Source organism: Pelobates fuscus, chromosome 5 (assembly GCF_036172605.1).
Source record: "Pelobates fuscus isolate aPelFus1 chromosome 5, aPelFus1.pri, whole genome shotgun sequence".
In the NCBI taxonomy this organism is placed as follows: domain Eukaryota; kingdom Metazoa; phylum Chordata; class Amphibia; order Anura; family Pelobatidae; genus Pelobates; species Pelobates fuscus.
This window is the reverse complement of record NC_086321.1, coordinates 117,847,699-118,136,056: the sequence shown is the minus strand read 5'-3', so window position 1 is coordinate 118,136,056 and position 288,358 is coordinate 117,847,699. Positions and strand designations below refer to the sequence as shown.

The window sequence follows — 288,358 nt, the reverse complement described above, 5'->3', positions numbered from 1 at the left end:
TTAACAAACAGCCTTGGTGCGCCACAACAGCGGTATCAAGGTATATATATATATATATATATATATATATATATATATATATATACCTTGATACCGCTGTTCCAGGAGGGATACAGTTCAGTTTACAATACAAGTTGTGACATTTGCTAGTCAGGCACATTTTTTGTTTTAGTAGAAGCAAGGTTTCAACAGTTAGATTTCTCATTTTGTTTAAGTAAGCTAGCAAGGCATACATGTCGAGGAGAAATGCTCAGAGGAGTGACAAAGAGGGAAAACATGACATGCACAATTGTTTTTTTAAATAGAGTGAACTTAAAGGGAAACTCCAGTGCCAGGAAAACAATCCGTTTTCCTGGCACTGCAGGTCCGCTCTCCCTCCCACCACCCATCCCCCGGTAGCCTAAGGGGTGAAAACCCCTTCAGGTCACTTACCTGAGACCCCGCCGATGTCCCTTGGCGGTGGTTTCTGCTCGCCACCGCTCCTCCCAGTGATTACGTCAGTTGTTGGGTGAGACTGATCCCGCCCGCCGAGGAGACCTAATGCGCATGAGCGGCAATGCCGCGCATGCGCATTGGAGCTTTCCATAGGAAAGCATTGAAAATGCTTTTCAATGCTTTCCTATGGGGAATTGAGCGACGCTGGAGGTCCTCACACAGCGTGAGGACGTCCAGCGACGCTCTAGCACAGGTTTCCTGTGCTATGGACACGGAAGTGTCCTCTAGTGGCTGTCTAGTAAACAGCCACTAGAGGTGGAGTTAACCCTGCAAGGTAATTATTGCAGTTTATAAAAAACTGTAATAATTACATACACTTGCAGGGCTAAGGATAGTGGGAGTTGGCACCCAGACTACTCCAATGGGCATAAGTGGTCTGGGTGCCTACAGTGTCCCTTTAAGTGAGCTGTATAGCTATACAAACGTGCTAGGTTAGGCAATGTCTAGTTAAGCACGGTGGCTACATGTATACAAATGCTGCTAGCTATATGAACACAATGCTTGCTGCAAAAACACCTTCATGGCATTCTATGGAGCTACACAACTTTATGATATTTAGAATAGACAAGCTTAACATGCCTTAAATTGTAAATTCACCACATTTTGTAGTTCTAGGAATACTACAATCTTACACAACATATCAAATACGTTGAAGGTGCAAAATATATTTTTTTTATTGTGACGTAAATGTTAAATGAACACTCCAAGTACCATAACCACTACAGCTTTCTGTATTGGGTATGGTGCCAGGAGTGCAATGTCACTATCCCAATTTAAGAAGAGTTTGGTTCGTGGACCTGCTTAGCCATTGTATACACTGCAGTCGATTTACAATGGTTATTCACATTAAAGTTCTAATGCACACCACTCAATATTCTGCAGAACAAGAAATAATGTGAAAATAAACACAAAGTGCTGCCATTAACTAAATTACATGCAGAACAGCCTTTGTGAGACATTGGCTCTAATGTTGTATTTTATGTTGTTATAAAATAGTTTTTAAGGTGCTATAGAAATTAGTGATGTGTAGTCTATACTTATGTGCTTTCATATGTAGTTAGACGCTCTAGGAATGGAACAGCAATAAAGAAATTAGCCTTTGCTGGTTGGTCATTCAATGCATTATTTGCTGATAAATGCATGTTCAGAAAGGTGTAAATCAATTTAAGACAATTAACTACAGAACCTACTAAAAAAGAACTATTTATAAAGTTACATTTATATTTTATACGTAGATAAACGCACCAATTTAACCCTGGCTTCCTCGTGGCAGGTAGGTTTAAAAGAGTAGCATTATTTAATATTTATTATTAATATATGCATAAATCCCCCCTCTATGTATATTCACTCCTGAGTGCGGCTTTCAGTGGCTCAGTATTTATGGGGTTAATCTATTTAAGGTCAGTGGTGATATGATTATATTCTATTACCATTTTTGATAAAGCCTTAAAGGTGAAACGCGTTAAATGGTTTTAAATGGTGTATTTTAAAGCAATAAAACGTTTTTTATTTGGTTACCTTATTTTATAGGACCAATCTTATACTTATTTTATTGTATATACACTTTTTTGATTTTTCCTGGCATTTTACTGTATCCTGCTTCAAGCAATCCATAGGTGGGGATAATACCACCAGTGCTGTGTCTATAGAGCAGTATTTTCTGCTCTACCATTGTGAGTATATTTTATTTTATTTTATATTTTCCTTTTACTTTTCCTACTGAGAGCACTATTGCTGTTTTTATATATATCCTGTGGAGTACGACGGAATCAAAGTCGGACGGACAGACCCACTTCTCCAGTATATCCTCTAGCGGGGATTATACCGCTAAGCGCCCTTCACCCCAGAGCTGGCCTTAGCTCCACCAAATGTGAGTGTACTATCCTCCTTTTTATTTATTTTACCTTCAGAGCTACAATATTATACCATTGGAAGCTTGTTGTGTTTTTTATCTTCACATATACGGATTACCTACAACCCGGACGGATCAACTCCTGAGGATTGTACACATACCCTATTCATATACTAGTGAGATGGTTTTATGTATTCTATTGAACATTTTACTATTTGATCTCTACTGAACATTTTAAACACTTGGATGGACTTTGTTTTATCTACTTTTTTATGGTATTTTAAAAGAGACTATTATACCTAGGTCTTTTTATTGCTGTTTATTCATTTTTGCATATTCAATTTTTACCATATTATTTCTTGTATACTAGCGCAGCCCTTACCTCTATCTTTTTTTTATTTTACCTTACCAAGGGTCGTGAGGGATTCCCTTTTAGGGTTGCAGCTTACATCCTTGTTACATAGCACAGACTCTTCCCCCCCTATTTTTTATTAATCTATATCAGTCTGTGTAAGAGGTGTGTCTTTACCAAATTTGGTCATGGGTATCTGTAAAGCTTAATTAATCTCGATAATGTATCACTTAAACAACCAAACAAGTAGATTGTAGTGACTTACATTTCCCCTAGGTGGTCTAGGACCTGTGTGGAATTGGGATAATTGAGTATGGAACTTATTGGAGATGTTTAATGTTATATTGTGAATAAATGTTTTTGCTTTTTAAATTAGTTTCCTTATCAGAAACCTTTGATTGGACCTCGCGTTACTTCAGACGGATGGGTGCCGAACAGCGCTCGGTGCTGGATTGAGGTAAGTAAAACTTCCATTCAGAACTCTCTTTGAGCGTTTATTTTGGAGGGAATCAATAGAGTAATGTCAGTAGGGCATTATTCTGTTTTACACTAAGGAGGATTGGAGAAACCTGATAAGGAATTAAATACTAAGTACACTTGAAAGATCAAAATTAATAAAAGGGCAAATTTTTATCTTTCAGCTGTTTAGTAGATACCTCCCTAAATTGCTATCCTTGTGTTGCTGTATATTTATTATTTATTTCCCTAAGTGTCCCCATGTTGATAGCTTAGCAGGTCTGCTTTCCCCTCTATAGGTCCTCCCAGCACAGACCTGGCTACTTACTTAGAAGTTTATCTCTCTGTGTCTGTTAGTGGAGGGGGGGGGGGGAGGAATGAATAGCAAGCAGCGCTACAAACTGCTGCTCTGTTTATTAACCTCTTTAGGGCACTCAGAGAGCGGATCGGCACTCCTCAGAGCACTGAGTGTTTGTGTGACATTGAGGAGAGCTAGCATGAGGTAGGGGGCAGAGCTAAACATCGATCTGAAAGTATCTCCAAGATCTGCTGCTACATTTTTCTCTCCACTCTCACAGTCTCAGAGATCCATCAGACAGAAATACTGTCATCTGCATTGCCGGCATTCTTGCAATCCTGGCACCAGCCATACAGCCAAATATACTGCCTGTGCCAGTAAAATACTGGCCATGTGGCAACCCTATTTAGTGGATATCATACTAGCAGTCACTAGAGGCACGTTGTAAAATGTGGTCACGTGACACGGAAGTTCCCATAAGAAAGCATTGATTCAATGTGTTCCTAAGCAGAAGAGTGGGTGTGCACTCGACACTCACAGCCCATGCACATCAGGATCCCAACACTCTTCTATCTAGCATTGGATTGGACCATCATGAAGGAGGCCATTCTTCCTCAATGACGTTGTGAAAAGCGGAGAGTAAAATATTATTTTTCTTTTATTGGAGGAAATGTTTCTGTCTAGGTCCTTCTCCTGTTTAGACTAGAAAGAACATTCCCCATTTAAAGGGACACTATAGTTACCAAAACAACTTTAGCTTAATAAAGCTGTTTTTGTGTATAAATTATGTCCCTGTAGTCTCACTGCTCAATTCACTACCGTTTAGGAGTTGGTTTCTGTTTATTCAGCCCTAGCCATACCTCCCCTGGCTGTGACTGACACAGACTCTATAAGAAAAAAACATTCTTTTAATTTTTAATCAGATGTCAACTTACTTTTGAAGCTTTTATCTGCAACTCTGTAAATTCAACTTTTATCACATATACGAAGAATCAAGCGAATTTCAGGATTAAGGAAATACACAGAATCAAGAAAAAGCCAAAGCAAAGACTAAGTGTTCAAAACCAATATATATATATATTGCTGATTTGCTAATACCAATATTTTCTGATACCAATATATATATATATATATATATATATACACACACATACAGTATATATATTTGTTCTCGGGGCGACCATCGATATGATTAATGCAATACTGTGTAGAGGCGTAACCTGTTATAGGAAAAGTCGGTTGAGGTGTGCCGAAACCGACGTATGCGGTAGGCCACAGATTGCGCAAGCTAGCATCCTTAGCCCAGCGAAGTGCCTGCAAAAGAGCTCAGTGTCCAATTGGCTCCAGTTAATTTTATTGTTGAACTGGGCAAGAATTGCAGATGCTTTTGCTGAAAAGGAACGGTGGTAATCATGGAATGACGAACCACCATATTTATTACCCAAGTCCACCAGCTTGTGCAAATAGAGATCAAACTCCTCTCTCCTGTGAGGGTGAACTGAGCATATCACATCCCTACATATCCCAAAGGCAATTAAAAAATCCAGAATAGACTTTTTACTAAGTGTTGGGTCCCTAGATTTCAAAACAACAGATATATCGCCGTATGCATATGTGCGATTCTCCACGAAATCCTGGGAGACAATCAGGAGAGAGACAAGCTTAACATCTTTGCCTTCCAGGGTGTCTTTTTTAAGATTTGCATGCACCATATGGGCAGGGTTAATGACATGGGTACCATACTTAGGAGAGAAAGTTAATATTTTGGGCTCTTTTCGAGGAGCTCCATATCGTTGGTGTCTCTAAGTGTATGACAGAACTCCACAGCAATAATATCCACAGTAATATGCCTTTAAACTATAATAAATGTGTTTAGAAATCAATTAGTCTGTGTGAATAAGATACATTGTTCTTTTTCGAAATTACATTTTAGTTGCATAAATTGTTAGTAACTCACCAAATATTTCTCAGAAGAGCCCCGCCCTGGTCACACCCAGAAAATTCAAATGTTGCTTTTTGTCTATTTGGAATGATGTTGCTTGCAACATGTATGCTCAGTTGTAGCATGTTTCCTAGTCTTCACTTTTCTTGTCTTGTATCCTGACCTTGCTTGTTTCTTTAATATCTATAATTCTGATTCCCTGGCCTCTTCCTTTTTGCTGTCTACTCAGACATTCTTTGTTTTCATTTCCAGTTAATCTGAGGGCCACAAATAAGTAATCTCTACCTTCCCATTCTAGCTTTTTCTATAAGTTCCTGGCTAATTGTGGATAATGGAGTATACGTGCTGTTCCTAAAATAGTGAATACAGGTTGCCTTTGAAAGCGTATTGAAAACTACACTTGTTAAGAAAGTTGGAGGGCAGAATTATAGAACAGGAGAGCAATCCCTTTTTTAACTCGTGTTTTTTTTTTTTTTTAAACAATTCGGAACCTCTGCCATTACATTGTCTCTTGCACGGCTGATTGAATTTCACCTTGAACTGTTTGTTTAATCATAGAAACATAATGAGAACCACACATTCAAGTGATTGGAATATAATGAATACATTTAAACAACAACTCAGTGAGCTGAGGCACAAGGCAGCAGCTCAATACGTAAATGATTGTACTTTATTTAAATGGTAAGATAACACTGGAACGATTTTGTTAAGACTCATCAATTAAATGCACAATTCTCCCAGCTAAGTTGAAGTATATCTTTGTAAGGGGTAATTTTCTTCCTTTCCGGTAGAAGAATCACGAACATTCACCACTTGTATTGCAAATAAAAGAATGAGAGACACGCCTCACTGACTTTGCATAGACAAATCATTTTACAAGGAAAAATCATTTCACGTAGACAGCTATTCGGATTCCTACAACCGAGAACAGAGAAACACACATAATATCTCTCCTTTGGGTAACATCATGAATGTTTAAAAGCCACACTAATTTGCATGTGCTGAAAAGGCTGATGTGACATGTGAATGGTTTGCATCACATAAATATTAATATTGCATTAATATCTTAATAACAGTGTCTTAAAGGGGAACTGTCACTTCTCTGGAAATTATATCATTGAATAAAACATTGAAGCTAAGATGGTGACACTGAGCAGCAGAAGGAAGACACAGTTGTGTCTAAAACTAACAGGTCTTTTAATATTATGTTTAATATAATATAATATAATGTTTTTGTGGTTCGAAAAATACGATTACCTGTACAAATCGACACATTTGTACAGGTAATTGTATTTTTCGAACCACAAAAACATTATATTATATTATATTAAACATAATATTAAAAGACCTGTTAGTTTTAGACACAATGACACAGAGATAAAATCAAGACAAGTTAGTAATCATCTGCCCTAACAAATTAGCACTGTATGGCAAAGATCAGTTGTGTTTCAGAACATAATTAGCCACTGTATGTATTCAAGGTCAGTGAAATTTTTGTCATTTTTGTCAAATCGATGTGGAATGCTTAAGGTAATATTTAATAAGTTCAATAATAATATTAATCTATTTATATAGAACTTTTATCCCATATTGATGCAAAGCATTTAGCACACTTTCTCAGAATTAGCAAGTAAATAGATTCTATTACAAAACACAATGGCAGCCATATTGCCAACCTCGGAAAGATGAAAAAGTGACTTGATCCATATCCAGCTAGGTACTGTAACTGGTGATATAATCACCTGAGCTGTAACGGCAATCTGCATCATCAAATAAAATGTAAAGTAAACTAGTTACTATTGTATAACACACAATAGACTAATCCAATTATTAATTATAGTGAACAGTTTCACAATATCAAATTGTTCATAAGACATTCCATAATATAGTTCAACAAGAGAGAATGTCCGTTTTAAAAAAATAATGATGTTAAAGTGATTTGAAGTGGTCATGCATCCTGGAGTCTGTATGTACAGCAATTCCGTATGAAATACTTCACATACAGAATTTAATTCCACCTCTGTCAGCGTCATTCGGGGTCATCAGCCAGCCCAGAGCAAAAGATCTAGCTAATGTCAATTCTGTGCAAATTTCGTTGCACACAATGACAGTCATTGGCTAAGAGTGGTTAGCTGTCACTCTCAACCAAAGAATGGCAATGGCATTGGCTTCCAGCATCTGCAACCATGCAGAAGCTGGAACTTTATCATGAATCCATCAGAGAGCCTTGGAACTCTGCCGATACCCACATAAGGACAAATTGTTGCTACATGGTTTGCCCCATCACTGGGTAATTAATCCAGGGTATTCCTAGCATCTTAACCACTGCAGCAGACTGTACTGGTTATGATGGTTGGAGTAAACCTTTAAAGGGACACTATAGTCAGCAAAACAGCATTAGCTTAATGAAGCAGTTTGGATGTATAGATCATGCCCCTGCAGTCTTACTGCTCAATTCTCTGGCATTTAGGAGTTAAATCAGTTTATTTATGTAGCTCTAGTAACACCTCCCTGCATGTGACTTCCTAAACACTTCCTGTAAAGTGAGATTTATTGTTTACACTTCCAAGATACAAAATTTTAAAGTAAGATCTGATTGAAAATTGTACCATTTTGTTTTCATGCAGGCTGAGTTAGTCAAAGCCTGGGCAGGTGAGGTTAGGGCTGCATTTAATGAAAAACAATGTGTTAACTCCTAAATGGTAGATAATTAAGCAGGGGCATTATCTATACACCAAAACTGCTTAATTAAGCTAAAGTTGTTTTGGTAACTATAGTGTCCCTTTAAATTTTTTAAATAAAACATAGTTATCCTGGTATTATATAAACTAAATGTGTGAGAAATAGCCTTTTAAGATTAAAATAATAACAGCATATTTCTTAGTTTGCATTAAAAAAAAACTTGAAAAAATTATTTTCATTAATTTTTGACAAATGTATATTAATATAGAAAGAAAATAATAATGTAGATATATAACCCAAACTGTTTTATATATCTTTATAACCAGTATTTCATTTTATTTCATTATAAATGCATATTTTCTCAAATTACCATATTTTAATGTAAACTCATACAAATCTAATGTAATTTAATTTATAAAAAAAAAAGACCAATCTCTGCAGTTCATTTATAATAAATTTTAACCTAGCTATGTAATCTTTATTTCAGAAGGTAATTTACCGTATTCTACTTTAGAAGCATTGTTTTATCTAACAATATAATGGGATAGTATATCAAACTAATCCATGTTCTGACAGCTGAAGCAAATATTCTGAAATTTTGGAGAAGACAAAATGTATGTGACATCAACTGATTTGTGGAGGCCTGGGTTTACATATTAAGGGTGCCATGTGTTCTTAAACATCTAGTTCTCATTTTTTTTTTTAACCCCTTCAGGACGGAGTCAATAGTACACGTTCTGATCAAAACAAAACGTAAACAAAAACTGGAATTTGCGCTATATGTCTGTTCACCCGTAGTTCCCCTCTTTCATATTAAACGCACCCACACTTATTATATATCATTTTGTTCAGGAGAAACAGGGCTTTCATTTCATATAAAATATTTGTATTTGAAACTATTTATTATGAATAAAATTAAAAAAAACTGTGAGAAATTTGATTTTTTTTTTTACATTTGTAGTTCCGCCTCACATTTTAGCTGTAAATGTCATAATACTGTTAGGTTTTACGGCAACAAAATGCACATATTTGTAATCAGCGATGTCTCACGAGTACAACAGTACCCCCCATTAACAGGTTTTATGGTGTTTTGGAAAGTTACAGGGTCAAATATAGAACGTTCCATTTTCAAATTGAAATTTGCCAGATTAGTAATGTTACCTTTGAGACGGTGTGGTAGCCCAGGAATGAGAATTACCCCCATAATGGCATACCATTTGAAAAAGTAGACAACCCAAGGTATTGAACGTGGGGTATGTTTAGTTTTTTTTAGTAGCCACTTAGTCACAAACACTGGCCAAAGTTAGCGTTCATATTTGTTTTTGTGTGAAAAAAGCAAAAAACTAATATTTGGCCAGTGTTTGTGACTAAGTGGCTACTAAAAATGACTGGACATACCCCATTTGCAATACCTTGGGTTGTCTACTTTTGCAAATGGTATGCCATCATGGGGGTAATTCTTATTCCTGGGCTACCATACGGTCTCAAAGGCAACATAACTAATCTGGCAAATTTCAATGTCAAAAAAATGAAATGCAAGCCTTATATGTGACTCTCTAACTTTCCAAAACACCATAAAACCTGTACATGGGGGGTACTGTTATTCTCGGGAGATTTCACTAAACACAAATATTAGTGTTTTAAAACAGTAAAACATATTACAACAATAATATAGTCCATAAAAGTGCCGTTTGTTTGTAAAAAATGCAAAAAACGTCACTTTTACTTAAAATATCATTGTTGTAATACAATTTACCAGTTTTAAACACTAATATTTGAGTTCAGCGAAGTCTCCCGAGTAAAACAGTACCCCCTATGTACAGGTTTTATGGTGTCTTGGAGAGTTACAGGGTCTAATATAGTGCATGCGAATTAAATTCTCTGCACTTTCTCCCTGTGTTGTCAGGCATGTCAATCAAATTTTAATTAATCAAATGACATAATTATGTTAAAAAATTACTTAAATATACACGTAGAATTTTAATATATATGCATTTATAGGTATATAAATTCTACGTGTATACTAATGTAATCTTTTATGTAATTATATGTATTTATCTCTCTATATATATTTGCGGTTATTTGTATTTTATATATAGATAGATATATATAGAATGTCATTCTAAGTGTATTCTGTTTCCAATATATATATATTAATAACAAAATACAGTTAGAATGAAATTACATATGAATATATAATTTATTTTATATTTTGTTTCAATATTTTATTTATTTATTTAATTATTTTATTTATTTATTATTGTAATTATGCGTATATATATATAATATATATATGTAGATCTATTATATATATAATATATATACATATTATATATATGTAACGTCATTCTAAGTGTATTTTAATATTAATATATATACTAATATGAATATTAAAATACATTACGTATGACGTTACATATATATAATATGTATATATATTATATATATAATATATATACATATTATATATATATAAAAAGGCATTTAATTTATTTTATAACATTTTAATATTTATTTTTTTACACTACCTACCAGCAGGGGGACTGTCTAATATTTTAAACAGTCCCCCTGCTGGCAGATCCATAGCCAGCTATAGGGGGCCATGTGATCGCTCTTTGAGAGCGATCACATGGCCCCCGGGGGCCTCATTTGCCGGAGGGGGGCTGCCTGGGGTCTCAGACAGCCCCCCAGAAGAGGATCGCGGCGGAGGTGAGTACACCTCTGCTCCTGGGGCTGCAAGCCGTTACGGCGTTCTATGCCGCCGCAACGGCTTTAAAGCCCTTTAAAGCCGCGACGGCATAGAACGCCGTAACGGCGTTAAGGGGTTAAATAGAACATAGCCCTTGACACTTGCAGACAGATTGTTATTATATTAGTGGTTTTAATGTTTTCTAAAGTTTTTTTTACTGTGCCTTTAAACGATCATATTTAAGGACATAATTTGTGAATACTATGGAAGCAAGGTTTGCCAGTGATGTAGTGGGATTGCAATCAGATCACAATGCTGAAGAACATCTGGAAATGGTAGTAAACACCTTTTTGAAAACTACTGATGTTAGACCATACAGGGAGTGCAGAATTATTAGGCAAATGAGTATTTTGACCACATCATCCTCTTTATGCATGTTGTCTTACTCCAAGCTGTATAGGCTCGAAAGCCTACTACCAATTAAGCATATTAGGTGATGTGCATCTCTGTAATGAGAAGGGGTGTGGTCTAATGACATCAACACCCTATATCAGGTGTGCATAATTATTAGGCAACTTCCTTTCCTTTGGCAAAATGGGTCAAAAGAAGGACTTGACAGGCTCAGAAAAGTAAAACATAGTGAGATATCTTGCAGAGGGATGTAGCACTCTTAAAATTGCAAAGCTTCTGAAGCGTGACCATCGAACAATCAAGCGTTTCATTCAAAATAGTCAACAGGGTCGCAAGAAGCGTGTGGAAAAACCAAGGCGCAAAATAACTGCCCATGAACTGAGAAAAGTCAAGCGTGCAGCTGCCAAGATGCCACTTGCCACCAGTTTGGCCATATTTCAGAGCTGCAACATCACTGGAGTGCCCAAAAGCACAAGGTGTGCAATACTCAGAGACATGGCCAAGGTAAGAAAGGCTGAAAGACAACCTCCACTGAACAAGACACACAAGCTGAAACGTCAAGACTGGGCCAAGAAATATCTCAAGACTGATTTTTCTAAGGTTTTATGGACTGATGAAATGAGAGTGAGTCTTGATGGGCCAGATGGATGGGCCCGTGGCTGGATTGGTAAAGGGCAGAGAGCTCCAGTCCGACTCAGACGCCAGCAAGGTGGAGGTGGAGTACTGGTTTGGGCTGGTATCATCAAAGATGAGCTTGTGGGGCCTTTTCGGGTTGAGGATGGAGTCAAGCTCAACTCCCAGTCCTACTGCCAGTTTCTGGAAGACACCTTCTTCAAGCAGTGGTACAGGAAGAAGTCTGCATCCTTCAAGAAAAACATGATTTTCATGCAGGACAATGCTCCATCACACACGTCCAAGTACTCCACAGCGTGGCTGGCAAGAAAGGGTATAAAAGAAGAAAATCTAATGACATGGCCTCCTTGTTCACCTGATCTGAACCCCATTGAGAACCTGTGGTCCATCATCAAATGTGAGATTTACAAGGAGGGAAAACAGTACACCTCTCTGAACAGTGTCTGGGAGGCTGTGGTTGCTTCTGCACGCAATGTTGATGGTGAACAGATCAAAACACTGACAGAATCCATGGATGGCAGGCTTTTGAGTGTCTTTGCAAAGAAAGGTGGCTATATTGGTCACTGATTTGTTTTTGTTTTGTTTTTGAATGTCAGAAATGTATATTTGTGAATGTTGAGATGTTATATTGGTTTCACTGGTAAAAATAAATAATTGAAATGGGTATATATTTGTTTTTTGTTAAGTTGCCTAATAATTATGCACAGTAATAGTCACCTGCACACACAGATATCCCCCTAAAATAGCTAAAACTAAAAACAAACTAAAAACTACTTCCAAAAATATTCAGCTTTGATATTAATGAGTTTTTTGGGTTCATTGAGAACATGGTTGTTGTTCAATAATAAAATTAATCCTCAAAAATACAACTTGCCTAATAATTCTGCACTCCCTGTACAGCCATTGACCTAGATGCTGGGATTTTTCTTTCTCTGTTTTCATTTTTGTGTTGTTTAAATAAAATCACAAAGGGATAGAATCACAAAGGGATAGCTTCAACATTATTCATGTGCTGTGTGCATTTCTCTGCCATCTCTTTGGAATTTCCTGAAGTGTGCCGGAATGATACCGAATGACATCATAAAATTTTCACACCTTCCAACGCGGTCACCAGACCATCTGGGACCAAGGAGAGAACTTGTGATATGACAGAGGAGACAGGGGTTGAGTATATGGTGGGAGGTATATACTCAGCAGCACATTTAAAATAAGGGTGCTATCAATGCCAGGGGCTGCCCGCCTAAAAGAAAACTAAATAAACACCAGACTCTCATAATCGCTTATTGTCTAGTGGGAGAACCTGTTAAAAGAAAGGTATTCCGTTTGTAACAGGCATTACCCTCTTCCTACCCTCTCCCCCACTCCCTTTTAAAGGTTCCCATTCCTATTCTTTGATATTAATGTCTGCTAAACTGGTGCACATGGTGGCCTCTACCTAATGAACATGGACAGAGTATGTATTATTATAGCATATTCTATTTTATGTAGCTTGAGGCCTGACAGAAAGCAGTTGTTGTTGGGGGATTCTATCTTAAGAGGTGTGGAGTTAGCAATAGTGGTTTTGTGAGATGTCTTCCTGGAGCTACTGCTCAGAGAGACAGGAGACATATTTGTAATTAGTGATGTCGCGAACATAAAATTTTCGGTTCGCGAACGTGAACTTCCGCAAATGTTCGCGAACGGCGAACCGGGCGAACCGGGCGAACCGGGCGAACCGCCATAGACTTCAGGGGACGTGTATATAAGGCATCGATTTTAGGAAGCGGGAGATGGAAAAAGATGCTTGGTCAGTCCTCCTACTTCAAATTTGGGGCACTGCGCGTGCAATCTAATGTGCCACCAGATAGGAGGGGTGTGTTAAGTAGTCCCCCTCATCAGGCCTTTTTTAGTCGAATGTATAGCCCACTGTCCCTTCGGGATCCATCCCTCATTCATCTTAATAAAGGTGAGGTAATCTAGACTTTTTTGACCTAGGCGACTTCTCTTCTCAGTGACAATACCTCCTGCTGCACTGAAGGTCCTTTCTGACAGGACACTTGAAGCGGGGCAGGCCAGAAGTTCTATCGCAAATTGGGATAGCTCAGGCCAAAGGTCAAGCCTTCACACCCAGTAGTCAAGGGGTTCATCGCTCCTCAGAGTGTCGATATCTGCAGTTAAGGCGAGGTAGTCTGCTACATGTCGGTCGAGTCGTTCTCTGAGGGTGGACCCCGAAGGGCTGTGGCGATGTGTAGGATTTAAAAAGCTCCGCATGTCCTCCATCAACAACACGTCTGCAAAGCGTCCTGTCCTTGCCGGCGTGGTCGTGGGAGGAGGAGGATTACTTTCACGTCTTCCCCTGTTAGATTCCCGTTGTGCTGTGACATCACCCTTATACGCTGTGTAAAGCATACTTTTTAATTGATTTTGGAACTGCTGCATCCTTTCCGACTTGCCGTAATTCAGTAACATTTCAGGCACTTTCTGCGTATACCGGGGGTCTAGTAGCGTGGACACCCAGTACAGGTCGTTCTCCTTCAGCCTTTTTATACGAGGGTCCCTCAACAGGCACGACAGCATGAAAGACCCCATTTGCACAAGGTTGGATGCCGAGCTACTTATGTCCTGTTCCTCGTCCTCAGTGATCTCTCTGAAGGTATGTTCTTCCCTCCAGCCACGTACAACACCACGGGTACCAGATAGGTGACAACGAGCACCCTGGGATGCCTGTTGTGGTTGGTCTTCCTCCTCCTCCTCAAAGCCACATTCCTCCTCTGACTCCTCTTCCTCACAATCCTCTTCCAGCGTTCCCGCAGGTCCAGCAAGCGATGCTGATAAGGCTGTTTCTGGTGGTGATGGTGACCACAACTCTTCCTCTTCATGCTCATCTACGGCCTGATCCAGCACTCTTCGCAGGGCACGCTCCAGGAAGAAAACAAATGGTATGATGTTGATGTAGATTAATTTAGAAATAAACAAATATGTTTAAATGTCTATCTGTTCCTGTCCAAATCTGAGATGATTAAATTGCGTATACGCAGAAGTAAGTTCACACTGACACATGGAGTTCAGGTTAAAAGCACTTCGAGAAAATGTTATGGCATCTGATTAAAAGCGGGCTCGCAGGCCCTTATAAGAGCAAAATTACATCATCATTGAATATCAAGATAGCAGTAAATAAACATCATTAATTGGATTAAGTGTTAAGTGGTTATGTCAATGTCCACCCATCAATATTATTAATTGGCTCAAGAACTAAGTGGTTAGCTAGGTGTCCTCCCACCGGGAGGTGGCGTTATTCTGGACACGGGTGTGGACAGATGGCTCATGCGCCATCTTACCCAGCACGAGGCTTACTCGGTGGGAAGGGGGGGCTTGGGCGTCATTTTGGGTAGTTAGTGATGTCAGACTCGTGGTCAGATTCAGGGTCCTTTTTATGAATAGAACATTTCATTTGGGCAGCTTTCTCATGGCCTTGGCTATACTTTGTTGCATGTTACAGGAGCTCAATAATTCCGGTTTGTTAGTCATGTCTTTCTAGAAAATACAGTCTCTATTCATTATACTAAATGCTTGTTAGGAAATTCTGTCATGTAATGTAGTTAAAATGGAGGATTCTGTCATGTAATGAGGTTAAAATGGAGTTAGTGCAAAAATTCAACACAGGTTTAATACAGTTTTTTTAATAACTCTACATCAATGTCACTGATGGTACCTTTGGTGCAACTGACTAGGTTTGTCACCTCCTCAAAAGGACGCATGAGCCTACAGGCATTGCGCATGAGCGTCCAGTAACGTGGCAAAAAAATTCCCAGCTCCGCAGAGGCTTTCCTAGCACCCCGGTCATACGAATACTCGTTAACAGCTTTTTCTTGTTGGAGCAGGCGGTTGAACATTAGGAGTGTTGAATTCCAACGTGTCGGGCTGTCGCAAATCAAGCGCCTCACTGGCATGTTGTTTCGCCGCTGGATATCGGAAAAGTGCGCCATGGCCGTGTAGGAATGCCTGAAATGGCCACACACCTTGCTGGCCTGCTTAAGGACGTCCTGTAAGCCTGGGTACTTATGCACAAAGCGTTGTACGATCAGACTACACACATGTGCCATGCACGGCACATGTGTCAACTTGCCCAAATGCAATGCCGCCAACAAATTTCTTCCGTTGTCACAAACCACTTTGCCGATCTCCAGTTGGTGCGGAGTCAGCCACTGATCCACCTGTGCGTTCAGGGCGGACAGGAGTGCTGGTCCGGTGTGACTCTCTGCTTTCCTTTCTCTTGCCCCAACACTGTGTGCCAGACATACCATTACTTCCTTTTGCACAATCGAGTACAGGTTGGGGATTGCCTTTTGTACAAATAAATTTTGTCCGGGTACCTTCCACTGCGGTGTCCCAATAGCTACAAATTTTTTGAACGCCTCAGACTCCACCAGCTTGTATGTTAAAAGCTGGCGGGCTAAGAGTTCAGTCAAGCCAGCTGTCAGACGCCGAGCAAGGGGGTGACTTTGTGACATTGGCTTCTTACGCTCAAACATGTCCTTGACAGACACATGACTGTGGGCAGATGAGCAGGAACTGCTCAAGGCGAGAGACGGAGGGGCGGATGGTTGAGAGGGGGCAAGGAGGACAGCAGTGGTTAACGTGGCTGAAGATGCTGGACCAGGAGGAGGATGGCGGCTTTGAGTTTGTGTGCTGCTTGTACTCATGTGTTGATCCCATAGGCATTTGTGATGTGCGATCATGTGCCTACGCAAAGCAGTTGTACCTAGGTAGGTGTTGGACTTCCCACGACTCAGTTTCTTTTGGCACAGGTTGCAAATGGCATCGCTGTTGTCAGAGGCAGACACACAAAAAATATGCCACACTGCTTAGCTCTGCAATGACGGCATTCTGGTGGTGGCAACAGCATGCGTTGATTGGTGTGCTGTCTGGCTGACCCCGGGTGCCGATGCATGCTGTCTGACTGTGCCACTAGCTCCTTGTGACGACCTTCCCCTGCTTCCAACTCGTCTCCTCCTCCTCCTCTCTGTCTGCCAATCTGAACTTTCCCCCTGTTCTTCTTCTCTTCTAGCGGGCACCCACGTGACATCCACGGATGCATCGTCATCATCAACCGCTTCACTTGTATCTGACAACTCAGCAAAGGAAGCAGCAGTGGGTACAACATCATCATCATCACACCATATGTGTGTAATGCTGCCTGCCTGAGACATATCCCTGTTATCTACATCCTCTGGCAATAATGGTTGCGCATCACTCATTTCTTCCAACTGCTGTGTAAATAACTCCTCTGACATACCAAGTGAAGCGGCTGTGATGCTAGTGCTGGTGGTGGCGGCAGGCGGGCGAGTGGTAACTTAAGAGGTGCCCGAAGCTAAGCTGGAGGAGGATGGTGCGTCGAAGTTGCGAGCGGAAGCTGTAGAAGATTGGGTGTCCTGTGTTAGCCAGTCAACTATGCGGGGTGGCCTGCCTCTGCCTGTCATTTTTTTTTCGATTTTACTATGCGTGCAAGCTACTGTGACAACAGATATGAGTGGCACTGGTGTGACACTGTACCCTGGCAGGCCCTGAAACGCACACTCGTGAAGGAAACTGACTGCTATTATATTACAGTCCAAAAAGGTTTTTTTTTTGTTAAATGCAAGCTATTGTGACACCAGATATGAGTGGTGGCACTGGGCAAGTGGGCTCAGTATACGCTGCGAGCCTGACACACACGCTGGCAGACAACTAACTGCTATTCAATCTATTACAGTCAAAATTTAATTTTTTGTTGAAAATGTATCTCCTTCTAATTATACAAATACCTTTCAAGAAAAAATATAAACTAAGGCATACCTGATGCCCCTAAGAGACTAAATGGTAGAAAATAAGTCTCCTTTTGTTACTATATTTCAAAGAGAAGGGAGCTTTCTCTTAGCTTGTTCACTATTAATATAAAACATGTTCAGACAAATTAATAATAGCACTTCAATTGTACCTTGTTGTTAGCGATGTAAGCAATGTCCAAAAAATTGATGCTTCTGGTATCAAATGTGTGGGTGAACTTCAAATTATAATTATTGATATTAATATAATTTAGAAACTTTTCTAATTCATTTTGAGTTCTCTTCCAGATTAAAATAACGTGGTCTATAAAACGTTTCCAAAGGACCAGGTTTGCAACCCAGCTATACCCCCTCCACACAGAGTTGGCTTCCGAATCTCTCATGTATATGTTGGCATAGCTGGGGGCAAACCTGGTCCCCATGGCTGTCCCAGTTTGTTGTAAGTAGAAGGCGTTGTTAAAAGAGAAATCGTTATGGTATAGAATGAAATGAATACCATCAAGCATGAAATACCTTAGATCACTCGATATGATAGCATAATTTTTTATGATTTTTCACTCGATATGATAGCATAATTTTTTATGATTTTTTACTCGATATGATAGCATCATTTTTTATGATTTTTCACTCGATATGATAGCATCATTTTTTATGATTTTTCACTCGATATGATAGCATTATTTTTTATGATTTTTTACTTATGCCCAAAAAATATAAAAAGAGTTCATTAGATAGAGAAGTGAAGCTGGAGAACTGGATAGAAAGGATTTAATAAGAAAGAAAAAAAGTGGTATAGGAAATGGGGAAAATGTTAAATATGCTTTCATCACCCAGTAAAACACCCAACATCGAAATATTAAAAATATTCTAAACAAACACTGGGGAATTTTGCTAAAAGACCCAATTTTAGGAGAAGTATTGCCTAAGAAGCCACCTATGATTTTTAGAAAAGCAAAGAATTTAAAAAGCATATTGGCTCCAAGCTATGCCTTAAGAAATAAATATGAAAACACTAAAAGTGAAGTCAAAGGCTTTAGTTCATGTAACCAATGCAAAGCTTGTATAACACAAAGGTTATTGAAAGTAAAACATTTTAAAAGCTCTGTTACTGGCAGAGAATTTAATATTAAAACTAACATCAATTGCGATAGCAAGAACGTTGTGTACTTGTTACATTGCCCTTGTGGGAAACAATATGTGGGACGTACGTGCAGAAAACTTAAAGAACGCATTTTAAAACATAAAAACAACATTAGAAAAAAATATGATAAACACTCAGTCCCCACGCATTGTAATTCATGTCCTAATTTTAGCTGGAAACATTTCTATTATGTAGGTTTAGAAAAAAATAATAATCATTGGAGGGGTGGTAACCTCATTAAAAAATTAGCACAGCGAGAAACGTTTTGGATAAACGTATTAAAAACCTTACAACCAGGAGGATTAAATGAAGATATTGATCTGTGGTGTTTTTTGGAATAATCACTCCTTTCTCTCTCTTTTTTTCTCTTTTTCTGTCCTCCATACATTTTGCCCATATATATTAATTTGTCTGAACATGTTTTATATTAATAGGGAACAAGCTAAGAGAAAGCTCCCTTCTCTTTGAAATATAGTACCAAAAGGAGACTTATTTTCTTTTTTTTTTCAATATATAATTTTTATTGAAATCAAATGTGCAAAGGAAGAACAGTCACATCAGAAGTACAACAATACTGTTGTGAGAAACAATAATGCATACAGAGACTTCATAAATTGACATGAATATGAGGAATACAATGCACAATACAAGATACAAATTGTATAGCAGAATATAGTATGGTGACTGATAATTCTCAGTGTATGACAACAAAGCGAAGTAAACATACAGTATAAACAATATAAATATGCAATTACAATATATTATAGCACTCTGTCGTAATTGTTCGCCAATAAAAATTACAATGTTACCATGTGAAGCTCAATGACGCTTCAAGTTGGGAAGTATAATCTGCATGAGACGTCTGACGTCTAGTGGTGTACAAGTGGGCCTAAAGTCTGCAGATCAGGATGAGCAATCCACATGGCCTAATTATAGATTGTACCTTGGAATATGTATTACGGCTGTAATGCCGTTAACTTGCTTCCTCTTTAGGAAGACTGTCTGGCGCGTAACCAGTTCTGTCCTAACAGTTACTTAGTTCTCCAGAGCACGTTGCAAAAGCTGAACGAGAGATTAAACAAAAATAAAATTTTTACTTAAATAGGGCGATGAATAAGGAGAAAAGAGGGTGAGGGGGAGAGAATAGAATTACACTCTAATACCAGATATTAAGTGAAGTCCGTAGTCGGATTACCAATGGCTTCCCAGTTGTACCACAATGCATTAAAGGAATCTAAGTTTTTTCCCTTTGCCCACTTTTTTTCAAAGACATAAGTGGAGTTAACTTTGTTTATTACCTCTTGAACTATGGGGCATTTTGCACTCTTCCAATGAGCGGCTATGCTAGTTTTCGCTGCTACAAGAATGTTTAATACTGCTGCTCTTGATGAGAGGTCACTTAAATCAGGTAATAAATGTAGAATGTAGCTGGCTGGTTGAAGTGGAATATCGTGACCACTAACTGATTTGATCAAAAGTCGTATTGAGTCCCAAAACGTGTGTAGAGCTGTACAATCCCAGAATATGTGTTTTAACGTACCATTGGGATCAGCACATCTCCAGCAGTTAGGGGTCGAATCTGGATAGATTAAACCTAGCCTGGAAGGAGTCAAATACCACCTCATTAATAATTTAAAATAAGCTTCCCAGTGAGTAACACATCGTGAAGATTTTTTAGTGTATGTAATAGCAGCTTCCCAAGTAGATAGGGGAAATATTTCACCTAGGTCTCGTTCCCAACGGACCATGTACGGCAATTTGTTCTCGCCTGGATTTGATGATAGGGAAGAGTAGCAAAAGGATAAAGATTTTATAGGGGATGTGCTCTGGCGGGCCAAAAAACACAAGTGCCCTAGTCTACTCCACGCTAGTGGGTTGATATATTTGATGGATCTGGATTGCAGAATATGTTTCAAACGTAAGTACACAAAAAGGTCTTTTGGTGGCAACTGGAAAAGTTTTTGTATGGTAGGAAACGACATTAAACCTGACTTTGTATATAAAGAAGACACATGTGAAATACCGCTGGAGATCCAACGTGCTAATGGCAAATCCGGGGAGATAGCCGTGAGCGCCTGCAAAGGAGCCACGTAGAGTAGCTCCGAACAGGGCCCCAGCAATGAACTCCAGGACAACCACGATTTCAATAAAAATGTTGTAGTAGACAGCATGGTTGGTGATGTTGGATGTGTCATTGACCATAAATTATAACTCAGGGGGAGTGAAGTACCACACTTTATTTCTAGATCCAGCCACACAGGCGTCGCCTTGAGTGTCATTATATCTATTCCTTGAGCTAAAGCAGACGCTATATAATAGTTTTTAACGTTAGGAATTTGAAGGCCTCCTTTTTTAATGGGGTACCACAGGGAACGGAAGGATACCCTTGGGGGCTTTTTTTTCCATACATGAGCGTTTAAGGTCATTTGAAAACGTTTTAAAAGGGCATTAGGAAGGGCTATAGGCAATGTTCTGAACAGATATAGGATATGCGGTAGAGCCATCATTGTTAGGGAGTTAATCCTACCTATCCAGGAGGCATTTGCCCCGTCCCAGGATGCAATTTGTTTTGAGATTTTTGCTAGAACCACTTCATGATTTTCTAGAATAGTTTGTTTCGTTGATCGAGCTATCTTGACACCTAGGTAGGAGATAGAAGTTTTGCGCCATTCGAATGGATATTGGGCCTGAAGTGTGTTTAACAGCTGTGTGTCTAGGTTAAAAGGGAGAATTTGTGTTTTAACTATATTGTTCTTATAATACGATATTTTGCCGTACTCTAGTAAATTGTTTATAACATGCGGAATCGAATGAGACGGTTTAGTAAGAAATAGTATGATATCATCTGCAAAAAGTGCTACCTTTTTTTCACCTGCGGGCGTGAGTATGCCAGGGATCAAGGGGTCTTGTTTGATCGCTCTGATCAGTGGTTCCAGGCATAGGATGAAAATGTGGGGAGAAAGGGGACAGCCTTGCCTGGTTCCATTAGTTATAGGAAAACTGCGAGAGAGAAAGCCGGTATTGAACACCTTGGCAGAGGGCGCTGAATATAGGGCTTTAATGCTATTAATGAAGGGGCTGGAGAATTGAAACGCCAATAGTGTGCTTTCCATGTATGACCAATTGAGGCGATCGAACGCCTTTTCAGCGTCCAATGCCATAAAAACGCCTTGTTCTTTTTTCTTCATAGCCCATTCCAATATATCTATGCAATACCTGGTGTTATCTCCCACCTGTTTACCTGGAACAAAACCTGCCTGTTCTTCTGAGACTAGATTGGGCAGTAAAGGTTTCAATCTGTTGGCGATGATCTTAGCATATAATTTAACATCAGCATTTAGGAGTGAGATCGGCCGAAGGTTACTGCAAATCGTAGGGGGTTTATTTGGTTTGGGTAGAGTTATGATGAATGCTTCCAACATTTCTTGCGGGAAAGACCCAGATTTTTGGACTGCATTAAATATGTTTGTAATGTGAGGGGACAGATGTGATGCCATTTTAATGTAATAATAATTGGAGAGGCCATCAGGGCCAGGGGCTTTATGTTTGGGGAGGGAGCGGATAGCTGATTCAACTTCTTCGGTCGTGAAAGGTGTGCTCAACAACTCGTTTTGCTGCGGTGTGACATGTGGGAGAGTTATCCGTGTTAAAAAGTGCTGAATTTCTTCTATAGTGGGTGTGTGCGTGTCAGTGTGTTTTCCCAGATTATATAGGTCTTCGTAGTAGTGAGACAGTTCGTTGACAATATCATTAGGATTATACAATTTCACTTCGTCTTTGGATGTAATATAGGGAATTTTAGTCTGGATATATCTAGATTTTAATTGGCGCGCCAACAGTTTGCCGGCTTTATTACCCATATGGTAGAAGTGTTGTTTCAGTTTACGGGCATGATTAATGTAGTCGTCTGCGTGTAGATGGTGAATGGCCTCTTGTATTTTGGCTATTTGTTTAGATATGGACTTCGAGGGGGAGGCTTTATTGGATTTTTCCAATGATTCCAGCTGTTGGGTAAGCTTAACCATGGAATTTTGGATGCGTTTTTTGTTTTTTGAGCCCAATTTTATGAATGCACCCCTAATGACTGCTTTATGGGCAAGCCATTGTGTTTCAACGGAGGTGTGCTCGGTAGAGTTAGTATGAAAATAGTGGTCTAATTCAGCAGCAATCACTTTGTGGTTTTCCGGACAGTCTAAAAGTGATTCATTTAACCTCCACTTTCCCCGACCCTTGGCGGGGTACGGGACCTCAATAATGGTCTCAATTGGGGCATGGTCAGACCAGGTGCGCTGGCCTATTGTTTGGCTGACCAGATGTGGTAGAGTAGATTTGTCTATGATACAAAGATCTATACGTGAGTAAGTCGTGTGGACATGTGAGAAATAGGAGTAATCCCTGCCCGTAGGATATAAATTTCTCCAGACATCATATAAATCAGATGAATGGAGAAGGTGGGTAAATAGTTTGCCGTTATGTATAGATGTCTTAGTAGGGGTTTTTTTATGAGTGCGTAGGGTGTCCAACTGGGGGTCTAAGGCGCAGTTGAAATCGCCACAAATTATTAAATGTCCTTGTTTAAGCTTGGAGATTTTATTTAAGGCTTTTTTTAAAAAAGGGTATTGAGCTTCGTTAGGTGCATATAGGGATACTACTGTAGCTTTTATACCGTTCAATTCACCCACTAAAATTAGTAATCTACCCGCTGGGTCTGCATATTGTTTATACAATGAGAAAGCCCAGTCTGAATGGAAGAATATGGCAACTCCCTTGGTTTTATTTGGTGCGTGTGCGTGAAACCCAGTTGGGTAACGTGGTGAATATAGTCTAGGCGGGCCTTTTTTTTGGAGGTGAGTTTCCTGTAAGCAAACGATTGCTGCATTAGAGGCATGCATGTCCCGTAGCACCTGCCGCCGTTTGTTTGGACTATTAAGCCCTTTAACGTTGAGGGACATAATTTTCATTGTATTACGAGTCATATCAACAACAGTATAGAGAAAGTGCTAAGGACATGTCCATAATGTCCGATGGACAAATGAGAATACTGAACTATAATCTGAGTGAACGTTTGCTTTACAAATAAACCGCCCTGCGAAGTGGTCGGGTTGTGTTCGTGCCTTCCTTGTAAGCCAATGGTGATGAATGCATCTTCCACTGGTAACATGCATAAGAGTGTGGAAATTACGGGGGAGAGGGGAGAAAGGGGGAAAAATAAGGGGAAACAACAAACAAAGGTATATACAATTATCTCCATTTAGACGGGGATGAAAAAAGGTCATATAGAGTACACCGAAAGATGAACTCAAGAGGTGACCTGAGAGTTGGTGGGAACGTGGGAACGTGGAGCTCCTACCGCCCTGATGATGTATAACTCAAAAGCAGAAAAAGAGAGAACTTATTATCATAAAGGGTAGTATCATGGCGGATATGCCGTGCCCTAATCATGATTGGAAACAGCAACCTTAAACATCAACATAACGAGTGATTTGAATAGAGTGCAGTTGGTAGCCACAACAAATAAGCCCGGGTCAAACTGCAGTATATTGCAACAAGTTAATTTTGGACTGAGCACGGAGTAGTTAGAATCGTTAGGTTGTATTGGTCAAAGTGGCTCTCTAACTAAATTTAGCCTTAACTTTAGACCTAAAATTTGAACGGAAATTAAAATGTAAACGAAAAGTCTGGATAACAGACGTAGCCTTAAGGGTATAGTTCGTGAGTTATGGCGTGACCTATGCACGCGCAGAGCACACTGAAAGGACCAATGTTACATATACCACGGCAGCAGAAGAATAAAACAATATAAATAAAGCATGAACACTTTTGCTTAAGGTTGAACCTTCAGCATGGCAAAGGATACGGGCCGACTTTAGCGTCTACACGCCTTTTACAGGGACAATATAATTGATATAACATACAATGGTAGCTTCAACCCCAAGGCCGTCAAAGTGAATTAACATTTCTGACCAAGAAATAAATAAATGAATAAATGAGGGAGGCCTTAACCATATGGTCAGAGTGAAAACGCTGACAATCACTCTTACTCTCATTGCTATGCCCCCTCAACAGACCTAGGCTTGGTATATGCAATAAGTTATCAGGTGGGTGTTTACAGACGGGATAGAAACCCCACTGGAGCATACAGTGTAATACTATACCAATATTGCTCGAAATATATGGTGCATGGTGACTGTAAAAGTTCATTTCGTTGTAGTTTTGGCTCCTGCCATATGCAACTAATTTTGGACTTTCTTCGGAGAACCTTCCCCGGGTGCCACTTGACGTTCTCCTGTTGGTCGCCAGAGTCCCCATTCAGAGAGAGTCTTCATACCTTCTTTAGGGTCGCTTATAACACGGGTTGTTCCCTGTCTCCAGACAATCAATTTTGTAGGGTAGCCCCACTTGTAATTCACATTGTTGTTCCGCAAAGTCTTTGTAATGGTGATAAATTCTCTGCGTTTCGCCATGGTGGCGGCAGACAAGTCCGCAAATAAAGCAATTGTGGTGTGTGGGTCAGGAAGGTTCGCCGTTTTCCTCGCTGCTGACAATAGGGATTCTTTGTGTACATAGTAATGAAATTTGACTATCACGTCTCTGGGCGATTCAGGAGGTAATCGAGACGGTCGAGGGAGTCTGTGCATACGATCATAGGCCCATGCAGAGTCGGGTAAGTCCGGGACCAAGGCCTTGCAAATAGAAAGAATATACGCTGGGAGAGCATCATGGGAAATGTCGTCGGGAATACCCCGGAGTCTGATATTTTGCCGCCTGGACCTGTCCTCCAGGTCAGCCAACTTCAATTTCAGTGCTTCATTTTCATCCGATAGTGATTGGAGCTTGTCCACAACTTCGTTATGGGCATTGCATAGGTCGCCCGTTTTGTTTTCTAAGTGGCTAGTCCGGTCGCCCAGGCTTGTAATTTCTTTCCGCAGATCTTTATCAATACGCTGGAAATCAGCTTTTATGGTAGCTCTCAGCTCTTGCAGCATTTTGTGGAGACTCTTCTCTGTTACTGGAGAGTCTGTATATTTGGAGGAGATCGACTCCTGGTCGGAAGCGCCGTCCGACATAGTTTCTGTCTCCTCGCCGCCATCTTGGATAAGTACTTGGCGGTCTTTTTTCTTTATTTTGGCCGATTCACGAGTTCTCGGCTGCTTGGGATAAGACATACTTCCGACGCCGAGGTTGCTATGTTAGGGTAAGGTAGGTAGTTGAGTTATCGCTTTAGGTAGCTTGAATTGTGGCTTTCAGGACGGTTTAACGCCGGAGCTCCTACTCCATGCGGCTGCTCACACCGGAAGCCAGACACGCCCCCAGGAGACTTATTTTCTACCATTTAGTCTCTTAGGGCCATCAGGTATGCCTTATTTTATATTTTTTCTTGAAAGGTATTTGTATAATTAGAAGGAGATATATTTTTTTATATACATATTTTTAATAAAAAAAATTGTATCTTGCATATTTGCACTTAGAAATAGGTTTTTTTGCATTACCCATGGAATTACTCTGAGCATTTTGGCTTGTGCATATTACTTTATGCAGTGTGGAACTATACACACACACACACACATGCATATAAGTATACAAATATATTAATTAATGTTTTATTTTGGATGTTTTTTTTGTCTTTGTCAATAAAGTTTGCTTATGTTACTATTGATTGATAACTTCTTTTAACCATTCTGTCACTTCCCCTTGTATACACCCCACCTATATTCCCACTTAGAAACAGTCTTTTGCAGACTTTATGCAAGCATCTCAGCTTGCTACGGTGATTGACAGTAAAAACGAAGGTGGAACGCATATTTGGAACGCATTACGTCACCGCGCATGTCACATGATGACGTTGAACGCACGGAACCCGGAACTGACTGGAATTGAACCAACAGCAGCTGAAGGAAAACTGAACCACCTGTGGATCAACTATTGGGACTAATTGGGGGATGTATATATTAGGGAAGGATTTTAGTTAGGATTGTATGCATTAGTATCCAGCATTTTGTTAAAGATTGTCCCTGAGGAAGTCCCTAATAGCGACGAAACGCGTTGGACCAATACTGAACCCATTTTTCATCATCTGCTATTATTTACTTTGATGTAAGTAATAAATGCTGTTTTTTGCACTTTATCTATACAGTCACTTCATCATTTTTTTGCACCTTATCTCTTTTCTATATGAGATTAACATCTACCAAGTACTGAAGCAAGAAGACACACACCAACATATTTCTGAAGGCATTTTATTTGATGTCAAAGTGTGAGTGATCACTTGACTTGGCACTTATTTTTATATTTAGCATTACTACACACAGTGTTGCACTATGTCATATTTTTGTTTCCCTAGCTGGAATAGCCCTATGCTATACAAGAGTAAAATACACAAAGGGACTGGGAGAGAAGGAGACACACAAAGGGGGTTAGCAAGAGATACACAAGGGAGGTGTAAGACACACAATGGGGAACAAAATAGGGGATAAGACAGTTAAAAAAAAGGGGTTAAGAGTGGAGGAGATCCACACAGCAGAGGCTAGATATGCCGACATGCACGCGAGGAGTGACAAACATCTCGAACTTTGGAGACCGTGGTACATATCACAACCAAGGACACAGGGAGGTGAGTAACAGGGACACTAGTCAACAAGATTCCCACGCATACTCCAACATACACCCCCCTACCCCAGCATACTAATATGGGAGACAAACTAGACTCACATGACACCACAACTCACACCCCCTTTTAGTCTCCTTCCTGCCCCCTCCCAACCCCCCCTCCGGGCGGATCCGGGGCCCACCCGATGTACTACAGACACGGCACAATAATACCTAACAAGGGACCCATACGACACCGCACAACACAGAAGGGATTACCTCATGACACGGGTTTACACCTAAACAGAGGAGCAACCACATTACAAACCTAAGATGGTAGACACAAATGGACAATGGGACACCACACCACTCCCATCCGAGACGGGATCGACACTCACAACACATTATTTGAACCTATTATAGTAAGGAGACGGGTAACCTAACAAAACACCGACAATAAAGAAGAAGCATGACAACCACGACAGATAAACGCACTGACAAACCTCTTGCATAACGACATAGTCTCATCAACAATGAACGGACAAGAATGTAGCGCATGATAGTAGAAATCTCAGAAGAGGCCTGAGTAAACCACTTGGGATTAGAAGACACTAGGGAGATGGTAGACAGATATGGTTGATTTCGACCTGGAGCAAGATTACACAAACCTGACCCCCAAGACTGAGACAGGGACCACATAAGACCAAACGTAACCTTTACACGGAGAAGCACGGACATAACGATCAACACGCACCAATGTAGTAACAACCCTCAGCTGAAGCGACGTGACACCCATAGCACTATAGATGACCGCTCAGAGACAAACTAAGTTACCCGTACAACACCCCTAGGGACCATTAAGAGACAGAAGTTTAAAGGGACACTCCAGGCACCCAGACCACTTCTGCTCATTGGAGTGGTCTGGGTGCCAACTCCCACTACTCTTAATCCTGCAACTGTAATTATTGCAGTTTTCTATAAACTGCATTAATTACATTGCAGGGTTAACTCCACCTCTAGTGGCTGTAGAGGTCACTTCCTGGGTTCTAGCACAGGAAACCTGTGGTAGAGCGTCGCTGGACGTCCTCACGCTGTGTGAGGACCTCCAGCGTCGCTCAAAACCCCATAGGAAAGCATTGAAATGATTTTTCAATGCTTTCTTATGGGGAGACGTAATGCGCATGCGCGGCATTTCCGCACATGCGCATTAGGTCTCCTCGGCCGGTGGGCGAGATCAGTCTTGCCCACCGGCCGACGCAATCACTGGGAGGAGCGTCGCGGAGGCGGAGACAGCGGCGAGGGACATCGCCGCTGTCCCAGGTAAGTGACTGAAGGGGTTTTCACCCCTTCAGTAACCGGGGATTGTTGGGTGGGAGGGAGAGGGACCCTCCAGTGCCAGAAAAATGGATCGTTTTTCTGGCACTGGAGTTTCCCTTTAAGACGACCGGAAAATTAAACTAGGATCACATTAGACTACCCAGCCGGATGTGATCAGGCACCCTTAACTCTCCCTCCCCGCAAGTGGACACTAAAATGAGAATTTACTCAATATACAGCAACTGCTAGAAGACCAAATTAAGGACCTGTGAGTCCACTAATGTTGCAGGCCAATGTGCCTAGTTATCTTGATGCATTGCATAAAATAATACTTAGCACATGTTGTGCAAATGTCGCTATAGTTAAGATGCCGACCGAGACCTGCGAGTCTCATTGTTACTAGTCTCATTGCTGCCTGTTATTGTCTGAACTGCAAATAAATACAATATTTACAAAAAAAAAGGGGTTAAGAAACAAAAGGCAGTTTAAGAGGCACACAGGTGAAGATGCTTTTGGGGGTTGGGGGACTCCAAAATCATCTTCGCCTGTGTACCAAAAAATCTGTGCACTGGCCCTGGATGGCAGTATGTGTGATACATGTCTTGCACTCTGCCTCATCTCATCCTGAGTACACTTACACTCCTCTCCCCCACCCCAAATACACAAACACACACAGTGCCAGGCTAGCAAACGTCCTGCATAATTCTTGCTTCACTACTGCAGTACTTTACCAACAGACATCCCAATGCACCTCTAGCCGTTTCCCTCTGTAACCTTTGTCTGTCCTCCCCTTCCTGCCCATTGTTAAAGGCTGCAGGTAACGAGGAAGAGTGCCATCCATGTGCTTCCGGGCTCTAAAATTATTGCATGGGCAGCTTTATCTCTCTTTTTATTGTGTGGGGGTATGGGACAAAGGGGTTAGTTTTACTGTAATAGGTTAATGTGGACAGAATGGGGACAGCTTGGGGTATTTTCTTGTGGGAGGTAAGGGGACCTACCTGCTGTACTTTTAATGGGGTGGGCAGTTGTAGGGAAAGCAGGGGCTGCCAGGAGTTGGGAAAGAATGGGAGTCTGAAAGGGGTATTTTACTGTGGTAGTAAGGACAGAAACGGGGCTGCCTGTGGTATGTTTACTGTGCACCATAAGCAGGGAGACCTGCCAATGATTTTTTTTTTATTGTGGTGAGATGGGGGTAAGAATGGAAGAGGGGGCTGTCAGGGGTATTTGTAATATGGTGGTTGGGAGCTAAGGATGGAAAGAAGGCCTAGAAGGTTTATGTTGGCGGCCACGGCAGCATTTCTGTGCTGTACTATGCCTCTGTGTAGGATCAGTGTGATATGCAAATAATATCAGTCATCGGTGTAATGACACAATTGTGGTAAAATTTGAGATTTGCATAGGAGCCAACTAAAAGTCTAAACTATTACAAGTAATTACTGTTCAAAGGCTTTTTTCTTTTGCTAAGTGTCTGGAAATAAGCATTACCTAATTTATCCTTAGATGAGAGAACGTCTGATATATATGTCACCAAAGGACACAGATACGAGCCTCGTCCATGATTCATACTATATGAAAGAACAAACAGGACTTTGACTGTCATTTGAATACTGAAAACACAGCGGTAGAAGATATACTTCAAAAGATGATCTATTGCAAGCCACTAAAAAAAACTGCTAATACTACAGAAAAAAAAATGTAACATTTGGTTAAAAGAAAATCAGGATTGTTTAAATGTAATCATCCAAAAAAGATTGAATTATCAAATGAATGCATTATGTTTTCAAGGTATTACACAGTGTTACTGTTAGTATTATATATATTTTGTTTAAAAAAAAAAAATGCAAATGTCAAAGATGCCTTAAAATTGATAATAAAAATGCTACAAAAATAGACATTCAATATGCACTCATTAGTAGCTGCCTAGTAATATATGAGTACATTTCCCATCTAGTCAAAGCAAAATTGATTGACATGTCATCAGACAATATCTTTATTTAATAAGCAATCATATGTACTACATCATACAATTAATCCTGTTATAAATTGAAAATATTTCAAGCAAAATAAAAAGACACATTGCAACTGGCCTGCCTCGTTGCCTGGTAAGATTTGCTTAAGTTGGTTGAAATCCACTTACAGTCAGGTCCATAAATATTGGGACATGACACAATTATAATCTTTTTGGCTCTATACACCAACACAATGGGTGTCAGCTCTAATTTGAGGGTATTTGAGGGTATTTACATCCAAATCAGGTGAATGGTGTAGGAATTACAACAGTTTGTATATGTGCCTCCCACTTTTTAAGGGACCAAAACTAATGGGACAGATTAACAGTCACAAAACAAACTTTCACTTTTTAATACATGGTTGCAAATCCTTTGCAGTCAATAACAGCCTGAAGTCTGGATCGCATAGACATCATCAGACGCTGGGTTTCATCCCTGGTGATGCTCTGCCAGGCCTCTACTGCAACTGTCTTCAGTTCCTGCTTGTTCTTGGGGCATCAAGTGAAATGCATGCTCAATCGGATTCAGGTCAGGTGATTGACTTGGCCATTGCATAACATTCCACTTCTTTCCCTTAAAAAACTCTTTGGTTGCTTTTGCAGTATGCTTCGGGTCCAATGTATTCTGAAGCATTTGGCTGAATATGAGCAGATAATATTGCCCGAAACACTTCAGAATTCTTCCTGCTGCTTTTGTCAGCAGTCACATCATCAATAAATACAAGAGAACCAGTTCCATTGGCAGCCATACATGCCCATGCCATGACACTATCACCACCATGCTTCACTTATGAGGTGGTATGCTTTGGATCATGAGCAGTTCCTTTCCTTCTCCATACTCTTATCTTCCCATCACTCTGGTACAAGTTGATCTTGGTCTCATCTGTCCATAGGATGTTGTTCCAGAACTGTGAAGGCTTTTTTAGATGTTGTTTGGCAAACTCTAATCTGGCCTTCCTGTTTTTGAGGCTCACCAATGGTTTACATCTTGTGGTGAACCCTCTGTATTCTTCTCTTGATTGTTGACTTTGACACACATACACCTACCTCCTGGAGAGTGTTCTTGATCTGGCCAACTGTTGTGAATGGTGTTTTCTTCACCAGGGAAAGAATTCTTCGGTCATCCATCACAGTTGTTTTCCGTGGTCTTACGGATCTTTTGGTTTTGCTGAGCTCACCATGGCGTTCTTTTTTTTTTTTTTTTAAGGATGTTCCAAACAGTTGATTTGGCCACACCTAATATTTTTGCTATCTCTCTGATGGGTTTGCTTTGTTTTTTAGCCTAATGATGGCTTGCTTCACTGATAGTGACAGTTCTTTGGATCTCATATTGAGAGTTGACAGCAACAGATTCCAAATGCAAATAGCACACTTGAAATTAACTCTGGACCTTTTATCTGCTACTTGTAAATGGGATAATGAGGGAATAACACACACCTGGCCATGGAACAGCTGAGCAGCCAATTGTCCCATTACTTTTGGTCCCTTAAAAAGTGGGAGGTACATATACAAACTGTCGTAATTCCTACACCGTTCACCTGATTTGGATGTAAATACCCTCAAATTAAAGCTGAAAGTCTGCAGTTAAAGCACATCTTGTTCATTTCATTTCAAATCCATTGTGGTGGTGTATAGAGCCAAAAAGATTAGAATTGTGTCGATGTCCCAATATTTATGGACCTGACTGTATATGTTTACACCAGTAGCGACTGGTGAAGTTTCAAGATGGTGGGAGGCTATACTCTACCCATCTAATCCCATGACCAAATGTGATGCCATGCCCAGTTCAATACCATAAGATATATGTATTGGTGAAACAGCAATCACTTCAAAGAAGTCTGTCTCCTCCATTTAATGCTATTACCTTATGACAGGCCTAGAAAACTGGTCAATAACAAGAATATAATTTATGTCACATAGGATTGATGGACCAATGTGTTAATTTTACCACACACTCACTATTAATCTTTACAAATCTAATATACATTTTTTTAAATTAAAATAATAATTTAAGGGGGGTGCCTGCCCCTGTGGATTGTCTTTCACTGGTTTATACATAGTTACATATTACATAGTTACATAGTTTCATAGCTGAAAAGAGACTTGCGTCCATCAAGTTCAGCCTTCCTCACATATGTTGTTGCTGTTGATCCAAAAGAAGGCAAAAAACCCAGTCTGAAGCGCTTCCAGTCTTGCCACAAACTAGGAAAAAATTCCTTCTTGACCCCAAAATAGCAGTCAGATGTCTCCTTGGATCAAGCAGCTATTACCCCACTAATTAGAAATTATATCCCTGTATGTTATGTTTTTACAAGTATTTATCCAATTGCAGTTTAAACATCTGTAGTGACTCTGACAAAACCACCTCTTCAGGCAGAGAATTCCATATCCTTATTGCTCTTACTGTAAAAAAAACTTTTCTTTGCCTTAAATGAAATCTCCTTTCTTCCAACCTAAATGTGTGATCTTGTGTCCTATGTATAGCCCTGTTTATAAATAGATTTCCAGATAAAGGTTTGTACTGGCCCCTAATATATTTGTATAAAGTTATCATATGCCCTCTCAGGCGCCATTTTTCCAAACTAAACAGATTTAATTTTTGTATACCATGTCCATCATGTGTTCTTGAGTTAATGCAGAAGCAAATTTGGTATTGCTTGAAGGGGGCTGCCAGCTTGCCATTTTAAACAGAGTGGACCCAGGAGAAGGAGCATTCTTACACGTCGGTGCTGCAGAGATCTCTAAAGAGGAGAAACCATGAAACTACCCAAATAGTGAGGATCTCTTCATTGGAATCCTAACACTCCCCTTCTGTTCTCTGAGAGATGGGTCTCTAACTCTAAGGCAACTGTAGCAGGTTCATGGCTCTATTACAAGATTCATTAATTGACATCTTGCCATACAAAAGTGAACTTGTTATGCCATATAACAGTCACCAAAGCAACATATGTAATTTACTCTAAATATAATTAATATATTCAATTGCTTTTGCTTCTATACTTACCAGCTGTCCATTGGTGTAACGCCCATGCTCCAGCACCATCACTTTGTAATGGAATTGATTCTATTTGGAGACTCTTTCCTGTTTGGGGTCATCTTTCTAATGATTCCAGCATGTTGGCTTCCCTGCCAATGCCAGCCCATCTATGTCAGAAGAAAGTCACTGCATTCCTCTAATCACCTGGCAAGTATGATTGCTGAGGGAACTGATCAATGACAGACAGCAAGTATACTATGTGTAGGATCGTTCTCCTTCTCTCTTTTGTCACTCAATCATCAGCACGAGGGTGGCGGTAAGGAGCAGAAGGCCCAGTACAAGAAATATTTTAAAGGGGACTGGAAGTAGCGGCCATGGGCACCTAGCAGGACTCATTAGTCAAACTAATAAGGTGGAATATTGCCAGGTGTGTGGGCTGTAGTGTTTATGGTGCTTGCAGTGTAACTTTAAATCTAGATATATACTATTGTATAGATTACATTTTCTGCTCATTAATTAAAGCAGGGATCTCAAATTCTGCTCCCCCACCCCTGCCCATGTTGATTGCCAACAACTCCCAGGATTCTTTGACTGCAATGACAGATATACTTTAACACTTCTACATTCTACATTCTACTGCATTTTTATGATGATCAACATGTCAACCTGGCATTTGTTTTACTTTTCTTTGTTTGCCTCCTGTAGGGAAGCTAAATTAACTTTGCTTCCTAGTTGAATTACTTTAGGAATATAAAAGCGATTGTTTCTCCAGAACAATGACTGAAAGGCGAGCACAGCAAAACTAACTCAAAGGTGCCATAGAACAAACACAAAATCTCTTTTTTTTTTAACTGCTGCACAAAATCCTGTTAACTGAATGTTTAATGGTCGTATTGATTAATTATCCCAGCAAGCTGACAATGCACAGCTCCCTGCTCCAGCAGCCTCGCTCCTGCTGATCATCTGAGAAATTCTGACAAGGTAGAACACAACATTTGAATATTCTGCCAGAAATTTGAAGGTGGAAATGTACTGTATATAATGTGTTGTTCCCTGTGTTAATACGGTATTTAACTTTACCATTTGCTGCAGTGACACATTGAAAATATTGACATTTAGATCCACTCTCTTTGCTGACAAGAAAAATGAATATTATTTACATAAACTGATTTCTAAACCAATATTAATTGTAGTTCGAAGACACATTATCATGAGTTTATTGCTGTGGAGCTCTGTTATACATTCAGACCCACCGGCAATTTGGAACTCCCAGAAAAGAAGGGCAGATAGAAAAAAAGGGACCAAAAATAAGGACTGTCTCCCTTAAATAGGGACACCTGGGAGGTATGCAAACACTGAGTCCTCCAACTCCTGCTCTTCACAGCCACAACATCAAGTTTTAGGTATAAACTGAAAGAGATACACTTTGTGAATAAGTCCACTGTAATACAGGTCCTATTGCTAAACTAGGCAAATATCACCAGTAACCAGAACAATTGTGGAAAATAACAGAAACTCTTGTAGATAGTTCACATCTAGCTAAATCTGGAAATAATCCCTATCAGTATTTAACATGCATTCCTACAAAATGCTTCATGGTTTTTATTGACATTTTGATATTTAACTAAAAAGTAATGCAGTGTAGATAGTCATAAAATATCATTATAGACTCTGAGATATATCAAGTCTAATTATCTATCCAAATTGCCTAAATCCGAAGAACAGTACGACAAAATAGGAAAAAAAAATCATTCTAATTCATCATTATTCATTTTATTATAGTTGCACAGAAAGCATGATTTACAATTTAGAGTATTGATGTTTGGCAATATAAGAATATTAGAATTCAATTTCAGACATAAGCAATATGTTCCATGAAGGAATTTTCAAAATTAGGAAATTTGTAAAATTAAACTATTTAATTTTATATCAATATAACCCATTTCTGAAAGCAAATAATTATTTTGAGGTTTTGTTTTTTTCTCCTACAAAGTTCTTGGAAAATGCAGAAAAAGATAGTTAAATACAGTTTTGCATTAAAGGAATCCTGTAGGTTATAATACCTGGAATCTGTGGGCACAGGATTTTGAACAGAGATTCTCGTCCCTAGCCGAATGCAGCCCAGCCTCCAGTTATATTATGGCAGAGGTGTAGCTATACCAATTCATACAGGTGATTGGGTCAGTAATTGGCTGCAAGCAGGGCCGGCCTTAGGCATTTGGGCACCCTGTGCGAAAAATCTTCACAGCGCCCCCCCCTTCCCGTCCCCCCCTCCCGCACTCCTTCCCCCTTCCCACACACCCTGTCACACACACACACAGGCAGACAGCCATACACACACACACACACACACACACAAACACACTCAGGCAGTCATACACAGACAGCCACACACACAGACATAGAATGTGACGGCAGATAAGAACCATTCGGCCCATCTAGTCTGCCCAGACAGTCACACATAGGCAGTCACACACAAACAAACACACACAGGCAGACAGCCACACACACACACACAAACACACACAGGCAGACAGCCACACACACATGCTGACATCACACACAGACAGCCACACACAAACACACAGAGGCAAACAGCCAAACACACAGTCACACACACAGACAAACAGTCAAACACACACAAACAGTCAAACACACACTGGCAGACAGCCACACACACACACAGGCAGGCAGACAGCCACACACAGAAAGTCACACACACAGACAGACAAACACACACACAGGCAAACACACTAACAGACACACACACACTCACCCACATTAACAATTTTTTAAAAAATTTATTTAAACACCCCCCCAGCCTCCTTACCTTTGGGAATGCTGGGGGGGGGGTCTCTTCCTCCCTGGTGGTCCAGTGGCTGCTGCTGGGCGAGTGGCACTGGCTGGCTGGCGGGCGGCTGGCGAGGGAGCACTTCCTCTGAGCTGTATGCTCAGCTCCCTCGCGCGCCTCAGAGTGAGGCTGGGAGCCGGAATATGATGTCATCTTCCGGCTCCCAGCCTCACTCTGCGGCGCGCGAGGGAGCTGAGCAGACAGCTCAGATGAAGTGCTCCCTTGCCGGCCGCTTACCAGCGCCGCCCGACCGCCCAGCATGTCTGTTAGCCGCAAGGCTATCAAGGCATTTGCCCTGGGCATTTGGGGGCGGCTTTTTTTGCCGCCCCCTGGAAAATGACGCCCAAGGCAAATGCCTTCTTAGCCTTGCGGCTAATACGCCCCTGTGTGAGCTATGCAGCTGCAGGGCGCCCCCTGCTCCATGGCGCCCTGTGCGGCCGTACAGCTCGCACAACCTAAGGCCGGCCCTGGCTGCAAGCACTCAGCTGCCCCTCTCAGTCTTTCACTGCCCTCACCACTTGGTGTCAGACTTGATAAAGGCTCAGAGAGGAGCCGAAACGTTGTCTCCACTTCCTTGTTTCAAATAAAAATACTGCCTTTTAGAAGAAATCTCAGGTGTGCCACGATATTTCTTTTCTTCATTTTGATGTCTTCAGGGATTGGCCCTCCCTTTCTGGAGCACCCTGCAGGAGGTATTCTCCCTTTTTAGTGTGTGCATTTTTCTCTTGTTTTTTTTGTGCTCACCACTTGGTATGTCATGAAGCAGAAAATAATTTCATCATTGGAGGCCTGATTATGGAGACCAAATATCTCTGGTAATCAGTGAGGAAATTGTTTTGCAGTGATACGAGACCTGGCACTTACTGACTCCAGCACCAGAACCACTTCAATCCATTATAAGTGGTTATGGTGCCTATAATGTTCATTTAAAACTGCATTAAAGGGGGAAAATACTTCCGAGGCTTTTAATATTATGTTTATTTATTCCTGTATTTAACATTTATGTATATGTGAGATGCTAAAAATACAATCAAAAGTAGAAATCCACACATCTTTATTCTGCTACTGAGCACATCCATCTTAACTCCCTGCAAATCATTAATGAGTTCTGCCGTTTGCACCTTACAGGCAGCATGTAGAACCCATGCAGAGTGGAGGTAAATTGAAGCAATATTTCTATTTCTCTTCCTCATTTGCAATATGTGCCCTGGCTTTGCTATGTCTGAATTGGTTTATGACGTTATTTGCTTTTTATTCAATGGTGTAAATTCCAGAGAAATTACAGTTCTCCTTTAATATATATATGACGCTTTGTACAATGAGTTACGATTCATAAACGCCTGCACAGTTAAATAACTAATGCATTGTGAACTTTTACAGCTGTAATAATTAATAACACCTTGCAGACAACTTTAGCCACAGTGTTCATTCCCCACGTATTTTAAAGCTTACTTAGCTGTGGTTGCGATCACCGAGGAATATTTGTGGTGATCACAGGCAAGCTTACAGTTTTTCCTCCAAAGAAATACCTGAAACATAGCGGCATGAAGCAGGTTCATTGAAATATGAGTAGTATAATGAAACAATATCTTGTGGCTTCTCTTGCTGCAGTCCCGTTCTACTCTCGCGATGAGTGGAGACTTTGAACAGGTCTTTCAACCAGGCGGATCCCCTCTTTATCCATAAGTTATGCATAATGGCATGTGGGTAAAGTAATGTCCTTTTTAGCTATTGCCTCCGTATCTTGGGTAGCGTGATGGACCTTCGAAGTAGAACTGCATGTCTCTGGAAATGACAGCTTGTCATTGCCTAGTCCAAGTAAATACTCTTGAAGCATATGGGAGTAAATGGTGCTATGGAGGTAAGTAAAATACAGGCGAACCACAGATGCACTTCCATGTTAAGGGCAACATTTTAGTCTATTGAGGCCTTGGGGGTGCTCATGCACTGTCTCTTAGCAACGACAAAGAAATCTCAATATAGCAATATGTGCACTTGGGTATTCTCTCAGTAGTGCATAGGTATACATTTGTAGCATTGCATGGATTAATTTAATTCATATACTAAGGCAGGACAGCCAGACAAGGCAAGTAAATCAAAAAATTAAATCTAGTGAGAATTGTATAAGCATAGCACAAACTTCTAGCTAGAATTGTGCATAGGTTTCAGGCCCAGGCACAACCTAATGCAAGCAATGTGCCAGTTTCTCTGTAAGCTGTTAGGACAAGCCCTGTGCCCCATCTTTTTCTTTTAACATGGTGCCATTCGATGTGATTGGCAGTGTGTGTACTGCTTATTGTTTCGTTTGGCCCAAATGTATACGGCTGCCCGCACTACATGGCTGCAGCTTACCACAGGTGGTATAGCGCACCAGAAGAGACAGGCGATGAGTGGAGCATGTAAGTGGGCAGGGGGATGTGACATCACATCCCTTCGACTTCCCATCAAGCACTGCTCACTGGGACAATACCATAGTTGTCTATGGACAATACCGTGTGAACAGCAGCAGGGAAATATCTCCTGCTTCTTCTCAGTGACTTTTACCACCAACTGTAGGCAGCAATGTTTTAACACAACAAGAAAGATCAACAAGAAACATCACTAAATCTTATAAAAAAAGTTTAATGTGGGCTCTGTGTATTATTCTTGCCAGCTTATCTCGTTGTCTCCTTCTATCACAACCACCTGGCCACTAATTCCCCTTCCCCTATCGCTGCAACTCATTCCTCTCTCATCTACCATCTTTCTTCCTATCACACCAGTCCATCTCTCTCACTCATCCCTCTCTCCTCATCTTTCTTGCTCCATCCTCATATCACTCCAAACCCATGCCTCCCTTTCACCCCATACTCATATCACCCCCATCCTCTCATGTTTCTCACTCACCCAATACTCTCACCCAAAACTGTCTTTTCCTCTCCTCCTATTACATCCAGACACCCATGCCTCCCTCTCTCCCCATCGTCCTATCACTCTCAATACCCCCATCCTCTCTGCCTTATCTGTTCCTCTCTTCCCCATCCACCAATCACTCCCTCATATCCCTCCCTCTGTACCCCACTCTTCCTATCACTCTCTCCCATCCCTATTTCTCTATCCCATTCTAGTATTACTCACCCACCCCTACCTCTCTCCCCCATCAGGGATGTGTCACATGTATCACCAGACGCCCAGGGCATGCAGTTCTGAGTGCCAGGTAGGCAGTTTGTTTTGTCATTTAGCCATGCTGAGAGAAAGTGCCATGGCTGCTAAAAGTAATACAATGTATGGAGCTTGAAATATGAGCTATGTACCTCCAGTGCTTGCAGACCTGAGTAAATTCTCAATCTGCGGTTTCATCATTCACATCAGAGTGCAGCAGCCATAACTGCCAGCATGCCCTCTGGCTCACTGAGTGCCAGAACCGCGAGGCACAAAATTACTGAGTTTGTGGACTGCAGTCGTGTTAGGAGGAATGTGTTCAATGTTAAGGAAAAATTTGGCTTATGGGTGGGTAAGAGTAGGAGATCCAGCACACACAAACAGATTACACACAGACAGCACACATTATATACAGCCAGGACACACCAACTGTAGCCAGCACACACACAATACAGTATACAGCCAGCACACCAGACACACACAAAACATACCAAATACACATTACACACAGCCAGCACACACACACACACACACACACACTATACAGCCAGCACCTTAGACACACACAAAACATACCAAATACACATTACACACAGCCAGCACACACACACACACACACACTATACAGCAAGCACACCAGACACACACAAACCATAACAAATACACATTACACACAGCAAGCACACACACATTACACATAGCAAGCACATGTTACATGCAACAAGCACACAATACACACATTGCACCCAGCCGACACACACCACGCAAACACACACCATGGAGGAGGACTGAGGGAGAGACACTAAACTCTGAATTCTTACAAATGATATCTGAATATTAAAAAAAGCTTGTTGTGACTATAGCTGAGTTGGAATAATTTGCCAGATCAGCTATTTTGCCCTCAGATTTCTGCTTTCATATTTAATCTGGGAATATTCAGAGTTTAGTGAATAACACTGCCAATGCTGAGGTCTAAGCAGCGTTCTAATCTGACATTTTGTGTCAGGACAAGTAGATTGGGCTACCACTTTAGTCACTTGGACAAGTAGATATTTTAAAAAAAGTTCTCCCAGTTCCTCCTATCACTTCCACCCCTCCCTCTCTCTTCTACGTCTTCATATCACTCCCACCCACCCACCCCTTACTCCCTCTCTCCTAATCCTCCAATCATTCCTATCAATCTCTCCCTCCATCTCCCACTCTTACCAGCCACCCCTCCCTCTCTTTAATACTCCTACTATTCCAACACATCCTTCACTCTCTCACCACCCTCCTATCACTCCCACGCATCCATTATATCCACCCTCATATCACTCCCACAAATCCCTTCCACCCACCCTCCTATCACTCCCACAAATCTCTTCCATCCACCCTCCAATCATTCCCACAAATCCCTTCCACCCACCCTCCTATCACTCCCAAGCATCCATTATATCCACCCTCATATCACTTTCACAAATCCCTTCCATCCACCCTCCTACCATTCCCACACATCCCTTTATCTCCCCATACTCATCACTTCCATCCACTCATCTGCCCACACAGCAACAGATATCACATGCAGTAATACTGTTTGTCCTCCGGGAGGCATAACCACCTAGCAAAGCTAGTGGGTATGCGGCAGTCTCCCGGAGTCAAATGCCAGAGCTGAAAAGGCTCGCGCTGTGCATCTGCACAGCAACAGCCTTTCAGCCAATCAGGTAATCAGGAGAGCCGTGCTGAGCGCGGGATTCCTGATTACCTCAGATTTTTAAAATGGCATCATTGATGGAGGACTCTATTTCTGTGTCTGCCACAGATTTAGTGGATGCCTCTCTTAAAGGCAGCCCCATCAATGTTAGAAAGCTCCATAAAAGAGCTTTCCTTGCCAGGGAACTTTCCTCTTCATCATCTGAGGAGGATTTGGTCCCAGTTTTAAATAAAAAACATAAAGGAAGACAGCTGGTCTCTTCCGACAGTTCCTCGTCTGAGGAAAACTTCTCCGCTTCTCCTTCCCCTCATACTCGTTTGAGTAAAAGAAAATTTAAAGGGACAGGACCCCAAAAAAGGAATAGTGTGTTTCCCTCGTTTGAGCACCAGAAACACCTTCCAGAGGAAAAGGGCAAATCTCGTTGGAGGTTAGATAGTCCCTCTCCTTCCTCTTCTAGAGCGTTCGCTCACTCTTCCTCCCAAAGCCGTCCCAGTTCCAGATACGGCTCTCCAGAAATAGACTGGGAATCCGAGGAAGTGGTTCGTTCAGCGGCTTCCACTGAGAGAGGGAAGCTAAGCAACGTTCAGATGGCCAGAGTAAGTCTCCTAGGAAAGACTCTCCCATCAAAATTATTTCACTCCAGATGGGCTATGGAGCACGACTCTGAGGTTAGAGATTTTGCTAAACTAGCCTTCAGATCTCCCTTGGTTAAGGAAGATGATCTTCTCCTCAGGAACCACATCGGTATCCCGGACATTCAGGCTTTAATGGCCCCAGAGGTAGACCCTGCGCTGTTATCCATCACAGGGAGCAGCGTATCCTCTGATCCCACAGACCAGACTTTTCGCAATATACAGTTTAAAATTGCTGATGCTGTGGGCCCGCTATTACTGATGCTGGATAAGGCAGAAAAGGAAGGCAATGTCCAGAAACCTTCCACTTCATCTCTGTTAGCATCTAAGATGGCCCTTTTAAAAGCGTCTGGCAGGGCAGTGCTAATTATCGGCCAAGCCTTTAATTATATATCGAACATCCGCAGATCACGCTGGCTCCATGCAGCTGGTCTGTCCGACCTAGCCCCCAAATCGCATGAGTTCCCAAATTTGGAGGATTCTCACCTATTCGGTCCCTCGTTCATTCAGGAGGTTAAAGGCCGTTACAAGGCAAGGAGATCCTTTTCAGAGCTCAAGAAGACTGTCCCTGGCTACAAAAAGCCCTTTCGGACAGAGGGTCGCCCCTATAGGGCTGCAGGAGCGTCCCGAGAAGCCTCTCACCAGGCCCAGTACCGCCACTACAGTGGAAGACATAAGATCCCAGGCGGTGGCAGAGGAGCGCATTCCAGAGGCGGTTCAGCCTCCAAAAGAAAACGCATGCATTCAAGTAAGCGTGCCTCCTCATATGCCACTAAATTGGAAAGATATTTCCTCAGACAAATGGGTCCTAAAGATTTTTCAAAGGGGTTTACAACTCCCCCTTTTAAGGTTCCCAGTCCAGAAGTTTGCACCCCTCAGAGAGGTGAACCCAGTGCTAGATGCCTCCCTTTCCTTAGCTTTAAGTCAAGGGAAAATAGAGTTGGCAGACACGTCTATTACAGGATGGGTCAGCCCATTGTTCCCAATACCAAAGTCAGACGGTTCCTGGAGACCGGTCCTAAACGTGAGGCCTCTGAACGCTTTCATCAAAAGGAAAAGGTTCAGGATGGAGGGTTTATCAGATCTTCCAGGCTTAGTACAGAAAGCCTTTTTCTGCATAAAGTTAGACCTAAAAGATGCCTTCCATTCAGTCCCCATAGCCAAGAAACACAGGCGTTTTCTCAGGTTTCAGTGGAAAGGGAAAGTGTGGCAGTGGACCGTTTTGGTGTTTGGCCTATCCAACGCACCATACACATTCTCCAGAATTATGAAATCAGTGATAGCTCATGTCAGACTAAAAGGTTTCATGTGTCTATACTATCTAGACGACATCCTGCTCATGCATCCAGATGGGGAAGCCCTTGCTTCTCAAAGGGATTACCTTGCTTCCCTTTTACAAGACCTAGGATTTGTAGTAAACCTACAGAAATCAGTCCTAATTCCCACTCAAAGCATCCTCTTTCTGGGTTTCATACTGAACACCAGGACTATGTCTCTTGGAATCCCTCGAGACAAATGGGACAAACTACTGGTACATCTCAACTCATCTCTCAGGCACCAGAGTTGGTCCTTGAGAGACCTAGCAAAGATTATCGGGAAATTAATAGCTTTAACACCAGCATACAACAATTCCCCCTTACTTTGCAGAAGAAGTCAGCTGTTTTTAGGGAACCGACTAAGACAGGGTGGCCATTGGGAATCAAAATTTGTTCTCCCCAAGAAGGTCAGAGAAGAACTGAAGTCCATTTTGGAGTTAGAAATTCCACTTCCTCGTCCACTGTTAGAGCAGCCTGCAACAGTCACTCTGACGTCATACGCCTCAAGTCACGGTTGGGGTGCGTTTACATCCCAGAACGCCATAAGGGGAATCTGGTCAGACCAAGAGAGTCACCTCCATATAAACATTTTGGAGTTACGAGCTATAAAATTAGCTCTCAAGGGCCTAGTTCCTCTAAACCAGTCACCGACGTTGGTAAAAGTCCATTCGGACAACAGGACAGCGGTGGCTTATATAAACCACAGAGGGGTTACAAGATCAAGGGGTCTTTGCTTAGAGGCTCTAGATCTTTGGTCCTGGGCCTTAGCAAACAACGTTCAGGTCTTCGCAGAATATGTTCCGGGAGAGGCGAACGAGCTTGCAGACTCTCTCTCTCGCCAAAGTCTGTCCCTGGCAACGATTCAATTAAAGATTGCTCTTTTCCAACGGATAGAAAGCAATTTTGGCCAGAGACAGGTAGATCTGTTTGCATCCCAAACATCTGCTCAAACCCCCAGGTTCGTCTCCCGAACCTGGACAAAGGGAGCTTGGAAAATGGACGCAATGTCTTTCCAATGGACGGATGTTCCAGCCCCTTATGCTTTCCCCCCTCCATCTTTACTGATGAAAGTGCTGGAGAAGATCCGCAGGGACAGGGTGCAGAGCTTAGTTCTCGTTTATCCAGTATGGACCTCCAGACCCTGGTATCCCTTGATCCACCAGTTAGTCAAGGGAATCAAGATCCCATTAGGCATGACAGTGGACTGCTTTCAGGGAACCAGCGATCTTCTGCTCAAGCTCCCGCAGCTAAAGTGGATCGCAGCCCTGGTAGGCTGTTAACACATCCCCTTTTATCGGATCAGGTCTTGGATATTATTAACTCATCTTTAAGACGTAGAACTAGGGTAAGATATAGAAAGATGATCGAGGAATTCAAAGAATGGGAGGTTTCTTTTCTGTCTAACACACAAGGATCTGATACCATTCCTTTGGCGTTAGAATTTCTTACCCTTAAGTTCCATTCTGGTTTATCTGTCAGTTCAATCAAGACCTACGGATCTGCCTTAAACTTCCTGATCCCCAACCTTACTCAGGATGCCCTGTATTTGAGATTACTAAAAGGGTTAGCCGTCTGCCGCCCATATACCCCACGCTACACATCTACTTGGGATGTAGATGTCTTATTAAATTTCCTTAAGTCTTTGGATAATGCTAAAATTGATTTAAGATGGACTGCTATTAAGTTGGCTTCTCTGCTGTCCTTGGCCCTGGCAGCTAGAGGAGCAGAGTTAACTCAAATCCATATTTCAGAACCTTGGTTGTCCAGGACCCCGGGAGGTTTCCATATTATACTAAAAGGCAGACAAAAAACATCCCATTTTTCTCCTGGTCCGGTAGAACTGGACTTGGTCCAAGATTCTTCCGATCCAGGCTTATGTTTAGTCAGTTTGTTACAATCGTACCTTCAACTTTCTGCTGGATTTAGAAATGATATCAGTCAATTATTCATTACATCAAGGAATCCCTTTCGTCCAGCCAAGGTTAATACAATTAGAGGCTGGATACTTTCCGCCATGTCTACGGCTGGAATTGATGTTTCAGTGTTCAAAAGCCATTCAATTAGGGGAGCCTCGGCTACTAAAGCAGCAGGAAAGGGCCTTCCTCTCCCTACTATCTTAAAAGCTGCAAGATGGTTGTCCAGTAAAACCTTTGTTAGATTTTACTGGAGGCCATCAGAAGTTGAACGCCTTCAGTTTCTTAGGACCACCACCAGGTGTGTGCTATTCTACCCACTAGCTTTGCTAGGTGGTTATGCCTCCCGGAGGACAAATCAGAGTTTGCAGGAATCTATGATCTGCAAACTTTCTTTGTCTTAGGGATGAGCATAACCACCTAGCAATAGCGCCCGTCCCACCCTCCTCCAAGTTAAGAGTTTTGCCTGCTGGTGGTAGTTTGCTTTCTAAAACATAAGGTTATCTGGTGCTTATTCAACATTTGATAACCGTTCTCTGTTTTGTTTTTTACAGACTATAGCCGTACTCCAAGACCGGACCAACAAACCAAAGATCCACCTAAATAGGAGAAGTGGATGCAAGTAGTCTCGTCGGTTCAATAGTCGCATGGACTCCCTGCATAAAGAATATGTTTGCTGAGACTTGTTTCAACATTTCTCTTCTCTTTTATTGAACTTATTTCGTTGCAATTTGTTGAATGTTTCCACTATTCAGTTGTTACTCTCTTTTGGCATACATTGTTGCCTTGTTTGTCAGTTCAGCTGTTTTATACAAAGTTTCAAGTCTATCTTGTATGTCTTCATGATTTATTAAATATTTTCTTGTTCCCCTGTACTATTGGCATCTTGAACTGTTTTATTTGCGTTTAGACGTTTAAATATATTCCCGTACACTGTCGGAAATATTTATCCTTAGTACTTCGTGGGATGTGCTAACCATCCGCAGTTTCCCAATTTTAAAAATCTGAGGTAATCAGGAATCCCGCGCTCAGCACGGCTCTCCTGATTACCTGATTGGCTGAAAGGCTGTTGCTGTGCAGATGCACAGCGCGAGCCTTTTCAGCTCTGGCATTTGACTCCGGGAGACTGCCGCATACCCACTAGCTTTGCTAGGTGGTTATGCTCATCCCTAAGACAAAGAAAGTTTGCAGATCATAGATTCCTGCAAACTCTGATTTGTCCACAGCTAACTAGATATATCACCTATACAACACTAACAGCCACCCTACACATACACAAAACACAGTCAACCCATTACACACAGCCTTTTAATTGCTATTCACCGTATAGAACTTTGAAAAAACGACATCGTTGAGGAATTCCCAGGTACACACCCTAATGAGATATGCTACACACACTTATGCTGGTGACATTTCCACTTGCAACTGTACTAGATTCTCCAAGAGCCTTTGATTAAAAGTGCAAGTATAATGGCCCCTTTGTCTCTGGATCCCTTGTTCTTCATAATATTTCCCAATAAATATTCAAATAAAGGCGCTTACAGTTGCAAATGCTATAGGATTTATTATTTTATGAAACTTAAAAATGTTTAGAACTAAAGTGAAAAAATAAACAAAACAAACAAAAAAAAACCAAACATTTTTTTTGTTTAAGAACTTTTCCAGGGCAAATATATTGGTCTAAGAAATGCTATTCCCTACGGATTTACTCACTGAACAGCAAATTTTTGTGAAAAGAAAACTGAAATGACATAACAGAGACTCTAATATCCACGCTGTGACTATAGCTAAAACAGACACTTTTTCTAAATCAGCTATTTTAGCCTAAATTTGTTTTTCATCTCACATTTACTAGTGCATGAGATTCTTTGTTACTTTTCCACAATTGCACGTTTAGTAAATAAACTACAGCATTTCTCCTGGTTTCAGGTAACTCCAGGAAATAGATTTAACTTGTAACATTTGTTGCTATTTAAAAGCCTGGTCAACCCAGCATTCATATTGTAAGCATTACTGTTGTATACAAGTTGAGGTATTCGTGTTGTCCACATGCCTGGGGTATTTCAAAGACATTTGTCTTTTTGTGTCTTACACTAACTAATTTGTCTTTACAAGTTACAAGGCAACTCCTTTCCCCTCCCACTTTTACTGGTGATACATTGGAACAAACCACTTCTTGCTAAGAAGGGGGAGGCAGCAACACCGTACAAAACATACAAAACATTTAGCTTATTAAATAGTGTTCTTAATTATTTTAATTATATTAGCAACAAGTATCCATATGGAGAAGAATATTAACTGCCATACAAAACACCCATATTCATTTATTCTTTGCTGAAGTGAATAAGATATCCCCTTGGCAGACGTTCACAGTGCAGGGAGCCCAGCTTCCCTGTAACCAAGGGTAACCAAGTGCTCTGGACTGTAACTAACTCTTGCTGAACAAGCCAACTATTGTCAGATTTAGCTCTGGTTTGAAATCACTTTCTAGAATACGACTCTGGATCAGGAGTTGCTGATAGCAGGGATCCAATTAATAGTGCATTACGGGCTTATTCATTTTTCTTTTTTATGTTTTAATTTTGGCACAAGCTCACATGGAGAAGTTCTGAATCTCAGCAGAATTTTACAATTCACAGGATTGCTGTCACATCTGAAGTTTTTCTATATTTAAACTAACTTTTCTATGGACAGTTTGCAATTATCCTGTAAGGCTTCCAGTAGAATATTTTTTAAAAGTTTTTAATCATTCTTTTTATAGTTGATTTTTTTTTTTAAAGCAACTCATACCTCTTTCTCACATGAGATGTAACGTACTTTTTAAACAGTATATTCAGTATAATAATTAGAATAACATTTTTTAATTTTCTTTTAATACCTCTGCCTATTGTTGAATTTTATTAGAAATTTTTTTTTCTAAATGTAACGCACATACTTTTTATTCCTAAATTTATTTATAATATTTGCGTATATCCGTTTAACCATAGGCATATTTTCAAATTATTGAACAACTTTAACAAGGCAGAGATGCCTGGAAATACGGGCTATGTCGATCCTCGGAATTTTGTTGTTATAGAGCCTCTTCCAATTCCTAGTCAAAAGGGAATAAAAATCCAAGCCAGAAGTTCTACTCATTTTACTTCCTGTGAGCCATGCAGAGAGGAGGTTTTTAGGGCTACCTACCAACGCAGACAGAAACAACTCTCTCAACAGGGATATCATTCTCCCTGTTACAAGCCCTATGAAGATGTCGGACATCCTATTTTTCTGGAGGCCAAGAAACTAATTCTTCATTCTTTAGGACAAGATCAGCTGGTAATTATTGCCTGTTTTATCGCAGTGTTATCTTGTTTATTTTAGTTTAGCAAAATCGTTACTGTAAAAAAGGGCCCTCTACCTTTTGTATCTGCCTGTTTATATTGTATTGTGTTTTTCTCAATTGCACAGGCTGCAGAGTATGTTGGTGCTTTGTAAATTCCAGTAATAAATAGATACTTAATACGTTCACAATGCCTTTATACAACACTAAAAATACCATAATTTTATTTATATATATATATATATATATATATATATATATATATATATATATATATATATATACATTTTTTTTATTGATGGGCTAGTAGTCTCTAAAACCTGCATTTTAATTCACAGACATTATATGCCTGCGATTGCCTTCCCGGCTGAATGGATCTCTGTGGATGGGGTATAATAAATTGATATATTCAATGGCAATATGAGTGAAAATATTGTAGAAAAATTACAGCTATATTAGCTTATGTAAATCTGACAACTATAACAAAATGTAAATGTAAACGTTTTATGCCTACAGGCCTTTGACAATGTCTGATGCTGGTCTACTGATTGATAAAGAGAACAGTTTTCATTGTTCTAGGTTAAAATATGACTTTTATGAGAGACATACTATATAGCCTCTGGCTTTTCATGTGGCAGCATTCTGAACTCTAGTCATGCCTAGTGCATGGTTCAGGCCAAAGCCTTCTGCCATAGGAATGTTTTATGTGCACAACTGAAGGCATGCTCTGTATTAGGTGTAATATGCAGGTCAGATGAGATTCTATTTTTTTTTTTTTCGTACAGGTAAGATGGATTCAGCAATCCCCAACTGCCTCTAAACTTTTCAGCTGCATTGAACTCTAACCTGTGCCAATTTGGTGCTGCTAAAAAGACTAATGGCAATCCCCTTGTGCAGAATCCTGATAACCTGTACAAATATTTGGGTGACTAATCATCACGTTTTAAGCAGAGGTGGCATGCTGTGGGTTCAAGTAGCCACCAATATTTGATGCTGAATTGGTGAGTCTTCTTTAAAGAGGTACTCCAACTCTTTTAAGAACAACCAATTCAGTTCACAATTATCAGCTTTAGGATTTTAAATAATTACTGATCTCAAGTTACTGTTAGCCTAGACCTATACATATTTGCAATCCCAACCACTTAAAGCTGTATACATTATTCATCTTACCTAGACCATAAATTTGAATGTATATGCAACTACTTCAATAATAATGAATAACAAAAAGATAACCTAAATTTGCTGTGAATGCCCAGTATTTGCAGCTTCTGCTCAGCCACCAGGGCCAGAAATTTCTAGGTGAGCCACAGCATGTGGGGATAAGCAGCAGGGCCGGACTGGGAATACAAAGCAGCCCTGGAAAAAAAATGTTTCCAGCCCCGCGCATAGTGTGTGTGTCAGTCAGTGGATGTGTCAGTCAACAGGGGTAGGTGTGTCAGTCAGTGGGTGCCTCCTAAGGCACTAAATATATGATTTATCATAGTGATAGATGATATATTTATGTGCATTGGTATCTGATATTATGTTACTTAACTGCAGCCTCTCGCTACATACAATGCATGAGTGCTACAGTACTGTGATACATAGCCTCCAGATGGCCCCCGTCTGTTGTTATCGGGCCTGCTTAGGGACACTTCATCCTCACGTCGACATCAGTATACATGTTCCATATGAATAAATCACACAAATTCCATGGCACAAAGAGAGAAGCTCACTGATACACACCCACAAATATATTGCAGACAAGCTCTCTGAACCCACACAATTTGACTACAGACAAACACAATGAAACACACAGAAGTTCTCTGACCCACACAAGCTCACTGAAACATACACAAAACTCTCTACAGACAAGCTCACTCACACAAACAAGCTCACTACACAGAAGCTTCCTGAAACACAACATCTTACTGCAGACAAGCTCACTGACACACACAAGTTCACAACAGACAAGCCCACTGACACACACGATCTTACTAGAGGCAAACTCAATGGTTACACACACACACACAAGATCACTAAAGATAAGCTCATTGACACACAAACTCTCTGATACACACAAGCCTACTACAGACAAACTAATTCAAAAACACATACATGCTCCCAGTCAGGTTCTCTACCATGCTGTCCACCAGGGGGCTTCAGTATCTGTCTGCACTATTCTACTTCCTGACTCCTTGCCTGGATGGAGCAGTGCTGATCCTCCTGCAGCCCCTTACCAATTAGAGTCAGCTGCTCCTAATCAACAGGCTGTAAAAGCCAGCTCTGCCTGAGACCTAGTATCTGGTCATTTTGTTTGTTTGGTGTTTCCTGCCGGATCTTTGTTTCTCTGTTGACTGATTTCCTGGACTCTGACATCTGCCTGCCTTACTGACTACAATACTTTGCCGCCAGCCCTGACTTCTGCTTCTTGTCTGACCCTGTCTTTGGATTACCCCTTTATCTGTACTGTGTTTTTGTTTTTTGCCTCCTCCTTGTGCCATCTCCTGCAACTGGGCTCCAACTCCTGGTAAACTGTTACATAAAGTGAACCTGGCATGACAGACTACAAGCTCACTACAAACAAGCTCATTGACACACACACACAAGCTCACTACATACAAAATCACTGACCGACAATCTTACTGAAACATACACATAAGATCACTGATGCTCACAACAGACAAGCTAACTGACACCCACAAGCTCACTACAGACAAGCTCACTGACACACACACGATCACTGACACACATACACACACACAAACTCATTACAGACAAGATCACTGACACACATACACACACACACACACACACACAAGCTCACTACAGACAAGATCACTGACACACATACACACACACAAGCTAACTACAGACAAGATCACTGACACGCATACACACACGCACACAAGCTCCCTACAGAAAACCTCACGGACACACACACAAAATCACTGACACCCACAAGCTCACTACTGACAAGCTTACACACACACACACACACAATTACTAAGCAAATCTACAAGTACCTATCACTGGCAGTGGAGACTCGCAGGGCAGCATGAAGTTATCTCTTCTTGTGTGAATGGCTGAGGCTTGCCGAGACTGGGGGCCGAGCTCCAGTGCTGGGGTGGGCTCCTGTGGCCATGTTGAGCAGGAAATAGCTAAGTGAGTGAGAACTACAGTGCTTTCACTCCTCCATGCTGCTAGCAGGCTGCAGACTTTTCCGATGTATCAGCTGCTGGCAGCCTCAGTGCAGTCATCTAGTTAGGTGCACCAGCCCGCCAACACACTGAAAAAATAATAATTTGAAAGAGGTTTCATATATTGTGCTGCACTGCCTGCCTATTCATCCAACTTCTCTAAATATGCAGTGTTATGTGAGGTTAACTTATGTTTAATCAATACTATCTTTATTAATATGATTACACATTACAGCTTAGTGCAGGGGTAGGCTACCTTCAGCACTCAAGATAGTGTAAAGTACACCTCCCATGATGCTTTGCCAGCATTATGGCCCTGGTAGTGCGCTATGCTGAATTCTGTTAGGTGATATTTCTCTGGTCCATTTCTAGCACATTGGCAAAATTCACTCTCTCCTTATGTGGCTGCTAAAATTGGCATATTTATTAAATATGTTCCTCTCAAAGTAATGACATTTCAGTAATTTTACCTTACTTTTCACTTCTAATATGGTAACCTTTTATACATGCAGAATTACTCTATGTATAGGTGTGCAGCTTGTAATAATTTGACATATTGAAGACTCCCATTCAGGTTTCATTTTTGTTAGTTACAGTGAGCACACATTTTCCCTGCCATTATGTCTAGACTGAAATTTACAGACATATTAGGAGCTATGTATTATGCGGCAGCTCAGGCATATTTTCATTAAAAACACTGAAAAGGTTATTTAGAATATAAGCGTAGGAAGCATTCAATGCTAGTGCATTGTGTCAAAAGGAAGAAAACAGTTGTTAGGTAAAATGCTAAGCTATTCTGTTTTAATAGTGATTGGACAGACATTAAATCGTTTTTCTAAAACTATTTGGGTTGAAAAGAGTATCAGCCAAATTAACATGTTGTCATTAATGCACAGTAGCATTATATTACGATTAAAACTAAGAAAGATTTAAAGGAGTCTGCAAAGCACCATGATACCCTATGATGCTTGCTTAGGTTTAGGGCTGATGTCTGTTTCTAATTACTGCAGAGATTTATCAGTTATCTCTGCAAGTATAATTTTCATCCTCCATCACTAATACATGGTAAAGATATTATTTCTCGTGACTGTACAGGTACTTGATGTCTACCAAAAGGCAGGCATATACACTGATCAGCCATAACATTAAAACCACCGACAAGTGAAGGGAATAACATTGATTATATTGTTAGAATGGTACCTGTCAAGGGGTGGTATTTATCACAAAGTGTTAATTAGATATACATCAGCAACAAAGCGGCAAAGGATTAGCAGGTGGTCCAGGACTGGATCAGGCAGACAGGAGTTAACCAAGGCAGGTACAGGCAGACAGAAGGTAACCAAGGCAGGTACAGGCAGGCATTTTAACAGGCATGGGCCATCTTTAATAATAATTGGATCCTGGGCAAGCATTTTCTTATGCCCCCTGGACACTCAGAATTTGTGAGAATTTTCACACATAGAATGGCACCTGTGGATATGAAGTGTACAAGCCATGAATTCATGTTGTAATAGTAGTTTGCAATTTCTTGTAAATTAGATACCAGGTTTAGCTTTACAGTAACCGACCTTACAAGTTGTATGTGCATGCAAAACTTGGACAAAACTGATACTGACAATCTGAAACTCTCATTCTGTGCAATTTACACCACTAAATAATAACTGAAAATCACCTGAGACTTGTGTTAACCTTGTTTCATCAGATGCAATTCTATAAAAAATTTAACAAATACATCATAATCCGGTTCAGACAAGGCAAAACCAAGGCATATATTGCAAGTGAAAATGAGACATAGAAACATTGTTTCTGTTCTCCTCTCTCTGTGTGCTTTCTCTATGCTGGTTGTCAGGTGCAAAGGACAAATCTTAAAAGGATGGCTGACATGAGCTAGAGGCAGCCTGTTCCAGGATAGAGAGCTATGGATTAATACATTTACAGTGGAACCTCGGAACTAGAACTTAATCCATTCCAGAAGGCTGTTTGAGTTCCAATTTGTTTGAGAACCAAATCAACATTTCCCATAGGAATTAATGTAAATTTGATTCATCAGTTCCAGACCCCTAAAACTATAGCATTTTAGCACATATTTTACAGTTTAATAATACCTTACATGCATAAAAGAAAAAAATTAATAAGCACAATGTACAGTAAATGAAAATAAACCTGCATACCTTTATAATTGAACATGTTTGTGGCATGATTTGTTTGGGTACCAAGAATCATTAGTGTACTGAGACATTTTTTTGTTTGACTTCCGAATTGTTCGGGTAAGGGACCGTTCGAGTTCCGAGGTTCCACTGTAATTGTAATTTTCACTGCTTACAAATGATTATTTGTTGTTTGTACAGATAATGAAACAAGTATTAAAAATCCTGGAAAGGTACAGTTTCTCTTTAATACCTGTATATCGTTTAACCTCTTAAAGGAACACTATAGTCACCTAAATTACTTTAGCTATATAAAGCAGTTTTAGTTTATAGATCATTCCCCTGCAATTTCACTGCTCAATTCACTGTCATTTAGGAGTTAAATCACTTTGTTTCTGTTTATGCAGCCATAGCCACACCTCCCCTGGCTATGATTGACAGAGCCAGAATGGGAAAAAAACCTGGTTTTACTTTCAAACAGATGTAATTTACCTTAAATAATTGTATCTCAATCTCTAAATTGAACTTTAATCACATACAGGAGGCTCTTGCAGGGTCTAGCAAGCTATTAACATAGCAGGGGATAAGAAAATCTTAATTAAACAGAACTTGCAATAAAGAAAGCCTAAATAGGGCTCTCTTTACAGGAAGTGTTTATGGAAGGCTGTGCAAGTCACATGCAGGGAGGTGTGACTAGGGTTCATAAACAAAGGGATTTAACTCCTAAATGGCAGAGGATTGAGCAGTGAGGCTGCAGGGCCATGTTCTATACACCAAAACTGCTTCATTAAGCTAAAGTTGTTCAGGTGACTATAGTGTCCCTTTAAGGATACATGACATGTGTGACATGTCATGATTCCCTTTTATTCCAGAAGTTTGGTCCTTAAGGGGTTAAAGGAGAGAGGGTGTCAAATTATAAGTTTATCAATGCTTTACCCACTAAATAGAGGCAAAACATTGCACTAATTTAGGTGTACAAAGTTCCTCTTAATGCCTTTTATTTTTTTATCAGATGATTTGATTAACAAGGTAAATGGCTTTTAATGTGCTTTTCTGTGGTTTAAATTGGATAAAAATCTTTAATAGATCTTGTGATTGAAGAAGTAGTACAGATAGTAAATCTGAAAATAACACAACATTAATTGCAGTATTAGGATAAATACATACACTAAGTGAAATAGTCAGAATATATTACTTAGCTAAGCCCTCTGTTTAGTTAGGACATGGAGGTAGAGGTTGCTGAATGAATATTAATTAAGATGCTAACAAAAATCTTGATTAGATAATCTGTTCATATTAGACAAATTAGATAAGCGTAGGCATAATATATGTAGTTTTAAACCAAGGACATTATTTTTGCTAAAAATTACTAGGGTTTGCCAGTTAATGGTCAGAAGAAAAATATCATTAATCCACTAAAATTTTCTAGAAATTAATGTCCTTGGTTAACAGCAATGTATTCTATTCTCTCTAAATGAGATGGTATTTTATAATAAGGAGTGCTCCAAGCACCATAACCACTACAGCATGCTGTAGCGGTTATACTGCCAGGTGCCCCCAATGTAAATATTTAAACCGCTTTAGAACGGTTTAACTTCTTACCTGGGATCTGCTAAACACCACTTCCCGCTTCTTCTACAGCTCTGTGAAAGCTACAAGCTCCTGCTTAGGGTAACTTTAGTCATTGGAATAGGAAAAAATAAATACTAAACTTAAGATATTTTTTGTGGGGGAGAATGAGTGGTGACAATCTAACCTATTGGTTTTAAAAGGAATACTATAGTCACCAGAAACACTATAACTTAATCTAGGGATTCTGGTGTCTAGAGCCTGTCTCGCAGCCATGGAATGACCAGCGTTGCAACAGGGAAAAGGTACGGTAACTACCCGTTTACTCTATTTGTGTGTGGAGGGGAAGGAGACATCTAAATAGGTAGACCAACACTATAGCGTTTGGAAAACGTTTGAGTTCCTAAAACTATAGTGCTAATTCAACTTTTTTGATGGGGATCATATATAAATCATATTATTACAGTTGTTATTAGAAATGTTGAATGACAATTTTTGTGGAAAGCAGTGATCTTTGTTTGATGTTATCATGGCTGGTACCAGTACTATGTTCTGATGCTCATCAGATCAAGAGACGGCTATCAGGGTTTCCTGAGTCGGTGATTTTAGTAAGAGTCCAATTTGTCTCCTGCACTCACTCTCCTCCTGGAGCTATATAGCTAGCCTTACTTATGCATTCTGAATTTGTCAACAAAAATTGCTAATTAAATTAATGTTAGAGTAGCATTATAGGTCACCATATATAATCAGGATGTTTGGCAGACTCCAGCAGTAGATGGAGCAGTTACAAGTGTATATAGAACAGAATTTTTCTCAATTCTGCATGTCTCTGTGATTACCTGACAATTCTAACTGGTATTTTGTTACTGTTTGCTTTGTTTTATTACTTTAATATAATGTCTCCTGTTTTGCACATAGTAACAAAGCAGTTACAATCTAACAAGTCTGCTGTAAATAAGTGGAAGAATATAACAAGGTACAGTGGGACCTCGGTTTTCAAACGCCTCGGTTAACATAATTTTCGGTTTACAAATGAAAATCCATTATGAATCCATGAAAAATCGGTTTACTATTTTTTTTTTTTGCAATACAAAGCAAATTTCCCCAGGATGCATTGCACCTGAGAGGTTTATAGCACTGCTCCCTGCATGCTGGAGCCTGTGGGTAGCACGTGGCGTCGAGTGTGGAGGTGTTGGAGCGGCTTTTGCATCAAGTTTTGGAGCCATTCTGGAAATTGTTTGCAGTTGTTTTGGGACTTTTTGGTGCATTTCTCAAGCTGTGGGAAGGTAGGGAGCTGAGCTTTGTCGTTTGCATGCCTTTTACTGTGTGTTCTGCATTGTGGGTTGGTTTCCATGCCAGCTCATTTTGACTTTTTTCTGACCTCTAGAACGGATTAATTGGTTTTCAATGCATTCCTATTTGCAACCGCATTTCGGTTTACAAATGTTTTGCAATAAGAAACGTCCCGGAGAACACATTAAATTAGTAAACCGAGGTCCCACTGGACACAGATTTGAAATTTACAGTGGCTAAACCAAATAATGAGAACTATCAGCTGTAAATATTCAAAGTTTCTATCTAAAAGTGAGTTTTGAGAGATTCTATACAGCTATAATATAAAGCTGAAATAGATCAAGACATGGATCATCAAGTGTATAGTGTTCTACAAATGGTATACGTTTAGGATATAGCTAGATAGGATATAGATAGATATACGTTTAGATATATCATTCAGTGGCATTTTTCTTGTACAGCCTTCCTTAATCATACTGAATTGTCAATAATGACTTAGAAGCTAGGCCTAATTAGCATTACACTACAATATGCTAACGGTAATTAATAGTTGATTTAAACCTTTGGCTAACAATAGACTTACCGTGTAATTTAGAAGATGCATAACTAGAGAAATAATCAACCTTAGATGAGCACAAACTTAACAAAGACAACAACAAGGTCAACAGAAGGCAGATGTAATGAATAAATAGGTCACATAAGATCCCCAAAATATGGGGATGACAAGAGACGACTATCTGGGATACAAGATGCAAGAACTAATTCAGGCACATTGACTGCATGTAGGATGTTCTGTTGAAGATCCAAATGTTCATAAGGAAGGACAAGAAGTAAGAACCTAAGAAAAGTCACAAACAGACTAAGTATAACATTGCACGTTTAGCTGCACTGCTACCTACCACTGGCATGGCCTGAATCTGCCTGTCTCCGCACTGCATCTGCAAATTCCTAAATATGTATTACTAAAAATGGAATGCAATGCACATTTTCAATGCAGGCACACTCAGGAATTGTGGTGCAACTGAGCAGAATGTTGAGGGCATATAATCAAATTCTTCATTTGTTAAGTGCCTTTCATTATTCTTTGTAATTTATAAACATGTCCTGTTTGTTTGTATTTGTCTACTGTTGACTTCAGCCAGTCCAATACTTTCCTTTAGAAAAGCGTTGAGAGGCTAATGCGCATGCGTGGCAAATTGTTGCGCTGCTCCAATCAGATGGACTCTCTAAAAACTATCTAATTCACATTACGGAATTATATTCTGCTGTTTCCAAGGTAACTCCTCTAGTGCCTGTCTGTGTGACAGCCACTACAGGCATTTAAACCCTGCACTTAGCGAGTATGTATTTCAATGCTCATTTTGTGATATAGTCTGAACGGTTTTCAGCAATTACATAGTCAGCCATAGTCAGCAATTACATAGTCAGTACTCAGTCTGGTCACTATTTCCTTCCATTTTAAAGGGTTATTACAACCTAAGACAGGGTTTTAATAAGCACTGTTTTTGGTTTGAGTGAACCTCGCTGGCTTGGTCCACACCCCGGCCCCCTTTAAAAAAAAAAAAAAAAAAATATTAAGAAAAAACTTACCTGTGATCACACACTGTGGTCGAATTGTCCGATCCTCTTGTGACATCATTTCCCTTCACTGTAGGATGTCCAGAAGGACATGTTGAGGGTCTTGGATGATTTTTAATCATTGGTCTTTTGCAGGGGTCAAGTCCTGGGGGAAAAAGTGTGGAAACTCACCCAAGATCCCCCCCCCCAAAAAAGATACACTTGTATGCATAGGCGCATGCACGCGCGCACGCATGCACACACATACTGATGACATTCATGCGCACACACTCTGACAGGCTCACACACAAATACACTCACAAATACACACACACACACTCACAGACAGACACACAGACAAACACACTCACAGACACACACGCACACACACTTCCAGAAACTCACAGACAAACCCACACACACTTCCAGACACACACACGAACAGCCACACATACATAAGCTCACACTCCCAGACACACACTCCCAGACAAAGATATATACACACACACACACAAAGACACATACACATACACACACAGACAAACACACTCACATACACACACACACTTCCAGACACACACAAACACTTCCAGACACACACACACATACACTCCCAGACACACACACGCATATACACTCCCAGACTCACACTCACAAACATACATTTTTACAAAATGCTTAACAAATGTCCACCCAGCCTCCCTATCTGGAAAGCTGGCGTGGTCTTCTCCCTCGGGTCCAGTGGGGCTAAAGCCGGCGGGCGGCTGTGGTGCCTGATACACGCGGCGAGGGAGCTGCTGGTCTGTCTCCTCTGCTCCCTCACGGGCTGTCTATTAATGCCGGGAGCCGGAATATGACATCATATTCCAGCTTCCGTAGACAGCGAGCGTGGGAGCAGAGGAGACAGACCAGCAGCTCCCTCGCCGCGTGTATCAGGCACCACAGCCGCCTGCCGGGCTTTAGCCCCACTGGACCCCATAACAGGGGGAACACGGGGGCTCCTGCAGGAGCAACAGGAATGGCGTTCCCACTGTAAAAAAAGTGCAGGAACGCCGTTCCCATGCGTTCCTGCAGGACTCGAGCCCTGGTCTTTTGTTGCCAGCATGTTTTCTATGCTGATGACCGGTGCCCAATATGCACAGAATATGCAGACAGCATTTCGTGCTGACTAATGACTCTGCCAAATGTTGAGTCACATTGCCGGCAGCGAAGTGCATTTCAAAATGAAACACTGCACATACAGACTGCACCATTATCAAGTCATATCAATGCAGTAGTCATGGTGCTTGGAGCTAACTTTTAATATAAGGCATATATGAGTCTGTTCCTTCTTAGTAGCAAAACGTTACAATTTACTGTAGAGTTTGTACTTCAGCTTCTATTTTAGTCTCTGAAAAATGAGATGCAGAAACATTTTGATGATTTTGTAAAGTGGAAAAAGAAAACAGCAATGTGAAGTTCCAAATGTCTTTATTGGCGCCAATCACATTTGTGACAAGAATCACTTGAATAATTCTCAAGGGTTTTAATTAGCACATGATAGCCATGACTTTGTGAATAACTACACCTCATCTTCATTATACTAATGATTTAATTTTCCTTAGACCTTTCGAGAAGTATTTCCTTCAAGACGATAATGTGTGCTGACATGCATTTAACTCCTCTAGTGTTAGAAATCATGGTTGAGCAATTTTCTGTCAACATTACTAAAATTGAAAAGGTTAAATCTTTTCTACTTCAAGTCACAGTCACAAGATGTGATTTTTTTGATTTGTTCACAAAATGACTAATTTCTTTGCTGTAAATCTGTATTTGATTAGAATACGGCCATGTACATCCTGTTCGATGGCTAGTAAAAATATAAGGACTTATTTTTGCATCATTTATTTATTAAGAACAGTGACATTTAACCAAGAATGCAGAAGTAAAATTAGAGTTAATTAGAGTTATAAACTTGAACAATATATCGGATATGGTAACGCAAGCCTGTAAGCGGTAAAAACAAAGACAGCAGAAATAAATTGCCTCAAAATATGAACAAATGCAATACGTTCTAGAAGTAACAGTTTCTGTATTCTCAATATGGCTCAGTATGGCTCAATAAACATTTATTTGAATTCAGCGTTCCTTACCCAATGCTTCCACATAGCCATTGGGCAAAGAAAGACCTCACTCAGCAAGTAAGAAGTGGCCAACAGGATGTGGAGCAGTAACTTTATTGACACTTACAAACGGGCATGTGGGTGCAATTCCTTATGCCTGGTCTATAAGTGTCATTACATTTCTTATTGAGGAAAGCTATTTGACCAGGGCAGGCTTAAAACTGCAATTAAAAAATATAAATAAAAAACAGAGAGAGAGAGAGAGAGAAGGAGAGAGAGATATAGTGTAGCCGTATTAGTCCAGTGATGCAGATGTAAAAAACAGATCAAATTTGTACCTTGTAATACCTTTTTTTTATTGGACTAACATAATTTTGTAATGACAAGCTTTCTGTACTCATGTTGCTTTAACCTCTGTATCACAACTCAACTTTGAGTTCTGTTTTGTCTTTGCTCAGAAATGCTTTAAACTTAAGAAAAGGAGGTTCTACCAAAATCTTGTCATTACAAAATTATGTTAGTGCAATAAAAAAGGTAATACAAGATACAAATTTTATCTGTCTTTTACATACACTGAAACAAATTATAAACGCAACACTTTTGTTTTTGCCCCCGTTTATCATGAGCTGAACTCAAAGATCTAAGACTTTTTCTGTGTACGCAAAAGGCCTATTTCTCTCAAATATTGTTCACAAATCTGTCTAAATCTGTGTTATTGAGCACTTCTCCTTTGCCGAGATAATCCATCCACCTCACAGGTGTGGCATATCAAGATGCTGATGAGACAGCATGATTATTGCACAGGTGTGCCTTAGGCTGGCCACAATAAAAAGGTAATTCTAAAATGTGCAGTTTTACTGTATTCGGGTGGTTGGCTGGGGGGGACCAGTAGTGTCCGGGAGGAAACGAAAACCAGTCAGCATCTGGTGTGACCACCATTTGCCTCACGCAGAGTTGGTCAGGTTGTTGATTGTGGCCTGTGGAATGTTGGGCCACTCCTCTTCAATGACTGTGCAAGGTTGCTGAATATTGGCATCCCAAAACATGCTCAATGGGTGACATGTCCGTTGAGTATGCTGGCCATGCAAGAACTGGGATGTCATTAGCTTCCAGGAATTTTGTACAGATCCTTGTAACATTGGGCCGTGCATTATCATGCTGCAACATTAGGTGATGGTCGTGGATGAATAGCACAACAATGGGCCTCAGGATCTGGTCACGGTATCTCTGCACATTTAAAATGCCATCAATAAAATGCACCTGTGTTCGTTGTCCATAACATACGCCTGCCCATACCATAACCCCACTGCCACCATGGGCCACTCTATCCACAATGTTGACATCAGCAAACTGTCCACCCACATGATGCCATACACGTTGTCAGCCATCTGCCCTGTACAGTTAAAACCGGGATTCATCCATGAAGAGAACACCTCTCCAAAGTGCCAGACGTCATCAAATGTGAGCATTTGCCCACTCAAGTCAGTTACAATGACGAACTGCAGTCAGGTTGAAACCCCGATGAGGACGACGAGCATGTTTAACCAGCATCTTGATGCCACAACTGTGAGGTGGATTATCTCGGCAATGGAGAAATGCCAACTAACACAGATTTAGACAGATTTGTGAACAATATTTGAGAGAAATAGGCCTTTTCTGTACATAGAAAAAGTCTTAGATCTTTGAGTTCAGCTCATGAAAATGGGAGCAACAACAAAAGTGTTGCATTTATAATTTTGTTCAGTATATATATATATATATAATTTTTTTATTATGAATTATTATTTTTTTGAGGGCTGTCTTGTTCCATAATATTTGTAGGAAGCATAATAGGTTATGGTGCATTGACTGTAAATCACAGCCTTTTTATTTTACACAATGTGTTAGTGTTATATTATCAGTATTCTACATTTCCACTATTGCTATACAGTGTATGAATCCAGGCAATGGATTTAATAAAGCATTAGCCAGCCTATGAAGCAGTAAAACATACTTTAGATTGCTAAACATTAACAAACATTGCAAGCACGGGTAACCATAGAGACTCTTTAGGCTTAATTAAAGTAGCTCACATTGGTTTTTGTAACCTCGGAGGTTTGCGTTTATTTTCCTAATATGTAAAATGTAAAGTATCCTAATTATCTTTCTCAAGTGTTCATCAAGCTGCTCAGTGTTACTGTTTCTTTTTTAGTGCGTACAAACACACAGCTTCATCTGTTTCTCAAATGATACTATAAAAACTTAAACTCACAAAGGATGTTTTTCTGTCTTCGAGAACATTATTAGTGTTTACACGTACAGCTAATGACAGTATTTTTAACCACTTGGGGAGGAAATTTTAATCCTTTTTATAACCTCATTACTTAACAGTATGTTTCTGGATGACGGCAATCTATGTGCTTTTTATTCAAATTTTTGGTATGGATGGAGATATGTTAACTGAGAACCCCAACTATCATTTAAATATAGCTGATAATTATATTTCGAACCATTCTAAATGGTTTTTCTGTTAAGATTTTTATATATATGTTCTTGCATATTTTACTTTATTTGTTGCAACTCTGTAGTACGTTATGAAGAAAATGGCATGAAAGGGAGACCGATTCATTTGTTTGATAGATCATTAAAGAGTAAGTCAAATGGCGTTTGAATCATTAAATAAACATTAAGTATATCAATAATTCAAACATGCTCAAATTGTAATCCCTATGAAGAGAAGGATTAAGATCCCACAGTGCTCTAGGCAGGGTACTTGTTTTGCCCCCCTTCCTTCATTCTTCACTTTGGGGTGAGGAATTGGCGATGCAAATTCAGGTTCTGAGACTCTTGTCTAACTCCTGGGCCCTACGTGGCTGCCGAAGGCCACCTTATGGTTTATTCTGCTCTTGTCCTTTGCCACAAGTTCAAATTAGATGCCCAGGAATGAACATGTTAGCAGCATGCACAGCTGGATATTTTGACCCCCTGCTTTGAAGATGCATTTATAGGCAGAAGAACTAGTATTTAAGGGTTGTGAGCATAGCCTGTATGTTAAAATTGGAAATTTCCAGGGCCAGGACGACTTTATTCCTTTTATTCATACTGGACGATTTCCAATATATTTCTTTTTCCTAAATGTGGTATTTTGAAATTTCAAATTTTTTCCTAGGCTGTCCATAAAGCAGCAATTGTGGCCCTGTTTGCACTAAATCACATAATGATGTATAATGTTACAGAGCAGCATCAATTGGTAGCTTTTGGGTCAAGCATGGTACAGTGGGCTGCATCCTCTCAGCTATGCGCTCAGAGAGTTGTTGAGACACTTCTTGCGGAGCATAAAATCTACAAGAGTCAGAGAACTGCTGGAACACTGCGACTACCTTAATGTATATTCAAACAATTTTTGTAAAAAGCCAATTTTATTATAACAGGGCTGGCAGTCTGACAACTGTTCTTTTTCTACCAAGTGCTTCCATCTGGCATTCTGTCTAGGCTCAGCATGTTGCACGTTTGCTATGATTAGAGTGCACTAAATGATTCACCAGGTAACTTTTTAACTCCTGTTCTTATCTTACCTTCACCTCTGAGGTTTGCTCACTTTTTCCACAAAAAAAACTCACAAGGTCTTTTCAAAGTACTTCTTTTTCATACCGTGCCACTTCACTAAGATATAATAAGGACAGTACTACAAACTTTGTCCAAAGAATAACCCCGATCCTAGGGTCACAGACACCTGGGTGCAGAATTTGTTTTGCTGCCTCAGGTGGGTGTAATCATCTTATTAATTCCTCCCCTTTGCAAATGTCCTCTCCAGACATGCATGCTTCTATGGCAATGATTTCAACTCTCCATCTATAACCAGGAAAGTTTAACATGGAGAATAGCAGTGAGGCCACCAAGACACTAGGCCATGTCCAAGCAAAGGTACAAGACACTCACACACAAAGTTTCACACAGAGGGCACTGATACACAAGGTGACACACCAAGGACACACTCACTGACAGACACTCTCACTGCTTTGACACACACTTACAGACACACGCATTCACCGACACACACACACACACACATAGTGACACAGTTACACACAGAGGGCACTGACACACATGGTGACACACCAAGAACACACTCACTGACAGACACTCTCACCGTTTTGACACACACTTAAAGACATAAGCATTCACTGACAAACACACACACTTACTGACACACAGTTACACCCAGAGGACACTGACACACACACATTTACACATAGAAGTCACTGACTAACAAATTTATGCACACAGGGGACCATTACACAAACACACATTTACACACAGAGGACACTGGCAAACACCCTTTTACAGAGGACACATATATTTACACACATAGGAAACTGACACACACACACTCACTGACACACACACTAATTGATTTGACACACACTGACAGACGCACTTACTGAACTACATGGCCATGGTGCTTTTCAGTGCTCTCTCCTGTCAGAGCCCCCTTCTGCCTTAGCTCCTTTGAGCCTAAGCGGGTTTTTTCCTTGGTCACCCATCCAGGAATGGCCTGGTCAGACCTATGAAACTACACACAAACATAAAATAACTTCAGAAACCACCAGACCAAGGTTGCTTTATGTGATCACCTTTCTTGACTGTCTTTAAAGCAGACTCCTTAGTAATGTACAGTTACAGTAAAACATATACTTTAAAAAATGTTCATGGCAAGTCTTGTGCATTTCATTGGTGTAATTTCAGGAAAGTAAAGAGCAGTTTTTGTTCCCTGAGAAAGCCTAAGTTATACTGGCGAGTAGAACTGGTGCAGCTCTGTAGTGAGGCATGGCAAGAACAATCGTGAGAGGCAACCTGAATATGTCCACTGGCAGTCATTAGTAAGAAATCAAGAAAAGTGGAAGGCTTTTGCACATTATTGTTTGAAAACCACTGTAAGATAAAATAGGTCAATGTGCATCATTTCTTCAAAGGCCATGCTACATCCTAGTAGTGTGTGTATCAATCGACCCTGGCAAGTGTTAGCATTGCGTTTACCTATGCCTTTATTTTAATTTCTAAGAGAACCTTGTTCTCATTATAAAAAACCGTGGGGGAAGGTATTTTACTAATATGAATGCATATAAAGTAATATATCAATATAAAAAAATTATGTTTCCATTAACGCACTTGGGTTAACCTGCTCTGCCGAAGATCAGACTTATTTTTAATAATTTGTGAAGAAAAATACTTAACATTATATGAATATTGGCTGTTTGTAAAATAATGGTGGTTGGAGACATGTTTGAAGGTTACCATGCAATTTGGTTTTTATATAATGATTTTTAAAATTTAAAAGGGATTCTTCAAGGTTTTATGCAATTTAGACAAATTTTAGTGCAATTTTCTTTTTAATACTATCAAAAGTAACAACATATCCTGCCCTTGCTGTGTTGACATACTTTCTTCCACGCATTCATGGTAACAGGTTGTTCGTGAAGCAGGAAAATGACATCCATGATACATTGTTAGAACATAAGAAATCCAAAATGATTTGGAAGGTAACGCAATCATTCTGAGCAAGGCATTTCTTGAATGACGATAATTAGTGTAACAATCCACAACACTGTAAGTACATGTGTATCCCATAGCTCTAACTCTGACCACTGCAGAGTCAATGAACAATCCTCTAAACCTTGACATTGGTCTTAGTAGTTTATCTAAGAAGGGAAACCTAGCTCTAGTAAGGAGTGTAGCTTAGTTTTCCAGATTACTTTGGTAATCAGCAAATTTTCCGGGGGCAGGACATAATGTCGTAAACTGAACACCTGGCAACTCTACCCATATCACTAAGTATTCTTTGCCCCTTCCTTCCGACTCGTTTCATATTAATCCATTTTATTCCCACAAATGTACTTACTGTTCTCATATCTCTTATCACCCTGGTGGTATAGATGTAGGCTGCTACTGCTCCCTCCACTGATGGTAAAGGTGGAGCTATGGCATGATATCCTGACAGTCTCCATCAGCTGGTGCTTCATGTACTATGTACTGCAATGGATTTGCAACAGCAGGACGTGGTAAATGCGCACCTGACCTTTGCAGCTTCCTCCCAAAGTACACCTATATGTCTGTTATATTGCAAATGTAAACTGTAATAGAGTTCCTAGTCACGTGGTGGAGCGTCACCAAGTCTTTTAAACATTTGATTGCAGAACTGCTGTAAATCCAGCAAAAATCTTAAATATGTGCCTACCTAAACCATATGGGTCCTACTGCCCTGGTTGCATCACAAGGTGCTAGTCTAGAGGTTTGTTATGGGCTGGGAATTAAGAATAGTTAGGTTAGTGTTAGCTAGACTTGGGCGCCACCACAATTTCAGTTTCGTCAAATACATTCAGACAAAACATCTGAACTGAATTTTATCCGTTTGTTCATTCATTTTTTAAACCAAATTTGGACATTATTTTAGTTTCAGAAATTAATTTGGACTACTGAAATTTAAATCCATGCACGGCTGCTTCATGCAGCTGTTTAGTAGATAACTCCCTAAATTGGTACCCTTGTGGGATTGCCATATTTCAGAGTATCAAATTAGGGAGCAGTTTAGTAGATGGACCTTTTTTAGTATCCTTATGACAATCTCACAAGGATTAGGTTGCTATCTGCTAAGAAGTTGAAAGACCAAAATTACGAAAAAGCCTTTCCTTTTCATAATTTTGGTCTGTTATACAACTATACTAATACTAAATCGGCTTAAGTCAACCAATAAGAGTGCTGTGACTAGTAAATCTTCAGATTTGTAGGGTGTTTTGGTGAGCAGGTTTTTTTAAAAAATGTTTTAATAATTATACCTTATGAATTTTTATTTGGCCTGAAAAGAAAAAGTTAGAAGGAAAAATAAAACATAGACAACTTGCTCGAGGCAGCCAACACCTACCTAGGCCTCAATCCACATAGAGAAGACTCGGTCGAAGATCTCAATCCCCTTTATATACCGGTGAGGGAGGGACGCAAGAGAGGGGGTCGGCGGTGGGAATGGTAGTGCAAGGAATTCCTGGTACTAAAGTATCCCTTTAAAGCTGTAACCTGGCATTGATTATTTGGGACCTATATTCTGTGCCTTCCTTGTCATTCATTGTTATTTGATATTAAAATGGTTGCATTATTGTAATATTTTTTTTTATTATTTTTGAGAACTACACATTAAATCAAGAGTTTTGTTTGCTACATAGCCTAAAAGACACATTTTATCTATATAACCCGAATACAATAAACACTCAATTTGCATTTTGGATTTTTTTTTTCTAAATAGCTGGAGACACATCCATTTAGATGTATGATGCCAAAGCTAGTGCTACTAAACAAAAGGTAATTTCTCTTTCACTAAAATTGTAAAGGCGGAAAAGTATAGCAAGAACACAATATGTGTTGCAATTTCCTGTCAAATAGAGTGACCTTTACGGGAGATTAGCGCACTACCATTTCAACTGAAGAAAAGTGAAGACCGTGTATTTTTAGTTTGCTGAATGCCAGTTAATTACACTGCTGTAGGATTGTAACAGTTTACATTAAGTGCCCAGGTAAGGGCAATAGAGGTTGACGGGAATGTGTAACTGTATAAAGAAACTGCCTTTGCTTTTCTGAGTGTTCAGATCACAGAAGGGTTCTTTATACATTCACAGGGCTTAATTACCCTTCACAGTTTGACAATGGCAAGCAATAGCTGTGACTGTGACTTTCTTAATGTGTTTATGGCTGCTTATCACTGACATTATTTAGAAAGCAAAAAAAAAACAGCTTCTGGGCTTATGTGTCTGTTACACTGGTCTCTCTAATCTTTAATGTGGCTAATCAGAGGATGAATGGGACCTGCATCATAGAAAAGCCATTCCGACTTTTTTGCATCATGCCACTATTAGTTTTGTTTTACTCCTTGGCCCAATCCCTCTGTCCTCACCATATATGGATTTGAAGAACAATTGTAACATAGTTGCATAGGCTGAAAAAAAGACTTGTCTTCATCAAATTCAGTCTGGCTCACATCTGTTTCCAAAAGATCCAAAAGAAGGTAAAAAGACAACCCAGTTTGAAATGCTTTGCCACCAACTCAAAAAAATCCTTCTCGACCCCAGACTGACAGTAAGTTATCTTCTTATATCCTTACTGTGCTAAGCTAATCCAACCCAATATGTCAGCATTTATTTGAAACATAGGGATTTGTGTATAAAGCGTTATCACAGGGCAAAGTTCTAAAATTGGAGCAGTCATCGTGAAAACCATTAAAACAAACAAAAAATGTTTTGCTAGTACAAATGTTTTTCTCACCTCTAAACAGTATATGGACAGTTGAGGACTCTGGAGTTCTGTACAGCTGTACCTCTATCTAGGGATGTGCATGGGCAAAACATTTTGGGTTTGTTCGGAAATTCGGGTAAGTAAAAAAAACAATGGCATTCGGTTCGATTCGCTCACTTCAGCGATTCGGACGCAAACCCTAACCGAAATCACTTGTTTGCAACTTTTCAGAAATCCAAAGCACTTCAGAACTTCGTCAATTCAGAACTTTAGCAATTCAGAACTTTAGCAATTTGGTTCGAAACTTCAGAAATTCTAACTTTGGACATTCGTAAGTATCCGAATGTCCAAATTGCATGAAATTCTGCTGAACGTACATTCAAAATGAAACGAATTGCAGATGTCTACCTCTATTTGATTTTTGTACTTTCCCTTTAATACAGTTTATATCACTTTAAAAGGACACTGTAGGCACCCAGACTACTTCAGCTGATTGAAGTGGTCTAGGTGCAATGTCCCATGTCCCTTCACCCTACAGTGGTAATTATTGCAGTTTCTGAGAAACTGCAATAATTACCTCTCAGGGTTATCTCCACCTCTAGTGGCTGTCTACCAGACAGCCACTAGAAGGACTTCAGGGTGCGTACGAGATTTTTGGTCATCAAATTACGCTCAACGTCCTCACACTATGCATGAGGACTTCCAGCATCACAGGAATTCCCATAGGAAAGCATTGACTAATCCTTTCCATGGGAGCAGGACCATTGCTATGCATGCGCATTAGATATTCACTGGGACATCGGTGCTGGATTCAGGTAAGTGACTGCAGAGGAATGTGGGCACAAGGGAGGGGGCACTTTAGGAACATATAGTGCCAGGAAAACGGCTTTGTTTTTCAGGCACTATAGAATCCCTTTAATGACTAAAAATATGTATTAATGAGTAGAGGCTTCCCCTAGCAGTTTCTATCCTGACCTAATGATTGTGTACTCCGGGACGTCAGTTGCTAAAATGTTACTATGTTCCTTATGTTGTGACTGAGATTGCTATTAAGTAACAAAAATGAAATAATAGATTGCAACAAGGTGAGTGTTTAAAACATCTCTATGTACTCCTAGTTTAGGTGTAAGCCTCTAGTGGCTCTCATTTCACTTATCAGTTATTTGACACATAGGCTAAGCACCCTACAGGGTACTTTTTGTTTTCTTCTTTTCTGTTTCTTCTTATATTAAATTGAATTAATGCAGTCCATTTATTTTTACCTCTAAGAAGTGTTTTATAAAGTGATGGTTATCTATTGAGATTTATCGGTGTTATCCCCATTTTGATTACCAATTAACCCTTTATACTTCGGTATACTTTTTGTGTCCGATTACTCTTTTTTTTTTCTAGTACAAATGCTGTTCAAGTCATACAGCTGTAAATAGCAATGCAGTGCTAACATGTATAGCTTAGAGGAAAGACGAGACAGGGGGGATATGATAGAAACATTTAAATATGTAAAGGGTTTCAACACAGTAAAGGAAGAGAGTATATTTAAAAGAAGAAAAACTACCAAAACAAGAGGACATAGTCTTAAATTAGAGGGGCAAAGGTTTAAAAATAATATCAGGAAGTATTACTTTACAGAGAGGGTAGTGGATGCATGGAATAGCCTTCCAGCTGAAGTGGTAGAGGTTAACACAGTAAAGGAGTTTAAGCATGCGTGGGATAGGCATAAGGCTATCCTAACTATAAGATAAGGCCAGGGACTAATGAAAGTATTTAGAAAATTGGGCAGACTAGATGGGCCCGAATGGTTCTTATCTGCCGTCACATTCTATGTTTCTATGTTTCTATGTAACATGTGCACTAAATATGGGCTGGATTTTATAGAATTATTTATCTGCTTACTAAACAGTATTTTTTTTCTGTACACATCAATGCAGAAATTGCTACTCAATAAACAGAGTACACCTTTACAACGATTTTTCTCTATTTATTATTTTTGCATAAGCTTTTTTAAAGGAATTTATATTTTTGGATAAACTTTTAAAATGGTTTAATATATTTCAATATTTAGATATTTTTTGATACATTGACATATTATTTTTTATATGATATCTTTTTTTTGATAGTTTAATATTTTGAAAAAAAAAATATTTTAAAGGTGTATCCAAAAATATTAAATTATTTATGAAGCTTATTCAAAAATATTAAATCAAGACCTATGTCTGCACCTTTAGCTAGTGAGCTACAGATAAGAGTAGCTGCCAATTTACTACAAAGGAGAATTTAGAGGTGCCAGTGAGACACTTTTTATTTTTTTGGTAAATTTGTAGTTTTGTTTTCTCGATAATGCATTCAAAAAGGGTCAGCACCGGCTTTAATTGCCCCCTAAGTTTGCGTATACACAGAATTTAGGTCAACTAGGTATTCTTAGTATAATCATTACTATATACTAGGTCAAAGTTAGGAAGCCTTTGGAATTTCACATGTTGTAGACTACATTTTCCATGATTCTTTGCCAGCAGTATAGCTGTAAGAGCATTATGGGATATATTGTTTACAACATCTGGAGTGACGTAGGTTACCTGCCCCTGTACTAGTAGGCTGAAAGGAACATTATAGGCACTCAGACTACTTCATCTGATTGAAGTGGTCTGTTTGCAGTGTCCCTGTCCTTTTAATCCTGCAACTGGAAACATTGGCGTTTTAGAAGAAACAGCAATGTTTTCATTGCGGTGTTAAAACGGAGTCCAGTGGCTGTCTACCAGATGACGACAGAGGAGATGGAGCAGCGCCTAGGGGTATTGGCGCTGGAATAAGGTAAGTGGGGGGGGGAAAGGTTTTAACACTTTGATAGCCGGGTGCTGCAGGGAATTCTTCGTATTCCTACTACTATAGTGTTCCTTGAAATACTAATTTGTGGGGATAGTTGTTGCCATTACTATGTCAGCATAATTTTCTAAATTATTCTGTAAAGTCGAGGCTTTGATAGATTTAGGCAACAACAAAAATAAATCCTATTTGTAAGAAGGATGGCAGTGACTTTGAATACCGCTGAGCTATGAAATTGGAAATGATTTGTACACATAGTATGCTACATCTTTGGAGTTCTGAAATGTGTTATCCAGTCTAAGTGAAGGTCAGAGCTGAAGTCTGTGTGCTGCCAGCCAGTTTCCACTGTGGATGTGTAGTCAAAACATGTTCATATTCACAGTGTTTACAAACACATTGGAATCAAACAGCATATCAAGAGATGTAAAGTGGGCTCCTATGTGAGCTTTGGCAAAATTATGTAATCCTACCATTCTTGAATTACTGCTGCCTACTGCCTTCAGGGGTTCATTAATTTCTGATGTGTCTTGAAAGTGGATGAGATTAGAAAGGGTTTCTTCCCGATGGAAGGATTGGCCCTGTAGTAATGCTAGCTAGTTTTATAATAACAGGCTGCAGTACTCCGGCAAAGCAAAATAGCAAATGGCATTGATTCTTACTATGGAAATGTACAATCTCAACAATTCATAATTAAACTAGACATGTAAACCATATTCACCATACAACCTTGTTTATTAATAAAGGATTATATTGATCACCACTGTATGGCTATCCTAGGCATTATCTACTATTCTCGTTAAACATACACTGCCTATGATTATCAGGGCTGTATTACTGTAAGAAATGCATACTGAATGCAGCTGAACAACTGATAGATAATGCAGCTGAACAACTGATAGATAATTTGGGAATATCACATTAATTGTACAGTGGGGCTGTAAATAATCAAGCAGTCCAAATCCATGATAGCAGCACAATAAATCTCCCACTGTCTACAAAACATGTGATTTAATGTTCTGTTATAGATATTAGTGTTTACCGCAGTGAAACTCCATTTAAGTGTTTGATTTAGATGGAATTTGGATGGAGTCAACTGCTTGAGACTATAGGATATGGCATACTCCAGGGGCTGGTGTTTCATATGAACCCACAATCTTTATTAGCCACTTAAATACATCAGAAAACACGTAGTTCTCGAAACCATGGTGTGCGTTGTAATGGATCAAGTAGACAAAATCAAGCATAATGAAGCAGCTCACACTATCAATAAATAAAATGAAAAGCAAATGTATTTAATCTCCATGGTAGGCAGTGCTTGCGTCCCTAAGGAGGATTCTTGGCTGGTAGCATATGACGGCTCATTATTTTTTATTTTGACTGTGTGATAAGTTGTCAGATATATTTCTCATGGTTGTAGCAGCTAACATAGTTTTCATTTAAATGAAAGCTTAGGAACCTAAATAAAATTTCATGCATATTTCATTGGGTGAGTTTAAAGTGGAAGACTTCAGACTTCAGTTCAGCTATTCTATTAACTCTCTCTGCTATCACATACAAATCCCTCGGCTACCTCTTGTCTCATCTCCCCAGTTTAACCTTTAGATCGTAAGCTCATGGGCACGGCCCTCTACCTGTTGTATCGGTCTGTGCTTATTGTGTTGTCTTTCTCAATTGTACAGCGCTGCGGAATATGTTGGCGCTTTATAAATGCCAGTAATAAATGAAAAAATAAATCTGTATTCATCATGTGGTCATGAATCAGCCATCTGAAAACTTGTTAAAATGTGTACATTTGAGAAGTTTTGCCATATTTTTTTTTAAATTGAATTTCGGTTTGAAGACTCTTTGAGCACCAGTGATGTAATCAAATCATAAGATTATAATAATAAAAACATTATTCTTATATTTTATATTATTATAAAAAAAATGCTTGCAAAAGCTGCAGTTCTCTTGTCTGCATACTTTGAAAACCCACTCTTTCTTCCCCTAGACTTCCTATAGCTGTCCAATCGTAGGCTTTTCAGTGCAGCTCAATGACAAGTCTTTGCGAGAGAGGTGCTCTGAGCAATTGCTGCTTCTTGAGTTTAGCTCCACTGCAATAACCAAACCAGGAAGTAACAGGACCGGTTGTTTGATTGACAGCCATGGGTCTGAAAAGGTTAATTTAGAAAAGTGCCATTTTCTATTGAAAATCTGCACTTGTTGCAAAATGATAAAAGAGGATACACTTTTCACATATAAAGCACTTCAGCAAGCTAAGGTAATTCAGGAGTCTGGAGTGTTCCTTTAAGAATTCTGATTATGCATCTGCTTTAATTTTTTTAAATCAGACTTTGTTTTACTGTGAAATGCATGATCACGGTCAGTGTGATTCTCATACTTACTCTTGGAGTGAAATTTGTAAATATGCGAGGTCTGTTCAGAACCTTGAATAACAGCCCGGGTATTGTTTCAGCACAACAACAGGCACTCATGCTCTTTAATTGCATTTCCATTTAATGGATTGATTTCACTTTTGTTTCTTTTTTTTTTAGCAGCTATAATATATCTCCTCTAATGCTTCAATATACTGTCAGTGAAAGGAGTAACAGACGAAATAATTTTCTGTGCCAAACTACTCAACCAGTGTTTATAGATCTTATTGTTTCCATAAGGCACATATGAGATACTTGAAGTTACCTGTTTTGTTTACAGGAACTGGGTATCTAAATACAATATGGCAGAAATCTGTCATCACCCCACATGGGGCCTTTCATGTTTTGCTAGCTATAAAACCATAAAATCAAGCTGTTAAATAAGGCGATGGAATATAAGGGTTGCTATTTTTAAGCATTCAGAAAGGTACAACGCAACTCTGCAATGTCTGCCTTTTGAAGGTTATGATCCCTTTGAGACCCAAATCCTTCTAATTCTCTTTCTACCAATGTTGTCTCTCTCTCTCTCTCTTCCTAGGGGGTAAGAATGTTGAATCTGTATTAGTATATGGCAGAGCTCCACATCCATAAAACTCAATGATACATAATAGAACAGCACTATAAATTAGCTGCTGAAATAACACATTTTGGTCTTGCTTTAAATGAAGTGTTAAATATATATCAATAATTAAGTGACCCATGAGTTCTCAGCACAAAACTGTTACTAAAGTACTTATGGACACACTTAGGTATACATAAGGACATGCTCAAACACTCTTACAAACATTCTGACACTCTTTCAGATACTCTTATAGACACTCAAACAGACATACATACTTATGCATATATAATTAGGCATTCAAACTTGTACATTCTTCACAGGACATTTCATAGACATACACAGGCAGACTTACAAGCACTCCTATGCATCCTGAGAGCATATCCCTATTCATTGCTTTGTGTATCTGCTCCATATCTCTGTGAACAGCCTGTAAGAGTACCATAGAAGAGATATGACATCACATTCACCCGATCATCTCGACCCATCTCTTACCTGAACATTATGAGGAAGCAGAGACACAATGCTCCAATTCTCCTGATCACTCTGGCAGCTTAAATTTTCTAAGCAATATTTGGAACTGCTTCTTTTTTTATTTTTATGGTAGCCACAAACAGCCTCTTGGTTAGCTTAGATTAAAGCCTCCTGCAACCCACCGTTTACCGCTTGCAAAATGTCATGGCAGGGGTGGGGCTTAACCATGGAACAGGGCGGAAGTCATTTCCCGCAGCTCCCGAGGCAAACAGCTAGATCCTTGAAGAATCATGGGCATCACTGGTCACCTGACTATCACAACCCGCGTGCTTACCCTAGGGCGATACACGGAGCCGTCACATTCCATTTTTACAGCAATCCCTGCTGAAATGGCGAAACAAAAGGCTTGCGGCCTATCATCTCCCCCCAGGTCTCGGACTCGAGGAGTGGCGAAATCCGCTCCAGTCCCTGGATATGGGGGTCGAGACAACTAACGCCGTTACGCCAGGCTTATTACTTGAAATGGGGAGGAGATCACAGAAACCACTGCCAGGTACGCCATGCAAATCCGGAGATATTGGGTCCCTGCTCCAGAGACAGGCCCAAAGCAAGATGGCTGCCCTTTAGTCCTGTACAGCCACTACTGAACCTCAGACGCACAAACAGGACAAAGCTCGGTCTCAGCCTAAGCAACAAGGTGTCAGGATTATATTGATCCAGCACGCAGAATATTATCAGACCCTAGAACTAAGGGTAACGTCTTACTGGACCTTAGAATCGCCAGACTTAACGTACCCGAGAATAGTCCGAAAACTAGCCGAGGTCAGGGACACAGAACTAGACACAGCGATAAGGAAAAGCCAAAAGTCAAGGGTACCAGAAATCAGGGAAGTCAAAACGAAGCCAAAGTCAACCACAACATTGCCCATACCTGGGACCCGGCCACCTTAGTTCCTTTTTACTCCACAGTGCCAACTGACTATACAGACAGGGACATGACAGAGCACACACGAGCACAGCAAACAGGAGCAATCAAGGGCCACGTCCTTACCGTTTTGTTTCCCTTATATTGTTACACAGTTTTATTATTGTTTGATAAGTTTGACAATGCCTAGCTAACTATTACTCTAACTCTTTGAGTCAGGGAAAGCAGTAGGGGGTTTCCAACCCACAACCCTGCGGGTAATGAAGCCATTCCAAATGGTAGCATAGTAGGGGTCTGGCTACACACCTCCCCACATTTTCCCCGCCCGCCAAACACACTTGGTTAATGGTATTTCAAGCAAGAGCCTCACTATCTCCTTCATCTCGTGAGTGTATCGGCCACATAGGCTCGTAACACATCTACAATTAATGCAACATACCATTTAAAGAGCAATAACCTGGCACAAATACTTAATATAGAAACTAACCCTTTTAATCCAGGATCTTCACGGTCCCATTAAAGCACTAACACAATTAATCAGGTCTCCCCGTTCAGGGACACTGTTCAATGTTATAGTCAGTTATGTTTTTCTAATTTACTACTCCCATAACATTAAAGAGGTTATGACATCTAGAAGGAGGAATCAACCTGTCTATGCTACACAATGACATTGTTGTACCAATGTTATACACAAATACTGCATAGCCGACTTCCATTTGCTTTCTGTATAATGCCATAATACCTAAATAAAAGAAAGAATATTAAAATATTTTTTAAAAAAAAAGTCCTATGTCTTAGAAGCCCAGGGTATGAGTCATGATGTCTCATGGTCACGAAGATCTGGTATATATGGTGAGGTGCAGTAATGTTCTCATGCTATGAAGGTCCTGTTCATAGGTCATTGTGTGGTGGCAGTCCACTACCGTGAAGGCCTAGTTCATAGGTTACAGGTCCTCTAGGTCCGTCCTGCCAAGGGGCATGAATGGAAAACAAAAGAAGTGCAGTAGGGGAAGAAATAGAATGCATGATACATTTTAAATACATATTTTACAATGCTATTTAAATACTAGTTTTTAGCTTGCCATGCCTATTTATTTGTGTATTGTCTGGTATCTTGGTTAGAATGGACCTATTGGTTTGATGGAACTTTTAAAAACATATGGATTAGCACACTGGCTTCAGAGACATACAACTTAACATCAAGTAGCTCATCACATTAATTAACATGCCTTAATAAACATTTATACTCTGGTAACTCCTAAGATGTTATACTCTACTCCCAGAACTTTATTCTATCTTCTAACTTGTTTGACTTTGCCCTCTTAACCCCATTCATGTACTCAACCCTTGACCCTATGACACATCATGTCATCAATACCATGAGTCTATAGATACTTGCTGTATATTTAGTAAACAAAACAAAAAAACTTTTTAAAGTGGTCTGACTCCATCCATTGATGGATGATCTCTGAAACATTAAAGCAGACAAGGCATGTCTGAGTGATCTATACCTAGAAAATCTTTACATGGTTATGTCCTCACCCTCTTAGCAGTATATTCAGTCATCAATAACACACCATTAGCTCTTATCATGCTAATAATGCATTTTTTTTAATTGTAAAGAAACCCTCTGATCCCCCTGCCCATATGGACCAGCCTCCACTGCCCTAAATTTTAGCAGGGACAAAGATTGTTCAGTGATGTATTGTGATTGGCTGGAAGCTTTGTCATAAGTCCATACATTTTGAGTGTTGCACGAAGATAGCTGAGAGTCAGACCCAGCATTTTTCTTCTATACAGCATTTTTAAAATAATCAGCTTGGCTCATCAGATTGTTCTTTGCCTCTTAAATTCTACATAATGTTGCACGACCCTGAACCAATATCTAGTTAATGATCTCCCATTTTGTTTTAATAACCTAATTTACTTTCTTAGCATGTGGGAAATTCAGCAATTAATTGATTGCTAATAATTGTAAGACTTTACGTATGTGCTTCTGGGCATAATTTAATCCACAAAACAAACTAGTTCTTAGCTTTTAATCTTAATGATTATAATTAGAAGACAAAAGGGTGTTACATCTATAACATGGCACAATTACTATATAGTGCTGTAAAATTGTGTATATGGACAGCTTGAGATTTTAATAGGGTTGCTGCTCCTTAAAATAAGTAAAGCACTAAAATGGAATAAAAAAAAAAATAGTACTGCCTCTTCTAAAAGAGACATCTCTACTCAACCTGAAACTCTCAGGAACCCCTGCATTACATATATTTAAGTGATATGTAGACCAGTTATCACATTTGCAATTAAAGTTTCAAACAACAGCTATACATTTATTAATTTGCACTGGTAGCTTTACTCATGATTTTTATTGATCACATCATAATGTGTAGCATCTAGAACTACCCATTTAAATTAAAGACTTTAAAAAGAAATAGTGTTGTTTTTTTTTTTTTTTCATACAAGCTAAAGTTGTTTTTACAAGGCTGGCTAAACAGTCAAAAACTGGCTTGTATTTTTAAGATGCATACAATTTCTTACTCATTGCTAGACATGCGTTATATCGTAGCCTAATTAGTAGAGGCTGTAGAATTGTGTGTTCTGTCACTATTTAAGGCTGGCCATTTTTATATTTCAAGGAACACTAAAGGGTCAGGAACACAAACATGAATTCCTGACCCTATAGTGTTAAACACAGAATCTAGCCCCCCTGTCCACCTCCTTTGCCCCTAAATACAGTAAAATCTTACCTTTTTCCAGTCTGCTGCTGCTGACTCTGCCCCTGATCTGCCGATTGTCTGACATAATCAGAAGGAATCATCTGAGCCAATCACAATGTTTTCCCATAGGAAAGCATTGAATTGGCTGAGCCTGTTAAGGAGGCAGATCAGGGACATATTCAAACTCAAGTCAAACACAGTCCTGGCCAATCAGCGTCTCCTCATAGAGATGAATTGACTCCATGTAGAGGGTGGAGACCCTGAATGTGCACCATGAAGCACCTCTAGTAGCCATCTGAGGAGTGGCCAGTGGAGGTGTCCATAGGCTGAAATGTAAACACTGCAGAAAGATAAGTCCAGCGCTCACTCCCATCACTGGGCGACTGCAATGACTACAGTACACATCAGCCCCAATATATAGTAAAAACCAAAGAAAAACAAGTTACCTGCGCTCTCTCCTTAATCCCTATGTATTTTTAAACAAATGGAGGTCATTTAGTTACATTTTTCTTTGCAATGTGAACACTGCCTTTTCTCTGGAAAAAAAACTGTGTTTACAGCAAAAAGCCTGAAGGGAATGATTCTACTCAACAGAACAAATGCAACAAGCTGTAGTTGTTCTGGCGACTATAGTGTCCTTTAAACCTGTGGACCATACATTTCTCATATTCCACCATACATTTCACATTAAAATAAACGTAGAATATAAATAAAAAAAGTTATTTAAAAAAATAAGTTGCACTAATTGAAGTCAGTGAAATCTGTATTAGTAGCATTGTTACATACATATATTCTGTTCCTGTATTGAATTTGAAAGGTACAAATATAGTATTAAAAGTACACTCTAACCAAAATACTTGTTACAGTTTATTGTTGTGGTTATGGTACAATAACTCTGATCCTTCACTCACATTTTTTAAGTTTTTGCTTGTGTGTGTGTGTGTGTGTGTGTGTATATATATATGTATTTATTTAACCCCTTAAGGGCCAAACTTCTGGAATAAAAGGGAATCATGACATGCCACACATGTCATGTGTCCTTAAGGGGTTAAATGTACAGTGATACATTCCTGCCCTGGTACCTCTTATAATATTTGAAGTAAACTTTACTTCCTGATCCAGCTGTCTAAATATTTTATAAGGCGTAAGCAGGCATTGTCGGCTGGCGTTGACACAAAAGTGGCAGTTAGCATACTTGTTTTTCATGAATTTCATGGCTACGGAGAAAAGACTTGCTATATATTTGAGGGATTGTCCCATACCTGCAGGGACTTGCAAATCTCTGTAGTTAGAAAGAAACAAAAATAAAACAGAATATGGGGGTCTCAAGACCTCCTTAAACTGTGCAAGAAATACATGTTTTAAAGGTGCCTGGCGTTTAAAAGCTAATATATGCACACATATCTGTATTCCAGCATGAAGAGTCAATCCTTTTGATTTCTTTCGCAGTGAATAAGCAAATAATTGCAAAATGCACAGCGAGATATTACACACATTCAGCGCATTATGGGGGAAAGCATGCTCTGCAAGGAGATCGGAAAGCTAAATTTAATTACATCATTTACATTTTTCAATCTTCTGTTAAATTAGCAACAACTGGTGGATATCCATACAGACAGGCAATACATTTTCTGAGCTACATTTTATTTGGATTTAAGATGGAGGTTGGGCTATGCATTTAAATAGTACAGCCTCAATTATCAATAGTGCATGTATTCCTGGGACACCCTTGTCAAATGGTTGAATGCTATTACTCAGTCTGAAGGAAGCATCTAAAGTTTTATATGGGGGACCGGGCTAAAGTCCACGTTGACCAGGTGCCATTTTTTGAGTTATCCACAGATCCATTGATAAATGAATGAATGAATAGGATTGTTCTTTCATCATTTAGACTTAGACCAATTTTTTTTATGAAATATATTTTAAGTAAGGGTTTTGTGCAATGGGTCGTGATTATGAGATTGTTAAATATATGACAGATAGAAAAATAACTTAAGTAATCATCATTTAAACCAGTAGAAATGAATGAATATATGAATGAATGAACGAACCAGGGATGTTCATGCCTTTTTCATTGGTTTCCATGGTGATTGCTCAACTGTTAGAGCTTTGATACATTTATTTATATGAAGCAATTATAACCTTCTCGCTGTGTGTTCCCATCCCATACCTGCATCATACATAATGGGAGGGCAGGAAATCAAATGCAAATACAGAATGCAAGATTTAACAAATAAAAGGATTATCCATTAGTCAAATGAACATATATTTATCATATGCACCTATTCTGCTGGAGATTTGTGTTTCAGAAACAGCAATGTTGCTGCATTCAGGTGAGAGACTGGTAGAGATCTATCATGGCTCATCTTTGAGTCAATAATATTATGTAAACGCACATATGTGAGATGGCATAAAAGTTATTGAATGAATGGCATATTACTGGTCCTTAAAGGGAACATTGAGTATTTTTACACTACTAGCTTATCTTCACAATCTGAGCTCCATCTGTACAAAATCCTGACATCTGGCAAGGGGTTTAATTTAAGACACTTACACTAGGATCAGCCATTGTGGCATCTTGTCTTTTTTTGCTTAATCGCATATTCCATTCTTTAAGAACATTCATGCACTGTTATCCTCTCTTAAAAAGAAAAAAAACATAGTTTATACTTACTGATTTTAATAACAACTTAAAATATTAAGATGTGGCGAGGTCCGTGAGGTTCGTTGTGCTCCCCATTTTCCTCTACTCAGCTAAATGTATATAACTATGAATTTCAAAAGGCCACAATAAACATTGGTTTAGATTCTACACTCTTGTTGAGAATATAATTTACCAATTGTGTAAGTACCTATACAAACGGTCAATATACCTAGAAAGTATATTCATGGGTAAGGTATAATTTATTGCATGTTTCAAGATCTCAATTCACAGTTAATTGCAAATAAACACCATTCCATTAATCTCCATGCAATTACTGTGGCATTTCCATATCACCACAAAGTAACGTAGAATGTTTGAGTCCTGATATTGACAGCCAATGTGACAGAAAATTTACTTAATACATGCTACTTACATTTCTACATCATATGCAGATTGTATGCTGCTTTTAATATTCTTATTTGATGCTCCTTTGATAGTGGCTATATAATTTAAATGACAGCTACGTTAACAATTGTATTACAATATACAAAAAACATCACATAAAGCAGCTGATGGCCTATCAGTTTTCTATATATATATATACAGTTCATGTAAATGAGCATAGACCTTTACGGGACAGCACTCACTGTGCTTTTAACGTGTCTGCAATGATATCAAGTGCCAATATCACTGAAGATGCTCCCTGTAGGTCTGTCAGCTTAATAACAGAGCAGTCTGAAGTGGATGGCCTAGAGAAAAAGCTGAAGAAATCGGAATTAGAACAAACATTTCAAGTCTTTGGGTTGAAGTAATGGTTTGGCTATTATTTGTAGACCTATCATTACCATCAAGGGGTGCCAAGTGATGGCTGTCATTTCTCAGTGGGAAAGACAGACTTCCGCTGTTAAATGCTCTTGGAATAGGACTATAGGACATGTGCACATTGTATTGTAAGATTTACATTGCATGTAAAGATTTTCCACTCGAGTGAGTGAGTGTTAGCAACAACTCCTCGTCTATACGGTAAATTTGACACCTGAGCAGGTATGGAAACTAAATGTGCTAATCTACTATATCCTGCACATTTCTTAACTGTTTAATTCCTGTACACTCAAACTGTCTAGCATCAGAACAATACATTTTACTAGATAGTTTTAAACTAATATATAGAACAGAGTAATACCTATACTAATCTTTTCTGTGATCTCGACAGGAGAACTGACCTGGAATGCAGCCTTTAGAAGGGTCCTGAAAAGCTGCATGTCTGATTTAAGCACCGTTTAATTGTTACCTGTAATATTGATAATTAAATAACTTCTCCACTTACCACTTTACAGGGACACTATAGTCACCCAGACCACTTCAGCTCAATGAAGTGGTCTGGGTGCCAGGTCCCTCAGGTTTTAACCCTTCACATTTAAACATAGCAGTTTCAGAGAAACTGCTATGTTTACATCTGGGGTTAATCCAGCCTCTATTGGCTGTCTTCTGGACAGCCACTAGAGGCACATCTGCGACGCTGGAGGCATATAATGCCTCCATCGCACAGAGCGTCCATAGGAAAGCATTGATAAATGCTTTCCAATGGACACTTTGAATGTGCGCGCGGCACTTGCCGCGCATGCTTATTCGGCTCTGCTGATGTCGGCAGAGGGAGCTGACGGCGGAGGAGGAGATGTCACCAGCGCCGAGCGAGCCTGGTGCTAGCTTAAGGTAAGTAGCTGATGGGGGGCACCCACAGGGCACTATAGTGTCAGGAAAACCACTTTGTTTTCCTGACACTATAGTGATCCTTTAATGCACCACATTTGGAGTTAATTATACAGCGCAGTGCGGGGTTATTGCTGTGGGTGCAGGAGGTTTGATGCAGGTTTAATGCTACAAGTGTTGTTAATTCACCTAGTGCGGGATTGGTACAGCATGATGTATAGTTAATATATCACTTGTAGCGTTCATGAATATAGGTCTATATATTACTTTAAATTAAAAGGTTACTCCAAACAAAATACAGTGTTTGTTTTTTGTTTTTTAAACTTGTTTTGGTTAGAGTAACCCTTTCTGTGGAGGTTCCACCAATGCAAAAACAAAAAGAAAGAAAGATACTAAAGAAAATGTCTAAAACTTACATTGTTTCCATTGCCAAGACCAAGTAAAATTTATATCAGCCCGCCTAGTAGCCTTGCTGGCTAATGACTCCCAATGATGCTGTGGATGAATTACACTTCCAGCAGCACAGGGCTAATCATAGAAAAAATCCTGTACATTCAGACTCCAGCGACCGTAACTATTTAAAATCTCAGCATCTCTCTAGGGTGCAATGTAAAAGTGTGTGCACAAAATGCCTGAAGGGGATGATTTTACTCACCAGAACAACTACATTAAGCTGTACAGATACCTCTCTGCTCAATTCTCTGCAATTTATGAGTTAAACCACTTTTGTTTCTGTTTAAGCAGCACTAGCCACACCTCCCCTGACTGTGACTCACAGAGCCTGCATGAAAACAAAAAAAATTAATTTCATTTTTAATCAAATTTATGTTAAATTATTTTAAAAGATCTGATCTGTAAATTGAACTTTAGTCACACATAAAAGGCTCTTGCAAAGGAGATAAGACATAAAAAATAAATAAATAGTGTAAACAATAGATCTCCCTTTACAGGAAGTGTTTAGGAAGGCTGTTCAAGTCACATGCAGGGAGGTGTGACTAGGCTGTGTAAACACAGTCATTTAACTTCTAAATAGCAGAGAATTGGCGCCTGAGTGTCTTGTCAGTTTGTTCAGCTACCTTCGGGCCATCCCAAGGCAGGATGTGTGGAATGGAGTCGAGTATGACGTCCGTTCTGTCCCGGCATCGCTTAACAGTGCGCAAGGGAGCAAGCAAGTAGAGCAGGAAAATGATAGCATACTCCATACTGGACCACGGGGAAAGGTTCACCACTGGGTCCGAGGTAAAGAATCCACTTTAGCTCTTCCAAAGGTAGGGAGGCTGGATGGATAGAAAAAAAATAATAAAACAAATAATGATTTGTGAGTGTGTGACAGAATGTGTCTGTCTGTCAGTGAGAGTGTGTGTCAGTGAGTGTGTGTCAGGTAGTATGTCTCTCTGTCAGTGTGTATGTGTGTGTCTAATCAGTGAGTAGGTATGTCTATCAGTGAGTGTGTGTGTATCTGTCAGTTACTGTGTGTGTTTGTCAGGTACTGTGTCTCTCTGTCAGTGAGTGTGTGTCTGTTCGTGAGTATGTGTGTGTCAAATCAGTGAGTGTGTGTGTCTGTCAGTAAGTCTGTCTGTCTCTGTCAGTGACTGTGTGTGTTTCTGAGTGTGTCTAAGTGCCTGTCTTAATGTGCAAATTTAAAGGCACACCATGGTGTCAGAAATACAAACGTATTCCTGACATTATAGTGTTAGACTAACTATTTAGGTGACTGACCCCCTTCCGATTGCATGGGAAAGGTATTTTACTCACCTTTTTCCCCACACCACGCCAATCTCGCTGAGTCTGGTCCCGCCTCCATGGCTAAGATCTTTAATCTTGAGGATCTCAGCCAATCTCATGCTTTTCCATAGGAAAACATTGGAAGGCTATTGTGCAAACACAGCAAAATGCAGCACTGCACCAATCAGCATCTCCTCATAAAGATGCATTGAATCTATGGGGAACGTTCAGTTAAAGAGCATGGAGACACTCAAAGTAGGTGCTGCACACTGTACATCTCTTGACTTAGAAGCATCTCTTCTAAGTCAAGTTGTTTTGAGTGAGGTCCATTAGAAGTGTTACTAGACAGCAATGTAAACACTACTTTTTTTGTGAATGGCAGGCCCCACCCAGGATGCCCATGGGTTGGGGCATGGAGAAAGGATATTTTGCAGTGGCTGCAAAGTTGCTACTTTTTAAAAAGTAGCAGTTATGGCCCCAGCTGCCACATGGCAGATGGGGGTATAGGGAGGTTTAAATCCTCTGTCATTGAAATATTGTGTCTTATTGACCCCCATAGGGTTTTTTTGTTTTCACTTTTTTAATGTGGCGGCTTGCTAGCAAGCTCAGGCCAGCTGCCATATAATGAACCATTGTGCCACCAAAGGTTTATTTATTGCTGCCAGCAGGCAAAGAGTTTGAATATATATATTTTATATCTGGAGCAGATTTGAAGCATCCATGTCTGGATTTGAAGAATTCGCTCTGGATTTCAGCTATCTAGCGGCGATATATGTGATAAATGTATATTTGATTGATTTATTATAATTATCATATACAGTTACTTGTTAAGTTGCTTAGTATATGTTTAGCCACAAACTTAAAAATATCTTCTGGAAAAAAAAATGTACTCCATGCCATGCCACAGCATTGATACATGACTGGAAAATTGTGCAGTTTCTCTCGTATAAAATGGGCCTGGTGGCTGACATAGTAATTTGTAGTTTGGAGCAGAGCAGCTGGCAGCCCCAGACCCCCACCTAGCAAGCTCTCTTCCACCAGTATAAAATGAATTTACAGTCTTAACTCTTCTCTGTTGCTTCTTCGTGCTTGGCATTCACACTCCACTCAACCATAACAACAAGGAAAGGGTGACAACAATCTTCTGATCTAGAGATAACTTTAGAGCAATGAAAATAAGAAAATGGCTACGGCTTAGATACCTGGGGAAAGACAGTAAAATTAAGATATACCAGTTAACTGCTTTAGAGAGGGTTTTGCAAATTGTAGATGAGGGTAAAGATGAGTTCTGGGGATGGTGCATGTAGCAAGAAGATCCACAATAACAGAAGGCAGGTGGGATATTAGCCCTGAGGCCACAAGAATAAGAATTGTGGCTATGCTGCAGATGCACTGCACTATTCCTGTGCTGATTAAATGCAGTCAGACGTGCACTGGGCTATTTACACAGTATCCCTGTCTAGCCCAGTATTGTATGGATTCATGAGAAACAATGGGCACCATGATTACTTCAGCTTATTGAAGTGGTTATGCTGCCAGGATCCTGTCTCTGCTGCCTTATATTTGACAAATATTTCAAACTGAAAGAATAGGGCTCATAAATTCAACAGATTTTTTTTCACAAGAATATTCAGATTCCCACAGAGAGGGAAGAATTCAGACTGTTGTTAGGTACTGGGTCTGGCCTATCACAGAATACCAATTCCCTACATGATTTTGATGGTCACAAGGAGGTCATAGTCTCAATATCATGTTACAACATGACATTGAGATATTTTGCATACCTGATGGTACATACAGGATACCTGCTCATTGGGGGAGTTAACAGCCAAGCAGTAACTATATATATATATATATAGATAGATAGATAGATAGATATAGAAAAAATAACTCTTGCACTCCAACTCTAAAGTTTTGTACCAGGTGCTCAGTTCCAAATTTATACAAGTATCAAAAAAATTACCGGCACTCGTGGGTTTCTTTTCCAATTTATTGTAAGTAGGTACTGTTCAGTCAACGTTTCAGCTCCCGGTCGGAGCTTTCATCAGGACACCAAAGACATTAGATTTAATAAAAAACACACATATATAGGACATCTAAAATAACATAACCAATAGACACTCACCTGTTCAGCTGAAATCAGTTCATTCCGATTCTCGGCGTGCACTCTGCACAACTGCGCCTACCGTGATGGCAGATCGGACAAGCCTGTGGCCCGACATTTCTTGGAAAAACTACATCCACTCTCAGCTTTACGCTGTGTGGCATTTGACCATGTGCCGGTGGCAGCTAGAGGTGGAGATAGAGCGAAACTTCTGTTACAAAGAGAAACATACTGGATTGTAGAATTAGATACAGTTTCCCCTAGAGGGTTAAATGAAAAGTGTTCCTTTAGTCCTTTTCTGTAAATAATTTTCAAATCTTGATTTATACCACCGTTGGTGGTGAATTCATATATCCTCCCCTTATACAGCGTATGTGGAATTGGAATACTCCTGATGGTCGCCCTCGGGCGTGACCTTGGGTCGTATTTTTTAACTATATTTTTTTATGTAAATATTTTGGATCATTTTCGTCCCCATTATTATGATGATATGTATATAAAATGGTGATAACTATAATATAGACACTCACCTAGTTCTATCTAAAATGCTGATCTTCTAACTTAAGTCTTGGTGATCTATGTTCCTATTTGTCTATTAAGAGCAATAATCTAATCACAAATGGGCATGTAAATTATGCGCATTCACTTATATAGGAGTTAGTACACTCTATTCACATCACTATTGGTTCACTCAAGTTATACCTCTAATTCTTCACATGTAAATATTGTACACTTTTTGTCCTTAAATCCTCATTTGTGCATATGGTACACTTTCTATACATTAAATAGATACCTATAGAGTAACACTTGATTACATTGCCTTTTAGAGATTTGTATATAGGGAATGGCAATCCCCTTAGATAACATTTAAATTAATTTTTACATCCAGACACATATTTGTATATAGTAATTTTTTCACGTCATCATACACTTTATTAATATGTTTTTATGTCTTTTTTGATATTCGCCCTATAGACTGTTAGGTCAGATAACTGCCCTAGATTATGTGGATAAAATATGGTTATAAATGTTAGTATCTATATTTCAGAGTTAGTAGTTCTTATTATCTGGATTCTCGGCTAGCACAAGCTATTTGAGCAATGCAATCCGATGTAATCGAGTGGATGGTTTCAGCATAGAGGGGAAAAGCTCTTGCGAGAGCGGCTGATAACACAGTAGGCAATCTCAGCTGAATGTATCAGCGGTTGCCTAGAAACTGTGACGCACCCGATCGTTGAGCCTCCTCCCGGTCACGTGACGCGGAAGTGTATGCCAGACATAGACATGCGCAGTTGTGCAGAGTGCACGCCGAGAATCGGAATGAACTGATTTCAGCTGAACAGGTGAGTGTCTATTGGTTATGTTATTTTAGATGTCCTATATATGTGTGTTTTTTATTAAATCTAATGTCTTTGGTGTCCTGATGAAAGCTCCGACCGGGAGCTGAAACGTTGACTGAACAGTACCTACTTACAATAAATTGGAAAAGAAACCCACGAGTGGCGGTAATTTTTTTGATACATATATATATATATATATATATATATATATACGGTTGTAATCAAATTATTCAACCCCCATTGAAAATAAGGTTTATTGTCAAACTTTACAGACATTGAGTTGTTTGCAATGAACAAATCAAACAAAAGCAATTGAAATCGTGCAACTGTCAGGGACCAGGAACCAGACAGAGACAGAAGTAGATGCAAACACACCTTTATTAATAAATAACAAATAATAAACAAAAGCAAAGTCCAGGAATCAAGCAGGGGTCAGTCACCAGAGCGGGTAGTCAGACAAGCCAGGTTCAGGAGCACGGAGAGCAGCGGAGTCAGGAAAAAGGCCGGAGTCAGGAACCAGGATCAAACAGGAAACACAGGAACAAGGAGACTTCTGGGAAACAGGAAACCACGCAAGGGCAAGGAGGTTCTGGGCTTAGCTGCTTAAATAGGCAGAACTGATTAGCAGCAGGGTTGATTACTACTCACAGGTGAGTAACCGTGGCAACAAGCAGAAGCAGCTCATAGTAATTGCAGCTGCAAACTCAATCACTGAAACAGAAAGGTTTGCTGTTTAAAACAGCAAAGAAACCCTGACAGTACCTCCCCCTCAACGATTCCCCCCATCTCTGTTGGTGGGTCCGGGCTTCATGGGGAAGCGGGCGTGATAGTAACGAAGGAGGGATGGTGCATGGACATCAGAGGCTGGAACCCAGGAGCGTTCCTCTGGACCGTATCCTTTCCAGTGCACCAAGTATTGGATCTGTCCTCTGAAGACCCGTGAGTCAATGATGCTGCGTATTTCATATTCCTCATGATTGTCAATCAGAACAGGACGTGGACGTGGCACTGAGTTGGTGTAGCGATTACAAACCAACGGTTTCAAGAGGGAAACATGGAAAACATTTGAGATGCGCATGTTAGCAGGAAGGTCAAGTGCGTAAGCTACAGGGTTAACCCTTCGAAGTATACGAAATGGCCCAACGTATCGGGGTGCCAGTTTTTGTGAGGGAACACGGAGGCGTAGGTTGCGGGAAGACAGCCAGACCCTCTCTCCGACCTGATAGGTAGGTGCAGGAAGGCGTCTGCGGTCGGCCTGGAGTTTGTAGTTCTGCATTGCGCGTTGCAAAGAACTCTGAACCTGCACCCAAGTGGAACGGAGTTCCCTGAGATGTCCCTCCAATGCCGGTATCTCCTGTGGCAAGAACGTATCAGGCAACATGGACGGTTGAAACCCATAGTTTGCCAGGAACGGGGATAGCCGGGAGGAGGCATTAATCGCACTATTGTGGGCAAACTCCGCCCAGGGTAGCAGATCAGACCAGTTGTTCTGGTGGTCAGAAATGTAGCAACGCAGAAACTGTTCCAGTGTTTGGTTAGCTCGTTCCGCTGCACCATTGGATTGCGGGTGGTAGGCCGAGGAGAAGGAAAGCTGAATTCCCATTTGCGTACAAAAAGCTCTCCAAAATCTGGACACGAACTGGCTACCCCTATCTGAGACTATCACTTTGGGTAACCCATGCAAACGAAAGATCTCCCGACCAAAAATTGTTGCAAGTTCCTGGGAAGTTGGTAGTTTTTTCAAGGGAATGCAATGCGACATCTTCGAGAATCGGTCAACAACCATGAGAACGACTGTATTGCCACGAGAGACCGGAAGATCTACGATAAAATCCATGGACAAGTGGGTCCAGGGTCGTTCACCATTAGGTATGGTTTGCAGGAGACCCACTGGAGGGCGTCGTGGGGTTTTGTTTTGAGCGCACACAGGACAGGCAGCTACAAAAGCGGTGACATCCGAACGGAGACTAGGCCACCAAAATTGCCGGGATACGGACCAGATTAACTGTTTTTTGCCTGGATGTCCAGCTGCTTTGGAGTCGTGGTATGTACTCAATAGTTTCGTACGGAGGTTAATAGGTACAAAACAACGGCCATTAGGTTTCTCTGGAGGAGCATTACTTTGTGCAGCCAGAATCTCCTCGCCTAGGGGTGAGTTGAGGTTAGTACGGATGGTTGCCAGTATATGGTCCGGAGGAATCACAGGAGTAGGGGTTATCTCCTCTCTAGATGGAGGGGAGAACTGTCGAGACAAGGCATCAGCCTGGATGTTTTTTGTACCGGGCAAGTAAGAAACCACATAACTGAATCTTGATAGGAAGAGAGCCCATCTAGCTTGCCGGGGGGGAAAGTCGCTTAGCTTCAGAAAGATATGTTAGATTCTTGTGGTCTGTGAGTATGAGGATTGGCACTGAAGTACCCTCAAGAAGGTGCCTCCATTCTTTGAGAGCTAAAATTATGGCTAGAAGTTCTCTATCACCAATCTGGTAGTTGCATTCCGCCGGGTTCAATTTCCTCGAGAAATACCCGCACGGATGCCTGGAACTCTCTGGGTTAGGACGTTGAGACAGGAGGGCGCCCACTCCTGTCTCAGACGCATCGACCTCAAGAATGAATGGTAAGGCAGGGTTAGGGTGTGCCAGTATAGGGGCAGCAGCAAAGGCGACTTTGAGAGACTCAAAGGCAGTAATGGCTTCCTGTGACCAATGCTGTGGATCAGCATCTCTCCTGGTCATGTCCGTGAGAGGTTTAACCAAGGAAGAAAAGTTGCGTATGAACTTCCGATAATAATTGGCGAAGCCCAGAAACCGTTGTATAGAGCGAAGACCCGTAGGTCGAGGCCATTTAAGTACAGCCGAAAGTTTCTCCGGATCCATAGAGAATCCAGTATCTGAGATAACATATCCCAAGAATGTAACCTGTTTGCAGTGAAACTCACATTTCTCCAATTTGCAGAACAGACTATTTTCTCTAAGTCTCTGTAGAACACGAGAAACGTCTGCGTGATGGTTCTCGAGAGATGTGGAATGGATCAGAATATCATCAAGATAAACCACCACACATTGCTGCAGCATATCTCGCAGGACGTCATTTATAAATTCTTGGAAAACCGCCGGAGCATTGCAAAGACCAAAGGGCATTACTAGGTATTCGTAATGGCCGCTCCTGGTGTTAAATGCGGTTTTCCATTCGTGGTCCTCTTTTATCCGGACGAGATTATATGCCCCTCTCAGATCAAGTTTGGTGAAGACCGTTGCTCCCTTGAGGCGGTCAAATAATTCCGTGATTAATGGAATGGGGTAGGCATTCTTAATAGTAATGCGATTGAGACCCCTATAGTCGATACAGGGTCTCAACTCGCCATCTTTTTTCTTTACAAAGAAAAAGCCGGCCCCGGCAGGAGAAGATGACTTCCGAATAAAACCCTTAGACAGTGCATCGGTAACATACTCCTCCATGGCTCGATTTTCTGCTACAGACAGTGGGTAAATCCGGCCCCGGGGAGGATTGGTACCCGGTTGGAGTTCGATACCACAGTCATACGGACGGTGTGGTGGCAGAACGCTGGCTTGACCCTTGTCAAATACATCTTGGAATTCTTGGTACTCAGCGGGTAAGGAAGAGGCAGAACATGCGCCCAAAACTTTGACCGGTTTCTGGAGACAGGACAATGTGCATTGCTGGGACCATGATAATATCTCAGCTTTGCGCCAATCAATTGTGGGGTTATGCTTCTGTAACCAAGGGTATCCCAAAACAACCTGGTAATATGGAGAGGAAATGACCTGGAATTGGGTCGTCTCATGATGTAGAGCCCCTACAGCCAGAGATATGGGCACGGTTTCTTGGGTCACGTGGGTTGGCTGTATTGGTCTGCCATCGATGGCTTCGAAGGCTAGTGGGGAGTTGCGAGACTGTAAGGGTATAGAGTGCTTTGCTGCAAATGCACAATCTATAAACAAGCCTGCGGCCCCAGAATCAAGTAACGCCCGGGTTTCAATGGATGAATCAGACCAGGAGAGGATAACAGGCACCAAGGGTTTGTGCACACATATCTCTGGGTCTGCAGAAAGACCACCCAAGATCTGCCCCTGACAGTATCTTGGGTACGGACCCTTTGCCGGACGGATCGGGCAAAACTTTAACATGTGACCGTGGTGTCCGCAGTATAGGCACAGGCCCTCCCTCCTCCTAAAGGCTCTCTCCTCGGTCGAGAGGCGTGAGAAGCCTAACCGCCTTGGCTCCACACAGACAGAGGACTCAGGACCAGGAGGCAAGGGAGGTGAGGGAGGTTCGGGTGGGCAAGAAAAGCTCGGTGTCAAATTTACAAGAGGCCTCCGCAGGCGCTCCTTGGATGAGGATCTCTCTCGGAGTCTGATGTCAATGAGGGTGACAAATGATATCAGTTCCTCGAGATCTTTAGGTAATTCTCTGGCTGCAATCTCATTTTTAAACACATCGGAGAGACCTTGTGCAAAGGCAGCCACAAGAGTCTCGTTGTTCCAGCCACCCTCTGCTGCCATGGTACGGAATTCACTGGCATACTCGACAATAGTTTTTGTGCCCTGAGAATTAGACATGAGTAGTTCGGCAGTAGGGGTGGAGCGAGCTGGAATATCAAAAACCCTTTTGAAGGATGCAACAAATTCAGGGTAATTGTAAATAATAGGCTTCTCCGCCTCCCAGAGAGGTTTTGCCCAAGCTAGGGCCTTTTCAGACAGCAAAGAAATCATGAAGTGAACTTTGTCACTGTCTGTAGGAAATGCCTGGGGCAGGGTTTCAAGGTATCCTTTAACCTGATTTATAAATTCTCTGCACTGTGCTGGGTCGCCCCCAAAATGCTGAGGGAGCGGGACAGACCCAGTCATTTCTCTAGCCGCTACAGGTTTGGAGGTTACAACCGGTGCTAGAACAGGAAGTGAGGCAGAGGCGGCCGCAATCGCAGGCTGGCCGGGTACTGGATCCAGATGGGCATACTGGTCCAAATGGTGGTTCTGCTGGTCCCACTGGGTAAGCAGGTTAGGTATAGGTGTCTTGCCTGTACCATCTGTATTCATGGCCCTTGCGTAATGTCAGGGACCAGGAACCAGACAGAGACAGAAGTAGATGCAAACACACCTTTATTAATAAATAACAAATAATAAACAAAAGCAAAGTCCAGGAATCAAGCAGGGGTCAGTCACCAGAGCGGGTAGTCAGACAAGCCAGGTTCAGGAGCACGGAGAGCAGCGGAGTCAGGAACAAGGCCGGAGTCAGGAACCAGGATCAAACAGGAAACACAGGAACAAGGAGACTTCTGGGAAACAGGAAACCACGCAAGGGCAAGGAGGTTCTGGGCTTAGCTGCTTAAATAGGCAGAACTGATTAGCAGCAGGGTTGATTACTACTCACAGGTGAGTAACCGTGGCAACAAGCAGAAGCAGCTCATAGTAATTGCAGCTGCAAACTCAATCACTGAAACAGAAAGGTTTGCTGTTTAAAACAGCAAAGAAACCCTGACAGCAACACAATGAATGCTGCAAGTGGTTTCCACAAATCCAACTGAAAATGCAACTTATAAAGATTTTTCCGGTCTCAAAAATTGTTCAACCCCTTGACTAGAATCCCTCACAACAGCACAAATATGCAACACAGGTCTTGTCTCAAGCACACCTGATGCAACTGATCAAGGGCTTCGTTAGTTGCACCAGGTGTGATTAAGCTGGAATGCTTGAAAAACCTGAACTGGCTAGGGGTTTGTTGAGTGTCACATTTGACTGCATATTAGAAATGTGGCTAAGTCAAAAGAATGGGCCACAAAGTTAAGAGGAAAGATCATCGCCCTGAACAAACAAGGAACAGGATACAAAAAGATAGCGAAGACTCTGAATGTTCCTAGAGATACTGTTGGAAGCATGGTTTGCAAGTTCAAAATTGAAGGAACAGTGGTTACACTACCTGGACGGGGCAGAAAAAGGAAGCTATTAATGACTGCAACCAGATTTCTAAAAGGGCAGGTTGAGAAAAACCCTCAAGTGACTGCAAAAGACCTGCAACAAGATTTGATGGCAACAATTAAAGAGGTTTCCGTGAGCACAGAAGGTTTCAATGTCAGAACTCCAAGATGTACACCACTACTGATCCAAAAGACAATATGACCAAAATTATATAAATAAGCTACATAAGTTTCGGGATTCAGTTTTGTGGAGTGATGAAAGAAAACTAGAACTTTTTGGCCAATGGATCAGCAGTATGTCTGGAGGAAGAAGAATGAAGCATATGCTGAAAAGAACTCTCTCCCTACTTAAGCATGGTAATGGCTCAGTGATGCTCTGGGGCAGCTTTGCATCCTCTGGCCCAGGAAACCTGCAGTGTGTGGAAAGCATGATGGATTCATTGAAATATCAGGAAATCCTAGAGGAAAAAAATCACATTGTCTGTGATGATCCCAAGCATAACTCAAATTCCACCAAGGCATGGTTGCAGAAAAGGTCCTGGGAAATTCTACAGTGGCCATCATAGTCACCTGACTTGAACTCCATAGAAAATCTCTGCTTGAATTTGAAGAAGGTGGTTGCAGCATGCAAACACAAGAATATTACTGAACAGGAGGCCAGTGCTCATTAGCAATGGGCAAAGGTTTCTCAAGAATGCTGCCAGTAGCTTGTGTCTGGCAATGCATCTAATTTGCAGCACGTCATAACAGCAGAAGGGTGCTCTACTAAGTACTAAAAATGCTTGCCATAAAGGGGTTGAATAATTGTGAGACTGGAGAAGTCATTAAAAGTTGCATTTTCAGTTGAATTTGGATAAAACACTTGAAGCATTGGTTGTGTTGAGCTATTTAAATTGCTTTTGTTTGATTTGCTCATTGCAAACAGATGAAAACTGCAAATTATGACAATAAACCTGATTTTCAATAGGGGTTGAATCATTTTGATTACAACTGTATACATATAGATATATGGTATATACCTTCAGCAAGTGGTCTAGTTTTTGTAGTTTTGCTTCTATCCCTCTTTATTCATTGAGTCCTCATGTCTCTGTGTGGGTTACTCTGTTTCATCTCCAGATGTCAGTCTGGTTTTCACTAATACACAGTGCAATGCTTCTTTCACTACCTTATCAATTAAACAAACAAATCTGGTATATTCATGCCTCTGCTTGAATTTTAAATCTATGGCATCATATGTTACATCTTTGATTCTCATGTTTCATCTGCTTAAACTGTAACCTCTTGAGGGCAAAATCATCAGTTGAAAATCTCTATTGTTGTCAAACAAACATGAATATCCCATCAACTCTAATTCAAACAGAGATAGAGAAAGCAGTATATGTTGTACCACAGTAATGTTTACTTTTACAGAGAAATCAAAGGGTTTAAATGTGTTGTTAGAACTTAGGGACTTTCTATTCAAGGAATCATGCAGAACGTTGATTTGAAAACCTGTCCAGACTGGCAAACATACATCGTTCAGATAACGTATACAAACATACACACACACACAATTAAACAGTGGATATTTCAGTAGATTTTTGAAACATTTTGCTTCTGTGGTTTTTTTTTGTGTTTTTTTTTAAATATTAAGACTTAAATAATCAGAGTTGCTCACTAAACCAGAAATTGAGGAGATTTAACAAGGGATTTGCAAATTGTAGGCTGCAATAGACAAATTAAAATCAACTGCCCTAATATTTTAAAATCCCTTGTCAAGTGCGCCTTAGTAAATACCCCCTGTCCTTTTCTATAAACGTCATTTTTAATGCTTGTTTTTGGGTCTAAGACTTGTAATCTCGCCCACTGCAATGAATGTGTGATTGCTCTTTGGAACAAGAAATGCAGAACTATAATGGCTTCCATGCGTTGAGTAGGTGAGGGAATGTCGCACATCAGATGCCCATGGCAGTAAGATTCACAATATAACATTTGCTTTATGCTAAGAAGAGAATCACAAGGTTTCTTGTTCTTCTTAAAAACCCAGAACCTTATGGCCGTTGGAATAATTTGCCCTAGTGAAAGAAAATATCACAGCAACAGGATATTTCTTATCTCTTTCTAAGCAGCTATTCTGCAGAGAGTTGAAGACTTTATAATCTCTCCTGCCTCTTATAGATGAAAGTTGCTTTCTTATAAAACCATAATGTGTTTCTCATAATACAAAGCTTTTTGGAATAAAAATTTCACCGATAATCCAAAGGCTCTTACACGCAACGCAAAGTGTTTCAGAGGCTGATAAGATCTATTAATTTGATTAAAAGCCATTTTTCACGGGGTTAATGGTGCATTTATTGCTGGCGTCCATGCTCAGTCATATGGCTAATGGGAGCTCAGAGAGGAAGGCAGACTGTGTACATATTTATCACATGCATTCATATTGTGCAATTAGAACACCAGGTCACACCAATGGAAAATAAATTGCACAGCATAAAGATGAGTTGTACTGCCACCTAATGGTTAATTAATGCAAATGCTCTTTCTGTACGTTTTTGCCAAAATACTATAAATACATATATACGTATATATTTCATAGTTACTATGTAACTTTATATTTCAATTATTATTATAGAAAAGCAAATAGCTAATAAATAGCAGACATAATTAATTACATGCAAGAATAGTTTTTATTTATGTATCCTGCTTTCTGAATTGAGTTCTTACTGTGTAACAGTATTATTGACCAAGGCATGAGATTACTGTGTATTCAAGGTCAGTACTGACAACATGCCATTTACAACACATGATTTGTAGCTGGAAGTGTTCATATTGGGCCTACAACTTCCTGCAACTAGTTCTGAGTCCGGGCAGGAGGATGGTGGAAGCATATGATGTGTACAAAAGGATAGTGTCTGTCTAGTGCATGTATTGCCTAGTGTATAGTGTGCCTGCGAGAGACAATAGTAAAAGTGTTTGGTGCCTGGGGATGATTATTGAGAGTGTGTGGTATCTGCTATACAATAATATGTGTATGTGTTGCCTGGAACAGAATGGAAGGAGTATATGATGTCTGCAATAGATGGTTTTACTTGTAGGATGTATGCAATCAGATTGTGAATTTGTTCTATCACATTATTCTGAATAAAATGTGTTTTAGCTATGTATGTTTTTATTATCTTTGTATTGTATTCAGTATTTTTATTAAATATTTTTTATACCAGGTATACTTACCTGCTTTGCATCCTTGTTTTTGGAGGCTTTCTTAATGTGTATCTTGGAATTACTAACTTAGAGCTTCTATTTGGCTCAGTTTCATGTGAGTTGAACTATTTCTTCATTTATACTAAACAGTCTTCACCATAGGAAGAAATACTTTTAGTTGTACTTTGCCAAAACAAGATCCCTTTGGTGTGCCAATTCTGTTAGTATGGTGGGTGGGTGGGGGGAAGGGTAATTCTGCAGCTCTGTGTATATCTAGCAGTGTGAGTGGCCTCCCTGGAGTTTAGTGGGGAACGAGCTGGCCAGGTAACGGTTAAGGGCAGGAGCTATGATAGCTCCTGCAGGCTGCTCTATTCCTTTTTATCACACACAGGCATGACTACTGAGAGCCTAGTCTGCTGGCTCTATGTTAGTGTGTCCTCTCTTAGTTATGTATGAAAAAATGTAGCAAGCTGCATGTGCCTGGATCTATTTGTACTGCTATCAAGGCTTTGTCCACCATGTTTTCCATGAAGAATTGCAGCTTGCATTTGGTAATATTGGTAAATAAAACAGTTGGGTATGGGATAATTCATTTACAAAGCATTTGTCTCCATTACCCAGGAATGAGATTACTGTATAGTCAACGTCAGGACTGGCAACATGACAGTTAAAATTTTTAAATGTTGCCTAGATTTAATAATAAAGAAGTATTTAAAATTGCAAAGCAGTAGCGTTCTAACTGGGAGGCATGAGAGCAGTCTATCCTGTATGACAGGTGTCAGGGGGAGTGCACAGAGCCCCATACTATTGCTAAAGTAGGCACTACATCTCTTTGGAAAGCACCAATGCTATTTATTCAAATATATAATAGCATTTTCTTAACATGTAGCAAATAATAATCCTGACTTCTGGAGCCATGTGTTCCACGATTTAACAATGATAGCTATCATGTTTCTAAACCACATTTTCACGCACTTCTGGCTGAGCATCATAAGAAATGTAGCTCACAACTACAAGTAGTGCCAAGGTTATGTACTACATTAATACATGTACTAGCAAGTTAAATGACCATCTGTAAGTTAGCAAATGTATATATGAATAGCAATGGTCCACTATACATTTCAGTGTCTTAAAACCAAGAATCATTCCGTCATTAAACTCAACCAATATGTGTTCCAGGAAACTAAAGCAGAATATCCTGCTGGTGAGAGAGACACAGAAGACACACAATGCGATATTTCATCAAAAGTACCCGAGTTCAAAAAGGTGGGTAACAAAACTGCCATGACAGAGTGCCAGATGTTATGTCTGCCAGTGCAGTAATACTTGACTGACATACCTATGATAAATCAGGCCCCATCAAAGACTTTACAAAATGTACTATTTGCTGTATAATCACTGAAACCCATCAGCTTATTCACTCAAATGGTAATTCAAAAGTGAATTTCCAATTTTAGGTCACAATAGTTGAACTGGAGAAATTCTCAATTATGCTTTCAGTTTGACTACTCTGGCCTTAAATTTGAAATTACACTTTGATTTCTTTCTTTTTTTTAAATAACCATGTCTGTGTTGTATAGCTAGACCTTCTTCTAACTGGGTGATAATTTCTATCACCAGAGCAGGAATTGAAATATGTCAGTGTTTTCACATGAAAATCACCACTCTGTGACTGGTCAATATAATTATTTAAAGGAAACGCAGGTTGGGTGATATCCTGTAAATGTAATGCTTACTATTTTTTATTGCTATCTTTAGAAGGTAAAGGTTGTGATCTCCCCCATCCATTTATTTTGTAAAGCTCCTTTATTACCTGTCATTTATAAAGGAAGCCTCTCCAGGGAATGAATAGTTTACCAGACAACAGTAAAAGCAATAACATGGAAGTATGATTGCCTGTACTTATACTTGATTGACAAGAGACCATCCCGCCTGACACTGACACTATGCTTGCATATTGGGTTACTGAGCAAGGTGCTAAGGCACAGGTGCCCAAAAGGTATATCCCCAGATGTTGTAGAACTACAACTCCTATGATGCTCTAAATGCCTTTAGAATGCTTTAGAAGCAGTTGTATGATATCTGGGGATATACCTTTTGGGCACCCTTGAAGGGAATTTGCATTCTATAATCTTGGATGCATTATTATCATGATTGGCATTTAGATAGCGCCAACATATTCCACTGAGGTTATATGAAGAGGACCCTTCTCGAACAAGCTTCCAGTCAATTAAGATTTAAGGTATTGGATATATTTTGTTAGGTGTCTTACCCAAGGACACTAGCCAGTAAGGGTCTCTGACTGGGATTTAAACCTGGGTTTCATTACATTGCCTTATTAGCTCAACTTATATTTATACTCTCATAATTATAATAATATTCCTATACAATTATCATTGATCTACTTGGATTTTGCTTAGGCATTTGATACAGTTCCTCACAATAGGTTAGTCTTCAAGCTAAAAGAAATTGGTCTAGATGAATATTCTTGTTCTTTGGTAGAACAACGAGTTGTCATTAATGGTAAATTTTCAAGCTGGACAAAAGTGGTGAGTGGTGTCCCTCAGGGTTCTGTTTTGGGACCGCTTCTATTTAACATATTTATAAATGATCTTGAAATGGGCATTGAAAGCCATGTATCAGTGTTTGCAGATGACACAAAACTTTGTAAAGTGATAAAATGTGAGCAGGATATTGCCTTGCTGCAGAGGGATTTGGATAGCTTGGGGGACTGGGCACTTAAATGGCAGATTAAATTTAACGTAGAGAAATGCAAAGTTATGCACTTCGGGGTTAAGAATGCACAAGCAATTTACACCCTAAATGGTAGTGAACTAGGGATAACCACACACGATAAGGATTTGGGAATTGTTATAGAAAACAAATTAGGTAGCAATATGCAATGTCAATCTGCCGTTGCTAAGGCCAGTAAGGTTTTGTCATGTATAAATAGGGGCATAAATTCTCGAGATGAAAATATAATTTTGCCTCTTTATAAATCGCTGGTAAGACCACACCTTGAATATGCTGTGCAATTTTGGGCACCTGTTCTAAAGAAATATATCATGGCACTAGAAAAAGTGCAGAGCCGAGCTACAAAATTGATTAAAGGAATGGAGCATTTTAGTTATGAAGAAAGGTTAAAAAATGTTAATCTCTTTAGTTTGGAAAAACAGCGCCTAAGAGGGGATATGATAACATTATACAAATATATTCGGGGCCAGTACAAACCATTATCTGGAAATCTATTCATAAACAGGTCTAAACATAGGACACAAGGTCACACATTTAGGCTGGAAGAAAGGAGATTTCTTCTAAGGCAAAGACAAGTTTTTTTTACAGTAAGAGCAATAAGGATATGGAATTCTTTGCCTGAAGAGGTGGTTTTGTCAGAGTCTATACAGATGTTTAAACTGCAATTGGATAAACACTTGCAAAAACATAACATACAGGGATATAATTTCTAATTAGTGGGGTAATAGCTGCTTGATCCAAGGAGACATCTGACTGCTATTTTGGGGTCAAGAAGGATTTTTTTCCTAGTTTGTTGCAAAATTGGAAGCGCTTCAGAGTGGGTTTTTTGCCTTCTTTTGGATCAACAGCAAAAACATATGTGAGGAAGGCTGAACTTGATGGACGCAAGTCTCTTTTCAGCTAAGTAACTATGTAAAAGTATAATTCAAAATGTGAAAGAAGAACATTTAAAGGTTAATCTAATGCAGATTTTTTGGAAAGGCAACGTTTCTATTCCAATAAATGTTTATTAAAGGGTTTCTCCAACCACCATGAAGACTTGTGATTTTGAAGTGGTCATGGTGGTAGGAGTACGCATGTGCAGTATTTTAGCTTGAAATACTGCACATCCAGAAATACAGGTGATACTCGAAAAATTAGAATATCGTGCAAAAGTTCATTTATTTCAGTAATGCAACGTAAAAGGGGAAACTAATATATGAGATAGACGCATTACATGAAAAGCAAGATAGTTCCAGCCGTGATTTGTCATAAGTTCGATGATTATGGCTTATAGCACATGAAAACCCCAAATCCACAATCTCGGTAAATTAGAATATTACATGCAATCAATAAAACAAGGAGTGTACATAGAACAATATCGGACGTCTGAAAAGTATAAGCATGCATATGGACTCAGTACTTGGTCTGGGCCCCTTTTGCAGCAATTACTGCCTCAATGCGGCGTGGCATGGAAGCTATCAGCCTGTGGCACTGCTGAGGTGTTATGGAAGAACAGGATGCTTTAATTTGCATTGTTCGGTCTCATGCAGGGGCGGACTGACCGGTCGGGCACTTCGGACATGGTCCGAGGGCCCGGCCGGGAGGGGGGCCCGCCATCAGGGGGCCCGGCCGCCCCTTTAAATGCTGCAGCCGCCTGAGCGCTCTCTTAAGAGCACTCAGGCGGCTGCAGCTTCTCACCTCCCCTCCCCTGTAGCGTGGCCGAGCTGCACTCCGGTCCGCGGTGCCCGGCCGGAGTGATAGGAAGGTGCACACTGAGTGTGCACCTTCCTGTCAGTCCGACCGGGTACAGGAAACAGAAACTCCTGTTCCGCGCGGACCAGGAAACAGAAACTCCTGTTCCGCGCGCACCTTCCTATCACTCCGGCCGGCACCGCGGACTGGAGAGCCGCTCGGCCATGCTACGGGGGGGGGGGGGGCAAAAAGAGAAAGGGAGGGGAGGGGGAGGGAGGGGGGGCAAAAAGAGAAAGGGAGGGGGGGCTAAAAGAGAAAGGGAGCGGAGGGGGGGCAAAAAGAGAAAGGGGGGGCAAAAAGAGAAAGGGAGGGGGCAAAAAGAGAAAGGGAGGGGAGGGGCAAAAAGAGAAGGGGAGGGGGGCAAAAAGAGAAGGGGAGGGGGGGCAAAAAGAGAAGGGGGCAAAAAGAGGAGGGGAGGGGGGGCAAAAAGAGAGGGAGGGGAGGGGGGGCAAAAAGAGGGAGGGGAGGGGGTAAAAAGAAAGAGGGGGGTAAGAAGAGAAAGGGAGGGGGGTAAGAAGAGAGAGGGGGTAATTAGAGAAAGGGGGTAAGAAGAGGGGGGTAAGAAGAGAGAGGGAGGGGGGAGTAAGAAGAGGGGGAGAGTAAGAAGAGAGTGAGGGGGGAGTAAGAAGAGGGTGGGAGTAAGAAGGGGGGTAAGAAGAGGGGGAGGGGGGAGTAAGGGGAGGGCAATTGCCCCCTCCCCTGTCCGCAGGCACCATGCGGGCAGCCGGCAGGGGAGGGAGGAAGAGAGGACCCGGGAGCTCAGCCTGCAGCTCCTCTAGGTCCTTCTTGCGCGAGCACAGATCGTTGCCGCGGTTACCACAGCAACGTTACGGCTCTGGCGAAAGTAAACTCTAGCCCTGGAGCTACGGTGGTTTCTGGTGGTTCCTGGTGGTTTCAGTGGTGAGAGTGAACTCTAGCCCCATAAACACACTACCCCCACACACCATACACATTCACACACTGCCCCCCATACACACACACTATACACATTTACACACATTGCCTCACACACACACACACATACACTGCCCACCCATACACACACAGCCCCCCATACTAACATTGCCACACACATACACAGCCCCCTCATACACACATTGCCCCACACACCCTACACATTCACACATTACACCCCCTCACACACACTGAACCTTTCACACACACTGCACCCCTTACACATTGCACCACTGCTCCTATACCCTACAACAGCCTCATATCCCAGCAGACCCCAGGTAAGTTGTCAAACTGTTCTTAAACGGTTTGACTACTTACTCTGGGAGGGGGGCCCGGCCCTCCTGGCACCACAACGACTACACAGAGCAGTAGTGGTTATTGTGCATGGATTATTTCTTTAAATAATCTCCAAGTGCCCCAGTAGCCAGCAAGCCAGCCCACAGGCCAGCCAGCCAGCCCACAGGCTGGCCAGTAGCCAGCCAGCCAGCCCACAGGCTGGCCAGTAGCCAGCCAGCCCACAGGCCACCAGTTAGACTTACAGCCAGCAAGCCACAGCCTGCCAGCCAGCAAGCCACAACCAGCAAGCCAACAGCCTGCTAGCCGCAGCCAGCAAGCCCACAGCCTGCCGGCAGTAGCCAGCAAGCCGACAGCCTGCCAGCAAGCCCACAGCCTGCCAGCAAGCCCACAGCCTGCCAGCCACAGCCAGTAAGCCCACAGCCTTCCAGCAAGCCCACAGACTGCCAGCCAACAACAGTAATTAAGGTAAGAGGAGCTAACTTGGCCTAGGTATCAGCGAGCTATGTTGTGTTGCTATATTGTGAACAGGAACCAGAGTGTTGGAGAGACCCCCCTCCAGGCCCCTTTAGACTCCATTGTAGTCTCTAATGGGACCTGGAGGAAATTCTTTCTAACACACTCTATAAAGGACACTGAGATAGCCTCTGCTAGAATACTCCCCCCCCCCCCCCCTCCATGGCCCATTAGCCCTCAATTGTAGTCTCTACTGGGGCCTGGAGGCGACTGTTTCCAGCAGGGACACTGAGATGGCCTCTGTTAGAAAGACCCCCTTCCAAGCCTATTAGACTCCATTGTAGTCTCTAATAGGGCCTGGAGGGGATTCTTTCTAACACACTCTCTAAAGGACACTGAGATAGCCTCTGCTAGAAAGTAGTCTCTACTGGTGCCTCGAAGGGATTATTGCACTTTTGTTCCTTGTGTCTAAAGATTGTGTAGGGTGTGGCTGGAGGCGGTGCATGGAGGCGGGACATGGGTTGCGCTTGCTGCGGAGTATGGGTGGGGCCTGTAAGGGGGCCCTTGATTTATTTTGCCCGGGAGCCCTGAGGGTTCTCAGTCCGCCCCTGGTCTCATGTCTCTTATCTTTCTCTTGGCAATGCCCCATAGATTCCCTATGGGGTTCAGGTCAGGCGAGTTTGCTGGCCAATCAAGCACAGTAATCCCACGGTCATTGAACCAGGCTTTGGTGCTTTTGGCAGTGTGGGCAGGTGCCAAGTCCTGCTGGAAAATCAAGTCAGCATCCCCATAAAGCTCAACTGCGGAAGGAAGCATGAAGTGCTACAAAATCTCCTGGTAGAAGGCTGCATTAACCGTGGACTTAATGATGCACAGTGGACCAACACCAGCAGATGACATGGCTCCCCAAATCAACACAGACTGTGGAAATTTCACACTGGACTTCAAGCATCTTACAGTGTGTGCCTCTCCATTCTTCCTCCAGACTCTGGGTCCTTGGTTTCCAAATGAGATGCAAAAGTTGCTCTCATCAAAAAAGAGGACTTTGGACCAATGAGCAACAGACCAGGTCTGTTTTTCTTTAGCCCAGGTAAGACGCTGCTGATGTTGTTTGTTGTTCAGGAGCAGCTTGACAAGAGGAATACGACATCTGCAGCCCATGTCCAGGATCTGTCTGTTTGTGGTCGCTCTTGATGCACTGACTCCAGCCTCAGTCCAATCCTTGTGAAAGTCCCCAACACTTTTGAACAGCCTTTTCCTGACAATCCTCTTCAGGCTGCGGTCATCCCTGCTGCTTGTGCACCTTTTTCTTCCACACTTTTCCCTTCCACATAACTTTCTATTAATGTGCTTTGATACAGCACTTTGAGAACATCCAACTTCCTTCACAATTACCTTTTGAGACTTTCCCTCCTTATGGAGGGTGTCAATGATGGTTTTCTGCACAACTGTCAGGTCAGCAGTCTTCCCCATGATTGTGATTCCTACTGAACAAGACTGAGAGACCATTTAAAGGCTCCGAAACCCTTTGCAGGTGTTTTCGCTTACTTAGCTGATTAGAGTGGGACACTGTCAGCATAGAATATTGCACCTTTTCACAATATTCTAATTTACTGAGATTGTGGATTTGGGGTTTTCATGAGCTGTAAGCCATAATCATCGCACTTATGACAAATCACGGCTTGAACTATTTTGCTTTGCATGCGTCTATATCATATATTAGCTTCCCCTTTTATGTTGCATTACTGAAATAAATTAACTTTTGCACGATATTCTAATTTTTCGAGTATCACCTGTATGGTTAATTGTGTGCTGGGTCTAGTGGCACCCCCAGCACATGTGACATTGGCAACCAAAAACTCTGTCCAGAATGTCAAATCTGTACATAAAGATGTCTGTCACCATTGCTCATTGGAGTTGAAACATTACTTTTCCAATAAATCTGCATTGGATTAATCTTTGTGTGCACAGTGACATGCTTCTTTCATATTTTGCATTAGAGGTTATGCCATATTTGAGGTAATAGCACCTGGGAGGAATCCTAACATATTAGGTGTGCAGCCCACAGATACTGTAGGTATTATAATTCAGTTCTAGTATTCCAGATTCCCATAGTTTTGTTTTACCAAGATTTTTTTTCAACTGAATGATTTTTTTTTTTCTTTAAACAATCCCACTAAGTGGGCAAAATATGATTGACTTACTAAGTTCAGCATATTTCTCACTGAGATCCTGTAAAATGGGGTTTCCCCTAGTTGACTTAACGTTAGCCACAATTCAATTCTTAATAAAAGTTGTCTATACATTTAAGTTCTTTTTTCTCAGTTTTTCTGCCAGGCAGATGAAGATGTTTTTTTCATATTTCTTCATGTCAGTGTTGGATTATGTTCTTCTCTGGATAAATGTGTGGTTAGGAGCTCCACCAATCTCTAAAAGAGCATTGACCAATTGAGATCACCACAAACTCACCCAAAAACAATTTCCTGAGGTTAAAATTAAGTATCTATGTGGCTCTATTTTTTTTATTTTTGGAAGGTGCCGTGTGTAGTAATGGCAGTGATTTTTAACTGGTGTGTGGCAGAACACCTTAAAGAGTGTCAAATATACATTGATTTTAGAGGTATTAAAGGTTGAATGTTGTCCATAAAATGTGTTTTTAAGTGCCAGCAGGGCCGCCATCAGGGGGTGACAACCATAACGGTTGTCACGGGCCCGGCGGCCCTGGGGGGCCCGGCCGCCCGGGCCCCACGTGTAGCGCATGCTGATGGGGCCCATCGGGTGGCCCACTCACTTAGGGCCACCCCATGGGCCCTGTATCTTCAGGGGCCCGGTCAGCGCTGCGGCCGTGCAATAGCGCGACCGGGCCCCTTTAAAAAAAATCCCAACCGCAAAGTACTGCTGGGAGGAAGTGGCCGTCACTTCCTCCCAGCTCCCTCCCCTCCCCTCAGCACCGCGCGGGAGGCAAGAAGGACAGGCCTGCAGCCCGCAGGAGCCACGCCGACTCCCATCAGCCACAGCCTTCCACCTGCAAAAAAAGGTAAGAAAAATTAGCTGTATTTGTGTATGTATGTCTGTGTGTATGTCAGAATGTCTGTATGTATGTTAGAATGTCTGTGTGTATGTTAGAATGTCTGTATGTATGTTAGAATGTCTGTGTGTATGTCAGAATGTCTGTATGTATGTTAGAATGTCTGTGTGTATGTTAGAATGTCTGTATGTATGTTAGAATGTCTGTGTGTATGTCAGAATGTCTGTATGTATGTTAGAATGTCTGTGTGTATGTCAGAATGTCTGTATGTATGTTAGAATGTCTGTGTGTATGTCAGAATGTCTGTATGTATGTTAGAATGTCTGTATGTATGTTAGAATGTCTGTATGTATGTTAGTATGTCTGTATGTATGTTAGAATGTCTGTGTGTATGTCAGAATGTCTGTATGTATGTTAGAATGTCTGTATGTATGTTAGAATGTCTGTATGTATGTTAGTATGTCTGTATGTATGTCAGAATGTCTGTGTGTATGTCAGAATGTCTGTGTGTATGTCAGAATGTCTGTGTATATGTTAGAATGTCTGTGTATATGTTAGAATGTCTGTGTGTATGTCAGAATGTCTGTGTATATGTTAGAATGTCTGTATGTATGTTAGTATGTCTGTATGTATGTTAGAATGTCTGTGTGTATGTCAGTATGTCTGTGTATATGTTAGAATGTCTGTGTGTATGTTAGAATGTCTGTGTATGTCAGAATGTCTGTATGTATGTTAGAATGTCTGTATGTATGTTAGAATGTCTGTGTGTATGTCAGTATGTCTGTGTATATGTTAGAATGTCTGTATGTGTGTCAGAATGTCTGTATGTATGTTAGAATGTCTGTATGTATGTTAGAATGTCTGTATGTATGTTAGAATGTCTGTGTGTATGTTAGAATGTCTGTGTGTATGTTAGTATGTCTGTGTGTATGTCAGAATGTCTGTATGTGTGTCAGAATGTCTGTATGTATGTTAGAATGTCTGTATGTATGTTAGAATGTCTGTATGTATGTTAGAATGTCTGTGTGTATGTTAGAATGTCTGTGTGTATGTTAGTATGTCTGTGTGTATGTCAGAATGTCTGTATGTATGTCAGAATGTCTGTGTGTATGTTAGAATGTCCGTGTGTATGTTAGAATGTCTGTGTGTATGTTAGAATGTCTGTGTGTATGTCAGAATGTCTGTATGTATGTCAGAATGTCTGTGTGTATGTTAGAATGTCCGTGTGTATGTTAGAATGTCTGTGTGTATGTTAGAATGTCTGTGTGTATGTTAGTATGTCTGTGTGTATGTCAGAATGTCTGTGTGTATGTTAGAATGTCTGTGTGTATGTTAGAATGTCTGTGTGTATGTTAGAATGTCCGTGTGTATGTTAGAATGTCTGTGTGTATGTCAGAATGTCTGTGTGTATGTCAAAATGTCTGTATGTATGTTAGAATGTCTGTATGTATGTTAGAATGTCTGTATGTATGTTAGAATGTCTGTACGTATGTCAGTATGTCTGTGTGTATGTCAGAATGTCTGTACGTATGTCAGTATGTCTGTGTGTATGTTAGTATGTCTGTATGTATGTCAGAATGTCTGTGTGTATGTCAGAATGTCTGTGACTGTCTGTGTGTGTATGTCAGTATGTCTATATGTATGTATGCCAGTATGAATTAATGTATGTCTGTGTGTATGTATGTGATGTCGGTGTATGTGTGTGTAAGTCCTCATGCATGTGTGTCTGTATGTATGTATGTTAGTATGTGTCTATCTGTCACTATGTATGCCTGTGTGTCTGTATATGTGTGTATGTCTCAGTATGTGTGTGTCAGTACGTATGCCTATATGCGTGTATTTCTGTTTCAGTATGTGTGTCTGTTAGTATGTATTTTTGTGTGTGTGTGTGTCTGTGTCCTTTTGTATCAGTGTGTGTATTCCTGTGGGCGGGATTTGGAGGCGGACCCTGTGGGCGGGATTGGAGGCGGGCCCCAGGGGGCCCAGACCCTGAGCTGAGTTAGGGGCCCCAAAATTTCTGGTGGCGGCCCTGAGTGCCAGCATTAAAATTGGAATTATCATCTAGTAATTAAAAAAGACAATCAAGTCGATTTGCTGGAAGTAAATATTCTTTTCTAGCAAAGTTTCAATTAAATTTAACATTTACAGATGGCAAAAATAAAAAAAAAATAAACATCCCTTGTAAGTTAGCATTAGTCCTTAAATTGTAAGAAACCACTGTTCTAGGTGCCTGGAGATTTTTCTTGTGGTGGTACTGGGCTTTTGTAAAAGAATGTAAAGTTATGCCAACAGTTTGAATGGTACTAAGGTTCTCCCTGCAAGATTCTCCCAGCAGGTACTCATAATGCTATTCTCCCAGTGGGTACTCATGACACAATTCTCCCAGTGGGTACTCATAATGCCATTTTCCCAGTGGGTACTCATATGCTATTCTACCAGCGGGTCCTCATAATGCTATTCTCCCAGCGGGTCCTCATAATGCTATTCTCCCAGCGGGTACTCATGATGCCATTCACCCAGTGGGTACTCATAAAGCCATTCTTCCAGCGGGTACTCATAATGCTATTCTCCCAGCCGGTACTCATTATGCTATTCTCCCAGCGGGTACTCATGATGCCATTCACCCAGTGGGTACTCATTAAGCCATTTTCCCAGCGGGTACTCATAATGCTATTCTCCCAGCCAGTACTCATAATGCTATTCTCCCAGCGGGTACTCATGATGCCATTCACCCAGTGGGTACTCATTAAGCCATTCTCCCAGCGGGTACTCATAATGCTATTCTACCAGCCGGTACTCATTATGCTATTCTCTCAGCGGGTACTCAAAATGCCATTCTCCCAGTGGGTACTCATAAACCCATTCTTCAGTTGCTACAGCTTCTGAAGAATGGATTTATGAGTTTCTTCTACGTTATATTCAATGATATTTAATTATGTTTAAGGATACATTAAGATTTCTTTTGGAGTTACAAAAACAGGACATGATGACCAATTTAGTCCAAACCAGAGACATCCTATTTTGGGCTTGTACGTTTGTTTTGTCCATAATGTAGCTAATAGCTTTTTGTTTTCTTTCATTGTAGCCTGAACCATCAGTGACCTCTCTGTATCTAAAGCACAGAAAAAAGGATGCCAGCTGTTTTAACAGAGAAATGCAACATACCAAGTAAGTGTGTGTGTATAGTACAGTTGCTTTGTTTGGCCCTTTGGTTCAACTTCACTTACATTTGACTTCCTAATGGTCCTTCTGAAAATTTTGTACAGAATCACTGTAGAAAGAATGTTCATTGATACACAGGGACGGACTGACAGTGTTCTGGGCACCTGGGCAAAATTAGAACCTGGGCCCTTTGCAGACCAATATATATGCGGATATATATGATGTTGTAGATGTACCGTGTATTTGATTATATGTGCACGTAAAGTGAATGTATGTTTCTATGTGTATATTCACTGTGAGCCCTGGTGGAAATGAATATATATATATGTGTGTGTGTGTGTGTTTAGTGTCGTGATATGTTAGGGACAACTCGGTCTCTAACAGCTTGTAGGCCAGTTACAATGATGAAGTGGTGGAGTTACATTGCACCTCATGCCATGCCATGGGTATTTGGCAGTGATGAGCTTAGAGCATCAGTTGAGCACTCTCATGCAATCACTGCCCCAATCCCTTTATAAAATTGTTGTTTTGCAAGATGGAAGCATAGATCATCCTCCATATTGTCATTGGAGGCCAAGCTCCAAGTTGCCAGGGACAGAGCATTTGTGCTAAACATTGAGTAAACCAATTAGCAGTGACGCAGCACCCGTCCCTCATGGACTCCAGACTATATGACCTTTGTTCAAGTTGTTATTGTGCCTACAGTGTTCCTTCAGTAATCACTAACTATTATTTAATTTTTATTGTATTTTCTGTTTATATTAAAGTAAGTAAGTTTACCCCCCATGTGCTAGACCGTGGTAAAATCCAAGCCTTTTTTTAAACAAGAATATTAGTAGTAAACTGTTGATCAAGAATACCTAATATCTCGCATGTTTCTACTTAATGTTACTGTCTTTTTTAATTGAACAGTCAGACACCCTGGTTCCCACAGGACACATTTTAGAAACTCTTTGTTTGTAGCACAGCTGCTGACAATATTATTTTGCGTGTGTGCAAAGATATCCATTTAGCCTCAAGTTCTGACTAATGAAATGTTTTATGTGTTGCAAAACTACAAAATAGCAGCCATTAAACTATGTGTCTGAGTTACAAATTGCTGTAAAGTGTTAAGAGTGGCAAAAACTAAATACAATGTATATGTAAAATCTGGGAAAGAGACATCAAAAATGAATATATATGTGACAATTTAGGATGTTAAAGCCATATAGGAAAACAAACGGGTCCTGTCATAATGCATAAAGTGAGTGTGTTTAGGGTAAACAACAGTAACAGGCGAAATGGTTAAAATTTCAAGAGTGTATGCTAAAGGATCTTGAGTCCCACTGAAAAACACTGTGTAAAAATAAAATGTGATTATTAAAACAGCTCGCATTATTTAACTATTATTCCAAACGCGATTAGTAGGAATTAAGGTTAGTTTTAACTTCTGGGACAATAGTATAGTCAATAGTGCTCTTGATTTCATTCTAAAGTTCAAATGCAGCCAAGTACTCCCTTCAATCTCACTTTCTTGGTCATGTTTTAACTTGCACATAATACCGAATTGGCAGTTGTTTGAATAGGCGAAGGTGGAGTGGTTATCGAGTGGGCAAAATGAGTAGCACCTTTGGACACTCTGGAAATGACATCCAATAAAACTTTGAAAACCATCTATAACCTGTGTCCACCTTATTTTCTTGTGATGCCCTGTATTCTCCTAATTTTATATGAAAGATTCCGAAAAAAGGAATCACAATCCAAATCAGTACAGGCACAGCTAGGACACACACTGCAAATATGTAGGAGAGATAGAAGCATTATTTCATTTCTGCTCATCTTTCTCTAAGTTGATTGGCAGCAAAAAAAAACAGATCTAAGAATTCTTGAGAGTGCCCCCACTGTAGGTTAAAGAAGTGCGCATGTGTACATTTATTTATTTTTCACCCCTCATAAATACAGAGTTGGGAAATGTAGGGATAATAAAACTAAACATACAAAATCCAGGACAATTTCCCTTTAAAACGTGAATAGAAATGCTTTTTTGCAAATGGAAACAGGTTAGGCGATGTTAATTTGTTAAATCAGTCTACTTTCTTTTTAAACAGAATGCACCTCCAAAAGAACAGTACCAGCAGCTTTATTATCAATATGATGGTCAAGTCCCACATTAGATTGCAGATAAGAATATCATTTACAAAGATCAAATGTTATAGTAAAGGAACGATGCATGACTTTGTTTAGTTTATAGGTAATACGCTAGCAGCATATTTTAGGTATTTTTCAGAAACAAATACTGCAATCACATTAAAGTTAACAAGGATTGGAATCCTCTATTGTCTTAAACTGTATGAACTGTATTATTTAGAATCTGATGTGATCCTTGTTTTATTTAACTTCTGAAGTTCGAAGTAACACATACTATAATTGGACTTCATACAATATGTATAACTCAGATTGTCAAACACCAGAGTTGTTTTATGCAGATAAAGGTGATTCCTCTTATTTATATCATATTGGTTAGTATGAGCAGGTCGACCATTTAAAACATTAGTATGTAGGGCACAGATGTATAAGTACCAGACCATCAATTTCTTAACCCCATTATGGGTACAAAATGCAGTGAAGCCAGCTCCATTACCGAAGAGGATCCGTATATAAAAACACAGAACCAAATAAACACTACTAGTATATATAAACATAAGCCTTTACTAAATCCAAGTAAAATGACTGACACAATACAGTTTAGAGAAGACAATAGATCTAAAATATTTCCTATGTGTGGACACATGCCATTTACGGAAATTTGACATATAGAGAGGAAGAATCCAAAATTAATGTTAAATAAAAGACAAAGAAAAGGAAAACAAAACAAAATCTAGTCTAGTAATAGTGTAACTACTACACTAGAAAAATCGATAGGAATGCCAACACAATTGTTCAACACAAATATCTTTTTCAAGGGATAAACTCTAACTGTTAAGCCTGTATCTCACACACAACCCATGAGGCCCCGGTGCGAAAAGATCCGTGCCCCCCTCCTGGCTCCGGTATCAGTGCGGTGCGTGAGGGAGCTGAAAAGAAAGCACTCAGGGGAGAGTGCTCCCTTGCCCGCACGCCAGCCTGCCTGCCTGCCCGGTGACACCAGGGCCAGCCTTGGGGGGCCCTGAGGTGGCCAGCTCCTGGGCCCCCCAGGAGAAGAGGCTGGCCATGCTGGCATACATACCGGGTCGCAGGGCAGCCGGGCCCCCTGCGACCCCGATATGTATGCCACTGCTGTATCTATAGAGCCAAAGAACGCCAAAAAAGGCTTTACATTTCTTAAAGGTCAGGTGACCAGCTGATGGGTTGCCACAGAAGCCCTCTCAAGATTTAAAACTGGTGTCCTGGCATCATGACAAAAGATCACTCATTCCGCATGCATATATGTAAGGAAAATGTTGAACAAAATAACAGCAGTGCCTTTGGACATAAAACCAAAAAGAAACCCAATGTTACCGTACTTCAATTGTGAATGATCTTTTGCCCGGGAACAAATGTGCCCCATCAGACAATTCTCAAAGGCTGCCCTGCAGAATGGTTTTAGTGCTGCTCATCTCTGCAACCTATTGCAGGCAAATAGCATTATCAAATGTCCTGAAACATACTATTCAATAAACTACAATATCTAAGAGGAGAATAGCACATAGCTTTACATTGTGGTTATAACGTTGCCCTATGCCACAGTGACCACAACAACTTAGCTTGTTTGAGCTGGAACTTCTTTACCCCTAATTGTCCCCTTTCAATAATAGTAAAGTGCTACAGAATATGTTGGCGCTATGTAAATGCTAATAATAATAACTTGAAAATGAAACAAATGAAATAAAAAAACACAAATGAAAAAAAGGGAAATTACTGGATTAAAAAACAAAACATAAAATACTTAATACTTTAGGGACAAATTTGAATGACTGCTGTTTATAACCAAAGGATTATTCCGTGCATGCATATTTCCTTCATCATTGCTAAATGCATACATCATTTAAAGCATGCTACCAGCCACTTTTGCCTTCTTTAACGATTCAGCAAAGTAAAATAATGTGGATGATAGATTGAGGGAGGGAAACAAGGGGGTTGACCAGAAATATACAGAGAAGCAGGATGGTTATAAAATTGGCATTCAAAAATAAATAGAGGGCATGTGCGTCTAGTGTGAATGCAGCATTAAAAATAAGAAAAGGATGGTTCATAGAGCAAAACCGATCAGTGCTTATCATAGAAGCATTCTGGCCAATCAACATTTCCTCCTAGAGATGCATTGAATAAACGCATCTATATGAGGAAAGTTTAGTGTCTGCATGTCTGCATGCAGAGGGTGGAAACACTGAACGGCAGTACTGCACAGTGTGCAGCATTGCCACAGGAAGCACCTCCAGTGGCCGTCTGAGGAGTGGCCACTGGAGGAATCCCTAGGCCAGGGGTAGGCAACCTTTCAGCAGGACTGTGCCAAAAAAGGATTGTGATGTCCTGTAGCGTGCCAGTCCTATTTTTCTAAACTGAGGTGTGCATGTTGCCTTATTTTGCTTGTGCTATTTATACTGCATTTGCTTTGTATCGTTGTATTTGTGTGTATATGAGCTATTATATTGTATATGTTCGTGAGTAGTTTATTGTATCGTGTATGATATCTATGAATGAGGGCTGTGTATGGGGGCTGCTTGTGTGTGGATGGGTATGTCACATTGTGTTTTTGGTAGTGTGTGTATATGAAGGGCTGTTTAGGGTATTGCATGTGAGAGGCTGCATTCGGGGTTGTGTGCATGTATGTGGATTGTTAGTTGTGTTACGTTTGTGCGGAATGTGTGTGGGTTGTTCGCATTACTTGTAAGAGGGGAGGGTTATTCTGCAGCTCTATGTATATCTAGCAGTGTGGGTTGCTTCCCTGGGGTCCAGAGGGGGGAAACTGGCTGGCCAGGTACAGTTCAAGGGCAGCAGCTGCAATAGCAGCTGTGGGCTGCTCTACTACAGTGTGGATTCTCATTCACAAGTGCTGGGAGGAAGTGATCTGAGATCGTGCTGTAATGCATAAATTGAGGATTGTGTATATATATATTAAAGTTGTTATAGATTCTATGTTAGAAGGCTGAGCAGTATGCACCAGCTCCCTGGCAATTATACACCAAAAGACCACTTACAGGGTTATTTACTAAAGTGAGTATTGCAGTGAATTCAAAGGGAATTCCAAATCTAATGCCAAAATTGCTAACTTGGAGGTCATCTAGCAATTTTGGCCTTGAAGGTCATCTAGCAATTTTGGCCTATGTTTTAGTCTAAAATTTGAAATTCCCAACAATTCTCATTTTAGTGAATAACCCTGTTAGTTCCATTTTCCTGCACCCCAGGTAATGTACATTCTTTGGTTCCTTTTTTAGTACATACCAAAAGAGTTGTGGCATACGCCTACCCAGAATCCCTTGCAGTAGTGAGATTTGTTAAATTGAGATTTCTGAAAAGCACATCTTATGGCTTGACTGGTGTGTGTATTTGTGTTTAGCAATGTATTAACTATCCACTTACTTAAGGTGGAAGGGGTTTTCATCCACACTTTTTCCCCCACCACAACTCTGTTGTTATGTACTTTATAAGTAATGCCAAGCCTCCATAGCAAGCCAGTAACCAATCTAAGGCTGATAAGTTGCATTAACAATGAAACAGCTGTCCATGAGTAGTTCATTGGCTTTGCTCCTCTTCTTGAGTTGTGTTTTAAAGTTGTTGTATTCAGCATACACATACTCCAAAGAATCCATGTATAAAGTGGAATTACGAGGCAAAAAATGTGGGTCTTTGTTGAGCTCATTTGCATACGCCTACCCAGAATCCCTTGCAGTAGTGAGATCACTGTTAAAGTGAGATTTCTGTGGGAAAAGCAAGTCTTATGGCTTGACTGGTGTGTGTGTATTTGTGTTTAGCAATGCATTAACTATGTTACTTTTTGATATATATGTTCTGGAATCCAGAAAATGTGTAAAATTAGGAATGATTTCAGCCGCTGTCCAGCATTGATTTGCCGGTGTTACATTCCAAAGCAGGATTGCTCATATTATGTGATGGTTCACTGCTTGATGTAGTGTCATGGTTTCTAATTAAAAAAATAATTTGTTCTTTAATTTTCCTGTGTTTTCATTAAGGAATGTGTTTATCATAGGATTTCTATGTAATTCCTAACCGGTCAATAATCTTTTGCTTTATGTAACTCAGCCAACATTAAGGGTACATTAGTATATCTCCATGTATTGCAGGAACCATAAAATTCCTTTACACTACATTTTATGCGAGAAATTCATACAGAGATTGGCACTTTCAGTGCAATTAAAAGTAATGATCCCATGTCTGTCAAACACATTAACTCCAAACCTTTAAGATTATACTGTATTGGAATGTGATAGATAGAGGGCGAATGGACATGTAAAAATAGTGCAGATACGCAAAATAATCAATTTATTGATTGATTTCCACTTCAGTATATATATGATAATAATAATAATTATGTGACCTTGTGTATGTATATATTCATATATAGTAAATATAATAATGATGCAAAAATTTAAGTGGTTCACTGATTTGTGTTTTAAAGCTGTTAAATACAGCAAACACAAACTCCAAGGAATCCATGTTTAAAATGGAATAATGAGGCAAACATGTGATTCTTTGTTGAACTAATTTGCATATGCCCACCTAGAATCCCTTGCAGTAGTAGCATCACTGCAAATTTGACATTTCCGTGGGAAAAAAAGCAAGTCTTTTGGCTGTATAGTTCTATCTTTACATCATGGTCAGACTGAAGCTATCATACTAGCTTGTCTTTTCATTAACTTTGAAGAGAGTATATTTATTAAAGTAAGAATTCAATCTGAATTCAAAGTTAATTTCAAATGAAGGTCAGAGTAACCACACTGAAAGCATAGCTGACTTTTTCCAGTTTGGCTATTTTTACTTTAAATTTGAAATTCTCTCTTGGAACTCACCTTGAACTCTCATTTTACTGAATAACCCTGTGTGTTTTAGCACCTTCTGTAGGTGCGGAAGGTAGGTCTATATCCATGTGTGCAATTCTGCAGGAGTGCTAATAAAGTACAATAAGTTGACTTTATGAGAGAGAGCTGTTTATTGAATGTATGCACAGTTGTCCACACAGTGTATATACAATCTTTCTATGGCACACATGGACCTCAGATTGGGTCTGGTTGTGCTCCACCTTAAAGGAACACTATAGTCACCTAAATTACTTTAGCTAAATAAAGCAGTTTTAGTGTATAGATCATTCCCCTGCAATTTCACTGCTCAATTCACTGTCATTTAGGAGTTAAATCACTTTGTTTCTGTTTATGCAGCCCTAGCCACACCTCCCCTGGCTATGATTGACAGAGCCTGCATGGAAAAAAAACTGGTTTCACTTTCAAACAGATGTAATTTACCTTCAATAATTGTATCTCAATCTCTAAATTGAACTTTAATCACATACAGGAGGCTCTTGCAGGGTCTAGCAAGCTATTAACATAGCAGGGGATAAGAAAATCTTAATTAAACAGAACTTGCAATAACGAAAGCCTAAATAGGGCTCTCTTTACAGGAAGTGTTTATGGAAGGCTGTGCAAGTCACATGCAGGGAGGTGTGACTAGGGTTCATAAACAAAGGGATTTAACTCCTACATGGCAGAGGATTGAGCAGTGAGGCTGCAGGGGCATGTTCTATACACCAAAACCGCTTCATTAAGCTAAAGTTGTTCAGGTGACTATAGTGTCCCTTTAAAATGCCAGATGCTCCCAGGGTCAAATGCGATGTCTCACTATTAGTTTTATGGTGTATTAGTAATTTCGGTTCTCTCCCAGTTTGCCTTCCAATCGACTCCCTATGTGAGTTGCTCTGCTTTCTACAGTTTATATTATTAATTGAACACAATGTACTATATATTTTGACAAAGATATATTTGTATTCATTGATTTTCATTGATTTTCAACGTTTTACACTTTGTGCTTTGACATACCCCATATTGAATACCCTGGGTTGTCTACTTAAAAAAAAATATGTACATGTGGGGTGTTATTCAGAGATTTATGACAGATAATAGTGTTACAATGTCACTATTGATAAATTTTAAAAATGTATGTTTTGAAACCGCAATATCCTACTTGTACCTATAGCCCTATAACTTGCAAAAAAAAGCAAAAAAGCACGTAAACACTGGATATTTTAAAACTCAGGACACAGTTTTGAATCTATTTAGCAGTTTTTTTCATTCGCTTTTGTAGATAAGTAAAAGATTTTTCAAGTAAAAGTATTTTTTTCAATTTTTCATCATACTTTTTTTTTAAAATTAAATTACATGAGATTATATAAATAATGGTATGTAAAGAAAGCCTTTTTTGTCCTGAAAAAAACAATATATAATTTGTATAGGAACAGTAAATGAGAGAGCAGAAAATTACAGCTAAACACAGACACCACAAAAGTGTAAAAAGAGGCCTGGTCGCAAATGTACAACATTGCAAAAACAGTCCAGTCTTTAAGGGGTTAAACATATGTATGGACTCTGATAAAACCACCTCTTCAGACAGATAATTCCACATCCTTATTACTCTTACTGCTTTAGATTAAATCTCCTTTCTTCCAGCCTAAATGTGTGACCTTGTGTCCTATGTATAGACCTGTTTATGAATAGATTTCCAGATAATGGTTACTGGCCCAGAATATATTTGTATAATTTTATCATGTCCCCTCTGAGGCACTGTTTTTCCAAACTAAAGAGATTTAAATTTTTTAACCTTTCTTCATAACTAAAATGCTCCATTCCTTTTATCAATTTTGTAGCTCGGCTCTGCACTTTTTCTAGTGCCATGATATCCTTCTTTAGAACAGGTGCCTATAATTGCACAGCATGTTCAAGATGTGGTCTTACCAGCAATTTATAAAGAGGCAAAATTATATTTTCAGCCCGAGAATTTATGCCCCTATTTATACATGACAAAACCTTACTGGCCTTAGCAACTGCAGGTTGACATTGCATATCGCTGCATATTTGTTGTCTATAACAATTCCCAAATCCTTCTCGTGTGTTGTTATCCTTAATTCACTACCATTTAGAGCAGGGGTCCTCAAACTACGTCCCGTGGGCCGAATCCGGTCCGCCAGGGTCCTGAACTTGGCCCAAGCACTCAGGGCCACCTGATGGGCCCTATATCTTCAGGGGCCCAGTCAGCGCTGCGTCCGTGGAATGGCGCTACCGGGCCCCTTTTAAAATTTGCAGTCTCAAAGTAGTGATTGGGAGAAAGTGCCCATCACTTCCTCCCAGCTCCCTCCACACAGGAGAGAAGAAAGACAGGCCACAGGAGCCACGCCGACTCCCATCAGCCACAGCCTTCCACCTGCAAAAAAAGTAAGAAAAAATAGCTGTATGTATGTATGTATGTATGTATGTCTGTGTGTATGTATGTCAGTATGTATGTTTGTGTGTGTGTATTTATGTATGTATGTGTTTGTATGTCTATCTGTGTGTATGTATTTCAGTATGTATGCATGTCTGTATGTATCTATATGTATGTCAGTATGTTTTTGTATGTATGTATTTCAGTATGTCAGTATGTATGTATGTGTGTGTGTGTATGTGTGTATGTGAGTATCTTTCTGTGTCTGTGTGTATGAGTATATGTACATCAGTATGTGTTTGTGTGTTTATGTCAGTATGTGTCTATCTGTATGTATGCATGTCAGTATGTCAGTATGTGTTTGTATGTATGTCAGTATGTGTTTGTGTATGTATATCAGTATGTGTCTATCTGTATGTCTGTGTGCTTGTATGTATGTATTTCAGTATGTCAGTATGTATGTCTGTGTGTGTGTGTGTATGTATTTATGTCAGTATGTATGTGTCTGTCTATCTATCTTTATGTATGTCAGTGTGCGCATGTATGGCTGTGGGTATGTATTTCAGTATGTATGTCTGTGTGTGTGTGTATGTATGTCAGTATGTGTTTGTATGTCAGTCTGTGTATGTATTTAGTGTGTGTGTGTATGTATGTCAGTATGTATGTGTTTGTATGTCTGTATGTATTTCTGTGTGTATGTCAGTGTGTATGTGTTTGTATGTATATGTATGTATGTCAATATGTGTATGTCTGTCTGTATGTATTTCTGTATGTCAGTATGTATGTATGTCAGTATGTATGTATGTCAGTGTGTATGTTAGTATGTGTGTGTGTGTGTGTGTGTATATGTATGTCCTTATGCGTGTTTGTGTCTGTATATGTCTTTGTGTCTGTTTCAGTATGTATAGGAATTTGTTTTAGAAAAAAAAGTCAAACTATAGTCCGGCCCCCAGCAGTGTCTGAGGGACCGTGAACTGGCCCCCTGTTTAAAAAGTTTGAGGACACTTGATTTAGAGTGTAAGTTGCTTGTGCATTATTGACCCCGAAGTGCATAACTTTGCATTTCTCTCCATTAAATTTAATCTGCCATTTTAGTGCCCAGTCCCCCAATCTATCTAAATCTTTCTGCAGCAAAGCAATATCCTGCTCCTATTTTATTACTTTACAAAGTTTTGTATCATCTGCAAACACTAAAACATGGCTTTCAATGCCTATTTCAAGATCCTTTATAAATATGTAAATTAGAATCAGTCCCAAAACAGAACCCTGAGGGACACCGCTTACCACTTTTGTCCAGCTTGAATATTTACCATTAATGACAGCTTATTGTACCCTATCCTTAAGCCAATGCTCTAATCAAGAACAATAGTTTTCATCTACACCAATTTCTTTTAGTTTGAACATTAACCTATTAACCTATTGTGAGGACCGTATCAAATGCCTTGGCAAAAGCCAAGTAGATCACATCCACTGCAACACCATGATCTATACTTCTACTTACTTCTTTGTGGAATGCAATTAGGTTAGTTTGACATGACCTATGTTTCATAAAACCATGCTGATTATTGCTAACAACAAAGTTCTACCCAATGAATTCCTGAATATTATCCCTTAATAGCCCTTCAAATATTTTCCCAGTCACAGAAGTTAAGCTCACAGGTCTATAATTTCCAGGCAAGGATTTTGAACCCTTTAAAAAAAAAAAAAAAAAAAAAGTTTATCTGATACTAATTTGGACATTGCAGGAACGCCCAAGCACTATAACTACTACATCTAATCAATGTTCCTGGTCTCAGATGTTAGTAGTGGAATGTGGTAGTAGTGCCTGTAGACTTGTGGTAAGAAGACAAACCGTTCTAAAACATATTTACTACGTACAATATGTGAGGGTTGCCAGGGCAAGCTGTATTGGATATGGAGTTTGGAGTTTCCTTTGAGCATGTTGCTGTTAGAATGGCATACTATCATTTTTCATTGATTCTGCGTTATATCTTCACATGGTCAGACTGAAACTATCATGCTAACTTTTTGATGTCCTATCCTGATCCAGTTAGTCAGTGGGATTCTGCAGCCCCTTGGTAGTGAATACTATATAGAAATGAGAGAGCTATGAATGATTCAGTAAATTATTGGCATTCATTTCATGCATTTCTTTCAATGTTTGGATCTAGCCTTCTGCTGTTCTTGGCATATCTTCCTCTCTCTCAGCAGACAGAAGAGTCACATAGTTTTATTAATTGGGAACTAATTGATCGATCTTGGCCTGCACACCATGGATGAAAGCACCTGTATTCTCACAACACTGTATAATAATTAGAATAAACAGTTCTAGTCAGGCCCAATTATGCAATTTAAAGGAAAATTAATTTTATCCACACTTGGTCAAACACGGCATTAAAACATTTTGACTTGAAGATCTCTGGCCTCTCGCCTTTTCTAAATGTGATTTGGGGCTAAGATCAGAAACAGAGAAAAATCTTTTTTTAAACTGACTTTCTAAATATAATGGCTTTTACACCTGGACCCTTACATACGACTAAGGTGCTGGTCTATTCCACTGTCCTTTCTCGCCTTGATTACTGTAATCCGCTTCTCAGTGGTCTTACGTGCTCCTTGCGAGGCTCATCTTCTTGTCCGCCCGCACCTCCCACGCCTCACTCTTCTGTCAGTCCCTACATTGGCTTCCTGTGAGATATAGGGCTCAATTTAAAACTCTGGTTCTTGCTTTCAAATCTCTACATAATGGTGCTCCCATCTATCTATCCTCCCTAATACACAAGTATGTTCCGTCTAATGCCCTTACGCTCTGCTGAAGACTTACGTCTATCTTCTGTCCGTACTCCCACCACTGATGCTCGCCTTCAAGACTTCTCGAGGGATGCACCATTCCTGTGGAACTCACTGTGCTCCGTTAGATACTCACCCAGTCTCCACTCCTTCAAAAAATCCTTAAAAACCCACTTCTTCATAAAAGCGTATCAATTAAACTGTTAATAGCTCTCGAATGATTCCTCTCTTGCAACTGTCATTAGTCTAATACTATCCTTACCTTTTGTGTCACTTTACCCCACTCTAGCATGTAAGCTAATTGAGCAGGGCCCTGGGGTGAAATGAGACAAATGGAGAGGCTTGAGGGGGGGCAAAATAAGACACATGGAGGGGCTGAGGGGGGAAGGCAATGACACACATGGAGGGACTGGGAGGAGAGAATGAGACACATAAGGTGGGGGCCCGGGGCATTTTTGTACCAGTGCCCAGTGCTTTCTAGTTACGTCTCTGACTATGAGACATTATAAAATCAGTAGTTACTCACCAGCCTATCATAATATATATACAAATCATTAATCAAAGTAACACTTGTTGATAGACTATGTTTTTTGTTCACGTTTCTCCTTCATGTATCAGAACAACCAGGGAGACTGCTGGTTGTGATGCAAAAATACATCACTAAACTTGTCAGAATAATTGGTTCTGCTGTTTAACTATTCACATTCCAATAGGGGGAGTAATATCCTCCCCATTCAGATGAAATCCTAAGGGTTAAATCCTGTCACATTTGTTGCCAAGGAAATCAAAAAAAACATTGTCATTTTGCCGCAAGGCAAAAAAATCTATTTAATTGGCATGCTCCTAACATTTTTTACAATTAATTTCCCCATTTTATCCTAAAAGAACAATGTTCTTTTCCGAGAACAATGACTCATATTAATTAGACAGCATTTATTGCTTAATATGCTTATTTAACTTCATGGCCTTCAGACTCATTTTGTGTATTTTTAATATTGGATTATTACTGAGAGCCAAGCCTGTATTTGCCTCTGGGGGTGGGGAAGAAACTAATATTTGAACTAGTCTAGTTCATTACAGTTTACTTCAACAAGACATTGACATTTCTCCAGCAGACACTGAGATCTCTAGTTTAGGATTTAGATGAATAATATTTTCAATAATTGTGCAAACCTTAAAGGGACACTGTAAGCACCAAAGCCCTTGATTGTGGCAATGAAAAACACTGCTGTTTCAGAGAAACAGTAATGTTTACATTTGGCCACAAACATGACCCAGACTGACAGCCTCATTGATGACTGTTAATTATTTAGGTGTCCCGTTGATGTCTAAAATTGGCACTGTAGACATCTATAAACTACTTTCCTCAAGATGCTCAGGAAGATGCAGTTAGCACTACCAAGAATTTACTTTTGTGCAATGTAACTGGAAAGTGTTCTTGCTTAAGATTGATCACATGAACGTGTCATTCTTTTCTTGAAACATGGTGGGCAGAATTGCCTAATAATGTAAGTTTAGGAACTTTATAAAGCAAGGGTTCCCAAACCAGTCCTCAAGTACCCCCTACCAGGCCAGGATTTAGGGATTACCCTGTTGTGTCTAAAGTGTTTTTTTTCCCTTCTAATCTAGGTAATCCTTAAATCCTGAACTGTTAGGAGGACTGGGTTGTGAACCACTAGTATAATGTATAAATAGACGCATATCAAATTTTTATAAACTGTGAATCACTGAACCTTCAGGATGGTAAGTAGGGCATGTGGCCTCCAGTGACAGTAGATTGACTAGTTACTGATGCAAAATGGAACTCTCACATTCAATTCCAACCACATGGACTTTTTCAGGTTATGTTTTTATCTGATGGTATTTCTTGCATGCAGAATTATGTTCTCTGACACAAAATATATCCAACACTTAGTTTATCAATAATGTGATGGAAAAAAACACTTATCTTATTAGATAGTGGTAGCCCTCTCCAGGGATATCCCAGACAATATTCCTTTTGTATGGTACGGAAAAACAGCAAGTGTGTGGGAGAATATGGCTGTAGATCTACAGGTATAATTAGGAAACACAAAAAAAGAAAAAAAAATATAGCGTAACACTGTTACATGAGATAATAAACTGTGCAGATATAGATTGTACTCACAAGATGTTGTTAAATTAATCGCAGAAGGGTGCGTCCCCCAATAACACTGGGGTGCTTAACCAGGACGCCTCTTCCTGTAGCAATTCGCTGCAAGTATGGAGAGTCGGACACGGGATACAGGTGAAAAAACTGCTATTTATTTACTCAAGTGTAAATATTAAAATGGTAAAAAGACATTGCATAAAAAAGGTTGCTTAGGCGTAATCCTACATGTTTAACCCAAACAGGGCTTCCTCAGGCAATCTCCCAATATTTACAGCAACATTATATAAAAAAATATAAAAGTTAATGAACAAAGTGGCAAGGTAAAACACTATGCAGTACAAAGCAGTATATAATCCTCCCCCCTGAGTCTCTCTTTATAAATGGCTCATGATTGATGAATCCTCGGGTGTTTCCTCATTATGTTCTGCATGTGTCCCAAAAAAAGAAAAGCAAGGTAGGATACTAGGCCTAAAGTGCTAAAATGTGACTGTCCTGCAAAAACGACAAGCCTGTAATTACATTTGTCATTGTATGTGAGGAGGGCTATAATAAGGACCTCATGATCTAACAAAGAAGTTGCAGTGAGTGAAAGATTTTAAACTTTGGATTATTACTAAACATGACTTTGTGAAGAAATCAGCACTTTATGTGTAGCATATAATCAGTAAAACACAATGCCTTTTTTCATTTGAAATATGAGCATTGTATTGTTTTACGGCAATGATTTTGCATATTCCATTAATTATGTTTCATTTAATACTTTTTTGCAAATAATGTGAAGTACAAGCCTATTGGTATAATTGTATAATGTAATAGAGCTTTCATTACTAAACAAATCAGGTTCATTAGAAGCCTAATTTGAATTAGAACTTTTTGTAAGAAGTATACAATACTATTTGTTGAATTGTTCCCATTTTCCTGACTGGCTGGTTAATTAATTTAATTGTTGCCAAATCTAACCCAGTTTCTTAATCCTAACTGCTTTGGAGTAGAAAAGGTAAATATGTATGTTAAGAGGGTCCTAAACCCCTTAATCCCCATATGAAATAAGCACTTTTTTTTCCCATGACCACACAAGGGGTCTTTGAGATTATTACCGATATAACCATTGATTAGACCATGGGTAGGCAATGGTCTACTAATATTGCATTTACAGATCTAATGCTGGCAATGCATCAGGGGAGATATAGTCCACAACATGGAGTTCTGAAGGTTTCCTACCAGTGAATGTAACCATCCCCAGTGCCAGTGGTGTACCTACCACAGTCGCAAGGATTTCAGCTGAGTCGTGGGACGCCTGAATACTTTCTGGGCCGGTGCACAGCCGCACTGGCCGGGGTTTGTGGTTCCCGGGTGTCTGGCAGGAGGGGAGAGCTGTGCTGCTCCCCTTCTTGCCTGTGTGTGGACAAGTGGTCTGACAGGAAGTGCTCAGACACAGGGAGGGGAGGGGGAAGAGAGGAAACAATCGGACACATGGAGGGAAAGGGGAGCGGGCCAAGGGAGTGTATAGCACACATGGAAGGGAGGAGAGGAGGGAGAGAGGGTGTGGGACACATGGAAGGGAGGGGGGAGAGAGGGAGGGGATGGAACACATGGAAGGGAAGGAGAGAGATGAAGGAATGGGACACAGGGAGGGAAGGGGGAGAGAGAGAGGAATGGAACACAGTGAGGGAAGGGAGTTGAGAGGGAGGGTATGGGACACATGAAGGGGAGGAGGGAGAGAGGGTATGGGACACATGGAAGGGAGAGGGACAGGGTATGAGACACATGGAAGGAAGGGGAAGAGAGGGAGGAATGGGACACAGAGAGAGAAGCGGGGAGAGAGGGTACAATGGGACACATGGAGGGGAAGGGGAGAGAGCCGAGTAAGGGTATAGGACACATGGAAGGGAGGAGAGGAGGGAAAGAGGGTATAGGATACATGGAAGGGAGGGAGGAGAGAGGGAGGGTATGGACACATGGAAGGGATGGGGAGAGGGAGGGTATCGGACACATGGAAAGGAGAGGGAGAGAGGGAGGGTATGTGACACATTGAAGGGAGGGAGAGAGGGTATGGGGCACATAAAAGGGAGGGAGAGAGGGTGTGAGACACATGAAAGGGACGGGGAGAAAAGGAGGAATGGAACACATGGAGGGAAGGGGGGAGAGAGGGAGGGTATAGCACACAGGGAGCGAAGGGGGAGAGAGGGAGGGTATGGGACACATGGAGGGGAGGGGGAGACAGGGAGGAATGGTACTGTAACGGCACCCCCAGGAATAAAAGGGTTAAACCGCCGTTTAGTAGATCTTCCCCTTCCAGAGACACAGGCACAGCTACTGTAGACACCAATCCACCAAACCGGAGAAGCATGCGAATGCTCTCAAACATACGAATGCTGTAAACAGTCGAATAGGAAAAACCATATGAATAGGTTTACACTCCTAGCAGTCGAACTGGAACAACATACAGTAAATCCCCCCAAGAACGAGACAAGGCTCCATGTTGAGGGTCAAAACAGGAACAGACAGAGCTGTGGGTTTATTGTTTTTATATACACATTCTTACACATTAGTACCAACCACAGGGTTTTGTAAAAAAACAACCAATAAACATGTACAATACACTCAGACACTCCCACACAAAATCCTCCCCTCTGCCTGTGATACAATAACCTTACACAATGGGTTAATGTAATTATCACAGGCAGAGAAATACTGTTTTTACACAATATTCATAACTTTAAAAGTATGCATCACATTCACATGAAACTTACATTTCATACTCCAAATACAAACATATGTCAAAATCATACAAATTGGTCCAGTGGGTCAAAAGTTAGATCAAAGTCCTTTGTGACCAAATGAAGCATGGCTTTTCTGCCCAAAACCAGTTCCACAGAGTCTTCTATCCTGGAGATAATTGAGAAGTAATCCAATTATCTCCAAGAACAGATGCAAAACTCCCTTAGCCACATGGTAGCAAAAGATAAAATACATACAAATATATAACTTTGCAGCTATTGCATAAAACAGGTACATCCAACATATCCCCAGATAGCTTAGATCTGAGCGCACATTATTACTGAATGGCACTCAGATCACATACATACAGTTCAATTGCAATGGAGCCAAAGTCTTTCACATAGTCTTTCGTTATACGAATGGGCTCCATGGCATAGCTATCTGGGGTATCACTGTTCAAATAGGGCAAGTACCAAATGACCTGGCTTTTGTGTCTTTGCGGGGATAAATCAAGCGTTTCAACATGGGGCCATAGTCTAAAGGCAGCAGACGGGCAACCAGGCTCCTCCAATGCACAGTGGCGAGATTGGTCTCGTCACAGGTACACATGGAGGAGAGGGAAGGAGAGAGGGTATGGTACACATGGAAGTGAGGGGGAGAGAGGGAAGAATGGGACACATGGAGTAGAGGGGGGAGAGAGAGAGAGAGAGAGGTATGGAAAACAGGGAGAGAATTGGGCGAGAGCGAAGGAGTAATGGATACAGGGAGGAAAGGTGGAGAGGGAGGGTATGGGAAACATGGAGGAGAGGGAGAGAGGGGGAGAAATGGGATACATGGGAGAGAGGGAGGAATGGGACACGGGGAGGGGGAGAGGGAGGAATGGGACACGGGGAGGGGGAGAGGGAGAAATGGGTCACATGGAGGGGCTGGGAAGGAGGAGTGTATGGGTAACATGGAGGGGCTGAGAATGGGACACATGGGAGGGGCTGGGGGGAGGAGTGTATGATACACATGGAGGGGCTGAGAAGGAGAGGGATTGGGACACATGGAGAGGCTGTGGGGGAGAGGGAATGAGACACATGGAAGGTCTTTGGGGTCAAGGGAATGAGACACATGGGGGGTCCTGTGCCTGGAATGAGACACCGGGGGAGTGAGGCACCAGGGGGCAGTGAATGAGGCACCGGGGGGGGATGAGACACATGGGAGGGGGGCCTCAGGGCAATATTCGCGCCGGGGCACTGTGGATTCTAGTTACACCTCTGCCCAGTGCCCAATATATAAATGATACTTCCTACCCAAAAATAAATCCCTAAAAAAATCCCAATCCTCCAGTGACTCAAGTCAAGAATGTAACAATGACGATTAATTTCTGAACAATGTTGCTGTGCATTGATATACTGTGCATTCTGTATTAAATGTAAAGAATATTACAACTTTAGGTGCATTGATCGTACCAATGGCATTACCTATGACTGACATTTACATACTCAGTTATTAACTAAACAGGCATCATTTAAGGTTGACAAGCAGTGTGAAATCCATGTTGTGACGAAACTGACTGAGACTCAATTAAAGTAATGAATGTGTTCCAAATTTGAAGTCATTTGCATTTAGATTTTTTATAAATGCTCCTCCTTCTCCTTCACTTGCTTGATTCATGTTCGACATTCTGGCAGGCAAAATTAATAGTGTTCCTTTTCTTAGAAGTAAACGGAACCGTACAGCACTGTGGTGGCAATAGAAGAAAGCAGCCTTCTCTATGGAAATAATCATTTAAATAATTCTCCCCTTGAGAAAAAAATGTATCTGAAAAGCACTGCTAAACTGGGACGTTTATTTCAATGTATTAAATTGGTAACTGATATGCAGGCGCGTACCTGGAGAATTTGGCACCCGGGACGGATCCTATATTTGGCACTCCCCTCCCCCCCTCCACCCCCCGGCAGCTTAAAATTTTTAAAAAGCTATATATATATATATATATATATATATATATATATATATATTGATATATATATATTTAGCACTGAGCAGTGTTTGTGTGTCTGAATGTAAGCATGTTTTTGTATGTAGTCTGTGTGAGTGAATGTATGGGTGTGCTTGCACGTATTGGCATTTGAATGCAGGTGTGCATTTGTCTGTAATGTGGTTTTTGAATATGGTGCTGTGTTTTTATGTAGTGTTGACATTTGAATGCAGGGTTGTATTTGTGTGTAGTGTAGGCAAAATGCTCAGAAGTATGCACATATACAATGCACATATACATACATATACTCACATATACACACACTGGCACACATACACAGACACATAGAAACACAGTCATACACACATACAGACAAACACTGGAATGTGTGTCTGGAATGTAAAGTGTTTAGGGGTGCAGTATGTGTGTGAGGGGTGTAGTGTGTGTGTGAGGGGTGCTGTAGTGTGTATATATATATATATATATTTATATACACAGTGTGTGTTGGGTGGTTCTGTGTGTATGTGTGAGGGGTGACGTGTGTGTGTGGGTGAGGGTGATGTGGGTGAGGGTACTGTGTGTGAGGGTGATGTGTGTGAAAGTGATGTGTGCCTGTCTGCCTAAATCGCCGGCCCTGAGTGGACATTCATTCCATTCCCATTCAAAGTAATAATAATGATATTAAATCACTATACTCATACATTTTATATAGCAGGGTTCTTTTTATTTAATGGTTTTACTCTTGTTCTATGTGCTAGATAACAAATGTTCTTCAATCTAAATAGGGTAACAATGTGACTACAATCCTTGGTATCCTAGATGTTTCAGAACTACTAACCTGTCTAAGCATCATGGGAAATTACACTACAGCATTAGGAACGCAAATCTGTATTCCTAACACTGTACAGGGAGTGCAGAATTATTAGGCAAATTAGTATTTTGACCACATCATCCTCTTTATGCATGTTGTCTTACTCCAAGCTGTATAGGCTCGTAAGCCTACTACCAATTAAGCATATTAGGTGATGTGCATCTCTGTAATGAGAAGGGGTGTGGTCTAATGACATCAACACCCTATATCAGGTGTGCATAATTATTCGGCAACTTCCTTTCCTTTGGCAAAATGGGTCAAAAGAAGGACTTGACAGGCTCAGAAAAGTCAAAAATAGTGAGATATCTTGCAGAGGGATGCAGCACTCTTAAAATTGCAAAGCTTCTGAAGCGTGATCATCGAACAATCAAGCGTTTCATTCAAAATAGTCAACAGGGTCGCAAGAAGCGTGTGGAAAAACCAAGGTGCAAAATAACTGCCCATGAACTGAGAAAAGTCAAGCGTGCAGCTGCCAAGATGCCACTTGCCACCAGTTTGGCAATATTTCAGAGCTGCAACATCACTGGAGTGCCCAAAAGCACAAGGTGTGCAATACTCAGAGACATGGCCAAGGTAAGAAAGGCTGAAAGACGACCACCACTGAACAAGACACACAAGCTGAAACATCAAGACAGGGCCAAGAAATATCTCAAGACTGATTTTTCTAAGGTTTTATGGACTGATGAAATGAGAGTGAGTCTTGATGGGCCAGATGGATGGGCCCGTGGCTGGATTGGTAAAGGGCAGAGAGCTCCAGTCCGACTCAGACGCCAGCGAGGTGGAGTACTGGTTTGGGCTGGTATCATCAAAGATGAGCTTGTGGGGCCTTTTCGGGTTGAGGATGGAGTCAAGCTCAACTCCCAGTCCTACTGCCAGTTTCTGGAAGACACCTTCTTCAAGCAGTGGTACAGGAAGAAGTCTGCATCCTTCAAGAAAAACATGATTTTCATGCAGGACAATGCTCCATCACACGCGTCCAAGTACGCCACAGCGTGGCTGGCAAGAAAGGGTATAAAAGAAGAAAATCTAATGACATGGTCTCCTTGTTCACCTGATCTGAACCCCATTGAGAACCTGTGGTCCATCATCAAATGTGAGATTTACAAGGAGGGAAAACAGTACACATCTCTGAACAGTGTCTGGGAGGCTGTGGTTGCTTCTGCACGCAATGTTGATGGTGAACAGATCAAAACACTGACAGGATGGCAGGCTTTTGAGTGTCCTTGCAAAGAAAGGTGGCTATATTGGTCACTGATTTGTTTTTGTTTTGTTTTTGAATGTCAGAAATGTATATTTGTGAATGTTGAGATGTTATATTGGTTTCACTGGTAAAAATAAATAATTGAAATGGGTATATATTTGTTTTTTGTTAAGTTGCCTAATAATTATGCACAGTAATAGTCACCTGCACACACAGATATCCCCCTAAAATAGCTAAAACTAAAAACAAACTAAAAACTACTTCCAAAAATATTCAGCTTTGATATTAATGAGTTTTTTGGGTTCATTGAGAACATGGTTGTTGTTCAATAATAAAATTAATCCTCAAAAATACAACTTGCCTAATAATTCTGCACTCCCTGTAGTGTCCCTGTTCCTGCTTGTGTTAGGCTCCTACCACTGGATGTAGTAAATTGTAAAAAGTTTTACTTTCCTTTTTCCAGTGACGAGGCTCCCTTGGTGCTGTTCACCTTGGACGACATTACGGAGGGGGCAAGGCCTCCTCCATCAACATCCAATCCAATTACCTTTATAGAGGAGCACTGAGGACCTAATGTGCACGCACAGCGAGCACAATGCACACATTTAAACTTCCCAGTATTCATTGCTTTCAAAGGGGCTTCCTTGTCATGTGACCAAGTTTTAGTTGGTCAGTGCAGCAGAAGGGCCTCAATTGGCTGTGAGAGGTGGACTTAATCTTGCAATGTAAACATTGCAGTTTCTCATTGCAGGGTTAAGATGACAGGGACACTGCACCCAGACCACTTAATTGAGATCACTTTATTGGCATCCTGTTAATGTCTTCTGTTATCTGTCCATGATATTTAGTATTATGTCTTCTGTTATCTGTCCATGATATTTAGTATTATGTTTAATTATATATAGCGATTATGGGTGGAGTTTTTTTTTAGCAGATTAAAGGTTTACTCTGTTCAATGAATTAAATTTTCCTATAGGCTTCAGTGGAGTAATTGCTATTCAGTAATTGTTATTATTCTGCTAAGAGTTTTCAGCCTTATGTGGTTGCTCGTACTGACAAAGAAAAAAAAAACGAAATTCACACAGCTATATTACCTCTGTCCTGGAACTATATAATAAATTAATCTTGGCTCCATGTCAATCATTATTCTAAATGTAGAGGAGAATCAATTGGGGTGATTTATCAAACTGTTATTTTCTAAAAAGTGCTTGTCACCAATGGAATATGCCTGATGGTTTATCTGGTTGATTGTCCCACCTTGAGAACTTAAGACCACTTTTGACAATAGAACACTGTGATAAATCTTTCTGTTTCCTCATTTATATTGGCCCTGGGTGTAAAGACTGGATTGGATTTTTTATGTAATTTGATAAATCTTTAATATATATTTATGAGAAAAGTGACCACCACATAAAAAAAGTCAACACAAGTTAAATATGATTTTTAATGTTTTATTCTGGTATCCTTTCCAGACAAGTGATGGATAGTGATGTCCTGAACGGTTTGCTGGCGAATAGTTCCTGGCGAACATAGCTTGTTTGCGTTCGCCAAGGATGGCGAACATATGCGATGTTCGGTCCGCCCCCTATTCGTCATCATTGAGTAAACGTTGACCCTGTACCTCACAGTCAGCCGACACATTCCAGCCAATCAGCAGCAGACCCTCCCTCCCAGACCCTTCCACCTCCTAGACAGCATACAATTTAGATTAATTCTGAAGCTGCATTCTTTTTTTTTGTGTTTGTGTTTATTATACATTATCCTCCATAGCCATTAACCTGTGTTTATTATACATTATCCCCCATAGCCAGTAACCTGTGTTTATTATACATTATCCCCCCCATAGCCAGTAACCTGTGTTTATTATACATTATCCCCCCAAAGCCAGTAACCTGCGTTTATTATACATTATCCCCCATAGCCAGTAACCTGTGTTTATTATACATTATCCTCCCATAGCCAGTAACCCGTGTTTATTATACATTATCCTCCTCATAGCCAGTAACCTGTGTTTATTATACATTATCCTCCCATAGCCAGTAACCTGTGTTTATTATACATTATCCTCCCTTAACCAGTAACCTGTGTTTATTATACATTATCCTCTCTTAGCCAGTAACTTGTGTTTATTATACATTATCCTCCCTTAGCCAGTAACCTGTGTTTATTATACATTATCCTCCCATAGCCAGTAACCTGTGTTTATTATACATTATCCCCCCACAACCAGTAGCCTGTGTTTATTATACATTATCCCCCCCATAGCCAGTAACCTGTGTTTATTATACATTATCCCCCACAACCAGTAACCTGTGTTTATTATACATTATCCCCCCACAACCAGTAACCTGTGTTTATTATACATTATCCCCCCACAACCAGTAACCTGTGTTTATTATACATTATCCTCCCCATAGCCAGTAACCTGTGTTTATTATACATTATCCCCCCCATAGCCAGTAACCTGTGTTTATTATACATTATCCTCCCATAGCCAGTAACCTGTGTTTATTATACATTATCCTCCCATAGCCAGTAACCAGTGTTTATTATACATTATCCCCCCACAACCAGTAACCTGTGTTTATTATACATTATCCTCCCCATAGCCAGTAACCTGTGTTTATTATACAGTATCCCCCCCATAGCCAGTAACCTGTGTTTATTATACATTATCCTCCCATAGCCAGTAACCTGTGTTTATTATACATTATCCTCCCATAGCCAGTAACCTGTGTTTATTATACATTATCCCTCCATAGCCAGTAACCTGTGTTTATTATATATTATCCCTCCATAGCCAGTAACCTGTGTTTATTATACATGATCTCCCCATAGCTAGTAACCTGTGTTTATTATACATTATCCCTCCCATAGCCAGTAACCTGTGTTTATTATACATTATCCCTCCCATAGCCAGTAACCTGTGTTTATTATACATTATCCCCCCATAGCCAGTAACCAGTGTTTATTATACATTATCCCCCCATAGCCAGTAACCTGTGCTTATTATACATTATCCTCCCATAGCCAGTAACCTGTGTTTATTATACATTATCCCTCCTATAGCCAGTAACCTGTGTTAATTATACATTATCCCCCTCATAGCCAGTAACCTGTGTTTATTATACATTATCCCCCATAGTCATTTATCGTTGGACCTAGGCAGCATGATGTCTTAGGCCGGCCCAGTGAGTGAGTGAGTGAATAATATAATATATATGTTCAGAAACATATTAGTAATATATGTAAATCGGGTTCATGCAAAGAGGGTGAAAAGGTATTAAAGAAAAACACACTTATTGCATCAAATTTACAAAGCCAAACTTTTAAAAGCTTTCCTCATTTCTTTCTCGGGATGAGGAATATATCGGTTGTAGACTGAGGATTTCCATCTGCCCAATCCTTTAATAATATGCACTGGAGTGTCAGTGTTGAAGGAGACCGAAGCTGCCCCTATTCTAAATGAAAGACCCGAGACATGGATACAACCCAATCTTAGGAGTAGTGTTCTGATGTAGAAGATTAATTTAGCCGTAGTCAGAGGGATTCAGTGAGAGTGGTGGTGAAATGTGTGTGGCATGACTGAGTGTGGGTAAGTAAGAGTCAAGTATTTTAACTGGGCACTAGTTCTAGGTGGGATAAAGTGGTATAGCGGATGGATGAGTAGTTTGGTTCGTTTTAGAGGTTTGTAGAGAAAGTATATAGTGATCATGATTTTTAGCGATATCCAATATTTTTAAGGTGGTCTCAAACAAACAATGCTATATAAAATTTGTGGTTATATCGAATAGTCGTGTACAGTAAATCAGAGAGGGCTCAGAATATCGAACCATCGATCGGTAACCTGGATGAAGTAGGGGGTCTATCTGTTTTATTAGATACGCGGTAATTTGCGTTTAATGGGGTAGGACGTTAGGAAAGGTGTGTGATTGGGATAAGTGGTTGTGGCTGTATTTACCTTATCCTGGGACCGACCTGGCGCCTAAGCTTGAGCCGCGCGTGGCTGGATAACTTCTGCCTCCACACGAGCCGCATGCGGCTTGATTTCCTCTTCTGACTTAGCCGCGTGCACTGACCGCTCTTAAAGGGGCAGTGGGAGCCAAAAGTTTATTCAGGCTCCCATTGGCCCACGTCATTCCAGCACCCCCACACACAAACATTTTGGGGGTGTAGGCATGACGTGGGACAATCAAATGTTAAAGGATATTTAAACTTCCCTAGCCCTATCCACTTTGTCCTATTTCTGTGTCAGTACCCTTTAGTGCGTTCCTTGATCTATTTTGTTTATTTTGGTATTGACCATGGCTTTGTTCTTGACTCTGAATTTATCTTTAACCCTTTCCTGTCTTGTTTGCCCGTGTGACTGATTACCATCTACCTGACTCTGGCTTGTTCTCGTTTTCGTAGTCTCTCTGTTACCATGACCTTTCTGATTACGCTTTATCTCTGTCTGACGTTTAGTCTGGCCATTCTAAGTCCAGTTAATAAGTTATATCCTAGTCTTGTCCCTTGCTATCCTAAACTCTGCGTGTTGGGGTATTACATCATGACATTATGATAGGACCATGGGCCCTGCAGGTTTAGGACAGCAAATGGCCTCCTATGAGGCAAGATTTTAAGAACAGGATCACCGTATGGACCAGATTGCCCAGGCCCATCAGAAACTTTTGTCCAGAAATGCTCATTTGGCCCCTGAGACACTGGTATGCGTACCATCTCAACCCGTACCTCCCAGTCCAGAGGCATCTATCCTGACTAGAGATGTCCCGAATAGTTCGCCGGCGTATAGTTCCCGGCGAACATAGCTTGTTCGCGTTCGCCACAGATGGCGAACATATGCGATGTTCGGTCTGCCCCCTATTCGTCATCATTGAGTAAACTTTGACCCTGTACCTCACAGTCAGCAGACACATTGCAGCCAATCAGCAGCAGACCCTCCCTCCCAGACCCTCCCACCTCCTGGACAGCATCCATTTTAGATTCATTCGGAAGCTGCATTCTTTTTTTTGTATTTTTGTATTTTTATTTTTTTTTAGACAGAAGTGTGTTATATTTGAGCATGCTAGGCTGAACGTGCGTATATCATGGCTAGTTGCACTGAGGGTATGAGTACTTTGCTGGGTGGAGGAAGAGACCTTCAATTACATCAGTGAGGACAAGGAACGGGACATGGCTAGCTTGGTATCCAACCTTGTGCAAATGGGGAGTTTGCGGTTGTGCAAATGGACTGTTTGCGGTTGTTTGCGGTGCGTTAAACGGGGAGTTTGGTCTGTCACTGTGAAGCGGGCGTAACCCTTACACAACTTGATTGATACAACATCATACCTGATGTTTTAAAGCACGTTATTCCAAACAATTTAGGAATGTTAGGTGATTTATGCCCTTTATGGATTAAAACCAGACTCTGCATCAACTATGAAATTTTCCATGGGAGTTTTGCCAAGGATCCCCCTCCGGCATGCCACAGTCCAGGTGTTAGTCCCCTTAAAACAACTTGTCCATCACTATTGTGGCCAGAAAGAGTTCCTGTGGGTTTTAAAATTCGCCTGCCTATTGACGTCTATGGCGGTTCGCCCGGTTCGCCCGTTCGCGAACATTTGCGGAAGTTCGCCGTTCGCGAACGGAAAATGTTATGTTCGCGACATCACTAGTCCTCTTTGAGTCTTTGAGTCTTGAGAACTTTTTTTGCATTAGCCATTAGAAGTTATATTGTATATCATCTTTTGCATTTTGAAGGAAGCAATCATCCTTTAGGTTTACTGTATATAGCATGTACTAGATATTTTCATCAGTTCCATATATGAAATTTTGCTTAAAAAGCAGGTTGTTTCATAAGTCATTTGTATGCAAATGTTTACAATGTCACTTTTTGTCCATAAACATAGACAATCTACTGGAATGCAATCAAAATAAGTTATGCCCCAAGGCAACAAAAGTAATTGGAATTTTGAGATACTGCTTTAAGAAGATAAGAAACCTGGTGAGAGAAAAATGATGAGAGATTATTTTAAGGGAAGCATTTGTTTGAATGGAACTGGTAAAAAAGTAGTTGATTAAAGAAAGCATTTATATTGTGTCAGTAAAAACAGGAATAAAAAGAGAAAGTCACACTACTAAGATAACAGTTAAAATAGTTAGTTTTCTAATTTTCTATGTCATTGGTACATTTCCATATTCTGCCAACTTATTTTTAGGCCTGGGGCAAATTTATGAGGTCAGTCTGTAGGAATAAAAAAACATTAGGAAAATGATTCCCTATCCAGAAATTGTTGGGATTTCAGCAGGAAATTGCAAACTGTAGGCGATAATATCCTAGGTTGTTATAAAGTTTTACCAACATGTCACTAATCGTCAAAAGTGTGTCAGTAATTTTACTGAATAGTGGCTGCTTCCATACAACAAAATCTTACTAACTGCAATTGGTAATTCTTTCTCCATAGAGAATAATAGGAGATGATGTTCTACTTACTGGCTCGTTTCCATTCTAGAAGATACTTCTTACCAGCTGTTGTTCTCTCACAAAAAAATTCAATCTCACTAAACTAGGTGTAAAGCTACAAAGTCAAAGTAACAAGTCCACACTCTTCAACATCTTTTAAAACATATCTACATTTTATGTTTATGTGATTACCTTTAAACACTAATTCACATCGCAAAGCAAATCATCCGTCAACAAAAAGGAAGCACGAGGCCATTCCGAGAGACCTACAGTACCTGTAGGAGCAGGTTAGAGTAGTGGTGGGTTCGGAGCTTGGAAACAAGTCAGTATTTTTGAGGTTCAAATAAGTACTGATTATTATTTTTCTACACCCATTTTGAAAAAGATTCATTACTTCTCTGTTTTGGCCTACGTTTGCATTTTCTAGTGAATTTGAAATAGTTCTTATTTATCTGAATAACCTTGTATAATGTATTCACTAAGCCTGGAATTGTAGAGAATTGAATGACTGGTTTCCATGATGCACCAAGGCATTTATAAAAACATTAACATCACCCAGACCGCAGTGTCCCTGTCGTTTTAAACCTGCAATGTAAAACATTGCAATTTGCTAAAAACTACAATGTTTACGTTGCAGGGTTAAATCCAAGTCTAGTGGCTGTTTTTCTGACAGCCACTTGGGGCGCTTCCACTCTGCAGCACATGCATGCAAGCTTTCCTATGAGGAAGCATGCATGTGCTGCACTCACCATGCATGTGTATTATGTTCCTGAATGCTCCTCTATGAAAAGAACTGGATTCGACCACTACAGAGAAGGCCAAGTTTCCTCAATTACATTGCAGGAGGCAAAGAGGTGAGCAGAGACGAGGGAGCCTCAACATTGGAAAATGGTAAGTAAAACTTTTATCTTTATGGAAACAGTCGTTTACCAGGGGCTCTCACCTGGCGTTATCCAGCACACTGCATCATCAGTGTCACATTCTATCCCTGCCAAGATTTTCTAACAGGGTTAGACACACGGCAACACTGACTCATCTGCTCTATCTAGAAGCAAGTTCAGCTAAATTTCTCTCTAGCCTGTTTTGGCTTTCTGCTGGGAGGTTGGGACTTTATATCACTGCACTAGCGATCAGGAGAAATCAGGCTTTTTGCTAAGGGGTGCCCTCGAAGGCACAAGTTGCTAGGGTCACTAGTGACAGCCAGGCAGATAGTCTCCTTTACTATACACCATATTATCTGCAGTTTTCTCTCCCCCTCCCCTTTTGAGTATCAGTTTTGTATTTGAGCTTTTCAGGAGCTCAGTCATCCTTTCACGCTTTACCAGTATTAGCGATTTAAATACTGCAAATTTACCGGTCTCTCTCAGAACCTTGGTTTAGCGGTCTGAGAATCTGCCAAAAGTTGTTTGGTCAATTTGGCTAATATACCGACTCAGCTACTTACTACCTAAACGTCTGTATATATGTGCATTATAAACGGCAAGCTTATTTCATTACAGACCGCTTGCACCACGCTCTACAAAATATCTGACATAAGTGTTTTGGTAAAACTGTCAATTATATCCATACAGCTACTTTACCGCTATAATGTTTCTAAATAGTGTTTTGAAAACGGAAAGCTCATCTATTTAATGATCATACCGCTTGAACAGACGCTCTGCTATATATACTCAGTAGCAGGAATTTAGTTAGCAGCTTACACCGCTGTATACACTTTGGTGGCTTTGTATCATTAACAGTATAACCCTTTCGACTTTGTAAGTCACAGTGGCTCACTGTTTTGTTCCACTGTCTCCTAGTGTTGCCACATGTTTTATATATATATATTTATATTTGTGTTTTGGTGGGTCACTATACCAACCGCTACTTTTATTTTTAGTTATAATTAAAAGCTAAGTTTTATTGTTGGGAATTAACTACCCACTTTTTCCCACTTTAGTTTCCCTCCAGATTGAGGGAAACCCACTCTATCAGGATTATTTCTACCTATTTTTCCTGTCCTTTCTCACTACGTTCCTTCTATTATTTTGCAGTCGTTTACCAGAGACTAGAACCTAGAACCTACATATGAAAAATTAATCTGTTACAATCCAGTAACACTCATAGAATCCCTCTAAGTGACCTGTCTTCATTGCAAATTCATGTTGTATTTATAGAATAAAATATATTTTTTAATTAAACTGCAATCTACTGTTTATACATAATTCTGACCATTAGGGGCTGGTACAGGAACACCTGGCAGAGTGATGTGCTACTTTCTTTTACTTAGGATAATAATGGCAAATAAAATTAAATAACACAGAGAAAAAAAAAACAATTGCAATGTTTATTAAGTAATAATAAATTAATATAAAACATAAAAGAAACCTTAGATATACATTTTCCCACAATGTATCTCATTTAAATGTTATAACAAGCCATCTCACAGTATATTACCATATCGATGTGTTTACATTTCTGCAGTCTACAATTCTACATTTCTACATTCAAGTAGAGCATCACAATATGTTTAGTATTATATGAACAAAATATAGAATAGTATTAGATATGAACAAAATATGAAAAACCTCTTTATATTTGAAATTTGAAAGGACATGGTTCCGCATCCAGTTTTGAGTCACCATAGTTTGTCACCACGATTTAATGATTTTGGTTCTGCTCCAGTAAAGTTATTGACATTACCTGGACTGTTGGTATGCCTTGTGAACTGGGGTGGAATCCTCTAGATTGGAAGAGCATTCCATAGAATGAGGGCCTGCAGAGTAAGAGGCAGTAATATGCTCAAGGGTAATTTTAAGGTTATATGAATTTTCAGATGGGGAAGCATTTTTACATTGTCCACAACACTGGGGAAGCATTTTTACATAGTCTACAACACTGGGGAAGCATTTTTACATAGTCTACAACACTGAGGTCAGGGCCGGTGAAAGGATTTTTGGATACACAGGTGATATATTTTGTGTCCCCCCAGCCCCCAAAAAATAAATGCATCTGTGTTTCTCTTAACCACCCTCTTTAATTTGTAAACCCCTTTTGTGTTTTTTATGCCCTCTTTTGTGTCTTACACCCACCTAGTGTGTCTTTTACAACCCCTCTCGTTTAACTCTTACTTGTCCAGAGCTCATTTGGGGTCTCTCACTTCCATAGCCCCCTTGTGTGTGTCTCTTTGCCTTCCCCATATCCCCTGTGTGTCTCTTTGTCCCCTCCAGCCTCTCTGTGTGTCTCTTTTTCTCTTCTCCAGCACCTTTTGTGCCTCTTTCTCCCATTCCTCAGTGCTTTTGTGTCTCTTTTCCCCCTTCCTATTTTCTTCTTCTCCAGTCCATTTGTGTGTCTCTATTCACATTCTCCAGACTCTCTGTGTCTTTTTCTCCCCCAGGACTTTTGTGTGTCTTTTTCTCCCCTGTAGCACCTTTACGTTTCTCTATCTTCCCCGCAGCACCTTTGTGTGTCACTTTTCCCCTTCCCCATAAGCTCTGTGTGTCTCCCCCCCAGCTCCTGTATGTGTCTCTTTTCCTCTTCCCCAGCTTTTCTGTGTTTCTTTCTCCTCTTCCCCAACCCATTTGTGTGTCTATTTATCCCTCCTAGCCCCTTTGTATGTCTATTTTACCCTTTTCCAGCCCCTCCATGTCTCTTTGTTCCCTTCCCAACCCCTTTGTGTGTCCCCTTCTCCCTACCCCATTATGTGTGTATCTTTATCCTTAGTCCCTTTTGTGCGTTTCCTTCTCCATCCAGCCCTGTGTGTCTCTCCCCCAAGCACATCTGTGTGTCTCTTTTCCCCTTCCCCAGCCTCTCTGTGTGTCACTTTCTCCCCCATGTGTATATGTTCCTTCCCCCCAGACCCGATCTGGGTTTCTTTCTCCCCTACCCCAGCCTCTCTGTGTGTCACTTTCTCCCCCATGTGTATATGTTCCTTCCCCCCAGACCCGATCTGGGTTTCTTTCTCCCCTTCCCCAGTTCCTTTGTATGTCTCTTTCTCCCCATCCCCATCCCCTCTGTGTGCCCTCCACAGCCCCTTTTGTATGTCTCTTTCTCCCCTTGTGTGTGTGTGTGTGTCCCCTTTGTCGATTCTTTCCTCCTGCTTACCTCTATTTTGTGGTGTGGCTGAGCAGACCACGGTAGAGGATTTTCTATATTCTCTACCCTGTCTGGCAGGACGTTGTTTGTTGCTCTTAGTGAGGAGCTTCCTGTCAGACCGGGTAGAGGATACAGAAGATCCTGTACCGTGGTCCCTTAGGCCATGCTACATAGAGACCAGCAGGAAGGGGAGCACTGTGCTATGCAAAATTGCATCCCCTACACAGGAGCCCCCTAATGTGGCTGTCTGTGCTGCCTTATGGTTGCACCATTCCTGACTGGTGTTTGCAGGTTTTATTAATGAAACATGAAGTTACCTTCTCAGTTGGTTTTAGAAAATGATTTATTGGCAGCAAAGAAAGCCAGTGATCAGCTGGGAGAATAGCAGAGCAACTCTGAAAAGGGACAGTCTTTTATCCACCATCATAAATGACTGAAAATGTAAAACTAACGTTTGGCTAACATGATATTCATAATACGGCATTTGTTTCTAGAATTTATATAGTTCTATAGTATAAAAACATCTTACTCTTAAATAACAAAACTTTTCTTGTAGAGAAATCATTTCAACACAGTCTTTGAAAAATATGTTCTTAATCCAGAAAAAAAATATTTAAAATAAATGGGAAAAAATAGAATAGAAGAAATTGTCCATCAGTCTGAGCAATTAGTTGAGCAAAACAATACAGACTCCATGTTGAACTGTTTTATGGCTCAAAATAGTTTTTAAATTTAGGCAAGGATAGTGGATATCCTTTGTATATTAAGGTGTGGCAGAGATCTCGTATTTATTGTATACATTTATTTTCTACCGCCACACAAAGTTTTTGTAAAAATCCTCATCAGAATATATCTGCAGTTTTTTGTTATAAACATATAATATTCAAATTAAAATAAATGCATTTAAAGGCTTCTTATACAATCCTCTTCTTTCCATGCAACTATAAAATAATTGTTGCACAGCTACCATTGTACAAAACCAGTATTTGTCTGGAGCAAAACCGAAGGGTCAAAATGTGGTAGAAGCACTAAAAAACACATAATAGGAGGATATACAAAGGGCAACAGAAGGGTTATAGAAAGTATGTAAGAAAGGTTTCAGGACACAAAAGTGTTATACGTAATTGCTGTTCCTATCAGACACAATGCCTTTCTGTAATACTCAGGAGGGAGTTGCCAAAGAATGGGCTCCCAAACTTATAGACAGATGGAAAAACACGGTGGTACTTATTCCTAGCTCCCAGATAACACAAGAACTTAAAAGTCAAACATTTATTTGAAGATTTTTAAAAGCATAGCTGCCACAGGCTAGAGACCCATACAGAGGCTGATCAGCTTGACACTTGCTCACACACATTTAGAAATTTGTAACCTTAGTTCAACCACAGAAAATACACATAAATATATCTGCAAATGAAACATAAATGTAAAAAAGCAATCCCTCCTCTTAAAGATAAATATTTTCCCAAAACATCTTGTAAAATGCCCAAAAGATCTTTGTCAGGGAAAAGACCTGAATAATATACTTTTATATTATACATAATATATAATATACAGTTGAAATAATGAAAATATAAGCATCAACAATCACACACATTTAATAGCCTGAACAGTTAAAAATTGAAATGTCAGAAGTTGTTTCGAAGAACCAACACCATTTGCAGTTATAGGCTAGTAAATATGAACTCAGTGACCCTCCGATTTTATGATAATTGATTTTTTTATAAATAGACATTATAAAAATGAAAGGGAAGGGATAAAAACACTTGAAAACTATAATAGAGAAATAATTCATTTTTTTTATTTGTTTTTGAAGGTTATTTGGCTGGCAGTTATTTTGCAATGTTCAGATTTTTTTTTATAGATTTATGGTGCCTAATGTTAATCCTTAAGGAGCAATTGCAATATCATTTAAAAAGGTTGCAGGGTAATTAAATTCTCAATGTTAATGGGACACAAATGACAGGGGTATCAATTGTGGGTCTACTTTTCTTCTTGGGAGAACAATGGTTTTGGTGACACACATAACCACCTTAGCACACTATCAACACCATGTGAACTCACCTACCATGCAATGTTCCAATCAATACATCCATTCTCTACTTCTTCTGCTCCCACTTACCACCACTCACCTCCTTCAATCAAGCTGTCGTTCTTTTTATGGAATACTGGATCCATGTGCAATAAGACCACTTTCACCCTAGAAATCTTTTAGGCCTTCACCAAACATGTATGGCTATAACTGAGACATGGATCCTTCTAACAACACAGTTTTATTCACCACCAACTTCCTTTCTCTGCAGGTCCACTTGAGCAAGAGCTCTTCTGACTTTTTGTTTCATATGATACTAACTTTTTGTCTCTTTTATATACTTTACTAACAGTATATTCATTGTCTTCTTTTTTTCTCCATATTCCATGTATAGTAACTGTACAGTATTACTTCTAACTTGTATTCATTGATACTCACTGTGTATAGTATACTGATTGTTAAGCACTATTCCTTATATTGGACAGTCCTGAGCACATTTCTGTTACTTCTCAGTTGTATTTCTACCTCAACCCATTTGTCTCAAAGTACACATCCACTCTAGATTGTAAGCTTAGGAGTCGGGTTTGTGTCTCCTTTTGTTTCAGCGTATCTAATTATTTATCTAATTTGTATAATTACCAGAGATCCTTTTGCGTACATTGTAATGTGCTGTGGATACGAGTATAAACAAAGCAGAGATGGCACCCCAGCACCATAGTGTCAGGATTACTGTTTGATCCAGCACGTAGAACTGTACAGCACGGATGACAAATAAGTAACGTATTACCGGTCGTTAGAATGGCCGGATTTAATGTACAAAGAATAGTCAAAAATACTAGCCGAGGTCAGGGAACACAGAAAGGGACACAGCGATGAGGAAAGCCAGGAGTCAGGATACCAGAATATAGAGAAGTCAATAAACAAAGCCAAAGTCAAAAACCAGGTAGAAAACTATAAACAGGAACGCGCTCTTGGACAACCACAAGGGAAACCACGACAGGGCACTGAGCAGGATGAGATTTGGGCCTAAATACCCCTCCTCTAGATCTGATAGGCTGTAACCGGCCTTTGACCCCAAAGTCAGTTACCAGGTTTCATTTGCATAATTGCTGCTCAGCATTAACCCTTCTGTGGATTAGGTTGCTGCTCGGCACAACTTTTCCTGTGTGGACAGTAAATGTCATTAACCACATTTTTACAAGCGGATGAATACGTGACACATAACCACTTCAATAATTTGGTAATATGACCCTTGAGAGAGCTGTAGGCAATGTACATTTTGTGACCACTATTTTTACAGTCAAGATGGCATTGAACAAAAGCATAGAAAAGCACATACATCATGCTGCTGGGCTTATTCAGTAAACACTGAATTTCAGTGAATTAAGATCCACTCATTTGCAATTGGTTCAACTGTGTAGACAAGAACATATAAACAGATATCTCCTGATTAATAGTAAATTGTGTGATCTTTCGTTATTCCACAAATACAAAATAAGCTTTATTACAAGAGAAAGCAAGGTAGATTTCTTATGGTAGGAAGCTGCCATGTAAAGGACATCCTTTTATTGTAGAATGAAGCTCTGAACTGAAAGCAGCACATTGGACAATTCTGATTTGAAGAAGAATCGAAACATTATTTTTAGTTAATTCTGTTTACTTATTTGCAGACCGACCATAGCTACAGACCTACGCTTAGGCAACACTTGCTTCAACCGTATTCAGTATATCTTCCAAAAGTGATTTTTTGAATTATTAAGTAACTTGACCAGTACAATACTTTTGTGTCCTTTGCTAAAAGCTGCCAGCCTAAAAACTAATTTAAGGTCAAATAGCTGGAAATGCATTAATTATAACTACTATAGCCTTATATTTGAAATTTACTTTGCATTCTCTCTTTAGTAAATAACTCTGGTAGTGTGACTGTTAGAAAGCTTTGTAGATATTGTCAATTTTTGTAGCCGCATCATACTTTAATCCCATTAAACACTGCTTTCTCAAGTGATATTTTATTTGGCAGGCAGCTGGTCAATAGTGTGCGGCAAGGTCGGGGATACTTTTACCTTCTACATAACGAAGAGGAATTACAAAAATCTGAACAAGTGAAAAAGCGGCTATTGCAAGAAAAAGTCAGGACTGAACCACTACCATTCAGAGACTTTGCAGAGGAAAGCTCGGGGGACGAGCAAGATGAGCACAAACACACAGATAAAACAAGGTGAATACCATTTCTTTCTGTTGTATTTCTCTTATTAAAAGGTAAACCAGCCATGTTTAACGTTGGACTGGTTTGCATGCTGCAGCTCAATCAATGAGCCATGAAATATTGAAAGGGGAGGATATGCATGCTTTAAGTCTCTAGAGTCTAGTATTTCTGGAAATAGCGTGGGTTTTAGTCTAAACCCTGCACCTCTCCAAGATGAGTTGCTTCTAATTCTCCTAATTTAGCAGGTTGTGCTAGAAATTATTATCACCTTTATGCACTGGGCTGTGGAAACAGATGGGAAGGCAAGCTGTTAGGAAGTTTGCTGCTTTGATGCTGAAAGAAAATGCATATTCTCTGGATGTAAAATTTCTTTTTTTTTCCTTTGGTGATATCTTTATGTTATCCTGAGGGTGTTTATAAATTGGCCTTTTAAATTAGCAGACTTGCTTTAATGCATGATGCTATCACATTCCCTCCCTGTGCCGTTTTATCCCTTGATGGCCATAAGGCACTTCCTGGCATGAGCACATCATGGTAGTTAACTATATGTGTTTCAGCCTGTTGCAAGCAGAGACAGGGTGACCTTATAACAGCCCAGCCTGTTCAATTTGGGGTTTGTGGTTTAAACAGTAAAGTGTGCTGAACTGAAAGCTGATTTTGCCAAATTGAAACCAGAATAACGAACTGGATCTAGAGTGGAGGTAGAAAGTATTTTAAAGTGAGCTATTTTGTACTAAATTTTTCATTTGTGATTTTTCTTCCATCCCAATTCACTGTTCGATGAATGCGCAAATAATACAAATATGGATGCTTACAGTACATGGTATTTCTTCATTCAGGTTCTTCATTACAGAAGTTGCAGCGCAGCAGAAAGAAAATAAGCCAATCAGACGCCCATTCACTCCTGTCCACAACAGCCTGTTCTCCACAAATGGACTTAACGAAGACCCGTAGGTTCCAGTTTCCTTTTCATACTTTTGGGTTCTTTTTTGCATGTATTGAAACAATGATAGTGTTAGTGACATGTAGATAATATGTATTTACCCATCATGATTGATCAATATGATATTGCTAGTGTGTTATTAGTCATTCAGTATAGAAGTCAATTCATACCATGCACATATTGTGCTATAATAGGTATAACAAAAAAAGTTTAGTATGACCAACATGAGTTACAAGAGTAAATATACATTATTTCCCCTTCTCTAGTTGGTTGTATGTTAGACCACTGTATTTTAAACCATTCTGCTATTTGCTGGTTTAAATTGTTTCTTGTTTTATCTTTGGAGATTGGCAAACCCTCATTTTTGCTAATTCAGACACCTTGTTTACTTCTACACACCACATCCTAGCGATCTAAGTTCATATTACTGTAACAGGATAGTAACAATAAATAATCGCTGTAGTAGTTATGATGTTAGACTTCCCTGTAGCTATTCCCCGGTAATGGTTTGCCCTCTTACCTGGTCCTGATGGTTTGTTCTGAAGTAGACCTTATGACATCCGGCTTCTGGAGAGCTGTAGTAGAAGCCAGATGTCAATCTGCTCATTCATTGGCTTAGATCAGTGGTAGTCAACCTTTTTCTACCTAACACCCACTAATGCATATTTCTTGATTGAAAAATCTCCTTACCACTCACCAGTTTTCGCACAAGTGCAGAATTTTTTTTAGAAAGAAGGGAGTTTTAAAAAAATAAATAAATGTCCGTACATTTATCTTTTTATTTCTACTTTATGCATGTTTATAAGGCTTTTAACTTTATAAAGTTTAATGAGAAAACAAAGTAAATTGAAATTACCTTTACTAATGATTAATGAGATCGTTGAGGTTGATGCTGCGAGACTAAATATTTGATATCTGGTTTGATTTTCGTAAGGAACAAACAAAGGTCTCCTCTTTCGGTGATATTTGGACGATTTCTCTGTTTGCTCATAATATGATTTCTCATCTGTGCATCAGCTCCCCTCCTCTCCCTTTCCTTCTTTCTCCATTTTTACAAGTACTCTACTCCTTCTTTCTCCTTTTTACAAGTACTCTGCTCCTTCTTTCTCCTATGCTATAAGTACTCTGCTCCTTCTTTCTCCTATGCTATAAGTACTCTGCTCCTTCTTTCTCCTATGCTATAAGTACTCTGCTCCTTCTTTCTCCTATGCTATAATTACTCTGCTCCTTCTTTCTCCTTTTTACAAGTACTCTGCTCTTTCTTTCTCCTATTCTGCAAATACTCTGCTCCTTCTTTCTTCTATTCTACAAGTACTCTGCTCACAGATAAACACATACACACACTTACACATTTACTTACAGACACACTCACTCACAGAGAAACACATACACACAGACAAACATACACACACTCACACATACACACATATACTTACTGACACACACACATTAACACTCACACATACACTTACTTACAGAGACACACTCACAGACACACATACACTTACAGACACACACACTCACAGACAAACACACTCACACAGAGAAACACATACACACAGACAAACATACACACACACACACACACATACTCACAAATACACTTACAGACACACAAATTATTAATATTAAATGTCCACCCAGCCTCCCTACCTGGAGAGCTGGTGGGGATCTGTTCCTGGAGTCCAGTGGTGCTTCACTTCGGCGGGCGGCAGAGTTCTAATCCGAGGCGGCGAGAGAGCTCTAACCTATCTGCTCTGGCATCGAAATTTGCACGGAACTGACATTAGTCAGTCTGGAGTAACTTTTTATTGGTGGGTTTGGTGGCTTTTTATAAAGAATTGAGCAACACTAGGTATAAAAATCAACATGTTGTTTACACTGTGTGAAAGAAATGTAACCCACTCAAATTCATCCACTTGAAATAATAGGGCCGACACAATGTTAATGTAACTTGAAAAGTTGACATGAAAAAGAATAAGTAGTTAAAATTAATTTAAAAGTTTTAACACGTCTGACATATGTCCTGTGTATTTAGGCCATTCAGTTGATGAATTTACATATTTTCTAGTGAAAGACACTAAACATTATAAAATTACCCGTTTGTCTACTTAGTCATTCAGTCTAGTACAGTGGGTATGGGAGATCTGTGCCATGACAGGCTCAAAATTCTTTACACCATTGAATATGGGAAATAAAACACGATTGAGTGTTTGCACAAATATGCATTCTAGGTAAGAAAAAAAAATATTCTACGGCCATGCAGTGATCTTTCTCTTTAGCTGGACTTTATAGTAAAATATCCTACAATACCTGGGTATAACCTGATACACAATTCTTAACCTGGGTTCATTGGGTTTTATGCATGTAAAGTGGTTTTAAAACTCTCACAAACAAAATAACAGCTTTGGAAATCATGTTCATTCACAATCACCTATTACGGTATATATCTAACGCAAGTGCTTGCTAACAACATATAGAGTTTAGAAGGACTGAAATCACCTGCACATTTTCATTACAGAAGATTAGCATCAGACTAGTCTATAGCTGCTTTTCTAAATTATTATTCCCATTATAGGGTCATGAACGTCTTCAACAGCAGACTCTTCTGCAGTGTTAACTATGGTATCAGGTATATCCAGGAGACTTGCACATATTCCCATAATTAGAAATGGATCTGTCATATTCAGTGGTGTAAGTTTCATGCAATGGTATTCTGGCTGTGATGAGATTTTAAATTAGATTTCAGTACCTAACGAACAGTGATTCATCATACCTCTATCTTGCCAGTTCCCAATCATTGTGTGAAGCATTGTTATAGCTGGTTATATTTTTATCCAATTTTTATTGTTAGAACAGAACTTTTTTGTTTAGTATTTTTTTTTCTGAATGTAGGCACTTCTAGCAGGATTAGAGAAAAGTTAGATTTGTTTTATTTAAATTGAAGTGTATTCTGGTATTATAGGAAGGGATACAGAAGGGTAAAAGGGGAAGGGATAAGCAAGTGCAAATGAGATTAAGTACAGAACATTTTGCACACCAAAAATGACAGTGTATACATTTACAGATATATGGATATCTGTTGGAATGTAAGCATAAAAATGACAGAATAAACGTTCAAAAATACAGCTAGGTACAGATGAATAATTTATTTCTAAAATTTGTCATCCTATAGTGGTACATATGTCTTTACCCGATCTCCATGTGTCCCACATCAACCATGCTTAATGTATTGTTAGAGAAGATTTATACTGGTAGACCTTCTCCTATTGGCCGGCACGGACTTCCTGGCGGCCAGCGGGACTCTGCGGCTGTGAAGCCGACTCACAGTTCCAGGGATTCTGCTGGGGCTCGCGTCTCTCTTGTGGATATCTCCACGTAGGTAGCACTCTTTGGGCAGCCACTAGCCCGGACTCATAGCTCCCAGGTAAGGGGCCCCTGCAGTAGCTGTCTGCCTCGCTGACAGTCCGGCTGCATTCATGAGGCTCCCGGATCTCCCCGGGACAGTGATTAGGCTCCTTTAGGAGTAAAAAGGGTGATCCCCAGCATGGGGACCTGAAAACAATGCAGTCAAGCAAGTGGGCACATGTGGGCATGGCACTCCGTGACGGCGTTCCGTCACAAAAACCTTGAGTGATAGACCTCTATAATGAACACAATAAGCCAGAAATCATCAAAAGCTGTGTGTGACTGACCAGCAGAAACAGGAGATGCTTACTTAAGATCATAGTTTGTATGCAGGAGCATAATCACATAATGAATCTTTATTGAATTTTTTGTGATTTTTGTATATTTAGTGCTGGATCAACTGTAGATATATCCATGTTGAGAAAACAGCATATTTGTGTGTAACTTGTTTAATCCTTATCTACTATAATTAGAATCCATATTACAATCTGACACTTTTATAGGTGTAAAATATATGACAACCCTAAAGGATTGCAGAATTACCTGCGCTATAAGTTTCTTTGCATGCAGAATAGGAATTATATTAAGTTGTTTGGTCTGGAAAAGAAAACAGTATTTGGTTTGAATGGTTTTCTTCTTCCTTCTCATTTTATTTTGTTTTCAGAAGTAATAAAATAAGTTTGGTAAGATGACTGAGTTACAAACTATGTAATCTAATACTTCTTGAGAACCCCCTCTTACTTACAATACAATCGCTCCCTGTATCTGTGAATTTTATTGCTTACGATAGGTGGAAATTGTATTTTAGCTATAGTTTTTCTTTGCTGCATTGTTTACAGCATGATTTCATCTGAAGTCTGCCCTCAAAGTAAAGATGTAATTCCTCTGAACACATTAATCTTGGGAACTATTGTAACACTGCAAGAACTTAGTCCATATACCATATCACCTAGATTTATTCTTATCCGGAATAGTTGATTTTGTTCTAGTCCTCGAGATTTTTATTTCTAATTTATATCTTCTTTTTCATTTCTGCCATGCATATGCTGCACACACTCATAATATAAACCTTAATTTTCAGAATAAATGGAGTGCAGAAAAACAATCTGACAATGCCAAATCATGTAGAAATATAACTGACAAATGCCACACTACAAGTACATACCAGTTGTAAAAAGAAGGTCCAGGCACTCCAATGCTCTATAGGCACATTTATTTGGACAAAGGTGACCACAGAAATGTTTCGACCCTCAGATGGGTATTTGTCAAGCTTCTTGACAAAGACACATCTGAGCTTCGCAACGTTGCAGTGCTCACCTTGTTCAAAATAAATGTATTGACAACCTCTGTAGTCTCGTTTTTAAAAATATATCCTTTTGGTTAAGTTATTTAAATTGTTTGGATGTTAAATAGATCAAAATGAGGCAAAGGGGGTGCGGAGCCTGACCACACGAGTGAATGTTGGCGTAATACCTGCTCATTGAAAATGTTATGCTTTTCAGGATAAATACTGACCACTTGCTTTCAGTCATGGGATCGTGCACTCCAGATCCAGATGGATGAGCTCTTTACGATAGACCATGTCATGTTGTTTTGCTTTATGCTTGCCTTCCCCCTTTAAATATGTGGTCTTCTTATTCTAGAAGTCAAATGGTGATGTAATACAGCCATATAATCTATATCTAACCTTGGCAACTTTAGTTCTCTCCCTACCCAAGACTTGTTAACATCCCAATCTCAACACAAATGTTATTAATATTATCCAGTTACAACACAATCTTTAGCCTATTGTTCTCTAAACTCTTATGTTTTATACAACAAGAGGACATAGTCTTAAATTAGAGGGGCAAAGGTTTAAAAATAATATCAGGAAGTATTACTTTACTGAGAGGGTAGTGGATGCATGGAAAAGCTTTCCAGCTGAAGTGGTAGAGGTTAACACAGTAAAGGAGTTTAAGCATGCGTGGGATAGGCATAAGGCTATCCTAGTGATAAGATAAGGCCAGGGACTTATGAAAGTATTTAGAAAATTGGGCAGACTCGGTGGGCCGAAAGGTTCTTATCTGACCTCACATTCTATGTTTCTATATTTCTAACCATAACCCTTGCTGCATCTCTAATTATTCACATTATACCAATCAGAACATTGTTTTATTGTAATACAAGTAAATTAAAAGCCAATAGGCAAGTAAAAACAATTACATACTGTACGATAATTTGTGTTCTACAGCATTAATAAATATGCTGGCATTTACTTAATAACCACAATAGTTAAAATGACAAACATTTCTGAAACATTCTTTGCTTCTTGTCTATCAGTCCCTTGTTTTTAAATATCCCCATTGTATAATTGTAAAGTGCTGTGGAATATGTTGACGCTATATAAATGCTAATTATAATAATAATTATTATTATTTGAAAAAAGGCAGTACATTCCACACCGCTAGGATTTAAACCACAAAAAAAAGATTTAAATAAAAATATATTTTAGTAATCTCCCTTTATACTTCTACTTAGGGAGGACATGCACAAGGGGAAAAACAGATTTACTCCAAAATATCTACGTCTATTTAGCTATTGTGTAAAAATTACCTGTGAAATGGAATTGCTCTGTAAAGGCTAATCCTGTGAATTCTTTTGTCCAATAGTGAATCCCTTTTTCGGCAGCTGTGTGTACTTCATTGGCTTTTAGAATCGCTTATCTTGGAACCTTCTAGTAACATGAGGCCTGTGTCAACCTGTTGGAATATAAGGTACAAATAAAATAATCGCCCCTAGAATGTCTACCACTTTTTTTTTATACTTCTATGCACCCATCTCTACATGCAAATTAAAATTAAATGACTATAGAGATGAGGCCAGGAGAGTTTCTGAAATATATTTACTAGAAATTTATTCAAACAGAGAGCATTTGTTAGAGGTTAAAGGGAAATATAATAATACTTTTTTACAAGATGTTGTTGCTGTTTAATTACTGTATGGATTTAAAGGTACTATTCAATATTCCTGCCGGTCTATGAAATCAAAGAGTTAATTTCCCATAATAGCAGTTTAAATCAAACAATAAATTTTGTGTCTTTGAGCCAGACACAATGATCATACTTCCACTAGATATGTTTTCTTTTGGTGATAATATTCCATCCATCATTGGACATGAATATTTTACATGTTGACATTGCAGTGTTAAGACTGCCTCTAGCAGCTGTCTACCAAACAACCACTAGAGGCACTTCCTGCTGTTTCACGGAGTTTAACTCTGGGAAATTACAGTGGACTTCTTAATGCTTTGCATGAGGATATCCAGCATGTTGAAACACCCCATAGGAAAGCAGTGAGTCAATGCTTATCTGTGGGGAAGGCCTAACGTGCACGCTGCGCTTGCCACGTTTGCCCATCATGCACATTAGGTTACCCTCGTTCGCTGATGTCAGAGGAGGAGGAGTCTGACATAGGGCAGAGGGTTATTGGCACTGAAATCAGGTACATAAAAATGTTTTGTTTTTTTAATCCTTTAAATGGCCATGGATTGGGAAAGATGGACTGAAGAGGGATGCACAAGGGATGGAGGGACAATATAGTCTTAGGAATACAGTTTTGTATTCCCAAGCCTCTAGTGTTCTTTAAAGATATGAGTCCCCTGTGTGTCGATGAGTCCTCTACCTGATTGCATTGTAGGAAGAAACTGTGCTTCAATCTGTTACAACATACAAGCTCCCACTAGCTTTGATAGAGTCTTTCCTAGGTTTCTATTATATATTCCATACTGTGGTTGGGCTATTTGATGACTCAAATGTTCCATTCATGAAAAAATATTCAGTAAGGTAGAAGAAGCTGTAAAGGTAGAAGACATTACAGCTTCTATTATATTCATGTTTCTTCGTAAAAAGTGAAAGTTTTTCGAAGTCCTGAAATAGAAAACATCTCCCCAAACTACTGGTGTCCAGATTTTTATGGAATATGCCAAGCAGTTCCATTTAAATTAGTGGGAGCTCCAGATTGGTTGGTTTCAGAGACTTCCTCATCAGTCAAAGAGAGAGTATTCAGGAATTACATTGGAAATTTAAACAGAAAGCAATAATTGTAGCAAACATATAAACTTGAAATGTACATTTATATAATGTATATTCTTTTTATTTATTGACATGTTTTAATACATATCCTACAAATTCACAGTCAGGTCAGATGCATCTGGAGTGTCCTTTTAGCCAATAGAAAAGTTGCAATAACCTGCAGTGTCTGAAATTGGTAGATTTTTACTTCAATTACTGAAATATCCCCAAATCCATTTACATTAAAAAGAATTAACTGCAATGGAATTAAATTCTAAACAGGGAACATTTAGCAGTATTCGGAACACTCTTTAAACACTCAATACCATTATTGTTCTTTTTTATTATTTTAAATCCAGAGATCCTGGTGGCTGTAAAACTTCATTAAAAAGAATCAATCGAGAGAAGGAAATAGAAATGAAATGGGAGCAGTTTATCATGCCAGGGAAGGTAAATGATTTTTTTTGTACGACTGCCAGAAATATTTTGCTGTGGTTTACAGGTGCAAATAAATTTGATGTCTTCAAAATGGAGTGCTAAATATCCAAGCTAGTTAATTTTATTTTAGTATCCTAATATATCGGGAGTGTGGACATCATTAATAGCTGCAATATATTATGTCTGCAAGAATCCTGTAAAGCCTTAGGCTGCTTCAATTGGTTTTCATTTTGGCAAAGTGTTAAAAATATTATTCAATGTACAAAACCTCATACCCCAGATGATTGCAGGGTTTGGGTAAGAATCCCTTTGGATCACATATTTATAATGTTACCTATGCTAATTTTGAAGATCCATTAATGTCAACAAATTGTCAGCTTCTTAGAGTCTGCATAGGAAAATGGAGAAATGGAGATAATTCAGTATAAACATGTTTTGGAACAGGTTTAACATTAGGGGATCTAAATGTCTGATTTATTACTGGCAAAAATAGAATAGAATATTGTGAAATGAGTTATTGCGCATCTTAGTTTATGCAGCTAAATCACCACAGTTTAACTTTGAATACACTAAAATATGTAGCAAAGAAATATTACACCTGAATCAAACGCTCACAAATTATAGGATGAAAACCTCACAAATGATTATCTTATGTGGCAGATTTATAGAAAATACTTGTTCTGTAAGGAAAGACATGTTACAATAATATTGTATGTGCGATAATATCCATGTATCATTTTGCATACCAAAAGTGCAGACTTGCATGACTTAGAGCAGGTTACTGCTCCATTAGTGAGCATTCCATTGCTCACTCCCAAAATTGACTGGTCAATCAACGAGTGAAGAAGACAGACGCTTTATCAGATGTAGAACAGGAACAAGTCCTCTGGTTCATGGGTGATTCTGTGTTCTACTTCCAAGTAGCCTGGCATTCAGTGGACTCCTTGTTTCTCCCTGGATAAGTTATGATGGCAATCTATCTTGCTTTAGGGACACTGGCGGCTACGCAAAAGTCTTTTGGTAGATGCATTTGGAACTTTTTTTTGCAACTAAAGAATAGATTTTCAGATCATTTACAAACTATAAATTCTGACCATTCTTTATCTGACAAGGACAGACAGACAGTCTTCTTAATTGGTATTTCCTTCCAGGACATCACAGTGTCTACCCCAAGCATGTTAGTACTTCTTGTGCAAATCTCTAAAACTCTGACGTTTTTGCCAAAGTTTTTTCTTTGACTTTGTGGAATCAAGTCTCTTGCACTTTTTGGATTTTTCTGAAAGCTGTTACTTTTGGTCCACATGTTCCGATACAGGGTTTTGCATGTAAGGTGTAGCAGAAGAGTGGCTAGGTGTATCAGGGTTTAGTGCACTTTGTAAATGACCAAAGCTTGATAATGAATATCTGTTCATCCTTCTCTCCTTTTTTCACAAGCATTACAAAAGGAGATATAAAGAAATTGGTTTGGGTAAATTGGCTTTGAATGGTTCTTATCTGCCGTCACATTCTATGGTTCTATGTTTCTTGCCATACTAAATAAGTTTTAATTACCTGCAATTTAAAGATTTTTCACTAGAGTGCAGTAATGGAAAGCAAAGTTAATTTAGAGATAGAAGTATGCAAACAAATTTGCACATGATGTCTATATATGCTCAAGAAACTATCATTTTGCTATAGCTAACAGCAAAATGCTGATAATTCTGATTGTGAAGAAAACATAAAAAATGTATTTAATATTTTTTTTATCACTTGCAGTCTTTACAGTGCTATGCACACACTACCTTAATATTCACATCTTCAGAATTTTTGATTATCATCTACTAAGGGCCTGAAGCACCTTGTGTTAATTAAATAAAAAAACTCACATCCTCAAACACAACTGCAATCTCTATACATAATGTCTTTGTTCGCATGAACTACTCAATGTAGGTTTAGTTGTAATCAACTATTTTCCCCCAGAAAACCACACCGTATATATTTTTTGAGTAGCTTGCCATACAATTCTTCTGATAGCATGGCAACCTCTGCAGGAAACACAGATAATCATCTATGTACTTTTTTAGTGTAAAATATATGTGGGAAACTGGATCAAACCCATTGCAATCCTGTTAAATAAAAATGACAGCTTCCAGCTGACAACCGGGGCACACGGCCAGGCTCCAAGGGATGAATTCTAGATTCTGACAGTCTTATGGGCAGGAAGATGTGAACAGCCATCAGGGTGCTGTTTCTGGATATTTTCCCTCTTCATCTACTGCACCTCTACAGGCTGGATTGAGAGGCTATCAGGATCATAATGGACTACATTGAGCAGGGCATCAGAGTTATGAACAGCAAGACACAGCCATTCCACCCACAGTAACATTGGCCTTTCTGTGGCTCTGGCTCTTTCCAGGGGACTATCCCAGCTTTCCTTCTCTCACATCGTGGACCAAATGATGCAAGTCATATATAGTTACATAGCTGAAAAAAAAAAAAAAAAGCAGTTTGAAGCACAATTTTGCAACAAGCTAGGACAAAAAATTCCTTCTTGACCCCAGAATGGCAGTCAGATTTATCCTTGAATCAAGCAGTTATTACCCTACATTGAAAGATTATATCCTTGAATATTCTGTCTTTGCAAGTATGCAGCTAGTAGCTGTTTGAACATCTGTATGAACTCTGATAAAACCACTTCTTCAGGCAGAGAATTCCACATCCTGATTGTTCTTACAGTAAAAAAACCTTTCCTTTGCCTTAGACGAAATCTTCTTTCTTCCAGTCTAAACGCATGGCCTCGTGTCCTATGTAAAGTCCGGTTTGTGAATAGATTTCCACACAATGGTTTGTATTGGCCCCGAATATATTTGTATAATGTTATCATATCCCCTCTCAGGCGACGTTTTTCTACACTAAATAGGTTTAAATTTGTTAACCTTTCTTCATAGCTGATATGTTCCATTCCTTTTATTAATTTTGTCATACTCTGTCATACTGCAGAGGATATCCACATTTATCTATTTCCCCACACAGGCAGATGTGGCAAGGGTTAATAGTGGGTTCAGTGGATTGACCCCCATACCTGACATGTTTGGAGATGTATTTTATACCCATTTCCAGATGGTCCCACTTACAGTCAAAGAGAGAGTATTCAGGAATTACATTGGAAATTTAAAATAAATGTCCAGGCTGAGTGTAGCAGTAACATTGGCTTTAAACCAGCCTGTGTAAGATTCCCAGGACCCTGCCACAACTACTAGTGGCAACTCAGACCTGGGGAGTGGACTGTAGTCAACAGAGAATATTCACCGAAATTGTAAAATGCACAACAAAAACACTGGCTTCTGGAAGGCAATTACCTTCATTCTTTTCTTGGACGTCTAAAGGAAATAACATTGATGCCAAGTAAAGTACCCTCTGAAATGCATGGAGAATAAAGACAAGTTACAAGAGATCAAATCATGCATGCAAAGGAAGAAAAACATTTTAAGTGCACATTAAGTGTACAAAAAGTACTGTGGAAGGAGGAAACTGAAGCCTAAAACACAAATCTTTACTTTTGTATTTACTCATGAACCCAAATACCCTGCATAATGACTGATAAATTAATGTGCAAAATGACATGAACCTTTAAAATTACTTGATTTACAATCAATTAATTTATTTTTATTAACATAATGTTTTGTTAAAGTAGCTTTTTTATATTAAATCTTGGACTTACCCTGACCCTTGTTTTGGAGCTTGGATACCTAGCCCTGTGGACTGAGCTCAATCCCCTATTTTGCTCCCCAGCAGTAAATAGTAAAAGAAGATACCAGATATACCACCCAGGTGCACTTAAGTAGAGCTACCTTAAGCTCTACACTCTGTAAGTGCATTTCCTTCTTTTCTTCTACTCACCTGTATCAGAGATACTGCACTATATTTTTTTTTTTTAATTCTTTATTTTTATCGTGCAAGTGTGTACAAGCAAGCTTCATATGCCACAACAGCATTATCAAGCATAGTGTGATAAACATAGAATATCAGTAACATGGCATTAGTTGGAATTGCACATTTTTTTTTGTATGAGAACAAACGATAACAATAGTAGTTATAATTGAACGAGGATTAGACGATGGAGAAAAAATAACATATTATGAAAAGCATGCGTTGTCTTAACGATTATAAATGAACAGGTTTAGAGAGCCCCACGCCTATAGCGCATTCCAGACAATCAAAATTTGCAACTGCAGCGTATGAGCAGGCTAACCTGTTGGCAGGCCCTTCCATTAAGATGAAACTGCACCATTATAAAAAAATGGGTTAAGGAGACTAGCGTTATGGCGTACATATTGCATTGTAAGAGACATAGTGATGGGCCAGGTCATATGTACGTTTCTAGTGGTCTATAGGAGAAAGTCGGGGTTTATACTCTTGTGAGCCTGCCAGGCTTATATGTCACAGCGTCTGGAGGGAGCATATTGAGCACGTTGGGCTCGTGGACTTGTAACATAGAGTGTGATACCGTATGTGTGGGTCTCAGGTTAGCTCTTAGTGACTGCTTAGGTGGTCGTGTGGTAACATGTCTGGTTGACATTCAAGCTTAGGTGCCAGGATGGGCCACAGGAAGGCGACAGCCCATGGATGTTTGTGCAAGTGAGTGTGTGATTAGCAAAATAGGGTTTGGTGATGGTGTCGTTTAGTGCTGGCACTACAGAAACATGGTTAACAGGTTGCTGAGCTTTGGGATCAGTATATTGAATACTAATTGGCAATGCACATAATGCTAAGCCGCAAAGCTGAGGCAGTGGTAGGAAAGATGAATAAAAAAAAAAAGAAAAGGAAAGGACTTCATGAAAACTTTGCATAGCTGCAGTAAAGAGTCCTCGGCAGACAGGGATTATACATGACATCTGACAATAGAGAACAGGTGTCCCAGTAAAACGCTGAGCAGTCGTCAGACGCAGGTTTCCTGATTATACGGGTACTCAGCCAATTCCAGCTTTCAAGGCCCGTAGCCTGGTGGCAGGGATCCGCATGGTTGGCGGCGGTGAGATGCTCCTCCTGTCGGCGGCCTGGTCCAGTTCCTGCTCCACTTTGCCGCAGTCCTGTGGTCCCACCGTGCCCCGGTGGCTTCCTTTTGGGGGACGGCAGGTAATTCCATTAGGCTTTTGTCTGTGTTGGCAGACCTCTCTCCTCCGCTTGTGTGGCCGGTGCGCCTTGGATATTACCCGTCTCTTCTGCTGCTTATGGGGTATTTTATAGGCCTTCCGGCTGTTCAAGCTTGGTGAGCATCGGGGTGGGCGAGGTGAGTGAGGTGGCAGATTCGCCACTCGAGGTTTTTCTGCAGGTGGGCTCGGTCTACTCTCAAGCCTCCTAAAGAAGTCTGTGAATAGTCTGTCGATTCGGACCTCGAGTGGCTCCAGTAGGCCTCGTGCGGTAGAAGCCCGCATGGTGTCCGCCATCTTGTCTGCGGCCGCACCGTATGCCGTCCGTTCGAAGGTTACTCCTCCATCGTTTGGTAGAGAGCAGTGAGTATCTGAGACCGGGATAACCCCCACCGGTCTATAGGGGGGGGAACGTGGGCCCAATTTTACTCTGTATGCCATCGAGGGCGACGGGGGAGCGGCCGCCTCCCCGCGCCAGCCCTGCTGGTAGGCCTCGGTCTGCGTTGCCAGGTTTTTCAGCGGTGGCCATATGTTTGGTATCAACTCGTAGCCCCTGTCGTCAGCTCCTTGTTGGTGGCTCATTTGGTTCGTTTTGTAGTCAGTTTGAGGCTATTAAGCATTCAAGTTTGCTGCAAAGAGCAGGAGCAGAACTAACCCGCGTCCGCTCAGTTCTGCGGTCAGGCCCCGCCCCCCCTTCTTTTGTTTTTAATCCCCTGCACTATATTTTGTTGTACTCTTTTTTTTTTTTTTTTTACATATCCACCTACATCTGAGAATAAACTTACATCTGAGAATGCATCAAAGGTGCTACTCCCTCTTTCCATCACACATATTTTTTTATCAGACTGGAACAGAGAGACTCTGGTTTGGTTGTTTGAGCTGCCTACTTCTCTCAACTGTAGAAGCTAGAAACCTATTTCTTCTACATTTTTACTTATCAGTCATAGCATTAAAACCACTGACAGGTGAAGGGAATAACATTGATTATATCAAAACAATTGCACCTGTCAAAGGGTGGGATATATTAGGCAGCAAGTGAACAGTTCTTAAATTTCATGTGAAGCAGGAAAAATGGGCATGCAAAAGAAATCTTAGTGACTTTGACACGGGACAAATAGTGGTGGCTTGATGACTGGGTCAGATCATCTCCAATATGTCAAGTCTTGTGGGGTGATACCGGTTTGTCGTGGTTAGTACCTACTAAAAGGCATGCAATGAAAAGCAACCAGTGAACCGGAGTCAAGGTCATGTGCGCCAAGGCTAATTGATGCACGTGGGAAACGAAGGCTAGCCAATCTAGTTCGATCACACAGAAGAGCTACTGTAGCTCGAATTGCTTAAAATCCTAATGGTGGCCATCATATGTTGCGGTCACCGGCCCGCCGAGCCTCACGGCCGTGCCCGACCGGCACGGCCACGCCGACAACACGAGCTTACCTGCTCGTCGGCGAGCCGGGAACCGCTCCTTCCGTTCTTCCGGGCATCACGCCCGAATCAAACATGGCGCCGACCACGTGGTCGCGCCTAAGAGTAGCTCCGCCCCCGAAAATTATACCAACGTGTGCGTGACGTCACGACGTCAACGCACACGCACGTTTTGGGGTCAGAGGTCGCCCTCTGACCAATCATAGCCTGGAGAGGGGTATTTAAACCCCTAGCTTTTCCCATTTCTTTGCCATGTCGTGGTTTCAGTTTCCTGATTTCCTGAGAGTGCTATTTCTGTGATTCTGATTTCCTGGTATCCTGATCCTTGGCGTTTCCCTGGTTATTCTGATCTCTGGTTTCCCTGACTTGGCTTGTTTTATCGGTATTGAGTATTTTCTGGCTTCCTTGACCTCGGCTTTCCCTTTGACCATTCTCTGTCTCTAGCGTATTAGTCCGGCCATTCTAAGGTCCGGTTTACGCTCTATCCTGTTATTTTCCTTTTCTTACCTATGTATATGTTTACATAGTTTCTGCGTGCTGGACCACATTACTAGTCGTGACATCATAGCAAGGTTTCAGAACACACTGTGCATTGCAGTTTGCTGCATATGGGGCTGCATAGCCACATAGTGTCCATGGTGACCCATATCTACCCCGCGAAAGTGCCTTCAGTGGGGACATGAGCATCAGAACGGGTTCTTGGAGCAATGGAAGAAGGTTGCTTGGTCTGATGAATCATGTTTTCTTTTAGATCAGGTGGATAGCTAGGTGCATGTATGTTGTTTATCTTGGAAAGAGATGGCAGCAGGCTGTACTATAGGAAGAAGGTCGTGTGGTGGATGCAGTGTTATGCTCTTGGCAAGTTCAGCTGGGAAACCTTGGGCTCTGGCATAATTATGGATGTTATCTTGACACTTTCCACATACATAGAGATCGTTGCAAAACACGTACACCATTTCATGACAATGGAGTTCCCAGATGGCAATGGCATCTTTTAACAGGATAATGCACCCTGCCACACTCCAAAAAAATTTCAGGAGTGGTTTGAGGAACGTCACAAAGAGTTCTAAGTATTACCTTGGCCTCCAAATTCCCCAGTTCTCTTTCCAATTGAACATCTGTGGGATTTGCTAAAACAACAAATCTGATCCATTGAGGCCCCACCTCACAACTTGCAGGACTTAAAGGATCTGTTGCTAATATCTTGGTGCCAGATACCACAGAACACAATCAGAGAACTGGTAGAGTCCATGCCTTATAGAAACATAGAATGTGACAGCAGATAAGAACCATTTGGACCATCTAGTATGCCCAATGCCTTGATGCATTAGAGCTGATTTGGGAGCATGAGGGAGACCTACATGATATTAAGTAGTTGGTTTTAATTTTGTGGTTAATCGGTGTATATAGATAGATAGCTTTATCGAATAATGTCTTTGATGTCCTCTTATTGTGACGATTACTTAGACACTATGGACAAACTATTCCAAACTAAAAGATGGACATAAATTTCACCTTATCTTCTTAGGCCAGTTCTAGAGCTGTAACAATTTAACACACATTTTACAAAAGACAAGACAAATAAGGGTTGTGCCAAAGCTGACTATAGTGCAGCTAATTGTGAACAAAGTCCAAAATATACTGGTAAATCTTAAGAAAAAAACTTTAAAAAAGATAGATACCTAGGGGAGTGGCCTGATGGCTAATGGAGACGGACGTCTGAAAGATCAGCTCCTTGCGGGAGTCCGCAAATAACCGCAAATAGATGAGAGATACTCACCCAACCATATCCACACACAATGGGGGTATTGCCCGAGGTGATGGCGCAACGCTCCACGAAGAAGACCAAACTGAAAACAGCCTCCATGCAAATCGCGGCCATGCAATCGCCGCCACGCCGTATCCAAGATGGCGCCGGGAGGCCTACATCGCCAGCTTCCAGTTCCGACAGAAGCAATATCACTTCTATATCAGCCAAAGTTATCCCAGCCACTGATGCCTCTATTCAAAAGATGCTCAATTAATTGCAAGCATCATTAAATGCTGATTTTGCCAAAATAGCAAAAGAAATCCGGGCAGACTTACAAGCGCTAAGTGAACGCACCGACTACCTGGAAAACAAGACGGAGGAGATTATTTCGACACACAACAACGTGACCACTGCCTATGAAGCCATTGATGCAAAAGTAACTTCAATCATTACTAAATTGGCTGATCATGAGAATAGAGATAGACGGAATAACATCAGAATCCGAGGCATCCCCGATGACATCAGCCCTAAAGATCTGGGCACTTACGCTAAAGAGCTATTCCATTTATTGGTACCAGATCTTACAGAAGAAGCAACACTTCTAGACAGGATCCACAGATTGCCGAGGCCCAAACATCTCCCGGCCTCCATGCCACGAGACGCAATCGCCAGATTGCATTACTGCACCACTAAGGAACGGATAATGCAGACATCAAGACGGCAACCATCACTCCCGGATGGCTACAACAAGATCCAACTATTCACTGACCTCTCGGCCACTACGCTGGCAGCGAGAAAGTCATTCCAGCGGATCACCAAAGCCTTGAGAGATGCTGAAGTACCGTATAAATGGGGTTTTCCGGCGAGAATCATCGTCCGACGCAATGGAGCTGACCATCATTTGCTTACTCCAGAAGACGGGGAGAAACTCCTGGCTACATGGCACATCCAAGTGGGAGACAATATATCCAGAGATACTGCCAAGACTCAAACTACCACATCGCCGATGAAACGTATCCATGATTGGCAGCCCGTGGACACAGCTAAGTGACTCCACCATACTGCCCCTGCAGGGGCTACCTAACATACAGTTCACCCAGTGGACAAACATGGAGGTTACTTTAACCTAATTGTGTTATAACCCATCCTTGCCAAGTAATGTTGTTTTGTTGATCTCGGCAAGGGGGTGCATGATAGTCAATTCCCGAACCCACTTAATTCATTGTCCTATGCGCAGACATAAGCCCAGTGCGAGGGCCTTAGACTAGCAGGAACACCCTATCAGGTACACTTTGTATGCTTTCCTTTATCCCTAGACGTGGACGAGACACCCGATTCAAGTCTCCCCATCGTGGGGATTTTATAATATTGGGCGGCAAGTATGTAGCCATCATGCCAAGTTATGCGCAGATAACTGACTACTCTTGCCCATGCGTTTTTTTGTTTCTTTTCTATTTAATCATATATGTCGTTCTCACTCTCATGTCGAAGTGCTCTATTTTAATGATTGCGATTTAAGATATTTGGCTTAACCACAACAGTCATTATACACTACTCATTGATGTTTATGATGGTATACTTTGTTATTTTGAAATGTAATGTAACAGGTGAAACGACTAAGCACGCAGCACGCTTACACTCAAAGCTTCAATCTCTAACACAAGAGAAGCTATGAATCAAGGAATCAGTTTTCCCAACACTCAGAAACCATGAGTCACCTCTTAAGGGGTTTAAAGAAGGACTCCCACCCACCACACGAGCTTCAATGCTCAATTGTTTCTATGACATTTCGGTCCCTCTATGGCGACCATTCTAATGTATATAGTTCCACCCAAGTTCCCTACTCCCCTCCTCTTCTGGTTCTTTCCCCAACCATGTCAACTTACCGGCAACAAGACATGATACTACGCACTTCACATGTTCTAGACGATAATCTAACTGTGTACCCACAGCTGTCATACCACGAAACACCTAAGACACCACGGCCAGCTTTCAGCTTACTTAAGAGGTTGCAACAATCCTTTGAGACATGCACACATTCATCTAACCCACCATTATGGCTCTTAATGTTTTTTCCATAAATACCAAAGGCCTTAACTCTCCTCACAAAAGACGACTAGCTCTCATGGAGGCCAAGCAGCACAAAGCACACATTGCGTTCTACCAAGAGACCCATTTCCAGACAGCACATCAACCCAAATTCATGTCCAAAAACTTCCCGATAGGATATCATAGCACATATAAGAAAAAGAAAAGAGGAGTCACAATGCTGATAAGCAGTGAAGTAGCTTCCCAACTAGTTAAAAAAGTGAGCGACAAAAAAGGGAGATACCTCATTCTACATTCTACATTCTACATACATTCTCATTCTGATTAATAATGCTCAATACACATTAGTCAACCTCTACAGTCCACATAACAACCAGCATACCTTTCTGGACCATGTTTTAACTCTCACAAATGCTCACAAATATGGTGAAATTATAGTTGGAGGAGACACTAACTTCCTTGTGGACCCAATATTAGACACTACCTCATCCTCCCAAGTTGCAAAGACAACGACACACCGGAGACTACGCGCCACCACACTGATAAAACAGACCCTTCTCACCCATGGATACACTGACATATGGAGGACCCTACATCCCCTCAAGCGAGATTACACACACCATTCCCTGGCCCATGATACATATTCAAGAATTGATCGCTTTCTCATCCCGACGACACGGACAGCACAGATCACTAAGGCAAATAAAGGCGTCATTACTTGGTCTGATCATGCCCCAATTACGGCATCAATCATGACTCAATATCCAATATCTGGAAACAGGACTTGGCGACTCAATGACACACTTCTCATGGACCATACATTTGTTGAACAGATCAAGGGCGAACTGGAGGCATATTTCTCCACTAACGACACAGGAGGCATAGGAGTAGATACGCTATGGCAAGCCCATAAAGCGGTCCTTCTGGGCCAGCTCATCAAACAAGCCAGTCGCAACAAACGGCAACATATGAAAGCTTATACAGACACGATCACAGAACTTGCGGAGCTTACTCACACAAACAAATTATCACCTTCACACTCTATCACGAAACAAATTCTCCACTTACAATCAAACCTCAGAGACATGGAACTAGCTAAAACAATTTATCTATTGACAAAAATGAAACATCCATTTTTTAAGGAAGGTACTAGAGCAGGCAAGATTTTGGCGGCCCAATTGAAGTCGCGAACATTGAAGTCTAAAATAGCATTTATACATGACAAAGAGGGTCGAAAACTCACTAATCCACAAGCTGTAGTGGAGGCATTCGGTAGATATTATGGTGAATTATACAATCTAGCCCACAGTAGCGACTCGCCCCCTCACAGACAAACAGACATGGATGCTTTCCTCCACAATATACGCCTACCCACCCTCTCACCAGCGGAATGCCACATGTTGACACAACCGTTTCAATCCCCAAAAAATTCTAGACACAATCAGTCAACTGCCAAAACAAAAATCACCTGGACCCGATGGATTCACTAATCTATAGTATCATACATTTAAAAGCATTTTAGCACCACACATGGCCAACCTATTTAACCGCTGCTTTCAAACAGCCAATATGCCCGCAGATATGCTGAAGGCACACATATCAACGTTGCCGAAACCAGGGAAACCCCCTATCCACTGTGCAAACTTTAGACGCATTTCACTCCTAAATTGCGATACAAAAATCTATGCCAAACTGAACAGGTTAGCACCGATACTTCTGAGACTGATAAACAACGATCAATCAGGATTTATAAAAGGTAGACAGGGATCAGACAATGCCAGGAAACTTTTGAACATACTCTCCCACATAGAAGAGAAAGGCCTTCTGTTGGCCCTAGATGCCAAAAAGGCATTTGATAGGCTCCACTGGGCATATATGTCTTCGGTGCTGACTAAATACAATTTCCCACCGGAGCTAATCCAGGGGATCATGTCTTTATATAATAATCCGTCTGCCCAAGTGTCCCAATCGGGCTTCCTCTCAACACCATTTACCCTCACCAATGGCACCACTAGCCGAAAAGATTAGACAAGACCCAATCATCACAGACATCCAAATCAACACTACTGACTACCGTATGACTATGTTTGCAGATGACATACTACTATCTCTAAGCAACCCGGAGACATCTTTACTACGACTTATGACTCTATTACACGAATACAGACTCATCTCATACTATAAACTGAACACCACTAAAACACAGGCTTTACCAATATATATACCCACAGCACGCATACAACAACTACGCGTCACATTTCAATTTGATTAGAGACAGAAACATATCACATACCTGAGAGTGAAACTGGCTCTACACACACCGACAATAGTGTCCCTTAACTATGGTCCTCTCCAACACACTTTCATCTCCACCTTCCAAAAGTGGAAACAGGTTAAACTATCTCGGTTGGGAAGGCTCCACACGATTAAAATGGTGTTGCTACCAAAAATTTTGTATATATTTCGAATGCTACCTCTGCAGGTCCCACCATGGTTTTTTAAATCACTATCACTCTTGTTGTCACCCTTACCCTTTTTCCTTTCTGTACCCCATTTTCCTTTTTATTTCTGAAAACAATAAAACACCTTTAATTTTTATAAAAAAAGAGAGAGATACCTGATAAAAAAGAGAGTTAAGCCTGATGTAGGGGAATATTCCCTGTATTAACCGAATGGCTTCTTAGGATCCGTATGTGAAGAGAGGAGAAGATAATAGTGCAATACGTTTAGTACAAAAAGTGGATAGCAGGAAAAAAAGAGTCTATGGTAATCCTACTCATGTGCAGTAGAGCTTAAACTAGCTCTAGTGTGGATGGCATACAGCAGTACAATCCCCGCTTATAGGATACGTAGAGAGGTGTTGGTCTTTTAATCCGTATGTGGAAAATTGAGACAAAAGATGGTGCAATACGTCTAGTACAGATGGATAAGTAATTAAACAACATGATCTAATGTAGTCCTTCTCACGTGCAGTAGAGCTTGAACCAGCTCTAGTATGAATGGCATACAGCAGTATAATCCCCGCTTATAGGATGCGTGTAGAGTGGTAAGAATCGTACCAATATGTAGACCATAAGAGAGAAGAGAGACAACTGATAGTGCTCGCTGTATAAAATTATATATAGGAGTATAAATAATAAAATGCGTACTCACATATGATTGAGCATGCAGACTGCTCAATGACTCAGGTGTGAGTGGTATAATCCCCACCTAGGATTTCTTTAGAGTAATACTCAGCAGGAAGAAATAAAATCAGGATACCAAACCGCAATAGTAAAAAATAATAAATGTGAAATAAAAAAGTAAAATGGCACAATCAAAGGATATTAAAAGTAGCCAAAATACCTTTATTTGAATACAGGGTAAAATTATAAAATATCCACACAATTTACCCTGTGCTGTGACCTTCACCCAGACAACATCTCTGTTTTTTCCCCACCAAATTGATCTGTAACCATACCAGAACATGACTGTCTAAACTCACGATATAATTTTTAGCTCATAACCTAGTGCCATATTAGTAAATTATTCACACACATAACTGCTGCCCTCTAGAGGTACTTTACAGTATAACAGTAAAATAAATAGTTTTTATTCTGCTTCTGTATGTCAAAATGTTTTTTTTAAAAACAAGACATTCAGTGATAAAATATTTAATTTGTATGATAACTTGTTGATGCAATTTTTTTTATCTGATTGTGATTTTGCCATAAAAGAAGAATTTTCATTTATTTTTACCATAGTTGTAAATTACTTCAATTATGGTGTGTTTTTTTGTTTTGTTTAGTTTTTTTTTCCTACTTTTGGAGAAACAGCAACAGATGTGTGAAAGTTGGAACCCAATTGTCATGAGCAGAGGTGTAACTAGAAACCGCAGGACCCTGCTGTATGAATCCATGAAGGGCCCTCATCTTGTGTGTGGGTTTGGTTGAGTTTGATCTGTGGTTGTCATAGTGTGATTGGCGACTGGCTGAATGTGATTGTGTGTTGAGGTTGGCTAAGTATGAGTGTGTGTGGTTGGCTGAGTGTAAGGCTGAGCATGATTGTGTGGGAGTGTGACCGTTTTTTTTTAAATTGAATTTTATTTTAATAGACTGTGTGACGGTAGTTCCCATCACCTGTACCTTCAGACAGACTATTTATCTAGGTTGTTTTTCTTTTCTTATGTTTTAGTCACCCTGTGCCCATTATAGGTGCAGGGTGTGTGTAACATATTGTTTATATTGTGTGTGTGTACTGTTAAATAAATTGCCTGCTCTCCTGTACTGCTGAGGATTGCTACCAACTAGGTGGGTTTGGCTATGGAGCTCATGTAGTTCCCTCTGTTGGTAGCAACAGCAATATGCACTACCTGAATAGCAAGGCTGGTTAATTTGCATATTTGGGTAGATTTGCTTGTCCCAAGCAAAATAAAGTTTTGTATGTTCGTTCCTTTTGGAACTTGTGTCCTTTGTGGATTTGTAGGGATTCCAGTGACAGTCTTCAGGCCTGAAGAGCTATATAAACCAATGCAGGAAGATGTGGATACCTGCCTGGAAAAAGGGCTGCAGCAGAAGAGGCAGCGGGGACTGTACCTGCCTGGAAGGAAAGCTGCAGAGGAATAGGCAGAATGGATGATCCCTGCCTGGAAGCAGGGTTGCAGTGTAAGGAGAGATGCAGCCTGGTCAGGAAAAGCTCCACAAGGACCCCAGTCAAGCTTCGGCGACTGGGGCTGAAGCGTTCCAGAGTCCCTGCAAGTGGTTAGGAAGCGGACTTCGGAGGTCCTCGGTCGGAGTACAGGAGCTCCGTCACAGCCCTACTGCTTACATACAGATATGTTTAATTCCTGGTGATCCAGTAGGTTCTCTGGGGGGGGGGGGGGGGGAGCTGCTGGCAGGATCCCTGTTAGCCCAATGGATGCAGACAGGATCTCTAGTGTTTCTGTAGTGGAGCATGTGGTCTGCACCTCGGCGGGATGCAGACGACAGTACATGTTCCTTTCAGTTGCACTCATTTAGTGTGTCTCAGGCACACTGAATGAGTAAGTAGAATGAGTTAGTAAGTAGAAGTATAGATCAGGGTGTTGCAGTGGATGTGATCTAGTTGGATTTTGCCAAGGTGTTTGATAAAGTTCCACACAATAGATTAGTGTTCAAACTCGGTCTAGATGAAAATTCTTGTTCTTGGGTAGAACATTGGCTTAAAAATAGAGTACAGAGAGTTGTCATAAATGGTAAATTTTCAAACTGGACAGAGGTGGCAAGTGGTGTCCCGCAGGTTTCTGTTTTGGCACCACTTCTGTTTAACATGATTGTAAATGATCTTGAAGAAAGCATTGAAAGTCATGTTTCAGTGTTTGCAGATGACACAAAACTCTGTAAAGTAATACAATGTGAGCAAGATATGGCTTTGCTGCAGAGGGATTTAGATCTTTTGGGGGACTGGGCACTAAAATGGCAGATTAAATTTAATATAGAAAAATGCAAAGTTATGCACTTCGGCGTTAAGAATGCACAAGCAACTTATACCCTCAATGGAAGCGAATTAGAGATAACCACACATGAGAAGGATTTGGGGAATTGTTATAGACAACAAACTATGCAACAATGTACAATGTCAATCAGCAGTGGCTAAGGCCAGTAAGGTATTGTCATGCATTAAAAAGGACATTATTTCTCGGAATGAGAATATCATTTTGCCTCCTTCTAAATCACTAGTAAGACATCTTTAATATGCTGTGCAATTTTGGGCACCTGTTATAAAGAAGGATATCATGGCACGAGAAAGAGTGCAGAGACAGGCTACAAAATTAATAAAAGGAATGGAACATTTTAGAAAGGTTAACAAATTTAAACCTCTTTAGTTTAGAAAAACGTTACCTCAGAGGGGATATGATAACATTATACAATTATATTTGTGGCCAATACAAACCATTGTGTGGAAATCTATTCACAAACCGTACTTTACATAAAACATGAGTTCTTGCGTTTAGACTGGAAGAATAAAGATTTAGTCTAAGGCAAAGAAAAGTGTTTTTTTTACCGTAAGAACAATAAGGATATGTAATTCTCTGTCTGAAGAAGTGGTTTTATCAGAGTCCATACAGATGTTTAAACAGCAAATAGATGCATACTTGCAAAAACAGAATATTCAAGGATATAACTTTTAATGTAGGGTAAATGCTTCTTGACACAAGGATTAATCTAGGTTTTTATGCCTTCTTTTGGATCCACAGCAAAAAACAAATGTGAGGAAGGCTGAACTTGATGGACACATCTCTCTTTTTAGCCTATGTAACTATGTAACCCAATGGTGTCCTTACCAAGCTATCCCACGCAAACTTGAAAAGTTATTTAACATATTGCCATAATTGCAATATGTTAAATAATGATTTTGCAAGGAGGAGTGCCGAAACAGCAGTGGTGGCTCTAGACTTTGGGAGGCCTTAAGCAAATTTTAAATACAAAGGCCACATTTCTCTTATTAGGCCCTATAGACCCAATATTTTACGTTCTTATAGTCCGATAAACGTCTACACATTATTTCTAATGACAATACCTTTAACTCCAATTACGTTACCCTGGTCTCATAATCTCTTCATTACCCCTAGTCCTATGACGACGATCCCCATAACCCCCGCTATTCCCTTTGCCCAAATCACATTATCCAAGGTTCATAACCACTACATTCCCATCAAACATTCATTAACTCCAATCTTAAAATCCCCCAGTATTTCTATGAAGCATGTTGTATGTGTGTGATTGTTAAGTATATGTCTATGAAGCATCAGTATGTGAATGTAGATAGTTTTTTGTGGTTGGAGGTGTATGGATGTGGGCTGTATTTTTATGAAGTTTCAGTTTTGAGTATATGGATGTATTTCTGTCGAGTGTCAGTATGTGAATGTAGGAAGTATTATTGTGGAGGTTCATTACTAGTGCAGTGTCAGTATGCAAATGAAGGATGCATTGCTGATGAAAGCCAATTAATTTTGCGTCTAATTCTGTGAAGTGTAGAGTGTAATCTGTGCAGTATTTTATAGGATGCTGATGCATATTTACACAACAACCGCATCCCTCTCTTTCTCTAATTCCTCCCCTTTCATTCTTATATCCAATTTACCCTACTCCCCCTTGCAATCTAATCACTCTCCCCATCTGAATTAAAGCAAACAAATTTGTATACTGTATGAAAAAAATTATATGCTACTCCATCCTACTGATTAACAATGTAGCATAGCTAAGCAGTGCAGGACTCTCATGCTCTCCATGCTGGGCTCTACTGCCTATCTCCACGTCCGTCATGTCCCTGCCCATTCCACACAATCTGCAGCATGCACAAGTAAAAGGAAGAGCAACCAGTGATGCTGGCATCCCAGTTGGTTAGATGTTAGAAATACCCAGCCAAACAAGACTGCCAGTAGAATGGATGTTAGTCTTGTGCCCACTGTCCATGAGAGACTGCAACTGATGCAGTGTGAAGCCATAGGCTTTCCCATAATTGGTCATATGGCGGTTCGGCTCTGAAGCATTTCAATACCGAAAGCCTGATTCAGAAACAAATCAGACTAACCAAAAGGGCGCGAAAATGGGCAGATCAGTGTACTGCAAAATATATACATAATATTATGCATATATTTTACAGTACATAGGATTATTTTATGCCATGTGGTTCACAGATCAGGTGAGAAAAGTAACCAAGAGAACGAAAAATAGGAGAAGGAGTAATATTATTATTATAATGTTATTATGTATATAGCGCCAACAGATTCCACAGTGCCTTACATTGGGTGGACGAACAAACATGTAGTTGTAACCAGACAAGTTGGACACACAGGAACAAAGGGGTTGAGGGCCCTGCTCAATGAGCTTACATGCTAGAGGTAGTGGGGTAAAATGACACAAAAGGTAAGGATAGTATTAGACTAGTGACAGTTGCAGAAGAGGAATCAGTTGGGAGCTATTAAGAGTTTAATTGATACGCTTTTATGAAGAAAATGATTTTTTTGAAGGAGTGCAGACTGCGTGAGCATCTAACGGAGAAGGGAAGTGAGTTTCACAGGAATGGTGCAGCCCCCGAGAAGTCTTGAAGGCGAGCATCAGAGGTGGGAGTACAGACAGAAGATAGACGTAAGTCTACAGCAGAGCGTAAGGGCCTAGACGGGACATATTTGTGTATTAGGGAGGATAGAAAGGTGGAAGCAATATGTAGAGATTTGAAAGCAAGAAACAGAATTTTAAATTGAGCCCTATATCTTACAAGAAGCCAATGTAGTGACTGACAGAAAGGTGAGGCATGGGAGGAGCGGGCAGACAGGAAGATGAGCATTGCCGCCGCATTTAGTATGGATTGTAACGGTGCAAGTTGGGAGCACCTAAGACCACTGAGAAGTGGATTACAGTAGTCAAGGCAAGAAAGGACAGTGGGATGGACCAGCACCTTAGTCGCATCTGGCGTTAAGTAGGGTCAGATGCATGAAATGTTTTTGAGATGGAAGTGGCAGGATTTGGCGATAGACTGAACATTTGAGGCGTGATGGAGAGGTCAGAGTCAAAGAGAACACCTAAGTAGTGAGCCTGCGTGGTGGAGATGATGGTAGCACCGTTGACTTGGAGGGAGATGGACACAGAAGTAGCAACACGTGAGGGAGGAAAGACCAGAATTTCAGTTTTGGTCAAGTTGAGTTTAAGGAAGTGGGCAGCCAAACAGTTAGAAATAGCAGAGAGGCAGTCTGAGACACTGGTCAATAGGGACGGGGAGAGATCAGGAGAGGACAGATAGATATGCGTGTCATCCGCATAGAAATGATATTGGAAGCCAAAGGAGCTAATGAGTTTACCAGGGGAGGCAGTACAGATGGAGAACAGTAGGGGACCAAGGACTGACCCTTGGGGGACACCAACAGAGAGGAGTTGGGAAGAAGAAGCAGAGCCAGAGAAAGAAGCGCTGGGAGAGGTAGGAGGAGCACCAGGAGAGAGCAATATCTTGTAGATCGATATTGCAGAGGATGAGAAGAAACTGTTGATGATCAACAGTGCCAAAAACCGCAGAAAGGTCAAGGAGAATTAGGATAGAGTAGTAACCCTGAGATTTTGCAGCGAGTAGATCATTGGATACTTTGGTCAGTGCCGTTTCCACAGAGTGCTTAGTGCAGAAACCAGACTGAAGCGGGTCTAGCAGAGAGTTAGACGCGAGGAAGTCTGTCAATCTCACATACACAACTCTTTCAAGGATCTTGGATGCAAAAGGCAGTAGCGAGATAGATAATAGGATGGGGTAGTTGGATGGGAAGTTAGGGTAAGATGACAGCAATTCTTAAAGGAGTGGGTTTAAATAGGTAGAGAGTGTGAACTTCAAAAGAAAAAAAGGATAGGGCAGTGGGGTTATGATTGGTTGAAAGGTACATTGAGGGGAAAGAAGGATGCCTACACCACCTCCTTTACAGTTCAGTCTGGGAGTGTGAGAGAATTGTAGCCCACGAAAACATAAAGAGGCAAGAGTAGTAGGGGGGCAGCCAGGTCTCTGTAAGTGCAAGTAGTGTGAATGGGTTTGAGATGAAAAAGTTGTGTATGGCTGTTGGTTTTAAATTACTGCAGACGGAGCGGGCATTCCAGTGCACACTGAATGTTAGTGAGGGTAATGGGCAGGGTTTTTTGATGAGGTTTGTGGTTTTCTTAGTGTGTGTAGAGAAGGTGAAGGGCCCTGGATTTGGAGAGACATCACCAGGTGCTAGAAGCAGGAGGAGAAAAGTGACAGGTGATGTGAATGGGTTTTCTATGCATGGGGTTCTTGGATGAGATTGATTGTGGGTAGAAGTGAGAGAGTAGAAAAATGAGTGCAAGGCGTGAGATGAGAGAAGGGGGGAGTGTAGCAGAGAAGGCCATATGTAAATGTGAATAGAGGGATGAGTGAAGTGGGTGTAAGGAGAGATTTTTATACTGAGGGAAAAGGATGAAATAAAGAGGAGGAGAAGACAGATCATTGTTAAACTGGGAAAAAGTAAATTGAAAATAATTGGAATATCAAGAGCAAGTGAAAGTAGGGTAAATATTAAATTGTATGGGTTAAGAAAGTGCAGGGGTGTACTAAAAGAGGCTTATCTATAATTTTGGGTGTGACAGACAATCTATAAATGTAATAATGAGCATGTGGTGGGGTGATGAGGGGAGGGGAGGACGGGTTATAGACTATCTTACAGCAGTACTGGGGCTTGATAGTTTGGAGATCTATAATTATAAATGTTGTTTTTACGGATCCTTCTTTTTTTCCATGCTTACTTCTAACTTCATCTGTAAATAAAATCAACATCTACTGACTGTCCACCAGGAATAAATCATTGTTTTTCCTATTAATCCCATCAATCATCTTTTTTTGGCACCATAAAAGGTATTCAGAATAATGTAACGAATATGTTCGTCCATTGCACGGCTCGATATAGAAACATAGAACTGTAAAAACATAGAAACATAGAATGTGAAGGCAGATAAGAACCATTCGGCCCATCTAGTCTGCCCAATTTTCTAAAATACTTTCATTAGTCTCTTAAATCTAAGATAGCCTTATGTCTATCCCACACATGCTTAAACTCCTTCACTGTATTAACCTCTACCACTTCAGCTGGAAGGCTATTCCATGCATCCACTACCCTCTCATAAAGTAATACTTCCTGATATTATTTTTAAACCTTTGTCCCTCTAATTTAAGACTATGTCCTCTTGGTGTGGTAGTTTTTCTTCTTTTAAATATAGTCTCCTCCTTTACTGTGTTGATTCCCTTTATGTATTTAAATGTTTCTATCATATCCCCCCTGTCTCGTCTTTCCTCCAAGCTATACATGTTAAGATCCTTTAACCTTTCCTGGTAAGTTTTATCCTGCAATCCATGAACCAGTTTAGTAGCCCTTCTCTGAACTCTCTTTAAAATATCCTTCTGAAGATACGGTCTCCAGTACTGCGTACAATACTCCAAGTGAGGTCTCACCAGTGTTCTGTACAATGGCATGAGCACTTCCCTCTTTCTACTGCTAATACATCTCCCTATACAACCAAGTATTCTGCTAGCATTTCCTGCTACTCTATTACATTGTCTGCCTACCTTTAAGTCATCAGAAATAACCCCTAAATCCCTTTCCTCAGATGTTGAGGTTAGGACTCTATCAAATATTCGGTACTCTGCCCTTGGGTTTTTACATCCAAGATGCATTATCTTGCACTTATCCACATTAAATGTCAGTTGCCACAACTCTGACCATTTTTCTAGTTTACCTAGATCATTTGCCATTTGGCTTATCCCTCCTGGAACATCAACCCTGCCACATATCTTAGTATGATCAGCAAAAAGACATACCTTACCATCAAGACCTTCTGCAATATCGCTAATAAAAATATTAAAGAGAATGGGTCCAAGTACAGATACTTGAGGTACCCCACTGGTGACAAGAGCAAGCTTCGAATATACTCCATTGACTACAACCCTCTGTTGCCTCTCACTCAGCCACTGCCTTACCCATTCAACAATATTGGAATCCAAACTCAAAGATTGCAGTTTATTGATAAGCCTTCTATGTGCAACAGTGTCAAAAGCCTTACTGAAATCTAGGTACGCAATGTCTACTGCACCACCCTGATCTATTATTTTAGTTACCCAATCAAAAAAATCAATAAGATTAGTTTGGCATGATCTCCCTGAAGTAAACCCATGTTGTCTCTGATCTTGAAATCCATGTATTTTTAGATGTTCAACAATCCTATCCTTTAACATGGTTTCCATTACTTTCCCCACTACTGAAGTAAGGCTTACTGGCCTATAGTTGCCCAACTTCTCCCTACTACCTTTCTTGTGAATGGGCACAACATTCGCTAACTTCCAATCTTCTGGGACTTCTCCTGTTAACAATGATTGGTTAAATAAATCTGTTAATGGTTTTGCTAGTACACCACTAAGCTCTTTTAATAACTTTGGGTGTATTCCATCAGGTCCCATTGACTTATTTGTCTTTACTTTTGACAGTTGAAATAGAACCTCCTCCTCTGTAAAATCACATGTAATAAATGACTTATTAGTCCTTTTTCCTAACTGAGGTCCCTTTCCTTCATTTTCCTCTGTAAATACTGAACACAAATATTCATTGAGGCAGTCAGCTAGACCTTTATCCTCATCTACATACCTTCCTTCTTTTGTTTTTAATCTAACTAATCCTTGTTTTACTTTCCTTTTCTCATTTATGTATCTAAAAAATGTTTTGTCCTCTTTTTTTACTGACTGTGCAATTGTCTCTTCTGTGTGAGATTTGGAAGCTCTTATTACTTGCTTAGCCTCTTTCTGCCTAATCTTCTAGAGCATTCTGTCTTCCTCAATCTGGGTTTTTTATAATTACTGAATGCTAACTTTTTGTTTTTTACAGTTTTGGCCACATCTGCGGAGTACCACAATGGTTTCTTGATTTTTTTGCTTTTACTGACAAGCCTAATGCAATTTTCTGTTGCCGTCAGCAGTGCAACTTTTAAATAATCCCATTTCTCTTGGACTCCATTTAAATTGCTCCAATCTGATAATGACTCCTTTACACATATTCTAATTTTAGATAAGTCTGTTTTTTTAAAGTCTAAAACTTTTGTTTTTGTGTGGTGTGACTCAGTCACTGTTCTTGTATTAAACCACACTGATTGATGATCACTGGATCCTAAACTTTCACCTACAGTAATATCTGATACCAAATCTCCATTTCTTAACACTAAATCTAGTATGGCCTCTTTACGAGTTGGCTCCTCAACGACTTGTTTTAGAGACAATCCCAGTAGGGAGTTTAGAATATGTGTGTTCCTGGCACAAGCAGCTAATTTTGTTTTCCAATTCACATTAGGAAGATTAAAGTCACCCATGATGATAACTTCCCCCTTCATAGTTATTTTAGCTATTTCCTAAACTAGTAGATTATCTAACTCTTCTAATTGTCCTGTGGGCCTATAAATCACACCTACACGAGTTACTGTGTGATTACCAAATTCTAAAGTAACACAAATCTATAGCCCTACAGAGCCAAGCATGGCCAGATAGAGCCACCCTAAGCCCTCTCAGGCAGTAAGGACAGTCCTGCATCAGACATGCTTTATGCTATAAAGACATCGAATGTGTAAAGACAGAAAAAATTGTGCATCATAATGTTTCTGGTGTAGTTTGTAGGGATGTGCATGGGGAAAAGTTTCGGTTTGGTTCGGCATTCCGAAATTCAGGACTTCGGCAATTTGGAACTTCGACACTTCGGGACATCTCTTGCAGCCGCTTAACATATAACTCCCTAATTCCCACGGTATTAGGGAGTTATCTACCAAAAGGCTGAAAGACCTTAATTGGTCTTTCAGCCAAATTTACCAATACTAAGTAAAAATGAGTAACCTAAAGAAGAATAAGGGCCCCCCCTTATTCTTCTTTAGGGCCCCACCCGCTGCTCAGGAATGGGGGCCAGGGGGGAGCACAATAGGTCCCCTTCCCCTTATTTTACTTTAGGGCCCCCACCCGCCGCTCAGCAGTGGGGGCCAGGGCGAGGACAATAGGTCCCCCCTTTTATTCTTCTTTAGGGCCCCCACCCGCTGCTCAGGAATGGGGGCCGGGGGGAGGACAATAGTTTTCCCCCTTATTTTACTTTAGGGCCCCCCCATTAAGGGGTGAGGGCTGGGGGGGGGGTTGTTTTTTGTTTTTTTACAGTGAGCAGCCACAGGCATGCCCCTACTCGTGGTAATTTATACTTAGTATTAGTAAATTTGGCTGAAAGAACAATTTATTTCTTTCAGCCTTTTAGTAGATAGCTCCCTAATACCGTGGAAATTAGGGAGTTATCTACTTATTCATTCCTGTCATTCCATTGACTGCCTAAGTGACTTACATTTTATATGAATGTGTGTTACTTGATTGTTGTAAGTGTTGCAAATGCTTACAGCTGAATCCTGGCTATATTTGTATACTTTTTATTTAAACTTGTATACAGTGTAACATTCTTCATTCTTCCACTGGGTAGGTATATTAGTACTTCGGCAATACTGTGCTTCGGAACTTCGACACTTTGGAAATTCATCAATTTCTGAACTTTGGGACTTCGGCAATTCGGCACTTCAGCAATTCAGCTATTCGGACATTCGGAAGTATCCAAATTTCCAAATTGCCCGAAATTTGTCCGAATTGACATTCAGAACGAGACAAATTGCACATGTCTAATAGTTTGCTAATTGCAAACTTTCCTGACCCCAACACTCTTACTTACGAAATCTCTTGGTTACACTTTTGTTACACAGAGTGCATGAGGGTGTGTTTAAGTGCAACAATGTATGTGTGTGAGAGAATGTTTGTGAGAGTGTACAGTATGTGAGACTGCATGTAAGAGATAGTGTCTGTATGTCACTCATAAATACAATATCCTGGAAAGGTTCTGAGGGTGAGGCATGCTTTGGCTGTATCAGGTGTTGGGGAAGAAGGCAATTGCAATTGCCTTCCCCAACCAAAGTCTGTACCCAGGGTGGCAATTGCAAGTCCAGCCCTGACACATAAGTCTAACCAGATACCTTCAAAAGACATAAAAACAACTGCTGAGCAATCTACATCTGATTTCCTGAAATTAACTTGTTCAACCAAGATTTTACTGAACGATATTCATGCTTCTGGACTACTTATACAAAAGTTATCAATCATCTCATCACTGTTGAATCAGTTAACATGTCTGTTCTTTTGGCAATACACATCACATTTTCTTCAAATCCTTCATCTCTTTGCATATAGTATTTTTATTTGGAATGTTAACAACAGGTTTGGATAAAGCAGATTTGTGTGTGCTTATTTTTAAACTTTACAGTATGCAGCATATACAACAGTGCTCCAACAAGTGAAAGGTCACTAAATCTCATGCTTTTATACTAACATTGTGCTATTTCTAATCCTAGTGTTTGTCAACTACGAGTTATTTGGGCAATGAATGAAATGTATAGGCTAGAACCCTAATTTATATTATATATTAAATGGTCATCTGCAGTGAAGAATCAACAAATATGTCATCAATTGGGTCTTGTTTTAATACGGTAATTTGTTCATAATACAGCCAAGATAAATTTGGGTTTATTGAGATTCTTTGGTTTCATGCATTCTTAGAGGAATATTTGATTTTCTCTCTTTTTCGCAACTGTGTTGTGTGATGCATTCTCTCTATTATCCAATTTTCAGAGTAAGAAAGTTGTCCCAAAGGGAATTCGTGGCCACAATCAACGACCACGTAAGGCATCCTTTCTCAGTATCTCTCGTTTTAGTGTGCCATCATCAACTCTCACACCATCCATGGGCAGTGTATCCTCCCTCATTCCAAACTCAGATGAGACCTCTGCGGGGGGAGCTACAGCATCAGATGCTCTTCGAGAGGGTGGAGAAGATTCTGAATCCGCTGCAAACAGTTCTATTCGCATCCATGACAAATTAAACAAAGAGGAGGAAGAAGAGGCACTGTCTGACTGTACGTATCTTTAACACAAACCTTTTAAATGAGTCAAGCAATCGTAAACATAGAATTATTGGCATATTTACAAATAAATACAAAAACAATTCTAAAAGTAATACCATTTAAGAACTGATTCCCAGTTTTTCAGTATTTGCTGTGGCACAATTGTGTGGGGCCACATAGATTTCTTTTAAAGCTTTTATTTTTATATTTATTGAAGTGTGCTATATTCACTCAAATTTGGTTTTGGGCCAATGTGGATCTAACTATATTTTGTACCAAAGCGGTTTACAGAAAAACATTTCCCCATTACCTGAATGATTAATTTCTTTAGGATTAGTAGAAAAATATTGCAGCTAGGTGTTTTGCAGCATTTCGATCATTTATTTTAATTTCAGTTGTAAATACTATTTGTTTTTCTGTTCATGTGTTTTTTACTTGAAATATTAATCTTACTTTCCTGGGTGGGTTGCAAAACCAATGATACTCATTGACTTGATTAACAAAGTAATTATATTGATAAATCAAATTAATTAAATTATTAATGCTTTATTGAATGATTTCATACTAAATAAAAATTGAATTAGTCAATCCCGAATTTCGTCCGCAAACCATTTATATTCGAACGAAATTCGTTAAAAAATAATTCATTTCCGTCCATTATGACGAAAACAGCACTGCGCATTCGCCCCAAAAAAACAAAAACAAGGAGGGAGCCGGCAGCTCTACCAGCTCCCTACTTGTAATAAATAACCATTTCTGCCCCCCCCCCCACCCCACACCTGCATTAAAACCTATGGCCCCCATATTAATAAAAGGGAGGTTAAATCCTCACGCATGTCGCCTAAACCCTGTTGCTGCCCAGTCACTAGTGCACAGGTTAAATCCTGCCACATACCCCTACCTGTACCAGGTTCCCCCATGTAGTAGGGGCATGTCACCTAAACAGTGAGCATCCAGTTAAGAGACTGACAGGTAAGTCTTTACATTTACCTATCATAGCATTCTGACTGGTTGAATTGAAATCCAACCAATCAGAGTGCTCTGTGTCATTTAACACAGCGTAGGAAAGTTTTTTTGAATCTTCCCATGCTGTGCAATTTGACTCATAACACTGTGATTGCTTGCTTTCTTTTTTGGAGCCCATTTTGCGCTGTGCCCTGCATGGGTGAAGGATTATTTTTTTACTGTCTGGATTTTTTTTATTTTTTCCTGTTTATTTTAAAACAGCTTGAGGGCTGGTTGGTGTTTCCACCTTCCAATCCTCTAGCTTGAGTGCAGCGCTATACAGATTTTTAAAAATAGGTATATATAACTCACCCCTCTCTATTTGGCTTGTTTAAGGGGTATACATAGAAGACAAAAAAATATATACAAAATAATTGTGCAGTATTATATATAGTCCGTGATTAGTTATTTTTGTGAGATTAAAATTACTCAAATTTTTTAGAGCCTTTTTAGATTTTAGGCTCTAAACTTCCAGGCTTCCGTGTCTTTAAGGTAGACAACTTAAACCCCTTTTGTTGTTATAGACTTCTTACCTCTATTTTTCTCCAAAATGTGGGTATAAGAAGACAAAAAAGGAACTCTGGGTGTACTATTTTAAACCTTCTTAAGTAAATGTATAAATGGTTGAAATGGTGCTCACCTTTTCTAGAGCCTTAAATCACTGGCTCTGAGTTTGCAGGCTTAGTGTCAATTTAGGGTGACAATTCCCCTTACCGGAAAGAGTGCAGGATTCAGAAGTTCAAGGTATCTAGATTTATTACTTAATACATAGACATTCAATAAAAGTAACACCTAAAACTAGAAAATAAAAAATCAGTCTATATAACAAAAAAAAAACCAATGAGTCAATACTCTGAGTGATCAATGAATCCTCTTGCCAAGACGCGTTTCGCTCGAAATAGCTTCCTCAGTTGGCTGTGGGGTTGTTCTGCTCGTTCCGGTTTTTATTTCGTTGAAAAGCCCGCCTTTGATTCATACTAAACAACATAGAAGGGATTTTATTATGTATATATTTTTTTCTCCTGAATAATATCCCCCTATGTCTTTTTAAGACACTAAATAGCTACAACTTTTAAATGTCCATTTATTTATTTATCTATTTTTCAAATGTTGATAATAACTATACATACGTGAATATGGTATATGACTTTCATTTTTATTTTCCTTTTTTCCCCATTTGTGGATATTTCCACATTCTGAGTAAATTGTTCGTAAGGACATCAAAATAACAGTATTAGATATACTTCCTTTACCGATGGATTACACCGGAAACTACAGAAACGCACATAGAGCATCATGGGATTTGAAGTCCCAAAATGCAGGTCCAGAACGGAAGTGACGTAACGCAACATCCCAAACCGGAAATGACGTTACGGGAACAATGAAACAAACCCATACAGATTGGCTAATTGAATCAAATGCGGGCTTTTCAACGAAAATAGGTTTTAATGGGGGGGGGGGGGGTGTAAAATGCGCAGTGTTATTTCTCCGTGCTGTGGTGGCTAATTACCCTGCAGCACGGAGTCTATTAAAAAAATGAAACAAAAAGCATTCTGCATTTGCCCCTTCTTTTCGTTTAATTATTTCGTATGTAAGGCTTTCGTTTACAGTTTAGTAAACAAATACGAAAAAAAATTTTTTTAGGATGAAATCGTGATCGTACGAAAACGAATGCACATGTCTAATAGATAAATAGAAACATATTCATTAATAATTCTATAAAAACGTTATGAGATCAAGGTCTATTTGAGAGTCAGGAGGAGGAAGGTATTCATAGACAAGATGCAGAATGCCTAAAGTTGGGCTCTTTGGCTATGATCCAACGCAGTTTCTTGAAGTGGGATGTCCTTCCATTTTGGATGAATTCCATTTTGACTAAATCTTGACCCCCTGTATGTGAATACATTAGTTCATGCATCATATTGATGTTCAGTATCCCAAATATTTCAGTGAGTGATGGGGGTCTTTCCCACAGTTTGCTATATATCAGTGTTATTTGGAGGAAATGCCTTTTGATTAAATATTTGGGTAGAATGGTATGATATTATGCCACCACAGACTCAGCAGAGGATGTGAGAGTAATCTTCATTGTTTCTTCTAAGGGGGATGAATTTCTCCCCAATGAAGCTGTAAAATTAAGCTTGTCCACCACATGTGGAGCATTGTTCCAATCTCAACTTCAATTGCTGCTATAAATTTAGATATTCTTGGTGGCCCTAGATACCACCTCAAAAGTCAGTGTGAGCAGCACTTTGTGAAAAGCAAATCCCAGTAGTAGATTTAAATAATACTTTGTTTTTAAGAGAGAAGATATATCAATGCAAACATATTGGCCACTGCCAAAAATTAGGGTCTTGTAAGATGTATTTGATGTTTAGGTAAAATGTTCTTGACCATGCACTGTAACCATGGGAAGGTAATCATCTGAATTGTCTCCATATGATTTGTCATATACTACTTCATGGAAGTTAGTGGTACTAGGTAAAACATAAATTCATTTTGGTCAGTCTTTAGGATGCAAGAGGACATCCTCACTCTGGACAATCCCTTTTAATCTAGGATGAGGGCAATCCTGGAGTGCATGGAAAGATTCTCAGTGAAGTTAATAGCAGGCCGCGACCCTTTACATAATATATCCTAAGATTACACATACACAATACTTTTGTAGGCATTGGTTGGGAGGGTGGCATCCTGTGGAACTGACTTCTATAGTTTACACTTTACTTTGTTTTTAAGCTTTTCTACTTTTGTTCTTTTGTTAGTGACCAGACTGGTTCTGGCTTATGGTTTAATACCTCGCCTCTAGGCCAGATCAACCATTCCAAACCCAAGGATTGAGAAATACCTATTACACAAAAGATCATGGCTCCTCCAAACTCTTATTTCTCTGCCTTGAGGTAGGAGAGGACAAAAGGATAGGGCAGGGGAGTTGACAGGATTGGGAGGTGGCTCATTGTTTAAATGTTATAATTATTCTCCTTTAATAAGAATTTCATAATCAGAAATGTTTGGAGAGTCAACTGCTGTCTTAAATTGCACACTATGATTGTGCTTAATCTTTCACACTGATTATAACTCACTGTTTGCTGTCAATGTATTTGACGATCTCTGACATTCCTAATAAAAATGTATTAAAAAAAATATATATATTTAAATATCAAAAAATACTGTCACTCTAGGCTTTGTTCATCCGACTTATTCTTAGTTAATCCAGAGATGTCAACGTTTCAGCTCCCGGTCATGAAAGCTACGATCGGGGGCTGAAACATTGACATCTCTGGATTAACTAAGAAAAAATCGGATGAACAAAGCCTAGAGTGCCGGTATTTTTTTATATTTCTATATTGTTGTGACTTGGCACCAGGTATTTTTTATATATTTTTTTAGTAGGAGTGCAAGAGATTAATTTGTTTGGTGTATATAAATTTATATATATATATATAATTCTAGCTCCTCCCGAGTAAGGCATCAACTGGTGTGACCAATACCTAATGCAAAGTGCATTAATTTCATGAAAACATGCCTTTGTCCCAAGTTTATTAATCAGTGAACTGATAGCTTTGTTGAATCATCATATTATTAATAGCCGTTATTTGTGCAATCCATGTTGCAGTTGTAATAGGCGATTGCAAACTTTATACTTCATAAGGTGCGATGCCACTAAAATGGTGAAAAAAATGGATTATTAATTAGTTGTCATCTATAGCATACATTTACTTGGATAGGCTTATATAGGCTGTAGATAATACATTATCAGGTTGATTTACTACTTGTTGGGGAAAAAAAATGCATCTATGAAAAGACAAGTTTTGTTTGGAAGTCTGATGCAAGATCCATGATATTTGTTATGATAGCTAGAAAGGTCAGAGTGTATCTTAGGGTAATTTTTTAACTGCACAAAGAAAAACACTTATCTATTTTCAAATTAAATTATTTCAAACCTGTAAAATATCTCGGGGTGAACGAGCCGATCGACTCTCTCTTATTATATCCTCAGGTCTCACAGACCTCACCATCTGTTTTATTAACCTGTTTGATTTCCATTTCAGCAACGCCTCGTCTACCATAGTGCCTGGCCTCACTAGACATAGCATGTGTTCTATAGTACAGTTTTATGGCTGTAATTCACTCTGGAAGTTTATTTTTGAGGCATTATGTATGAGTCACACTAGTTGCTAAAACATTTTTGGCATAATTTTGCAGAGAAAAAACTGTTGGGCTCAAGTAAGTTAACTTGTTTCTTGCTTTTAATTAGTAAACGATGTGCCAATGGGCTGATTTATTTTGCTTTATATTTGACGTGTTGTGGTAACATCCATATTCTGTCACTGATGAGCAATTCTGTAGAGTAACTTGCCGATAGTGCATTATAAACCCATAGTGATGCACAATGTAACTATTTTTACATTCATTATGCACATAGTCCGGGGGGTATAGTATACAGCAGAATGTGTGAGGTTTTAAGACAGTGGCTTACAATTTTTTTTTTTTGTGTTGCTAATTAGCATTCCTTCTCAGCCAAAACAAGATAGTATTTGCCAAGTTCATGCATTTTCCTAAAAGCTGTCTTGAAAATCACGCTGAATTTTCTAATTACATGAAATCCTTGCAAAATATTTATGAGGCATCTGCTGTGGATATATAATGTGTACTGACAGAATGTGCATGTCTAATAGGCAAGCATAACAGTTAAATCAGGAGTTGTAACTTCTGGGAGTCCTAGTCCCTCTGAAAGTCTGCTCTCTGTAGGATCAGTTTCAAGGAGATTAAAATAATTTATTAGGCTGAATTATGAGCAAAACGTAGATCAGTAATTTCCATTTTGATTAAAACTCTCATGGATCGCCATCTGGGACAGATATAATTCTGGGTCTCAATATTGCACCCTGAAGCTTGAAATTTGTTGTTGTAGGGATACAGATTTCTTTAACAGAAAAGTTTATTTATAAAGCACGTTACAAGGACAGATACATTGATCTTCTTTCATGTATATCCAGCAGAACATGTACTTTGTAATGTTACATATTTTAAGTTAGAACATATACACAAGCGAGTGATGAAACAAATATGGAAACACTCACATCAATAGTAAACTATTCACACTAAAGTGAAGTTTTTTTTTTAATGTAGATCTGTGACCAGGGAGGCACGGACCTCACTTGTGATTCTAGCTACTGTACAGATTCATGTGAGCATATGAGTGAAGGTACTGACTCAATGTTGTCATAACGTGTCACCAACTTAGAATCCTGGCATAGAAACTCAGTGGCACAGAAGTCATGTTGTACTCATTCTCCTACTCATTCTCATGGAAGGAATTGAATCCATGTTGTTCTCACAGAATCCAACTGGTTCTTGTAGAACTGCCTTGATGTGGAAACAGTTCCACAAAATCTCACTGAAATGCAACAGCCTCATGAAAGATAGCATTCTAAATTTCATTCTGAGGACTGAATTACTTTGCGATAGACACCATTAATTCCTGGACAGAACTATGCACATAGCTCAGTTCACCTGATACAAAACACCTTACATAAACACATCATTTATAATAATTAAGATTATAATCTTAATATATCAATTCTACCAAACTGGTCATAGGACTAAATGTCAGGCAGGTTCCTCTGCTCACCGCATGGCAACCTCTAGGTGATTTTTTTGCCTTTTCAGAGACATTGTGAATGAGCTATAACTGATACCTCTCTAGACACAGTAAGCAAGGAATCCATACTACATACTATTTTGTTTCACTATATTTCTTTATTTTCTAATGTATGTGTGTTTCTGCACAGGAACCCTTAGTCTATACCACTCATGAGAGTGAGCTTGATGACATGGGACATGTCATCATTGTTCCTCATGGGACAATGAGGAAATTCAAGAAAATGTATAATATGGACTGGTGGTAGAGCAAGTATCAAAACAATCTACAGTCTATCTATGCAACATGTGATGTGTTGATGGAATCTCTAAGAGGCCTAGAAGACAGACCACCAACCAGATGGGTTGTGTAGTTTCAGAGGTTACTTCTTCAATGCCTGGTTTACATACTCCATCTGCTTATTAGAATGAGAATAGCAAGTGGTGGCTTATGATCTCTTCACTTACCAAGCCGTGATATGAGTTGGACTTCATGTTCTATTCATATGGTCTCAGCAGACAAATATCTCTCAGATGAAAAGAGTATCTGTGTTATATGCTAATCTTATATGGTGTAGGTCATTTTTCATATCACAAAGTAAAATTTTGTAACCTTAATGGTCAAATTTTTTACGCCTTCCACTCTATTTTGGAAAAGTGACCATTTTATTGTTTCCTGACAAGAACCTTCCTTTTAACTCTAGTGGATCTTTTGTTCATGGACTTACAGGAGTAATCAACCGTTGCAGAAAGTGAACAGGTACAGGAATTGCCAAAAGATGCCCCATGGTATGAAATATTATGTACACTTCAGATGAGTCATATAACTTGAAGCACAAGATTAGTGATGTCGCGAACATAAAATTTTCGGTTCGCGAACGGCGAACGCGAACTTCCGCAAACGTTCGCGAACTGGCGAACCTGGCGATCCACCATAGACTTCAATGGGCAGGCAAATTTTAAAACCCACAGGGACTCTTTCTGGCCACAATAGTGATGGAAAAGTTGTTTCAAGGGGACTAACACCTGGACTGTGGCATGCCGGAGGGGGATCCATGGCAAAACTCCCATGGAAAATTACACAGTTGATGCAGAGTCTGGTTTTAATCCATAAAGGGCATAAATCACCTAACATTCCTAAATCACAATGGATATGGATTGACACCTGACATATGACATATTGACACCTTGACATGTGGATTGACACCTGTCCTCAGAGACCCTGATACACACTGACACAGAGCAGAATAGGGACTGTTCCCCCTACATAGGGTCACTTGGCAGATATGGATTGACACCTATCCTAAGGATCCCTGATACACACTGACACAGAGCAGAATAGGGACTGTTCCCCCTACATAGGGTCACTTGGCAGATATGGATTGACACCTATCCTAAGGATCCCTGATACACACTGACACAGAGCAGAATGGGGACTGCTCCCCCTACATAGGGTCACTTGGCAGATATGGATTGACACCTGTCCTCAGGGACCCTGATACACAATGGGGGGGGACCTACTGTCCTCCCCCCTGCCCCCACCCCTGCGCAGTGGGTGGGGGCCATAAAAATAATGAGGGGGGAGACCTACTGTCCTCCCCCCCGGCCTCCACCCCTGCGCGGTGGGTGGGGGCCATAAATCACAATGGGGGGGGGCCTACTGTCCTCCCCCCGCCCCCACCCCTACGTGGTGGGTGGGGGCCATAAATCACAATCGGGGGGGGACCTACTGTCCTCCCCCTGCCCCCACCCCTGCGCGGTGGGTGGGGGCCATAAAAATAATGAGGGGGGACCTACTGTCCTCCCCCTTGGCCCCCACCCTGCGCGGTGGGTGGGGTCCATAAAAATAATGAGGGGGGAGACCTACTGTCCTCCCCCCTGGCCCCCACCCCTGAGCGGTGGGTGGGGGCCCTAAAAAAAACAATAAGGGGGGCCAGCCCCCACCCCTGAGTGGTGGGTGGGGGCCCTAAATAAAAATATCCCCCCCAATCAAAGGTGACTAGGGGTCCCCAAGCCCCTAGTCACCCACCCCCCACCCCCCACCCCAAAAGAAGTTACCCCCTACCTACCTCCCTCACCCTAAAAAATAGTGAGGGGGGAATAAAATAACTAACCTGTAAAGAAAAATTCAACTTACCATTTGACGTCTTCTTTTTTCTAAAATCTTCTTTTTTCAGCCCCAAAAAAGGACAAATAAAAAGCCATAAGAACCGACGCAATTAAAAAAAAAATAAAAAAATAAAAAAAAAAAACATCTTCACCCATGGAGGGCTTATTATAAGAGATGATTATACCATTCTAGCAATAGAATCTCTACTAACATGTGGTTCTTATGTCTTTTAACCCCTTAAGGACCAAACTTCTGGAATTAAATGGAATCGTGACATGTCACACATGTCATGTGTCCTTAAGGGGTTAAACAATAAAATTGTGTTTCCTATTTTTCTTAAACTGTGAAACCTATAATCTTAAAAGCTACACCAAATTTGGGGGGGATTAGCCCTATCTCTTCTGTTTCCTATACCCAGAGTTATGAACAAAGATGATGACTGAAAATAAGCAAAACAGTATCAGTACCAATATGTAAAAGCACCAACTTCGTGTCTAACATCAAAAAAAATTAAAAAAAATTAACCGTAGCTAGCCATCATTATCAGACTGTTTCATCAGGAAGAACATATTTCGATGTTTTTTTTCTTGTTTTCTAGTATATCCTGTTGTATAGATGTTGCTACTATTACTTTCCTTAATTGACATCTGAAGTATGAAAAGTGTTGATTCTGCTGGGAGTAAGCACTGAAACCATGGAGTTTAAATCTGTTTTACGGTTGTTGTTTATTGATCTGTTTCATCAGCTACAACTAGGCCTTGAATATTTTTATTTTTTTTGGTGTTCTCAGTTTGAATATTTAGCCCAAGAGCTGCATTTGTGAAAAGTAACTATAATTTAATTTCATACGTAAATAAAGTGGGCCAATTCTGTGTTAGATAAGTTAGCAAATCATATTTATCTTTCTCTCCTCCAGAATCTAAATACATTACAATGAAATTCCTGGATCAATTAGTGAACAATTCTACCGACAGTTCTTTTCAGAAATGTTTAATTTAGAATCAGAGAGACTATATATTTTTTATAGCTTGCTCTTTATCTCTTAATTTTATTATCCTACTTTGTTTATTAACATTAGGGACTAATAAAAGCCATTTTGTTTCGGTTGTGAGAAAAGAAAGCCAATATACAGATTATCTTTACTGTTGTGTGTGATCGTAACGGATGTGTGGTCTGAATTTTTATGGTCATATATAACCTTCCAATAGATGGTTCGATTCACGGAATTTTTTTTGGTATATTTATTTAGGTTTGGCCCAAGCACTGTTAATTTCTTTCTGTGCATACTTAGTCATCATGATTTAATTGTACTACTCTGGCACTATGACAACATGCTGCTGGCAGAGCCCTTATTAATGTATAAAATTATGAATAGACGATAGCTACTGTATAACTGAGATATGCGAAACCTGCAGTTTTTATAGCTGGACATTTTAATTACCCTGAATTTAAAAAATTGTTTTTAACCTCGGAAATTAATGATTTGTGCTGGCTTATGCTAGGCTTGCAAGTTTAGAGAAATATATTTAGAATGGTTAGTAGGTTTGCATCACAGCAAGAAAAATTCTTCACTCTGGTAAATTGGTAGACTTTTCCAAGGAAGTATCAGTCCTGCTTCTGCCACTGAGGGACACATCGATGTCCCATGTCCTCAACCTCACTCTCATGAGTGGTATAGACTAAGGGTTCCTGTGCAGAAACACACATACATTAGAAAATAAAGAAATATAGTGAAACAAAATAGTATGTAGTATGGATTCCTTGCTTACTGTGTCTAGAGAGGTATCAGTTATAGCTCATTCACAATGTCTCTGAAAAGGCAAAAAAATCACCTAGAGGTTGCCATGCTGTGAGCAGAGGAACCTGCCTGACATTTAGTCCTAGGACCAGTTTGGTAGAATTGATATATTAAGATTATAATCTTAATTATTATAAATGCTGTGTTTATATAAGGTGTTTTGTATCAGGTGAACTGAGCTATGTGCACAGTTCTGTCCAGGAATTAATGGTGTCTATCGCAAAGTAATTCAGTCCTCAGAATGAAATTTAGAATGCTATCTTTCATGAGGCTGTTGCATTTCAGTGAGATTTTGTGGAACTGTTTCCGCATCAAGGCAGTTCTACAAGAACCAGTTGGATTCTGTGAGAACAACATGGATTCAATTCCTTCCTTGAGAATGAGTAGGAGAATGAGTACAACATGACTTCTGTGCCACTGAGTTTCTATGCCAGGATTCTAAGTTGGTGACACGTTATGGCAACATTGCAAATTGCCTGTCTCTGTCAGGGTACCTGTGGTCTCTACCTCCGAAAGAGGTAGAGACTTAGCTGTTCCTCCATCCAGACGGTCTGATGGCTCCCTTCCCCGCGGTCTATCCGGTCATGCTAGGCCGGCCGCGAGGGAGTGACTGCCTTTTACAGCATCTAAGCAGGAAGTAGTCATCAGGACACTCCCCCGGAACGACCTGTCAGTCAATTGCTGCAGGACCAATCAGGACGCCTCGGAGGCGTGGTTACTGCTCTGAACAGGGTATTTAACAGAGCTTCTTTCATTAGCTCATTGCCCTGTCGTGGTTCTAGCTTGTTCTAGTCACTCAGTGCTTGTGTATTCTATTATCCCTTTTGGTTTTGACCCGGCTTGTTTACCTTACTCTGCTTATCTCTGTTACCCTTGATTCGGCTTGTCTCTCGCTTACCTGTCTTCTGTTACCCTCGACCTCGGCTTATCTTTGACCATTCTATACTGTACTACTTACGTTAGTCCGGCCATTCTAAGGTCCGGTATACGTATCTGGCTACTGTTTGTACTCTGCGTGTTGGATCCCTGTCCCGATCCTGACATTACGACAGGGCCAATGGATCCTGCAAGTACAAACAGTAAGCTGGCTGCTCCTGATCCTAGGTTTGAAGCCATGGATCACAGAATGGATCAGATGGCGCTTGCGCTACAGGCTCTATTAGCTTGTGCTAATAACCCACCAGAGGAGATACGTAATACCCCTGTTTCTCCTGTCGGTTCAGGTCTAGAGGTAGCCACAGTGGGTGCTTCTTCTCACATTACCCCCCCAGTACGCTATGGTGGGGCTCCTGAGAAGTGTTGTGGTTTTTTAAACCAAATTAGTATCCACTTTGAATTGCAACCTCGCTCTTATCCTACAGATAGGGCAAAAGTAGGATTTATTATCACCCTACTCATTGAGAAAGCTCTGAGATGGGCCAACCCACTATGGGAGAACGATAACCCATTAGTTTATAACTATAACGCATTTGTAGCTGCTTTTAGAAGAACATTTGACCCTCCAGGTAGAAAGGTTAATGCAGCCAGATTACTGTTGCGCCTGAGACAGGAGAACCGAACACTGGTGGATTATGCACTAGAGTTCAGGTCTCTGGCGGCAGAAATCAAGTGGAATGAGCAGGCGTATATGGATGTATTTTTGAATGGCCTATCTGATGTAATCCTTGATGAGGTTGCTACCAGAGAACTCCCTGAGAATTTAGAGGATTTAATTTCGTTCATCTCTCGTATAGATGAACGTCTAAGAGAGAGACAGAACACTCGAGAGAGGAACCAGAGACCTTCTTTTAGGTTAGCTCCCGCTTTTCCAAGTCCTGACTCCACGATATCTTTGCTTACTGAACCTATGCAGATAGGGTATACCCGCCTCTCTGAGGAGGAAAGACAGCACAGGAGAAGAGAGGGTTTGTGTATGTATTGTGGGGCCAAGGGTCATTTACTCTCGAACTGTTCTAACCGCCCGGGAAACCCTCGCACCTAAGTCTCTCTAGAGGACAGGCCTTGGGTGTTTCTATTTTGTCCTCTACTCCTAATTATAAAGATCACAGGCTTCTGCTACCAGTTTCCTTAACTTGGGGGAAGGAAGTAGTAAGGGCTATGGCATTGATAGATTCCGGTGCTGCTGAGAATTTTATCGACCAAGCCTTTGCTAGTAAGAACAATTTCCCATCCCAGCTAACGGAGACACCTTTGGCCGTTGAGGCCATAGATGGTAGACCACTACTAGACCCTGTTATCTTTCGTGAGACCATACCCATTGATTTAAATGTTGGTATCCTACACGTGGAGAAATTATCTCTTATGCTCATTTTGTCTCCTTCCGTTCCCATAGTTCTGGGGTACCCATTATTGAAAAAACATAACCCTATTATTGATTGGGAGTTAGGAGAGATACTCTCGTGGGGCCAGGGCTGCCAGGATCGGTGTTTGTGTAAGGTTTCTCCATTAGCTAATATTAACTTACCGGAGAATCCTACTCAGTCCACAGAAAGACAAATACCAGACCTTTTCCTAGACTTAAGGGCAGTGTTTGACAAGAAGAATGCCGATTCTTTGCCTCCACACAGGTCATTTGATTGTAAGATTAAGCTTCTACCCGGCACTATGCCTCCGAGGGGCCATGTATATCCTTTGTCTGTTCAGGAAAACTCGGTTCTAGAGGAGTAAATTCGGGAGAATTTAGAAAAGGGATTCATCAGGAGGTCTTCTTCTCCGGCCGGGGCTGGGTTCTTTTTCATTAAGAAGAAGGATGGCACGCTGAGACCTTGTATCGATTACTGAGGCTTGAATAAAATAACTGTCAGAAATGCCTATCCTATCCCACTGATTACCGAGTTATTTGATCGTCTTAAGGGCTCCAAAATCTTCACCAAGTTAGATCTCAGAGGGGCTTACAATTTGGTGAGAATCCAGCAAGGTCACGAGTGGATGACGGCATTCAATACCCGGTATGGCCATTACGAATACACTGTTATGCCATTTGGACTATGCAATGCGCCTGCAGTATTTCAAGATTTGATTAATGAGGTACTTAGGGAGTTTCAGCATGATTGTGTTATTGTTTACCTGGACGACATACTAATACACTCTAAGGAGATTGAGACTCACCATAGACAGGTCAGAAAGGTATTACACAAGCTGCTGCAACATGGTCTATATTGCAAATTGGAGAAGTGCAGTTTTGATCAGTCTCAGGTAGACTTTCTTGGATACGTGATTTCTGGGGAAGGTTTTAAAATGGATCCTGTAAAACTCCAATCTATTTTAGACTGGCCCTTGCCCAAAGGACTCAAAGCTATCCAAAGGTTTATTGGTTTTTCCAACTACTATAGGCGCTTCATTAAAGGATACTCCTCTATCATTGCGCCTATTACCAATATGACCAAACAAGGGGCTGATACTAAGTTCTGGTCTAAGGAAGCTCTTGGTGCTTTCAAGACTCTCAAGGAACTTTTTGCCTCGGCTCCCATTCTAGTCCATCCTGATACGACTCTGCCTTTCTTGCTTGAGGTCGATGCCTCTGAGACAGCAGTTGGGGCTGTTCTGTCTCAAAGGTTAGGGGTGGATAAACCGTTACACCCTTGTGGTTTCTTCTCTAAGAAATTTTCTGGGCCTGAGAGCTGATATGACAACGGGGAAAGGGAACTGTTAGCAGTCATTAAAGCCTTAAAGGAGTGGAGACATTTGTTGGAGGGGACCCTACACCCTATTACGATTTTGACGGACCACAAAAACTTGTCCTATATTGGGGAGGCTAAGCGCTTATCCTCTAGACAAGCTCGTTGGTCCTTATTCCTGACTCACTTCAATTATGTACTGACTTACAGACCTGGTTCTAAAAACTCTAAAGCCGATGCATTATCTCGCCAATATGAACCTTCTACTGTACCTGAACCAGTTCTTTCTTCTATAGTTCCGAAATGCAATATCATTGCTAATACGAATCTCAGGATTCATTCTCCATTACTGGCCGAGATCATTAAGTTGCAACATCTAGCACCTAAACAGACTCCTGCGGGTCGTCATTTCGTTCCTCCTGCTCTTCAACTGGAACTTTTACAGTGTTTACATAATAGCAAGATGGCGGGACATCCTGGTATTCGCAAAACTTACGCGTTGATCTCTAAGGACTTCTGGTGGCCTGCTTTACGGAGGGATATTGAGGAGTTCATCGCTGCATGTTAAGTTTGTACTAAAACCAAACAACCCCATACGCTTCCATGTGGATTCCTGCACCCCTTGGAGGTTCCAGAAAAAACATGGTCCTGTTTGGCCATGGACTTTATTGTCGATCTACCTATCTCTAAAAGACAGACTGTTATCCTCACCGTGGTTGACAGGTTTACTAAGATGGCACACTTCATTCCCCTGCCTAAACTCCCGTCTTCTCCCGAATTGGCAGAGATATTCGCTAAGGAGATTTTTCGCCTACATGGGATACCCTCTCAAATTGTATCGGACAGAGGCTCCCAATTTGTTTCCCGCTTTTGGAGGTCCTTCTGCTCTCAACTTGGTATTAAATTAAACTTTTCTTCTGCCTATCATCCTCAGTCTAACGGAGCTGCTGAACGCACCAACCAGAAAATTGAACAATATTTATGATGCTTTGTTTCTGAACACCAGGATGATTGGGTCGGTTTGATTCCTTGGGCGGAGTTTGCACACAACAATCTCGTTTGCGATTCTACTCATTCAAGCCCCTTCTTCATGAATTATGGTTTTCATCCGTCTATTCTTCCTTCGGATTCTCCTTCCCAGGGGGTGCCGTCGGTTGATGTTCATGTTGCCAATTTGAGGAAGTTGTGGGATCAAACTCGACAAATCCTTGTGCACAACTCTATGTTGGTCAAGAAACACGCTGATAAACGTAGAAGGGCGGCTCCGGTCTTTGTTCCAGGTGATAGGGTATGGTTGAGCACGAGGAACATCCGTTTAAAAGTGCCCTCCATGAAGTTCGCTCCTCGTTATATTGGACCCTACAGGGTGCTGACCCGTATCAATCCAGTTGCGTATCGTTTAGCTCTTCCTAATACCTTACGCATCCCGAACTCGTTTCACGTTTCATTGCTGAAACCACTCATATGTAACAGATTTTCCTCCACAATAGCCCCTCCTCGCTCCGTTCAGGTGGAGGGTCAGGAGGAGTATGAGGTTAACTCTATTATTGATTCTCGAATCTCCCGGGGGAGAGTACAATATCTGGTTGATTGGAAGGGATATGGTCCTGAGGAGAGGAGTTGGGTACCTCAGAAGGATGTTCATGCTCCCCGTCTCCGCAGGGCGTATCACTCTCGCTTCCCATCTCGTCCCGGTTCATTCCGCCCGGTGGGCGTATCTGAGAGGGGGGGTACTGTCAGGGTACCTGTGGTCTCTACCTCCGAAAGAGGTAGAGACTTAGCTGTTCCTCCATCCAGACAGTCTGATGGCTCCCTTCCCCGCGGTCTATCCGGTCATGCTAGGCCGGCCGCGAGGGAGTGACTGCCTTTTACAGCATCTAGGCAGGAAGTAGTCATCAGGACACTCCCCCGGAACGACCTGTCAGTCAATTGCTGCAGGACCAATCAGGACGCCTCGGAGGCGTGGTTACTGCTCTGAACAGGGTATTTAACAGAGCTTCTTTCATTAGCTCATTGCCCTGTCGTGGTTCTAGCTTGTTCTAGTCACTCAGTGCTTGTGTATTCTATTATCCCTTTTGGTTTTGACCCGGCTTGTTTACCTTACTCTGCTTATCTCTGTTACCCTTGATTCGGCTTGTCTCTCGCTTACCTGTCTTCTGTTACCCTCGACCTCGGCTTGTCTTTGACCATTCTATACTGTACTACTTACGTTAGTCCGGCCATTCTAAGGTCCGGTATACATATCTGGCTACTGTTTGTACTCTGCGTGTTGGATCCCTGTCCCGATCCTGACAGTCTCTCATGCATCTTACAACAGAACACATGATAAAAGCTTAATTTATGGACAGGCTATATAGCAAAAGTAAATATTGTGATTTGGAAAGACGCCTTTAATATATACTTGTCCTAGCTAATGTTTACTGCCTATATATTTTATTTGATATGAGTATGATCAAACTAACAATGCCATGTTTAGATTTGAATGGGGTACAAAAAAGACCCACCAACGTTACGTTATAAAAACACCGGAGAAGTAGCTGCATGCTAAGCATATGAAATTAGTGTGTATATACGACACAGCACGCCTGGTAACTGAATTTAAAGCGTTGTCACTGGCATATGTCATTTTATTGTCCCCACTGATTTTATTTGTGCCTCCAACGTATTTTTCTGCCCACTGTGTTTACCAGAAAAAATGTTCTTTGTTTTTGGTGCCAGATCTTAATCCTATATGATACCTTCTTCAATAACATGGCTGTGATGTGTTGTCTATGCATGCCCAGTGCAGTCGCTTTTGTTCCTGGGTGCTGAGCATGGGCGGACAGGGTTTGGCAAAGGACTAGAAAGGAATGTGAGAATGGAGCCGAGGGATAATATAAGCAGAAGAATGTTATGGGAAAATGGGACTTTATAAAACTCCATTCTTTGTCAAGTTTTGTCAGAGGAAGGACAAAACATAGGACAAAATACATAAAACAAAGTAGTCCCTACTTTGCTTTATGAGTTTTAGGAGAAAAAGAATGATAAAGAAGAAAATAAAAAAGTATTAGGAGTGAGGAAGAGAAGAACATATTGAAGCAAGGTAACTTTTAGGTGACAGAGCCTCTTTACTAAAGTAAGTTACCAATCACATTAACACAGAATTCAGTAAACCTGCATCGCAGAAATGTAACCCCCTTTTGATATTTAGTTAAAGGGACACTATAGGCACCCAGACCACTATACCTCATTGAAGTGGTCTGAATGCAGTGTTCCTTTCTCTTTCAGAGAAACTGCGATGTTTATACTGCTGGGTTAAGATTGGCTCTAGTGGCTTTCTCTGTGACAACAACTAGAGTTGCTTCCTGGCTTTTCACGTAGTTTAACTCCATTAAACGACGCTGGACATAGTCACGCTTTGCATGAGGACGTCCAGTGTCTTCAAATCCCCCATGTGAAAGGCCTTATGTGCATGTGACACTCGTCGTGCATGCACACTAGGTTCCCCCTACCGTCGCTGTTAAGAGGTAAGTGTCTGACTTTACTGTGGTTAACTTTAAAATCAAAGGTCATGTAACAGAAGGCTGGCTCTGATACCCTTTCTGTTCCCAGAGATCACTTAGTAGAAAAATTGTTATATTGGCTAGTTAGTTAGGCTTGACTAGTAGCGTAGCACCTGAAATGTTGCATGTGTGTCTCACTCTGCACTCCATACTCCCACCACTTTTCCCTAGGGAAATTGCATGCCCATACTCACATTCATATACAAACATTCATATTTACATGTTTACATTCATATACATGCTTTGCTTCCATGAGAAAGGCCGTATGCGCACATGACACTCGCCGCACATGCACACTAGGTTCATCCTACCATCGCTATTAAGAGGTAAGTGTTTTACCCCTTTCAACACCAGGTACAGACATTCAGCCAAGGGCTGAATTTTGGGGGGTTCTACTTTTGTGGTCTCACTGAAAGATCTATTTTCAACTGATCCTGTTAAGGTTGATTACCTGTTGACCACCTCTATAGCTATATAAAGGGAAGTGGCCTTCAACCATCTAAACCCACACAGATTACAACATCAATATCACCTTCTAGAGTTTATGGACATTTTTTTATAATTTTATGTTCATTCTAATGTATTTTAAATTAAAACCAATTTAACTGAAAATTGGAAAACGGTATTGTCACATCACATAAATGTTCAAAAAATAATTATTTCTACTTGGAACAGTATGTTTCTCGTATACTTTTATAATTTTATAGGTGTAGATGACTCATTTAGTATGAATTCTACAGATGTTCAGAAAATCTTTTTTCTATTTGTATCAGACATGCAGAAGTTGCTTGAAATGATTGCAGAGAATGTGAACAAGGAATTAGATGAGGAAGAAAGTCATACAAAGCACAAGCTGATAAGGTATGTACCGTTTATAGAAATGTGCACTTACGGTATGAAAGCTGCAGTAGGTTACTTTAAATAGACTACAGTCAATGTGCAGGTTTTATTATGTCTTACTTTCCGCGTAGATACGAGACAGAGAATTGTGAATAGAGTGAAAAATAATTAGCATAGGTCAGGTTAGTAATTCTGGGCACATTAACTCAGTAAAAGCATACTGCATACCCACCCAACCAGCTCATCTGGAGAAGGGTAGTATTAGTAAACCCACCGTGAAATATTGATTTCCCAGAATGCATCATCTCCAACTAGTTCTGCAAACATGCAAGTCATTTCATTTTTCATCAATGGCCCAGGTTTTAAACCAACAGAGCAGATTAGTTGGTACTGTGATTAAAGCAAAAAAGACGTCCTGACACTATTGGTAATCCAGTATCTAGATTACACGGGTCATGTCCAATTAGAAGATACAATCGAAAAATGGACGGGTTCTAGTTGTGCAAAATTAACTGTTTACACATAATTCATTGGCTGGTTAAAGCAGTGTTAACATCACTACCTTAGAATCGGGAAAGCCAGGTTGGAATCAAACATCTTAGCCTGGGCAAGACACCTAATTTCTATATAACCATTCGCCTACCTCAAATCCTGATAGATTTTAAGTTTGTTTGTGCAAATCCTTTTGCACCTTCAATTATCTTGTTCCTGTAATTGGATAGCACTCCAGAATATGTATATCTATGGTGTATAGGCTGCACTTTCCACTGATGTCACTTGGAGAAGACTAGCTTCCTGATTTAGCCAGCAAAGCATTTGTATGGTGTGTCAGTCTCCTTCACTTGTAGAAGCTATGCTGCGAGTTCTGTCCGGCCTAAAGCGCTAGATGTTGCTGAGAATATTACAACAAAATTGACATTCGCTGGCTGTATTTTTTCACAGTGTTCCATCTGCCACTCAGATCAAGGTAGCCTTGGCTGCAGAAGATCAAGGAGGTACTAAGGGCATTAAACAGAGACCCAAAAGGTATTCACATATGTATTCTGTGCAAGATTATTTAATTTGGGGAAATGAATAATTTAAATGTCCCGTTTAAATGCATCCACTTGTACAAATTCTGCTTAAAAACATAGCTTACGGAAATTGTCTACTCTATCATTAAATTAACACAAAAAACAGTTAGTAAAGTGAGAATTGTCAGAAATGTTTTATTAATTCATAGTGAATTTAAATTTTACAACAAAATATCCTGAGTTGCAAGAAATGTTTAATTTGGCAACTCTACCTTAAATTTGAAATTCCCTTTGAATCCCTGACAATTCTCACTTTAGTAAATAACCATGAAAATCTTTTTGTCTTTAAATTCAAAGCTCAACATTTCCACTCACCAACTAGCCATTGGCAAGTGTTGGGTGCATGGCTGACATTTGCAGCCATGAACCCGTCCCATCCACCACAAGCCCTAACCCAGTTCAGGCAGGGAATACTTCTAATGCGGGCAGGCACAAACTGGATATGTACCGGTAAGTTTCTTTTTTCCTTCTCATACATGAAGATTTCCATCAACACAACAAGAAAAAAAAGTGTTAATCACAATACAGTTAATAATGTGTTGGATTCCTGACTTTAAAATCAAAGGTCATGTAACAGAAGGCTGACTCTGATAGCCCTTCTGTTCACAGAGATCACTTAGCAGAAAGAGCTTTATAGTGGCTAGTTAGTTAGGCTTGACTAGTAGTATAGCCCCCCCCCCCCATTGAACCATTTATTTGCGTATGTCTCACTCTGTACACCATACCACCATACCACCACCACTTTTTCCTATGCATGCACATACTCACGCTCATATACACACATTTACATTCATATACATGCTTAAATACATATACATACAGACACAAATATATATATACTTACACACAGACATATACACAAACACACTAACAGATACATATATACACACAGACTAACCTATCAAACCCAAGAAACTTTTGGAAAATCATAAATAGCATACAAACCCTCACAATCCTCTTCCAACCCTCCACTGTCAAAATGGACAACCAAACACTGCAACACCCCCTAGATGTAGAAAATGCCTTTATTCATTATTTTGTTGGATGTGCCACCACCCTGAATGCTAAGATACTGAATGACACTTATTTTCAGACCACAAATGCAGATCATGCCCTGCTAAATCTGCAAAATCCTCATATAGAGAAATTCAATTTTAGACATAGGCGTGCGCACGGGGTGTGCCGGGTGTGCCTGGGCACACCCTAATCCCAGCGGCACGCCTATGTATTGAGTCCTGCAGGAACAGCGTTCCTGCACTTTTATTTGAGCCGGAGCGCTGTTCCTGCGGGCACTCAGGGCCCCCAAATGCCCCCTTCCGGCCCCCAATGCCCCCCCCCCCCCCAGTCAGATGCCTGTGTCCATCTCAGACACGGCGAGGGAGCTGTGTGCTCTCTGCTTCCTCTCGCCGCGCGCTGTTTGCTGATGCTGGGAGCCGGAATATGACGTCATATTCCGGCTCCCAGCTACAGCAGACAGCCCGCGTGGTGAGAGAGAGCAGAGAGCACACAGCTCCCTCGCCGCGTCTGAGATGGACACAGGCACCTGACCCACTGGACCCCAGGGACAAGTCCACGCCAGCACTCCAGGTAGGGAGGCTGGGTGGACATTTTTTTTTATAAAAAAAAAAAATATTTGTATGTGTGTGTGTGTCTGTGAATGTGTGTCTGTGAATGTATGTGTGTGTGTCTGTAAGTGTGTCTGTGAATGTATGTGTGTGTGTCTGTGAATGTATGTGTGTCTGTAAGTGTGTGTCTGTGAGTGTATGTGTGTCTGTAAGTGTGTGTCTGTGAGTATGTGTCTGTGAGTGTATGTGTGTCTGTAAGTATGTGTCTGTGAGTATGTGTGTGTCTGAGTGTATGGGTATGTGTGTGTCTGTGTGTGTGAGTGTGTGTCTGTGAGTGTATGTGTGTCTGTAAGTGTGTGTCTGTGAGTGTATGTGTGTCTGTGAGTATGTTTGTGTCTGAGTGTATGGGTATGTGTGTGTGTCTGTGAGTGTGTGTGTGTCTGTGAGTGTATGTGTGTATATGGGTGTGTGTGTGTGTCTGTAATTGTGTGTGTGTCTGTGAATGTGTGTGTGTGTCTGAGTATGTGTGTGCACGCGTGTATATATATCTGTGTGTCAGTATATATACACACACACACGTGTATATTTTTTTTTTGGGGGGGGGTGGGAAAAGAGTTCCCACACTTTATTCCCCAGGACTTCTCTGGAGATGTCCGGATCTCCCTTGGTGGCTCACGCAGAGTCAGCGCTATCTGAGTGCCGGCTCTGCTCTTAGCCTCCATGGGCTGGCGGGGAGATCAAAGATCTACCTCACCAACCCACAGCAACACGGAGGGAGGCAGGAGAGGACCCGGGGAGCTCTAGACAGCAGCTCTGCCAGGTTCCTCTCACGAGATCTGAGCATTGCCACGGCAACACTCAGATCTCGCGAGAGTTAACTCTAGCTCCGCAGGCTAGAGTTCACTCTCCACTGGACCACCAGGGATGGCACATGGCAGCAAGGATCCCCCTCCCTACATAAGGTAGGGAGGGGGGATATTTACTAATCTGCCCCCACCTCCACAACCCCTCCCAGCATACAGCACACACACACACACAGCACATAGACACATACAGCATGCTCACACACACAGTACACTAACCGCACCCTCACAAACACACACAGCACCTTTACAAACACACAACACCCTCACACACAGCACACTAACAGCACCCTCACAAACACACACACACACACACAAACAGCACTCTCACAAATACACAACACCCACACACATCACACAAACGGCACCATCACACAAATGCACACATCACACAAACAGCACCCTCACACAGCACAGTAACAGGACCCTAACAAAACACACAGACACCCTCACACAGCACACTACCAGCACCCTCACACACAAACAGCACCCACACAAACACCCTCACCCACATAGCACACTACCAGCACCCTCACCCACACATCCCACTAACACCACCCTCACACCACCCTCACACAGCACACTAGCAGCACACACACACAGCAGTGTATGTGTGTGTATATATATATATATATATATATATATATATATAGTAAAAATAGAAAAATAAAAATAGAATAAATATATACACATGCGGCGTGTTTGTGCTTTAGGGTGCACACCCTAATGCAATAGGCTGCGCACGCCTATGATTTTAGACCTGTGTCTGTTAGTGTCATCAATAAACATCTTAATAATTAAAAAAATAAAAACCAGTGTGGACCAGATTAAATCCTAACAATGTTGCTGAAGCTCAGTGCACCGCCAATTGCTAAACCTGTCACTACCCTAACCAATGAATCCCTGATGTCTGGACACATACCCAAACTGTGGAAGACCGCAAAACTAGTACCTATCCATAAAGGTGGTGACAATACTTTGGTATTTAACGATTGTCCAATATCATTGCTCCCTGTATTGTAAAAAATCTTGCAGAAATGCGTTCACATGCAACTATGTGAATATTATCAGCAATCAAACTATCTGACCCCTGATTAATCTGGCTTTCAACCAAATCACTCAACTACGCCTGCCCTCTTAACAGTTTGCAATGATATCCAAATTGGCATGGAACAAGGAGACTTAACTGGAGCAATTTTCCTTGATTTTGCTAAGGCCTTTGACATGGTAGACCATGGAATTCTTATGCAAAAACTTAAAAACTGGTGATTGTCTGCTAACCTGTTTTCAATCATATGTATCAGACCGATCGCAATATGTGACCGTTTCTTATAGAGCCACCCTCCCTCTCCCGGTCATGTGTGGTGTTTTCCAAGACTCCATACTCGGCCACCAACTATTCACATTAATTATAACTGATCTACCTAACGTCTGCAAAGCCTCAACTTTACACATGTATGCAGAGGACACTGTAATTTACGCTAGTAAACCCAACCTACTGCAGCTCAAGGTTGTGCTCCAAAACCAGTTTGCAGAGGTAGAAAAGTGGATTGCGGTTAGCAAACTCTTCCTAAACACTGACAAAGCTGTCACAATGATCTTTGGAACTGTACCTAAATTACATAAACTACAAAATCAACAACTGTGTATCAGAATGAATTAAAACAGCACACTGACCGCAGTCTGTTCTTTCAAATATCTAGGTATGTTGCTAGACCCCAAACTTTCCTTTGGCCTTCACATTGAAATCATATCTTCAAAACTTTTTCCAAAACTATGTGCCCTGTGCAGAAAGAAATCCTGCCTAAGTCCTACAGTAAGGAAACAGATAGTGCAACAAACGCTAATGCCGGTCATTGATTATAGGGATATAGTGTATGCACTTGCATCGCAAACCCACTTTCATAAACTTAACACATTGTATAATTAATTCTGCCACTTTGTACTACAATGTAATTACTTAACCCACCATTGTGGCATGTTAAAAGAGCTGCATTGGCTATCGCTGGAATCCCAACGCACTCTTCATCTTCCCAGCCTTGTGCATAAGAGCATTTCTGGGAAGCTCCCACCCTACCCGAATATAATGTTCTCCCCAGCTGTTCCCACCTCCTATAACCTCCGATCCAGTACTAGCATGATATTTTGCATACCGCAATACAAAAAAAAAGTTACTCAATCCTCATTTTCCTACAGAGCACCGCAATTATGGAATAACCTCACAGACACAGTCAAATTTTCATTCAATCTAAAATCTTTTAAGATATCTATGGCAACATACCTCAATACAGAATGTTTGACTAGTCGTGGTTGACTATATTTATTACCTATTATGTGTTAAATTTGTAAATGAGTGTACAGTTGCAAGAAAAGGTATGTGAACCCTTTGGAATGATATGGATTTCTGCACAAATTGGTCATAAAATGTGATCTGATCATCATCTAAGTCACAACAATAGACAATCACAGTCTGCTTAAACTAATAACACACAAATAATGAAATGTTGCCATGTTTTTATTGAACACACCATGTAAACATTCACAGTGCAGGTGGAAAAAGTATGTGAACCCTTGGATTTAATAACTGGTTGAACCTCCTTTGGCAGCAATAACTTCAACCAAACGTTTCCTGTAGTTGCAGATCAGAAGTGTACAACGGTCAGGAGTAATTCTTGACCATTCCTCTTTACAGAACTGTTTCAGTTCTGCAATATTCTTGGGATGTCTGGTGTGAATCGCTTTCTTGAGGTCATGCCACAGCATCTCGATCGGGTTGAGGTCAGGACTCTGACTGGGCCACTTCAGAAGGCGTATTTTCTTCTGTTTAAGCCATTCTGTTGTTGATTTACTTCTATGCTTTGGGTCATTGTCCTGTTGCAACACCCATTTTCTGTTGAGCTTCAGCTGGTAGACAGATGGCCTTAAGTTCTCCTGCAAAATGTCTTGATAAACTTGGGAATTCATTTTTCCTTCGATGATCGCAATCTGTCCAGGCCCTGACGCAGCAAAGCAGCCCCAAACCATGATGCCCCTACCACCATACTTCACAGTTGGGATGAGGTTTTGATGTTGGTGTGCTGTGCCTCTTTTCCGCCACACGTAGTGATGTGTGTTTCTTCCAAACAACTCAACTTTTGGTTTCATCTGTCCACAGAATATTTTGCCAGTACTGCTGTGGAACATCCAGGTACTCTTGTGCAAACTGTAAACGTGCAGCAATGTTTTGTTTGGACAGCAGTGGCTTCCTCTGTGGTATCCTCCCATGATATCCATTCTTGCTTAGTGTTTTACGTATTGTAGATTCGCTAACAGGGATGTTAGCATTTGCCAGTGACTTTTGTAAGTCTTTAGCTGACACTCTAGCATTCTTCTTCACCTCACTGAGCAGTCTGCGTTGTGCTTTTGCAGTCATCTTTACAGGACGGCCACTCCTAGGGAGAGTAGCAGCAGTGCTGAACTTTCTCCTTTTATAGACAATTTGTCTTACTGTGGACTGATGAACAGCAAGGCTTTTGGAGATACTTTTATAACCCTTTACAGCTTTATGCAAGTCAACAATTCTTAATCGTAGGTCTTCTGAGAGCTCTTTTGTGCGAGGCATCATTCACATCAGGCAATGCTTCTTGTGAAAAGCAAACCCAGAATTGGTGTGTGTTTTTTATAGGGCAGGGCAGCTATAACCAACACCAATATAAAAATAACAAATAGTTGATTTATTATTTGGTGATACAATGTCCGTTCAATATCTCACCGTCAGTACATAGGTGTCAGGATCGGGACAGGGATCCAACACGCAGAGTACAAACAGTAGCCAGATACGTATACCGGACCTTAGAATGGCCGGACTAACGTAAGTAGTACAGTATAGAATGGTCAAAGACAAGCCGAGGTCGAGGGTAACAGAAGACAGGTAAGCGAGAGACAAGCCGAATCAAGGGTAACAGAGATAAGCAGAGTAAGGTAAACAAGCCGGGTCAAAACCAAAAGGCATAATAGAATACACAAGCACTGAGTGACTATAACAAGCTAGAACCACGACAGGGCAATGAGCTAATGAAAGAAGCTCTGTTAAATACCCTGTTCAGAGCAGTAACCACGCCTCCGAGGCGTCCTAATTGGTCCTGCAGCAATTGACTGACAGGTCGTTCCGGGGGAGTGTCCTGATGACTACTTCCTGCCTAGATGCTGTAAAAGGCAGTCACTCCCTCGCGGCCGGCCTAGCATGACCGGATAGACCGCGGGGAAGGGAGCCATCAGACTGTCTGGATGGAGGAACAGCTAAGTCTCTACCTCTTTCGGAGGTAGAGACCACAGGTACCCTGACAGTACCCCCCCTCTCAGATACGCCCACCGGGCGGAATGAACCGGGACGAGATGGGAAGCGAGAGTGATACGCCCTGCGGAGACGGGGAGCATGAACATCCTCCTGAGGTACCCAACTCCTCTCCTCAGGACCATATCCCTTCCAATCAACCAGATATTGTACTCTCCCCCGGGAGATTCGAGAATCAATAATAGAGTTAACCTCATACTCCTCCTGACCCTCCACCTGAACGGAGCGAGGAGGGGCTATTGTGGAGGAAAATCTGTTACATATGAGTGGTTTCAGCAATGAAACGTGAAACGAGTTCGGGATGCGTAAGGTATTAGGAAGAGCTAAACGATACGCAACTGGATTGATACGGGTCAGCACCCTGTAGGGTCCAATATAACGAGGAGCGAACTTCATGGAGGGCACTTTTAAACGGATGTTCCTCGTGCTCAACCATACCCTATCACCTGGAACAAAGACCGGAGCCGCCCTTCTACGTTTATCAGCGTGTTTCTTGACCAACATAGAGTTGTGCACAAGGATTTGTCGAGTTTGATCCCACAACTTCCTCAAATTGGCAACATGAACATCAACCGACGGCACCCCCTGGGAAGGAGAATCCGAAGGAAGAATAGACGGATGAAAACCATAATTCATGAAGAAGGGGCTTGAATGAGTAGAATCGCAAACGAGATTGTTGTGTGCAAACTCCGCCCAAGGAATCAAACCGACCCAATCATCCTGGTGTTCAGAAACAAAGCATCGTAAATATTGTTCAATTTTCTGGTTGGTACGTTCAGCAGCTCCGTTAGACTGAGGATGATAGGCAGAAGAAAAGATTAATTTAATACCAAGTTGAGAGCAGAAGGACCTCCAAAAGCGGGAAACAAATTGGGAGCCTCTGTCCGATACAATTTGAGAGGGTATCCCATGTAGGCGAAAAATCTCCTTAGCGAATATCTCTGCCAATTCGGGAGAAGACGGGAGTTTAGGCAGGGGAATGAAGTGTGCCATCTTAGTAAACCTGTCAACCACGGTGAGGATAACAGTCTGTCTTTTAGAGATAGGTAGATCGACAATAAAGTCCATGGCCAAACAGGACCATGTTTTTTCTGGAACCTCCAAGGGGTGCAGGAATCCACATGGAAGCGTATGGGGTTGTTTGGTTTTAGTACAAACTTAACATGCAGCGATGAACTCCTCAATATCCCTCCGTAAAGCAGGCCACCAGAAGTCCTTAGAGATCAACGCGTAAGTTTTGCGAATACCAGGATGTCCCGCCATCTTGCTATTATGTAAACACTGTAAAAGTTCCAGTTGAAGAGCAGGAGGAACGAAATGACGACCCGCAGGAGTCTGTTTAGGTGCTAGATGTTGCAACTTAATGATCTCGGCCAGTAATGGAGAATGAATCCTGAGATTCGTATTAGCAATGATATTGCATTTCGGAACTATAGAAGAAAGAACTGGTTCAGGTACAGTAGAAGGTTCATATTGGCGAGATAATGCATCGGCTTTAGAGTTTTTAGAACCAGGTCTGTAAGTCAGTACATAATTGAAGTGAGTCAGGAATAAGGACCAACGAGCTTGTCTAGAGGATAAGCGCTTAGCCTCCCCAATATAGGACAAGTTTTTGTGGTCCGTCAAAATCGTAATAGGGTGTAGGGTCCCCTCCAACAAATGTCTCCACTCCTTTAAGGCTTTAATGACTGCTAACAGTTCCCTTTCCCCGTTGTCATATCTGCTCTCAGGCCCAGAAAATTTCTTAGAGAAGAAACCACAAGGGTGTAACGGTTTATCCACCCCTAACCTTTGAGACAGAACAGCCCCAACTGCTGTCTCAGAGGCATCGACCTCAAGCAAGAAAGGCAGAGTCGTATCAGGATGGACTAGAATGGGAGCCGAGGCAAAAAGTTCCTTGAGAGTCTTGAAAGCACCAAGAGCTTCCTTAGACCAGAACTTAGTATCAGCCCCTTGTTTGGTCATATTGGTAATAGGCGCAATGATAGAGGAGTATCCTTTAATGAAGCGCCTATAGTAGTTGGAAAAACCAATAAACCTTTGGATAGCTTTGAGTCCTTTGGGCAAGGGCCAGTCTAAAATAGATTGGAGTTTTACAGGATCCATTTTAAAACCTTCCCCAGAAATCACGTATCCAAGAAAGTCTACCTGAGACTGATCAAAACTGCACTTCTCCAATTTGCAATATAGACCATGTTGCAGCAGCTTGTGTAATACCTTTCTGACATGTCTATGGTGAGTCTCAATCTCCTTAGAGTGTATTAGTATGTCGTCCAGGTAAACAATAACACAATCATGCTGAAACTCCCTAAGTACCTCATTAATCAAATCTTGAAATACTGCAGGCGCATTGCATAGTCCAAATGGCATAACAGTGTATTCGTAATGGCCATACCGGGTATTGAATGCCGTCATCCACTCGTGACCTTGCTGGATTCTCACCAAATTGTAAGCCCCTCTGAGATCTAACTTGGTGAAGATTTTGGAGCCCTTAAGACGATCAAATAACTCGGTAATCAGTGGGATAGGATAGGCATTTCTGACAGTTATTTTATTCAAGCCTCGGTAATCGATACATGGTCTCAGCGTGCCATCCTTCTTTTTAATGAAAAAGAACCCAGCCCCGGCCGGAGAAGAAGACCTCCTGATGAATCCCTTTTCTAAATTCTCCCGAATATACTCCTCTAGAACCGAGTTTTCCTGAACAGACAAAGGATATACATGGCCCCTCGGAGGCATAGTGCCGGGTAGAAGCTTAATCTTACAGTCAAATGACCTGTGTGGAGGCAAAGAATCGGCATTCTTCTTGTCAAACACTGCCCTTAAGTCTAGGTAAAGGTCTGGTATTTGTCTTTCTGTGGACTGAATAGGATTCTCCGGTATGTTAATATTAGCTAATGGAGAAACCTTGCACAAACACCGATCCTGGCAGCCCTGGCCCCACGAGAGTATCTCTCCTAACTCCTAATCGATAATAGGGTTATGTTTTTTCAACCATGGGTACCCCAGAACTATGGGAACGGAAGGAGACGAAATGAGCATAAGAGATAAATTCTCCACGTGTAGGATACCAACATTTAAATCAATGGGTATGGTCTCACGGAAGATAACAGGGTCTAGTAGTGGTCTACCATCTATGGCCTCAACGACCAAAGGTGTCTCCATTAGCTGGGATGGGAAATGGTTCTTACTAGCAAAGGCTTGGTCGATAAAATTCTCAGCAGCACCGGAATCTATCAATGCCATAGCCCTTACTACTTCCTTCCCCAAAGTTAAGGAAACTGGTAGCAGAAGCCTGTGATCTTTATAATTAGGAGTAGAGGACAAAATAGAAACACCCAAGGCCTGTCCTCTAGAGAGACTTAGGTGCGAGCGTTTCCCGGGCGGTTAGAACAGTTCGAGAGTAAATGACCCTTGGCCCCACAATACATACACAAACCCTCTCTTCTCCTGTGCTGTCTTTCCTCCTCAGAGAGGCGGGTATACCCTATCTGCATAGGTTCAGTAAGCAAAGATATCGTGGAGTCAGGACTTGGAAAAGCGGGAGCTAACCTAAAAGAAGGTCTCTGGTTCCTCTCTCGAGTGTTCTGTCTCTCTCTTAGACGTTCATCTATACGAGAGATGAACGAAATTAAATCCTCTAAATTCTCAGGGAGTTCTCTGGTAGCAACCTCATCAAGGATTACATCAGATAGGCCATTCAAAAATACATCCATATACGCCTGCTCATTCCACTTGATTTCTGCCGCCAGAGACCTGAACTCTAGTGCATAATCCACCAGTGTTCGGTTCTCCTGTCTCAGGTGCAACAGTAATCTGGCTGCATTAACCTTTCTACCTGGAGGGTCAAATGTTCTTCTAAAAGCAGCTACAAATGCGTTATAGTTATAAACTAATGGGTTATCGTTCTCCCATAGTGGGTTGGCCCATCTCAGAGCTTTCTCAATGAGTAGGGTGATAATAAATCCTACTTTTGCCCTATCTGTAGGATAAGAGCGAGGTTGCAATTCAAAGTGGATACTAATTTGGTTTAAAAAACCACGACACTTCTCAGGAGCCCCACCATAGCGTACTGGGGGGGTAATGTGAGAAGAAGCACCCACTGTGGCTACCTCTAGACCTGAACCGACAGGAGAAACAGGGGTATTACGTATCTCCTCTGGTGGGTTATTGGCACAAGCTAATAGAGCCTGTAGCGCAAGTGCCATCTGATCCATTCTGTGATCCATGGCTTCAAACCTAGGATCAGGAGCATCCAGCTTACTGTTTGTACTCGCAGGATCCATTGGCCCTGTCGTAATGTCAGGATCGGGACAGGGATCCAACACGCAGAGTACAAACAGTAGCCAGATACGTATACCGGACCTTGGAATGGCCGGACTAACATAAGTAGTACAGTATAGAATGGTCAAAGACAAGCCGAGGTCGAGGGTAACAGAAGACAGGTAAGCGAGAGACAAGCCGAATCAAGGGTAACAGAGATAAGCAGAGTAAGGTGAACAAGCCGGGTCAAAACCAAAAGGGATAATAGAATACACAAGCACTGAGTGACTAGAACAAGCTAGAACCACGACAGGGCAATGAGCTAATGAAGCTCTGTTAAATACCCTGTTCAGAGCAGTAACCACGCCTCCGAGGCGTCTTGATTGGTCCTGCAGCAATTGACTGACAGGTCGTTCCGGGGGAGTGTCCTGATGACTACTTCCTGCCTAGATGCTGTAAAAGGCAGTCACTCCCTCGCGGCCGGCCTAGCATGACCGGATAGACCGCGGGGAAGGGAGCCATCAGACCGTCTGGATGGAGGAACAGCTAAGTCTCTACCTCTTTCGGAGGTAGAGACCACAGGTACCCTGACAATAGGGCTATTAATCTGCATTCTATTATAACCTGTATATCTCTCCCTCCTCGGTCTATCAAACAATATACGTACTGCACACACTACATGTAGTCAGCTTGCATTAACAGACCCTTATAGGTTACACTTTGAGCGATTTAGCTAACTTACAATGTGTCTCTGCCTGTATTAAAACCCTTGACTGACGAAAAAGGAGTTAAACAAATAATATACTTTATTCCCAACATTTTAGCCTATCATGCTCCTGTGTGTATTTACTGCTGGGGGGAAATCAGTACAACCACATTGATGTTTCGTATACTGTCTAGCTCCTCTATACAAAAAGAAAACCGATGATGTTGCCACTTGTATTTTTACCCGCAATGGGTTACGATCTTACAGTGCGGCATACAAAGGGTGACCACTCCCCTTCCCCCCTCTGATTGGACGGCACTGTATGGGAGGAGCCCACGAGCCCCACGTGGTCTCCGGGAACAGCCCCTGCATGCAGATTGGCGGCTGACCCGTAATGGGAGGTCTCTCTACCCTTTATAACCGGCAATCAGTCCAGTCACTGCCTAGCTCTTGATAAAGGCGTATTGAAACGCCGAAACGCGCGTCGAGTGAATTTTGAGCCGATGCAATTTATTTTCACTCTTCTTTTTTTGATTTAATCCATATTTCTTTTTTTGGTTGGGTTGTTTATTTATTTTTACTCTCTGTTCGTGCATTGTCTGCTGAGCGGATGGGGAATGCTGTTATTTAGCACCTTGGTTTGATAACTCTATGGGGAGATAGGGGCAGGTTGAGGCTGCCTTGAAGTAGCAGATTATTCACTCTCACAGATGTGAGTTAGACAGCTAGTCCAGGGCATACTTAGGATTTTGGTGTGGCACTTACGTGAGGAACGTTCACTAGTTTGCAGCAGTAAGCAGGAATACCCCTCGATATTGGAGTAATACCCTCTAATCTGCACAAACTTTATGCAGGAATACTAGAGAACACTAAGGGGTTTTCCTACATATGTATATGCTCCATATCACTTCAGGACGAGTGCACCATTTAGTTTTGCCATTTATAGCGACTAGAGTTCTGTTTACTCCCTGTGCTACTTTTACCTCTATCAGGCATCTTCCTATTCTTTAGTATATAGATATCCCTTTCCCTCTCCCCTCTTATTATCTTTCCTCCCATCCACCAGCCATCCAGGCATTTGTATCCTGGACACACTTGTTACTTCACGAACAGAAATATGCTGATTATGCTCTACCTACCCACCTTTTAGGTCTTATCACTCATTGGTAAACTGTTTAAACAAACCCCCCCTCCCCCCTCTCTATATGTGACATTTACAATTGGAGGTATATAACTGAGAACAAGATTGGACTACACCCACTGAGTGGGATTGTTTTCTCCATTTTAGTTCTCATTTCTTCTTTTTGCCCTTATCTACACACACAGTTATTTTTTTCATTGTAAGCCTTCTTTTTTTAACCTTGAAAGGGAGGTGGAGATGAAGTTCATCCCTGGGGTTCAGCGGTTTGCTGCTTGGATCTCTTTGTACTATTGCTGCTCATCTCCCTGCAGCTCTGTACTGATGCTGGGGCTGGAGTGATGTCAGTCTCAGCTCCTAGAATCAATACAAGATGTACAAGGGAGCTGGACATGCAGTACAGCGAGAGGTCACAGCATCCCCTTCTCTGCCTGCTCTGCACCCATGCACAAAAAAAGTCACACGGTAGGTTACTGTACTCTGTGTGCCACCTGTTACCTGGGGTGGACTGCCATAATGGAAATCAACCAGCCTATGTAAATAATAAATGTATTTGTTTTTATTCCCTAGGGCATAGGGAAATTGTATAATTTTAATCACAATGTGGGATATATTCTTGACACAGAACTGTAGTGAATTGGAAAGTGCTGATTTAGAAAAAAAAATCTCTATATTGACTATAGTTACAGATTGGCTATTTTAGCCTGAATTTTGCAATTTGTTTCAATTCACTACATAGTTACAATGGCAGCAAAAAGAACTTGCATCCATCAAGTTCAGCCACTATAAAAGAAATTGGTCTAGATTAATATTCTTGTTCTTGGGTAGAACATTGCTTAAGGATAGAGTCCAACGAGTTGTCATTAATGGTAAATTTTTAGGCTGGACAAAAGTGGTAAGTGGTGCCCCTAAAGGTTCTGTTTTGGGACCGCTTCTATTTAACATATTTATAAATGATCTTGCAATAGGCATTGAAAGACATGTTTCAGTGTTTGCAGAAGACACAAAACTTTGTTAAGTAAATAATACAATGTGAGCAGGATATTGCTTTGCTGCAGAGGGATTTAGATAGATTAGGGGATTGGGCACTAAAATGGCTGATTAAATTTAATGTAGAGAAATGCAAAGTTATGCACTTCAGCGTCAAAAATGCACAAGCAACTTACACCTTAAATGGTAGTGAATTAAGGATAACCACACACAAGAAGGATTTGGGAATTGTTATAGACAACAAATTGGGCAACAATATGCAATGTCAATCTCCAGTTGCTGAAGCCAGTAAGGTTTTGTCATGTATAAATAGGGGCATAAATTCTCGGGATCAAAATATAATTTTGCCTCTTTATAAATCGCTGGTAAAACCACATCTTGAATATGCTGTGCAATTTTGGGCACCTGTTCTAAAGAAGGATATTATGGCACTAGAAAAAGTGCAGAGACAAGCTACAAAATTGATAAAAGGAATGGAGCATTTTAGTTATGAAGAAAGGTTAAAAAATGTAAATCTCTTTGGTTTGGAAAAACGGCGCCTGAGAGGGGATATGATAACATTATACAAATAAATTTAGGGCCAATAAAAAAAACATTATCTGGAAACTATTCATAAACAGGGCCACATATAGGACACGAGGTCACACATTTAGGCTGGAATATAGGAGATTTAATCTAAGGCAAAGAAAATGTTTTTTACAGTAAAAGCAATAAGGATATGGAATTCTCAGCTCAAAGATGTGGTTTTATCAGTCACTACAGATGTTTAACCCCTTAAGGACCAAACTTCTGGAATAAAATGGAATCATGACATGTCACACATGTCGTGTCCTTAAGGAGTTAAACAGCAATTGGATAAATACTTGCAAAAAAATAACATATGGGGGTATAATTTGCAATTAGTGGGGTAGTAGCTGAATGATCCAAAGAGATATTTGACTGCTATTTTGGGGTCAAGAAGGATTTTTTTTCCTAGTTTGTTGCAAAATTGGAAGCACTTCAGATTAGGTTTTTTGCCTTCTTTTGGATCAACAGCAAAAACATATGTGAGGAAGGCTGAACTTGTATGGATTAAGTCTCTTTTCAGCTATGTAACTATGTAACTATGTACAATTCGATGTTTAGTGAACAAACCATAATGTGTGATAGTATGTAAAGATTTCTGTAAAGCAGACATAATGAGCTATTTCTCATCTTTAGTTGTAAATAATGAAGTATCATTGTATGTGTACTATGGCCTCCACGATTCCAAACTCATAGATTAAGTTAATTAAAGTGTCATAACTGCCTGTTAATAATTAAAATTGGCATGATATACATAATACAATGACAGCACTGTCACAATATTAAATATGTTTAGCAATACAGTTTAATAAATAATACTTAAATTGAACCAGTCATCCACAAAATGTGTGAATAACAGGGTCACCTTTTGGTAAGTATTCTTGTAATTTACACATTGTGCTGACAAAACCACACTGAAATATATAGATTACAAAATCCTCTTACCTGACAATTGGTTTCCTATTGGTAATTACAGATAGACAAGATGACTGCATGCAGAGTTATCAGCCCTAAATAAGCATGCAGCATTTCACAATTCCTAACATATGACCTTTAAAATATAGCAATTTGACAGCTGTATGAGTAGCCTTGTTAACCTGGCATAGCAGGAAAGCAGCAAAGGGGAAGAAATATCATATTGTGATTTTTTTTTTTTTATCCTAAATATTTTTGAAGCTGTTTCTATAGAGTTTTTTTTTATTTTTTTTGCAGAGGAAAGTGTAGTTCTATGCGCACCACTGAAATAAACACCAACAAGCTTAAAATATTTTTGTCCAGCAGAAATGTCAAGTGCAAAAGGATAGTTTAAAATATATATATATATATATATATATATATATACTTTTTTTTTTTTTAACATACGCATATTATGCACATATTTATTTAAAATAAAATTGGCAACACCTATGATCCCTTATTGCCATAGTAATTCCACACTTGGTTCGGGCTCCAATAAAATGTGAGCTGGATTCCCCTAGACTTCCGAATAACCAAGGATGTCCTGACACAGTGCTCTTTTCCCAAAACAGTTTGTGTGAGCATCCCCTGAAACCCAGCTCAGAGAGCAACTCTTCATATAGTGCTGATGGGCAATTATGTCAGGCAGGAACAGTGGTTTGTTTCCCACCCCATTGGCTTCCCTACCTAGGAATAGGAGATTAAAGCCCATTTAACAAGGGACGCCAAGCCTGGCCAACCTAATTTTGTAATAATCACTGTCCTCCAAAAATAAATATTGAAAATGAATATAACTACCTTTCCCACCCATTCACTGTTACTAATAGTAATAGTTAAAGGACCACTCTAGGCACCCAGACCACTTCAGCTTAATGAAGTGGTCTGGGTGCCAGGTCCCTCTAGGAGAAACTGCTATGTTTATAATAGGGTTAATCCAGCCTCCAAATCCTCTAGTGGCTGTCTCACTGACAGCCGCTAGAGGCGCTTGCGTGATTCTCACTGTGAAAATCACAGTGAGAGCACGCAAGCGTCCATAGGAAAGCATTGTAAATGCTTTCCTATGCGACCGGCTGAATGCGCGCACAGCTCTTGTCGCGCATGCGCATTCAGCCGAAAGGGAGGATCGGAGGCGGAGAGGAGAAGGAGAGCTCCCCGCCCGGCACTGGAATAAAGGTAAGTTTTAACCCTTTACTCTCCCCAGAGCCCGGCGGGAGGGGGTCCCTGAGGGTGGGGGCACCCTCAGGGCACTATAGTGCCAGGAAAACGAGTATATTTTCCTGGCACTATAGTGGTCCTTTAACATTGAAATAAAATGGTGTATCACTATTATTGTGTTTATTTATTTAAACGAGTTTAAACATTCTGTTTTACAGCTCGCCTGCTCCCAGCTTGTCTCCAACTAGTGTCTTCATTAAGAGAAAATTAACTGGGCTCTCAGAGATGAGAAAGGTGTTCTTTGAAGTCGCTGTAGAGGCAGATATGCACTTACATGATAAGGTGGAAGCTGTCGAAAGGTAAGCGATTCTGAAATTTAACATTTACTTATTTTTGAATGACATCTTGCTGTGCTTTCCAACACATATCTATTCAGGCAGACAAGGTATTTCTTACAGGAGAGAAAATGGTATCATTGAGCTTTGTCCCCAACAATCCCTTGAAATCTTCACCAATATGAGACAGCTGATTGGAAAAGGGCTACAGAATGTTTATTCAAATTATACATACATGTAGAAAACCGACATGACAAACATATTAATCTCTAATTTCTAGCTCATTTTTGTCAAATCCCTTTTCCTTCTCTGCTCCTTTTGGTCCTATTATTTTTTAAGATATATTGTAGTGGTCATGGTAGCAGGAGTGCCCTGCCCCTAAGTAGTCAAACCAGTTTAGAACAGAGGGCAGGTTAACCTCTCAATCGGTACTGTGAGGAACAAGGAAAGCAAGCTTTCCAATGCCACTGTTCCTCCTAAATACAATTGGGAAGTATGGGATATGCCCATCTTTTCCCATCTCTTCACTATTTACTAAATCCTTAACAGAGAAAGATTACATTGGGTCAAGGATGTGGTCAAGGTCATTGGAAAATTATGCTGGGCCTTCAAAAAAGTTTATTTGTAGGCCTTTTCTATACTTGCACTTTTATTCAGCAACATATGAGCATACATATATCCTACATTAACAATGTTAAAAAAAAATAAAAAATTAAATTTTCGTTTTCATTGGACAGGTACCACATTACTTCCAATCCAAAATAGTAAGCACGGTATAATGGAACTAGGAGAAAGCTCTATAATCACCATTGGACAAATAGCAGTCTTTTCCATACAATGCCATGTTTCACTGATTGCATGTGCTATTTTCAGCAATTTCCCTTTTCGTCTTTCTTCAAGTGTGTAAGTGAAAAGAGAAATTACTTCCCACATCATACTGAAAACTTTACTTTTACTGTGCCATGGAGAGCCACGAGTCTTTCTGTTTTTAGTGATTAAGGCTAATTTCCTACATAAAAGAATATAGCCAAATCACATATATTGTTAGCTTCTATGAAGCATGATGCTTGTCTATGTAACTGTTCCATGGCATTGTTGGGAATTAATTCCAATTTCAACTGTTAAAGGAAATAGATGAACAGAAGAGGTTCTATGTGATAAACCAGACAAGTGGTGACTTAAAAATTTTTTTTTTAAAACTAAATAACAAGTTTAAAGGGAGTATAACATTATCCTTTTAAAAGCTTTTTCTGAAACACGAGCAGAGTAACAATTTTAAAGGAAAACAGTCATTTATTTTGTTTTACAGAACAAAGAAGTTTGTATGTATTTGTACTTATATTAATGCATTACAAAATAATGTGGACATGGTCTATAATATATGCAGTCTTTTAGCTAAAATAATAATTAATAACTATGTTCATATAATTGCTTTCATCATTCACTGGGTTTAAATATTTATCTAGTTGAGGAAAACAATTTCCATTTTTGGTCATTTTTTCAGTGTTATGTAAAAGACAGTCATTTTTATGGTTTGTAAAGATGGCATCAGTAATTAAACAAAATAATTGGCAATTGTACAAAGATATAATTGTAAAAATATACAACTAATGTCAGACATGGTACAAGTTCCAACTGCTTTGGCTTTAACCTTTCAGGAGACGCCATGAATTCAGCATTCAGAAATATCGATCTTTAGACACTATTAGCCACTTCCACCAAGATCTTGAGAAAATGCGGACATCATATCAACATGTGAAAGAAGAGAAGGATTACACAGACACAAGCAACTGGTGAGATTTAATGTTACTATGTGCATTCATACTAAGCTCAGACTGAGCCGACAGGTCTCTTTATTGTCATTTTTAAATTGTATCAGACACAAAAGTGTGTGATGTCGCTCCTTTTTCTGAGATTTGACCAGTGTACTGGATAAGAAAATATTTCCATCTATACAACTGATCAGATTCGTAATGATCTAGCTAACAGGGATATTGTGTTTTTCTCAAAGTTTCTTTCTTCCCAAATGGGCATAAATCAGCTCTAGTGCACACTCATGGGTTTGACCAGAGTGGCAAGCAACACACAGATTGTTCTAAGCAACAGGAATAATGATTGAGGACGCAATTTACTTAAAAGAAAACTGTAATGGCTTTTTTATTTGTTTCGTATATATGTTTGATACTCTTACTTTCATTTGACTTTTTTAATCTTTACTGACCTTTTGGCATTTTTCCTTGGTTATTGACCCAAGATCACAGCCACTTGTCCAGCTACAGCAGGTTCAAAGAGCAATGATATTACCTACCATCACCATGTGAGCGGTGTACACATGGGCACTGACAAATGACATCATCTTTCTGTGAACTTACAGAAGCTGTGCAGTAAGAGCGATCTTGGGCTGGACAACAAGGTTACCCCTAAATCAACAGGAACAGCACTAGGGTCAGGTTTGTCTTATTGGCCAAGCAAAGGTTGCAAAACTTAAAAAGGGAGATCTTGCGCTATTAACGTTTGTCAGTTCCCAACATTCAATGCTAGTTACAGCTGTAAGGAAAGACGTTTCCTCTGGCATTTCACAAGTAGTTCTATGGAAGTTCCCAAAGTCTCGCTGTATCTTTTATAGACCTCTGTGTTGTACATGGGTATCGAATTCTTTAAGAACTGGCATCTTAGAGGCAATGGCCCAGTCTCAAAACTACATTTGTAGATATGTTTATTAGATATATTGGCAGTGTGGGCAGGTACCAAGTCCTGCTGGAAAATGAAGTCAGCATCCCCATAAAGCTCGTCTGCGGAAGGAAGCATGAAGTGCTCCAAAATCTCCTGGTAGACGGCTGCGTTGACCCTGGACTTAATGAAGCACAGTGGACCAACACCAGCAGATGACATGGCTCCCCAAATCAACACAGACTGTGGAAACTTCACACTGGACTTCAAGCATCTTGCAGTGTGTGCCTCTCCATTCCAAATGAGATGAAAAAGTTGCTCTCATCAGAAAAGAGGACGTTGGACCACTGAGCAACAGACCAGGTCTGTTTTTCTCTAGCCCAGGTAAGATGCTTCTGAAGTTGATTGTTGTTCAGGAGCGGCTTGACAAGAGGAATCCAACACCTGAAGCACGTGTCCAGGATCCGTCTGTGTGTGGTGGCTCTTGATGCACTGACTCCAGCCTCAGTCCACTCCTTGTGAAAGTCTCCAACACATTTGAATGGCCTTTTCCTGACAATCCTCTCCAGGCTGCGGTCATCCCTGCTGCTTGTGCACCTTTTTCTTCCACACTTTTACCTTCCACATAACTTTATATTAATGTGCTTTGATACAGCACTTTGGGAACATCCAACTTCCTTCGCAATTACCTTTTTGAGGCTTTCCCTCCTTATGGAGGGTGTTAATGATGGTTTTCTGCACAACTGTCAGGTCAGCAGCCTTCCCCGTGATTGTGATTCCTACTGATCCAGACTGAGAGACCATTTAAAGGCCCAGAAACCCTTTGCAAGTGTTATGGCTTACTTAGCTGATTAGAGTGGGACACTGTGAGCCTAGAATATTGCACCTTTTCACAATATTCTAATTTACTGAGATTGTGGATTTGGGGTTTTCATGAGCTGTAAGCCATAATCATCGCACTTATGACAAATCACGGCTTGAACTATCTTGCTTTGCATATAATGTGTCAATCTCATATGTTAGTTTCCCCTTTTACGTTGCATTACTGAAATAAATGAACTTTTGCACGATATTCACATTTTTCGAGTATCACCTGTATTTTATTAGTTTTACATATACTTTTGCCTATCATTTGTATATACTTGCATTGTTTTATGTAACATTATTACCCAGAAAGCTTAGTACCATTTTAAAAAAAAAATCTTTGTTTTTTTCTCTGATTGCAGGTTTGTAGTTTTGCTCTCTAGAATTCCACCAGTTTTAAAGAAGAACCAAAATATCCAGAAAATCCTTAGGAAGCTTGAAAAACTAGAAGAGAAGCAATTTATCAGGTTGCGTCCAATCACCTTCTTTAAAGTCTTGAGTGGACTTCGCATTTGGGAGCTTTGTGCTCCTGACATCAGTGTGGCTGTAGAGGTTAGTCTTTGTTATTCACACAACATTTTTATGATCCATTAAACTATTGTCATTCCAGAACAGTACCATTTTAATGGATCAGAATGTAAAACAACCTGTAAGATGAAATAATATATAATTATATAGTAACAGGAATTAAAATTTCCAGTAGTCATGGCGAGTGCAAAATTAGCCCTGGTGAATAGAAATTCACCCTAGTGAATATTCCATGTACCTTCCAAATTTACAGAGGCAAATGGCTTTTAACGCCTGGCTAGTGACATAGGACTTGAGATTTTAAACCCAATTAACTCCCAATATGAATCAAGGAAGGATTTCCATCTTTCTAAAACTTTCAAATTCCCTTGTCACAATACTTAGAAATCCTTACTGAAAGAAACACTGGAAGCACAGCTTTCTGTAGTGGTTATAGTACAAAGAGGGCAAGGTCCCTTAAAGAAACACTGGAGGCACAGCTTTCTGTAGTGGTTATAGTACAAAGAGGGCAAGGTCACTTAAAGAAACACTGGAGGCACAGCTTTCTGTAGTGGTTATAGTTCAAGGAGGGCAAGGTCCCTTAAAGAAACACTGGAGGCACAGCTTTCTGTAGTGGTTATAGTACAAAGAGGGCAAGGTCCCTTAAAGAAACACTGGAGGCACAGCTTTCTGTAGTGGTTATAGTTCAAGGAGGGCAAGGTCCCTTAAAGAAACACTGGAGGCACAGCTTTCTGTAGTGGTTATAGTGCAAGGAGGGCAAGGTCCCTTAAAGAAACACTGGAGGCACAGCTTTCTATAGTGGTTATAGTACAAAGAGGGCAAGGTCCCTTAAAGAAACACTGGAAGCACAGCTTTCTGAAGGGGTTAGAGTGCAGGAGGACAAGGTCCCTTAAAGAAACACTGGATGCACAGCTTTCTGTAGTGGTTATAGTACAAAGAGGGCAAGGTCCCTTAAAGAAACACTGGAGGCACAGCTTTCTGTAGTGGTTATAGTACAAAGAGGGCAAGGTCCCTTAAAGAAACACTGGAGGCACAGCTTTTTGTAGTGGTTATAGTACAAAGAGGGCAAGGTCCCTTAAAGAAACACTGGAGGCACAGCTTTCTGTAGTGGTTATAGTTCAAGGAGGGCAAGGTCCCTTAAAGAAACACTGGAGGCACAGCTTTCTGTAGTGGTTATAGTGCAAGGAGGGCAAGGTCCCTTAAAGAAACACTGGAGGCACAGCTTTCTATAGTGGTTATAGTACAAAGAGGGCAAGGTCCCTTAAAGAAACACTGGAGGCACAGCTTTCTGTAGTGGTTATAGTGCAAGGAGGGCAAGGTCCCTTAAAGAAACACTGGAGGCACAGCTTTCTATAGTGGTTATAGTACAAAGAGGGCAAGGTCCCTTCAAGAAACACTGGAAGCACAGCTTTCTGAAGTGGTTAGAGTGCAGGAGGACAAGGTCCCTTAAAGAAACACTGGATGCACACGACTTTTGGAATTGATTCAACTGCTCTAAATTGCTGTTGATGCTTTCATTTCAGAAATGGTCCACTGTTAGCACCATAACCCCTGCAATATAAATATGCTGCTAGAGGTATCCATAACCATTGTTCATGCAATTGGTAATTAATATAAAAACACATTTCACAATTTCTCTGTTTCATTGTGAACAGACTGTATGACTGGGAATTGCTCAAATATATTATTATTATTGCCATTTATATAGCGCCAACAGATTCCGTAGCGCTTTACAATATTATGAGAGGGGATTTAACTATAAATGGGACAATTACAAATAAACTTACAGGAACAATAGGTTGAAGAGGACCCTGCTCAATCGAGCTTACAGTCTATATATAAAGGACACTCTCATTGTTTGCTTTCTCCTTAATGTGAAGACGGTTTCTTGAAACGTTTCTGTGTTGACATTAGAAATGCTTGTGTATTGCAAGGAGATTGCATTTTCATACTAAAAATATCAAGTGTGGATTGAACATGACAGAACCCATTAGTAACTTATTTTTTGCGACTTTTAGTCGAACTTTCTAACAAAAAGATACTATATTGCAGTTTGATAGAAAAACATATATACTTTATTTATATATTTATAAAATATTTTACCAGGAAGGATACATTGAGATTTCTCTTATATTTAAGTATGTCCTGGACCTACAAACATGCCATTGGTACAGTAGGGTATAATATAATATTACAATTACAAAATAATATTAAAATACACACATATATAACTTAAACACAGAACAGGTAAGTTACATAATCAACCATGTTTTGAGATATGTAGAGAGGGATATGTTAAAGGATTTTAGGCTGGGGGAAGATTTGAAAGTGTCCGGGAGGTTATTCCATAATAGCGGTGCTCTGAACGAAAATAAGGATCAAGACGCTTTCTTTTTGTATTGTGGTGGACTTTATGTGGAATGTCATAATATCATCACATACAATACTGGAACTGAAAGATGATAACTAATTGATAACCATTAACGAAAATAATATGGTATATCAGGTGATGGAAAGAACCTTTGAAACACAGAGTCAATGATGCTTCTAACAACAAAACAAGTGGTTAAGGAATATATCAAGTGTCAACGAGTTCAGAAGTAATTAAGATGTTTACGTGGCTGGGAATGTTGAGTTAGAGACTAAATCAGAAAATCAACAGTCATCGGTAGACACAAGTGATCAAAAGTCATTTTGGTACATGTCGCAATAAAAAAACACAACCAAAACGGGATACGGCTGAAAATTCTATAAAGGGAACATATAGAAAAAACACAATAGTGTAATACAGTAAATGCAATGTATCTTGCGCTGATAATAAATGCACTCACAAGATGATGTAGATAAAAGCTCTCATAAGGTGCCTCCCCTGATGGTATGGGGGCTGGTAATCTCCCTTCCAATGCTTGGAAGTAATTTAATCAGCTTTGCCATTTGGTATGTCAGACCCTATGGTAGATAGATTAGGTATTTCACCAGTGTTAGGGTCTCCATTTCATTATATCAGTCATCAGTAGCTACAGCATTCTGGTTTATCCTGTATATGGGTAGGATTTTGTAGTTTTTTTAATAGATTATTATGAATGTTTTTACCAAAGGCATCTGCAAAGCACACCCTAATGCATGGCCAAATTACATATGCATTCCTTATTTAGGTCTTTTTAGCGGTTTTGTGGTTAGCTTGTTACGAATGATGTACTTCATTCTTCTGCGGATGAGCATGCACACATGATATACTAGTTTAAATCTTTCAAAGCTGCTTAAATCAAGGTCATTCTTTGTTAAGCCCAACACTGCCTCAGAATACCCTAACCTGATATTTCCCATATGTGATAAAGTATTCTAACTGCAGTACTATTGACTAACCAGCTCTATACAACTTTACCCAGTCTATATAGTTCTCAATACACTCGTTATGGAACACCTGTGTATGGAGAAATTGAGTACCTAACCCAAAGAGACTGGTTATGGCTCACAGTATACATAAAGAAAAATAGGAATTGAGAACCCCACAAAACATGCATTCCTTCGTAGTAGTGCTGTGGAAATGACCTCATTGTATACTGATTTGATCTGATTTGTACCAATCTATGCTGTACTCAGCCCTCACTAACTGCTATTTGAAAACAATTCATACAGCCGTTGCTGTACACAGAATAATTGACATATTGGCCGTTGTTTTCTATCCCGCTATGACTGCAGGAGCTCAAAAGAGAAATCGCTCTGATATCTTATTTTTTTTTGGGGGGGGGGGTTGTGCTCATTTTATGATTAGGATGCTCCTAAGAAAAGATGATTCACAAGATTTTAAACTGTTAACTAGCCACGTTGTCACTATTTCTAAACAAAGTTTGGACCTTAATTGATGGATTTGTGCAGATGTTTGGAGAACTTTAATTGCATTGGCAACTGCAAGGTGCCTGTATCTCGGCAAACGTCTTGACAAGTCTTAGACAATGTTGCCTGAAGTATGATAGAAGGTTGCATAGTTAAGGTCATATTTTTTTAAAATTTTATAGTAGGCCTTTCTTGTTTATGTTATGCTTGCCAAATTGCTAGCAACTGTTTTGATGACCGCTTCCAGATAATATCTCTTGATTCCACTGGAATAGGGCACAAACTACAACTGTACTGGTGCAGACACAGTGAGCTGTATGTGTTCCACTCCCTGGAATTAGAAGGAGAATGGTATTGGTGTGTAAAAGCTGCAGAAAAATGCACCAGTCATGAGAGCATCTCCATTTGAGATGAGAATTTAATCTGCATGTTTTGTAGCAAGTTAGGATAATATACAGATTAAAGAGTGTTTTCTATCTGAATAGGATCCTATCATTCACACATTTTTGAACTATGTTAAATCTATAATTGCATAGCCGGAATGTTTACATTTTCTGAACTATTATAAAGTTGTGTTTTTTGTTTTCATTAATGATTTAATATTGATTTTTACACTTTATTTCACAGTTTGTGAGGGAACATCTAGTACGGATGCCCCTTGAAGAATACACTGCTTGGCTTCAGACACGGCTCACTTCACCACCACCAAAAAGAGCCCAGAGTGCCCCTTCAGCAAGATAATTAAATTAACTGTATTTTTTTTTTTCTTTATTTTGTACTGTGTAACATTTATTTAATATTAGCACAATAACAACAATTTGTTTCTTTATTTTATATGTTCATTAGTGTATTTTCAGCCTGATGTCCATTTCAGTAATAACTACATCATACACATGGCTCTCCTTGCATTATGGTTGGCTGGGTGTATTTTTCCAGGGCACTAGATACCCCCCCTCCCTCCCCCCCTCTTTGTATATGACAATTTTGGGCAATAGGTGGAGCTTAAGCAAGGTTCCTTTTCAATTACCGTGGTAATTTACCTACAATTCATCAGTCAAAAGAGAAGCAGACTGCAGATATCATGGTCAGAGGAGAACAAAATCGCGGCACGGGATATTGAGATCCAGCGCAAGGAAGAAAAGATATGTAAATAAAGGCACATGACAATGGGAAAGTATGATCATTTTGAATACTGGAATTAAAAACAAATGATAGTGTTGTTTTAATGTGTGGGAATACATCTGTCTATCAATATACATGTTTGTGTGTTAAGAAAAAGAGAAGAGTACAGGTTATTAACAGAGGGAGACTGGAGCTTCCACTAACAGCTAATGCCCTGTGTGTCAGAGGACAACTTTCTTTGTAGTAGGTTATTAACCTCAACGGTTAGTGAAGCATAGTAAGGATTAAGCTTGTATACACCATGTTGTTTTAAGGGCCTCCCTCATCCTTTGTAAGAATTTGCCACATGAATGGGAGGCACCAAAGTTGAGGTCAAGCAGATAACCTTGTTTGGGGTGGGCTGTAAGTTCAGAAGCAAACATCCAGTATTTAAACAAGATTAAAACAAATTAGAAAAAATAATTAGAACATTCATAGACTATATAGGAAGTTATAGTACTGAAGATTACTTAAAACTATTTTTATTTGTTCACACAGAAGTAGTGTTTTGGACTAAAAGTCACGTTTGACATGTTTTACATGATTTCTGTATAGCTTTCAAGTTTGCAAATTGATCTTAGTTTTTTTTTGTTTGTGTTTTTGTGAAAGACCAACAATTTCATATGCCTAACTTAACACAATTGCATTAACAGTAGCTCAGTCATTAGTCATAATATTTACTGGTCCGTTTTTATAATGAAAATTGTTTAATTTGTATTCTAAATCGAGATGTGCAGATTAGACCATTTATTTATCCGAGTTTTTTTTTTTTTTTTAAGTGGGAACAATATATATATTTTTACAATGGCTTATCTATAACCCTGTTTTAATTTTACACATACAATGTATTTTATCATTTTATTATTTGTAAGAAAATTAAAGTCATGTTGAAAGAATCCACCTGTGATCCGTTTTTTGGGTTTTTTTTGCTGGCCCATAGTGTAGTGTTCTGAAAAATAACAGTTAAAGTCTGTCAGTATTTTTATAATGTTTATTAAATTGATCTAAAATGTGACACTGTAACAATCTTTATTTACAGTGGCAGGATAAATTAAACAACTTTACTGGTGGAAAAAGTGGTGGAAAAATTACCCGTATATACTCGAGTATAAGCCGACCCGAATATAAGCCGAGGCCCCTAATTTTACCCCAAAAAACTGGGAAAACGTATTGACTCGAGTATAAGACTAGGGTGGGAAATGCAGCAGCTACTGGTACATTTCTAAATAAAATTAGATCCCCAAAAAATTATATTAATTGAATATGTATTTACAGTGTGTGTGTATGAATGCAGTGTGTGTGTGTGTGTGTGTGTGTGTGTGTGTATGAATGCAGTGTATGTATGAGTGCAGTGTGTATGAGTGCAGTGTGTGTGTGTGTGTATGAATGCAGTGTGTTTGTATGAATGCAGTGTGTGTATGACGCGAGACTTACACTGGGAGCTGACAGGGGAGCTGACCGGACCAGCGCGGAGGAGAAGGGAGCTGACAGGAGCTGCAGGAGAGGTAAGTAAGAGCTTCCTGCCAGCCCCCCTCCTACACAGCCCCTTGTCTGTATTATGGCAATGTAACTTGCCATAATACAGACATTGACTAGAGTATAAGTCGAGTTGGGGTTTTTCAGCACAAAAAATGTGCCGAAAAACTCGACTTATACTCGAGTATATACGGTAATACATTTGCTGGGTTGCGGGAAAAATAGCATATATTAAAAAAATGTCTCTTAGGACACAAAAACAGCAACCAATAAAAAATATCCAACAGTTTTAAAAATTGCACCACTAATTTGCAGAATCGAACTAATAAAAGTGTCGGAGAGTTTTTGGTAGATCCTCTCCCCCCTTGTGTCACAATGACAGTCAAATTCTCAGCAAATTCTCAGCATGTCAGTGTTATGATACTCATAATTATCACGTGGCCATTTTCCAGGAGCAACATTCACAAATACGCTTATATGGCAAGATTATTATTTTTTGTGGTTGTCTGAAAGCTTATAAGAAGAAAATAAGTCCTTAAAGTTGCTTTATTGCCAGGAACAGGAGGTAAGACAAACAATTACATTATCTGGGTAGGTATTGACATGTGCTTGAAAAAATCTTTCAGATCTTCATAATCCTACAACGAATAAAAAAAGTACCAAAGTCTCCCTTAAAGGAACATGCACCACTTGACAATTATTTTAAAACCAGCAAATATAAACTAAAATAAAGCAAGAAAAACTTTAAAAAGTATGTAATAAATATTTATAAACTTGGTCAGATTGCATTACTGGGCACACCTCTCAGCTAGGGGAGTTTCTTTAACCACCCTATTCCCCTCTCCACCACCGCCACAGTCTCCCATACAGACCATCTCAGTGTGCAAACACCAGAACCTGCTCTGAATGAACTACACTGATCAGATTCATTCCTTCTCCTCCTGTCAGAATATCTTCCAACTGCACATGTGTAAATCTGTCAGGCATGCTCAATTAACCTTTCCAGCATTCCTAGGGATTGGACACTGATTGGGTAGATCAGTTTCACCCCTGGAGTGGTTGTGGAAATTATAAGAAAAAAATATGCCGGTAAATATGGAAAATAAAAACTAATTTACATGCTTTTTGCTACCAGCAGAGTGAAGCTGGTGTCTTATTCAAAGCTAAAGCTTTTGAATGCTACACTGGTTTCAAAGTTAAGAATGTTCCTGTAAAGACAAAGATCACAAGGCATATACAGAATATATAATAGCATAGATGGCAAGGTGCAGGTTAAACACAAATATATCTAGTACACTATAATAGATACAAACAAGCATATTGAATATAGGGGATGGGTAGCTGCAAGTTCCTTCAAATGTTCTCACCAGCTAAAAAGCACCAGTATCAGCATTGAAAAATATGAATCCTTTATCAGTAATGGAACTGAAATAATGGAATTAAACTGTTAGCTTAATGTGTGTCTATTGCAGTGGTACTAAACTTTTTAGGTTCAAGGAGCCCTTAATATTTCAATATTTTTCTAAGGCACCCCAAGTCAAAAAAATATCTAGGTTGTATAAATGTACAGCACTGCTATACTGGGTCCTTGTTCAGCAGAAATGTTTCCTGCCATGGGCGAATCCAGAACCTAATCTCGGAAGGGGCACTGGTAGATTATTTAAAGAAAGAATCGAGGCACAATAACCACTACCGCTATGTAGTAATTAAGTTTGACAACTAACCCGTTGTCTGCCAGGATAGGGGCTGTAGTAGGGGATAGGTGCATGAGTGTGTGTGTGTGTGTGAGGGGTGCAATGTGTGTGGGGTTAAGTGTGTGTGTGAGGAGTGCATTGTGTGTGTGTGTGTGTGTGTGTGCGTTAGGGATATTGTGTGCATGTGAGGGGTACAGTGTGCGCGTGAGGGGTACAGTGTGTGCGTGAGGGGTACAGTGTGTGTGAAAATGCACAGTGTTTGTGTATTGAGGGGTACAGTGTATATGTGGGGGGCAGTGTGTGTTAGGGGTACAGCGTGTGTGTATGGGGGGCAGTGTGTGTGAGGGGTACACTGTGTGTAAGGAGGGGCAGTGTGTGTATGGGGAGGCAGTGTGTGTGTGTGTGTGTATTGAAGGGCAGTGTGTGTATAGGAGGGAAATTAATAAATATAACCTTTTTTTTATTTAAAGAAAATATTTTCACATCCCCCCTCCCTTCTTACCTTTGCCTGGGAGAGGGGACAGTACTAATCCCTGGTGGGCCCAGTGGTGAGAGTGAACTCTAGCAGCTCCTAAGGCATCAGTGAAATATTTTGCGGCGCCCCTGTGTGCCGTGGGGCACCGCAGCACACAGTTTGGGCACTGCATATCTATTGTATCTAGTGCTTGTCCTTGTAGTTTGGAGGCACCTATCATATCTCTCAATACAGGACCAGCCTCAGATAGACCACTAAACATACCTAGACTATATACTCAATGCTTTTTTTCAGTTTGTGAAGGACAGTCTGCCAGCCAGATGAGAATGCTGCAGGTGCAGATAGACTCTGAGTAGACACCAATCCTTCTCTCATTGCTGATGCTCATTGCTGTTCAGGTATTAAGTTATTTGCACTAATCAATTGAACTGTTTTGAACATGCTATTCGTGTGCATGGGCTAAGCAATTCCTTATAATAGGCAATGATACACTGAATAGGACATTAGTTGTTGCCCCTCTTAGCTAGGCCACAAGATGTCATGTAGATTAATAACTGGGTTTATTAGGTGTAGCCCTCTGGCACAGAAGACCAAACTAGTCGTATTAACAGACATATATAATATACAATAACGTGGAGAAAACGTCACATGCAACCAAACATAACAGTATCACATTAAGAGGGGAAAACTCTAAAGATATAGATACGATAGTTAAACTTTTCAGCAATGATAGTTAATGTTTTAGAAAAAGTGCATATGTTTTTCATTATCCATATAGAGCCATAATAGAACACACAGTTCACATATAGTGTAGTATTACCAGTAACCACTAGGTGGCAGTTCAGCTAGTTCAATATTCAACAGGTGGAATACCGGTAGCCAAGTCAATACAGAGAATGACAAATATGTGGCAGGTCAATAGAATTGAACCTAAGTTCTAGGGGGTAATATGGGTTTACGTGTTGACATGTCCTGTTTGAAACTACAAGGTCAAGGAAGCTAGCAGTGGCTTTCTGGTTCCTAGTACTGATCAGCTAGGCTATTAGGAGTTTGGCCACTTGGTTTACAGAGCTGGAACCTGATTGCGAGCATTTACCACTCCTTTGAGAATCAGTACTCCCAAAGAAGACTGGGATGTAGGAGCAGACTCTAAGGATGTTTGTGGTATTAGTGGGGCTTTATTAAAGAGGAAACAAATAAGGTAATCCAGGCAACCAGAACTAGAGGGTAAGACCCAGAATCATTCTAAAGTCGTGTTTAAGAATGGGGGATTTAGAATGGGCGAGGGCGAGCATTGAAGATTCATAAGTCCAAGAAACAGGACTAGGGTCACTGGGAGACCAGTGGAGCAAAAGGGAGGGCTGAAAAGGAAACTAGAATTGAGCAGGGACACTAAAGAGGTGTAAATGGAGCACTAGGCTACTGGCTTCAGAGCTACATAATAACCAAACACTCAACTAGGTGTACTCTGGGGTTGCGTACGTGATGCAGGTAGAGCGGGTTTTGAGATGATTAGGTACACAGGATGTGCTGGCGTTACTGTGTATGTGTCTGAGTTTCAAGCAACACAGGCATCACTTCACCCTTCTTGTGTGTCATAATATATGTAGGGGTTGCTGTCACAATAGACGCAGGTGTAGTGACACGACTACAGTGATACTCAGCTTGCTGAAGTGCTTTAGGAGTTAACAATGCGACTCCTGTTTCTTACAAGATAAGTGACTATTCTCCCAGGAACCATTTATTGGTCTCAGGGGGAAACTGCATGGTCCCAGCTATGCCACTATTAGCAGTTAAAAAAAAAAAAAAAAAAAAAAAAAAAAGGGGTTATGTGTTGGATCATTTTACTTTGTGTGTTTTCCTTTTGATAATAAAATGACAGCTGCATTTGTTTTGTTTCCACCAAATTAGTTATATTTAAAGATTTACATTGTGTCAAACAAGGCAGTCTGAAATCTGTATTGAGGCCCATCATACAGAAAAGGGATAAGCAATATCAAATGTAAAATGTAGATAAAACCAAAACACACACAAAAAACAACGGTAAAATTAACCCATTAAGCATGGAGGCAATTGTCGAACTTCTGAACCAAAACAAAATTTAGAATTTGCAGTGTTTTTGACTAAAGCAAGAATTATCAGGAAAAAATATAATTTTAAGGCCTAAATAGCTGATTTGGAAAAAATCTCCAAGTCAGCTATGCTTCCAATTCAGCTATTTTGGGCTTCAAAGCAAAACATTCTCCAGCAGAGTACACAAATTATGTCAGCTTTACTAGCATGAACAACTTCGGCATGAGAAGCTGCAAAACAGTGGGGTTGGGGGCAGTGAGCTCTTTTATGAGTAAGGAGTCAGGACCTCTTTGTCTGAAAAGCCTGTTAGGCTTTGGCTCCCCCTGTGATGCAGTTCCTCATGCCGATGCTGTTCATACTAATAAAGCTGCAATGATTTGTATACTCTGCTGGAGCATGGTGCCTTTGTTGTAACCAGCTCAGTGTTTTCTTCATCTAGACTTTTCTCGTCTACCTGCCCAGCAGGTGAGCATCTGCCATTTTTTCATGTTAATTGAGATTTTCTGATTTATGTTTTTTTTTTCACTTTGAATTCCTGACAATTCTCACTATAGTGAATAGCAATGCAAGTCACATAGTTGTCCAGGATGAAAAAAGACAAAAGTCCATCAATTCCTCTTTGCAACACCTGCACCAAGAACCCAAGCACATAATGTGCACCACTGATCCAAACGGTGATTGAGGGTGGGAATCAGAGTTCCATTGAGGTCTGCTCATATCAAGATAATCTTAACAGTCTTGGTTATCACATACACCATTTGGAGGTATGTAGTCAGAAGTAAGTGGGGCATGAGGAATTGAAGCCATTGGTTGCAGGGAAGGGCAGGCAATTTTGGCCTTGAAGCGCAATTGAACTGGCATAGTGCTACTCATACTGTGCAGACAATAAATGGCTTTATAGCAACTGCTTCTGATGCGAAATGTGAGTTCTTTTTATATATATATATATATATATATATATATATATATATATATAAGATATATCTTTTAAGATAGTTGAGGTGTAGTACCATTGAATGCAGTACAAAGATACTCAGGACAGAGATACCCATCACATACACGGAGCTAAGCACCATACAGAGATACCCATATATTATATATAGCTGGGTAAGAAAATAAATACCCAAATGCAATACACAGAGCTTGACACAATACAGAGATACCCCTACAACAAGTATGTCAAACTCAAAGGCTAGCATAGGCCAAAGTTTATATGGTCCGCAAAAAAACAAAAAACTTAACCCCTTTAAGGACACATGACATGTGTGACATGTCATGATTCCCTTTTATTCTAGAAGTTTGGTCCTTAAGGGGTTAAATTTCCATAGAAACTTAGGTTTGTTTTTAAACGTATAAAAAACAACAACACCCCTCTCTATACTAAATCCCTGTCCCCCCCTTCTATAATATTTCCCAGTCCTACCTCTATACTAAACCCCGGTCCCACCCTCTATACCAAATCCCAGTCCCCCCTTCTATACTAATTCCCAGTCCCCCCTATACTAAATCCCAGTCCCTCCATCTACTAAATCCCAGCACCCCCTCTACTAAACCCTAGCCCTTGATAAAAAAAAACCAATATAGGCCAACATGCAGACTCCACTCACATTGCCGCTGCCAGTATGCGACTCCGGAGTTCAGCCTCTGGTACACCCCCAATAGCGCCGTCCGCACCCTGTGCCAAAGCGGATCCTCCCGCTACTCCTTGAAACCCTGAAGGTGGAGCATGTCGACATCATGTCAGAATGTGATGTGGCGTTGGGTGCCTCCGTGCACTTTCAGGTCCTCCACTGTCCAGCCGTGGCCATTGCAACACTGACCAACACACAATCACTGACAGACACAATCACTGACAGACACACACTGACAGACACATACTCACTGACAGACACATACTCACTGAATGACATCATATTCCGGCACCCGTCATCACTACAGAGGGCACGCGAGGGACCAGTGAGGAGCAGAAAGACTAAGCTCCCTCGCTGCCGCCAGTGACCTCTCCTCCCCGGCAGGGTACATTTTAGCAGAGTAGTCACCTGCAATGTGGGGAGAGCAGGTGCATACTCTGCCTTAGTAAGCATGTCAAACTTGCGGCTCACTGAGCCGCAAAAAATATTCATTGTGGGCTGCATGCGGCCTGCGTGTTTGACATGCTTGCCCTACAATAAGCAGACGTGAGTTCAATACAGAGAACTAAGTACAATACAGAGTCGCACAAAGCGAGGAGCACTGTGATGGATACACGGAGCTAGGTACAATAAAAAGATAGAATACACTTATACACAATGCAATACCTATACAAAGTATCTCTATAATGCTCCAGCTCTCTGTCTAACTCTAGTTCTCTGGCCCTATCTGAATCTCTAGCTCTCCCTTTTCTGACCTGGTGTCCTGTAGTAATCCTGCTATGCGTGAGTTTAGTTTTACAGCTTTAGCAGTACATTAAATGTTGTTGCTGCTATGAAACCTGCCAGCTACTCCTGATTTTTATCATTGAAGAATGATCATATTGACATAAAATATGGGGAACTAAGGAGACTATCAGAACCTTGCTGCTTCAAAATCATGCGTGAGCGCTGTGAGCTGGTCTGCACTGGTATCTTATCATTTCAGTAACTTTCTAGTTCATTAGGTTCACTACATATCACAGCACAATGAAACTAATTAGAACTAGAACGTTATGGAAGTGTAGAGCCAGCTCTCAGTACACAATAAACAATGAGCAGAATGCTGCTAGACTTGGTATTAATATTGAAGATATCAATATGATCAATCTGCAGTGGTAATATGGAGGCAAGTGGCAGCTTAGATTGGAATTGTTAGAATCAGTGCCCTCAGAGTCACAGCCCCAGTCTACAGTGTGGACAGAATCAGATCACTCAGAGAGTCACAGTCTCAGCCTGCAGTGTGGACAGAATCAGATCACTCAGAGAGTCCCAGTCCCAGCCTGCAGTGTGGAGAGAATCAGATTACTCACAGAGTCACAGCCCCAGTCTGCAGTTTGAACAGAATCAGATCGCTCACAGAGTCACAGTCTCAGCCTGCAGTGTGGACAGAATCAGATCGCTCACAGAGTCACAGTCTCAGCCTGCAGTGTGGACAGAATTAGATCGCTCACAGAGTCACAGTCTCAGCCTGCAGTGTGGACAGAATCAGATCACTCACAGAGTCCCAGTCCCAGCCTGCAGTTTGGACAGAATCAGATCACTCAGAGAGTCACAGTCTCAGCATGAAGTGTGGACAGAATCAGATCACTAACACATTCACAGTCCAAGCCTGCACTGTGGACAGAATCAGATCACTCACAAAGTCACAGCCCTGGGGGCATGGCTTGACCATCACAGTGGATGCACGCGTGAGAAACATGCTTTGCAGCAACCTGGGCTTATTAAATGTGTCCTGAGCAGTAACTTACGTTATGGCGACAAAAAGACACAGCTCCACCTCCAGCAAAATACCGTTTAACCCGCCGACCTCTCAAAAAGCCTCACTCCAGAGGTTTTTCACGGAAACTAGCTGTGTGGAAGATGGGCCCAAGATAGCACCCAGCCACTGACATACATATAGCAGTTGCAGGAGTCGCAGCTGCGACTGAGCTTGTCACTCGAGGGGCAAACCGCCGAGGCCACATGTTAAGGTGCCCATTGGGTGACCCATGCTGTCAGGGCCACCCAATGGAGATGGATTTTCAGCGGGCCCGGTCAGCGATGCAGCGCTTTAACAGCGTGACCGGGCCCGCTGATCCAGCGGATCATCACACGCTGGGAGGAAGTGACTCCCCGTCTCCCTCCTGCACCTAAAACGTAAAAGAAACAGGAGGGTGACTAAAATATTATGTGTGTGTGTGTGTGTGTTTGTTTGTTTGTATGTGTGTGTGTGTGTGTGTGTCTCTGTCTATCTGTCTGTATGCATGTGTTTTTGTATGTATGTCTTGTGTGTCTGTCTGTATGTGTCTGTCTATCTGTTTGTACATATGTATGTATGTGTCTTTGTATGTATGTGTGTCTGTCTGTATGTATGTTTCTGTGTGTTTGTCTGTATGTATGTGTCTGTGCCTGTCTGTATGTATGTGTCTGTCTGTATGTACGTATGTTTCTGTGTATGTATGTGTGCCTGTCTGGTTTTATGTATGTATGTATGTATGCATATATGAGTCTTTGTATGTATGTGTGTCTTGTGTGTATGTGTGTCTATCTGTCTGCGTGTATGTATGTGTGCCTGTTGTAGGAAATTGGCATTCCGTGAAATCTTTGTTTGTCACATATCAGTTTTCGTAACAATCGAATCAAGTATCTTGCAGTTTAACTTATGTTTATTCAAACATAACAATCCATCTGGTAATAACAAATGTCTTTAACAATCTTTGTCCAATACAGAGCAATTTTCTAGATGTTATCCATTTTTGATGTTAAAGGTATTGGCCACGAATTCTAAACTACAATTAGTTTTATGGGTTTAAAATTCAGTTACAGAGGGGAGTATACATAAGATTGCCTTACTTTAAAATAAGTGGCTATCTTAGAAAAAGGGGAGTTACTTAGCATCATTTGAAATCTATGATTAAAGTCATACGTTATATTTGGCGGCAAGATATGTGAGACAAAGAACTTCTATATACATGATGTAATGAATAATTGCCTGTAGAAATGTGAGTCTTCAAAGGAATTCAGGCTTTCAAGGCTAGGTCAAAGGTTACTATAAACAAGCCCTTCAACATCACTCTTAAAGTGAACCAGATGTGGTCTCCATTCCTATACAATGAAAGTCTGTAATACTCTATAGGCCAAGGTATGGCTTCTCAATTTCAGTGTTCTGGAAGCAATCTGAATAAAACTTATAATATTTATATCAACACATTAAATACATTTAAAGTACATAATAATATTTTTCAAGCCCCTCTTTGATGCTTTTATGTAAATATAATGCATCATAATTTACTTATACCAATTACTTATGGGATTTTAATTTTGTTTTCTGATATTGATCTAAGTATCAGTTTACAATGAAAGGCCTTTTAACACAGCCATTTCCAGTTGTCTGTATTGCTTTTTACACTCCAAGAGGGAGAAGCAAGCCATTTTAACCCTTTCATTTCTGAACTCCTAAGAACAAAATTCTTGTTACAATTACCTTTACATTTTTCACTAATTCATTAATTTACCTTGGGCATTGATTTTACCTAACATTAATAATAACAGTATCATAGTTATTATGCTGTGTAATTGTATACAGTTTACATTAACCATAAATCACAATCGGTTTGATTTAGTCCATGAAATATTGTCCTCTCCAATCGAATCCACAAGCACAGTCTCTTTGAAAGTCCATAATGTCCTTTGAAAGTCCAAACAATTTGTCCTTTTATTTAAAATCATACAGGTTTTTGTCCATGTAAAACAGTATAAGTTCTGTAATGAAAAACAGATGGCAGTTTACTATTCTTATACATTAGTAAATGTCTTATACATTAGTACATTTCTTATACCTTAGTACATTTCTTTTACATTGATCACTAGACACAAGAATTGATTTATTACACTTTGTACCAATGTTTGCTTTTTAAACCTGTAACACAGTTTGTTCTAATTTTTATTCTTAGACTAACATAAGGACCATAAGGACCTTCCCAACTTGCTTTTCATAGACCTGGTGTTTTAAATGATTTTACCATTGCCTTGTAACCTGGCTTAAACATATCTGCATAATTTCCCTGTGTTACTTCTTTATATTTATTTAATTTATTTTTATAGCGCCATCAGATTCCGTAGCGCTGTACAACTTTAACACATAGTTTACCATAAGGGACGACATTTGAAGTAGCAAACTTAAAATCTAACAATAGATGTTCCTGTAATACTTTCAACCATTCAGCATGTTCAGCTGTAACTTTGAATGTACTTGGAACAAAAGGTTTATTAGGGAAAGTGATTACATAGTTCTACATGTCACTAACTCATGAGGTGACACTTGAGTTTGGATTTGCAGGAATAGACATTAATACTCCTGGAAAATATGTTAACCAATTACTCTTTATCTTAAAGCATTTTTATTTCTATTTTATTTTATTAATTTTAATTTAGAAATTAATTTATATAGAGCACCATGGTATTTTTGCCAAAAGAACTCTCTGCAATTTTGGTTTCTAGTATTTAGGTCTTGGATTAATTGAACACATATGAGACACTTCTGCAATATATTTATACACTTTTTGTTTTAAATTAGGATGATACAATTTATTTTGCAGGACCTTAAACAGTTGTCCTGTACCCAAATGCCCTGTGTACGATGATTGAATACAATCAGCCCTTGTAATAAGCCACTAGGTACAAATGTTTGTGTTTCATTGTGTTTAACCCTGTACATGCCAGTTTCAGTATCTAGACCTATTCTTTCTATACTGAAAGCTACATCCTTTCATTCTCTATCTGATCTTATAGGGTATTTGTTATTTGTCTTTTACTAACAGTTGCACTCATTAGATTTTCCAAGTATTACAACTCCTCAGACAAAGTTTCCTTTAATTCCTGATCTACAAGTCTGTTTCACCACAACAAGTTAAACCTTTATTTTCTTTTTCATAATTAAACAGTTCTGCCAGAATACCTGCATGTTTTAAAGCTTTATCCTGAGAATCTACCATTCCTCTTTTCTCCATATTGGGAGGTGAAGTGTTAAAGCTTTAACTACATAACTGCTGTCACTGATTATATTCACTGGGTCATATACTGTTATTTCTAGAACTTTCTTTACAGACTCTAACTCCGCTTTCTGAGCAGACATATGGCCTGGCAGTCTATCTTTGCAATTCTTTTGTTTAATCGTCATATATGGCATAACCTGTGTGATGTAATCCATAAACATAAAATCTCGTCCCTCCACATACAAACTAGAAATCCCTTGTATTGTTTGCTTCTCAAAAGGAGATCTGGATTATATTTCCATTTCCTTCTGACATCAAATCAGGAATAACATAGCTTTTACTGGTTTCTACCCTGGGTGGTTTATTTTGTAACTGGCTATATACTCCTAACTCAGAACAATTTTGTAACAGGTTTAGATATTTGGGGGGTTTGTAAATGTATCTGTCCAAATCCTGCCATGTGTTGTGTTGCTTCTAAAGCCCATCATACAGCCATGAGCTGTTTTACACAGGAAAACATTCCTCTTTCCACTGGATACATCATTTTAGAAAAATATCCCAGCATTCGTAAAGATTCATGCTACCTTTGCATTAAACTGCTATTAATGAAGAGACACCTGCATAACATTGAACAATATATGGTACTGTTTCAATGGGAGCAGCTAGCACAGGCGCTTGTGTGAGAGCATCTTTTAACAGATTTAACTCTTTTCGAATTCCCCTGTCCAGATGATCTTATCTTTTATATTTTAGCATATTGCATAAGGGTTTTGCTATCCCTGCCATATCATATATAAATTATCTGCTAACATTTATCAAGCTTAAACATTTCTGTAGATGATACACTGGCATTGGCCTTGGCATTGCTGCAATGCTTTAACCCTTGCTGTACATGGCGTTTTACATTCTGGATCTATATTAACTCCTAGGAAAGTAAATCTTTCCTTCAAGATCTGCACTTTGAATGTGTTCAGTTTTAACCCATTATCTGCCAGTGTTTGACAAATATCACACAGTATCTGCTCATGCTCTTCCCTTGTTACTGTTTGAACTTAACAGATCATCAACATATTGCAAAATCTTATTCCCATACCCCAGGGGTTCCAATACTTGAGCCATTGCTTTATGAAAGTAAGCTGGCGAGGAGTGGAAGCCCTGTAGCAACACCTGGAACAGATATTGATGATTTTTAAAGGTAAAAGCATAGCGATACTAGCTATCTGGATTTAATGGTATAGAAAAGAACACATTGACTATATCCAATACAGAAAGTACTTAACATTAGCATCTATTTGCGCCATGATATCTGATGAGATTTACTTATTCACCACATACGTGTCTACAATTAAACCATAAGTGCCATTGGCTTGATTATTAGCCAAATGGTGACTTACATTTGGAATTACCCACTCTCAACACTCCTTGAGATACCAATGCTTTTATCACCTGATTCACACCTTCTTCTTATTCTTTGGGATCTTATATTGTTTAACTGCAGGGGGTCTAGAACTACAATTACAACTTGCAAATTCACTATCCCACAATCTTGTTTAGACTTAGAGCACACTGTGGGGTATTTAGTTTTAAGATATGGTACAACCTCATCATCTTGTTGTATAGAAGGTGACACTTCACTCTGTTTTACAGTTATATCATGACTAAACTATCTTAAATTATTAGGTTTAACCACTCAACCTATTTTGCTCTCACCTAAAGCTTGCCATAAAACCAAATTTAATAAATCCACATTTATTTTACCTCCTTCAAACTCAACGTCATTATCAGTGGATAGAATTGCATGTTTTGTTGATATGCTTAAATTTTTAAAGGCAAGCGTGTTTTATTAGAGTCATTCCTGCTCCTGTTTCTAATAAAACTCTGTTATATTTCCCTCTAGTCTTCCATAAATATATGGTCGCCCATCTTCACTTCGTTATCAGCAAGATAGATCTGATAATAGCTAGGGGTTACACATCCCTATTTATTGGTGAGTTTAGGCAGATTTTACTTGTCGATTTGTGACTGCCTCCACCTTTCTTTCAATGGCACTTAACATCAGTATACACTCTTCACATGAATTTGATATGTGAGGGGGGGTTGGTTGAAGATGTATGCTCTGTTTTTACAGCTGCCACTCTCTGTAGATTCTTATGGTCTGGGAAATTCAATTTTCTTTCCCTTTCACTGGGTAAGTTTTTTCTTCATATTTAGGACAATATCTCCTAACATGACCTTATTGGTTGCAATTATAGCATACCATAGAATTACTCTAATAAAACCCTATAATATCTATCTTGGGGTGTGGCCGAATAGTTTTTAGTACCCTGGTAATTTTGTTAATTTTGTGGTCTTTCCTTAAACCTCACTCTAAAATTACCATATTCAATTAATAACCTCATTTCTCATTCTACCTTCTTCACTAGACACATTTTTAATAGGGGCCAGTCCTGCTGAAGTATCCTTAGACAAAAGTGTGTCTGTGCAACATTTTAGTTATTCCTGTGTTTTTCCTTTTTAACAATTGCAAGGATTTCATAATTTTCATAGCAGCAAAATCTCTTAATCTAGCTCATTTGGTTACCCTGATATTATAGAGACATATTCACTAACACTCTGCCTATGTTACTCTTTAGACATAGTAGACTGTTTTGTGTCAGTAATCAAATTCCATGCCTTATTCCTTAAATTAGCACAAACATGTATATCATAATTTTCTCCATTTAAATTAATCAAAAATAGAAAATTCTAAACTATTCAAACCAGTTGCACACTGTACAACCATTAGCAATATATTTGGAAACAATTCCTGCAACTAAACTCTGGGCTTTTCACATTCCTTATCCTCCAACACATCAATGAGTTATTTTTTAACCCATTCACTTAATGAGGCTGGCAGCCAGATCAAACGACATCTGGTGGCTACCACATTACTAAATTTTCGTTTATTCATTTCACCTTCAAAAACACTCATATTGTAAAAAGGTCCTCTCTGCTCATCATATTTAGACACATTTTTAATCAATCTGGCTAATCTGAGAGTGTCCATCTGACCCTTTTTCTTGCCCAATTTCCCAATTTTTCTATATCTTTTCTTCTCTCCTGCCCTTTTCACACAACTTCTACTTTCAAACTAGAATCCAAGTCTTTCAGATTTTTCCACAAAATATCTGTAACATTCCCCAGACTAACAATTTTTGCAAATTGTCAAAATTAGTAACAACGTCTAATATTGGACATGTGAGACATTGTTTTATGGGTTCTATTTAACAGATCAGTCTGATTCTTAAGCATTTCTTTCATTATATTAAAATCTTAATTTCCTTGACATTACTTAATCCTTTCAACAACTGCCGAGAGTCTGAGGTTTTGTTTCAACAAATGTTGCATCCAATGCACTCTCAAAAGAGAGCCATGGGGGGGGGGGGGGGGGGGCGATTTCCTTCTTTTAACACTTTTAAGGAGATTTACAGTTTAGCTAGAGGCTAGGTAAATTTACTAGACCTTGCAACAACACATATATTTTTCAATTGTTTTTAACAACACATTTCTTTTTTGTTTCGATGTATTACAAACATAACAATTACTGGTCTTTTTAAGTTGACACCATTCCTTTATAGAATCTTTAGTTTCCAGAAAGCCTTTTGCCAGTAATGCAACTTTTTCTTTCCCTTTTAACCACATTGCTTTGCTCATTACCAGTTAATCTGTCTAACCATTTCAATACACAATAGCGTTTTCAGGATTAACTCTTTTACAGACAGATCCTGTTACATTTGACAGCAGTCTTTTGCTGCCAATCCATAATTAACTAAACAGTTAATACAATTTGTTTCGATATACATATGAGCAACTTCTACAGACATGTTAAAGACACATACCCTTGAAGTATTTGATTTCCACAGGTGTGCGCATCATCTGATGGAAGAATACTTTTTGGAATATGTAGTTATTTCTTGAGAATCCTCCGAAATGCCATCTTCGATCTGCAATTCGTCATAACATTTATTTCTTCATAAATAAAGTATGGATAAAAGGATACAGATTGTCCTCTCAATTATTATCGTCTTATTCTTCCGTCAGTACTGAGCATATTTCCACGTTCGAACGATTTTTTTCACCCTGCGCAACTCTATTTTCGCATAGTAAAGCTGAATGTTTAAATAAAGGATTTTTGGGATGCCATCCTGCTGTATCAGTCAATTGTGTTTCTCCTGTTTCAAGCCGGGTACTAAAGCTTTTTTCTTCAGGGAACAATTTCAACTTTTCTTCAGTGAGTTTCTTGTCTTCTTATTGTAATCTTCTTGTAGCTTGTAGCAGTCATAATTCAGGCTTAAATCAAAAGTTTGCTGTTGTTGGTGCCCGCATTCTCCACCATTAAATGTAGGAAATTGGCATTCCGTGAAATCTTTGTTTGTCACATATCAGTTTTCGTAACAATCGAATCAAGTATCTTGCAGTTTAACTTATGTTTATTCAAACATAACAATCCATCTGGTAATAACAAATGTCTTTAACAATCTTTGTCCAATACAGAGCAATTTTCTAGATGTTATCCATTTTTGATGTTAAAGGTATTGGCCACGAATTCTAAACTACAATTAGTTTTATGGGTTTAAAATTCAGTTACAGAGGGGAGTATACATAAGATTGCCTTACTTTAAAATAAGTGGCTATCTTAGAAAAAGGGGAGTTACTTAGCATCATTTGAAATCTATGATTAAAGTCATACGTTATATTTGGCGGCAAGATATGTGAGACAAAGAACTTCTATATACATGATGTAATGAATAATTGCCTGTAGAAATGTGAGTCTTCAAAGGAATTCAGGCTTTCAAGGCTAGGTCAAAGGTTACTATAAACAAGCCCTTCAACATCACTCTTAAAGTGAACCAGATGTGGTCTCCATTCCTATACAATGAAAGTCTGTAATACTCTATAGGCCAAGGTATGGCTTCTCAATTTCAGTGTTCTGGAAGCAATCTGAATAAAACTTATAATATTTATATCAACACATTAAATACATTTAAAGTACATAATAATATTTTTCACCTGTCTGTCTGTATTTTTGTCTTGTGTTTGTATGTATGTGTGCCTGTCTGTTTGTATGTATGTGTCTTTGTATGGATGTCTCATGTGTGTATGTGTGTGTGTCTGTTGGGGCGGAGGAGTTAGAGGGGGGGAAGAGGGAGGGAGGCAGGGAGGGCCCATGGATCAGTTTCGCACCGGGGCACCATGGGTTGTGTGTACGCCACTGCACCCAGCGGTCGAATGCAGGAAAGCCCGCCTTGAAGCCCTATATTGTCCAAGATTTAATCGGAAGACTCAGACCTGCGCACCATTCTGCTCCAGCTCCCCTCACGAGCGGACATGGCAGAAATACTACAAAATTGAGGCAAGTGTTGGGGAAAACTGCACGCTATGGGAAACAAAGTGCAGGCCTTGGAGCAGCGTGTACAGACCCTGGAGGATGAAGGGGACGCTACTTCAGCACAGTGGACACTGTGGCAGGAGGTCTTTACCAAACATAATGAGGCACTACAATACCTCCACAGGAAATTGGACGATGTGTATAACAGAAGGAGAAGACTTGCGGGTGAGAGGAGTGTCAGGGGCTCCTGTGTCAGTGTCAGAGGCTCCTAATGGATCCACCGAGAACATATTTGAGGTCTTAAAGACACTTTTCAACCAGACCCTATGACGTACACAGGACACAAAGATCAAATTTGACCGGGCGCATAGGGCCACGAGGCCACGCCCTTAGCACAAGACAAGTCACAGGATATTATTTGCCGCCTACATAAATACACTATGAAGGAGGACATTTTGAGATAAGCCCGATCGCAACCAAATGTCTAGTTTCAAGGCAAGCAGGTGCTTATTTTCCCAGATCTCTCACAAGCTACCTTGCAAGCCCGCAGGGCACTTAGGCCAATTACGAAGGCCCTAAATGACCGAGGACTTAAGTACGATGGAACTACCTATTCGCATTATCAGTCACAAATGAAGGCAAGCAGTACTATATTATGGCCCCAGTGGACATACCAGCTTTTCATTGGGGACTGGGTTTGCCAGAAGAAAGTGTGGAAGACTGGATGGCCTTCAACCCACTGATGCTCCGCCGTAACCTCAGAGGACACGATGGCAGAAGACAACCAAAAAAGAAACAGAGAATCACACCAGCGAACAAGGGCTCCGACCCCCACTCTCAGACACAGACAACTTGAATCCCTCAAAATTCACCTTAAAAAAAGGAAAATACTACAGAAAGGCGACACAAAGCATACCGTGAGCACCCTCACAGAAGCAAAGGCGCTACTACCTGCCCTAGGGCTGCCGATGGACTCTCTAAGCCCTGCTGCGACTCAAAGTGTTACAGCCTCGAAGCACGCATGGAACCCTGATCGGGTGACCCCCTTCGTTCCACGAGGTCCGGCCCGGGAACAGCATGATCCGGCAACAACTTTTTACTTATTTGTTTTTCCTCTCACATTACAACTTTTCGTTTTCTGATGCTGAATTCTTACTGTTTGACGTTAAAGATGTTTATATGTTACCAAGATGACCACTCTCTCAATACGCTAGACTAGACTGCCGATGGGCCACGACTCACTACCCGCCCTCATGCCTGACAGAAATAGAGCAGGGAACTTGCAACCCAATCCAACTAAGGCAGGCGACATAACAAGCAAGGCACAAAGCGACATAACACCCCGTTACAGGGAATATGTCATTTACACATGATACACACTATTAAACTTCCGAAGTATGCCGTGCACGCCATACAGCCTAGACACGAGCCTATTTGCCTACACACAGCATACACTGCATTCCGCACTCAAACCACACTTAGCAAGGGATCCGACGGAGACTACAAGCTCACATGAGACACCAGGGAAGATACCCCATGCTATAGAGACCGCCTTACATACCACGACCAAAAACTAAAATGTGCATGATATGACAAGCCATGCAATGTTAACCACTGTTTATTGTTTAGTATTCCAAGTCGCAAAGCTGTTGTGGCAATGTGACTATATATGTTACTCTAAGCACTACCAAAATAAAGAATTAAAAAAAAAAAAAAAATACTAATGAGGGACCTCCATAGACACCACATGGATGTCACTTTATACAAGAGGTGCACTAACACTCAGGGCTATGCACGTGTCTCACTCATTTTAAAGTAACTATACAGGGGGTAAGTCCAGAGGGGTGGCGATCCTGATTTAATTGAAAGTCTTCTTCACTCCAAAAGATAGTATAACTGACCCGAAAGACCGATTTTTTTTCCTGTCAATAACGCTTTATTTACCTTCGCAAATATATACGCACCCAATAATTACCAAATCTATTTCTTTAGGTGGATACTGGCAAAGCTTGAACCCTTCTTGGAGGGGACTCTGATTATAGGGGGCGACTGGAATCTTGCTCCAGACCAGACGCTAGACACTACCTCGCAGGGTTGGAACCATCTCAAACAACGACTCCTTTTACATATATTGCTACACTCACACCAACTCATTGACAGCTGACGGAAGGGACTATTTCTCCCACACTGCAAATACTTATTCACGCATTGATAGGTTTTATATGTCCCGCAGACACTTACACCTGCTGGCCGACGCCTCTATAGGCACGATAACATGGGCGGACCATGCGCCCATCTTCTTAAACATTGCCATACAAGGATCCGCTCAGCCTAATCCCCGCTGGTGACTTAATGGATCACTCTTGGATGATAAGCAGGTGGTGAAAGAGATCACGGAGGACTCTTCAGTAGCATGGATATGGGAAGCCCATAAAGGGATAATAAGAGGCATATTAATCAAATGAATCTCTAGGATTAAAAAAAGAGAGGGCAGCTAGAACTCAACACCTTCTAAATAAAATACCACAGGTGGAGTTGAAACATAAGGCATCAGCGTCTCCAGACTCCCTTAGGTGTCTTACTGCCCTACACATGGAGCTTTAAAGCCCATCGAACATACAAGCCCAGCGGGCCATATTACTGACACGCAACATGTATTATGTCCACGTGAACAAATGTGGTAAATTGCTAGCACAGGTGCTAAAGGCAAAGAGGCAAAGATTATTCATAGCCGAAATTAAAAGATAAGAAAGGAGCCCGCCATAATACAACCTCCCCTGACCTCCAGGCTCAGAGGTAGACCTTCAGACGTATCTGACTAAAAACACTACACACATTATTTTGGATGAAGAACAGACGTTACTTGATACTCCCTTTATAGTGGAGGAATTGGAAACCGACATTGGCACACTCCCCTCCAGGAAAAGCACGGGATCTGAAGGACTGACCAACAGATATTACGAACTGTTTAAGACTTATCCACTACATTTTTAGAAGCAGCTGCATGCCTTTTCCGCTAGGGGGGTGTAGGAGGAAGCGCGAGGATGACGTAGGTAAGAGTGTGGCGGGAAGCAAATGTACGAGCGTCGAAGTGGGGAAGCTGTGAAGCGGTGAAGCAGCGAGGAGCAGAGCGGGTTATTCTGCGGCTGTACACTCAGAGGGTATCCGGTATCTGGAGCGTTGGTGCAGCACACGGACGGACGGAAAGTGAAAGCTGGTGGGAGTTCGCTACCGGAGACAAAATCATCCAGGCAGATAAGTGGCATAAGTGTTTTATGAAAGAGGAGCTCATAATATAATAAAAAAATAATATAATAAAAAGAAAAGAAATATATAAAAAGAGGGAAAAAAGAAAAAAGAAAGGAGAAAGAGAAGGGAAGGGAAAGAAAGGGGAAAGGAAAAGGAGAAAAAAGGGAAAGAAAAAAAGAGAAAATTTACTAGCCAGATCTGCTATTAATCCCAATTAAGGAGCAGTTTTACCTTAATAACCACATCCTTTTCCCAGACAACAACTATATCCTTTTCCCAGACAATAATTATACTCTTGTCTCAGACAAGTTTTTGAAGAAATGGCTTCTAAAACACAGGAGAAATCAACCCTAAAAAGGATAAGAAAAATTCTAAACCTGAAAGGGAAGCTTTTTTCTCACCAGTTAATAAAAAAAAAAAAACTCAGGAGGAGGACTCATTAATGACATCAAGGCTAGAACAGACATTAAATAGCTCTGAAAATTCAATGAGTAATCAAGTTACCACAGAGTTTCTGGAGAAATGTCTAAACACTCAGTCAGAAACATTAATGAAACTAATTAATCAGAATTCAGAGGAGATCTTAAATCAAATGAAACTCCTAACCGAGAAAATAAACATGGCTGAAGAAAAATTTAACTGTTTGGAATTTCAAGAGAAACTGATGAAAGATCATAATATCCAACTATTGGAAAAAATTAAGGAAATGGAAACAAAAGTGGGCGATTTGGAGGATCGCTCGAGACGCAATAATTTGCGTTTAAGGAATATCTCAGAAAAGATAACTCAGGATAAGATCCCAGAATTCCTATTAAATTTATGGAAAGCCTGGGGGATAGAGACAGAGAAATTCAACTATTGCCCAGAAAGATACCACAGATTGTACAGACCAAAAAATATTCCAGATACCAAAGCAAGAGATATAATCTGCTGTTTTCAATCTTTTCAATTTAAAGAGGAAATTCTAAAAGCAAGTAGAGCTAATAAACCACAAGGAGAAGAATTTAGAGATATAATTGTATTCTCAGATTTGTCTTTCTTTACTAGAATGCAAAGGAAAACTTTTGCACCTGCTACAGCTATACTAAGAACCCATAAGATAAAATATACATGGGGATTCCCCACCGCAATAAGAACCTACATAAATGACCATCTTAAGGTATTTGATACAGTAGATAAAGCTATGGCATGGATAAAAGAGAAAAAGCTGATGTAACAGAAAAAGCCCTTTAAAACTGAGAGTCTAATTCTGTGGATTTTTTTTTGGGGGGGGGGGGGGGGTTATTAGGAAAGAATATTTAGCACTTTTAGAAATCGAGGAAGATTTTTGTCACTGTATTTAAAATAAATTATTTAGTAAAATAAGATTTGTACACTAAATTTATATTCGTAGAGTAATAAGTAAGATGCAATAGGGCACACGAAGATGTTAGGTAAGCAATTCAACACGAGTAAAGATGTGAATAGTTTTAAGCATGATTAAAACTTGCACATAATTTAAGTACATGGAATTAGTAAGAAGTTGAACAGCATTACATAGATATACATATATAAATAATATTTCACAAGCAATATACAACATAATATAAGATATTTCTTTAAATATATTTAGCCAATAAGAGGAAGATATTCACTAGCATAAGTGTACATTCATAAACAGTAAAGTACATTATAATTGAACAAATGTAAAAATGTAGGCACTTAAGAGACTTTTTTTTTGTTTTCAATCCTATGATTAGAATATCGCACAATAATGAAGGGGTCACCAGAGATTCCAAGCAATAACCAATCAAGAATTCTATTGTAATAATAGAGAAATGATATTGTAATTATATATAAGTTAGGTGCTTCCTTTTCCCGCCACCACAATTGATCAACGTACCCCACCCATAAGTTCTAAGTAGAACTTAGTGATTGCCTTGATAAGGCATCAAATTATGTATGAAAGAAGGTCTCTTGGAATTAGAGACCAATACAAAGATGATAGTATGAATGTGTATAAATGGTGGATGAGTATGAATAGTACAGTTGTGTTAGCATATATAGATTATGCGGTTATTTGTGGGGAATTGTCAAACTCTAGAGAGATAAGAAAAAGGTATGGTTAAATTCGCATCAATTAATATCCAAGGTCTAAATCTCCCACATAAAAGATGGGCCTTTAACGATTATCTAATAGCAGAAAAAAATTCAAGTAGTCCTGATACAAGAGACTCACTGGACCTTAGGAGATAGTACTAGATGGCTTGGCAAAAAATTTCCATTATTATCAATCTCCTCAAAGAAAGACGAAAAGAAACTGGAGTGGCTATTTGTTTTTCTAAATTACTTCAAGTAGAAATAAAACATGAGGACATTGATACAGAAGGTAGATTTATAATACTGATTTGTGAAATTATTGGGGATCTGTACACAATTGTGAATGTATATTTACCTAATAGTAATCCGATGAGATTGTTCTCCTATATTTTAGAACGAGTTGAAAAAGTTTCTATGGGGTATGTGATAATAGGAGGGGATTTTAACTGTGTTTTGGACACTGTATTAGATAAATTTAATAATAATAAGACAACTTTGGACAAAAATGGCGTAAGAAATGCAAGTACTTTCCATAATATAATAAAAAAAAAATAACCTTTATGACATTTGGAGGGTTCGGAACCCCATGGCCAAAGAATATACGTTTTACTCTTGGCCGCACAATTCATATTCAAGAATTTATTTTTTCCTAGGAGACCCAAAAGTGATAGAAAAAGTGACTAATATAGCGATCAAAATAATGATTTGGTCAGACCATAACATTATTTTAATTGATCTAAAAGATGGAAAATATATTTATCCTAGAACTACCTGGAAATTAGATGATTCAATATTATTTAGCATGGAAAACCAGGGGTTATTAAAAGAACTGTCACAGTAATTTTGAGGAAAATAGACCGGAAGATACTTCAGATTTGATTACCTGGTGCACATATAAAGCGACTATAGCGACATATAAAGAGGACACTATATAAATATTAAAAAGAGAGCCAAAAAAAAAGAAGGAAAAAGACTATCAGAATTATATATTCAATTATTTAAAGTTGTTAAAGAATATAAATTAAATCCAGATAAAGAAGGGCAAATGAAAATAGCGAATATTAAACAGATTATTAAGAAAAAAATATCAGAAAATATAGAAAAGAAAATAATTAAATTAAAAATAAGATATTATTATCGACAAAAAAAGCAGATACAATTCTATCAAACCAACTGAAAAAGAAATTAGCAGACAATCGTATAAATAAAATTATACATGAAGGTATAACATATAAAGCTCCGAATGAAATAGGGGAGACCTTTAATCAATTTTATAAGTCCCTTTACAACTTGTCCAATAGACCTACAGATGAATCAATAGATAATTATATAAAAGATCTTGAAATACCAAAAATATCCTTAGATCAACTAGAATCATTAAACAAGGTCATCACTAAAGAAGAAGTAACAGAAGCAATAAATAAATTAGCCAATTTTAAAACTCCTGGACCAGACGACTTTAGTAATAAGTTCCTCAAGGTTATGAAAAACATAATTGTGGAACCGTTAACCAGAACTTTCAATGAGGCTGTAAACAGAGGATCATTTCCACAGATGTTGAGTGCCAAAATTCTGCCAATTTTGAAGACAGGTAAAATATCAACAGATGTAAAAAGTTATAGACCGATCTCTTTAATAAATGTAGATGTCAAGATTTTCGCTTCAATTATTGCAAAGAGATTAAAAACAGTCTTACCTGAAATTATTAATCCAGACAGGTTGGATTTCTCCCTGGGAGAAATGCAGGAAATAATATCAGAAGGTTAATAGATTCAATTGATTTGTCAGATAAGAAAGGGAGTCCCCTGCTGATCCTGTCATTAGACGCAGAGAAAGCATTTGACAGGGTCAGCTGGGGATTCATGTTTAGGGCTTTAAAGGCCTTTAATATCTCGGGATGGGTGTTAGATGCGATAGGCACCCTGTATAAGAAACCGGCAGCTAGGTCCATAGGTCAAAATATTTGTTCAAATTGGTTTGGCTTGGAAAACGGTGCGAGACAAGGCTGTCCTTTGTCGCCAATTTTGTACATTATTACCGTTGAAATATTTGCTTAAAAAATTAGACAAAACACGCTAATTAAGGGTCTGCCTATCTCTAAAGGAGACTTAAATATCTCATTATATGCAGATGACACTCTCTTGTATGTCGCTGATCCAGAAAATTCTTATCCATATGTGATGGCAGAAATTGAACAGTACAGTAAGGTATCCAACTATAAATTGAACTTATCCAAATCTATTGCAATGTATAAGAATATAGCACCAGATATAATAGAAAAACTACAAAATAGATTCAACTTTTCTCAATCAGAAGAATTTGTCTACCTAGGAATTAGAATAAATAAAAAGCTAGAAAGAATAATGGAAACAAACTTTATGCATATTTTGAAAAATACAAACAAAGACTTAAAAGAATGGCGCCATTTAGAAATATCATGGTGGGGTAGAGTTAACACTTTGAGATCTTATCTTCTGCCTAAGTGGATTTATTTGTTTAGGATGGTGCCATTAATTATTCCTATACCATGGCTAAAAATGATCAAATCTTCTTTTGCTAATTTTGTTTGGAGGGGGAAAAAGCCTAGAATAAAAATGAATACTATGAGCTGTAATATAAACAAAGGGGGATTGGGCTTCCCAAATATTGAAATATATTATGAAGCTGGGATAATGTATCATATGGCAGTGCTGCAAAAAGAGATTTATCCAAAAGAAGTATGGTGGAGGATTGAAACAGATCTATGTCAAACTAAAAATCTGTCTAATATTATATGGAATAATAAGGTATGCGATTATTCATTATCATCTGTGTTGAATCAAATAATTCCCATATGGGAAAAAGTAAAAAAGAAAATAGACATCAAGAATAGGATCTTGGGTTTCCAAGATATATAATGTCTTGAAACGGATATAATGAACATATCGCTAAAAGATTGGAAAGCTGTAAATATTAGAAAGGTTGAAGATCTAATGGCGAATAATTAATTAAAGACCTTTGATATATCAGTCAGGACAATGTCCCTTCCAAATCGAGAGGCTTTTTCATACCTAAGAGTTAAAAATTATTTGAAGAACAAATCAATTATGAATAATGGAGAATCATACCATATATTAAAAACAATCTTTAATAGGAAAGATTCAAAGAATCTTTTCGCAAAATGTACAAAATTACTCGATATTACAAAAACAGAGAACTTTCCAACAGCAATAAAAAGTTGGGAAAAAGCTCTGAATTGCCCCATAGAACTAGAAGAGTAGTATGAAGCAATAATCAAAGTAAATAAATATGTGCACAGTCTCTCCTTAATGGAAACTTTTTACAAAGTGATCAATAAATGGTATTTAGTACCCTCAAAATTGTCAAGAGTGTTACACGATAATAATGATCTATGTTGGAGATGTGGAGAAACTAAGGGGGATTATCTCCACATATGGTGGAGCTGTAAAAAGGTATTACCCTTTTGGCTTACGACCAAATCATTACTGTATAGTTTAAATGATATAAAAATAAAAGCTACACCAAAAATTATGTTGTTGCACTTGAGATGGCCTTTCCTTAGTAAAACGAATCAAGTTCTGACAACACATTGCCTGGTAGCGGCAAAGATTATTATTGCCAGGAATTGGAAAAATACACAGCCATTTAATGTGTTACAGCTCATTCAACAATTGAAATATCAGATTCAAATGGAAACAGGGCTGAATAAAATAAAAAATCAATATAAGGACTATGATAAATGGGTAAATTGGCTAAAAAAATCTGGAGCAATTAGAGAGGGAACTATTAATAGCGTCTTAATAAGCCCTAGAGAGATAAGAATGAAATAGACATTACTCCTCACAATAAACAATAAAAACGACTGACTTAGTTGGAAGATATAGTGTGAATGAAGGTATGAATGTGTTAATTTCTCCTTTTTTCTGTTTTTTGTTTTGAAGATTTGCTTGACCCCCCTCCCCCCTTCCCCCATCCCCACACACACACTTTGTCTCTATGGTAAGGAGATACTTCTCAAGGAATACCAATAAGAAAGAGAAAAAAAAGAATTTATAAAGTTTAAATAAATAAGGACATTTTAATTAATAAACAAAACAGAGGAGACAGGGATGAGCCAGTAAATCTTTATGATGACTAATATACCAAGCCATAAATGATGAAATATTCGAAACGATAAAACGGCAGGTATGGTCTGAAATATAAAAAAAAAAAAAGTACATTTTTTTAGAAGCATTTAACCCCCAATGACGGATGGAGTGACTACCAGAGGCCATGCTTAGGGCCTCCATAACTGTCTTGCCTAAACACGGGAAAGACCCCCTGCTGGGCGCTAGCTATAGGTTAATATCACTTATCAATACAGATTTAAAAATATTCGCTAAATTGTTGGCTCTTTGTCTCCAGCCCCTACTGCCTTGGCTAGCTCACTCTGACCAGACTGGCTTTGTTCCGGGCAGGGAGGCAAGCGATAGCGCCACAATTGTGACCCTAGTCACGGGGGGGGGGAGGGTGTTACATTTTTATAATAGGTCCCCCCTTATTCTAATTTAGGGCCCCCACCCGCCGCTCAGGGGTGGGGGCCGTGGGGGAGGACAGTAGGCCCCCCTTATTTTACTCTAGGGCCCCGATCCGCCGCTCAGGGGTGGGGGCCGGGGGGGAGGACAATAGGTCCCCCCCTTAATTTACTTTAGAGCACCCACCCGGCATAAAAACTATCAGGTTCCCGGTCGGTCCTTCAGCGGCACTTAGCCGCAATTATATGGAACTATTTTCGGCTATGGGGCCATGCCTGAGGTCAGGCAAAATGTGACTTCCAGGAAATTCCTAAACCCCTGAACTGATCTGGGTGATTTTTGGATATGTTGGTTACCCAGATCAGGGCTATCAGGGGATGTAATATTTGTGAGGATATCATGTGTTTTGAGGTACTAGTGGGACTTTATATATATTTTCTGTGCTTGGAGATAATTGGATTAGAATTGGTACAGTTACTGATCCAATTATCTCCCAGGCAGAGAGGAGGGATTGTGTGCTGTGTATGGGAGTGTCATGCCTTGTAACTTTATTGTTATTGGTCTGTGAAGTTGCAAATCAGTCCCCCACAAGGTCCCTGTGGGCGTACCCCGTGCATGTGTCTCCCATTACACTGAGATTCGATTACTCCTTCATGAAGTATTGGCTCATGTTTGAGGGATTGGAGAACTACATACACTCTGGGGATTGCTATATCACAATACTCCCCTGAGTATAATCATTAGCTCTTATAAGAGCTGTTCCTGCTACGCTCTCTGGACTAGGAGAGGTCTACCCACTGGAAGCTGGATCCTGGTCTTGGGTCCAGGGTGAGTGGAGGACGGCAAGATCTCCAACCAAGCTGCGGCGGTTTGTGGGAGTCTATGGTGGTTATGGTGTTCCAGTACAGTTCTTATGGTGCTTGCAAGTACTAGGAAGCAGCGATTGACAGAGGTACCCAGTCGGGGTGCCAGGTGGTTCCTCACACAGATTAGCCCAGTCACTGCCAAAAGAAGGCTCTCTAAAGTCAGCCAATACTGAGCAGATAGCTGGAATTACTCTGGGAATTCTCACTCCAGATCTTCTGTTTCAAGCCTCGGACTCGAGCGGATGTGGTGGGGTCAGAGCTGAACAACGCCAGAGAGAAGACTTTAAACCTTTTGTTATCGGTTCAACCCCTGACAGTGGGAAGTCAGAAGCTCCTAGGCAGAACCTTAAGTTAGCTCTCCTGAGAGGAATTTCAACAACTTCTGGTTGATGTGCCTGCTGTTACAGTTTAGAGCCGACTTATATGGGTTGTAAATATTGTGAGTGTTCCAAGTTTTTTACCTTGTTTTGTATATACATATTGCCCTATGATGGCTTTTTTATGTTTACAATATCTAGACATTTTATACCAATAACAAGGAAACCATCTACCATTGTGTGCGCAATAACCTTATCTCCAATTCTATTTTATGTATGTAAGTGTTTTTTAGTGATTAAACACTTTGGTGATTTTTTAGCTGCACTGGGTTTTACTTTACCTTTTTAATGCATTTTAGCGCCAACTCTTCTTTTCTTTGTTTTTCTATAAAATATTTTATACTGGCCAAACACCTCTTTTGCTCCCTGCTGGGAATAAAGACGTGAAACCTCTTGTTTAACTTAACGTCTTTTAGCTCAGAATTTACCATGTAAATTTGAAGCATTCTCATTGGGCATCAAAAAGAGGATATCTCGGGGGGCGGGGCCTGGCCGCCGGCCGGATCAGACACGTTTTGTCTGAGCTCCTGCCTCGGAGCTGGTAAATCGGCGCAAACTGCGGGCCATGGGCTTATACCAGCCCGAAAAAGCAATCACGACATCACCCAGGCGATGGCGATTCGAGGGGTACCCGACAGGACCCCCAACGGCTTCAAAGTCACCCGATCGAGGCCTGAGGCCTACGGGCTTGAGCTCGGGTGGGACGGCCGCTCACCCAGTTCTCTGGCCGGAGGTCTGCCACCCCCCCCCCCCCCCCTCTGGGCCGGGGGGGTCATCCCGGTCCCCACAGGAGACCACCACCGCACACAGCTACATTCCTACTCGGATCGAGCACTGTGAAACGGATGGCGCGCACCAAGATGGCCGACCCCCAGCCATGCGGCATAACCATTAGCAACGCACTAACGAGTCCATTACCTTGTGGCGAAGAACTGCTGCGGCCTCCTCACCAAGCCCACCTAATGCCGTCCGGGCTAACAACCTTGCTCTTCAGGCACTGATGCAGGCACACAGGAGAATTTCAATCGGAAGCCATGACTACACGCACTGCCAGTGGCCCCAAGGGGTCTCTAGCTGGACTAGCACTCTGCCCACACAAAGCAGCGGACACAGCACACGGACAGTACTCTGCACCCAAAGCAAAAGCTGGAAGAAGCACAAACGCAAGTACAACCATGGCTAGCAAGTCCCAAAGCAATCAAGCACCAAGCGGGGAATTGTACAGGACTTGACGATGTCCAGGATGCCAGCCGAAACAGCGCAGCAGCAAGTGTGGCTAAGCGGCTGAATATATATATCAATGTATGCATGTAATTATCATTTTGGCAGAGCACTGTTTATTATTGAACCAGGCATACCCCTTTTATTATTTTCCTTGATGTAAATGCAATAGCTAGTACTACTGCTAATCCGCATAGATATTACCTGTATTGCCTGACAACTAAACCTGACTAGCCCAGTGACTCGCTGCCCCCTGGTGGTCAACCTTAAGCGGTGTGAAGAAACTTGTACCACGAATTTATGTAAGCCTGTAACCTACTACTTGTAGCATCCCTACTCAAATAAGCATGTATAGCTCAGTTGTAAAGTTTTATCAGCGTACACTAAACCTGTTCTATCTAAAAGCTAAATGAGCTGCTTACTTTACCATAACTTTGTATGACGCTATCGTTAACATTGAACACCTAAAAAAAAATGTATGCATACCCAACTTGTCACAATACTGATATCATATGTATATGAAAATCGAGCCTGTCAATGCTATTGTGGCGACACAGGCACTGTTGTTACTACCTGCATACCAAAAATAAAGAATTAAAAAAAAAAAAAAAAAAAAAAAAGAGGATATCTCCACATGAAAAAAGTGCCGTATAAGAAGATGTATTAAAGAGTAAAACGATTGTTTGCAGAATTGTTGCTAAAAATTCATCCAGAACTGCTGGTGTGGTCCGTGCTGAGAGGAGGTTCGAGACTTGCATCCACTGCAGGCTACATCTCCTATTTTCAGTGTGCTTCAGATGTTCAGCTTGCCTTGGCAACCAGACGTATTTCGTAACTTGTTGGAGACTTTCTCAATTGTTTGCCAAGAGTCCATAAGTGCTATCTTTATAGTCCGGCTTCATGTTATCACTTTAAACATTGCATGACAATTGGTATTGTCTCTTCCACATATCCAATATAGGATCATATAAGATGGCACTCCTCGTCTCCACTATTAATTGTTTTGTAGATATTCCTCAATTATATACTTTCATTATTTTTGATTGTACCTTAACACTCACTCTTGAACTAGAGTTGTTTTCTGGTTTTACTCCACTGTAAATATAGGTAACATGTTGCTTCTTTTCTTTCACATATATTTTCCATTATTTATCATTTTAGTGAACATACCCCAGATATATACAAACACAATGCCCGGTCTGCATATTACTACTCAGATTGTAGAGTAGTTATCCTATAGTACGGTATAGCCACAACAAAAAGAATGATTCCACAACCGAAATATTTGAAACCCTGATCACAAAATTTTATAACAAATAACCATACACAAAAATAGATGAATGCAGCATTGAGGCTTCTATTGGAGATTTTTCAAACCCACATGTAAATCAAGGTTCTTTTACTTTTCTTTATTTGATTGAAGCACTTTAACTGTGTGATATTGTGAAAGAGTCTGTTTTTTTGTTATATTTTATAGCACAAGCCAGTCATAAATTAGACACATTGATTTGGTAATGGCAAGATAACCTATCAGGTTATTTCACCCGGTATATAATCCCTCTTACAAACTAATCTAATTTCCCCCTGAAGAGCCTGCCTGGCGAAACATACATTGGGGCTCGCCTCAGAGGATTTACTTCAGCACTCCCTTATAACCACGAGATGATTTTGCCAATCCCTTTAGTCTCTATATAAAAATCTAACAAAAAGTATGATTTAAATCAATGAGGGTCAATGGTTTGTTAATTACAATTCCTGCTAGAGCTGCTAAGAGATTAGTTGCATAAAGTGCGATTAAGATTAGGTGCCCTCGGGGGGCGGAGCCTAGCCAGCAAGGGTTGCAGACGCGTGTGTACAGAAATCAGCAATTTCTGAGGTTTTAACCCCGGTTAATCTGCAATTTCACCCACCACAAGCGATATATAGCCCAGAGGGGACCCAGCGACACGACTAACGTCCTAATCGGGACATTTCACGGCGAGAGACCGGAGAACCAACGCTGCGGCCTGCTGAACCGGAGCTGGGGAGAAGCGGCCGATCTTCCCACTCACCGGCGCCCCACTAACCTGTGCACTCTCCTACCCCTCCCCCCCCGACCGGCGGGGGTTATCCCGGTCTCTCAGCGCACCGGCCACGGCTCCCCTTTATGCCCAAGCGACGGACTCGCACCCAAACGGGAACAAAAGGGCCCAGCAAAGATGGCAGTGCAGGCTAAGCGCGGGAAGAAACACCCAACTCCCAAGCCACCCAAGCACACAACGGAGTTCTTCCACAGGCTCTGTTCATATCTGTGGGAAAAACTAAAGGCTAGGAGACAGCCCTTCAGACTGGCGGTGAAAGCGATGGCGGCGTGGATCCGTCCGGCGACACGCCGCTGCCTGCAGTGGAACCCCCCACATGGCCCCAGCATAATCTTCCGACGGGACAACACACGCACCCTTCAAATAAAGCATGGAGCCCGCAAGAGCACCCGACCTGCCTACCGACAAGCGGTCTCACCTACAGCCGTCCCGCAAAGAGCAAACCGACACAGAGAAACAAGCAGCGCTGACAGCAAAAGAATTTACACGGCGGAGCCGCCCAGCGGGTGCAGTCAGGGACGGAGAGCTCTCCTACAAGCCGGAGTCTCATCAAGGTACCCACTTTTCCAGCAAAATCGGAGCCTCATCATAACGCTACATATGGATGTCACCGCGGCCCCCGCTGCAGGAATCGGATGAGCAAACATGGTCAAGGACTGACTCTCCTCTGCAACATGGACTCTATCACCACATTATCAGACTGCTACCGCAGGGGAGGGCAAGAGGTTTTACTGTATTATTTTGCTTCAGTTTTGTTTTAACATATTGAAAACCAATGTATGCCACACCAGGGCTACAGAATACCCACTCAAATCTTACAAGTCCCACGCTAGTATCCACTTTAATTCTTAAAACTAGACAGCTAGCAACTTTCAACATATGCAAGTCCCATCAAGTGACCTCACCGTGTCAATATGCATCATAAGCTAAACTTACCTGTTACTTGCATTCTAAGACGCAGCATGTATAACCTATTAGTTCCTTTTCCTTTATCTCACTACGCCTGTCCATGTATACTAAGCTACAGCTACTAATTGACGAATAATTCACAATGACAGACGTAGTTACCCAGCTTGTATTTAGATTGTGTTATCAAAAAAAGTTTTTGTGCGTTTTCTCTGATGCTGTTCAGCAGTTAGCGACTAAAAGATTGAACTCTGTTTGTGAATACTGTTGTGGCATCACTGATATACGACTGTTAAACCATGCACTAACCTATTAGTTCCTTGTCCTTTATCTCACTACGCCTGTACATGTATACTAAGCTACAGCTACTAATCAACGAATAATTCACAATGACAGACGTAGGAACCCAGCTTGTACTTAGCTTGTGTTATCAAAAAAAAAAAATGTGTGCGTCTTCTCTGATGCTGTTCAGCAGTTAGCGACTAAAAGCTTGAACTCTGTTTGTGAATACTGTTGTGGCATTACTGATAAACGACTGTTAAACCATGCACAGCAAAAATAAAGAATTTACAAAAAAGATTAGGTGCCCTCAAAAGCACAGTGCAGTGCCTGGAAATTACATGTGCAGCTCTACCAGGGAGCAATTTACCAATATATTTTTGCTCAACTCCATGAGATATTTTGGAGATATTCCTCAAACCTTTAAATGAGAATACCACGCTCCAGTCACTCTTCGGAGAATATCAGAATTCATTCTGAGTCTTTACTTGTTACAATTAATTTTCACACACTGAACTCTGCTTCTTGAGAATTGAAACATTAAATACACTGTTTCAATATATTACTATAACTGGATGGTAACTAAGTATATACAGAGTAAACACCGTCACATATTTGAAACCCAAGGCAACTTGACCAGCTTGGTATTCTCATTGGAAGGTTTGAGGAATATCTCCAAGTTATCTCATAGATTGGTAACTCCTATGGATCGCTACTCCTACGAATTTACACTTAGGGTTATCCCCTTAGAATTCCATTTGATTTATAGAGCTCCCTGACACATTTATTATCAATCATATTTTCTCTATTATATTCTATGATAAATTTTCCTTATTTTCTGTGTCTCTCCTTAAGTAAATCTTTTTTATTAATGATTGTATTCCATCTTATTTATGCACCATCTTTTCTTCATCATAGTTCTTTTCCATAAATGTTCTTTTTCATGCCTGTGCTTGTTATTTATATACTTTCTTCTACAAGCAGCTTCTTGTTATCCTCCGCAATTCAATATTGGGTTTTTAAGCCACCTTTGAAGATGTCAGCTTTCCTGATATATATTTCTCTTTACATCAACTTCCTTAACCCCTTAAGGACACATGACGTGTCTGACACGTCATGATTCCCTTTTATTCCAGAAGTTTGGTCCTTAAGGGGTTAAAGAACTTTTTTGTTTAGATTTAATTTTTATTGATGTAGATGATCAAATCTAAAATATCTATCTATCTGGCTCCATTTATATTAAGTTGTATTCCTAATGTATTACAGTTGATGTAGTTCAGAAAATGTTCTACTTCATTCAGAGTACCATTCCAGATCAAAAAAATGATGTCTATGTACCGCTTTTAGGTCACCAGATTATCTCTCTTAGATGGGATTTCCATATACACTCTTCTTCCCAAGCTGCCATGAAGAGATTTGCAAAGCTTGGAGCAAATGTGAAGCCCATAGCCATTTCTTTGACTTGAAGAGAGAACTGAAAATCACATAAAAAAATAATTGTTCATTAAAATAAAATCCACTTGAAGAGTATTTAGCTTATCCGCCAAATTCAATGTTTTTTTTTGTTTTTTTTAACAGATTCACAACTCCAAAAGTATGATCAATATCAACATCACTAGTAATTAGGATAATATTTCCCTTCCATTTGAATTTCTCCAGTATCCTCAGAATACTTGAAGGATTCTTTAAATGAGACTTCATATTTGTTACTTAAGGTTGTAAAAAAATGTCTATATACTGAGACAAATTTGATGTTAGGGAATTAATTTCTAGGAGATCATTTAGTTTCACCATTTTTTTTTCTGTGGTGGGACTTTTTGGAAGAACTATATACATTTATCTTCAAATAGTCTTTTCGCTTCTTCTTCATATTGCTCCTTAGACAAGATCACAATCCCTCCACCTTTACCTGCAGACTTGACGATTAATCTTTCATTCTTTTTCAGTTCTGTCAAGGCTTCTGTTTCTTCTCTTGTGAGGCTGTTATTTTTATAATTTGTTTTCTTAAGTTAAAGGACCACTCTAGGCACCCAGACCACTTCAGCTTAATTAGGTGGTCTGGGTGCCAGGTCCTTCTAGGGTTAACCCATTTTTTCATAAACATAGAAGTTTCAGAGAAACTGCTATGTTTATGAATGGGTTAAGCCTTCCCCCTATGTCCTCTAGTGGCTGTCTCATTGACAGCCGCTAGAGGCGCTTGCGTGATTCTCACTGTGAAAATCACAGTGAGAGCACGCAAGCGTCCATAGGAAAGCATTATGAATGCTTTCCTATGTGACCGGCTGAATGCGCGCGCAGCTCTTGCCGCGCGTGCGCATTCAGCCGACGGGGAGGAGAAGAGGTGGATCGGAGGAGGAGAGCAGGAGGAGATCTCTCCGCCCAGCGCTGGAAAAAGGTAAGATTTAACCCCTTTCCCCTTTCCAGAGCCGGGCGGGAGGGGGTCCCTGAGGGTGGGGGCACCCTCAGGGCACTCTAGTGCCAGGAAAACAAGTATGTTTTCCTGGCACTAGAGTGGTCCTTTAAGTGTGTTTGTTTCTTCCTCTCTTTTAACACATACAGTTTATATGAAGATTAAACGCTAGGAATATTAATTTTGTATTTATTAAGATTCTCATTTTGAGATAAAATTGGAATTACAGGGGCGGGGCCTGGCCGCCATGCTGGATGGACGTGGGGCACTTCGGCTCCGCGACAAATCTCCAATAACCAGCTTACTTACACTCACCCCCTTTCGCCTGTGTCAGGGACCAGGAACCAGACAGAGACAGAAGTAGATGCAAACACACCTTTATTAATAAATAACAAAATAAATAACAAAAGCAAAGTCCAGGAATCAAGCAGGGGTCAGTCACCAGAGCGGGTAGTCAGACAAGCCAGGATCAGGAGCACGGAGAGCAGCGGAGTCAGGAACAAGGCCGGAGTCAGGAACCAGGAGCAAACAGGAAACACAGGAACAAGGACACTTCTGGGGAACAGGAAACCACGCAAGGGCAAGGAGGTTCTGGGCTTAGCTGCTTAAATAGGCAGAACTGATTAGCAGCAGGGTTGATTACTACTCACAGGTGAGTAACCGTGGCAACAAGCAGAAGCAGCTCATAGTAATTGCAGCTGAAAACTCAATCACTGAGACAGAAAGGGTTGCTGTTTAAAACAGCAAAGAAACCCGGACAGTACCTCCCCCTCAACGACTCCCCCCATCTCTTCTGGTGGGTCCGGGTTTCATGGGGAAGCGGGCATGATAGGAACGAAGGAGGGATGGTGCATGGACATCAGAGGCTGGAACCCAGGAGCGTTCCTCTGGACCGTATCCTTTCCAGTGCACCAAGTATTGGATCTGTCCTCTGAAGACCCGTGAGTCAATGATGCTGCGTATTTCATATTCCTCATGATTGTCAATCAGAACAGGACGTGGACGTGGCACTGAGGTGGTGTACCAATTACAAACCAACGGTTTCAAGAGGGAAACATGGAAAACATTTGAGATGCGCATGTTAGCAGGAAGGTCAAGTGCGTAAGCTACAGGGTTAACCCTTCGAAGTATACGAAATGGCCCAACGTATCGGGGTGCCAGTTTTTGTGAGGGAACACGGAGGCGTAGGTTACGGGAAGACAGCCAGACCCTCTCTACGACCTGATAGGTAGGTGCAGGAAGGCGTCTGCGGTCGGCCTGGAGTTTGTAGTTCTGCGTTGCGCGTTGCAAAGAATTCTGAACCTGCACCCAAGTGGAACGGAGTTCCCTGAGATGTTCCTCCAATGCCGGTATCCCCTGTGGCAAGAACGTATCAGGCAACATGGACGGTTGAAACCCATAGTTTGCCAAGAATGGGGATAGCCGGGAGGAGGCATTAATCGCACTATTGTGGGCAAACTCCGCCCAGGGTAGCAGATCAGACCAGTTGTTCTGGTGGTCAGAAATGTAGCAACGCAGAAACTGTTCCAGTGTTTGGTTAGCTCGTTCCGCTGCACCATTGGATTGCGGGTGGTAGGCCGAGGAGAAGGAAAGCTGAATTCCCATTTGCGTACAAAAAGCTCTCCAAAATCTGGACATGAACTGGCTACCCCTATCTGAGACTATCACTTTGGGTAACCCATGCAAACGAAAGACCTCCCGAGCAAAAATTGTTGCAAGTTCCTGGGAAGTTGGTAGTTTTTTCAAGGGAATGCAATGCGACATCTTCGAGAATCGGTCAACAACCATGAGAACGACTGTATTGCCACGGGAGACCGGAAGATCTACGATAAAATCCATGGATAAGTGGGTCCAGGGTCGTTCACCATTAGGTATGGTTTGCAGGAGACCCACTGGAGGGCGTCGTGGGGTTTTATTTTGAGCGCACACAGGACAGGCAGCTACAAAAGCGGTGACATCCGAACGGAGACTAGGCCACCAAAATTGCCGGGAGACGGACCATATTAACTGGTTTTTGCCTGGATGTCCAGCTGCTTTGGGGTCGTGGTATGTACTCAATAGTTTCGTACGGAGGTTAATAGGTACAAAACAACGACCATTAGGTTTCTCTGGAGGAGCATTACTTTGTGCAGCCAGAATCTCCTCGCCTAGGGGTGAGGTGAGGTTAGTACGGATGGTTGCCAGTATATGGTCCGGAGGAATCACAGGAGTAGGGGCTATCTCCTCTCTAGATGGAGGGGAGAACTGTCGAGACAAGGCATCAGCCCGAATGTTTTTAGTACCAGGCAAGTAAGAAACCACATAATTGAACCTTGATAGGAAGAGAGCCCATCTAGCTTGCCGGGGGGAAAGCCGCTTAGCTTCTGAAAGATATGTAAGGTTCTTGTGGTCTGTGAGGATGAGGATTGGCACTGAAGTACCCTCAAGAAGGTGCCTCCATTCTTTGAGAGCCAAAATTATGGCTAGAAGTTCTCTATCACCAATCTGGTAATTGCATTCCGCCGGGTTCAATTTCCTCGAGAAATACCCGCACGGATGCCTGGAGCTCTCAGGGTTAGGATGTTGAGACAGGAGGGCGCCTACTCCTGTCTCAGACGCATCGACTTCAAGAATGAATGGTAAGGCAGGGTTAGGGTGTGCCAGTATAGGAGCAGCAGCAAAGGCGACTTTGAGAGACTCAAAGGCAGTAATGGCTTCTTGTGACCAATGCTGTGGATCAGCATCTCTCCTGGTCATGTCCGTGAGAGGTTTAACCAAGGAAGAAAAGTTGCGTATGAACTTCCGATAATAATTGGCGAAGCCCAGAAAACTTTGTATAGAGCGAAGACCCGTAGGTCGAGGCCATTTTAGTACAGCCGAAAGTTTCTCCGGATCCATAGAGAATCCAGCATCTGAGATAACATATCCCAAGAATGTGACCTGTTTGCAGTGAAACTCACATTTCTCCAATTTGCAGAACAGATTATTTTCTCTAAGTCTCTGTAGAACACGAGAAACGTCTGCGTGATGGTTCTCGAGAGATGTGGAATGGATCAGAATATCATCAAGATAAACCACCACACATTGCTGCAGCATATCTCGCAGGACGTCATTTATAAATTCTTGGAAAACCGCCGGAGCATTGCAAAGACCAAAGGGCATTACTAGGTATTCGTAATGGCCGCTCCTGGTGTTAAATGCGGTTTTCCATTCGTGGTCCTCTTTTATCCGGACGAGATTATATGCCCCTCTCAGATCAAGTTTGGTGAAGACCGTTGCTCCCTTGAGGCGGTCAAATAACTCCGTGATTAATGGAATGGGGTAGGCATTCTTAATAGTAATGCGATTGAGACCCCTATAGTCGATACAGGGTCTCAACTCGCCATCTTTTTTCTTTACAAAGAAAAAGCCGGCCCCGGCAGGAGAAGATGACTTCCGAATAAAACCCTTAGACAGTGCATCGGTAACATACTCCTCCATGGCTCGATTCTCTGCTACAGACAGTGGGTAAATCCGGCCCCGGGGAGGATTGGTACCCGGTTGGAGTTCGATACCACAGTCATACGGACGGTGTGGTGGCAGAACGCTGGCTTGACCTTTGTCAAATACATCTTGGAATTCTTGGTACTCAGCGGGTAAGGAAGAGGCAGAACATGCGCCCAAAACTTTGACCGGTTTCTGGAGACAGGACAATGTGCAATCCTGGGACCATGATAATATCTCAGCTTTGCGCCAATCAATTGTGGGGTTATGCTTCTGTAACCAAGGGTATCCCAAAACAACCTGGTAATATGGAGAGGAAATGACCTGGAATTGGATCGTCTCATGATGTTGAGCCCCTACAGCCAGAGATATGGGCACGGTTTCTTGGGTCACGTGGGTTGGCTGTATTGGTCTGCCATCGATGGCTTCGAAGGCTAGTGGGAAGTTGCGAGACTGTAAGGGTATAGAGTGCTTTGCTGCAAATGCACAATCTATAAACAAGCCTGCGGCCCCAGAATCAAGAAATGCCTGGGTTTCAATGGATGAATCAGGCCAGGAGAGGATAATAGGCACCAAGGGTTTGCGCACACATATCTCTGGGTCTGCAGAAAGACCACCCAAGATCTGCCCCTGACAGTATCTTGGGTGCGGGCCCTTTGCCGGACGAATCGGGCAAAACTTTAACACGTGACCGTGGTGTCCGCAGTATAGGCACAGACCCTCCCTCCTCCTAAAGGCTCTCTCCTCGACCGAGAGGCGTGAGAAGCCTAACCGCCTTGGCTCCACACAGACAGAGGAATCAGGACCAGGAGGCATGGGAGGTTCGGGTGGGTAAGAAAAGCTCGGTGCCAAATTTACAAGAGGCCTCCGCAGGCGCTCCTTGGATGAGGATCTCTCTCGGAGTCTGATGTCAATGAGGGTGACAAATGATATCAGTTCCTCGAGATCTTTAGGTAATTCTCTGGCTGCAATCTCATTTTTAAACACATCAGAGAGACCCTGTGCAAAGGCAGCCACGAGAGTCTCGTTGTTCCAGCCACCTTCTGCTGCCATGGTACGGAATTCACTGGCATACTCGACAATAGTTTTTGTGCCCTGAGCATTAGACATGAGTAGTTCGGCAGTAGGGGTGGAGCGAGCTGGAATATCAAAAACCCTTTTGAAGGATGCAACAAATTCAGGGTAATTGTAAATAATAGGCTTCTCTGCCTCCCAGAGAGGTTTTGCCCAAGCTAGGGCCTTTTCAGACAGCAAAGAAATCAAGAAGTGAACTTTGTCACTGTCTGTAGGAAATGCCTGGGGCAGGTTTTCAAGGTATCCTTTAACCTGATTTATAAATTCTCTGCACTGTGCTGGGTTGCCCCCAAAATACTGAGGGAGCGGGACAGACCCCGTCATTTCTCTAGCCGCTACAGGTTTGGAGGCTACAACCGGTGCTAGAACAGGAAGTGAGGCAAAGGCGGCCACAATCGCAGGCTGGCCGGGTATTGGATCCAGATGGGCATACTGGTCCAAATGGTGGTTCTGCTGGTCCCACCGGGTAAATAGGTTAGGTATAGGTGTCTTGCCTGTACCATCTGTATTCATGGCCCTTGCGTAATGTCAGGGACCAGGAACCAGACAGAGACAGAAGTAGATGCAAACACACCTTTATTAATAAATAACAAAATAAATAACAAAAGCAAAGTCCAGGAATCAAGCAGGGGTCAGTCACCAGAGCGGGTAGTCAGACAAGCCAGGATCAGGAGCACGGAGAGCAGCGGAGTCAGGAACAAGGCCGGAGTCAGGAACCAGGAGCAAACAGGAAACACAGGAACAAGGAGACTTCTGGGGAACAGGAAACCACGCAAGGGCAAGGAGGTTCTGGGCTTAGCTGCTTAAATAGGCAGAACTGATTAGCAGCAGGGTTGATTACTACTCACAGGTGAGTAACCGTGGCAACAAGCAGAAGCAACTCATAGTAATTGCAGCTGAAAACTCAATCACTGAGACAGAAAGGGTTGCTGTTTAAAACAGCAAAGAAACCCTGACAGCCTGAAACCACCTTAAGCAGTTGCCGGTTGACAAGGGGAATACAAGCAACAAACTTCTGAGCTAATGTTGACCTCCTTCCAGCCGGCGGTAACGGCGGGTGGGCCGATGAGTCTGCGGCCTGCTGTGAGGCTCTGGCGGGAGAAACGGCCGATCTCCCGTGCTTAGTCCGGCGGGACCCCTCTCACGCCTATTCAGGGCCCTGTTCTCCTGCCTGGGGGCAGGTGGGGGTTATCCCGGCCCTCACCAGGGATGCAATGTTCACTCACGGTATCTGGGCAGCGAAGAAACCAGCCATAGTCTGCATGGACAAACCAAGATGGCAGCCGCATCTACCACAAGATGGCGTGTAGTGGCTGCACAACCTGAGCAACGGTTGTGAACCCTTCTGGAGGTCAGTGTCGACCAGACTGACGCACGCTGGCAATGATCCAAGGGCAGACAGTGCAATCTCTCCGTTCCCCCCGACCACCGGATAACAGAGGGTGACAGATCACCACCCAAGCAGGAGGACATGACGGCTCATTTACAGGAGCACCGTCCACACCGTCACAGGTTCCACCCTCCACCGTTTATGAACTGCATTGGCGGGTATGTGGGGGCCTGACCGGGACTCTAACACATCCCATACCTGTGGGGATAACGGACATGGGGGCACATGCTCTATTCTCTGCCTGGGGTAGGCACCAGCTGACGCATAGGAACGGACACAATTCCAGCTGGCTGATCCAGCGCGAATATGAGAGCGACCGAGCTGCTGCTTGCCACCTAAGCTCAAGTTAATAGCAGACTATTGTATATTCTTTTTCATTCTAGATTTCCTTTTGGGTTTATTCTCTTACAGTTTAATTTAATCCTGCAATCTCTCACTGGTAATACTTAAAACTCCTGAGTCTGCATGTACACCAACACCTGGCTAGCCTAGTGCTCCGCTGTCCCTAGGTGGTTACACTGCACCACGGTATCGCACGTTAGTGAGAACCCACAAAATGTACCGTATATACTCGAGTATAAGCCGACCCGAATATAAGCCGAGGCCCCTAATTTTACACCAAAGAACTGGGAAAACGTATTGACTCGAGTATAAGACTAGGGTGGGAAATGCAGCAGCTACTGGTAAATTTCTAAATAAAATTAGATCCTAAAAAAATTATATTAATTGAATATTTATTTACAGTGTGTGTATATAATGAATGCAGTGTGTGTATATAATGAATGCAGTGTGTGTGTGTATGAGTGCAGTGTGTGTATGAGTGCATCGTGCATGTATGAGTGCATCGTGCGTGTATGAGTGCAGTGTGTGTATGAGTGCAGTGTGTGTATATGAGTGCAGCGTGTGTGTATGAGTGCAGCGTGTGTGTATATGAGTGCAGTGTGTGTATGAGTGCAGCGTGTGTGTGTGTGTTGCAGAGCCTTGGTGGGGGGTGGGCAATTTTATTATTATTATTATTTTAATAATATTTTTTGTTAAATTATTATTTTATTTTATTATTATTTGTATTATTTTTTTTCGTCCCCCCTCCCTGCTTGATACATGGCAGGGAGGGGGGCTCTCACTCCTGGTGGTCCAGTGGATGGGCACTGTGTAGGAGGGGGGCTGGCAGGAAGCTCTTACCTCTCCTGCAGCTCCTGTCAGCTCCCTCCTCCTCCGCGCCGATCCGTTCAGCTCCCCTGTCAGCTCACACTGTAAGTCTCGCGGCCGCACTATGACCCCGCGGCTCTCGCGAGACTTACAGTGTGAGCTGACAGAGGTGCTGAACGGACCGGCGTGGAGGAGGAGGGAGCTGACAGGAGCTGCAGGAGAGGTAGCATGCATTGTTAAATCTTAATTTAAGGAGAAACTTTTTTAGTCAACATGCCACTTTTATGTGAATTATTTAAAAAACTATTTTTAAATCAGATAACTTGCAGCTAAATATTCTTAACAAAATCTTAGTAACAAGCCTGTTATTAAAATAAGAACTGACAAGCAAGAATGTACCTTTTAATAGCAAACTATGCTCATTTTCTAAGGTAACAGTACAAGCACAACTTCCAGAGCCCGCTGAGAATAGGAGAGAGCCTGCAGTGGATGCAAGTCTCGAATTTCCTCTCAGCACGGACCATACCAGCAGTATTGGACAAATTTTAAGCAACAACTCTGTAAGCAAACATTTTGATCTTTAACCCCTTAAGGACACATGACGTGTGTGACACGTCATGATTCCCTTTTATTCCAGAAGTTTGGTCCTTAAGGGGTTAAAGGAACACTATAGGGTCAGGAACACAAACATGTATTTCTGACCCCATAGTGTTAAAACCACCATCAAGCCCCCTTGCTTCCTCCCCTTTCCTCCTTAAATATAGTGAAATCTTACTTGTATTCAAGTCTGCAGCTGCCTCTGCCCCGATCTGCCTGCTTGACATCATCAAAGTGATTCTGTGAGCCAATCACAATGCTTTCCAATAGGATTGGCCGAGACTGTCAAGGAGGCAGGTCATGGGGTAGAGCCAGCACAAGCCAAACACAGCTCTGGCCAATCAGCATCTCCTCAATGTATCTATATGAGGAAAGTTCAGTGTCTCCATACAGAGGGTTAAAACACCTGTAGAAGTCACCTGAGGACTGGTCAGTGGAGTTATCCCTAGGCTGTAATGTAAACACTGCCTTTTCTCTGAAAAGGCAGTGTTTACTGCAAAAAGACTGACAGGATTGTTTCTACTCACCAGAACAAATACTGTCACCCTCACCAGAACAAAACGCTATAGTTGTTCTGTTGACTACAGTGTTCCTTTAATAAATCTTCTTATAAAGCACTTTTTGTGTAGATGTTCTCTTTGTGATGCCCACTGTGAATGTTCCAACTTCACAAGGTAAATTCCAGGCACACAGACAGAAAGTTAAATAAGAGGTCTCACAGATTTATAGGGACACTATAGTCACCCAGACCACTTCAGCTCAATGAAGTGGTCTGGGTGCCAGGTCCCCCAAGTTTTAACCCTTCAGATGTAAACCTAGCAGTTTCAGGGAAACTGCTATGTTTACATAGCAGGGTTAATTCAACCTCTAGTGGCTGTCTTCCTGACAGCCGCTAGAGGTGCTTCTGCAACGCTGGATGCAAAATTTGCATCCAGCGTGCAGAACGTCCATAGGAAAGCATTGAGAAATGCTTTCCTATGAACTGTTGAATGCGCGCGCGGCTCTTGCCACGCATGTGCATTCCGCTACATTCGGGAGCTGACGTCGGCAGGGAAGGAGGGGTCACCAGCGCCGGGATAAAGGTAAAGGTAATTAACTAAAGGGGTTTTAACCCCTTCAGCGCCAAGGGAGAGGGGCTCTGAGGGCGGGGGGATCCTAGGGATGATATAGTGTCAGGAAAACAAGTTTGTTTTCCTGACACTATAGTGATCCTTTAATTTGTACCAAAAGAGCAGTGTTTGGCAAGTATACAAGATTTTAAAAAGTATGCACCTGTACGTTAGGGAGTGTATTTTCCATTAGGTCTTGCACATGAAAACCTCTCTTTTTTACCCATTGCTAACAGTTCATTGATTGCAAGGTAAATTTCTGAAGTTATCATTGGGGAGAACTTTTCATAGCAAGATAAACAGGGTTTTGATTTTCTTTTTTTACTTTTTAATGTTGTTCCAGCAAAAATAAAGGTGGACTTTTTTTAACAGACATTTGACTGCCATTTGATAATCTGTTGTTGTATGTGTTTTTTTTATTATTTCCTAAAGTTATTATTGTTATATGGTTCAATGTCTGTGAATGAAACATTTGTATCTTGCATTTTTTAATTGATACTTTTTGGCACAACCTACTTTGATAATTTGTACACAGATCTAAAGTATACTGACAGAAGCTTCATTGTGGGATAGGTGGGGGGTATTATACACTTATCTTGAGAAGGAATAAAGAATAGCTGAGCTCTCTCTCTGCTGCTTCTTACTTCTCCCTCATGTGGGAATTGTGACCTCACTCTGATGCTGTGAGCCAAAGATTGTTCTTGGTTAGAGATAAATAGCATGCACCTATTTATGGGCAAGATGCTCAGATATCCCAATGACAACTGTATGGGATGCCCCTGAAATTCCTTCTTATAAGGGAGACTAGGCGTGTGCTAAATTTGCTGAAATAGGACAGATGTGTCCCTTATTTTTGTACATATTTAGTACAAAAACAGCTTATCCAGTTTAAAGATACATAACCTTGCACTGCACCACACACCAGGTATTCTTGCTTCCCCAAGTAAGGACCCCTGCAGTTAGACACCTTAGCCAGCATTTCTAAATCTAGATGCCGTAGTTCTTTCTCTTTTATGACATAATTAGGCCACACTCACTTCATGACTTCAACACGTCATTGCTGACATCCACTCCCATTTTCTGTCTGTGCTACCAAAGCAATGCCCCCAAGCCTATAAATACTTGAGCCTTCCATCTGTTCAGTGCTCTATTGCGGTTTCTTTGTGTACTTAACAACGTGCCCCTTATTTTGAGAATTCCTGGTTTCCTGATTTGGCTTGTCTGACTGTTCTGTTATCTGTACTCTTTGACTCATCTTGGCTTCTCATTATTGTGCACCTCTGGAATCCTTGACCTTTGCTTTGTTCCTTCACCTTGCTATTTGTCCTGCTTTAGGCATTGGGATAAGCCCAGCCACTCTAAGGTCCAATAATATGCGCCTATCATTTGTTATAGAAACATAGAAACATAGAATGTGACGGCAGATAAGAACCATTCGGCCCATCTAGTCTGCCCAATTTTCTAAATACTTTCATTAGTTCCTGGCCTTATGCCTATCCCACACATGCTTAAACTCCCTCACTGTGTTAACCTCTACCACTTCGGCTGGAAGGCTATTCCATGCATCCACTTCCCTCTCAGTAAAGTAATACTTCCTGATATTATTTTTAAACCTCTGCCCCTCTAATCATGTCCTCTTGTTGTGGTAGTTTTTCTTCTTTTAAATATACTCTCCTCCTTTACTGTGTTGATTCCCTTTATGTATTTAAATGTTTCTATCATATTCCCCCTGTCTCGTCTTTCCTCCAAGCTATACATGTTTAGTTCCTTTAACCTTTCTTTGTAAGGTTTATCCTGCAATCCATGAACCGGTTTAGTAGCTCTTCTCTGAATTCTCTCTAAAGTATCAATATCCTTCTGAAGATATGGTCTCCAGTACTGTGTACAGTACTCCAAGTGAGGTCTCACCAGTGTTCTGTACAATGGCATGAGCACTTCCCTCTTTCTACTGCTAATACCTCTACCTACACACCCAAGTATTCTGCCAGCATTTCCTGCTGCTCTATTACATTGTCTGCCTACCTTTTAAGTCATCTGAAATAATTACCCCTAAATCCCTTTCCTCAGATGTTGAGGTTAGGACTCTATCAAATATTCTGTACTCTGCCCTTGGGTTTTTACATCCAAGAAGCATTATCGTGCACGTATCCACATTAAATGTCAGTTGCCACAACTCTGACCATTTTTCTAGTTTACCTAAATCATTTGCCATTTGGCTTATGCCTCCATTTGGATAGCATAGATTCAAGTGGTGTGTTTAGGGTTGATATACTTACCTTGACATCCAGACATCTACTAATTGGGAGGGAGGGGTTAGCCCTGCAAAAATATAATCCATTATAGAATTCTTAAATATAACATACTCCTGCGCATTGTACAGAGTACGGAGAAAGAGCAAAAAAAAAAGTGCATATATACAATTCAAAGTGACTTTAAACTGCACATGCAGCACTAAACAAAAAGAGTATCTCACAATCATAAACCAAATAAACAAAAAAGTAAAGTGCACACAGTGCACAGGGAAACAGGTGATCAATAGTCCACACAAATGACAGGGTGTTGCGTAACATTAATCCCTTTTTTGAAACTGCTTAAAGTATTGTTGTACGATATTCATATAGTAGCAGGGTTTCAGATGGAAGTATTCCCTTTTACACCACTCTGGGAATGCTGATATCCACTATTAGTATCTACCAAAAAAAAAAAAAAAAACATGGTTATAGTGCAGTATGTAAAGAACCATATAGATAATGCAGATGTTCTTAGAACCACACGCAGTGCACAAGCTCAATAGAAACAGCATTAGGGTGCCTTCTTCTGTGGCTAGTATAAACAGGAGCAACCATTTAGATACCAGTAGTATTCAAGTATAAAAATGTATAAGTAATGCATAAAAAACGGGGCTGTTTAGGTGAAGCAGACATTTAGATGAAGCAACTACACATATCGGCAATCTCCCCACTGGCCAATCCCATACAGTAGGGCAACAATACATTTTAGATATTAGGGGGAGAGTCCTTAAGTTTTTTTTTTATCTACTGTGGACAAGCCTCCACTACCTACAAACCTGAACAGCATTCAAAAACATCTGACAGTCTTTATGTGATTGGTTTCCAATCATGTCATAGAGCAGGAATAGGCAACCTTCCGCACTGCAGATGTTTTGGACTGCACCTCCCATGATGCTTTGCCAACATTATGGCTGTAAGAGCATTGTGGGAGATGTAGTCCCCAACATCTGAAGCGCCGAAAGGTTGCCTATTCCTGTCATAGATCATCGTTTTCATCTGAAACTAAACCACTTGCAAATACTGTCACATTATATTTTGGAAACAAAGTCACCCCTATGTACTGCCAACTCTCAAGAAATACCTCAGCGGGTAAGTCCAGGATCATAGAGCAGTGAGGTTGTGGTCCACCCCTATCCCTGGGCTCTGAATTCTCCCTATCCACGACAAATATCCAGTGTTTAGTTGTCTGTTCCTAGAGAAGAAAAAGTTTAAAGAAATAAAGATCTCACTCCTCCAGAGAAAAAATAATAATCACCTAACAAAATTGGAAAATTATATAAAATATATCTAAAATAAAAATGCACATTTTTAGTCAGTGTAGGTGACTCTGGTTGACAGGCACCTATGGGTAGATGCCAATTTTAACTTCTGCAAGCTCAGCCCTGGGTGAGTCAGTGGTGGAAATTTGGGACTGTACTGTCAGATTCGAGACAGCTGGAAGGTATGTTATCATTACATGTTTTGTGTACAATTAATGGTATATGCTATATTTTCTTCCTATTTGTTAGTGTTTCATTATTATAATGATGTTGGGTTATTATTATTATTATTATTGATATCTATATAACGCCAACTTATTCCGCAGTGCTTTACAATATTGTAAAAGGGGAAAATCTAACAATAAATAAGACAATTACAAAATGGGTTCTCTAAATCAGTGTGATGTGTCCCTTCCAATTTTTTTGTCAGTTGATTTCCAGATTGTGACAGCATGTGATTTTATCAGACTCCTATAATCTTCATTAGTGGGGGCTCAGAATCGTGTTCCAGTACCCGGTAACTGGAAGCAACTGATAAGCCCTTCAAAAGCTAAAGGTACATTTTTTAATGAATTAATTAAACATCCTGTTTCAACAAATCTGTGGCATTAATTCCATGGCTCTGTGCCCAGTATTTCCAGTGTTGTTTGGACTGTAAGAGAGGTTGTTTTTTTCATGATTATTCCGCTTCAATGTATTAAGTCCAAAGGTAAGACATGCCTGATGCTTGAAAGTGAAGTTTGGGAGGTATGTTTTTTTCCTCTGTATCTGTAACAGCTACTGCTCTGGCCTGTCTGACTCACACTGAATTGTGTGTGGTGGATTTGCTTCCTGTCAGCAGTGTATAAAACCTGGAACTTCTCTCACACTGCCTGTTCTTCCCTGGGAGACCTGCCAGACTGAATGTGTAAAGTCTAATCTCTGGGACATCACAGCCTGGGGCTGACTGCTCTGCCACAGGCTCCCACATATCCAGGCAGCCCCTGTCCTCAATCAGAAAGAGGCAATAACTACCCTCCCTGTGCATTCTGTGTGACACCAACAACAGCTGTTTGAGACTGGGCACCTCTCCCTGGGGCTTTGACAATCTGAATTTACCACCCTCCTGCGAGGCCTGCATCTGACAATCAGTGACCATCAGCTTGTACCAGACTGACCTCAGAAGAGGAAGAATATTGAGCAGCCTAACATCATGCCATTAGCATATATTTTAGCTATGTGCCTTCTAACTCTCATTTCCGTTAACCACATGGTCTCAGGTAAGTCTGCTTAAAAGTCATCAGCTTTTTGCTATATTACTACTTAGGGACCAATGGCGAAACATTTCCATTATAACCAGCTAGCCTTTAAAGATCCTATATCAAAATGTAATGTCTCACTTATGTAAAGGTAGCAGACATGTATGTATACATATGCTAAGCAGGCACAGCCCATACTGGTGTAGGCAGTGATAATGGCATTAAATATTAATGGTGCATATAGGGTTAAACATGATTGGGGCCCCAATGGCATGTTCTAGTATGATGGTTTTAATCAATGGATCAGGACCCCCAATTTGATCCCCATGCTGATTTAGTGGGACCGCATTGATGGACCAGACTCACAACATTCATCAGTTGGAAGGCAGCTGATACAATAAATATTTTATTTTAGCAGTGATACATTCTCCAGTGCAAGAAAACTGTTTGTAATCTAATAATGGTATTTTGTTGAATGTATATTTTTAATGGATCTGCAAGCCAATACTACGTATATTATGTGCCTGTCAGTCAAACTTGTCTAAGGACTTCAAAATAAATGCTTTTGTTTTAACTTTCTGTAAAAGTACCTTGTAATGTGTTTGTTAAGGTAAATATTCAGCACTTTTTTCATACAGTTGGGAATTTATTCGCTTAATGCAAACTTGTAGTGACTTTAAACTTTATGGAAATGTTCAGGTACAAAAAGTTGTGATTATAGCGGAGACTATTTTAGATCATTTTAAACTTTGCTGTTTAGATCTTAATTTGCTGTAATTGAGAGTTTCCTAAAAAAAAAAAAAAAACTTTGGTGTCAAAAGGTTCATCAAGTTCACTGGGTGTACACAATTCATCAGTTTTGTCTCATACTAGGCCAGTCCGCTATAATTCAGATTCAAACATAGAATTATATCTGATCTCTATATTCTGCTAGCGAATGTATAGCTGAAATTGATATCCTAGAATAGTGCAGTGACACAGGATTGTATGTGTAATGAACTTTCCATGCTGCAATGTGCTTTGTGCATAGTCCACTTTCTAGTAAATTAGTGGCTAACATATGCAGGGATTAACAGAGATTTTTTAGATGCTAAGTGTTTTATTTGTATCTTTGCTTGCAGTTTCACTGGTATACAACTGAATTGTCATATTATATTATGGGTATTAAAAAAGCCTCATAAAATTTAAACGTAACCTACAATTAAATAATTACTCAAAGTACCATAAGCACTACATTAAGCTGTAATAATTATATTGCTGCCCTGGTGCCGTCCATAGTAAGATGTCAGACAGTTTTAGCGTGGTTTTAACAACTTATCATGCAGGACTGCGCTCATTGCCTTAGAGCAGAGGTTCCCAACCCAGTCCCTAAGTACCCCCTAACAGTCCAGGATTTATGGATTACCCAGTTGTTTCTAAAGTGTATTTAGAAAAGAAAAAAAAACACCTTAGACACAACAGGGTCATCTCTTACTGGACTGTTAGGGGGTACTTGACGACTGGGTTGGGAACCCCTTCCTTAGAGCATCAACTGAGCACTCTCAACCAATGAGTGTGGTCCTACATCGGCTGTGTTTAGCTCTACAGAGACATTCAGCTCAGAGGCAGCATGAGCGCCCAGTGGGGTCCAGGTAAGATGTCAAACTGAGTTAAAATGGCTTGACATCTTACTATGGGATGTTGCCAGGTGACAATAACCATAACCACTACCACCCCATGAACAGTAGTGGTAATTGTGCTCGGAGTCTCCATTTAATCTTGCTTCCGGCAATGCAATTGATTATATTTTTCAGACTGATAAATGATTATATATAAACTCATGCCAAGTTACTGTGAGGACCAATTCTTATTAAAAAAAAAATACTCATTGCTACGAATTACTACAATTATTAAATACTGATTACTGATGCTTATTGTTTTACAGTCCAGTATAGTATTAGTTAATATATATTAGACAGAGTTTATCAATGTATCACAGTGAGCAGCCATTTTAATTATCTACCACAAGATTCTAATAATGGTTTACTTCTACCCAATCACTCGGTATCGTATTTTAGTAGGAGGAGGAGAAATATCAATGTTGTTTTGAATAAAAAGTGGCAAAGATACATTTTTTTAAAGATAGATTAAATAAACCAGGCAAATCTAGCTGACACAACTACAAATTAAGGGGAAACAATAGAATTTAAGCCCTAGATACTTTTGATGACTATATCTTTGTAGGTACCAGTGACAGAGAAGAGGTCCGGGCACTACTGTAGCTTCAGGCATGTTTATTTGAATATGAGGAACACTGCAGCATTTTGACCCAGAATAGGGTCTTTGTCAAGCAGGTGTTTTCATGCTTGACCTTGTTCCATCCTCCATCTTCAACAAAGTGAAAATACTACTTATTTAGAAATGCCTTTCCCAACCTTACCTACCCACTCACATGTCTTATTTTCTCCCTTTAGTTCTTAACCTTCACTCTTTGCCCTGATACCTTCTTGCACCTAACTCAGTTGCTAATAATACTTAATCTGACTAATCTGTGTTAAGTCACCTGGATTAGTATACAAGAAATGTGAAATAGAAAATAGGGGAAATCAGACAATAGCTATGTAAAACAAATGATAAAGTATTCAAAAAAGCCTGTTTCAGATATACAAGTCGTCGCTGTTAAATACTCACACAGAAGAATTCTCATAGTTCCTTAGTATGAGTGTCATAGAAACATAGACTATGACGGCAGATAAGAACCATTCAGCCCATCTAGTCTGCCCAGTTTTTTAAATGCTTGTATTAGACCCTAGCCTTATCTTATAGTTAGGATAGCCTTATGCCTATCCCACGCATGCTTAAACTCCTTCACTGTATTAACCTCTACCACGTCAGCTGGAAGGCAATTCCATGCATCCAGTACCCTTTCAGTAAAGTAATGCTTCCTGCTATTATTTTTAAACCTTTGCCCCTCTAATTTAAGACTATGTCCTCTTGTTGTGGTAGTTTTTCTTCTTTTAAATATAGTTTCCTCATTTACTGTGTTGATTCCCTTAATGTATTTAAATGTTTCTATCATATCCCCCCTGTCTCGTCTTTCCTCCAAGCTATACACGTTAAGATCCTTTAACCTTTCCTGGTAAGTTTTATCCTGCAATCCATGAACCAGTTTAGTAGCCCTTCTCTGAACTCTCTCTACTATCAGTATCCTTCTTGAGATACGGTCTCCAGTACTGCGTACAATACTCCAAGTGAGGTCTCACCAGTGCTTTGTATAATGGCATAAAAGTCCCTCTTTCTACTGCTAATACCTCTCTCAATAAAGCCAAGCATGCTGCTAGCATTTCCTGCTGCTCTATTACATTGTCTGCCTACCTTTAAGTCATCTGAAACAATTACCCCTAAATCCCTCTCCTCAGATGTTGAGGTTAGGACTCTATCAAATATTCTGTACTCTGCCCTTGGGTTATCTTGCACTTAACCACATTAAATGTCATTGCCACAGCTCTGACTAGTTTACCTAAATCATTTGCCATTTGGCTTATCCCTCCGGGAATACCGCCCTGTTGCAAATCTTAGTATCAGCAGCAAAAATGCATACCTTACCATCAAGACCGTCTGCAATATCACTAATAAAAAAAAAATACCACTGTTTACATGGATAATTAGTCTGCATGTGAGACTGTCCTGCAATTTTAAGATTACCTGGGATATTGAGACTCAGGTGAGAGCTCCCATTTGAACGTTTTAATTAAACCTTCAGGACCAGGTGACTCATTATTTGTTTCTTAAAATTATTATATATTGCAGGATAATCTTAATCTCCTAGGTAAGCAAGAATATTGAATTTCTCATTTCATGTACATTCATTCTTTCGTCAAATAAAAGGTTCAGTTTTGGGCTTGTGAAAACTCTCGCAGATTCTTGCAGTGGCAGGATAGATACATTATTCCCAACAAAGGCAACTATTTTCCATTTGTAATGGATAACATTATAAAGAGATAAAGGAAACAGAACCAAGGACAGAGAAACAAATTGAAACCTATATGAAAACATGCATGTTTTGTTTATCCATTATGCAGTGTGGTAGAATATGTTAATGTTTAACGTCTTAAGGTCGGAGGCAATTGTACATGTTCTGAAAACAAAAAAATAGAATTTGAGTTATAAGTTTGTTTTACCATGATTTACCTCTTTCATATTAAGTGCACCCACACTTATTTTAATATTATTTTGTTCTGAAGAAATAGGGCTTTACACACACAAAAAAGGCCTTGCACTCCTACTCACGGTTGTTTGTAACCCTGTGCTCGATTGCGCTGAATATGCAGGATAAAAAAATCAGCACTCCCAGGATTTTCCATACAAAACTTCTTTACTGAAAAAGTGTCAATAATCAATGTTTCAGTTCCGACCAGAAACTTTCATCAGGACAAAACACTGTGTTTTGTCCTGATGAAAGTTTATGGTCGGAACCGAAACGTTGATTGTTGACACTTTTTCAGTAAAGAAGTTTTGTATGGAAAATCCTGGGAGTGCTGATTTTTTTTGTCCTGTATGTATGTGTGTGTGTGTAACGGAGCTCCCTGTACCCCGGCTGGGTACCTCTGCCAAGGACCACTTCCTAGCTGGAACAGGGGACAAACCTCAGCACTCCTGCCCCCTGTCGCTGTGACTTGAAAGGGGTCCTGGAACCACTCCGTTCTAAACCACTCCGGAGGACTTTCTCAGTTGAATCTTTCACACTGGAACAAGCTGGAGTAGTGATTAGCCCTTTCCCCTCCCAGTAACCAGACAACACATTGTTCTGGGAGTGCTTTAATCTGGCCAGGTGGCTTGCTTTTATACAATTCAGACACAGTCAAACACTCCTATAATACTCCCACACAAACTAGGATAATCCCTCTCCTGGACCTGAGAGAGGACTAGTTACAAACTCCTCCCCTGTGCCTGAGAGATAATTGAGTCAGGAACTGAACTAACTCAATTATCTCCAGGCACAGAAAAACATACAATATTTGAAGCGGGGAGGTAGTATAATCCACAGTATCTCCGCTGGGTAACAGGAACAGCATAAAATAATCCAGGCAAATAAATACAGCATACAATAATCCCGGTAGCGTTGTAAGAATCCTTCCTTCCCAAGAACTAGACGACACATAGGCTGGGAGTCAACTGAGCTTTTAATCACAGGTCACAGTATTTATGGGATTCCCCATGCAAGGGGTTTCCCTACTGACATTACAGGGGTTGTATCTTGACCCTGGCTTCTTATTTGACTTGTGATTTCTGGTATCCTGACCCGGCTTTGTCTTGATTTTGTATATTTCTGTATCGCTGACCTTGATTTGTTCTTGACCTTGATGCTCACTAATTTTATACGTTATGAACGGCCATTCTAAGGTTTGCTAATGCATCTTTTGAATCCACCTTTTGTGAGTTTCCTATTTTCTGTGTGTTGGTACGACTCCTGTGACATTACGATAGGGCTATGGACTCTAAAGGAATGGGAGCTCCACAGAATCCTTACCAGGCTAAATTTGAGTGGATGGACCATAGAATGGACCAATGTGCTCAGACCTTTCAGACTTTGTTAGCCAGAACAGTCCACCTCTCTCCAGAAAATCTTCCACCTATGCCTCCCCACCCTCTGCCTGTGGTGCTGGAAGCTTTAGAACAGGTTTCCCCAAACTCCGGCCCTCCAGATGTTGCTGAACTACAACTCCCATTATTCTATGAATGGAATAGATAGGCTGAGAATCATGGGAGTTGTAGTTCATCTGGAGGGCCAGAGTTTGGGGAAGCCTGCTTTAGAACAATATTACCATGGGCCTGACACCACCTCCTAGATACGGTGGCGATCCTAAGACTTGTCAAGGGTTTATAAACCAGATAGAGTTTTACTTTGAAACGTCTCCCAGGTCTTTTCCCACTGATAATGCACCATTTAACCGGCAAGGCCTTGGAATGGGCTAATCCTTTATGGGAGGCAAACAAAGATCTGGTTTATGACTTTAAGACCTATGTAAGATCTTTCCGTATTGTGTTTGATCCACCTGGCAGAGAGAGGAGTGCCCCTAAATCTCTTATGAGGATTAAGCAGGGAAATAGATCTATAGCAGAGTATGCTATTAGTTTCCGCACTCTTGCCTCTGAGGTGGATTGGACCAATAGTGGTTTAGTATATGCATTCATGGAGGGGGTTATTGATAACATACTGGATGAGGTGGCAGCCAGAGACCTACCAGTCCTTCTAGAGGACCTTATCAATTATCTTATCGACATTGATTACTGGTGAAGGGAGAGAGCCCAACAGAGGAATCATGTTAGATGTTCTACAGTTGCTATAACTCCTAGGGCCTCAGTAGCTGATGTTTCTACATCTACAGATACTGAGCCCATGCAACTAGAGGTGACCAAACTGTCTGAAGTGGAAAAACAATATAGGAGAAAAGAGGGGCTCTGCTTATATTGTCACCAGAAAGGGCATCTCAGATTGACTTGTCCAGTGCGTCTGAAAAACTGTCGCACCTACGGACGCTCAGGGAACCGGCCTTGGGTATGACATCAGAATCTCCTATACTGCCTCATAAATGCTTACTCCTCCATATCAGCTTATCTTGGGGAGAAAAGTCTATAGACATTCTAGCACTCATATATTCTGGAGCAGCTGATAATTTTATAGACAGGGGTTTTGTCAGGACCCACTTACCACCCCTAAGAAAGAAGGAGACACCCTTGGCCATTGAGGCCATAGATGGTAGACCTTTATTGTTTCCTCATGAGGCAGAATAGTTGACTATGCATTCTGGTCTGTTACACTCGGAGGATTTGTGTTTTCAGGTGATCACCTCCCCTTCTTAATCAATCATACTGGGTTATCCTTGGTTATGTCTACACAACCCTACTTTTGATTGGAGACCGGGTGATATCATCTCCTGGAGTGATACGTGTCAGGAGAATTGTATAAAGATGGTCACTCATGTTCATCTCATTAATGTTCCTACTGCCCCACCGCTATCTACAGACATACCACCCACTTATGTACACCTGAATACAGTGTTTGGTAAAAAGGAGGCAGGCAGGTTACCACCTCATCGGCCTTATGATTGTACCATAGAACTCCTACCTGGTACTATGCCACCCAAAGGAAGAGTTTGTCCTTTGTCCTTCCAGGAGAATACTATCATGTAGGAATATATTAGTACATCTTTAGCAAAGGGCTTTATACGTAGATCTTCCTCTCTGGCTGAGGCTGGTTTCTTTTTTGTATCCCAAAAAAGAGGGAGATCTACGCCCTTGCATTGACTATAGAGGGATGAACAAAATAACGATAAAGGCATATCCTGTTCTCCTTATCACTGAGCTTTTTGACATGTAGACAGGTTATCAAGCTGGATCTGAGGGGTGCATACAACTTGGTACGCATAAAAGAGGGGCATGAGTGGAAAACCACCTTTAACAAAGTGGGCATTATGAATATGCTGTCATGCCTTTCGGCCTATGTAATGCTCCGGCGGTTTTCCAAAATCTCATCAATGATGTCCTCAGGGATTTCATACATTTGTTCATGATAGTGTACTTGGACGATATTTTAATATATTCCCCTGACCTAAGTACACATCACGTACACGTCTCCAAGGTTTTACAAACACTTCTCAACAATGGTCTACATTGTAAACTAGAGAAGCATTTGTTTGATCAAGCAGAAGTCCATTTCATGGGTTATGTTATCTCTGCCTCTGGATTCAGTATGGATTCTAAGAAGTTATCAGCTGTTGTTGAGTGGCCTTTGCCTCAGGGATTAAAACCTAACTATTATAGGAGGTTTATTAAAAACTTCTCTACCATAATATATCCTATCACAAACCTCACTAAGAAGGCTGTGTGTGTCTGTTGTTGAGTGTGTGTATGCTAGTGAGTGTCAGTGAGTGTGGTAGTTTTTGTGTTGTGTGTGTGTGTTACGTTGTGTGTCTGTTACTGTGTGTGTCTGTTTGGTGTCTGTTAGTGAGTGTGTTTGTCAGTGAGAGTGTATGTTTTGTAAGTGAATGTGTGTCTGTTAGCTAATGTGTATCCGTCTGTTCGTGAGAGTGTGTGTGTGTCTGTGGTTAAAACCCCTTCAGCACTTACCTTTCTCCAGCGCCGGGCTCCCTTGCCACTGGGGACCTCTCGGCCCCGATCCGCCTCTCCGCTCCGAATGCGCATACGCAGCAAGAGCCACGTGCGCATTCAAACCGCCCATGGGAAAGCATTACTCAATGCTTTCCTATGGACGTCCAGCGTCTTCTCACTGTGGTTTTCATTGTGAGAATCGCGGAAGTGCCTCTAGCGGCTGTCAGTGAGACAGCTACTAGAGGCTGGATTAAACCTCAGTGAAACATAGCAGTTTCTCTGAAACTGCTGTGTTTTCAGCTGCGGGGTTAAAACTAGAGGGACCTGGCACCCATTGAGCTGAAGTGATCTGAGTGCCTATAGTGGTCCTTTAAGTGTATGTGTATCTGCATGCACTGGCATACATACCGTGTTCCCTGCGACCAGGTGCCCGCCGCCATGTGTTGCGGCCCCGGCCCACGCAGAGTAAGCGCCAGGGGACCACAGATCAATTTTCACACCGGGGCCCCATGGATCATGTGTACGCCACGGGTACTGAGGAACGTTCCTGGGTCCCTCGGGCTGATATGCATGCTCTTCAGTTGGTCTGTTCCTTTCATCGACGTCACCCAGACAAGCCTGGTCCGTCACGCCCGGTTGACTTATTTTCCCAGGGGCTAGGGGGAGATTACTTACCTCCCTCAAGCCATGCAGTCCGACCACTCCATGCGGCCACGTGGCATGCAGAGCGAAACTCACTTCCCTCCAGACGTTCAGACCTACTCCTGCTGCGCGGCCCATCTATTAAATATATATATTATATAATTTTTATTTTAAGTTTTTTTGTAATATATATATATATATATATATATATATATAAAATTATTTTATATATAAACATTTAACCCTGTATCTTTCCATAATACCATAAAACCTTGGGGGGGACTGTTGTACTTGTGAGACAGCGCTGAACACAAATATGAGTGTTTCAGAGCAGTAAAACGTATCAGATATAGTGCCGTTTTTGTCAGGATCAAGACAGGGATCCAACACGCAGTGTACTAAAACTATAAAGACGTATACCGGACCTTAGAGTGGCCGGACTAACGTCACGGAATGGTCAGGGACAAGCCGAGGTCGAGGGAACGAGAAGACAGGTAAGCGTAAGCCGGGCCGAGTATAAGGATAGGAGAGGGAAGCAAAGTCAAGAAACAAGCCAAGTCAAAACCGTAGAACACTAAGAGAAAATAAACGCACTGAAGGAACAGGCAAGCTGAAAGCACGACAGGGCAATGACTCACAGTAAGTAAGTACCTTTTATACCTGTCTCTTTAATTGATATCCACGCCCCCAGAACGTCCTGGTTTGAGATTTCCCGCGGGTCGTGACATCATTGACTTCATGACGTCGGCGGAGTTGCGCCGCGTCATAAAAGGGGGCGGGGCTTTCGCGGCCGGCGTCCAAAGTGCCGAAATTGCTGGAGAAGGAGGTGTGAGGTGCAGGTACCATGACAGTTTTTGTGTGAAATGCAAAAAAAAAAGAAATGTCAATACAAAGCTGGGTCAGGATACCAGAAATCACAAGTCAAAAACGAAGTCGAGGTTAAACACAGGAAATCACAAAGGAATCTCTAGGAGCACTAAACGAGGATCTAACAAGAAACCATGACATGGCAATAAATAGGACTAAAACAAGCCTTAAATAGGCTTGCCTATGTTCTGATAGGTCCACGTCATCATTGCGACTCAAAATAGATTAGGATCGCAATGATGATGTGCTCCCTTTCCCTTAAGTTACAAGCAGGGAGGTGTGGCTGGTGTTGTATAAACAAAGTGATTTAACTATCAAAGAATTGAGCGGTGAGACTTCAGGGGCATGATCCATACATCAAAACTGCTTGGAGAGTCTGGTAACCTAATAACATTGGGAACAAACTGAAAAAACAGTGGCAGACTCACACTAGGTCTTATATTAAAAAATCATCTGCGCTGGGACTGTTAAAAGTAGTACTTGAAGGGTATTCCGGGTAAAGCTAAGTAAGAGGTTACAACACATAATGTTGTATAAACCCTCAGAGAATTTGCTATGGATCAGTAAGATGTTGGGATGGAATACTGCTCAGAGTAGCAGAAAATGAGGCAGGTTAAAGGGAGCTCAATCTATGAGTCAGATATAACAGTACAACTGGCTGGGGCATGCTGTTCTTTTTGTAGTGTATATCTGCTGAAAGAAGTGACAGCAGAGATGCTAGTATTTAAGTGGAGCACAGTCTATTCATGAATCACCATGGATACCTAAACACATTACAGTTGTTCTAGTAAAATGTGGTTCCAATACAGCTTGATCTAGTTACGATGCCTACAATGATAATGCAACTACAGACATGGAGAATGTGTCACATGCCTTAAACATACTCACACAGAGGGCATTTATTGGCAATTACAACTATAAATTAAAATCCTAGCAGCAGTGGAAACGTTTATCTCGGTTTGTGTGATTAACATACATTCATTATTTTTCAACTTTAAGCTACCTGCACTGTCAATCACCAAAAAGCCCATTGAATTGTTTTCTTAAAGGACCACTATAAGCACCCAGACCACTTCAGCTCAATGAAGTGGTCTGGGTGTCAGGTCCCCCAGGTTTTAACCCTGCAGTTGTAAACATAGCAGTTTTCAGAGAAACTGCTATGTTTACAATAGGGTTAATCCAACCTCTAGTGGCTGTCTCAATGACAGACGCTAGAGGCGCTTCCGCGCTTCTCACTGTGAAAATCTGTGAGAAGACGCTGCCGTCCATAGGAAAGCATTGAGAAATGCTTTCCTATGGACTGATTAAATGTGCACCCGGCTCTTGCCGCGCATGCGCATTCGGCAGATAACGTCGGAAGATGGAGGAGAGTTTCCCAGCGCTGAGGGAGCCCGGCGCTGGAGAAAGGTAAGAGATTAACCCCTTCAGCCCCTTAGAGCCCAGCGGGAGTGGGACCCTGACGGTGGGGGGAACCTAAAGACCCTATAGTTGACAACGAAATTGCTTCATTAGGCTAAAGTTGTATTGTGCCTATAGTGTCCCTTTAAACCTAACCATTCAACAAAATAAATATTTTAACTTGGTGGAGTTTATTTTATAGCAGGAATAGTCAGCTGCCATTCAGTAACAATTTGGTTAAATTTCACTACTATTTTGATCATAGTTTTTCATATTTTTAACACATGACACTGTTTGGGTTAAATTTGGTTGAATTTCATCAGCTGTAAAGAAAATGTAGTGAAGAGACCCAGAGCTTTATTAATTGCTTTCTTAGTAAATAACACTGATTAAAGTTAAAGTCTAAAGTCTATTACAGAGGAATACCTCACCTGTAGTTTATCTACTGAATAACTGTGTAACCATATTTTAATGGCATTTCACAGGCTGGAGTTGCCTCTTCCTCCCCCCTGCATTTTTTTTATTTTTTTTTAATTCTTTATTTTTGTTTGTGCATGAAAGTACAATCTGGCCCGCTGCGCCACAATAGTGCAGCGAACCTTTCATTAACATTAAATGACATGGCATAAGAAATACAGTGTACCTTGGAAAGTGATATAAAAAATTAACAAGGTTAACATTGTAGACATGTGATGTAAACAGCTTATAATGGTAGATTCAAGCTTATCTATTCTCAGTGTGACAACAGTGCAGTCTTGGGGGTGACATATTTATATTACCTATCAGATTATCGAGGATTACCCATTCGATATGGCCAGGTAAACTTTTGTGTTGGAATGTGTGAGTGGGCTTCGACTCGTGTCAGTAATACACCTGATCTGACGCCTCGTGTAAGTATTGAGATTCCCTCAGAGATATTGAACCTGAGGGCAGGGCATATCGCAGAGACAGCGGTGCAATCCCCCCGGATGACCCGCAGGGGTAACTGGTTTGCACGCCATCTCCCGGTCATGTCAAACACTCAGGTGGGAAATTCAGTTATAAGTTCGAATCAGGGTGAAAGTGGTATTCATCATTAAATGCCAACGGGAATACAGAAAATTAAAATTTGAAAAAAGGGGTTCCCTCAAGAGACGTTGGGAGACCATAATTGCCAATCTACCAGGCTATCAAAACTGCATCTAGATTAAAGATTTCTAGCGAACGGTACGTATTGTTAAACGGCCATGCAGGTCCTGCTAGAATTACCCTATGATGACGTGCGTCACTTGTCACATGTGAGGAACCTAGTTCTAACAATGGCATTGTGGATTGCGTTCGGAACAATTGGTTTGTTTACTGAGGCATGTAATGCATTTGTCCTCGCACACTACGAGTTACTTCCGACAAGACAAGCATAAGCACAGATAGAAAGAAACCTTACACTCTATAAACCAGTGTGTCTAATATTAGTCAAGTGAATATAAAACATTTAGATTCTCGTAAAACTACTAGTTGCCCAGTTATTTCTCATTGCTAGGTTGGCAGGTAGCATGAAAGCAAAGTCTGCATAGACACAACTGTCCATCAAGACGTTTGTTCAGCCAAGGAACCACAAAATTAGTGAATTGCTCTTCCTTCCTTATCGAAAAATAGAAAAACATTTTACACTGCAAAAGGTGACTTGTGTAGCGAAAAAAAACATAATATAAAATAATAATAAAAATTACACGAGTATGGTAATGTGGACGGTTCACATCTGTTGGGAGAGTCCCTATGAGGCCGTGGTGAGCGATTCCGGCTAAGACCTGGGCAGGGGGCAAGGTGGGTGTTTTTGTGTCCTCTGGGGTAGCAAAAGTCTTGCTTACCGCCCAGTGCCCCAATCTATGGTGGTTGCAGAACTCTTATCTTATGCTGCGTGTGTTCGGCGTCAGTGGTCTGCTTCCGTGCCCGGCTGGGCCCCTCGGGCTTGAGGTTAGTGTTTTCCTTCCTTGTAGAGGAGGTTTGTGTCGGCAGGTGTAGCGCCCTCAGGAAGTCCGCCGGGTCCTCATGTGCCGATAAAGTGAGCACCAAATCTCCCTGTTGCACTATGAGGGTGCCCGATGCACCCCATCTGTATCGTATTCCCTTGTCGCGGAGTTCCCTTGTCACGGGCATGAACCTCCGCCTCTCCAGGAGCACAGTGAAAGGGAGGTCGTCATAAATCCGGACGGGGTTGCCTTGCACCATGGTGGTAGGGTTGCTCCTGGAGCGGGCCAGGATCGCACTTTTCGTGGATATATCTTGCGTGACTGCTATGACGTCCCTTGGGGCGTCTGCTGGTGCCGTTGGGGCCTTTCTAATTCTGAATGCCGCCGTAACGGGTGAGGCTCCTGCTGTGGGTCGCACTCCCAGTGTTTCTGCGACTGTGTTGGCAAAGCCCAGTATGGCCTCTATACCCACACTCTCCGGGACTCCGCGAATCCTAATGTTTTTCTTACGATGCCTCGCTTCCAGCGAGGTGACTGCTCGTGTGAGTCTGGTAAGTTGCTGGGACATGGC

The 288,358-nt window shown here is 40.5% G+C and overlaps 2 protein-coding genes across 2 annotated transcripts in view; both read left to right on the top strand.

Annotated features, from left to right (window-relative positions):
- The first annotated feature begins 48,151 nt into the window (after nt 1-48,151).
- Nucleotides 48,152-225,347, top strand: CCDC60 (coiled-coil domain containing 60). The gene is made up of 14 exons (XM_063454176.1): nt 48,152-48,501; nt 98,341-98,427; nt 109,467-109,549; nt 145,173-145,370; nt 146,198-146,308; nt 152,358-152,462; nt 154,118-154,208; nt 179,736-180,018; nt 198,492-198,579; nt 199,501-199,584; nt 216,384-216,524; nt 218,159-218,293; nt 220,397-220,586; nt 225,027-225,347. The coding sequence occupies exons 1-14, from the start codon at nt 48,214-48,216 to the stop codon at nt 225,138-225,140; spliced, it is 1,998 nt and encodes a 665-aa protein (XP_063310246.1). The 5' UTR covers nt 48,152-48,213; the 3' UTR covers nt 225,141-225,347.
- Nucleotides 225,348-274,371: 49,024 nt separating this feature from the next.
- The window catches only part of SUSD2 (sushi domain containing 2), a 254,407-nt gene continuing 240,420 nt past the window's right edge, over nt 274,372-288,358 (top strand). Inside the window, exon 1 of the mRNA XM_063454175.1 lies at nt 274,372-274,861. Within this exon, the coding sequence (XP_063310245.1) occupies nt 274,795-274,861 (67 nt within the window). The 5' untranslated portion in view covers nt 274,372-274,794. The remainder of the gene's footprint in view (nt 274,862-288,358) is intronic.

Excerpts from the sequence above, each read along its gene's own strand:
- CCDC60 (XM_063454176.1), top strand. The coding sequence starts at position 48,214 with ATGCCTGGAAATACGGGCTATGTCGATCCTCGGAATTTTGTTGTTATA. Across the intron at positions 98,428-109,466 it reads AAGTACCCGAGTTCAAAAAG|CCTGAACCATCAGTGACCTC; the intron begins GTGGGTAACAAA and ends CTTTCATTGTAG. Across the intron at positions 152,463-154,117 it reads TCAACCTGTTGGAATATAAG|AGATCCTGGTGGCTGTAAAA; the intron begins GTACAAATAAAA and ends TTTTAAATCCAG.